Source organism: Pseudorca crassidens, chromosome X (genome assembly GCF_039906515.1).
Source record: "Pseudorca crassidens isolate mPseCra1 chromosome X, mPseCra1.hap1, whole genome shotgun sequence".
Classification (NCBI taxonomy): domain Eukaryota; kingdom Metazoa; phylum Chordata; class Mammalia; order Artiodactyla; family Delphinidae; genus Pseudorca; species Pseudorca crassidens.
The window spans coordinates 36,747,853-36,981,561 of record NC_090317.1 but is presented as its reverse complement, the minus strand read 5'-3'; the positions used below and the strand labels follow the sequence as shown (position 1 = coordinate 36,981,561).

The window sequence follows — 233,709 nt, the reverse complement described above, 5'->3', positions numbered from 1 at the left end:
TATTATAGATGATCCGGGAGAGACCCAATTCTGGTAGGCACATAAACGGCTCCCCAAAGCTGTCTATATCCCTGGAAACTGAAGAAGTTAGGTTAGATGGCAAAGGAGAATTAAGATTGCAGGTGGAATTAAGTTTGGTAATTAGCTGACCTTGCAAGGAGTATTGTGGATCATCCAGGTGTGACAATGTAACCACAAAGGTACTTAGAAGAGGAGGAGGGAGGCAGAAGAGAGAGAACCAGAGTGATGTAGCATGAGAAGGACTTGGTCCGATGTTGCTGGCCTCGAAGATGGAGGACAGGGGCCACGAGCCCAAGAATACAGGCAACCTCGAGAAGCTGGATTGGCGAGGAAGCAGATTACCCCTAGAGCCTTCAGAAGGAATGCAGCTCTGTCTGGCCCTTGATTTTAGCCCAGCGAAACCCATGTTGGATGTCTGAGTTCCAGAACTGCAAGATAATAAATCTGTATTATTTTAAATCACCAAGTTGGTGGTAATTTGTTACAGCAGCAACAGGAAAACTAATACATTAAGGAATTGTCTAAATCAGTAGTTCTCAAGCTTGATTGTGTAACACAATCACTTGTAGAGCTTTAAAAGTCCTAATGCTCAGGTCACACCCCAGATCAATCAGAAACCCTGGGGGTGAGATTCAAGCATCAATATTTTTTAAAGCTCTGCAGACGATTTCAATGTAGAGCAAGACTGAGAACCACAGATGTAAATAAATTTTGTGTATTGCTATGTTTTAACTCTGAAAAATCTTACTTGGCTGAGAACCATCTCTTTTTACCTATTTCTACCAGTTTGTCTTTCAGCAGGACAAGGAAAAGTCAAAAGAGACTGAATCTCAAGGATCCCTGGGCCATGAGACCAGATGAGGAGAGCTTAAAACAATCTCCCAAGCGGCTGGAATGAAAGGTACACCATAGGCAGAACCTTGCCTCTAGCCTCTGTTTTAGCAGATCCGTTCTCCTCTGAACGCCTGGATGTGTATTTATTTACAAAATGCCATTTTTTTTCATTTTTAGTGAGGCACCTAAAAGTCACTGGAAGATGGAAACGTGTTGTCAAGCGAGTCTTAAATGGTGATCTATCAAGACCTTCATGTAAGAGAGTAAAGTCAATTGCACACCTGACCAAAGAGACCTGTTATTTCCCAGACAGCAGTGTGGGCCATGTCTGTGTTACTGGCCCCAGCGAGCTGGAGTTTGGAGTTCTCAGACTAGATAATGGAAAACTTAGAGTTGCTTTCTGAAAAATGAGGACTAAAGAATAGGATGTATATGAAATTAACTATGTCTTTAGCAGAAATGAATTATATATACCCTAAACCTGATTCCTCTTATAGACTCACGCAGAATTTCCTGTGGCAGATTGGCCATGACATATAGGTAATGTGGGTCCAGAGAGCCACATTGAGTCTTTCTGGTCACTAGAGAACACACTATTTCATTGCCAATCTTATGATGAAGACATTGTAACTTTCCAATTGACTGTTTCCTGATCTGGCGAGGAGCTGTTGGATTTCTACTCATTTACAGAGAGGGAAGGATGGAGAATTCAGAAAGCCTGCTTTTATACCGGAAGGTGGGACATGTAATATGGCTGCCATGATCCCATGTTCCTTGGATTAAGGTTTGGTCCAAGGCAAATCAAATGTTTTCTGTAGAGTTGACTCCAAAGGCCTGAACAGGAAAGAAGGGGGCCAAGACCAGTGGTGTGCTGGAGGTGACTTGCACCAGTTCATGAGCAGTGATTATGTACATTTCTGCATCCAAAATCATCATGATGGTAGGCCATGATGGGAAATTGGCAAATGCTACAAATAATTGGCAAATGCTACATGCTACAAAGAACTCTCCCACCCCAAATTCCCTCCTTCAGAGAGCTGGTTAAACACTTACCAAACACTTGGACTTAAATACAGTGAAACAGCTTGGGCCTGAGAGGTGTGGTTAAAGAATAAGTAATGTTTTGTTTGAAGAAGGTAAGACTTGGGTGAACAAAACTGCTGTCTATGGGAAGAGGACTCAGATACCTTCTTTATTTCTCTAAAGAGTAAATCAGAATCATTGTGCACGTGTGTGTGTGTGTGTGTGTGTGTGTGTGTAGATTCCATGAAAACTAGATTCAACTCAATATAAAAAAATAATTTATGAATGTACAGTACCATTCAAAGGGAGAAAAATTTGTCTCAGGAGATAGTAAGCTTCCCCATCACTGGAAATGAGAAAAGAGGCTTAAAATCCAGTGGCAGACGTATTATAGAGGAATTTCAAGTATTAAATAGTAAATTGGACAAGACTATGTGATCTCTAATGTCTCTTCCAACTCGAGTTATTTTTGATTTTATGGAAGAGTGATTGATAGATTTTGAAGAATTTAGAGAGGTCTTGCATTGCTAAGAGTTCAAAACCAGTATGAAGGGAAATAGTTTGTAAGAGCTCGAAGAATACTTCTCACCCCATTCATACCATCTCCTTCCTAATTGGCTGAATTCATTCTTCCTCAAGGCAGTAACTTATAGGAACGCAAACAGAGCATGAGGGTTTTCAAGGCCTCTTTTCTCTACTACAGATCGACATTGTTAAAGAGGGTCTTTTCTCTGACCAGCTGCCTAATTGTATCTTAGAAGAAAGCCTGAAAGATATATACATACATAGATATATATGTGTATATATTTTTTGCCAAGTTCCTCTGAAGGCTCAAATGCTACCCAAAAGGGTGTCCCCAAAGTGAATTAAAATAAGCATTCTACTCAAGCCAGGAAAAAACATCTTCACATTAAATCAAGCAGGCATTGGAAACAACTATACTACAGTGAGAAGTGTAGTTACATGTTTACATTGCTTGAAACTATGTTCTACAAAACCATGTCAAACATAGCAGCTATGAAAAAATAAACATGAAGAAAACAGAGAGGAATTTTAGCATACTGAATGTCTTTTTTTTTAGCAGCTCCTCATGATTCTCTTTAGCCTGCAGTCTATTTTCATTAAGCCAATCATGATCTTTAAGCCCTGAGGCACATGAGCCAGTACTGGTTTTCATGGTTTGCATATTTATCGACCTGCATGAGATGTTCAAGGTATTCCCGGGTAGGAAGGCAGTTGACTTTTCAAGTACTTTTTTTTACCCCAATCCACTTGGCTGTTGATAGAATGAAGTGAAAACTGTACGTGTGTGTGTGTGTGTGTGTGTGTGTGTAGCTGTTAATGTGATATATGTGTCTGTGACTGGTATATATGTATAAAGGGTTTGGTGATATATGGGCCCTGTTTGGTACAAGAAATAACTTAGGATTAAAACAGCTATAAGAGAGCACTTTTGGATTGGTAGAGTAAGAACTTCCACAGATCTGTTCCTCCTTACAGGTAACAAGAACATGAGAAAAATATTCAAAATCAACTTTTTCAGAACTCTGGAAATTAACCAAAATCTTTCAACAATCCGAGAACTGTTTATTCAAGAAAAGGCTGAATCTCAGTAAGAACCATGAGCTTTACGGTATTTAAACTTGCTCTGTTCCCAAACTTACTTTTGCCATTTTGTTGTTGTCAGTCTTATGCCTTTTTTTTTTTGGTCCTCATTTCTTTCATTACTGCCTTCTTTTGTGTTTTATTATTTCTTTGTAATGGAACATTTTGATTCCCTTCTCATTTTCTTTTGTTTATATTCAACAGATAAATTCTTTTTTTTTCAGTGTAACAGCCTCACATGACATATAGTTTATCTGCTCATTTATTTTTCCATTCAATAAACATATATTAAAATACTTCATCATACTGGGTGATAATCTAAGCATTACTTTTTAATTAATTTTTATTGGGGTATAATTGCTTTACAATGTTGTGTTAGTATCTACTGTACAGCAAAATGAATCAGCTATACATATACATATATCCCCTCTCTTTTGGATTTCCTTCCCATTTAGGTCACCACAGTGCATTAAATAGAGTTCCCTGTGCTATACAGTATGTTCTCATTAATTATCTATTTTATACATAGTATCAATAGTGTACATATGTCAATCCCAATCTCCCAATTCCTCCCACCTCCCTTGGTGTCCATACTTTTGTTCTCTATGTCTGTGTCTCTATTTCTGTTTTGCAAATAAGATCATCTATGCCATTTTTCTAGATTCCACATATATGCGTTAACATACAATATTTGTTTTTCTCTTTCTGACTTACTTCACTCTGTATGACACTCTCTAGGTCCATCTACATCTCTACAAATGACCCAATTTTGTTCCTTTTTATGGCTGAGTAACATTCCATTGCATATATGTACCACATCTTCTTTATCCATTCCTCTGTTGATGGACATTTAGGTTGCTTCCATGTCCTGGCTTTGTAAATAGTGCTGCAATGAACATTGGGGTGCATGTGTCCTTTTGAATTATGGTTTTCTCAGGGTATATGCCCAGTCGTGGGATTGCTGGGTCATATGGTAGTTCTATTTTTAATTTTTTAAGGAACCTCCATACTGTTCTCCATAGTGGCTGTATCAATTTACATTCCCACCAACGGTGCGTGAGGGTCCCCTTTCAATAGATATATTCTTTGTGATTACCATAGGGATTACATATAATGCCCTAAAGTTACAGTAATCTATTTTAAGTTGTTACCAACTTAACTTCAATCACATACAAAAACTGTACTCCATTACAGCTCTGCCCCTCTCTACTTTATATTATTGGTGTCAAAAATTACATCTTTATATATACCAATTAACATAGATTTATTATTTTAAATACATTTATCCTTTAAATCTTACAGAAAATAAAAAGTGGAGTTACAAACCAAAATTACAAAAATACTGGTTTTTATATTTGTCCATGTGTTTATCTTTATCAAAGATCTTTATATTTTCATATGATTTCAAATTATCATTTGGTATTCTTTCATTTCAATTTGAAGGACTCCATTTAGCATTTCTTGCAGGACATGTTTAGTGGCAATGAATTACCTCAGCTTTTCTTTATCTGGGAATGTCTTAATTTCTTCTTCATTTTTGAAGAAGAGTTTTGCTGGGTATAGAATGCTCAGGTGACAGTTTTTTCCTTTCAACACTTTAAATATGTCATGCTGCTGCCTTCTGCCTCCACAGTTTCTGCTCAAAAATCTACTGATAATCTTTTTGAGGGTCTCTTGTATGTAATGAGTCACTTTGTCTCTTGCTGCTTTCAAGATTTGATTATATGTGTTCTGGGTCTCTTTGGGTTTAGTCTACTTGGAGTTCATTGACTTTCTTGTATTTGTATATTCATGTCTTTGCTCAAATTTAGGAAGGTCTTGGCCATTATTTTTTTCAAATAATCTCATGCCCCTTTCTTTCTGTCTTCTCCTCCTTGGACTCCAAAAATGAATATAGTGGTCTCCTTGATCATGTCCTGTAAGACTTTTAGGCTCTAATCATTTTCCCTCATTCTTTTTTATTTTTGTCTTTCAGACTTGATAACTTTAAATATTCAGTCTTCAAGTCCACTGATTTTTTCTTCTTCCTGTTTGAGACTGGTGTTGAATTCCTCTAGTGAATTTTTCAACTCAGTTATTGTGTTTTTCAGTTCCAGATTTCTGTTTGGTTCCTTTTAACAATTTCTATCTCTTTGTTGTCATTCTAATTTTGTTAATATATTGTTTTGCTGACTTCCTTTGTTTCTTAGTATTTTCCTTTAACTCTTTGGGCATATTTAAGACAGTTGTTTTAAAGTCTTTATTTGGTGCATCCAATGCCTGTCCTTCTTTGGGGATGGTTTCTGACATTTTATTTTCTTCCTTTGATTGGGGCATGTTTTCTTGTTTCTTTACATGACTCGTGGTTTTTCTGTTGAAAATTGAGCATTTGAAAAAAAAAAACAGTCACTCCTCCCAGTCTTTGTGAATTGATTTTACACTAAGGAAGACCTTCACTAATTAGTAGGGCATGTTGTAAATCTTCAAATTAACCCAGGGTTAACACTTAAGGTCTTTGGTCTTTTCTGAGCATGCATATTGGCTGGCCCTGAGTGTGTGTTTTTAAAATTCACCATATATATGGCTGCTTTGAAATGTCTTAATTTTTCAAAGAGTCTCACCCCAACTTCTTCTCAGGGTCTTAGATGTTCTACTGTATTCTTCTACCCATATTCTCTTGCCTCAGGCATTGGGAGATCTGTAGGCCTCCTGCAGCTTTCATGTGCCCTGGCCACTGTGGGTTTCCATGGCTTTTCCTAGTCTGAGACCTGAGTCAGGTGAAACAGAGCTATCCCACAAGCATCCTTTAGATAAGTCAGAATGTTGCAAATAAAGTCTACTCTGTTCCTTCTAGTTTGAGGGAGGGAATTTGGAACTGGGCTATGACTTCCTTCAGACTGTGCCATCTGCACTGGGGATGGACTGGGGTGAAGGCAAATAAAAATTCCCTAAAATTTCCTACTGTTTTGAATGTGGTGGAGGGTACAGAAGCAAGGACACTGTGGGTGGAGTGATAGCACATAAAGAAGGACAAAGGTGAACACAAGAAGTCATATTCAGGAGTGACACCCATAAGATGACAGACTAGGTAGCTATGGTTCCACATTTTCCCACAGAAGCATTTGAAAAAACAACCAGAGGGTGGCTAAAGTAATGTTACAGAAACCCTGAAAATAGTCAAAGGTCTACAGCAACCAAGTAAACACATTGGCAGTCTTTCCATTTAGCTGGAGGATGGAAAAGAGAAAATGGAAGATTGTGTGGGAGGTTTTTAATGGGTCAGTCCAAGAATTCATACACATTTCATTGGCCAAAACTCAGTCATAGGGCCACACTTAAATGTAAGGGAGGCTGGGAAATATAGTCTAGCTTTAAAGAGTCTGTGAGTTTGTTACAATAATTTAATCATATGAAAATATTTATTAGAATAAAATGATTAAACTTTGTTAACACAAATTGGTTTTATATAAAAAAAAAATCTGTCCCTAGGCCAGATGAAGACCCTATAGGCTTTAAGTAGAATGTCAAAAAGATAGTACTCACCCCCATATGTAATTTAAACTAATAAAACATCCCTAAACTATAAAATAAGTAGAACAAAGTTCAACAAAGTTTTGGTTTTTCCTCTGTGATGACTACTTTGAGTCATTTTTAAAAAAATTCAATATTAATTTTTTTCCAGAAGCTTTTTATTCTAATTCTAATTTTAGGGGTCTCTGTGTTTGTGTGTATGTTTTGACTACTTATTGGGTAATTCAGCTCTGCTTTGACCTTTTAGAAAACCAAATTAATGTATAATTATTCTTTAGTTCACTTTGAGGAGTTTGGGGCAACTATGTTAAAACAGGGGGCCATACCCCACTCCCTGCCTACCCTCATGTCTTGTTTACAGATGCAAAGAAAAAGTTCAAAGAGATTTACTTCTGAGAGAAAGTAAGAGGGATTTCTTGTTCCAGATTAAAACTCACTGTGTAGACCTCCTCTAGAGGGTAATTAAAAGGAAGACCTGTTTTAGCAGGAAGAGCCACAAAAATAAGTAAGTAGATGGAACCTATTTTCGACTCATTCCATTAAGTGGTGATTGCTGTTCTGAAATCCAGACCTACGGCTCACACAAAATAAGAATGGGGTAGAAAGTCAAAATCAACCAAGAATTATAAGTAAAATTTAGCCATTAAAAAAAAAGCTGTAAATAGATGAGAATGAGATCAGAATCAATATTTCAAGTTCTGTTATAAAACTGATGACATTTCTTAGTTTCTGTTTCCCTCTGTCTTTGGTACTCTCTGATTTATTTCATTATGGTTAAAAAGTTCTTAACTATTTTATGTTTTTTTGTGTTTTTTTTTTTTTTTTTTTTTTTTTTTGCGGTACGCGGGCCTCTCACTGTTGTGGCCTCTCCCGTTGCGGAGCACAGGATCCGGACGCGCAGGCTCAGTGGCCATGGCTCACAGGCCCAGCCCCTCCGCGGCATGTGGGATCTTCCCGGACCGGGGCACGAACCCGTGTCCCCTGCATCGGCAGGCAGACTCTCAACCACTGTGCCACCAGGGAAGCCCATCTATTTTATGTTTTATCATTGTTAAATCATATTCATCATTCTCTTATGTAAACAAGACTGTTGATGTAGCGCTTCCCTGCAGTTCTTTAATATTTGGTTATAAGAATTAAAACTAAGCATCACTATGTTATCTGAACAGTCATTCCAGCTCAGTTTCAGAGAGAGTGAGCAGGTAATGTCTCCAACGTAGGACACAGCAGCCTCCCCAAAGTGATCACATTGTCTTAAGGTTATACAAGCCTAGACTACAGTGTTCACATAAGGAATAGAAAGTGAATATAAGGAGTGCATATCAGAGGTATCAACAACATCAACATGCGAAGCTAAATGAGGTCATAGGGATGAATTTTTTAAAATGAGACATGGGGGAGGGGAGGAGGCAGGTTTTTTAAGTTAAATGATCAACAGTAGGACCTAAGATTAGAGGACTTGAATACTGGTTGACTATAGCACAAGAAGGTGAAGGTAAGAGTAAAAAATGACTTATTCCAAGATTTCAAGCTTGGGCTACTGGGGAGACAGTAGAAAAAGAGCATAGATTGGAGGAAATGATAATAGGTTAAAATTGGAATAAGCTTGATTTTGAGGTGACTGAGGACCACTGACATGGGTGCTATAGTATTGGTGGTTGGAGAAATAAGACTATTATTCCAGGGAGATTCTTGCTAAAGCCAGAGTTGGGGGTCATGTGAGTGGGTGAACATGGAGAGAAGAAAAGCCTAGGGCTGAGGAGGGCCATGATAAGGTGATAGAAGGTTGGGAGAAGAGCTTCTTGAAGAAGACTATGTAGATTTTAAGAGTGGTCAGATTGAGGAAAAGAATATGGGTAGAGAAACACCATGGTGTAGGCAAAAGCCTAACAAAAGCACAAAGAGTATAGTCTTTCTCTCCAAAGTATCATTGCCCTCCAACTATTCTTTTGTGGGTGCCTGGGTCTGAAGCATGGCAAGGGAAATTGAGATTCTGCTGGAAGACACATTACCACAAGTATCTCAGAAGAAGAGAAGATCCAAATGGTACAAGAAAAATGAAATGATTATGCCCCATGAAGGAAATGCTAAAGGACAAGGCTTTTTGTTGGCTTTTTTCTAATTGTTTGCTAGTAGAATGCAGCAATTAGGATGTAATATGACATATACATATATATATATATATATATATGTCTTTGGTGAAGAGGAGCCAAGTTGGCCAGAACAGGGATCTAATTCCTAGATCTCTTTATTTTCCTCCCTGACTCACTTTATTTTTTTAATCCTCTTAAAAAATGTGTCAGCAGCTTTGCTGATGTCTAAAAGATTTACGGAAACTCAGGACTCAAATAGCACTAATTTTGGATCATGTACTTGCTCAATGTGAAGTGAAGAGTATGTTAATGTTTCTGTTCTGTATTTCTACTTTAATGGGTTTATTACTTGGCTAAAAAACTAGACTTGAGGCTGTAATATAGCATATTAGGTGTTGACTCCAAAACAAATTTGTTTTCACTGAGATTCAAAACAAGTTTGTTTATATGTTTGAAATTAAGATTCATTTCCCCTAGATAAAACACATTTTTGGTGTATTTTCCACCCACAAATAATTGTCATCAAAATAGAAAAATACACACTCAAGTTAAGCAAGCAATGCATCTTTATTAATTCAAAATATTTCTGGCATTGAGTCACATACGAAAATAACTCTCACTTCCAGCTGTTGAAGGCCTTCCTTCTAAAGAGAATCTCTGTCCACATCACTAGATAGCGGTTGAAGTAACCTTTTTTCAGTTGTAGTAGTGTTATTGTTTTTCCCTCAGCTATTTGGTTGATTTGTTGCTCTACAATTGTTTGCCCCTGCCATGTACAGTTGAACATAACAACCATTATAAAACCTGCTCGCAACATGGAACAACGTCTGAATTAATTTTCCTGGTGGAGGCCGAGAAACCAGGAACCAATGTCTGTTTTAGGGTGTTGTGGCCACCAATTCATTTACACCTTGCTGACAAAGCCCAATAGCAACAACTACCCAGCTACCCAACTTCTGTGAGCACCATGTGAAATGCATCACATGCCTTGTCCTGTTGAATCCCCCCAACAGTCCTCTGAGATAACTACTAATATAGCCCCATTTTGCAAAAGATGCTGATTTGAATGATTTGCGTCAAAGTCACACAGCAAGTAAGTGGCAGAGCTGAGACAGGAACACAAGTTGGTCAAACTGCAAGGTCCATGCTGCTCTATTACCTCTCAAAGTGAGCTGGGCTATAGACAGCCCAGACAGTTTTGAAAAGGAGAAAATATGGTGGAAGCTGTGGTGAAGACATCTTAAATATTTTCTCCAATTGTGATTGACATTAAAAGAGTCAAACTGGTTTGAAAGCTTTTATTTAACCCCCTTTGCTACTTAATTAACAAGTATCTAGAGGTAAATGTCAGGTGAGTCATTTCAGGTCTTAATCAGAATCGTGTCAAGCATCATCTTTTCAGTGAACTCTACCTTGCCCGCTCTATTAATAACTGCAACGCTCTCCCACCCTGAATACTCCCTATTCCTTGCTTTATTCTTCTCCTTAGCACTCACTGCCATCTAACATACTATAACATCAACCTGCTTATTTTGTTCATTGTCTCCCCAACCAGGATGCTAGCCCGCCAAGGGCAAGGATTGCTCACTACGGTATCCCCAAAGCCTAAAAGTGTGTCTCATACCTAGTAGGCTCCTAGTAAATATTTGTTGAGTGAAAAAAAATTTTTTTAATGCTCCTTGGCCTCTAGAAGGGCAGCTCTTTGAATAGCGTTGTGTACAGGTTACTGATGTTTTGATACTTCTAAATTTCTTTATAGATTTCCTGGGCTAAGTAATGGAGCTGGAGTAGTTCAGGTAAGCCTTCTTAGAAAGGCGGGTTTGGAAGCGTGTTTTTTAAAGAGAATAGTGGAGAATAAAAGAAAGACCTCCAAATTGAAGAAATACTATTCTCCAGATGAGAATGATTAGGAAATCATTAAAGGGGAAAGTCCTTGTTCAACAGTTATCACAAATTAGAATAGATGAAGAGCATAGTTAGCCGAGGGCCCTGAAAGCCAGATAAAGACATTTGGAGTTAATGCGTTAGGGAGAGATAACTGTAGGAACACAGTCCACAGATGTCAAGTTTTCTGCTATCTATGGGCTGTGTGATCTTTTCCAAATTGCTATGTTTCTATGTGCTTCAGTTTTCTCATCTGTAAAATGGGAAGAAAAATAGTGCAGTTCCTGCCTCAAAGGGCTGTTGTAAGAATTGAGATAACACAGACAAAGTGCTTGGCCCAACGCCTGCTATATAATAAACACTCAGTGAATGTTACCTATCATCATCATCGTCATCATCGTCATCATCATCATTTTATATTATGAGTCTTCTCGTATGGTTTTTTATTATGAGTATTTTACATTTACAAGTCAAAACTATTGTGGCTTTTAGGGGGCCACCAAACCAAGAGCTATGGTTGAAAACATTGAGAGGAGGGGGAACTGGTATGAAAGTTAGTCCATCCACAGGGCAGCAAGCATGAATCGCTTTTTATTTTTTAGGTGGAGTTGCCCATCTAAATGCTGACACCAGCAAATACAGGATGTGGTGGATTCTGGAGAGCTTCCTAGATTCTGGACAGCCTGGGACAGTGACCAGAATTGGGTAGGGGAGGACAGGCTATCTGACATTTTAAAGTTATGGCACCGAGGGTCAGCTCTGCACATACATTGCTGCTACCTTTCTATATAGACAAATGCCTGAGTGTAATTCCCCATACTTAACTGTTTTAGCAAATGATCAATCAAGCAAGACAGAGGGGAGGAAAATGGTTGAATTGGTATATGAAATCAAGGCCATCATTGTCATTTTGAGTCTTGGACACAAGATATGAAGTTTCTTCGTGACCACATATGGCAGTTGGAACCCAGGACAGAGTCTGTTCACTAGGGGAGTGCAGGTACCCAAGGCAGTTGGTATTTGAAAATCAGCTAGGTCACCATGGAGTACAGTGCACATGCAGTAGGAATGGAGGCCCCAGCCCCTGGACTGGGATTTGATCCTGGGGAGAAAGCTGAACAAAAACAAGAGTGGCTGGGAAGATCACTCTATGGAAGAGGAGAGTATATGGGAAATCTGTGATTATCCAATTTAGTGCCAGTTAGACCTTGAAGGTATGATTTGGACATGTGGAATTGTTTGTGGGGAGAAAGGAATTCAAGTCAAAGGGACTAAGGTAAGCAAAGGAATGGAGCTGAGAAAGCAAAGAGTGGCTGAAATGTAGGGGTAGTGGAGGTGGATAGTATGGGACAAGGCTGGAAAGGCATGAATGGTCTTAAACCCCAAGCTAAAGAGTTTTAGAATTAATTAAAAACAATGGGAAACTACTGAAACTTTAGAGTGGAGAAGAATGTGCTTAGAGATATGCCTTAGAAAGATTAATTTGTTGGTAATAAGGAGGATGAGTTTCAAGGATGTTAAACTGGAGACAGGGAAACTAGTTAAGAGACAATTGCTACTATCTAGACACTTGGGAATTTGGGACTAAACAGGGGTGTGGCAGTGGGGGTAGAGATGAAAGGACAAAGTGAAAGGATTTAAATGATCAAATGGCGTCTGATTGGCACTAGAATACAAGCTCCAAGACAGCAGGAGCTTTTTGTCTGTCTTGTTTACTGCTGAATCCTAGGCACCTAGAATAGTCTCTGGCACATAATAGGTGCTCAATAAATAGTTTGTGAATGATGTCTAAACTTTGTGCAGCTTCTACTATGGTCTGAATGCTTGTGTCCCCTCAAATTTCATATGTTGAAATCCTAATGCCCAATGTGATATTATTAGGAATTGGGACCTTTAGGAGGTACTTAGGTCATGAGGGTGAGACCCTCATGAATGAGATTAGGGCCCTTATAAAAATACCCCACAAGAGCTCCATATCCCCTTTCAACATGTGAAGGTACAATGAGAAGTCTGTGACCTAGAAGAGGGTCCTCATCCAACCATGCTGGCACCCAGGTCTTGGACTTTCAGCCTCTAGAACTATGAGAAACAAATTTCTGTTTTTTATAAGCTACTCAGTCTCTGATATTTTGTTATAGCTGCCTGAATGGACTAAGACAGCTTCTATACACTGACCTGTGGTATGTATTTGCACACCTGCCTCCTGACACCAGCTAATCTTTCACACTAGCTCCCAGCCCCGCCCCCACCTCAGTGCTCCCAATTCCTGCTCCTTCAATTATACCCATGTCCCACCATTACATATCTTGTGTTTAGTTTTTTTTTCCACTCTTCTCTTTCACATATTTTGGTTATATAGTCTAGATAACAAGAATGTTTCTTTAGGACCCAGAAGAGACATTGCGAAAGGGCAACCAAAGAAAGATAGTTGTGGTGTCGCCATGGATCGAGTTGAGGAGAGGACAAGAGCAGATTTGAAGGGTCTATGCTGTGAGAAGGAAATGGGCAAGATTTTCCTTATGTGATAACTTGGGCAACAGCTTACAATTTAGCATTAAACACTAATTTAGTAAAAATTCTCTCTAATAGGTGGAATCAATTTTAAAATGAAAGTTTAAAAAGAAGCCTATCTTTGCTTTTTTGGATACAATTTAAAATAAGTTAAATTATTTACATGGCTTTTAAAAAATACCACCACATTCAGCATCTTTATATAAGACTTCTTAGCTTGAGAAGGCTTAAGAGATGCTGGGCTTTGATTTTCCTAAGTGCCTTTTTCATTGAAAGTTTGATACAAAACAAAAACCTGCAGTCTGGCTACTGGGGACAATTTATTGCACAGCTGGAGAGAAATACAGCTCATCTAATTCACACAAGACCCCTTTCAGGTATATGTCTTATGCCAGTTTGGTTGAGAAATTTTCAAACTGTTCAAGTGCCACTTTTGCTCCTATTCCCCAAACTCAAATACTCTTTTTTGGGTTTTAGAAGCTGAGGGTCTGACAGAGTTATGAGAAAGGTCATTAGACTTGGGCCTACCCAACACCAAGGGATGATTTGCAGTTAGCCTGCTGAGTTTTTGAGTGTCTAATGCAAAGACAAGCAAAGCCAATAACTTTGGCCTCTTAAAATCCCCTTGGATGTATCGGTCTATCTGGGTTGATTGCCTACACTGATCAAATAGACTAGAGGACTGCCAGTTCCTTTTTTATGATCCCTCAATTGGAGGGGCCATTTCACAAAGTGAGATCTAGTTAGTAGGTTCCAATTAGTGGAGTCTCAAGGGAACATAGCAGCCGGCTATTTTGTTGTGATCTTCAGGAATAACAGGGTGATGGAGAAGCTTGGGCCTGTGTCTTACAATGGCAGAAAGGTTTTCTCAAACATCTCGGTGAAGCACAGTAACCAATCCCGCCAGGATCTGGTGATTATGCCACCTTTTAGATGAGAGTGGATGGTTTTACTGAAAGATAGTGGGGATGATCTCAGGATCATCACGGATCAAGCGAATGCTAATTTATTGTTATCACTTATTTCTTGGAAGGCAATAACCATAAAGGTTGTGACTAGCAAATTATTGCCAGGTGTCTGGATTTGCTTGGGACTGAGGGGTTTCCCAGGATATGGGACTTTCAGTCCTAAAACTGGGACAGTCCTGGGCAAACTGGGACACTCTAAAACTCATCACTAATCTTGAGCACTCACTGAGTGAATTAAAGTTTAATCTTCAACATTCACTAAGAGAGGCAATATATAGCATAGTATTTACAAACACACAGTACGCATTAGACATGCCTGAGCTCAGATCTGGTTCTACCACTCATTACTTGTATGACTTACTGTCAATGAATCTCTCTGATGTTTAAATTCCTCAAGTGTAGGAAAAAAATATATATAGTATTATAACTTAACCAAAGGGTAGTTGTGATGATTAAATGAACTAAAAATACTATGTCGATCTCAATGCTTGGCACATAATAAGTGCCCCGTATTTGTTAGAAATTATTTAAAGTTGCTATGATTAGGCTTGGAGGAGGGATGTTGTAGTTATGGAGGGCTGAGGTAGGGTCCAGACAAGGTCGTGGTGTGTAGGGACCTGTCAAAGGCACCAAACAGCATCCTTACCCCTTCAAGCACCACTGGATCTGCTGGACCATATGGCCCAAGTGGCAGGGCAGTGTGCACAGCATCCTGGACCTGTTGCAGAGCCTTCTCTTGTCCTGGGCCCCACTCAAAACTAGTAGCTTTTTGGGTCACCCAGTAATGGGCTGGTGTAACATATCCAAATGGGGAATATGGTGCCTCCGGAATCCAAAAAGTCCCACAACATAGTGTGACTCTTTCTTTGGTTGTAGGAGGATCTAGGGTCCAGATCAGCTTATCCTTCACCTTGGAAGGGATATTTGATATACCTCCCACCACTGGACCCCTAGAAATTTCATTGAAGTAGAAGGTCGTGAATTTTTGTCAGATAAATTTCCCACCCTCTGATACGCAAGTGTCTTACCAATAAGGCTAGTTGCTACTTTTTGCTTACAAGGTACAATCAGCATAATGTCATCAATGTAACGGACCAATGTGATATCTCGTGAAAATTGATCAAGATCCCTATGTACTAAATTATAAAATAGAACTGAAGAGTTGATATACCCCTGAGGTAGGACAATGAAGGTGTACTTCTGGCCTTGCCAGCAGAAAACAAACTGCTTCAGGTGGTTTTTATGGACAGGGATGGAGAAAACGGCATTTGTCAGTCAATAGCTGCATACCAGGCACCAGGAGATGTGTTGTTTTTCTCGAGCAAAGAAACCATATCTGGTACAGCAGGTGCAATTGGAGTCACCACCTGGTTAAGCCTACAATAATCCACCGCCATTCTCAAAGACCCATCTGTCATCTGCATAAGCCAACTAGGAGAGCTGAATGGGGAGGTGGTGGGCATCATCACCCCTGCATCTTTCAAGTCCTTGATGGTGACACTAATCTCTGCAGTTCCTCCAGGAATGTGATATTGATTTTGATTTACTATTTTTCTAAAACTGTCTATAGGCAGTTCTAGTGGCTTCTGCTTGGCCTTTCCCACCATAATAGCCCTCAAGGAACCGATGGGAGAGATTCTGCCAGCTGCTTAAAATGACTATTCCAATTATGCATTCTGAAGCTAGGGAAATAACCACAGGATGGGTTCAGAGACCCACTGGACTCACTGTGAGATGGACTGGAGCTAAAACTCTATTGACCACCTGACTTCCACTAGCCTGTACTCCGACTGGTGAACCACAGTAATGTTTTGGGTCTCCTGGAATTAGTGTCAGTTCAGAACCAGTATCCAGTAATCCCTGAAAAGTCTGATTATTTCCTTTCCTCAATGTATAATTGCCCTGGTAAAAGGCCGAAGGTTCCTTTTGGGAAGTCTGGGAGAAAGATTAATAGTATATATTTTCAGTAGTGCACTGGGGTTCTTCCTCAAGGGGTTCTGGGTTTTGTAACCTTAACCTTAACCCTATGTCCTAACTCAAGGCAGTCAAGAAGGAGGGTTACCTCTTACTCAAGGGAGGGTAATCTTTTTGTTTTATTTAGACCTTGAACTGATTGGATGAGGCTTACCCACAGTAGGGATAGTGATATGATTTACTCAGTCTCCTGATTCAAATATTAATCTGTTTCAGAAATACTCTCATAGACTCACCCAGAATAATGTTTGACTAAATGTCTGGGCACCTATGGCTCAGTCAAGTTCACACATAAAATTAACCATACAGCACTTTTAAACAAAAATCTTAAAAATCTGGTTTTCAAATGACACAGCTAAGAAAAAGGCATAAAACACTTTGGGAGAAAACATTCTTAACAGTCTTTTGTCATTTACAGACAGTTCTGGGCGTACTCTGATGCTTTTGCAAAAACGTTCCTATAAAAATGTTTCATCTTCAAGGAATTCATGGAAAAGACTCTGACAAGTACATGTTTCTGGTAACTGACTATACTGCTGAACTGAATGAATAAGCATTTTCAGAACTCTAATGGAAAACTGATGAATTCATAAAAGTGCTAAAAAAAGATCAAGATGAAAAAAATTAATTACATGGAACTGAGTGAACTGATGAGGACGATTATAATTTTTGTGACTTTCTGTTTGAATAAAAAAAAAAGAATCCCACAAGAACTCAGAAGCAAAAAAATATACAAATCAATTTTCACTGCAAAGTAAAGGACCTGTTACAGTGCAGGATTACTGGACTGAATGTCAATATTATGACATAGTATGGGTGTGTTTCGTGTTTGGTAACCACAATCATTGTTGCTTTTGTTGTGGTCATCCATTTACAATGCTTAGTGTCAGTTTATTTATCTCTTGTAAAAACAAAATACAGTGTGTGTGAAAAAATAAAATAAAATGAAATGCAAAAAAATCTTTATTCAGTATTATAAAGAACTCATAATTAAATACTAAGAAGCCATAAACAACTCAATTTTTACTTTATTAAATTTTATTCATTTATTTATTTTATACAGCAGGTATAGTCATCAATTTTATACACATCAGTGTATACATGTCAATCCCAAACGCCCAATTCATCACACCCCCACCCCCCACCCCACCGCTTTCCCCACTTGGTGTCCATATGTTTGTTCTCTACATCTGTGTCTCAATTTCTGCCCTGCAAACTGGTTCATCTGTACCATTTTTCTAGGTTCCACATATATGTGTTAATATACGATATTTGTTTTTCTCTTTCTGGCTTACTTCACTCTGTATAACAGTCTCTAGGTCCATCCACGTCTCTACAAATGACCCAATTTCGTTCTTTTTTATGGCTGAGTAATATTCCATTGTATATATGTACCACATCTTCTTTACCCATTCGTCTGTCGATGGGCATTTAGGTGGCTTTCATGACCTGGCTATTGTAAATAGTGCTGCAATGAACGTTGGGGTGCATGTGTCTTTTTGAATCATGGTTTTCTCTGGGTATATGCCCAGTAGTGGGATTGCTGGATCATATGCTAATTCTATTTGTAGTTTTTTAAGGAATTCCATACTGTTCTCCATAGTGGCTGTATCAATTTATATTCCCACCAACAGTGCAAGAGGGTTCCCTTTTCACCACACCCTCTCCAGCATTTGTTGTTTGTAGATTTTCTGATGATGCCCATTCTAACTGGTCTGAGGTGATACCTCATTGTAGTTTTGATTTGCATTTCTATAATAATTAGTGATGTTGAGCAGCTTTCTGTGTGCTTCTTGGCCATCTGTATGTCTTCTTTGGAGAAATGTCTATTTAGGTCTTCTGCCCATTTTTGGATTGGGTTGTTTGTTTTTTCAATATTGAGCTGCATGAGCTGTTTATATATTTTGGAGATTAATCCTTTGTCCATTGATTCATTTGCAAATATTTTCTCCCATTCTGTGGGTTGTCTTTTCATCTTGCTTATGCTTTCCTTTGCTGTGCAAAAGCTTTGAAGTTTCATTAGGTCCCATTTGTTTTTTTTTGTTTGTTTTTAATTCCATTACTCTAGGAGGTGGGTCAAAAAAGATCTTTCTGTGATTTATGTCAAAGAGTGTTCTTCCTATGTTTTCCTCTAAGAGTTTTATAGTGCCCAGTCTTACATTTAGGTCTCCAATCCATTTTGAGTTTATTTTTGTGTATGGTGTTAGGGAGTGTTCTAATTTTATTCTTTTACATGTAGCTGTCCAGTTTTCCCAGCACCACTTATGGAAGAGACTGTCTTTTCTCCCTTGTATATCCTTGCCTCCTTTGTCATAGATTAGTTGACCATAGGTGCATGGGTTTGTCTCTGGGTTTTCTATCTTGTTCCATTGATCTATGTTTCTGTTTTTGTGCCAGTACCATATTGTCTTGATGACTGTAGCTTTGTAGTATAGTCTGAAGTCAGGGAGTCTGATTCCTCCAGCTCCGTTTTTCTCCCTCAAGACTGCTTTGGCTATTTGGGGTCTTTTGTGTCTCCATACAAATTTTAAGAGTTTTTGTTCTAGTTCTGTAAAAAATGCCATTGGTAATTTGATAGGTATTGCATTGAATCTGTAGATTGCTTTGGGTAGTAGAGTCATTTTCACAATATTGATTCTTCCAATCCAAGAACATGGTATATCTCTCTGTCTGTTGGTATCATCTTTAATTTCTTTCATCAGTGTCTTATAGTTTTCTGCATACAGGTCTTTTGTCTCCCTAGGTAGGTTTATTCCTAGGTCTTTTATTCTTTTTGTTGCCATGGTAAATGGGAGTGTTTCCTTAATTTCTCTTTCAGATTTTTCAACATTAGTGTATAGGAGTGTCAGAGATTTCTGTGCATTAATTTTGTATCCTGCAACTTTACCAAATTCATTGATTAGCTCTAGTAGTTTTCTGGTGGCATCTTTAGGATTCTCATGTATAGTATCATGTCATCTGCAAACAGTGACAGTTTTACTTCTTCTTTTCCAATTTGGATTCCTTTTATTTATTTTTCTTCTCTGATTGCCATGACTAGGACTTCCAAAACTATGTTGAATAATAGTTGTGAGAGTGGACATCCTTGTCTTGTTCTTGATCTTGGAGGAAATGCTTTCAGTTTTTCACCATTGAGAATGATGTTTGCTGTGGGTTTGTCGTATATGGCCTTTATTATGTTGAGGTAGGTTCCCTCTATGCCCACTTTCTGGAGAGTTTTTTTTTTTTTATCATAAATGGGTGTTGAATTTTGTCAAAAACTTTTTCTGCATCTATTGAGATGATCATATGGTTTTTATTCTTCAATTTGTTAATATGGTGTATCACATTGATTGATTTACGTATATTGAAGAATCCTTGCATATCTGGGATAAATCCCACTTGATCATTGTGTATGATCCTTTTAACGTGTTGTTGGATTCTGTTTGCTAGTGTTTTGTTGAGGATTTTTGCATCTATATTCATCAGTGATACTGGTCTGTAATTTTCTTTTTTTGTAGTATCTTTGTCTGGTTTTGGTATCAGGGTGATGGTGGCCTCATAGAATGAGTTTGGGAGTGTTCCTTCCTCCACAATTTTTTGGAAGAGTTTGAGAAGGATGGGTGTTAGCTCCTCTCTAAATGTTTGATAGAATTCACCTGTGAAGCCATCTGGTCCTGGACTTTTGTTTGTTGGAAGATTTTTAATCACAGTTTCAATTTCATTACTTGTGATTGGTCTGTTCATATTTTCTATTTCTTTCCTGTTCAGTCTTGGGAGGTTATACCTTTCTAAGAATTTGTCCATTTCTTCCATGTTGTCCATTTATTGGCCTAGAGTTGCTTGTAGTAGTCTCTTAGGATGCTTTGTATTTCTGTGGTGTCGTAACTTCTCCTTTTTCATTTCTAATTTTACACTAAGAAGCCATAAACAACTCAGTTTTTAAAAAATGGGCAAATGGGCCTGCCTTCCTGCCCAGGCGCAGAGCTGGGCCGCAGGGAATGTCCCGGGACAAGTCCACGGAGACGCCCACCGTACCCCGCCCGGCTCCACTGCTCCCTTTAGGGCCTGAGGCTCGCCGTGTTCCGAAATGGCCGGGGAGTCCGACAAAGCCGTGAAGTACTAGTGGAAGACATCCAGAAGCACAACCACAGCAAGAGCACCTGGCTGATCCTGCATTACAAGGTGTACAATTTGACCAAATTTTTGGAGGAGCACCCTGGTGGGGTAGAAGTCTTAAGGGAACAAGCTGGAGGTGATGCTACTGAAAACTTTGAGGATGTCCGACACTCTACAGATGCTCGAGAATTGTCCAAAACGTTTATCATTGGGGAGCTGCATCCGGATGACAGGTCAAAGATAACCAAGCCTTTGGAAACTCTTATTACTACTATTGATTCTAATTCCAGCTGGTGGACCAGCTGGGTGATCCCAGCCATCTCAGCACTGGTTGTAGCCCTGATGTATCACTTCTACACATCGGAACACTAAACACGTTCTCAGAAGCCAATGGAAGAAAAGACTGCTTTGGTCCTGGGAGAAAGAAGCCACTGTTAACTGCTTCAGCTGACAGAACCCTTCACCTGAAAATGAATTGAATACACCTGTTTTCCTTTCCGCCTACATTAGACACAAAACAAACCAAAAAGAACTGTTCTTTCTACTCCTGAATTTTTAGAGTGTGCCTTTTTATTCATCAGCTTTGTTTTGATGTTCCATCGCTATGTCATTTGCTCACTGTGGGCACAATCTTTTAAAACATACCACCATGAATGGCTCTTTGATATGTAATTGCCTGTGATGTTTGGAATCTGATTATTTGGCGGTCATTTATTGTGCTGATCTTTCAGATCCAAGTTGTCTGTCTGATGTGAGCAGGGGCGTCCTTGGATCTCTTCTTGTGCTGCTTCATCTAATTGAATAATCAGGTATTGCATGTTTCCAGTGTCGTTTTTTTTTTCAAGGAAAGCCCAGAAATAATAGCTTAAAGATTTCTAATAATTGTTCTACTTGAACAATCATATAGACGATAAAAAGAGAAAGTGGTCTGCAAGACCTAGAAAAGATACTCCATCTTTTCTTTGATTAAAAACACCAGCAACATCAACAAAAGCCTGTGAACCATGAGAGAACATTACCACTGTCCCTTCTCTCAGCTTAAATATGTCATTCTGAAGAGATTCTCAGTTATACAGCTTCTCAGACTCCTCCTTCAAAGGTAAAAACCGTTTACGTGCTCCTATAAAGAAATGTTGATTCCTTAATTTGTAAAAACACACATTTGAAAGAGATTGTGGGACATTTGGAGTCTGATTTTTGAAGAAATTTAGCTCTGGTGATGGGCCATGAAGAACTCTGGTGTGGACTGATTCAGCCATCCCGTCTTTGTTTATTATTCTTTGCGCAGTGCTTTTTCTTTAAATGTCGAAACTTGAGAGATGAATTTATAGACTCGAAGTACTTTGTAGTTAGCAATGATTGTCTATTGGCCTGCTAGCCGACTGACGAGCCATGGAGTTCTTCAGAAATAACTAAACACATTGGAAAGGAATTTGTTTAAATTACAGAGCAGAGATTTTTATAATCAGTGACATGTATCACCCTCCGCCTTTTTTGTCACTGGAAGTTAGAGCGAATGTAGGAGGGCAGTGGGGCAGCTGTCTCACATGGGAGAATACCTTGCAGAGGGATCCTTTGTTTAGATTTTAATAAACATAAGCCTGGAACAACAACAAGAAAATGGGCAAATGACTTGAACAGACACTTCATCAAAGAATACATATGAATGGCTAATTGGCCAATAAGTACATGAAAAGGTATCTAAAATAATTAGTTACTAGGGAAATGCTAATTAAAATAACAGTGAGATACCAAATCCCAGCCACTAGAATGGATAAAATTAAAATTAAAAAAAAAATTTTGTCAGTCGACAAAAACACACGTAGGTGAGGTTTTAGAGCAACCAGAACTCTCTTACATTACAGGTGCATATTAAAGCAGCACAGCCACTTTTAAAAATAGTTTGGCGGTTTTTTATGAAGTTAAGCATACACCTAGTCGTGATTCAGCAATTCCATTTGGAGGTATTTACACAACAGAAATGAAAACATATGTCCACACAAAGACCTGCATACAAATGCTCATAGAAGCTTTATCTGTAATAGCTAAAAGTTGGAAGCAATCTAAGTGTCCATAAACTAGTGAATAGATAAACTGTGGCATAGCCATAAATGGAATACTACTTGGTAATAAAAAGGAATACATTTCTGATACTTCCAGTAACGTGTGAATTTCAAAAGCAGTAAACTGAACAAAAGAAACCAGACGCAAAAGAATACAGATTGTATGCTTCCATATATATCATATTTTAGATCAGCCAAAAGTAACCTATGATATATAAATAACGTTAGTAGTTGCTTTATTTTTTTTAATATTCTCCAATTATCTTTTTAAAAATTAATTAATTAATTTTGTGGCTGCGTTGAGTCTTCGTTGCTGTGCGCAGGCTTTCTCTAGTTGTGGTGAGCAGGGGCTGCTCTTCGTTGTGGTGCGCGGGCTCCTCATTGCGGTGGTCTCTCTTGTTGTGGAGCATGGGCTCGAGGCATGTGGGCTCAGTAGTTGGGGCACGTGAGCTCAGTAGTTGTGGCTTGTAGGCTCAGTAGTTGTGGCTCATGGGCTGAGGTGCTCCGTGGCATGTGGGCTCTTCCCGGACCAGGGATTGAACCCGTGTCCCCTGAATTGGCAGACGGATTCTTAACCACTGTGCCACCAGGGAAGTCCCAAGTGGTTGCTTTAGACTTGAGGGAAGTGGACTGCAAAGGAACATGAGGGAACTTTCTGGTGTGATGGAAATGTTCTATATCTTGTTTGGAGTGACTGTTAACATGAATATATACATCCGTCATCAAACCACACATTTAAATGGGTGCATTTTATTGCATGTACTTTATACCTCAATAAAGTTAATTTGTAAAATATATTATTGAGCACCAAACCTCAGTAGATACATACAGCAATAGACTAGATATCACTGAAGGGGGAATTACTGAATTGAATGAGAGATTTCATTCAATGAGATCTCTCAATGAGGAAATTACCTAGAATGCAGGATAGAGAGCTAAAGAGAGAGAAAATATGAAAGAGATATGAAGGATAGAATGAGAAGTTACAACATTTATCAAATAGGAGTTCCAGGAAGAGAAAATAGGGATAATGAAGAGGCATAATTTTATTTTATTATTTTTTAATTGAAGTGTAGTCGACTTACAATTGTGTTAATTTCAGGTGTACAGCAAAGTGATTCATATATATATATATATATATATATATATTTTTCCAGATTTTTTTCCATTATAGGTTATTACAAGATGTTGAATATAGTTCCCTGTGCTATACAATAGGTCCTTGTTATTTATCTATTTTATATACAGTAGTATCTGTTAATCCCAAACAAGGAGGCATGATTTTAATGGTTGAGAATTTTCCAGAATTGAAACTTGAAAGCATCGGAGTTGGCTCTGGCAACCCTTCAGGATCTTAGGGCCTTGCTTGTCTAGGTTGCCTTTCTCACTACCTGAATTGAATCTTCTTTTTACACTTCCTTCCTCAGACAAATTGATGAGTTTGAAGGGGAAATCTGAAAAGCATGGTCTCTGAGCTCCCAGGTCTTCTTTTTCTCTTAATCTCGTCATTCAGAGATCTGGTGGACGTCGGTGCTCCCGGCTCTCTCATGGGGTTAGTATTTTCATTTTACTTCTACCTGTGAAAGGGAGATCTTGGCTTTGTTAAGAGAATTTCAGCACAGAAATAGGGAAGACTAGTTAGTTTGGGCATAAGGACCTTCCTGGAACACTGAAAGAACATTCCCTAAGTGGCCACCTGTTCTACATAAGCACAAGATTGGCTGCTGGACTGGCGTGAATCCCTTCTTCCCTACCACACAGTAGCTTAAGGCTGTACTAGAGGGAGTGTGGCCAGTCACAAAGCCATGTCCAGTGAATTCTCTAAGATGTTTTATTTTGATTCTATCTGATCAGTACTATATGGCTGTAGCAATGGTAGTCTCCCCATGATCTAGGACTTGTAGTCAGCTCCAAGCTCTCCTTCTAGCATAAATCCATAGCCTGAAAGGCCAGGAAAAGGAGGTGCAATTTAAAGGAGCTGGTCTTGCTTCTGGTGAGCAGCTCTTGGCTGGCTAGAGGAGGAGGTTGAAAATTTGGCAGGCTAATTTTTTAAGGTTTTAAAATAACTGTGGATTTCAATTATCCAGGCTCTTTATGTAGACTTCTCCATGTCTTCATTGGCAGGCCAGGCAGTAGCTGCTGCTTTATTTATTTTAAAACCTATTACAGCTTTTTCTTGATCTAAAGGAGAAAGAATATTTTCACATATTCACATCATTAGAAGTGTAACTTTTTTCCCCCAGCAAAACATGAGATTGGCATGTCAGGAATGCAGATGTTTGTCTATATCTGCGGATTCCAGCCTTTCTCACAGTCCCCTTGCTAATTGTTTTGCCAGGCGGCTTTTGGCTTTTACAAAGCAAACCTGACCTGTGTGTCACTGCCCTTTTTAACAGAATTCAATCTCAAAGAATAAAATAAAGAAGGTACCCTTAAAGGATGTGTGGAAAGAAATAAGAAAAAAGCCTCAATCAATAGAAACTGAATAAGAGGTTGGAACCTTGGGGTAAAATTACATGTAACTAATTGGAATGCTTTTCTTTCCATGAGATAATAAAATTAGGCACCTTAATAACTATTCCTTGGGATTAAATGAATGGCCTGAGGATACTGAGGCGGGATGAGGGGGCTAGTCTATAGTGACTAGGGGACGCAAGTCTATTGCTCCAGCTACAGACAAAATGTGTGACTGTATTTTCTGAATAACCAAACAGTTTACTGGTAGTTTAACAAAACTGATGGACCAGTTTTAATCAGAGTGATACAATTATTTGAGTCTGTGTGGAGAGACTGCAAATATCTAGATGAAAAACAGGAATAACTTGAATCAATCATTCATATGTTTTATGCTTCCACAGTATCAAGCACATGGAATGGGCAAACAGTTGAATAATTTATTCAATTTTAGCTTTTTTACCTGGATGCTTCTGCAAATACTTTAAGTCGTTTAAGGGTAGTTACCATGCCTGATACTCCCTTTTCCTCCCACATAGCATCTACCACAGAACAGCCTGAAATAACTGCTTGATCAAATGGTTGATAGGATATCTGTGAGTCTATATGAAGAACTTAAGTTTATATCAGTCTGTGGAGCTATCTGTGGCAAAGATGTCTAAATGATTCCCAAAGCTTCCTGCTCCCATTCCATGCTGTAGAGTTGCTGTTGGATAGTGGCTATCCAGCCAAGAACTGCATTTCCAGCCTCTGTCACATCTAGAGGGACCATGTGACTGGGGACTGCATTTCCCAGCCCCATCTCACAGCTAGAGGAGGACATCTCACATTTAATTGAATTTTGGAGGAATTGCTTTGTGTCATTTTTAAGCCAAAGTAGTTAAAAAGCAGTGACTTTAGTCCATCTCCCTATCTACCAGCTGAATGGAGAGAACTCGCAGGGCCCTGGGGAGGGCAGAAGGATGAGATGGAAGGATCTGGGTCTTCAATGTCCACGCGAGCCCTCCACAATTAGGAACACTCACACTGGACTGGGAACTACTTTTACTGTGTTATGGCATTGAGAATTTGGAGTTTATGTATTAGAATAGCTAGCAATTTCTTAATTAATACACTGTGAATTTTAGTATCTAAGCTCTACAATGATCTCTTGGAGGTAACTTCTACTGAGACTGCATGGTATCAGCAGAAAGAGGTAACAGGACATTCTCTTTTTTTGCGGTACGCGGGCCTCTCACTGTCGTGGCCTCTCCCATTGCGGAGCACAGGCTCCGGACGCGCAGGCTCAGCAGCCATGGCTCACGGGCCCAGCCGCTCTGCGGCATGTTGCATCCTCCCGGACCAGGGCACGAACCCATGTCCCCTGCATCGGCAGGCGGACTCTCAACCACTGCGCCACCAGGGAAGCCCAGGACATTCTTGTAGGTCGCCATTGCCACAGCGCTGTCACAGGGGAACTGTGTGGGATGTCTTCTATTTGCCCTTTCTAAATCCCCTCTTCGCCCTTTTCTTCCTTGCTCTCTGACCTCTGAAATCTGAACTGTATGATTACATCAAGGATTTCTCTTGCCCTCTGGCATCTGGCTGAGTTTGGCTAATAGGAAACTCCCACAGGAGGTCAGAGGGAAGGAGGAGAGGGAGATCAGAGTATTGATTTCCTTGGCTCTCTCACTGTGAGGTTTCCTAGGGATGGTTGTGTCCCTCAACCAAGGTCACTGCTCCTCTCAAGGCAGCCTTCTCCACACCACCTTCTCCTCTGCCTTCCAGCAGCCATCCTTTACCTTGTGCCTTCAGGTTTAGGGCTGGTAATAGCTTCGCTGCTACTAGCTCTGAGTTACTGCACTATCCATGATGTGACCCCTATAACCCGTCCACTTTTATATAAATAGCCCCTTTTATGTGTCAATTATATCTCAGTGAAGCTGGGGGAAAAATAGCGCCTTATTCAACATTTCTCGAATTCTCCTGTTTTTGAGTGTGTCATCTGTTTATGTTGAGACCCCCAATGGTACAGGGAAGCAGAATTAGATGTTCACAAGACAATCTCCGTTAGTCAATATGAATGGGGCCCGTTGAATCCACCAGTCTCTTCCAATTCTGGGTATGTTCACTTTTAGGAGGGCTTCTCATTTTCCCCTACAGCAGTAGCCATAGTGGCTAAAGACAGTGAATTTTTACCCTATCAGTGGGATCTGGGTTTGTAGCCTAAAGTAGCTGGCTACAAGTTTGATATTTCTTCAAAGTGTTATGCATTTGAATTTTATTTTCTACTAAATCTCTGTGTTTGTTTGTTTTTTGCAGTACGCGGGCCTCTCACTGTCGTGGCCACTCCCGTTGCGGAGCACAGGCTCCGGACGCGCAGGCTCAGCGGCCATGGCTCACGGGCCCAGCTGCTCCACGGCACGTGGGATCTTCCTGGACCGGGACACGAACCCGTGTCCTCTGCATCGGCAGGTGCACTCTCAACCCCTAAATCTCTGTGTTTTAAACAAGTGGAGCATAGTGGTTATGAGTACTTGGCATCGGTGAGACCAGGCTTTGAGTTAACCTTCAAGTTGGGCTGTCTCCACTGATTATTAACTATTACCTTGGACAAGTTACTTAGTCTCTATAAGCCTCAGTTTCCTCATCACTAAAGTGAGGATAATAATATCATCCACCTCATGTGGTTATTTTGAGGACTAAATGCCTGACTCGTATTAAGTGCTCAGTAAATTTTAGCTCCATATAACCATATGTGTCTGAATAAAATTGGTGCTCCAAGAAGATGAGCCTTGCTTATCCTCTAACTTCATGTACCCTCTGTATATAATGGCACATATCCCAGTTTGAGAAGCACTCATACACTTACATAAAGTCTAAAGTAATGTTTAGGAAAAGCAAAGGGGATACAAGGGCCAATTTGCTGATATTTCATTTCTCAGAAGAAAGAAAATAAGGAAGGAAGGAGGGAGGAAGGAAGAGAGACAGAGACAGAGACAGAGAGAGACATATCATCTTGAAGAGTCTGTATAGCATAGCAATTAAGAACATAAACTGGGGTCAAAATCCTGACTCTGTTACTTACCAGCGGTGTCACCTTGGGCAAGTTGCTTAACCTCTATGAGCCCCAGTTTTTTCACCTGTAAAATGAAGGATAATAATGATATCTGTCTCATAGGATTATTATGAAGATTAAATGCATTAACAAATGTAAAATGCTTACAACAGTGCCTGGGACACAGTAAGAACCATAGAAGTGTTTATTATTTCTTAGGAAAATTCAGAACTTAGTTATACTTCCTTATAAAGAATGTTTATTTTGAATGGCATATGGAAGGAGGCACTATATGTCTTTCAAGTGCTTAGTGCCATTAAAGCTTTGAATCCAGCCCTGTCTTGCTTTGAATTGTTTCTTGTGTTTGGAATATACTCCCCAGTTAACCCCACCCGACTTCCTTCCTCTCTACCTGCCAAAATTATATTCCTCATAGCCCACCTCAAACTTTCCCAGGCAGTTAGCTGTCCTTTCTTCTCTGGGCTCTCACAGCACTCTGCTTATCACATGGTATACGTGGATGCTTCACCCATTAACCCAAGAGTCCTTCTCTACATCTTTGTAACTCTCAGTGTCTGGCACGTGGCAGGCTGTCAGTAAACATTGTTTGAATTGAAACATGCATTCAGCCTCAGTCTATGCAATGGTCTCATTAATCTTCATCACAGCCAAGCAAAATAGGCATTACTATCCCCAATTTATAGCTGAGAACTCCAGACCATAGCAGAAGGAATTTTTCTTGTCAAGACCATAGAATCAAACATTTTTCTCATGCTAAACATCAGAAGATCAATCTTTTCCCCAAATGAAGATAGCAGGAACAAGGTTAGAAAATAGGACACCCAATGAAGTTTCCAGGAGAAATCAGTCCAGGGTCCCGCCCAGTCAGGGGTCAGAGTTACTAAGCCGCGATCGAAAACTTAGGCTGAGACCCCAAAGTCAGTAAAAGGGTCAAAGCCAAGTGGAGACTGCCATAGACTCAGTCACCAGAACAGCCCTGAGAATGGTTATCAAATAGATAATGATGAGCAAATTATTCCTGACCAGTCAATCCAGAAGATAGATACAGGTCAATAAAGGGTTGAAGCTCCTCCTTGGGGAAACCAGGACACCAGACATGATATGAGGAGTCAAGACATGTATCAACCAAGACATTGACATTTGCCTGTTTTTTCTACCTACGTGTTATGGACCATGCCCAATTCTGACTCTAAGCCAATCCGACACAACTATTAACATAATTTCCACTAATAAACTAGACCACTTTTTGATTAAAAACACTGGTTTGTAATTGATATCAAAGTTGTTAATTATCAGCACTAATGCTTGAAAACTTCCTAGCCACTCAAGTTTGTTAGTTTCTTGGCAGGGAGAAAAAGAGGAAGAAGGAGAAGAAAGGACGGACTTGTGTTTTGGTCTAAGATGCAGGACCCTATGGTAAATTGTTGCTATTATCATTGAATACTTTTTTATTTAGGTCATTTAAATGTGGAAACAGTACTATTAGTTGAATCTCAGCTAGCAGGTAGAACACATCTAAATTGTTCCTGGTCAATTCAATCAAAACAGTTGACTATTTTTGTAGATATGGTCTTGGTATAAGGAGAGCCATATTTGAAATATGGTTCATAACATATACAAGCATGTCTCTAATTGTGCAAACAAATTTGCAATAGATGGAGTCTCTTTAGACTTAGGCCAAATCTACAGACACATGATTGAGCTGAGTGTATCTGAAAAGGCTCAGTGTTTCTAAATCGTCCCAGCTTATTCAGATGGCCCCATAAACCAACAGAGTAGAATTTCTAGTTCTCTGCCATTGAGGGGTCACGGTCCTGGGTTAATGAATTGGAGTCACCGATTTTCCATCATGTCTGATTCATGAGCTCTGTCTAGATTCTGTTTAAAGCCTTTCTTATTCACCAGGGAGACTGTCTTCTGCTCACACAGCAAAAGAGAGAAAACCTAATGAGAGCTAACTGGAAAATGAAGAGTTCATTCTTCTTCGGATTCATTTTGGCTCCAGAGTGAACACACATGCTCGAGGGTGTGTTTTTGTAAACTTCCCTTCCCCCTCCTCCTAAGTTACTTAGTTGGCTTACCCCATGGTTGTGACTAAGTTGGAACAGTCCTCCTGGGTGTGCCTTTCTCTTTCTGGAGAGAGTTCAGAAGAAGCAAGATCAGATCGTTTTGACCTGGAGCAGACTAAGTTTGGGGTTGGGATAACAAATCTTTTGTCTTTTAAGTGCCTTTCACCTTTGAGTGTCTGCTAAGATGTCACAAGACACAGCGAGAAATAGTTTTTATTCCCATGGGGACTATTGTTGGATTCTACAAAATTTGGCTATATGTGTCTAGGATCCAGTTGTTATTTGCAGGGCACAGTTGAGAAAAATGTCCCAATAGACTACCTCGAAGCATATATACAAGTTACTTCACCCGAATAAATCTATTTTGCATTATACATGTAGTTCGGAGTTGGTTTGCACACTTATTAGTCCCGGAGAGCCCTGGAGGACAAAGTGTAACGTGTGTACATTCAAAGCAGTTCAAGAAAAATTCAACGGTCCAATTCAGACCTCAAGAAGAGTTCTTTTAATGACTGCTAGTTACTCCTTTAACTGCTATAACTATGACCTGCATTTTCAAATCTCCCCATAGCCCTCACGGCCCTATGCCAGGGTCCTAGGCACTCTCAGTCTTTTCTTGCCTAAGCTGTTTGAATAAGAAAAAGTCAGGCTTCTTTATTCCCAAGCTCCCTTGAGTTTACTTTCCTCCTTCACTTTTCTTTCACCTACACTTTGTCCATTCCAGAATTGGCCATGTGGACAAATAGAGGAAGTAGTTGTGTGCTGTGATTTCAGAGGCACCACCAGAGAGCACCACGCAAGGATTTCCACTGCTCAAACTCAGTGTCTCTTCTAAGAGCCAGACCTACTTTCTGAAATCCTTTCTTCCCTTGTAGCAGCAGGACCTGAAGTCTCTGCTTATTTCCCTTTCTTCCATAGCTGCCCAGCTTGGACTTCTTCCCCCTAAACCTGGTTGCAGAGTTGATGGCAATCGCACTGGCCCCTCACCTCTGCTGATTCTTCTGGCCCCTCACCCTCCGCCATTTGAGGGTCTAGAGCTGTGGCTGGCAAACTATAGTCCCCTGTCCAAATCTGGGCATTCTGTAAATAAAGTTTTATTGGAACACGGCCACGCCCACTGGTTTACGTATTGGCTGTGACAACTTTTGCACTATAATGGCAGAGGTGAGTAGTTGTGACAAGAGACTACAGATGGCCTTTAAGGCTTGAGATATTTACTATCTGATAATTTATAGAAAAAGTTTGCTCGACAGGTTTGAAGGCTAATCACTACAAGAGAACAAGCACAAATAGCAAACGTGGAGCCAAGTTGTAAAATTTACAACTTCTTATGTAATAGTTTCTGGTCAACTGTTTCTGACTCCTCAAATGGAAAACCCAAGTCCAGATGGACTTCAGGTGGTTGCTTTCAATTCTGTGGGTGGACCTTACCCTCTGCTCCATGCCTTCTTTTTCTCTCGGATGTAGGGGTGGGCAAGTGAATTCAACTCTAAAAAGGTCCATCTTCCCAGCATATAGTCTCAAGATGCAATCCAGGCAAAAACTTCAGATGCCTCCTTTATATAAAATAGGCAGTTTGTACCTCTGGGACACCTAGACCACGTGACATTTAGGTCCACTAGGTTTCTTCCTGCACTCTGCACTCCCTACCACCAACTCCATCCAGAAATATATTTACATAGGCACTCTACTTACTTCTTATCTTGGATTAAAATATAAATGTGCTCTGGAAAAGGATGACACAGTTAGCCAATAAAACCTTGGTTGGATTATTTTTATTAGCTTCCTCTCAGATGGCAGGACTCTGAGTATCAAATGCTCTCTGCTTCGGAGACTCTATATTCTCCTCTTCCCAGAGCTGAGGCTACTTGCTTTCCTCCTGTAGGCTTCGGCTCCATCTGTTCTCAAGGACCAATCCCAGCCTTGGTCAGGAAGGATTAACAGCCTCCTAGTCTGATACTCTGGGAAAGGGCATTAGGTTAACCTTGTTTTAGGCGAGACTCGACTTTGTGTTCCAGCTGTAACTGCCCTGCAGCCTTATTTCCTGATTACTCATTTTGTCTTGTTTAACTATCTAGTACCTCTAGTTCTACTCTGTCTATGTGCTCTTGGGACAGGAATCCTGTCATAAACCCCTAACACAGTGGTTGGGGCCCAGCTATCTGCCAACATATATCCTGGATATTGGTTTTCTACCTGGATTTCCAAGTGTCACTCACCTCTGGATAACCAGTTTTTAATATTCTTTCCAGCTGTGGGGCACCCATGATCTCATTTTAGATCCCCCAGTGCCTACAACGGGACCATTAAACAAATGATTACTGAGTCTCTGCAGAAGATTCCTTCTCCTGTTCTTAGAGACTAACATTGACTCAATTAAGGGGTTTCCAGCTCCCTAATGGTTACCCCTGGGCCTTCCCACAATGAATTAGAGCCTTGGAGGTCCAAGGACACCAGCTTTGGCTGCGGAAAGAAGTATCATATAGTCTATGAAAGTTCATGGAAAATTTGACTCATCTGACATTTTTGAGGCTGACTAATGTGATTTTCATGGCTATTTTTTGTTCCCCCTATTTACGTTCTTAGTATCATTTTTGCTTGCTTTTCTCACGTCCTTTTTAATGTGTCTCTTTTTACTATTTGTGCACCTTGTCTCTGATGACTGAGAAATCTGATGAAGACTGCAGTGTGAGGGTTTCCCCTCTAGGATGGGTTACCCTGGTATGAGTTGTGAGGTTTTGACTTAAAGTTCCAAGGAGGTCAAACTACAGCCCTAATCTCTCCAGCATCTTAACCATGGCATCCAGGAGAGGCCATCAGAATGGGAGACAGGATTCTGGATGGAGAAGGAGAACCTTACTTTGTCCTCTCCTGAAGCAGCACGTAGCACAACTCCTGACAGAGTATCTACTCATGAAAACATTTGTTAAATGAATTACAGTATGAATTTTTAAAATGCTGACTTAACCCGTTCATTCCATTAACATTTTCTGTAGGTTGTCGGTAGTGTCTTCATTTGGCCTCAATACTCTTTGTCTGACCAAAGTAATTAACCTTCATCTCTCTGTTCCCCCAACACAGTGAGAAAACACAGCCTATGCAATTGGAGAGCATTTGAATTTCTCCCTAAAAGAGAAGTGTTGTAAGCAACACCAAACCTGAAAACTTTGAAGTGGGGTGACAGCTTATATTTATGGCATTCAGTAAAATTTCTTGCTTGAAAAGAACATCCTCTTCCATGAGAGACTTGGATGACATGCGGGTGAACTGAGATAGTGATAAACACTGGCTTGGCTTTCAACACAGCTTGGGTTCGTAAGGCACAGTACGCCTGGCCTTGTCAGATGGATGAACTCTACAGCAGCGGACAGTTCTCGATGCTTATCAGCTACACCTAGTGTGCTGTAACTGTGGTGCAGCCCAGAATTGGCAAAGAAAATGTCCTGCTGTTTGTTTGTTTGTCTGCTCAGACCTTGTCTCAGCCAGTTTTAAGATGTGGTGACTCTTATCTTCTTACAGTCTTTTTGGGATATTTGTCATCTTTTTATAGATGAGGAAACTCAGACTCAAAGAGGTAAAGGGCCCAATCCATCAATCACCCAGCTCGATTTGAGACTAAACTCAAACTTGGCTTTCCTGATTCCCCGGTTCAGGGTTCTTTTGATCTCCCCATGCTGCCGTCCTTGCTGTGGTGACACTGCTCATTCTCACTGGGCTAGCTTGGCTCTATGGCTGTCTCACCACTGAGGTTATATCTGACATTTTAACCACTGATTGAAAAGTAGAAAATAATAGTTCATAAACCCCAGTCACTTAACTAATTATTCAACCAAAATACTACACGTACAGGTAAAAACAGAAGTCGTCACTCTCCCTCAGAGTAGCCACCTCTCCACAAATTCTCCATGTAGGGTGAATTAATTTAGCTAATTGTTTTGGAATATTATTTATCAGCCATGGAAACAATCTGATATGTTTTGTTTCTTTAAGTTTGCCTCAGAACAATTCTGAGGACTTTGCTTTCATTAAAAGACATACTCAAGACACTTTATTGACTTCCCACTGACACATAGATAATTAACAAACATTTATTGTTTGCTTCGTACGAGATGATCTTATAGACACTGTGTGTGTATTGAAAGATAGTATTTCATGAGCAACATAACATATGTGGTTCCTGCCTTTGAGGATCTTAGAATCCATTTAGGGAGAAAGGGCTAATACTTATGAAATGGGCACAGAACAATACAAGAGGTACACAACCAAGTGCTAGTGTAGGTGTTATTGATTATGAAAAGGGAGAGATGTCCTTAGTCTGGGGGCAGACAAGGAAGACTTTTCAGAAGATATTGGATTTGATCTAGGCTTCAAAAACCTATTAAGATTTTGATCGGCAAAGGAAACAGAGGAAAGTATTTCCAGGTAGAGAAACAGCATAGGAAATATAGTAATGAGAAACATAGACGTTAGGATGACAATGAGATAATCAGTATAAATGGAGTAGAGAGTGTCTGTGGGAGGGTAAGCTCGGCCCAAACTCCTCTGCTTAGTGTTCAAACCCAACATTAACTGCCCTTGTGTAATCGTGCTACAATCCAATGACTTTTCTTCTTCCCAAAGAGCAGGCTAGAGGATCATTATCCTGATAAAATCTAACGTCTTAGTGGTGTCACCTTCCTCCACACCCAATTGAGACCAAAACCAATTGCATTTCAAAAATTTAGAGGTAACTCCATCAAAGCCCATTAAATCAGTGTGAGCATACAAAAAGCAGATGTAGAACCTTGCTCCTTAAATGAATGTTTTGTCCTAGGGTGAGCAATGTTGTTAGGGATCATAGGGAAGGTCATGGAAACGCTTTTGGAAATGTTGGATGCTAGAATGAATTGCCTTCAGTTTCAAAAGAGCTTATTTATCTTTCTCATTTACAGTCAAGATATGGTGAAAGGGAAAAGTTGCTCCTAAATAACAGCAGGAAAATACCTAATGTTTTAGAGAATGAGCTGGCTCTTGATGGAATTGATCTACCTCCTGGGCAAGCTGTGTGTGATGTAAGGTCTGAGACATTCTTTTCCCCAGTGCTCCCATTACTGCTTGAGATTCCTCGTTAAGCCAACAGTTTGGGAGTTTTCTTCAAACAACGCTCCTGTGCATATTCACAAATAAGCCCCAACTCAGTTCCCTGGTCTTTCATCTGAAGATGACCCATCTCACGTGTATTTGAATACATTTCCCATAATTACCCCCAAACAGCTGCATTTTGATGATCTGCCTGGGGAATAACTGTAAATTGTTAAAATACAGTCAGCTCATCTCACCAGTGAATAATGTGCTCTCTGGTTCCACCAAGTGAAAATGAGCATCTCAGATCCTTTTTGTCTGGAATGATTTCCAGGGAAAGAATGAGTGACTGAGACTGCTGACACTTTGGAGAAGAACTGTCTTTGACAGTTGCTCCAACTGGCTTGTTTTGGGATAGGCTTGTATACCATGTAAAGTGACTGATTCCACAATCATCCAACCATTGTTCCCTTGTCCTCCTGTTTACACACATCAGTGTTGTTGGTGTTTGGAAGCTCCTAGCAGGCAAGGAACATGCTCTTCAGAACTCTTCAGAGTTCCCAAGACAAGAGCAAAGGATCTTTTCTCATTGTCAAAATGGCCATAGAGTTGCTACAAGACAGATTTGGGGCAATGTGGTTGGCTGTGTCAGGCTCCCAATTCCAGATAGAACTGGAGTGGGTTAGCTAAATAGGAGATTAGGTTAAAAGGAGTAGTAAATGTCCAGATATTTTTATTGGTTTATTTGCCAAATTCTATCCATAACCAATTAGGAAAATGGTAACTTTTTTTTAATGTAACTAGAGGCAGATTTGGAGAGCAGTTGAGTTTCAAACAGAAGTAGTGCTTACATCCAATGGCAAAATGGTGTTTATGTATTTAGGGGTAGGAATTAAGGTTGCTTTTCCTCTAAAACAAGGATTCTCAGCCTCTCCCAGAGGAGGAATTTCTGTGGATAGAATCCCCAATTTCTCTTGTGGTGTGTGCCCTGTGGGAGTGTTGGAGACGTCCTGCTCTGGGTTCTCACCACATAGACATTTAGGGAACAAGTCACACATGGGACAGGTTCTTGGAAAGCCTATGTTTGAAACTCTGAGGAATGCATAGGCTGCATCAATGCAATCTCACTTCTTCAATGAGGAAGTTCCTTCCTGACTGGCAGTCTGGAGATGCAGTCTGGAGAGAATCCTTCCCTGGTGCTCTCCTGATTACAAATTGGTTATTTATTCAGTTGATGCATTCACCACAGCCATTCTTTTTCATTTCTGTAATTTACTGTTGGACATTGTGGTATAGTAATGGTCTCAATTTGTTCATATCTCCCTGTTCCATGCCCTTGTATAATCTCCTTCCACACGCACTCTGGGGTTGGTTGTGTGACTTGTTTTGGCCATTGGAACAAGTAGCAGAGGTAATGCAAGCAGAGACTTGAAAATCGCTCACACATTGGGACTTGCTCTCCTTCACTTCTTACAGGAATCTGTAAAAGGACAGCAGGTGAAGAAGCTTGTGCTAGCCTGCCAAATGAAGAGAAATATGGGGCCCAGTCACCCCTATTGCCCCTGTCAATAGGCTACCAAATGCCAGGCATGTGAGTGAAGCTATTTTAGATCACCTAGCTGTTAGCCGACTCACAACTTGACCACTATACCACAGCATGAAAGAACCCAGCAGAGGTCACCCCAGCTCGCTCAGATCAGAAGAATCATCAAGGGCAGGCACTAGGGTGAGGCAAGTGAAGTGCCTAGAGCACAAATTTTAAGGAGGCACTCACTCTTAGGATCATGCAAGTACAGAGTTGACAATTGCACAACCCTATGGAGTGGGTGCCTCCTTAAATGTTGTGCCCTAGGCATTTCACTTGCCTCCCTCTAATCCTAGCCCAGTGAACCACTCAGGCGACCCACAAAATTATGAGCCAAACAAGTGATTGTTGTTTTAAGTCATCAAGTTTTGAGGTGATCTGTTACACAGCAATAGATAACTGGTATACGTTGGCTATTTCCAACATTCTCCCCCTCCACTCTCTCTCAAATGGCAGAAGGAATTGAACTGCAAGTCCAACCAAGTTACTGAGATCCTAGAGAGAAAGTCTCCTGAAGCAATAGATGAGCAGAAAGTTTTCCATATGAGCTATGGATTCCAAGTCATCCCTTGTTCTCGGCATGACTTAGTCTAGAAGCTGATGGCAAACCATTCTTCACATAGTTGGTATTCACTGACTTATTGCTGGCAGGGTATAGCTGGTTCCTTTTTCTTCTTCTATACCTGGCTCAATCTAATGAGCCCATACTCACGCCCTTGCTCTCCTCCACAGCACTCATTAACCTCCTGAGCAAAATTGACCCCTCTGTCTGCTTAGATCCATGGTAATGACAAGGATTTTTGGCTTAGGTGAACATTTGGGTCTTGTGTGCCCACTCCGTGGTCATCTTCTAATGTGAAACTAAGAGCAGCTAGATTAACATAACCCACTACCTTTTTACCTTATGAAAGAAAACCTCTTATTAAAATAACAGCAACAATTATTATCTCTAAATATTGTCTTTTTGAGAAAAGATAATATAAAGTAATTTAAAAAAATAAATTCTGCTGTACACTTAGTTCTCTTTCTCACAATAAACTTCAAATAATCTACCCCAGATAGTACTTACCCTGATAGAGAATCTTTCTCACACACATCAGACGTCAGAAAGCTGACCCACAGTTACCTGTTTGCGTATTTCAAGCAGTTCAGGCAACTTTCATGCTCTGATAGCTTTGCTCTGCTTGCAGTACATCAAGTGCTTTGCTTTTATTTCTAATTGCGTTAGTGAAAGTACCTAATGAATAACCACATCATTACTAATTTCAGGTACTTCAATGTTTCTCAGTTTTTTTAATGGGAAGATTGTATTCTTTTCACATGGCTCTTTCCACCTTTTCCTTTTTAGGTGCTTTCTTCTATCTTATACTTTTTAGATCCTAACAAAAATACTAAAGAAAAGTCAGGATCCATGACTTGACCTTTATACATGTTGAGATGGTCTCTTTCCAATCAAGCCTTCTCCGGACCTAAAACAGTTGTCTTCCCCAGGCAGGACAGGGGCCTCCTCATACATGCTCCTCAAGCACTCCTGGCTCCTGGTGTATATTACATTGTCATACTACATTACTTACTTACGGTCGCTTACTTATATCATGTGCCAGAACATAAGTTTGTCATGAGTAGAATGGTATCTCGCTTTTCTCTGTATCCCCAGCACAATGGCTTACACATAGTAGATGCTCAGTAAATTTGGTAGAATTATTCTATGAATGAATGACTGAATAGGACTAAAAGCTGAAGCTGGGGGATCATTGTGGCCCTTTAAGGCATATAACAAAGAGGATGAGAGCAAAGCCTTTTGAATCAGACTGGTTTCATTCTCTAGCTCCAAATTATACTAGCTGCATGGCCTTAGGCAAGTTACTTAACCCCCTGGTGACTCAGTTTCTTTGTCACTTGACACAATGTCTGGCACATGGTGAACAGGCACTCAGAATGGTAACCTCTCCAATTTTATATTATTCCCCCCAAATAAAAAATTAAAGAATATTCTTTTAGCTTTTGAAGAATCATCTAGTAAGAGATTCATGCTTTGTAATTAAAGAATAATTCTCTCTCTAAAAAAATGGTAGCCTCTCTCAGTACTGGTGGTAGTAGAAGTAGTAACCACCAAACCCTTTGGGCTTTCAAAATGAGGTCGGCTTTCACTATGCAGGGCTCAGGACCCTGAGAGTGCATTGACGACAGGATAGCTCTGCAATAAGTCACACGAAACAAATGGAGCAATTCCCATAAAGGTTGAATTAAATGGTGCAAATATCCATGGTTAGGTAGTTATTGCACTTAGCAGAATTGGTGGGCCCATAAAATGAGACTGCCCTTTTGTTGTGTTTTTTATATCAACAGACCATAACATTTTACACTAACAGATGAGAATCACTTTGAAGTGATTGTGCTGTCCTTCCAAATAACAACCTTGGGGAAACGTGCTTACACCAAAGCAGCCACTAGAGCCCAAATATTTTGGACTTTTTGGGGGGAAATGCCTTTAGAATTGGCCTATGAGACACATAAGAAACAAGGTTTTTATATTTCAGTTGTAGTCACACATCCTGTGTGATGAACATACACGCCGGGCATCAGCACTGGCCTCTGGCCCTCATTCCACAGCATAGTTTCCCAAGAGCCCAGCTTCCACTGTGACAGAACTTCTAATCAGTGGGGAGAAAGGATTCTTTCTCTTGGATTTTCACAGAATGGTTCTAGGAATGGGAAAGTGTCATCTGTTGTTTCCTACTAGACCTTGGAGTAGTGGGATAAAGTATTTTAAAAGTCAAAAATGCCTTAAGTATTTTCATGTTAATTTTTGCTAACTAAAAAAGGTGATGTTTCCTTCATTATATTAATAAAAATGCTAATATTTTCTACTTCATAAATGTAATATATTCCATTGTAACAAAAAGTAAAGCATTGTATGAGGAAAAAATAGTTGTTTCCCCTCTTCCTTCTCCAGTTCTATCTTCCTAATGAAATACATGTTATCAGTTTGATGTATGTATTTCCACACTTTTCTATATGTACAGGCACATGTAAATGCATAGGCTTTCCCCCTTTTTTGGTTTGCAAAAATGAAAGCACACTATATACATTATTCTTTTTTTAATTAAATTAAATTAAATTTAATTTTTTTTTTTTTTTTTTTTTTTTTTGCGGTACGCGGGCCTCTCACTGTGCGGCCTCTCCCGTTGCGGAGCACAGGCTCCGGACGCGCAGGCTCAGCGGCCATGGCTCACGGGCCCAGCCGCTGCACGGCATGTGGGATCTTCCCGGACCGGGGCACGAACCCGTGTCCCCTGCATCGGCAGACGGACTCTCAACCACTGCACCACCAGGGAAGCCCTAATTTAATTTTTTAAATTAAATTTTTAAATTGAAGTATAGTTGATTTACAATGTTGTGCTAGTGTCAGGTGTATAGCAGTGATTCAGTTATATATATGTATAACAAAATATTGAGTATAGTTCCCTGCACTATACAGTAGGTCCTTGTTGTTTGTCTATTTTATATATAGTAGTGTGTTATATACATTATTCTATAACCTATTTTTACTTACCAATATGTCATAGAAATTCCTCCAAGTCAGTAGTATAGATCTAACTGATTTTAAAAATCTGAAGAATATTCTGTTAAATGGATGTACCTTAATTTAGTCTACCATCCCCTTATTGATAGATATTATGTTGTTTCCTTTTTTTTGGGCTATTCTATATATATCTATATCTATATCTATATATCTCTCTCTCTATATATATATATATAAAATGCTGCTTTACATTCCATATATACTTATGCTTTTAATCCTGCAGAATATATTCCCCACAGTAAGAATGCTGGATCAAAGTGTAACGTGCATTTAAGATTTTTATAACTACTGCCAGAACAGAAAAAAGTTGAAATAATTCACATTCTCACCAGCAATGTAAGGAGGCGCTCACGAATATTGAATACTAGCAATCTTATATGTTTTTTATTTTTACAATCTGAAGGGTAAAAAGTATTTCCTTGTTATATTAATGTGCATTTCCCTGACTGCTAGTAAGTTTGAGTATTTTGTATTGTTGTATATGGCTTTGCCGTTTGCATTCTGAGAAACTCTGCTGTGATTCTAAGTTAGCAAGTAGAGATTTTCTGCAATGATTCACCTGTTCATCATCTTTGCTGTTTTCTATTGCATGGGTTGTCTTTTTCATATCAGATTGTAAAAGCCTTTAAAAATATGAGGGATATCAACTCTTAATCTGTCCTACGTGTTGCAAATATTTTCTCCTGCTTTGTTTCTCTACTGAAAATTTTCCTTTTTTTTTTTGCTTGTGAATTCCTTTCAAAGGAGCTATTTAGACATCCCTTTATTGTCAAAAAACTTTCCCTGACATTTAACCTAAATTCTTTGTGTTGCAATTTACCTCTCTTCCTGGGTCATGGGCCCCGTTATTGCTGTCTATATCCCCAGAGACAACTGAGCTGTATCTACTGGAGCTTTCCTATGGACTGAGTGACTAGATTGAATTGACTGACCAGTCAATTTGACTTACATTTTTTCTTTCCATTAAATTGACTGGTTGTTTGACTGAATTGACCTCATTAGTCAGTGCCTCTTTTGGTATGGTACATCCATGTGTGTACACATGTGTGTTCATGCACACCCAGTGACAGAACCACTATCCAGTGGTTTCCAGTGCTGCTTTCAGTTGAACTGACCCAACGTGATCCATTTACCTGGCATTGCAATCTGCAGCAGGCCTGCAGTGGATCTATATCACTCCAGTTGCCCTGCTGGGTAGAGAGAAGAAAAGTTTGATTGATTCAACTGAGAATTCTCTTCTGATTCTGCCTCTGAGCATGTAGAGCAAAAGTGTGAAACAGGCCTGTTTGGTTGGTGATGTCTCATCTTTCTGGTTCCCTTCCTGGCACAGTGCTGATATTCTCTACACCTTTCTCTCTCCTCCTGTAGCCAAATATCTATCTGTCTTATTTTCCAGTGTGTAAGTTCTTTGCTCAGTGGTTGAAAGTAACCCATTTTCTGGGTGATTCTGGGTGTTGAAAGATGAAGCAGTGAGAACAAGGCAAGGTTATGGTTAAGAAGTTGGTGAATAGGGGAACTACCTTCCCAAAATTGATTGTGCAAGAGACTGGTTCTGTGGGATATAAAGAGGGCTTCTGGGCAGAAAATTTTTGTGGCCAAATGTTGCATAGAATCAAATGGCTGGGTTTAAGAACCTTCCTGGTCATGTTCCTACTGCGTGAACTTGGGCAAGTCACCTGGGCCTTGGTTTTGTCATTGGTAAAATGAGAATAAGCACAGCACAGAGGTCATAAGAATGTTTGGTGGATAGAATAAGCTACTGCATGTAAAATACTTAGCACAAGGCCTGGAACAGTACTCAATTAATGTGAACTCTTCTTATTCATAAATACTTTTTGAAAACTCTGAGTTATACAGATTACATCTCAGAGCCTCTAATATGTTTATGTGCCTAGTGTATCACCACAAGGGAGGTAGAAAAAGAAGAAAATACGTATTAGATCATGGAATTCCTCTTTCTGCCAACATGATTCTCAATGAACTTATGCTCTGTGGAGAAAACTTTGGGAAATACCAATGTAGAGAAGGAAGACAGGGTTTGGAGACAGAACACTTGGGTTCCAGTTTGACTTGACAATTACCTCTATTGCTTTTGTGACTTTGGACAAGTCACTTAATCTGCCTGGGCCACAGGTTTCCCACTTGTAAAATGAGAAGCATAAGACTATCTCTTCTACCGGTCTTACAAGGTACAGGGAGAGAGTTTTGTAAGCTGTACCCCACTATACTAACCCCAGGGACCAGGAACAGGAGCGACTGCTGTGAATCCAGGTGCAGAAAGAGGTGAAGAGAGGACTCTTTGTGTGACAAGTTCAAGGACATGACCAGTGACACCTCTGGATGGCTGTGATTAGGATTAAAGCATGCACACAACAGAGCTCCCTGGAGCTTGCAGTATGAGGCAGGATTTCTAGGTCCCTTCCAAGTCTCTGGGACATTTTCTTACTGCAGTTAATCTTCAAAGCAGGAGTACTTTCTCTAGATGGACAGGAGAGTTCTAAAGAAATCCAAACACCCCATGATCTTTGGTCAGGCCCCTGGCTTACATTATTCACTGCTTTCCTCAATGTGAATTGATAAAACCTCTGTAAATCAAATATATGCCTAGTTCATACTAAGATTTCAGTGGCTGGAAACAGTCTTTAGTGTTTTTTTTCCCAAGGCTCTTTTAAAGGCAACCTCAAAGAAAGGTAATACTTACCTGGAATAGCAGGCTGATGGGGAAGATCATCTGAGGCAGGAGAGCCTCTTCAGCACTCCTCAAACCAGATCACAAAGGTGACTGTCTCCTTTCTCTGCAAAGTGGACCAGACACAGGCTCAAATTAATTTTTCTTCTGTATTTCGTTTCCAGATACACACAACCCAGTGGAAAGACCATACAAGGAAAGCATGTGACTGACCCTTGTCTGTAACATTTTGGCCAGATGTTAAGCTTCCCTGCCTTGGAAGCACCCACCATTTCCTTCATCAGTAACTTTCAGCATGCTTCTTCCAACTGGTCTAGATGTCTGATGAGTATAGTTGAAAGAACCCTGAGCTGGGAGTTGAGACCTAGAGGTCCTGTCTGTGTTATGGACTCACTCTGTGACATGGGGGCAAACCATGACCCTTCCTTGAACATGTTTTCTCATCTGTTGCACAAAGCATTCAAACTGGATGATCTCAAAGTTCCCTTCCAGTTCAGTCTATAGTTTTACTTGTTTTTCTACACCCTCAGATCAGCGTCACCCTCATTCCATCTTTCTGTGTGGAGTGTATCCATTTAAGGCTAATTGCAGGATATTGGAGAGCTGTCCAAGAACATATGAAGCATTGTAATATTTTTTTGAAAATAATCAGATACAACAAAACATGCAGGTGGTTGCTCTTTCCCTTGGACTCCTGGCCCCTGGGATCTTGCCTCCTGGAAGGTGTTCACAGGCTCCAGCTGCAGAGCACAGCCTGTGGATTATTGCCCAGAAGAGCAATTTCTGTGAATGGGAGGGGAGTTGGTGGTGATGACAAGGCCACTCATTGGGCTCCTTTTCCAGTGGATAGGGGTGAGAATGTTGAGGGATAGGGTGCAGGATAGGAGTCAGGGAATCCCGACTTACCAACAGCAAGAATTGAGGTCACAGCCTTCATTTTTTGGCCCCTGTCTTGTCTGGGAACTGGCTTGGGTTGACATCATGAAGGAGACTGTCTCATGCTAACCCACACAAACTTCCATATATTTCCAAATATACTGATGCTTGGGGTCACATAGACACAGAGTAGCTTGGCAGTTTTTTCATTTCTCATCAGTGCTTGAATCCCCATGGACCTCCCCTAATCCCATTGCCTCTACTTTTCAGCCACACTCAAGTTGAGTTCTCTCATTGCGGAGGCCTTAGCATATGCTGCCCTCAACTTGACTCACTGTCTCCTGTGGGAAATCCCCTTCAAGACTCATCTCAAATGTTACAGTCTATGAAGTCTTCTGCTATTGCCCTAGACCAAGTTGGTCATTCCCTCCTCTATGTTTCTATAGAACCTTGGACACTCCTCTACAGTATTCCCACTAGGCTGCAAGCTCCGTGGACCTCTGATTTTGGTATTGATTTAATTCAAACTCCAGTAAGAGATAAATCCCCAAATCTTAATCTCAATGGCATAACAAAGTAGAAATTATTTCTCACTCCTTTAAAGTCCAGGTAGTGATGGCAGGGTGGCTGTTAATGTTGTGTATTCTGTCCTGTGAAGTCAGTCAGGATGCAGGCTGATGGAGGTGCTAGCATCTTTAACATGTGGCTTCTAACGTCCTCTTGAGAACCCATATCCAGCCCATTAATGGGAGAGGAGAGAGAAGATCATACACCTAAAGTGGTTTTTATGGGACAGGTCTGTTAAATGGCACGCAACACTTCTGTTCACTTTCTATTGGCTGGAACTCTGTCACAAAACCACATCTAACTGTAAAGAAGGTTGGGAAATATAGTCTAGTTATGTACATGGGAAGAGGAAGGAAAGGATTTTGGTAAACACATAGCTGTCTCTAGAGGCCATAATGCTTTATTCACTGCTGAATCCCTAGGACTGAGCACAGTGACTGGGAGAGGGTTACTATACTGGATCGTGACCTCATGATCTAGTATCTTAGTACCCCAATCAAGCATGGACACATAACAGAAGTTTATTAAATATTGGCTGGTCATTATTGGAATTGCAGTATCCAGGGGGTTCAAGGCGATCTTTTGGTATAACTCACCTCCTAAGGACAATTCATTCTCTAGGAGAGAGCTCCTGATCAGGATGGCTCTTCTGCCATTGGTCTTTAACCCAGCTGTCCCTAATCACCAGATTTATCTTCTCCTCAAACTTCTTGGAACCTAGATGTCAATTCCTGTCTAGCTAGAGACAGTTTCTGAAGCCCCAAGCCTCTTTCTATGTGATGGCCTGTCTTATTCCCTCTCTTGCCCCCTGCCTTTCCCACAAGCATGCACTCCATTTCTGCAATTTTAGTTTTTTCTTTGCCAGCTACAAGTGTGTTTAGCTACTTCCTGCCCCCATTATTTCCATAATTGGAGGGATAGAGGTGAACGGGATGGAAGAGATGCTGATATCCTAACCAACCCTAGTGTTATGAATACCTCATAATGCTTGTCTCTGCTCTAGCCTAGTCTAGTCCATCTCAATCCAGACTAGCTATTGTGGTTTAACCAATAGGCATATTTTGTTACCTGGAGATACATTTCTGGAGCCATAAAGAAGACATTGACTAATGGTGACTGGGAAATGTGTTTTTGTCTTGCAGAATGTCCTACCAGCTAAAGGTCTGCGCAGCCACGTGTTGCTGTTCCTTAGGGACCTCTTCTCTGTGAGAAAAATAGAATCCACAGTACGTAGGATGGGCAGGATACACCAGTACTTCTGAACAGGTCTGTAGAATCACTTGGACATGACACAGAGAAGTATTTGGCCAAGGAGGGCACAAGATTTGGGATTATAGCCTGCCTATGGTGAGCCTGGAGCAATTTTGTGATATAGCCACAGTAGTCTTTCGCCTCAATTTTCACCCACCCCTTACAGGGACCCAGAGCCCTGCACCCCTAGGCTCTCTCCCCTGCTACCCTTGGCCACACCTACTCAGGTTATTTCCATCCCTAGGAAAAGTACTGTCAATATGCTTCCCCCTTTCCCCATACTTTCCTTGTCATGACTTTGTGATTGGGAAAGAAAGGGATCTAAAGGTCTGACTCAATGACTAATAGGGGAAGTGGTTATTAGTGCCTGGAAGGCAGCTATTCCCTGAATGGAAGCTCTGGCCTGACCCAATTATTTTTCCAGAAAGGAGTCCCTTCACCTCCACAGAATTTGGATCACAGACAACTGGACATGGGACCCTGATTTATTTATTTTTCTTAATTCTCCTTTAGAGAAATATGTGAGAGTTTTTTCAACTGACAGAGGCCCTCAGATACAGAGGTAAAATTGAGGAGATAGCTCAAGGAAGCCCAAGAAACCAAATAAAGGAAATACCTCAGTCTTTGGGCTCATTGGAGGAAAAAGCCAAGAAATGACCCCCTTCTCTGATACCTTGAGGATGAAATGGCCACATACTGCTATGGATTGGTTGTGGATGGTAGTCACAGGGTTTGAGGGGACGGAGCTAAGTACAAAACTTGAGTCTACTGAGCAAGACAGAACAAGGTATAGTCATGGGAGCCATTCTTGGAGAAATAAGAACTGGAGAAGCTGGAACACGCGCCTTTCCCTGAAATTTCTATCTGAAAGTAAAAAATTAAAAAAACCAACAAAACAAAACCAGAATTGAGTTAGGGGAGCTTGTGGAGGAAGAGATAACATGAGATGCAGGAGGTAGGGGTCAAGGGTTTGGGGGGGGTGGAGAGAGAGAGAGGATCTGAAAAAGTTGGCCCCAGATACTTTTTTCCTTTAAAAGAGGAGGGAAATGTTTATCTGGATTAACCAATAAAACAAAGGGAAATCTAATAAACACTGTAAATTCTGCTCCCAAAGTGTTTGCGTCAAACATCTTCCTCCTCTGTGGTACAGTAATAAGGAGACTAGAGAGAAAAAAAAATCCTGGGGTTGTTTATTTAAAAAAGTGAAAAAGAAACCCAAACAACAGGGAAAAATGTTTAATTTAATCATCTTCGGAAAACAATTGCATGAAGTAGCTTTTCTTACTCTGCTGTGAAAACCCCTTCTGAGTCACCAGAGAGTCCCTGATTCCAGTGTGTCACTAAAGGAGAATGTCAGATGGATTTTACACACACATGAATCCTTTTAAGGGTAGCTTGATGGGCAGTATCACTTCTGGGACAGGAGGCTCTGACAGCCACCCTTAGAATGTTGATCTTGGAACTTAGACTAATAAGGATTGATCGTTACACTCTCTGCTACTTCCACTCACTCCATGGTTCTCAAGGCATTTCCAAGAGCTTTGGCTCTGATTCAACAATCGGTTTTGATGACTTCTGGGAAAGAGACTGTTGTTCAAGTACAAGGACAGGAGAGAGAGAATCTTAATCTTTGTTAAAATCCTACTTGTTATAGTCAAGTTCCCCTATTTATTTATACAATGATAGAAGCTCATATGCTGAGGAGTTTCTGGTCAGCACCTGAAGGGTGGGTAGCAGACTGAAAAGACATGAGAAATGGTGTGAATCAGTCCCGGGTTCAATTCTCAGATTTGCCCCATACTGACTGTGTGACTTTAGGCAAGTCACTTAACCTCTCTGAGTTTGTTTTTTCATTTGTACAATCAGGTTGATAATAATAATACACATTTAATGTGGACTTGGAAAGAATTAAATGAGAAACAGATGTAAGTGTTCAGTAGCTATTAGGTATAATAATTATAAAATAACTACATTCAAAAATCAATCTATGTAATCCATCATGTCATCAAAGTAAAAAAGAAAATCATATAATCATATCAATGCAGAAAAAGCATTTGACAAAATCCAACCCTAACTCATGGTAAAAGCTCTCAGCAAGTTAGGAATAAAAGAGAATTGCCTCAACCTGATAAGGAACATCTACAAAACAAAAAAACAACCCCCCCAAAACTCCAGCTAACATCATACTTAATAGTGAAAAACTGAATGTTTTCCCTCTAAGATTGGGGACAAAGCAAAGATTTCTACACTCATCACTCTTATTCACCATCACAATAGAAATTCTAGCTACTGCAATAAAACAAGGAAAAGAAATCAAAGGCATACATATTGGAAAGAAATAAAATTGTCTTAATTTACAGATGACAGAACTGTCTATGCAGAAAATCCCAAGTAATCTACAAAAAAACTCCTTAGAACTAATAAGTGAATTTGGCAAGATTGCAGGAAACAAACACCCACAAATCGATTGCTTTTCTATATACTAACCATCACACAGAAAATGAAATTAAAAACACAAACTATTTGCAATCATTCCAAAGAAAATGAATTACTAAGGCATAAATTTAACAAAACATGTACAGGATCTGTATGCTGAAATTACAAGACACTGATGAAAGAAAAAAAGAAGACCTAAATAAATGGAGAGGCACTCTGTGTTCATGGGTCAGAAGATAACAAAGTGAAAATGGCAGTTCTCAAATTCGTGTATAGTTTAATACAATTCTTATCAAAATCCCACCAAGATTTTTTGTAGACATAGACAAACTTATTTTAAAATTTATATGGAAAGGCAAAGGCCCTAGAATAGTTAAAACAATTTTGAAAAAGAGAATAAAGTGGAGGGAATTACTCTACCCAATATTAAGGCCTCTATATGGCTATAGTAATCAAAACAGTATAGTATGATACGTAGATAGGTGGAATATAGATCAATGGAACAGAATAGGCAACCCACACAATTATGCTCAATATACTGTTCACAAATATGCAAAAGCAATTCAATGGAAGAAGGATAGTCTTTTCAACAAATGGTGCCAGAGCAACTGGGCGTCCAGCTCAGCACCCAGAGAACCATTTGCATGGGCACACTTTCACTAGGATCCTAATTGTGGGAATGAAGGGGTGATTTCATGTCAGCCTGACACAAGCCTAGCCACCCTGTGAGATATAAGAGGAGGGCAAAGGGAAGACTTTTTCCCCTATGCATTTTAGAGGCTGCATGGCTAAGAATTGTAGGGCTACATGGAGCTCTTCATCTTATTGAGCTAATGTATTCATTGCAGGTACAGTCAACTCTCAGTTATCCTCAGGTAAAATTTCCAAATTACAGCAAATAATTAGACACATTAGTAGACAATGAAGCACTCCATGAGTACTGTCTTCTAGTTTCTGCTTCTTTTTAGTCCCTCATGAGGCCTGCAATCCAGCCAAAATGATTATTTACCTCTTTCAAACCAGAGAAGATATATGTTAGAAATTCAATAGGTCGAGAGAAAGAAAGTGGACTTTTAAAGGGATCTTTGCCCCAGTCAACCCAACCTCCCTCTCCTTGAAGCCTCAGATGCTATCAAACTTCTTGGTTGCTCAGAAGGAAAAGGAACATATCTAGGTGCACAACAAATACATCTCCAAAATCGATCTCAAGTCCCTCCCCTTCCTACTCTTCCTCTCCATCTCTGTTGTCTCCACCCTAACCCAAATCACCAATCTCTATCTTGCCTGGACCACTGCAGTAGACTCTGAACAGGTAAACTAATACTTTGCTCAGTGCCTTTTGTTGTTGTTGTTTGGCATTCCAATTGCAACTTTATTGTGATTGTCTAATATTTGCAGTTTTTCAAATTGAAAAGCCCAATAAATTATGGGGGTAATAAGAGGTTAAGACTGAGTATAGCTTTACAGAATATTCTGGACAGTTAAGATGCATTAGTTATATGTATAAAATAGTAGCCATTAAGATGTTTTGTTGTCTTAATAGCTAAAACTCCCTGTTCTATCTTCTGTATACAATTCATTGGCTTGGAAATATCTGTGGTCCTTGGATGGGGAAAGGTTAACCTATAATTTTTTCAAAAAGCTAGTGCTTCCTATTTCTTTTCTCTTTGTGACAGAGCATCTTTTAAGAATGTAAATGCAGAAAGGGGTCCAAGATGGTGGCATAGGAAGACGCTGAGCTCACCTCTTCCCATGGACACATTGAATCTACACCTACATGTAGAGCAATTCCTCCTGAAGAAGACATGAGTGCTGATTGAACAACTACTGCACATAGAAGGACCACATAGAAATGAGTAGGAAAAACAGAGAACCCGTATCCATGTGAACCCCATTCCTGACTCAGTGACCTGCAGTAAGAAGGAACATTGCTGAGGGACCTGAGTGCAGACTTGCCTGTCCTGGGACACAGCAAAAAAATTCCCAGCAGTTTAAAGGGTACCTATATTATATGAGAAAGAAATCCATTTAATAATGCTAGAGCTTCTGCCAAATGGACAGGGAACTGTTGGAGTCCTCACCAAGATTGGAGGCTCTCTGCCGCTCCCCCACCCTGGCCCCTGCTTGCTCCAGCTCCAGCCATCCCACCTAAGTGGCCTAAGGTGTAGTGCTCCCCAGACTTCCCCTGGCCCAAATCCACTTCAGCTCCAGCCAGCTTGCAAAAGCCACCAAGGCCAAGCAATCTACACAGCAAATACTTCCACAGAAGGCCACTCCTTCAAAACCAGGAGAGGTAGTTGTTACACCTAATTCATAGAAACAAAAACTGAAAGTCAAATAAAATGAGGAGACAGAGGAATATGTCCCAAATTAAAGAATGAAATAAAACCCCAGAAAAAGAACCCTAATGAAATGGATACTTATATCCATTTATATCCAAGTAATTTACCTGATAGTATACAAAGAAATGGTCATAAGGTTGCTCATTGAACTAAGGAGAAGAATAGAAAAACTCAGTGAGAACTTCAACAAAGACTTAGAAGACATAAGAAAGACCAATCAGAGCTGAAGAATATAATAATTGAAAAAAAATACACTAGAGGGAATCAACAGCAGATTAGATGATACAGAAGAATGGATCAGTGATCTGGAAGACAGAATAGTGGGAAATCAGCCAATTAGAATAGCAAAAAGAAGAAAGAAATTTTTTAAAATTCAAGAGAGTTTAAGCGACCTCTGGGACAACATCAAGTATATTAACATTTGCATTATAGGGGTCCCAGAAGGAGAAAAGAGAGAGAAAGGGGGCAGAAAACTTATTTGAAGAAATAATGGCTGAAAACTTCCCTAACCTGGGGAAGGAAACAGACATCCAGGTCCAGGAAGCAAACAGACTCTCAAGGAAGAGGAACCCAAAGAGATTCACACTAAGACATCTTATAATTAAAGTGGCAAAAGTTAAGGAGAATCTTAAAGGTAACAAGAGAAAAACAACTGATCACATACAAGGAAAACCCCATAAGGATATCAGCTGATTTTTTTTCAGCAGAAACTTTGCAGGCAAGAAGGGAGTGGCAAGATATCCACAAAGGGCTGAAGGGAAAAAAAATTGATAACCTATAATACTCTACCCATTAAGGTTATCATTCAGTATTGAAGGAGAGATAAAGAGCTTCCCAGGTAAGAAAAAACTAAAGGAATTTATCACCACTAAACTGGCCTTGCAAGAAATGTGAAAGGGTCTTTAAGTGGAAAAGAAAAGGCCACAACTAGAAATAAGAAAATATATGAAAGAAAAAAAGACAAATATATAGTAAAGTGGATCAGCCACTTAAAAGCTAGTATGAAGCTACTACTGAAGTAGTATGATCAACTATAACTACAATAAGTAGTTAAGGGATACACAAAATAAAAAGTTGTAAAATATGTTGTCAAAAAATTACAAGTTGAGGCGGGGGAGTAAAAATGTAGCAAATTTAGAATACCTTCGAACTTAAGTGATTACCAGCTTAAATAGATGGCTATATAGAGAGGTCAATATATATGAACCTTATGGTAACCACAAACCAAAAACCTCCAATGGATATACAAAAAATAAAGAGAAAAGAATCCAAACATAACACTAAAGGAATCCATCAAACCACAAGGGAAAAAAACCAAGAGAAGAAGACAGGAACATAGAAGAGCTACAAAAAACCCCAGAAAATGTTAACAAAATGGCAGGAAGTACATACCTATCAATAACTACTTTAAATGAAAATGGACTAAATGCTCCAATCAAAAGACATAGAGTGGGGAATGGATAAATAAACAAGACCAATCTATATGCTGCCTACAAGAGACTCTCCACAGATCTAGAGACACACATAGACTGAAAGTAAAGGGATGGAAAGAGATATTCCATGCAAGTGCAAAAGAAAAGAAAGCTGAGGTAGCAATACACATAACAGGCAAAATGGACTTTAAAATGAAGACTGTAACAAAAAACAAAGAAGGTCATTACATAATGATAAAGGGGTCAATCCAATAAGAGGATATAACATTTGTAAACATTTATGCACCCAACATAAGACCACCTAAATATGTAAAGCAAATATTAATAGACATAAAAGGGAGAAACAAAGAGGAATACAATAATAGTAGGGGACTTTAATACTCCACTTGCATCAATGGGTAGCTTATCTAGACAGAAAATCAATAAGGAAACACTGTCTTTGAATGACACAGGTGAATTCTACCAAACATTTAAAGAAGAGTTAATACCTGTCCTTCTCAAATTATTCCAAAAATTAAAAGAGGAAGGAACACGTCCAAATTTGTTTTATGAGACCAGCATTACTGTGATGTCAAAACCAGACACCACAAAAAAAGAGACAATTACAGGCAAATATCCCTGATTAACATAGATACAAAAATCCACAACAAAATATTAACAAACCAAATTCAACAATACATTAGAAGGATCATACACCATGATGAAGTGGGATTCACTCCAGGGAGGCAAGGATGGTTTAACATCTGTAAAGCAATCAATGTGATACACCATGTTAACAAAAGGATAAAAATCATTTGAATATCTCAATAGATGCAGAAAAGTCATTTGACAAAATTCAACATCCATTTCTGATAAAAACTCTGAACAAAGTGGGTATAGAGAGAACACACCTTAACATAATAAAGACCATATATGACAAACACACAGCTAACATCATAATCAGTGGTGAAAAGTTGAAAGTTTTTCTTCTAAGATCAGGAACAAGACAAGGATACCTAGCCTCACCACTTTTATTCAACATAGTATTGGAAGTCCTAGCCATAGCAACCAGACAAGAAAAAGAAATAAAAGGCATCCAAGTTGGAAAGGAAGAAGTAAAACTCTCACTATTTGCATATGACATGATACTATATATAAGAACTCCAAAGACTCTACCAAAAAACTATTAGAACTGATGAATGAATTCCATACAGTTTCAGGATACAAAATTAATATATGTAAAATAGTTGCATTTCTGTACACTAATAATGAACTATCAGAAAGAGAAATGAAGAAAATCCCATTTACAATTGCATCAAAAAGAATAAAATAATTTTAACAAAGGAGATTGAAAGACCTGTACTCTAAAAACTATAAGATGTGTACTATCTATTATGGCTTTTAAATATCATTTTCCTGATGAGTTATCCACTATTTAGCACACAGAGCTAAAAGTCAGCCAGTGTAATCCATCCTGGCAGACTTTATAATTCAATAATCCCATAATCAAACAAGGGTACTAGTAGCCATTGGCAGAAGCCTGATTGATTGGCAGGTCAGATTTCACTGACAGGTGTCTTCTAGAAGAAATTTCTCCAAGTCCTTGGCGATGACTCTGGGGAATCAGATTGGTTCTCCTCCTCATCTAAAAGAACACCATCTAATCCCAGGTGCAGATTAAGAAAGAAATGGCTCTGGGAAGAACTGTGTTGTAGGCCAAACCTGTTGTTGGGATTTCCTCTTTCAGCAGATTTCTTCTGTCTCATGGGGTGCAAACCGTTCCCTCACCCCATGTACCTGGTGTCTTTCTGCTGTCCCACTTAATTTCTTTCTCCAGGTGGCACCCTAAGTGGTGGACTTTCCCTTGGCATTCATTATGACTTCCTGGACCAGTTTTGTGACTGTGGGCAAGTCATGACCTTTTGCATTATCTTTAATTTTTTTTAACTTTATTTATTTATTCATTTTTGGCTGTGCTGGGTCTTTGTTGCTGTGCGTGGGCTTTCTCCAGTTGCGACGAGTGGGGACCACTCTTCGTTGAGGTGCATGGGCTTCTCATTGCAGTGGCTTCTCTTGTTGTGGAGCACAGGCTCTAGGTGCACAGACTTCAGTAGTTGTGGTGCGTGAGCTCAGCAGTTGTGGCATACGGGCTTAGTTGCTCCACGGCATGTGGATCCTCCCAGACCAGGGTTCGAACCTGTGTCCCCTGCCTTGGAAGGTGGCTTCTTAACCACCGCACCACCAGGGAAGTCCTGCATTATCTTTAAACTGCAATTGGCATAGGCGGAAAGTGCTATATAGTATGTGAAAGAGCCTAGCATAGTGCCTGGCATATACTAGGTATTAAATAAAATACCTCAGGGTTGTGTTCCCTGCTTCTGATGATAGCAGCCTGCTGTAGGACAAATAATCTGAATGCTGTAGGACACCTAATCTGAATACTATATTAATTTGGTATAGTTTAGTGTATTGTCCCACCCCAGGCATTTTCTCTTTGACAACCAATGACTTCTGGTAGTCTTTGTCTGTTGTTTTAACTCCATGGGATGAATCTTCAATGGTAGGCTCTGAAACAGTAGCCAGATAATTGGCAGTGGATATTTTCATGGTCAATACCTAGATCTTTGTGTTTGGAGAGCACCTATTATGTAATCTATTCAAGGTTTAATACTTTTTTTTTTTTTGGTGGTACGCGGGCCTCTCACTGTTGTGGTCTCTCCCATTGCGGAGCACAGGCTCTGGACGCGCAGGCCTAGCAGCCATGGCTCACGGGCCCAGCCGCTCCATGGCATGTGGGATCTTCCCAGACTGGGGCCCGCATCAGCAGGCGGACTCTCAACCAGTGCGCCACCAGGGAAGCCCTTAACACATATTTTTTACGTCTACTCTGGTAGACTATATATATTTCAATCATATTTGGTGTTCCTCCCTGCAGTGTCTCTATCTACCAAAGGATAATACTTTTCCACCCTTCTAAAATCAGGCTCTGACATAAAGACTTGCCTTGGCCAATGAAATATGAATAGAAGTGGTATGTGTCACTTCCAGGTGGAAGAACCAGTGCTTGCTTTGTCGCTTTCCCTTTTCTATATGATGTGCTACCTGGCAACATCCCACATGGTTCCTTCTCTGTTAGCCAGTATCCCAGAGTAAGGACAACTAAGATCTACTTAAAAATAGAGCTCTCCCCACTGCCCTCCCACCAACCTATTTTGGACATGTAGTATGAGCAAGAAATAAATGTTTACTATAAGTCACTAGAATTTTGAGATTGCTTCTTATTGCAGCATAACCTAGCTTACACTAGTTTATATAGCCTCCAAGGATGTCGGAAGAGTGACTATAAACAAGTCATGTGCCGTTTTTACATGACAACTGTTCCTTGAACTTGGACTGAAGGGCCACCTTACTTTTTGCTTCAATTCTAGTATAAATATTGAAAAAGTCCAGGTGTGAGAGGTGGCCCTCTAAAAGACAAAGCCTGTTCTGTGACTAAGCACTTTGCCCTCTCTCCCTGGATAATGAGGTAGAACCTCTGGGCAGCACCAGAGGTCCCAGCTCAATGGCTGTCACGACTTTATGGAAAGCATATTATAAATCTTCACTTTCTCTCATCATAAACCAGTGTGAGAGTGGACATCTGTGTTGCAAGTGGAATTTTCTGCTTTTAGTGACTTGACACTTTTGTTACACTTGACACTTGGCCCTTTTGTTACAAACCCAGTTTTAATTTTCTTAACATAGTCCAGGCACAGCACATAAACCTCTGCACCCTGGGGAGCCCTATATAGTCAGTTCCATTAGGGGCTAAGCTTTTGATTATTTTTACTTTGCTTGAATTGATTACAAGTGTTCCAACAAGTAGCCAGGTGATTTCCTTGTCTGAGAAGCTCAGGGGCAAGAGGGAAACCAAGGTATTGGAGCACACAGAGTAATTGGTGAACTTGAGGAAGGTATATTAGTGACCCGATGGGTGGAAAACAAGGCACTGTGAATGCTTTTTCTAGCTTTCAGGTTTGATATTTTTCGAGTCCTTTGTGTCCAGAAAATTGCAAGTGAGAATCAGGTATTCAATAAATATTCAGTGGGCACTTGTCTTCTTATATTACTTGGTCTCTCAATCTTCAGAGAGTTGACCTCTCTCCCCTTGAAATATCCTCTTCTTTCGGCTTCTATGACACTTCTGGTTCTCATGATTTCTCTCTAGTTCCTCCTTGATCTCTTTTGCTGGACCTCTACCTCTGCCTAGTTGTTAAGTTTTGGCATTCACCATGGCTCTGTCCTAGCACCTATTCTTATTTGACACATTATTCCTGAGCAATTTCACCCATTTCTTTTACTTCAGCTACTATCTCTATATCACCAACAAATTCTCCTTCTAGAACATCATATCTATATATTCAACTGCTACTGAGCATCTTCATTTGGATGTCCCATGGGTATCTGAAAATCAACATATCCAAAGGACCATATGATCTCCTACCCCTATGCTCCTCCTCCTATATGTTCTTTATATCAATGAAGGCACCATTATCTACCAAGCTGCACAAACAAGAAACACAAATGTTACTCAAGATCACTCTCTCTCTCTCTCATCATATCTAGCCAATAATTATATACTGATGACTTCCAAATCTTTCCATATCTATGTTCCTATTGGTTTATAACATCCAAAGGGAAGTTCCACAGGCATCTTAAAAGGCATCAACATTTTCCATGGGGCTTCCCTGGTGGTGCAGTGGTTGAGAGTCTGCCTGCCGATGCAGGGGACACGGGTTCATGCCCCGGTCTGGGAAGATCCCACATGCCACAGAGCGGCTAGGCCCATGAGCCATGGCTGCTGAGCCTGCGTGTCCGGAGCCTGTGATCTGCAATGGGAGAGGCCACAACAGTGAGAGGCCCGTGTACCGCATTAAAAGAAAAAAAAAAAAAAGAATTCTACATCTGGCAAAAAACAATGCTTCAAAAATGGAGAAATTAAGACATTCCCAGATAAGCAAAAGCTGAGGGAGTTTCTTACTGATAGCCCTGCCCTGCAAGAAATTCTAAAGGGGGCACTTCAGATTGACATGAAAGGACACTAGACAGTAACTTGAAACCCTATGAAGAAATAAACAGCAATAGCAAAGTAGCTACATAGGTACATATAAAAGCCAATGTTATTATATTTTTGGTTCATAACTCCTCTTATTTTCCTACAGAATTTGCAATGCAAGTGTATTAGAAAACTGTTGCAAATCTATGTTAATGGGTACACAATATATAAAGATGTGGTTTGAAAAATAAGAACATAAAGGGGGGTTGAGATATAAAGGAGCAGAATTTTTATGTACTATTGAAACGAAGTTGGCATTGATTCAAACTTGATTGTTATAAAGCTAAAATATCAATTGAAATGCTGACAATAACCACTAAGAAAAAAACTAAAAAATATACAGGAAAAAAATTGAGAAGGGAATAAAAAAGGTGCACTGGAAAAAAATCAATTAATCACAAAAGAAGGTATTAAAGGAGGAACTGAGGAAGAAAAAAGATATAAGACATAAAGAAAACAAATAACAGTATAGCAGAAGTAAGTCCATTCATATCAGTACTTATTTTTGTTTTGTTTTGTTTTGGGAGGGGGGAATAAGGAATAGCGACTTTATCCAGAAAGCCAGCAGACTGAGAAGATGGTGGACTAGTGTCCCAAAGAACCATCTTCCCAGAGTTAGAATTCAGGCTTCTTTCCTACTAAAAGGGAAGAGGGTGTGGTTGGTTGTTGCAGACTTCTTGGTGCCAGAATCCTTTATTCTTATAGCTGTCTGCGTAGGTCTATGTCCCGTCACAATGTTCCTATAAACCTCCAAGACAAATGTTATTCTCTGTTTCAGTAATTACATTGAATGTGAATGGAGTAAACTTTCTAATTAAAAGACAGGTTGGTAGAGTGGATTAAAAACATGATCCAACTATACACTATTTACCAGAGACACTTTATATCCCAAGAGAAAAATAGGTTGAAAATGAAAAGATGGAAAAAGATCTTTTATACAAATACTAACCAAAAGAGTGTTGTAGTGGCTATATTAATATCAGACAAAATAGATTTAAAGACAAAAAGAGGTAATTATAGGGCTTCCCTGGTGGCGCAGTGATTGGGAGTCCGCCTGCCGATGCAGGGGACACGGGTTCATGGCCCGGTCCGGGAGGATCCCACATGCTGCAGAGCAGCTGGGCCCGTGAGCCATGACCGCTGAGCCTGCGCGTCCGGAGCCTGTGCTCTGCAACGGGAGAGGCCACAGCAGTGAGAGGCCCGTGTACCAAAAAAAAAAAAAAAAAAAAAGAGGTAATTATATATTGAAAATAGTGTCAATCCTTCCAGAAGATATAAAAGTTATAAATATATATATACCTAACAACAAAATCTCAAAATATATGAATCAAAAGCTAATAAAATTGGAGAGAGAAATGGATAGTTCCACAATAATAACTGGAGACTTCAGTACCCTAGTTTAGAAATGGGATAGAACTAGATGGAAGATCAGTAAAGCCATAGGAGATTTGAAACACTATAATGTACACCAACTAGACCTAACAAACATATATAAACACTCCACTCAACAATAGCAGAATACACATTTTCTCAAGTGCACATGCAATATTCTTCAGGAGAGACCATACATTAGGCCACAAAACAAGTCTTAAGAAGTTCAAAAAGATTGAAATCATGCAAAGTACTTACTCTGACCATAGTGGAATGAAATTAGAAATCAAAAACAGAAGAAAAACTGGAAAAACTTACAAATATGTGGAAATTTAACAACACACTTTTAAACAGTCAATGAGTCAAAGAAGAGATTACAAGTGAAAGTAGAAAGTACTTAAGATGAATGAAAACAAAAATAAAACATACCAAAACTAACATGATGCAGTGAAAGCCATGTTGAGAGGGAAATTTACACCTGTAAATGCATATATTTAAAAAGTATAAAGAATAATAAAGATCCCAAATCAATAACCTAATTTTACATCTTAAAGAACTAGGAAAAGAGTGAACTAATCATAAAAGTAGTGAAGGAAGGAAATGTTAAAGATTAGAAGAAAAGTAAACAAAATAGAGGATAGGAAAACAATAAACAGCAAAACCAAAAGTTGGCTCTTTGAAACTATCAACAAAATTGTTAAAACTTTTGCTAGAATGACTAACAAAAAAAGAGAAAACTCTAAATTACTAATATCAGAAATGAAACTGGGAACATAATTACAGACCTTACAAAAATTTTAAAAAATGATTATAAGAGAATACTATGAACAAATGAACACTAGCAAATGAGATAGACTAGAGGAAATGGACAAATTCCTAGAAACACAAAACTACCAAAATGTATACAAGAAGGAGTAGAAAACCTGAACAGACATAACAGGTAGAGCAGCGGTCCCCAACCTTTTTGGCACCAGGGACGAGGGTTCAGGCGGTGATGCGAGCAATGGGGAGATGGTTCAGGTGGTAATGTGAGCGATGGGGAGCAGCAGATGAAGTTTTGCTCACTTGCCTGCTGCTCACCTGCTGTGCAGCCCAGTTCCTAACAGACTGCAAAAGAGTACCTGTCCGTGGCCCAGGGGTTGGGGACCCCTGAGGTAGAGGGATTGAATAAATAACTTAAAACTTCCTTAAAAAGAAAAGCCTAGGTGTAAAGCAATTATACTCCAATAAAGATGTAAAAAAAAAAAAAAGAAATGTCTAGAACCAGATGGCTTCACTGGTGAATTCTGTCAAACTTTTAAAGAAGAATTAACACCAATTGTTCTCAAAACCTTCCAAAAAATAGAATAGGGAACATTAATAACTCATTATATGAGGCCAGCATTAACTTGATATCAAATCCAGATAAAGATATCACAAGAAAAAAAATTATAGACCAATATCTTTTTTGAATATAGGTGCAAAAATATGCAACCAATTCTAGCATCCTATTAAGAGAACTATTCATTATGAATGAGTGGAATTTATCCCAGGAAGGTAAGATTGGTTCAACATATGAAAAAAATCAGTGTAATATACCATATTAATAGAATGAAGGGGGGAAACTGCAAATGATCATTTTAATTGATGCAGAAAAAGCATTTGACAAAATCCAAAAGCCATTCATTGTAAAAACACTGAAAACTTGGAATAGAAGGAAACTTCCTCAACCTGGTGAAGGGCATTTATGAAAATTGCACAGGTAACATCACACACAATAGGGAAAGAATGAAAGCTTTTCCCTAAAGATTAGTATGTAACTTTATCAGATTGGCCAGTGTTCTTTACATATCTATTTATTAACTCAAGTTTATTGTTTTATTCATTTCGTTCAGACCTTATGTGTCCCTAGTAAATTTGTCAACTTATCTATCTGTTCCTGAATGAAATGTGTTAAAATCTCTCACGGTGATTATGGATTAGATTATTTCTCATTTTAACTCTGTCAACTTTCACTTTATACATTGGGAGCTATATTTTTAACTCATAAAATTTTTTTAAGTGAATGTCTGTTTATTAATCATTGTAATGTGTCTCTTTGTCTTTATTAATGCTTTCCACTTTAAATTCCATTTTGCCTCTTCTGTCATTTTCCATCCCCCCATTTTCCTTTAAATTATCTGATTCATGATATTTTAGGTAAGTTTCTTATAGACAGCATATAGCTGAATTTTTAATATTTAATCTGAGTGTCTCTGTCTTCAAATAGGTGTTTCTAATCCATTTACATTTATTGTGACTATTGATATATTATTTAATTTTTGATATATTATTATTTTTTGTTTCTTTCCATGTCACATTTTCTAGGGGCATATATTTTTTTTCAGCTTAACTTTTTTTAATTTGAATTTTATTTTATTTATTTTTATACAGCAGGTTGTTATTAGTTATCTCTTTTATACATATTAGTGTATATATGTCAATCCCAATCTCCCAATTCATCCCACAAAAACACCCCCACTCTGCTTTCCCCCCTTGGTGTCCATACATTTGTTCTCTACATCTGTGTCTCTATTTCTGCCTTGCAAACCAGTTCATCTGTACCGTTTTTCTAGATTCCACATACATGCATTAATACATGAAATTTGTTTTTCTCTTTCTGATTTACATCACTCTGTATGACAGTCTCTAGGTCTATCCACGTCTCTACAAATGACCTATTTTCATTCCTTTTTATGGCTGAGTAATATTACATTGTATATATGCACCACATCTTCTTTATCCATTCCTCTGTTGATGGACATTTAGGTTGCTTCCATGACCTGGCTATTGTAAACTACTGCAATGAACATTGGGGTGCATGTGTCTTTTTGAATTATGGTTTTCTCTGGGTATACACCCAGTCGGGGGATTGCTGGTTCATATGGTAGTTCTAATTTTAGTTTTTTAAGGAACCTCCATAACATTCTCCATAGTAGCTGTATCAATTTACATTCCCAGCAACAGTGCAAGAGGGTCCCCTTTTCTCCACACCCTCACTAGCATTTGTTGTTTGGAGATTTTCTGATGATGCCCATTCTAACTGGTCTGAGGTGATACCTCATTGTAGTTTTGATTTGCATTTCTCTAATGATTAGTGATGTTGAGCATCCTTTCATGTGTTTGTTGGCAATCTGTACATCTTCTTTGGAGAAATGTCTGTTTAGGTCTTCTGCCCATTTTTGGATTGGGTTGTTTGTATTTTCAATATTGAGCTGCATGAACTGTTTATATATTTTGGAGATTAATCCTTTGTCCATTGATTCATTTGCAAATATTTTCTCCCATTCTGAAGGTTGTCTTTTTGTCTTGTTTGTAGTTTCCTTTGCTGTGGAAAGGCTTTTAAGTTTCATTAGGTCCCATTTGTTTATTTTTATTTCTATTACTCTAGGAGGTGGGTCAAAAAAGATCTTGCTGTGATTTATGTCAAAGAGTGTTCTTCCTATGTTTTCCTCTAAGAGTTTTATACTGTCCAGTCTTACATTTAAGTCTTTAATCCATTTTGAGTTTACTTTTGTGTATGGTGTTAGAGAGTGTTCTAATTTCATTCTTTTACATGTAGTTGTCCAGTTTCCACAGCACCACTTATTGAAGAGGTTGTGTTTTCTCCATTGTATATCCTTGCCTCCTTTGTCATAGATTAGTTGACCATAGGTGCGTGGGTTTATCTCTGGGCTTTCTATCCTGTTCCATTGATCTATATTTCTGTTTTTGTGCCAGTACCGTATTGTCTTGATTACTGTAGCTTTGTAGTGTATTCTGAAGTCAGGGAGATGGATTCGTCTGCTCTGTTTTTTCCCCTCAAGATTGCTTTGGCTATTCAGGGTCTTTTGTGTCTCCATACAAATTTTAAGATTTTTTTGTCCTAGTTCTGTGAAAAATGCCAGTGGTAGTTTGATAGGGATTGCATTGAATCTGTAGATTGCTTTGGGTAGTATAGTCATTTTCACAACATTGATTCTTCCAATCCAAGAATACGGCATATCTCTCCATCTGTTTGTGTCAGCTTTGATTTCTTTCATCAGTATTATAGTTTTCTGAGTACAGGTCTTTTACCTCCTTAGGTAGGTTTATTCCTAGGTATTTTATTCTTTCTGTTGCAATGGTGAATGGGATTGTTTCCTTAATTTCTCTATCTGAAATTTTGTTGTTAGTGTATACAAATGCAAGAGATTTCTGTGCATTAATCTTGTATCCTGCAACTTTACCAAATTCATTGATTAGCTCTAGTCATTTTCTGGTGGCATCTTTAGGGTTATCAATGTATAGTACCATGTCATCTGCAAACAGTGACAGTTTTACTCCTTCTTTTCCAATTTGGATTCCTTTTATTTCTTTTTCTTCTCTGATTGCCATGACTAGGATTCCAAAACTATGTTGAATAATAGTGGTGAGAGTGGACATCCTTGTCTTGTTCCTGATCTTAGAGGAAATTCTTTCAGTTTTATACCATTGAGAGTGATGTTTGCTGTGGGCTTGTCATATATGGCCTTTATTATGTTGAGGTAGGTTCCCTCTATGCCCAGTTTCTGGAGAGTTTTTATCATAAATGGGTGTTGAATTTTGTCAAAAGCTTTCCCTGCATCTATTGAGATGATAGTACGGATTTTATTCTTCAGTTTGTTAATATGGTGTACCACATTGATTGATTTGCGTATATTGAAGAATCCTTGCATCCCTCAGATAAATCTCACTTGATCATGGTGTATGATCCTTTTAATGTGTTGTTGGATTCTGTTTGCTAGTATTTTGTTGAGTAGTTTTGCATCTATATTCATCAGTGATATTGGTCTGCAATTTTCTTTTTTTTTTTGTAGTATCTTTGTCTGGTTTCGGTATCAGGGTGATGGTGGCCTTGTAGAATGACTATGGGAGTGTTCCTTCCCCCGTAATTTTTTGGAAGAGTTTGAGAAGAATGTGTGTGAGCTCTTCTCTAAATGTTTCATAGAATTCACCTGTGAAGCCATCTGATCCTGGACTTATGTTTGTTGGAAGATTTTTAATCATACTTTCAATTTCATTACTTGTGATTGGTCTGTTCATATTTTCTGTTTCTTCCTGGTTCAGTCTTGGAAGGCTATACCTTTCTAAGAATTTGTCCATTTCTTCCAGGTTGTTCATTTTATTGGCATAGAGTTGCTTCTAGTAGTCTCTTATGATGTTTTGTATTTCTTTGATGTCCATTGTAACTTCTCCTTTTTCATTTCTAATTTTATTGATTTGAGTCCTCTTCTTCTTTTTCTTGATGAGTCTGCCTAAAGGTTTATCAATTTTGTTTATCTTCTCAAAGAATCAGCTTTTAGTTTTATTGATCTTTGCTATTGTTTTCTTTGTTTCTATTTCATTTATTTCTGCTCTGATCTTGATGATTTCTTTCCTTCTACTGACTTTGGGTTTTGTTTGTTCTTCTTTCTCTAGTTCCTTTAGGTGTAAGGTTAGATTGTTTATTTGAGATGTTTCTTGTTTCTTGAGGTAGGCTTGTATAGCTATAAACTTCCCTCTTAGAACTGCTTTTGCTGCATCCCATAGGTTTTGGATTGTCGTGTTTTCATTGTAATTTATATCTAGGTATTTTTTGATTTCCTCTTTGATTTCTTCAGTGATCTCTTGGTTATTTACTAACATATTGTTTAACCTCCACATGTGTTTGTGTTTTTTACAGCTTTTTTCCCTGTATTTGATTTCTAATCTCATAGCATTATGGTCAGAAAAGATGCTTGATGTGACTTCAATTTTCTTACATTTACTGAGGCTTGATTTGTGACCCAAGATGTGATCTATCCTGGAGAATGTTCCATGTGCACTTGAGAAGAAAGTGTAATCTGCTGTTTTCAGATGGGATGTCCTATAAATATCAATTAAATCTATCCGGTCTATTGTGTCATTTAAAGCTTGTGTTTCCTTATTAATTTTTTGTCAGGATGATCTGTCCATTGGTGTAAGTGAGGTGTTAAAGTCCCCCACTATTATTGTGTTACTGTGGATTTCCTCTTTTCTAGCTGTTAGCATTTGCCTTATGTATTGAGGTGCTCCTATGTTGGGTGTATATATATATTTATAACTGTTATATTTTCTTCTTGGATTGATCCCTTAATCATTATGTAGTGTCTTTCTTTGTCTCTTGTAACATTCTTTATTTTAAAGTCGATTTTATCTGGTATGAGTCTTGCTACTCCAGCTTTCTTTTGATTTCCATTTGCGTGGAATATCTTTTTCCATCTCTTCACTTTCAGTCTGTATGTATCCCTAGGTCTGAAGTGGGTTTCTTGTAGACAGCATATATATGGGTCTTGTTTTTGTATCCATTCAGTGGGCCTGTGTCTTTCGGTTGGGGCATTTAATCCATTCACATTTAAGGTAATTATCAATATGTATGTTTCTATTACCATTTTCTTAATTGTTTTGGGTTTGTTTTAGTAGGTCATTTTCTTCTCTTTTGTTTCACACTTAGAGAAGTTCCTTTAGCATTTGTTGTAGGGGTGGTTTTGTGGTGCTGAATTCACTTAGCTTTCATTTGTCTATAAAGCTTTTGATTTCTCCACCAAATCTGAATGAGATCCTTGCCAGGTAGAGTAATCTTGGTTGTAGGTTCTTCCCTTTCATCAGTTTAAATATATCATGCCTCTCCCTTCTGGCTTGCAGAGTTTCTGCTGAGAAATCAGCTGTTAACCTTATGGCAGTTCCCTTGTATGTTATTTGGCATTTTTCCCTTGTTGCTCTTAATTTTTCCTTGTATTTAATTTTTGTCAATTTGATTACTATGTGTCTCGGTGTGTTTCTCCTTGGGTTTATCCTGTATGGGACTCTCTGCGCTTCCTGGACTTGGGTGGCTATCTCCTTTCCCATGTTAGGGAAGTTTTCGACTATAATCTCTTCAAATATTTTCTTGGGTCCTTTCTATCTCTCTTCTCATTCTGGGACCCCTATGATGTGAATGTTGGTGCGTTTAATGTTGTCTAAGAGGTCTATTAGGCTGTCTTCATTTCTTTTCATTCTTTTTTCTTTATTCTGTTCCACAGCAGTGAATTCCACCATTCTGTCTTCCAGGTCACTTATCTGTTCTGCCTCAGTTATTCTGTTATTGATTCCTCCTAGTGTAGTTTTCATTTCAGTTATTGTATTGTTCATCTCTGTTTGTTTGTTCTTTAATTCTTCTAGGTCTTTGTTAAACATTTCTTGCATCTTCTCGAACTTTGCCTCTATTCTTTTTCCAAGGTCCTGGATCATCTTCACTATCATTATTCTGAATTCTTCTTCTGGAAGGTTGCCTATCTACACTTCATTTAGTTGTTTTTCTGGGGTTTTATCTTGTTCCTTCATCTGGTACATAGACCTCTGCCTTTTCATTTTGTCTGTCTTTCTGTGAATGTGCTCTTCGTTCCATAGGCTGCAGGATTGTATTTCTTCTTGTTTCCACTGTCTGCCTTCTCTCAGGGTGACTTTTTTCCACATATGACTTAGGGCAGAGACCACATAATTGCTGTCTTCAGGCCATCAATTAGTTTTTTTCAAAGAAGACAGACTTTCCGTTTCTCTACTTTCCCCCCTTCCCCAGGTATATCAGCTTTAACTCTCTGCCTTACATGGAACTTGCAGCCCTGACTCTTAGTCTCTTTTAAGCATTAAAATTCCAGATCCTATGAACTATATCTGGTTCACTTATCCCTTTGAGCCTCAAGTCTTCAAATCCTACTGACCATTTTGGGTATTTTCTTTGTTTCTTGCACCTGGATACTTCTTTTCTTCCTTTCAAGATCAAGTCTACATTTACACTTTAAAGTCTGACACTTCTACATATCTGGAATGTGTGAGTTTGTGGTGTGTGTTTTGTGTGTGTGTGTGTGTGTGTGTGTGTGTCTGTGTGTATTGGTGGGGACTTGAGTTACTTCCTACATTAGCCTAGGCTTTGATCTTGACTGAAAACAAGCCTGTGCTTTTAACCACTAGGCTCTACTGCCTCCCAGTGTTGTTTTCCCTCTTAGGCTTCCATTATTACCCTTGATGCTTCTGTGCATTGTATAAATAAGGAGACAGAATTTGTGACATGCACTTTCTCTGTACAATATAAATAGACATATCTGTCACACTTGAAGTTATCAAATATGGAAAACAAGTTAGCAAGTTAATTTTCCTTTGTTTACTTTCTACACGAACCAATTATTTTCTTAATTAGCTACAGTTTGGCTTTGATTGAGGACCTTAATAAATGAAAATATTATTTGCCTATTTTCGTTGTATACCACATTTCACTGGACCAGGGAGCCAAATTCAGATAGTTCCTTCTTATGAAAGCAAGGTTTAAAGTTTAATGAAGAAACTAAAAATTGGTTCTTGGAACTGAAGTGTAAGCAGGATCCTATATAGATATGCTGACTGTTTTTTCCCATTCCAGACATTCTGCTTTGACTAATATATTTAGAAGATTGAAGATCAACACCTGTTCCTCCAGTAGTTCTCTCTTGTACAGTGACCTTTGCCTCACCCTGTATAAATACACAGGGTGATTAAGCTGTCAGATAGCATAGGGGACTTTTTCACGGGTGAGGACAATGAATCACTCCTGGAATTTCTCACTGTTTATCCCTCAGATGTCTGCCATTCACCTTGCCACTTATTTATTTGCCCACTTTTAAAAATTAAGCCAGAGTCTCCAAAAGAGTCACCAATGTTGTGGCATTTGAGAATTCTCTATGAAGTTATAGGGCTTGGACTAGATGATCTATTACTAAGAGCCCTCCCAATTCTGGCATTTTATGGGCTCAAATTTCATTGCCAACTACCACGATTGAGGACAGATCACATAACATTAAGTTTGTGCTTAAGAAAGTGTCAATGCTCATGTTTATTGCTACAACAGGACTTCACACAAAGCCATTTGTAGTATAGAACTTTCCAATGTCCCAGGGCTTTTTTAATCGGTGGGGAAAAAAAAGGAAGGAAACTAACATTTATTGAGTTATCACATAGCATGTATCATCTGAGTTAAAACTTACTGCCTATGAAAGAGGTTCTATTTCACCCATTTTAAAAGAAGTTGAGTTTGAGAGAATTTAACCAATTTGCTCAATGTTGCATATCTAGTAGTTAGTGGAGGTGAGATTTGAATCCAAGTCTTGGTTTCAAAGTCTTTCCACACTCATGCTTCCTGTCTATCTATCCTTCAATTTATTCATTTATCATATATTTATTGAGCACCTACTATGTGCCAGATAGGCACTGTGAATACAGTGGAGAATAAGACAAGGTCCTTGCACTCCATCAGGGTTCATTTACAGCATGAAATTATCCTGAATATGGTAGACCACAGACAATGAGCATCCCCACGGCTGCAGAAAGATTCAAAACAGATGACTTGATTGCAAAGACCCTGGAGGGCCATGGTGAGATCTGGTTAACACTGGTCAGGAGAGGGACCAATTTTGATCTGATCATCCTCTTATTAGAACCCCCAAAAGATTCCATCACTTTTGACCAAAATAGATGTCAAGTGGTATGAGGGGAACTTAATCCTTCTTAGGTCCATAAGCCTCTGAAAAGAACAGCTTTATTAAGGTATAATATATATACCATAAGATTCACCCATTTTAAGTATATGATCCAATGGTTTTTAGTACATTTATAGAATTGCACAACCATCACCACACTCTAATTTTAGAACACTTTCATCACCTCAAAAAAGAAACCACATAAACATTAGCAGTCATTCTCCACTCCTGCTGTCCCTCCCTCTCTGCTCCAGCTTCAGGAAACCGCTAATCTACTTTCTGTCTCTATGGATTTTCTTATTTTGGACATTTCACATAAATGGAATCATGTAATATATGATGCTTTGTGACTGGCTTCTTTTTACTTAGCATAATGTTTTCAAGGTTTATCCATCTTTTAGCTGTATCAGTACTTCATTCTGTTTTATGGCCAAATAAAATAGTATACTACATTTTATCTATCCATTCATCAGTTCACTGACATTTGGTTGTTTCCACCTATTAAGAATGATGTTGCTGTGAACCTTTGTGTACAAGTTTTTGTTTAGGCATCCATTTTCACTTCTTCTGAATATATATTGAGTGGAATTGCTGAGTTCTATGGTAATTTTTAATGCTTAAAATATTAAGGAACTAACAAATGGTTTTTCAGCAGAGGCTGCACCATTTTACATTCCCATCAACAGTGTATGAAGGTTCCTGTTTCTCCACATCCTCTCCAATGTTTTAAAAGCCTCTTTAAAGTACACCATGTAGCACTTTAATAATAATATTGTTAATATTAATAATAATGACAACATTAATAGCCAACACTTACTGTGTGTCAGGTACTTTTCTAAGCACTTTACATAAATTAACTCATTGAATCTTCATAGAAACCCTATGATGTAGGTACTATTATTTCAGATGAGGAAATTGAGGCACAGAGAAGATAAATAAATTGCCCTAGTTCACACAACTAAAAAGTTTCAGGGCCAAGATTTGAATATAGGAAGTCTGACTCCAAAATTTGTGCATTTGACAAATAGGTAACATTGTTTCTCTAATGAATATAGCTTGCATTCTAAGTGTTTTACACCCATCTTCTCATCTCACCTCACAAAATGCTATTTTATCACCACCATCTTATATGTGAAGTGACTATGTCAAAGAGAGGTTAAGTAACTTACTCAAGGTCACATGGCTTGTATTTGTGAAACCAAGATGAAAACCCAAGGTCAGGCATGCTGAGCCCTTCTGCTCTTTGGAACAAGGCTGGAGTTCATGCAGCTTCAGTGGTAAAAGTGGAAGGGAAAACAATACCTATAAGCAGTTCCCATGCTTAGGGGTAAAAGCTACAAGAAACAGAATCACCTCAACCCTACTAAATTCTCATTGACCCCTGTTTGCAAATATTTTCAAGTAAAAAGTGAATGCAAAATTAGCTGAGAGGTTCAGGTGAGACTCCGTGACATGGGGACCTTTTTGGGTAAAGAAGTAGAACATTGTCCAAATAAGAATGCATTTCCACTGGACTGTCAACCAGCAGTTGTCACTGGTGCCAAAGCAGAAGCACTGGCTATCCTTTAGAATGGTTTTCAATTACACTTTTCTTTAAAAAAATTAACAGTTTTACATTTAGTATTTTATCTTTCCAGGTAAGAAATCAGTGGCAGGCTCCTTGGATAAGGTACTTGCTTTGATGAATGAAAGGTGAGGGATGTCTTGGTGAGGAAAAATTTAGAAAATATTGGGAAACACCTATAACTCCATCTGTGGGCTAGAATTTAAAAGCCTAAGGTTGGGGCTTCCCTGGTGACGCAGTGGTTGAGAGTCCGCCTGCCGATGCAGGGGACACGGGTTCGTGTCCCGGTCCGGGAAGATCCCACATGCTGCGGAGCAGCTGGGCCCGTGAGCCATGGCCAGTGAGCCTGCGCGTCCAGAGCCTGTGCTCCGCAACGGGAGAGGCCACAACAGTGAGAGGCTGGCGGAAAAAAAAAAAAAGCCTAAGGTTGATTGTTTGCTTTATCAAACTGACAAAGGCTGTGTGGTGGTGAGGATTATAGGCTACTGTCCTTCTGAGTTCTATTCTGGACTCTGCCACTTGCCTCACATGTAACTTTAATCGAGTTACTTAACTTCTCTCTACCTTGGTTTCCCCATCTGTAAAATGGGCATCATAGCACCTATCACATAGAATCATGGGGAGGATTAAATAGGTTAATATATATAAAATGCTTAGAACAGTTTCTGGCATACAGTAAGATCTATTAAGTGTTAACTGCTTGTATAATAGTAGTAATAATAATATTATTATTGTATGTTGTCAAGAAGAGGTAATATTATAAATCTTAAAATGTAAATACCCTGAAATCTCACTTTTAGAGAATTATCCTAAATAAATAATTACATATTCAATTACAACTATGTTCACCGCAACCACGTTTACATAGTGGAAAACCAGAAGCCATCTATTAATAATGTAAACCTTCATGCCTTGACAAGGAATGATCTTTACAACATAAGGCTAAGTGAAAAAAATCAGGCCATAAAATAGTACATTATAATTTTTTATTTCGGGAAATATGTGTATACACATGCTTGGAGAAAGGTCTGGAATATCGATGTATTAAACAGTAGCTATCCCTGGTTGTTGGTCATTTTTAGGCCCTCCTGGCTATTTATATTCTACTCATCTTTTCTCAATGAGCAAGTATTTGTGTAATTTTAAACAGTCATCTTAAAAAGTTGAAGCCTGCAACGTCTGATCTGCCTCACCCGGCAGCGGGTTTGGACAGTTAATAGATGCAGCCCGGGTTGCATATGAGGTACTTTACATTCTCCACAGCCATCCGGGGACAGAATCTCAATTAGAACATCAAGGTCTGGCTTCTGCGGCCCCTTGCTGTGTCAGTTCCACCTAGGAGCTGCTGTGGATTTACATAAATTAAACGCCCGCTGGATAGCTGCCATCATCTTGAAAAATGGAATGTGATCAGCATGGGGGAGGGAAGGAAAGGGAAAATTCGCCTTTGTTTCATGACACCCTCTTCTTGTTAATGCTCATTCAAGACTGCTTTGACCGCAGCTCAGTTGTGGTTTGGTAATTTCCATGGCTTTTTTTTTACGATGGGAAAAACAATTTGAGCAGCATTTTCTTCCGTGAGAGGCACTCCTTAGGGAAGAGATCTTGTACAGCCGGATCACATGCCATGGGATGTGCGTGGGCTTAGAATCATAGAATTTTCAAAAGAGAGGTGCCCTACGTACTGTCAGTCTGGTGCTGTCCACAACCATTATAAGGCCATGCTGACCTTTCAAGAGACAAAAACTCGTGTTCTTTTTGTATTTTGTATCATGAAAGCAATCCTTCTTTTTTTATATTTTCTCTTTGTAATTTTTTTTCTCTTTTTTTTTGGCCACGCCGCAAGTCACGTGGGATCTTTAGTTCCCTGACCAGGGATCGAACCCGCGCCCCCTGCAGTGGAATCGTGGAGTCTTAACCACAGGACTGCCAGGGAAGTCTCCTCTTTGTAATTTTAAAAAAATTTGTAAATAATTTTTAAACTTGAACTGCATATTTGTAATGATAAAAGTGCTTTTTAAGAGATTCTGATTTTGATATTCTACCTGGGCTTGGGGGAAGGAGGGTTTGTCCACAGTGTCCTCACACATAGCAAGAATCATTGCTCTAAGCCAAGCCTCCCTCCCCATAGCCATCTCTCGCTTTCATTCAGTTCATTGAGTCACTATCATGTTCCACGGAATGTGCCAGCTCATGTCATGTGCCTTCCCAGGAAAAGAGAAGCTCCATAGATTTCATGAGTAAGTCTGTGGTTCAGTGTGAATTAGATTCATTCATCCATCCTTCTATCCATTTGTTGAACAAATGTTTATTGAGTATCTATTACATCCTAGGCAATGGTCTAGGTTCTGCAGGTAATGATAGTGAACTGGAACTTACATTCTAGTGGGGAAAGAGGCAATAACTAAATAATATAAAGTCAGGCAATAGTAAGTGCTATGAAGAAAAGAAAGTAGGGTATGGGAGTACTCCTTTAGATGGGATGGTCAGGGAAGGCTTCTCTGAGGAGGTGACGTTTGAGCAGATAGCTGAATGGAAGAGACTGGAGCAGGATCAGAGGCATTCCTAGGGTTGAAGTCTGTTTTAAACAGTTATTTAGCGTCTATTTCCAGAATTTGTTCAGACTCGGGGCAGAAAGTTTCCCCTGACTACAAAATAAGAGATGACCAGGTTCAGGCAAGCAGTGGGAAGCATTCAACAGCCCATATCAGAGTCCTAGCATTAGTCAGGCCACAGTTCACAGAGGAGGACTGTGATGCCCATCAGTATGGCCTGTATCAGGAACAATAATCAGCAGTTGGAACTCTCAGTTCCTTAGGCTCTCAGGCTCTCTGCTTCTGTGATGGGTAAGTAAGTCATGGGTCCCTGCTAACCTCCTCTACTCTTCTTCTATACCCTCACCCCACCCACCCTATAGGGTAACTGAAAGGTCTGGAGGAGCTGCTAGTCCCACAGAGCAGTCTTAGAACCATTGGGATTGACATGTACACACTGCTATATTTAAAACAGATAACCAACATGGACCTACTGTATAGCACAGGGAACTCTGCTCAATGCTCTGTAATAACCTAAATGGGAAAAGAATTTGAAAAAGAATAGATACATGTATATGTATAACGGAATCACTTTGCTGTACACCTGAAACTAATACAACATTGTTAATCAACTAGACTCCAATATAAAATAAAAATTAAAAAAAATAAAAATTTCAGAACACCAAAAAATATATATATAATTTAAAAAAAAAAAACATAGGAGTAGATGCTCTGAAACCCTGCCCCAGGAAGGAACAGGCCCGGTTGTCAGGGTATCCAGGCAGAATTTAACTGAAAGCTTGGGAGGAACAAACCAGAAGGCCATTTCTGTTCTTGGGAGCAGGGTCACAAGCAATTGTGGGGAGAGAGGGAGAGAAGGCAGGTAAACCCAGACAGGCTTCAGGGAAGACAGTACCAGCAGTAGCTGTGTTTGTAACCTCCCGTCTTTCCTTTTGGTGCCCCCTCTCTGTTTCCAGCACCCCTGGTTTAGCTTCCATCCAGATGCTGAGGTTGTTCTCAATTAACTGCCCACTAATCTCCCCAGAAAGGGTAACTTGGAACATCTCTAAGCACTGGGTTATAAACGAATTATCGCAGAGCCCAGGGTTCTGAGGCAGTGCTTTGGGGGTCACTGTGGGAAATGAGTGAGGTTGGCCGAGCATGTGGGCTTTGGGGTCCCCAGCCCCTAAACAGATATTTGTATCTGCTATACATACCGGCTGCTATGAAAAGGTCCAAATTCTTTTTTGAAAACCCACAAAAACAAAACTAAAACTGTCACCTTAAGGTGTTACTTCTTCTGGGAGGCAAGTAGAGTCTAATAGCTAAGAGTTAGGGTCCAGGATAAGGCAACCTGCATTCGATCCCAGTTTCATCATGGCAGTGATCTTGGGCAAATTACTGAAAACTCTCTGAATTTGGGATTTCAGTCATTCTCAAGTTACTGGAAATACTTAGTTTCATCATAAGGTTGTCATGAGAATCAGACACAGTGATAGTGTATGGAGGGCTTTGTACAGTGCCACATAATAAGGACATGGTAACGGTTAGCAATTCTTAGCTACATTTATTAAGGTGTTCTAGAGCCTTGCTACTCAAAGTGTGGTCCATGGACCAGCAATACCAGCGTCTCCTGGGATCGTGTTAGAAATACAGAATCTCAGGCCCCACTGCAGACTTATAGCACCAGAATCTGCAGCTTAACAATACCTGCTGGTGATTCACATGCACATTACAGTTTGAGAAGCACTGGTCCAGAAGACATTCAAGACCAAAAGAATTGATGTTTAATGGTGGTATTCTGGGAGCTATTTGGGAGCCATCAGAGGTCCTTCCTGGTACCCTTCAAATCATACCATGCAGACTGCTACTTTCCCGAACAACAAAGTTGATTTTTCAAGTAAAGTGCCTGACTGCCTCTGGAAAACTCACTCATCTTTCAAGGCACAGCTCAAGCGTTCCCTTCTCAGCACAGCATTTCCTGACACACCTGTCCCACCACGCACACCCTCATGGAGCCAAACACTCCTCCCTTTGTCCTCTTCTTGACTCTGAACTGCCTTCTATATCATATTGCCCAAACACATACAGCAGTTATGGAATGTATGCCCAGCAAGCAACTCAGATGTGCAAAAATGTTCTCTAGAATTGAACCAAACTACCCCCGGGAACTTCCCATCCTGCTGGGTGGTGGGAGAGGAAGTGCAGACACACAATTCATTGTGCCAATTGAAAGAAATCTGCCTCTTTGGATAAATGCTGAGTCTTGCATGTTTTAACTTCATTTCCCCTCCCCTTACATGGAAGGAGTCTAGGAGCTGTGGGGTTGGGGACAATAGACCCTTGGATCTGTGCTCATTCTTCTGGGTGCTCACTATTTTCTGCTAGGGAGTGGCTGGTCCGGAATAATCCTTCCGCTCCTGTGCTAGTGGATGCTGAAGTGCAGTGGGTCCCTTCTGGTCTTTTAGGGACTTCATTGGTTGCACCTGTTGTTGAAAGCTATAGCCCTAGCTGTTTGTTTCTGGTTGCAAAGCCCCCCTGATTTTGTATCCTCTTCATTCCAAACACAGGCCTCTGGTGGCCCACTGGTCCTCTCTACCCCTTCAATTTTGGATTTTCTGCATGCCTGTGGCAGGTTGTGAAGAAACAGAAGTGTTACATCAGGCCCATGAACTTTGAGACCTCCCTCCCCTATCACCCAGATGCCAGACTGTTCCAGCACCGAGGTGAATGCAGGTCTTCTCCAAGGGGGCTTTAGAGCGTCCTAGTCTGTTCCAGTTAAGAAACAGCCCTCACTGCTTTGGTGGTGTCTACCAGGCTCCTCTGGTATCTGTCCACTTGCTCCTCTCCTTGGTGGGAACTTTCTTTATATCCTAGACTGAGTTCTCTTTACTCTTGGCCTATAGTAAAACCCCAAACTTTGCTTTGAATATATAAAGGGAGCTTCTGGTGTTTGAAAATTCTTTTCTTCCTTGATAAAACCTCATTTTTAATGACTTTTTTATATTTATTATTTGTATCTGACTTTTTTATATTTATTATTTGTATCAATTTTATATTGGAGTATAATTTACAATATTATGTTAGTTTCAGGTGTACAGCAAAATGAATCAATTATACATATACGTATATCAATGCTTTTTTAGATTCTTTTCCCATATAGGTTATTACAGAGTATTGAGTAGAGTTCCCTGTGCTATATAATAGGCCCTTGCTGATTATCTATTTTATATATAGTAGTGTATATATGTTAATCCCAAATTCCTAATTTATCCCTCCCGCCCACATTTCCCCTTTGGTAAACCTAAGCTTGTTTTCCAAGTCTGTTTCTGTTTTGTAAATAAGTTCATTTGTATCATTTTTTAGATTCCACATATAATTAATATCATATGATATTTGCCTTTGACTGACTTCATTTAGTATGATCATCTCTAGGTCCATCCATGTTGCTGCAAATGGCATTATTTCATTCTTTTTTATGGCTGAGTAATATTCCATTGTATATAGGTACCACATCTTCTTTATCCACTCCTTTGTCGATGGACATTTAGGTTGTAAAACCTCATTTTTAAGACTATTTTCTAACAAGGGTTCTGATGGTGCTTATGGATCCCTTCTCAGAAAAATATTTTAAATAGATTAAATAAAGTACATAGGGTTACCAAGGAAGCCAATTATACTGAAATATAGTTATAAATATTAGAAAACCATGATAGAATGATATTTGTGCTTCTTTATCAATGCATTTAATGATAAGATCTAATTGCAGGTCTAGTAACCACCACAATTTTGAAGTAATGATGAGGGTAAATAATATTTTGAGATAGCTACAGCATTATTAATTTGATATGAAAATGTGATTTTTATTGACGACAAAGTCATAGATGTGGCTAAAATTACTGTGGTTTTTTGCCTACAGTCATGATGAAAGTAAGTGCTGATTTTTGATGAGAGATGTGTGAAAGTTAAAATGCACTTTGTCTTTTGTGTACTTTTCGTAACTTTGGCTCGCATGTTTAAAAAAAAAAACACACGACTCATCTATAGACTAAAAAAAAACCCCAAATCTAATCTTACAGCCAAAGCTAAGCAATGACTTACAGTACTATTCTATCTGGTACCCACTCTTCCCTGAAGAGTGGAAACCTATAGACTCGGTGAACCCCAGGGCATCAAGACTTACAGGAGATGAAAGATCCATTTGTGTAATAGTTTAAAAATGATTATAGCCATTACGTTATTTATTGGCACTGATTTGTTTTCCTATCTGTCTCCTTCATTAGACAGGACACTAGTCCTTGAGAGTGGGGATTGTGTTTTAGTCATCTTTGTCTCTTAGGAGCTAGCCGGACACATGGCAGGAGATCAATAACTGTCTAACATATGAATGAGCAAATCAACTAGCTTTGCCAGAAAATTGGCAGGACCTAGCAGCCTGCTGAGCCATTCATTATTCACCATTCAGCTCCTCTTTGCACTCCAACCATTGCAAGCTCACCCTCAAAGTCTTGCTCACTCATCTCAACTCCAACGCACTCCAACCCTCAGCTTTTAGTCCCTCTTCCCTTCAACACACATACACAAGCACACACACACGTCACAGGAGGATGAGTCACTTAACCAACAGCAAATGCCACTGAACACTGCTACCACCTATTCATTCAATACATGACTATGATGCTCTTACTATGTGCCAGGCTCAGAACACAGAGCTAAGGGTACGGAGCCAGACATGGTCCACACTCCTCCATCTTGAAGTTTTTAGTCAAGGGCAGTGACCTTTGAATTGTGTTCTATAACTTCCTGGGTTCATGGAGAGTCCTTAGAGGCTGATATAGGGAGACTAAACTGTCAGAGGTCTGGGTCCCCTTCCCTACTTCATCCAGAGTAGCTACACTTTTTGCCTATTTTACATATTGAGTTTAATTTTTAGAAAGAGTTTCATAGCTAAGAAATATGTGAAAACCACTGCCCTAGTGGAAGTCCCTGGCCATAGCAGTGATTTGAGGCTCAACTTTTCTAAAACCACCTTTTTGAAATGATAAAGGAAGAGCTTGTGTGTTCAGGATTTAGCGCAAAGTTCCTCTCATCCTAAAAGTCTTCAGGGAAAGAGATTCTAGAAGACAAAGTCCCTGTCCCCTTGGATATCTGGTCATCAGAACCTTTCTGCCTTTGATAAGGGCAGGGGAAGGGGCTACAGGGAGAGATAAGGACAGGGGAAGGGGCTACAGGGAGAACAGCCGTGTGGCCTCTGTCCCTAGCTGCGGGCCCCAGCCACAGGACCTACAGGAAGGAGATGTGGATTTTGCAGAGAATGGAATTTCCTGAGTGGTCATGTCACAGACACCAAGCTGATGCCTTCTCCCTGGCACCCCTCTTCCCTTCTCTGCCTTTATAAGTGAGATGGCAGAGAGAATCAGGAATGCAAACTCACCAAGGCCAAAATGTGGTTAATTCCACTGATGGCTGGAAGTCAAGACCAAAAGTTTTAATACAGAATGGTGCCCGTTTTAGACTGCTTTGTTTAGATGGGGAGTGCAAATTAGAAAAAAATAAAAGGGGTCTGTGGAGACTGTGTTTGGAAGCATATGAAGCACACAGTGGGAAAACGTTTCCCCCAAGAGCTGCCTTCTCCAAGGTTGCATTACTTCGTTTGCTCTTAAGGGCAAATGTGGGAACAAAGAATTTGAATTTGATTGGCTGAGCAACTGCCTCCTTCCACGGCCATCTCACCCTAAGCCTTGGAAAAGGTCAGACTGTGATAGTGGCCCAGTCTGAGTGGTGAGGGATAAGATAGGTGCGGGTGTAATAGGAGTGAGGCACAATGGTTGACACGTAGTAAGAAAAGAAGCAATGGCTTGCTCATTCATTCATTCATTTCCTGAGAATCAATTATGCGTCAGGTACTGTGTGAGGTGTTGGAAATACAAAGACACGGGCACAGTCTGCCATCTTGGAGCATGGAGAAGTTATCATAGCTTTGTAAATTTTAGTTTACTCATTTATAAAGTCAGGTTAATCTGAGTAGCTCCCTCATGGGGCTGTTAACAAGGACATAGTGGGTTAAAGTCCAAGTATGCTCAACTGAAATATTTTGTAGATTTTATATTAAGAACAGATTTTTCTCTACTCACCTGCTTAAGAGTTTATAAATATTCCAGAAAAAAGATGAATATGAGGAAATGCGGCAGGAGAGGTCCAGAAATTGTTACTATGGCTATGGAATCTCTCCATAAGGATTTGTCTCTAGGCTTCAACCTGTGAATTTGGTCAGATTGTGGCCAGGGAGCTACTGCCCCAGTTTGTTAGGGGGCCTGATTTTCACAACTCCAGCTGCCTTCGGAACTGATGAAATTCCAGCAGAGTTAGTAGTTTGTTTCCTAATTGATCTTGATCCTCAGGGGCATCGTGTCTATACGATAACTCAGGTCCTGGCTTCACCCAGAAGCTGCAATATTAGTTGTATTTTTCCCAAGAATAAGGACCCTCTGATCCTAAGGTTCCTGGGTCCTCCTTTAGTCAGAGTTTGCCCAATAAGCGTCTCTGTTTTACGGCCCTTACCTGCCCTGTTGAACTCAGGCATGGCCATGCAACTTGGTTTGACCAATGAAATTTGAGTAAAAATGGCACCTGTCACATTCAGGCAGAGGCTTTAAGAGCCAGTGTGAGGTTTGCCACATTCCCTTATCCCTCTTCCATGTCAACTGCAATGTTCCAGATACAGGCTGATCTATTAGCCCAGGTCCTGGAGTGAAGATAACATGGACCAGAGGGTCAACCAAGCCATGATGGACACATAGCATGAGTGAGAAATAAACCTTTGTGGTTCACAGGTGAGATTTTGGAGTTATTTGCTACTGCAACATAAGCTCACCTATTCTGACTGATATAAGAAGTGCTGAGTAAGTATTAATTCTTATTATTAAGCAGAAGCTCCTTCTTTCTCATTTAACATGAAATCACAATACATCATGATAGTGAAAAATTTAGTAATTCAACTGGTTGCTTTATCTCCACCAATAGTTTTCTGTTTATTAATGAAGCCCCCTTTTCAAATAAAGCTCTATACAGGACTTCAATATATAAAACAGATAAAGGCAGTAGTTTATTAATATAAATTTGATAACCCAAATACGTATTTACTTATTATAAAGGAAAAGTAACAGATATGACTGTTTTGATAAACACAAACATTTGAAACAGGAAATTATGATGCAGTTGTATCAATTCATTGGTACAAATGAATTTGTTTTGGCTGTACAGTAGTAAGAATATTCTGACCCATAATGATAAATTTCTGCAGATGGTTGTTTGTATTCCCTCATTCAACAGCATGCTATGGACTTATGTTCTTTGATTAAACTGGATGGGAAATGAAGTCTATTTTGAGCTCTGCACAAAAATGAATCAATGAGCAGCTCAAGTTAATGCACTGCTTGGTCTTCAATGTGTCATGTGTCAAAATTTGGCATATATAACATTTTTGAATGTGTGTTGTTTTTAGTTACAGGTTTTTTACTTACAAATTTTAAGCTGTTTGCAATTATCTTTAAACGATATTCAGATTGATGTTAGAATTCCTGGGCCATTTCTTCAGAATCCTTGGAAGGAAACAAAAATATTTACCTACATCAGTATTTTCCAAGCATCACTCATTTATATGCCACCTTCACTATCTTTGCTATTTCCATAAACCACCTGTCCTATTATTCCCTTAATATCTTTCATCAAACTGACCCACTTTTAAAAAAATGACCTCATCGTAAGCAATAATATTTCTGAAATAATGAGTCTAATATAATATTTGTATTTTTCAAACATATATAAGAATAAATATACAAATTTGAAAAAAAAAGTGTCTGTTTACCAGCTTTCACTTTGCATTTGCTATTGGCAATAAATACCACACTTACAGAAATACTGACCACAATCTAAAGCAATCTATTTGGCTGTGGGTTTTTTCATATGATTTTGTGATCATTTTTTAAAACAATACTGAATTACTCTGATTTACATCTGGATTTAGTACCACGTAGAAACAGCCTAATATGTTATATTTCATTCAAACTTTTCCTGAAAAAGAACCAGATTGTAGAACCAGTTTTCACCGGAGTGTAAAAAGAACCAGGGGAACAGATTTTGTGTGTGGAATGGGGCATGAGAATTGTTAGGGTAACTGAGGGATGCCTACTAGGCTTTAGGCTACACATCTAAAAGGAATTCACAAAGTATGTGGTAGCAGTAAAGGACTTAATCTAAGAAAGTAAGGATGTCTTAAGAATTTAAACTGTAGTTTTTTTCAGACCAGCCACAATGCAAGGATGTCATCTGTAGATAAAAGAGTTGCATTGGTTCCTTGAGTTTTTAAGGACAGTGGTATCAGATACTTCTGAATTAGAGGATGTAATGAATAGAGGCCAAAAAGTAGACAGCATCTCTATTATAAATTGACTTCAATGATAATATCCACTGATGCTTCAAGACTTTTTTTGCCTGCTTCAAACCCTGACAATTGACAGGCTCCAGGAGTAGCTCTATAAATGGGGCAAGTGTAAACACATTGAGAAAGAGAAAATCTTTGGGAAATGTTCTGAGAGAAAATAAAAACAAACAAAATGGTCCACATTAATGTCCAAACTGGCAAGTTTCTCACTGACTTACAGCCTGAGTCCTCCTCAGAAGAAACTCATAAACATCAGATGCTCTTTTGTTCAGCTCTATAACAGGGCAACAGCAGGAAACACCTGGAGAACAACTTGGAAATCCAGGGGTTGGCTAGCTTTTTGATTCCCTTCTGCCTTTGCACTGCGAGACAGCCTGGGTTTGACGCTACCATCTGGAAGTCTCCTGCCACATGTGATACTTGATGGAATGACATTGCGACCTTTTAGTGTTTTGGTCACTGGGTCTTCCAGGAGGGGACCTTGTTCTTCTACGTGTGCCATTCTTATATAGAGTGGAGTTCTATGAACATTGGTCTAGGAGCTGAGCAAAGTAGCAGCATTAAATGTCTCTCATATAGCACCAGGAGACTGAACCAAAATGTTCATTGCGGCATTGTTTGAAATAGTGTAAAATTGGAATCAGCCTAAGAAATCATTGATTAGTGACTGGATAAATAAAGTGTGGTATATTCTTATAATGGAAGAGTATATAGTAGTACAAATGAATGAACTTGAAGTACATGTGTCAACTATGGACCCCACTTGAAAAAAATTCATAGTGTCATGTCATTGATACAAAGGTTATCAACATGCAAAGCAATACTATATATTGTTTAGGAATATGTTCATATATATACATTCATATGTAGTAAAAGTACAAAGAAAGAACATAGTCTTTATCTTCAAGATAAAGGTTACTTCTGGGAACAAAGGGAGGAAAATGAGATCAGGGAAGAGTATACAAAGGGCTTTGACTATGTTTATAATATTTTATTTATTAAGCTAGGTGAGTTCATTACATTTTTCTCGACACATTTTTAATGTCTTATACCTTCATAAATAAAAAGCATTTTTCAAATATGCTCATTGCAACAGCTCATCTGACAGAGATCCACCAGCTTCTAAGGATCACTCATGTGAGCGGAACTGTTCTATGTACTTAGAACTGGAAAATTGTACCGACAAACATGTGCTGATCCCCAAAACGGACGGGCTATTTGGTGTTGCTTCCTCAAAAGTGGGCTTTGGATTGTAAACTTTCTGGGACGGGGAAGCCATTAACAACATATAACTGGATTAGACAGTCACCTGGCAGGGCCCTGAGGGGGATAAGACCTGAGACATGTTGGTTGGCTTGGAGAGGACAGAGACAATTCTAGAGCAGTGGCCAATCACTTTTTAAAAAAAAAAAATGAGGGTCATTTCAGGAAAAATTAAAATGCTTATGAGCCGTCTCTGTTTCCCCTTATTTGAAATGAAAAGAGCTTTATTGAGTTCTGACTTGGATTATTCACTTTGTAGAGTAAAACAGTGCCAATGAGGCCATTGGTTCTGTCACTAGAACATTAATATCCAGCCATATTGAGGAATAGCTACCCAGAGATGCCTTTCTAATATTTCACCTTGAAATGAGGTTGTGTGTTACAAGGTTGGATAACTGTGTGAGGCCTGTGTTTCTGTGGGTAACTCATCACAAGTCTAGAGTTCAGGGGATGACAAACTGCAGCTCATGAGCCAGATCAGGTCATGGTCCACTTTTGAAAAGAGTTTTATTGGAGCACAGCTATGCTCATTAATTTCTGTACTGTCTATGTCTGTTTTTGCACTACAATGGCAGAGTTGAGTAGCTGCAACAGAGACCAACTGGCCCACGCAGCCTAAAATATTTATTATCTGGCTCTTTACAGAAAGTTCATCAACTAGACTAGACATGAGAAACTGACCGAGCAGGATGCAGCTGAGTGGAGCAGCGGAGGCACTGGGTTGCGGGCAGCAGAAGGGAGAGGCAGAAGAAGGGTAGCTCAGGACCAGCTGCGTCTATTTCCCCAAATCACTGCCAACCAGCTCTATCTGCAACTGCACTGAGGTCGTTCTGATTTTCCTCTGTGACTCATCCAGTGCGGCCACCAGGGACTACCTTTTCTCCTGGTGCCTCCAGACCTGGGCAAACGAAAACCCAGTAATTATCAAACTCTGATGTCCTCCCACCTCTCAAATCTGCTCCTCTACTTGTCTTCCCCATCTCAGTGCTGGCAACTTGATCCTGCCAATTTCTTAAGCCAGAAATATTACAGTTATTCTTGACCTCTAACTTTCTTTACATCATCCACATACAATCCATCAGCAAATGCAGTCAGCTCTACTTTTGCAAGGGTATCGGAATTTTGACCACTTCTCATCTTTCTACCACTACTTCAGTGGCCCAATTCACCATACTCCCCTGCCTGGATCACTACAGTCTCTCCCTAACGATCTTCCCACTTCCACCCTTGCTTCCTTAGAGTCTATCCTCCTAGTAGCAGCTAGAATTTTATTATTTTTTTTTATTGAGGTATAGTAGATTTATGATGTTGTGTTAATTTCTGCTGTACAGCAAAGTGATTCAGTTATACATACATATATATTATTTTTCATATTATTTTTCATTATAGGTTATTACAGGATATTGAATATAGTTCCCTGTGCTATACAGTAGGACCTTGTTGATTATCTATTTTATATATAGTAGTTTGTATCTACTAATCCCAAACTCCTAATTTACCCCCCACACCTTTCCCTTTGGTAACCATAAGTTTGTTTTCTCTGTCTGTGAGTCTGTTTCTGTTTTTAAAATAAGTTCATTTGTAACATATTTTAGATTCCACATATAAGTGATATCATGTGATATTTGTCTATGTCTGACTTATTTCACTTAGTATGATAATCTCTAGGTCCATCCATGTTGCTGCAAATGACATTATTTCCTTCTTTTTTATGGCTGAGTAATATTCCATTGTATGTATACACATCTTCTTTATTCATTCATCTGTTGATGGACATTTAGGTTGATTCCATGTCTTGAATACTGTAAATAGTCCTGCTATGAACATTGGGGTACATGTATCTTTTCAAATTAGAGCTTCCTCTGGATATCTGCCCAGGAGTGGGATTGCAGGATCATATGGTAACTCTATTTTTAGTTTTTTAAGGAACTTCCATGTTGTTCTCCATAGTGGCTGCACCAATTTACATTCCCACCAACAGTGATGGAGGGTTTCCTTTTCTCCAAATCCTCTCCAGCATTTATTGTTTGTGGGCTTCTTTTTTTTTAAGATTTATTTTATTATTTATTTAATTTATTTGTGGCTGCGTTGGGTCTTGGTTACAGCACGCGGGATCATCATTGAGGCATGCGGGATCTTTCGCTGCAGCACGCAGGATTCTCTCTAGTTGTGGTGTGCGGGTTTTCTCTCTCTAGTCGTGGCACACAGGCTCCGGAGTGCATGGGCTCTGTGGTTTGTGGCATGCAGGCTCTCTAGTTGAGCCGTGTGAGCTCAGTAGTTGCGGCGCGTGGGCTTAGTTGCCCCGCGGCATGTGGGATCTTAGTTCCCTGACCAGGGATCGAACCCGTGTCTCCTGCATTGGATGGCAGATTCTTTACCACTGGACCACCAGGGAAGTCCCGTGGACTTCTTAATGATAGCTATTCTGACTGGTGTGAGGTGATACCTCTTATAGTTTTCACAGAATTATTTTTAAGACATAAATACGATTATGATATTCATTTACTGAAAACCTTCCAGTGGCTTCCCACCTCGCTCATAAAATTCAATCCTTAGTTTATAGGAAAGTCCACCATTTGGCCCCCTGTTACCTCTTCAACCACCCTCTCCTCCATTTCATCATTTCAACCGCTCTAGCCTCCTTGCTATTCTTCAACCACGCCAGGCCTTAGCTCATGATCTTCCCTCTGCCTGGAACAGTCGTCCCACAGATATTCCCATGACTCTTTGCCTCACTTCCTTCAAGTCTCTGCTCAAATATTCCCATCTCTATGAGGCCTTCCTTGATCTAAAATGGTGAATCCCCCACTACCAACTCTGGTATTTCCCATCCTTCCAAACTCTGCTTTTCATTTCTTCATTCATTGTCATTTGGCACAGTATTTATTTAATAAGTTATCTTGTTTGTGGTCTGTCACCCTCTATTAGGTTTTAAACTCCATGAAGGTAGAGATGTTTGTTTTGTTCATGGTTACATTCAGTCGGCCTAAGAAAGTTCCCGGCATATAGTAGGCAAATTTTTTGTTGTTGAATGAGTTACTGGCAACTAGTTTCTAGTAGGGGTCCATGGGCCTTGAAAATCTCTGAGAACCTTTGCTAACATTAATTACTATGTTTTTCCAAGATAGTTTCTTATCCTCCACACCTCTAAAAGTGAGCATCCAAGAAGAAAGACCCAGGACTTCAGATCTCTGAGCCTAAGGCATGATGAAATTTTGGTATTAGATACCTCTGGTCAAATGTGACACTTTGCTTTGCTTCTGGAAAGATTAATTAGCTTTGGAGGGACCCTATCATCCTCATTCTCTACTCTCCTTCTCTCCAAGCAGGGAGGTTAGGACTTAGTTTTCTTTCTTGGTACCCCTCTGCGTTGTTCAGAGTATGCAGGGTAGTTGCTTTCTTTTTCTTTTCTTAAATAAATTTATTTACTTTATTTATTTATTTTTGTCTGCATTAGGTCTTCGCTGCTGCACGCGGGCCCTCTCCAGTTGTGGCGAGTGTGGGCCACTCTTCGTTGCAGTGCGTGGGCTTCTCGTTGTGGTGGCCTCTTGTTGTGGAGCATGGGCTCTAGGCACATGGGCTCAGTAGTTGTGGCATGCGGGCTCAGTAGTTGTGGCTCACGGGCTCAGCAGTTGTTGTACACGGGCTCAGCCGCTCAGCAGCATGTGGGATCTTCCCAGACCTTATCCCAGATCTTCTCAGACCAGGGCTCAAACCCGTGTCCCTTGCACTGGAAGGTGGACTCCCAACCACTGCACCACCAGGGAAGTCCCAGTTGCTTTCTTTTTGATTCTATGTGAGCATGCCCCATCAAGTCAGCTGCCTGAGAACAGGAACAGCATATGGGCAGCTGTGGTGGCAAAGCAGTGACAGCAGCACCTCAGGCAGCTCATTAGGTCCAACACACCCTTTCCCCTGCAACCCCATCTTTCAGCCCCAGGTCCTCCTCTCTTCAAAGGAGCAGGCTTTCTTTTGTTCAGCCCAAGCCACTGTTCCTGGGGGATAAAAGAATCTGTGGCAGCTTGAAGTCGAGGCCAGCATCAAGCAATGGAACAGGCTTAAAATAGCTCTATGAGGCCATAAACTCTTAATGATCCAATCTTTCAGCAGCCCTGGGATGCTGGAGCAAATCCAGCTCTAAAACCCCACTCGCTGGTTGCCAACCCCACCAACAGTGGTCTCTTTGTTCCTCTTATCAGCCTGCAAAATTACGCTGTGGCAATTGGGCCATTTCACTGTTTCCTTCCTTTAAAGGGCTCCTCAGAGAATGAGTAGGTCAGATGGGCATGAAGTGTCTTCTCACGCTTTTCCACCTCAGACCTGGCCTTGCCTTTCAGGAATGATTGATTTCCCACGATAGAGGCTCTGCTCAGGAGATGATCTAGAGGCACTGGTCTCTCTCTAGCTGAAGTTTTCTAGTCCCATGCTCATCACCACCACTTGCCTAGGAGATTCTCTGGAGACACTAATATCTTTGAACACTGAGACCCAGAGAAAACATCAAGATACCATGCTGACCATTCTGCTTCCAGACCAAGGCAAGCAGGATGGGTAAGAATTTCTGCTATTTAGTAAAATTTTAAAAAAAACAAACCTGTTTTGGCAAAAGTGATTGTACAGCCTGCTCTACCCCTGTGTTGATAATCAAAATGGTGTTTCCCTCCAAGAACAAGAATTTCAAGCCCATTAGATACAGCTGGCAGCGATGCTGTCCACTCTTCTCTAAACAAGTCAAGTATGAGGTCAGTTCCAAGCATGCGAATGTCTTTTTTTCCAATGAAATTTAACATGTATCACCACTCCCCAGTTTTACTGAGCTGTAATTGACATATACTATTGTATAAGTTTAGGTTGTACAGCATAATGATTTGATATTTGTATATATTACAAAATGATTACCACAGTAAGTTTAGTTAACATTCATGACCTTACATAGTCATAATTTTTCTTGTGTGAGAACATTTAAAATCTACTCACTCAGAAATTTTCAAATATATAATAGATTATTGTTAACTATAGTCACCATGCTGTACATTACATCCCCAGAACTTATTTGTCTTATAACTAGAAGTTTGTACCTTTTGACCACCTTCACTCATTTCCCCTACCCTCCACCTGCCACCTCTGGCAACCATCAATCTGTTCTCTGCTTCCATGAGTTAAGCTTCTTTAAATTCTACATAGAAGTTAGATCATATAGTATTTGTCTTTCTCTGTCTGACTTACTTCACTTAGCATAATTCCCTCAGGGTTCATTCATGTTGTCATAAATGGCAAAATTTCCCCTTTTTATGACTGAATAATATTACATTATATATAATACATATATATGTTAGAGAGAGAGAGGTAACATTTTCTTTATCCATTCATCTATTGATGGACACATAGGTTGTTTTCATGTCTTGCCTATTATAAATAATGCTGCAATGAATATGGGGATGCAGATATCAATTTGAGATAGTGATTTTATTTCCTTCTGATATATACCCAGAAGTAGAATTGCTGGATCATATGGTAGTTCTATTTCTAAATTTTTGAGGAAACGCCATACTGTTTTTCCATAATGGCGGTACCAATTTACTTTCCCACCAACAGCGTACAAGGCTTCTTTTTCTCTACATCTTTGCCAACACTTATCTCTTGTCTTTTTGATAATAGTCATTCTAACAGGTGTGAGATGGTATCTCATTGTGGTTTTGATTTGCATTTCCCTGATGATTAGTGATGTTGAGCACCTTTTCATGTACCTGTTGGCCATTTGAATATCTTCTTTGGAAAAATGTCTATTCAAGTTCTTTGCCCATTTTTAATTGGATTTTTGGGGGGTTTTTTTCCTTATTTTTTTTTTTTTTTTTTTTTTTGCTATTGAGCTGTATGTGGTCATTATATATTTTGGACATTAACCCCTTAACAAATATGTGATTTGCAAATATTTTTTTCCCATTCTGTGGGTTGCCTTTTCATTTGGTTGATCATTTCTTTCACTGTGCAGAAGCTTTTTAGTTTGATGTAGTTCCACTTGTTTATTTTTGCTTTTGTTGCTTTTGTTTTAGTCAGTATATTCAAAAAATCATTGCCAAGACCAATATCAGAGAGCTTTCTTCCACGTTTTCTTCTAGGAGTTTTATTGTTTCAGGTCTTACATTTAAGTCTTCAATACATTTCAAGTTAATTTTTGTGAGTAGTGTAAGATAAGGGGCTACTTTCATTCTTTTGCATGTGAATATCCAATTTTCCTAACACCACTTATTAAGAAGAGATTTATTAAGAAGAGATTGTCTTTTCTCCATTGAGTATTCTTGACTCCCTTGTCAAATATTAGTTGACAGTATATGCATGGATTTACTTCTGGGTTCTTGATTCTGTTCCATTGGTCTATGTGTAAAATCTTAATTAAAAGCCTGAGTTCTGAACACTGTTGGATGACAATCATATAACAAAGCGAACTTGAAAGCAGATCCTCCCTCAGTTGAACCTTGAGACGACTGCAATTCCTACTAGCATCTTGACTGCAGCCTCAGGAGAAACCCTGAATCAGAACCACCCAGATAAGCTTCTCTCTCGGATTCCTAATCCCCAGAACTTGTAAGGTAACAAACTTGTTGTTTACAGCCAAAAAGTTTTGGGGTAATTTGTTGTCTAGCAAAGGACTAATTCAGGAGTTGAACAGGTAAGGACTTACAGGTAACAATAAGGAGAAATTCTCTAGACGTGAGGTTGTAGATACAACCTCTTGTCCAGTAGGGAAGGTGCAAATTTGGCTGATAGTAGAATGTGGGTATCATCTGCCTTCTGGCTCCACTTGACTTTAGGTTGGTGTTATAAATGTCTATAGTACCATTAGGAAGTAATATGGTCAAGAGGAGATAGCTTGTCCAGGCTCTGGAAGTTTGGAATTGGTGTGTTGGGTTTTATGAAGGCAGCACATTGTTCCTAAGTTTTTCTCAGTCTTCTAAACTATTGCTTCTGGATAGTCCTCAAGACTTTGCAGATGACTTCATCAGATAATGCTGACATCTCATCATGTCAATAAATATATGGTCATTTTATTCCCTTTGGTTTCAATTAAATTGGGTGATTGATTTAACAAGAATTATGAACCATAAATAAAGCGTTTCTATGAAGTCTCTTGGTATAGCCATATACATCTACATCCAATATCAAAATTCCTGATTTTTTAAGGCCATTTTTAGGTAACTCAAAGGTCTTTTGGGTCACAGAGCAGATGGAAACCAAGTCATAGTACATGCAAATGACTGCAAAAGGACACCGGCTGCACCCATAATTATATTGCAGAGCCCCCAACCTGAGCATTGTTCTTCAGATTTTCAATCTGTATTGGAGGGGTAATGAGGAGTTGTTTAACAGATACAGAGTTTCAGTTTAGGATAATGAAGTAATTCTGGAGATGGCTACTGGTGATGGTTGCTTAGCAATGTGAATGTGCTTAATGCCACTGAACTGTACATTTTAAAATGTCTAAAATGGTAAATTTTATGTTATATATATTTTACCACAATAAAAAACAAATTTAAAAATGCTCTCTGTCTACAGAAATGTTTCCCAGCCTGCCACATTTACACTGGCCTCATCCCAATTTCCCACTGCCCAGGATTAAGCAGCCTTCCTCCAAATCCCCCACCCCTGGCCCAAATCAGCTAAATCGCCATGACACCAACCCACTGGAAATAATTTCTTTGTTGGGATAAGTTTCCCAGAGATTGGAATGTCCCTGGTGATGCCACCGTGAATCAGACAGAGCTCTGCAGTTGCTCTGCAGGTCAAATAAGTCCTGAATGTCCCCGGACAAATCTCCCCTCCTCCCTACATCCATTTTGTTCCCCACAAAAATATTTATTATTACCATTTATTTGGCATTTTAAAATTTACATCATACCTTCTCACGTAAACTCTTACTTTTTTTTTTTTGCGGTACGCGGGCCTCTCACTGTTGTGGCCTCTCCCGTTGCAGAGCACAGGCTCCGGACGCGCAGGCTCAGTGGCCATGGCTCACGGGCCCAGCCGCTCTGTGGCATGTGGGATCTTCCTGGACCGGGGCACAAACCCATGTCTCCTGCATCGGCAGGCGGACTCTCAACCACTGCGCCACCAGGGAAGCCCCGTAAACTCTTACTTTTGATAAAACCATCTTGACTTGCCCAAATTCTCATAGCTACTAAGTGGTAGAACCAGGACTTCCTGAACCCAGACCTCCCTCATGAGACTCCTCCCTCCTTGACTGTCTCACAGGTATGTGGCAACATGTTTGAAACTGAGCTCATCAGCTCCTCCTCCAATCTGCTTCTCCTCCTGTGCTTCCCATCTTAGTGAATAGTACCACCATTCTGTCCAAGGCAGAAACCTTGGAGTCATCATTGATATCTTCCTCTGCCTCTTTAAATATATATATATTAAATAATCTTTAAATATATATTCACTTTCTCCACCCCACTGCCATCTCCCTAGTCCAATTCACCATCTTCTCTCATCTGGACTCCTGCAATAGCATCCTAAATGAGCTCCTTGCCTTCAGTTTTGCCTCTTCACAATTCATTTTCCAAAGGGTATCCAGAGCAATCTTTCTCAAGTCAAGTCTGATCATGATTCATCTGGGCGTTTTGTTCATTTTTGTTATTGTTGGCAGTGGAGCCTTTTTTAAAAAGAAATATTTAAATAAACCCAGATAGATTGATAGATAATAAATAGATAGATAGATAGATAGATAGATGATATATAGATAGACGATAGATGATAGATGATAGATAGATAGATAGATAGATAGATAGATAGATAGATAGATAGATAGATAGATAAAAGCAGAAGTATCTTGTTGAAGTGAAGGTCAGAGGTCTGAATCCCTGAATATTTTATGTCTCCTACCTTCCCTGAGGCACCGAGGATTCTGCAGAGCAAGAGTTAACAACCACTAAACCACTAATTCTACAGGATAAAGAAGTTCATCAGATGAGGCTCTTGTTTACCTGTCTAGTTTCATTCCTCATTTCCGCTACTCTTCTCTTCTGTATTAATTAGGATAGGCTAGGTTATGCCACATAACAAACAAACCCCAAATCTTAGTGGTATATAAAATAACAAAAGTTATCTCTCACTCATCCTACTTGTCTGATGCAGGTCATCAGGGACTCTGCTCCACCTCATCTTTATTCTGGGAGAAATGCTCACGGAGCCTCCACCACTTGGAGCATTGCCTGTCACCATGGTAAAGGGAAGATAGCCTGGTGGCTCTTACTCTGGCAATTAAATGCTCAACCTGGAAATGACAGGCATCACTTCTGCTCACAATTCATTGGTCATCCCTGGACACAAGGAGGGGCTAGGAAGTGCTATCTTACCATGTACTCATGAGAATAGGGTAGGAGACAACTGTATTATTTGGCAAAAAGCACCAATGTCTACCACACCTTCATACCCTTACTCTAAGGCAGAGTGGGATACCTAAAAGTTTTTAGAATGTATACATGCTGTTCTTTTTGACCTCCTCCCCCCAGTCCTTCTGGGAAGATTCTACTTGATCTTGTAGTTTCAGTTCAAGCAATATGCCTCTGGGGAGCCTTCTTTCTGTCTTATCTGCTTCTGTTTCTCCCTTCCCAGTCCAGGGCAAGTGCCCTTTGGTTGTGCTCTCCAAAGCTCCTTGTTTCCTTCCAGCATAAATCTTATCACATTCTCTGAATGTGACTGTTTATATAATGTGTTTTTTTACCCACAAAATTGTATATTGCCTGATGTCAAGAACTGTATCCGTAGTGCCTAGAGTGCTTCCTGGCACACTGTAGGTTCTCAATAAAGGTGGAATGAATGAATGTTTAGAGCTTTATCTCCTTGGTCCTAAGCCTTTGCCCATTTGGCACACCAAGCTGCCTGGATCAGAGGAGGAGTTGAAGCTGAAAACTGCTTTCCACTGTGAGTTGAGCGGATCTGGAACTGGCCTAGAAAGTAAGGGTATGGCATTTAAAACTTGAGCTTCATTTATGAGCTAATCCTGGGACACACACTTCCTTGGGTGTGTTAACTGGGGTTAATGAGGAAAACTTGGCTATTCAGACAATTTTATGTTCACTAAGTGAAGAGTGTCACGGAATTTAGACTTCTTCCACAACAGACTCTGTTAAGGAGTTTCTAACAGCCAGAAGATATATGATTTGGGAGGTAGAGTTGAAGCTGATGTTCTGAACTCTTGTTGTTTTGGGTTTTAGAGTTTTCATTGCAAATTAGACATGAGACATCCTGACTGTACTTGCTCTTACCTAGGGATATGCATGTGCAGCTCAGGTCATTTGTCTGAAAATCTTTACTAGAACTCGACTGGCCTCTTTAGTAACAAAGAGCTCACCTCCAAGGGCAGTACTTAGATAAAATAAAATCTTTGAAGACATGCTAAAACTCATTAGTAATTAGAGAAATACAAGTTTATCTAAGCAGCTCTCAGACTGGCAAACATTAAAAAGCTGATAATGTGTTGATGAAGATATGGGGTTATAAGAGCCCTTACGTTCTGCGTAATGTAGGTTGGTTCAGCTCTTCTGGCAAAACACCTCTCACTCAATGAATATTTACTGAGCGCCATCCATGCGTCAAGTGCTTAGGATATAAGCAGTGAAAAAAACAGACAAAAATCTGTTAAGATCTTATGATAATCACTATTTATTATAAGCTAATAAAATAATGCATAAATTATTTAATTTATTAGATAGTTATAAGTGCTAAGCTGAGAAGTTAAAACAGGAAAGAGGGATATGAAATGCTACATGGGGATTGAAACTGAAGAAAAGGTGGCCAAGAGAGGCCTCACTGGCTTGGGGGGGTCATATAGCTAACTTAGTCATATTAAATATACACATTTACTATGACCCAACAATTGTGCTCCTGAGTATATATATCTAGGAAAATCCCCCCACAAGCCCATAGGGGGATATATATGAAGATGTTTGTGGAAGTGTTATTTGTGGTGGTGGAAGGTTAGCAGAATCATAGTGGGAGCCCTTGACTGAGAGAGTGGATAGGTAAAATATGGTGGATGCATGCCATGAAATATCAGGCAACAGTTTAAGTAACAGGATAATATATGCATGGCAACATAGATCGATCTAGAGCATGATGCTGAATGAAAAATGTAAGAAACAGAATGACGTATATAACATAGGATCGCTTAGGTAGATTAAGAATCCATGCACACAATACAATACAGAGTTTGAAAGAATAGATTCAAACAAAAAAGCGACATGTTAAACATGTTAGAATGGCTATGGGGATGAGGAGAAAAAGGGGAATGGAAATGGGGTATGGGGTTTAAAAATAAGATAAAATGAACACAACTCAATACATTGATTTGGTGTTTAGAGAACCCATATTTCTACAGCCTGAGAGTCAGGTGTCTAATTCACTTGCCTCACGTGGGCTTTCATTTCCTCAGCTATATGGGAACAGTATTTCCAGTCTAAGCTACCTTCTGGGGCTGTCGCAAGACTAGTTTGCTGATGTAGGAAGGGACTTAGACAAGTTTAAAGTGAACACACTTATCTCACACAAACAATCATTATTGTTGCACGGAATGAGCATTTGCTGTTTGCCTTCCTATCATGCATTTCTACTTTGTTCCTTCCCACCAATCCTGATCCCTATTTGGGGAGTACATGTAGTTTTGAGGCAGCTGACTATTCCCAGGTGGAACACATGGCTTAGGATAAGCCAGTCACTCATTCCATCCCCTGGCCACAGTGATTGATTTGGGGTGGGCATTTGACCCAAGCTATTGAAATCCCATTGAATCTCAAGACTTTGGCTGGGAACACTGGGCGTCTTCCTCGTTTGGCATGAATGGGGTAGTATGGGGCTCTGGAAGTAGCAGCTTGGGCATGAAACTTCTTAAAATACTGCAAAGCACAAAGAAAAATGGATGTGTCCTGAGGTTGGGTTGGTACATATCTCTACACCAGATGGAAACGTTCCCCAGAAAGTGCCCTGAAATGGATTGTTCAAGGTTTTCAGCAGTTCCACACTGCAAATGATGTCAGCTGCTCCTACTTGGAATGAGGAAAAAAGATATCCGCTTTCATACATTTGTTTCCTGATCTGTAGTTGACAAGAGAAAGAATCCTGGAAATAAAATTGTTGCAGGTGCCTGATGATTCCAATCCTTTTGCCACATGTGATGAAATAGAGACCTTGGTTTGTAAAGAATGCCGCTCCAGAGGGTCGTGGGCTTCCGAATTGAATGCCGCGAGGGAGCACGAGTAGCCTCAGTCTGGAGTGTCCTCTGCTCAGCACAGCTTCTTAAGATTCTCAAGGCTGAGTCTATGGAGCAACTGTTTTTGAAATGATACAGCAGCCAAAATGCTAACGAAGAGTGTTACATTCATCATTCAAACTGCTGCTTCCCTTCAGTGGCCTTGCCTTCTAGACAGAGGACTTTGACACCCTTAAGCATTCTTCGTACAGTTGGTTTCCCAGGTTTGGGGTAACCAGGCAGGAAAAGGGAAAAATAAGCCTCCAGAATGGCAGCTCTTTCTTGTCACACATAACATCAGACTTGTCCAGGACACCGAACATGCTTACTGGGCATGATGGAGAATACAGAAGTTTGAGGCATGGGTTATGCCCTCATTCAACAGTGTGCTTAGTTAGCAAGACAGGAAATACAGAGTCACTCATCATGCTTCTTCCAAAAACATAGATTTTTTTTTTGCCTAATTTACTCCTACTTATCCTCAGCTCAAATATCACTTCCTCAGAGATGCTTTCTCTGGTCAAATCCCTGTAATAAAAACTCTCATAGCTCCATGGAAATCTCCTTTGTAGCACTGATCACACATTTTACATTTACTTGTTTTTACAGTTGCTATTTTTTTTAAGATTAAAGGCAGTCTCTCTCACTAGACTCTAAGTTTCATAAGGGCAGAGATGGTCTAAGTCTTTGTTGTTTAACAAGCACATATACAACTTTTACTATGTGTCAGGCAATTTTCTCAATAGTTTACAAATATTAATTTATTTAATTCTCATAGTAAGTCCATCAGGCATTATTATTGTTATACATACGGAGGAAACTGAGACCCAGAGAGGCAGGGTAGCTTGCCCAAGCTCACAAAACTAAGAAATAACAGAGCTAGGCTTCAAACCCAGGGAGGCTGGTTCCAGAGTCAATGCTCTTAACCAGCGGTCCCCAACCTTTTTGGCACCAGGGACCGGTTTCATGGAAGACAATTTTTCCACGGATGGGGTGTGGGGGTGTACTTCAGGCGGTAACGCGAGCGATGGGGAGCGACGGGGAGCGGCAGATGAAGCTTCGCTCGCTCACCCACCGCTCACCTCCTGCTGTGCGGCCCGGTTCCTAACAGGCTGCAGACGGGTACCGGTCCTTGGCCTGGCAGTTGGAGACCCCTGCTCTTAACCATTATGCTCTAGCCATTTTGCTCATCATTGTATCTCCAGTACCTAGTGCAATGCCTGACTCATATATGCTCAATAAACATTTGTTGGATGGATCAATGGCTCTTGTCCTTTGTAACCCTAAGTCAGGCAACCCCCAAAATTAGCCTAATAATCACACATTGATCTATAACTCATACATGTCAAACTTACATTTCAGTATGACAAGATGATACAGCCCCCTTTGTGATTTTTTGGCATTAGTTTGGGTTTTTTTTTCTTCTTTAAATTTTATTAATTTGAATTTCTTTCTATTTAACCAATTAACATGGAGTATCTGAAAATTAATTAACTAAAACAGAAAATATTACATAAAGAAGTTTCAACTACTGGTATGGTCAAGTAAGCTCCTGTTAGACTTGGCCCTCTTGCAAATTACAGACTAGGGTTTGGCAAACTATGGCCCATAGGTCAAATACAGTCTACCACTTGTCTTTGTAGATGTAGTTTTATTGGAACACAGCCACATCCATCGGTTTATATATATTCTATTTCGGCTTTCATGCTGTAATGGCAGAACTGATTAGTTGTGATAGACTATATGGCCCACAAAGCTTAAAATATTTATTATCTGACCCTTTATAGAAAAAGTTTGCCATCACCTGCTCTGGAAAAAATACAACAAATAATGATAGGAAGGCACTGAAGAGTAAGCAAAATGTTTTGACACTTGGAAAGAGGGAAGGTAGGGAGCATATTTCCCATTTTTTTACTCCTTTTAACCTGAGGGTGGACTAAAGGTGGAATTGTGAGTAAGTCAACACTCTAATAGAAGGCCAGCAGCCTTTCTGGTATGAAGAATTGAAGGACAGAATTCTGGGCAACCATAACCATTGGAAAGTGAGGGAGAAATTCCAGAAAGGACAGAGCCAGAGATGAGGAGCATCAAATTATGTCCAAGTCTCTGATTTACTCCTGAAGCATGCATGTGTAGGACAGATGCAAAACAGCCCAGCTAAATAGCCTGAGTTGGCAGTTTGAGTTAATTTACTGCCAACACAAAAGTATCCATACTCTTCAGGGAAATATATCAGAATCTCAGAGCCTCCATAATTTAGCATTCAGAATCTTGAGGTTATAATACAAAACTGCTTGACATACATATGAAGAAACAGGAAAATGTGATCCAATCTCAAAAAAAAAAAAAAAAAAAAAAGACAACAGTGGAAACCAGCCAAGAGATAACCACAATATTGGAACTAGTGGACAAGGATTATAAAACAACTATTATAACTATGCTTAATGAAGTGAAGAAAAATATGCTTGCAATCAATGAAATGTTACAAAATGTCAGCAGAAAATTGATATTATCATTTTTTTTAAAGAACAGAAAGGAAATTCTAGAATTGAGAAATACAATATATGAAATAAAAACTCACTGGAGGGGCTTAACAGCAGAATGGAGATGACGGGGAAAGAATCTGTAAACTTGAAGATAGAATAATAAGAATTATTTAATCTGAAGAGAAGAGAGAAATAAGATTGACGAAACTCTACAGAGTTTTAGAGAACTATAGAGCAATACCTGAAAGGTCTAACACAAATGTAATTGCAGTCCTAGGAAGAGAGAAGAGAATGGAGTGTCCTACATTCTTAGTATCCATTTTCACACATGATCCTCAGATATTTGTCTGTACTAATTAGAAGAAACTCAAGTAGTTCTTTTGGAGTGTAGTATATCTCCACATGGGTCACACATTGTACCTCTGTTTACAGACCCAGAACCCCTTGAGGAAGAACCCCAGTATACTACCGAAAATGTATACTGCTAATTTTTTCTCCCAACCTTGTGCAAAGGGACCTATGACTTTTCACCAGGGTAACTATACATTGAGGAAAGGAAACAATCAGACTTTTCAGAGAATACTAGATACTAGTTCTGAACTGACACTAATTCCAGGAGACCCAAAACATCATTGTGGTTCACCAGGCAGAGTAGAGGCTTATAGAAGTCTGGTGATCAATGCAGTTTTAGCTCCAGTCCATCTCACAGTGAGTCCAGTGGGTCCCTGAATCCATCCTGTGGTTAGTTCTCTCATTCCAGAATGCATAATTGGAATAGTCATTTTAAGCAGCTGGCAGAATCTCTCCCATCGGTTCCTTGAGGGCTATTATGGTGGGAAAGGCCAAGCAGAAGCCACTAGAACTGCCTATAGACAGTTTTAGAAAAATAGTAAATCAAAATCAATATCACATTCCTGGAGGAACTGCAGAGATTAGTGTCACCATCAAGGACTTGAAAGATGCAGGGGTGATGATTCCCACCACCTCCCCATTCAGCTCTCCTAGTTGGCTTATGCAGATGACAGATGGATCTTTGAGAATGGCGGTGGATTATTGTAGGCTTAACCAGGTGGTGACTCCAATTGCATCTGCTGTACCAGATATGGTTTCTTTGCTCGAGAAAACCAACACATCTCCTGGTGCCTGGTATGCAGCTATTGACTGACAAATGCCGTTTTCTCCACCCTTGTCCATAAGAACCACCTGAAGCAGTTTGTTTTCTGCTGGCAAGGCCAGAAGTACACCCTCATTGTCCTACCTCAGGGGTATATCAACTCTTCAGTTCTATTTTATCAGTTAGTACATAGGGATCTTGATCAATTTTCACACGATATCACATTGGTCCGTTACACTGATGACATTATGCTGGTTGTACCTAACGAGCAATAAGTGGCAACTACTTTAGCCTTATTGGTAAGACATTTGCATGTCAGAGGGCGGGAAATAAATGGATTAAAATTCAGTGCCTTCTACCTCAGTGAAATCCCTAAGGGTCCAGTGATACGGAGCATTTTGAGATATTCCTTCCAAGGTAAAGGATAAGTTGTGGCATCTGGCCCCTCCTACAATCAAGAAAGAGATATGATGCCGAGTCCTCTGCAGATTTTCAAAGAAACATATTTCTCATTTGTAGATTACTCTGTCCCACTTGCCGAGTGCCCCCAAAAGCTGGTAGTTTTGAATGAGGGGCCCAGAACAAGAGAAGGCTCTGCAACAGGTCCAGAGTGCTAGGCACACTGCTCTACCACTTGGACCATATGGTCCGGCAAATTCAGTGGTACTTGAAGGGGCAGTGGTAAGTAGGGATGCTGTTTGGAGCCTTTGACAGGTCCCTATATGTGAATGGCAGTGCAGGTCCTTAGGATTTTGAAGCAAAGCCTTTCCATCCTGCGGATAACTGCTCCTCTTTTGAGAAACAGCTCGTGGCCTGCTAGTGGGCCTTAGTAGAGACTGAATGATTAACCATGAGCTGCCAAGTCCCCATGTGACCTGAGATGCCAATAATGAGTTGGGTGTTGTCTGACCCACCAAGCCATACAGCTGGGCATGCACAGCAGCACTTTACACGGAAGTGGTACATGCACGATCAGGTCCAAGCAGGCCCTGAGCACAAGCAAATTTACACAGAGAAGTAGCCCAAATGCCAATGGTCCTACTGCTGCTACTCTGCCTTTTCTTCCCAGCCTGCATCTATGATCTCATGGGGAAAAGAAGACTTGGGCTTGATTTACAGACGGTTCTGTATGATGTGCAAGCACCACCCAAAAGTGGACAGCTGTGGCACTACAGTCCCTCTCTGGGACATTCCTGAAGGACAGTGGTGAAGGGGAATCCACCCAGTCAAGCAGTGCGTCTGGTTGTTCACTTTGCCTGGAAAGAGAAATGGCCAGACAAGCGATTATACACCAATTAATGGGCTGTGGTCAATGGTTTAGCTGGATAGTCAGGGACTTGGAAGGAACGTGATCAGAAAATTAATAAGAAAGAAATCTGGGGAAGAGGTATATAGATAGATCACTCTGAATGGGCAAAAAACATGAAGATGTTTGTGTCCCATGTGAATGCTCACCAGTGACCTCAACAGTGAAGGATTTTAATAATCAGGTAAATAGAATGACCTGTTCTGTGGACACCAGTCAGCCTCTTTCCCCAGCTACTTTTGCCATGGCCATTTGGGCTCATGAACGAAGTGGCCATAGTAGCAGGGATGGAGGTTATGCCCAGGGTCCACAACATGGACTTCTACACACCAAGGTCAAGCTGGTTATGACCACAGCTGAGTGCCCCATCTGCTAGCAGTAGAGATCAACCCTGAGCCCCCAGTATGGTACCATTCTCTGGGGTGATCAGCCAGCTACCTGGCAGCAAGTTGGTGACATTGGACCACTTCCATCATGGAAAGGGGAGCATTTTGCTTTTACTGGAATAGACACTTACTCTGGATACAGATTTGCTTCCCCTGCATGCAATGCATCCACCAACACTACCATCCGTGGACTTATGAAATGCCTTATGCACCATGATGGTACGCCACACAGCACTGCTTCTGATCCAGGAACTCACTTCACAGCAAAAGAAGTACAGCAATGGGCCCATGCTCGTGAAATTCACTGGTCTTAGCATGTCCCTCCTCCCCCATCCTGAAGCAGCTGGCTTGATAGAACAGTGGAATGGCCTTTTGTCGACGCAGATACAGTGCCAGCTAGGTGGCAATATCTTGAAGGGCTGTGACAAGGTTCTCCAGAAGGCTGTATATGCTCTGAATCAGCATCCAATATTTGGTGCAATTTTTCTGATAGCTAGGATTCCCAGGTTCAGGAATCAGGGGGTAGAAATGGGAGTGGCACCATTTACTATTACCCCTAGTGATCCACCAGCAAAATTTTTGCTTCCTGTTCCCCAAATTTTATGCTCTGCTAGCCCAGAGGACTTAGTTCCAGAGGGAAACGCTTCCACCAGGAGACACAACAATGAATCCATTGAACAGAAAGTGAAGACTGCTGCCCTACCACTTTGGGTTCCTCATGTCTCTGGGTCAACAGGCAAAGAAGAGAGTTATGGTGTTGGCTGAGGTGACGGATCCTGACTACCAGGGCGAAATTGGACTACTACTCCACAATGGAGGTAAGGAAGCGTATGTCTGGAGCATAGGAGATCCCTTAGGATGTCTCTTAGTATAACCATGCCTTGTGATTAAGGTCAATGGAAAACTACAACTCAGTCCAGGCAGGACTACAGTACTAACGGTCTGAACACTTCAGGAATGAAGGTTTGGGTCACCTCATGATGTAAAGAACCACGACCAACTGAGGTGCTTGCTGAAGGCAAAGGTACAGAATGGGTAGTGGGAGAAGGTAGTTATAAGTATAAGCTAGGACCCCGTGGCTAATTACAGAAACGAGGACTGTAACTGTCATGAGTATTTCCTCCTTATATCAAGGAGAAGAGCTAACATCACTCAAGGACTTTACCTCCTCTTCTGGGGAAGGAATTAGTGTATCTTCAGTTGTGTGCAGGATGGTTGTTTCATGTTAGGCAGAATTATGACTTTGTTATCGTCTTTATTTGGAGATGAAGTATGGTTAAAGGAGATGCATACGGATACCAAGTTGACAAAAGGTCGACTTGTGATTAAAGGTTAATTTTATGCATTAGCTTGGCTGGCCATCGGTGCTCAGATTAAACGTTATTTCTGGGTGTGTCTGTGAGGGTGTTTCCACATGTGGTTAGTGTTTGAATCAGTGGACTCAGTAAACTGGCCTTCCCAATGTAAATGGGCATCATCCGATGTGGAGAAGGTCTGAATGAAACAAAAGGTGAAGGAAGGAGGAATTTGCCCCTTTTTTCTTGCCTCACTGTTTGAGCTGGGTCATTTCATCTCACTTTCTCTGGCCCTTGGACTGAGTTATACATAATCAGCTCCCTGGTTCTCAGGCTTTCAAGCTCAGACTGAATTATACCACCAGATTTCCTGGGTCTCCAGTTTGCAGATAGAGATTCATCTATCTAGCTTCAAAAATTTGAGCAAAAAGGGCGTATATTTTCCTGAATATATATCCTGAATATATATTTTTATTTTTCTGAATATATATTTTTCCTGGATATATTCTGGAAAAAACACATACGCCCTTTTTGGCCCTTTTTGTCCAACCAAGCAAGCGGGCAATGCAAACCTGCACTACAAAGAAGTCTCACTTCTCACTGGTCCAAAGGGCCATCCGAAAAAAGTGTAAAAACCAGAGAGGCAGGCCAGGCCATGGAGAACAGGGAGCCTTGAAACTAGTGTTCTAGTATGATGAATGTTAGAAATGGGCTCTTCTTCGTAAAGTGAAAGGTATTCAATATATGTGGATTAGCTATAATAAATTGAAGACACTCCCTATCTTTGTACGAACAGAGTATAAGAATCCGCCAAGGCTTTTACCCCATTAAAACCTCCGTAGGCTGACATGAATGACTTAATCTCAGATGCGTCCTGTGCTCAGCCATTAGGTGAGGAGGATTTCTGACTGCATGGTGTCAACTAGAGGATATGTGCTGTGTCTTTCATAAGGATGTGCTCAGAGCACTTAAAAGGACAGAGACCTGGGGCTTCATCAAGTTTATGGAACAGGTTTCATGATGTGTTGTGCCTACTGTGCTAATAAATAAGGTCTGTATGAAGCAGAATTTTATCTAAGCCCTTGTTTTATTAAAATCTGGCTGGAGAGCGTAGAGGAATAGCTCGACTTCTCTGCCTCAAACTTCTTTGCCAGCTATCATTATTTACCAAATAATAGTTGTGCATTACCAAGCGACATAGGTCAGTTTGCATCAGCTAGGTAGTATTCTAACCATTTTGTGTTCATTAACTCATTTATTTCTCAAAGCAATGTTAGGAGACGGGAGCAAATAATATGATAAAACAGTAAGATGAGATGCAGAGAGATGAAATGACTTACCCAAGGTCATACAGCAAGGCCAGGGACCCAGGCTGTCTGATTTCAGTGCTGGTGTTTGAACCACTTCATTCCACTTCACTACCTGTTGTTTTTTATCATCATCTTGTAAGAATATACCAAGTCAGATAAATGATATCAATAGGAATCAACTTTCTGTGGAGCTGAAGACACCTTAAATTCATAGGCTCTGGGTATTAGAGGTATAAGGGGCTCAGATATGGGGAGCTTAATATGGCAACTGTACTGACCTCAATACTCCTGATGACATTTGTGGTTACTTTTTTTCAAATAACACCTTTATTGAGACATAATTCACATACCATAAAATTCACCTTTTAAAGTGTACAATTAAGAAATTTCTAGTATATTCTGAGTTGTGTGTCTCTTTTCTGTTAGCTCTGTTTGGGGAATTTGGTTCTTTTGTATTTGTGACAATAGTCAGACTTTGATTCACAGCCTATTGTTTGGCCATCTTCGCTCCCAAAAGTCAAACCCTGGGTGTTCCACCAGCTTCCTCAAGCATTGATCTTTGTGGAAGTCATCCAAATGAGCATTTAGGGTGACTCCCTGAAACACACGCATTTAAATTGTTTTTCTTTTGTCAGCTATTAACTAGCCCTACCCAGACCTCCTATGGAAAATACACCTGTGAGGTAGATGGGAGAAGCTCCACCCTACCTTACTGGCCCAAAAATATCTTTGGTATGAAACTTTTAAAGAGATTAAACTTCCTGTTTCAATCATTTCTTCTGGTTCAGACAGTGGTTCTTAATCTGAGGCCACAATCCTTAAGTGAACCAGGGAGTTATCATGAGGGACCTGAAAATCTACCTGTGGATGAGGCATTGTCTTTATTTTGGATAAATATGTCTTACACGTATATTTACTACTTATTTATAAAACGTACGTGGATGCTGTTGTAATTAATAAAGCACAGAACCTTCTAAACATGTAGCTGAATTCCTAGTAGCTTTTCATTGTATAGTTTCTCAATCAGCAGATATGAAAGTACAACCACTATCATGAGACAATCAGAGAGTTTTGAGCCACAAAAGAAGTCATGTAAACTCAGAGTTGAGGAATCACTGAGTTAAATAATGAACCTACTTCATAGGATACAAAGTTTTCACTTAGTAGGACATCAACTTATCAGCAGTCATTAGTACGGTAGTCTGAATTCATTGGATTGCTTCAGGGTAGGCAACGGAACAACTCCACCATAAAATCAGAGTGGGGATCAGAAAACACCCCAGGCAGGTCTAGTGGGCTAAAAAGGTCAGCCTTCGGGGTACCATGTGTGCTTGGGGAAATTGATTCTTTTTGTATTTATGACAGCAGTCAAACTTTGATAGATTATTGTTTGGCTGGTACCACTCTAAAAAGCCAAACCCCAAATGTTCTCCAGCTTCTTCCAGTGTTGGAAGACGCTAAAGGGGAAACAAAAGGATGCTGAGCACCAAGGGTGGAAGCTAAAAGGGAGGAGGGAGCTGCCAAATACGTGACCAAGACCAAATCTGCCCACTTAGTTTGTTGGGAGTGCCAGGAGATAGTAGTGTCTACCCCAAAACCTTAGCAGACTACTCGAGACTTCTTTTGAACTTCTCCTTTCCCTTTTCTTTCCCAGAATCTCCTTCCCCTATACTTGCTTACAAACCTTTCCCATCCCATCCAACGCAGAGTCCCACTTTCTCTCCAAAGCTGTTTAATGAGCTTGAATTGTCTCGTGTTTTTCTGGAGGGGTTCCTTCTTCAACATTGCCAGAATGTCTCAATATTCTTGGAGCTTGTCCTCAGTTTCCAGAACTTCAGGGCATCCCATAGGGCACAGCTCTGACTTCAAATGCACACTGACCTTTTCCTCTCAACCAAACATCCTTCTCCTTCCCCGTTGCATTGCGTTAGAGCCTCCTCAAGCCTGCTGTCCTGCTCCAGGCATGACCCTGCCTGCGGCTTGGGGTTAATATCTGGTCCTTTCCAATCCCACCCCATGTGATTGTGTCTTTGTTTCAGATCCAGGAGAGTAATCATACTCAGACTGGGTCTCCACTAGCCAAAGCAAAAGAGACATTTGAGGAAACAGTTGGCCAGTTCCTGCAGAAGGGGGTTTTGGGTTGCCTGACAACCAACTGATTGCCTCAGTTCTCCTTTCTGCCTGACATGACCTCAGGGCCATAGATGGCTACTTTCCTTGGTGCTAACAAGGCAAGTGTACAATGACTTCAGTTGCTTGAGAAGAGGCTGTATCCCAAGAGGTACTCCTGAGAACTTATTTTCTTAGAATTGCAGAGTAAAAGGTTCCTGAGAACTGGGTTGAAAACTTTGTGTCTGCCTCTCTCCAACCTCTGTCTGACTGCCATCTAGTGGCATATGAGGGCGGGGGGTGAGGGGGTAGGAGTGGGAGTGGTCCACAGGGTGCGGTCAATAAGTGGGTGTTTTGTCTCTGGAGAATTTGAAAACAATAATAGAATCGACTAAAAATTAGACTTATTATCACCATGCTCCAGCAATTCTAAACAATGTCAGTGATAAAATACTTCTCACTTTGGTATGTCACTTCCCCCACTCCAGCACTTAAGCAGTCCCCTTCTCCCCGCTGGAGAGCCATACTTAATGCTGACTTTGCAGCTAATCTTTCAGATTCACATCTGTTCCCTTCATCAAAATTTCCCTGTCTTGATGAAGGGAATAGATGTGAATCTGAAGGATTACCTGAAAAGTCAGCATTACATGTAAAACTAACACAACATTGTAAATCAACTATACTTCAATAAAAATAAATAAATAAAAATTAAAAAAACATTTCCGTCTCTTGCGTTCCATCCCTTTAGGGCTCTGCTATCTACTTTCCTTGGTGGAATTTCTTTACAGGGGAGGACTTCCAGTGGCTACCCCGCTCTCCCTACCAGGAGCGCCTACATTAAAACAGGAGTCACCAGAAGAATCAGTGCTTTAGTTCGATGCTTATTCAAATTCTTTTAAAGCAGTGAAACCTTGTTTGCAAACAAAATACTGTGTGGAACTCCAACTCCTAAGTCTTCTTTAAGCCTGTCCTTTAATGTCATTTCCTCAGGGAAATTTTCTTTGCTCCTCCATGATAGGGACAAGCCCCCATGATCGACATTCTCGTAGCACCTTGGACTGATTCTTTCATCCCACCCATCACACCTGGAATTACGTGTTCTCAGGTAGACCTTAATCTCAGTGCGTGCAAATGCCAGGTTTCTCTTGTTCACTGTTGAAACCCCGGAACCAAGCATAGCACCTGGCCCTCTGCAGGTGTTCCATAAAGAGCTGATGAAAGAAGGAAGCCTACCTATTACTATAGCCTATAAGTAAATGAACACTGCAAATGGCCAAGTCGCATGTCACACTGTGGCTTTTATTGACATCATGGTCAACAACAACCTCCGGATCATTTTTCAGAACCGAAAAAGTGGTCAACCACGTTTTCCTACCTTGTAGTCATGTGATGACATTTTAAAACTAAACGCAGCAGCCCCAGCTCTCAGTTTCTAGTGGGTAAATTTATTCCTCCCCTCCTTGGCACTAAAATCAGGTTCTTGCTCTTACTAAGTCCTGGCTGAAGTCCTGTGGGGACATGCCCTCTCCTTTTCTATACCAGGACCTCCTTTTAGCAATCCCAGGTTGGCATTTCCTTTAAAACCAGGCTCCGATTCCACTTTCTTCCTGAAACAACCCAAGCCTAGACTGTTTTCCCCTTTCTCTGAACTACTAGAGTTCAAGAACAAATGGTTCATCTAACTTTAAAAACCCTGGAATTTACTGTGCCCTTGTTACATGCCGGTCACCATCATGAGCACTTTACATGATCTCATTCAAATGTCACCACAACCCTATGAGGTGAGGATTATTCTTCTCCCCATTGTACAGATAAGGAAACTGAGAGTAAGAGGTGTAGGAAGCAAGGAGAAAGGGAAAGAAATGTGAACCGTTTGCATGTATTAGCTCCCTGTCTCCTCCTGGTTTCCTGATGGGAGTGGACTCCCTGCAAGGTTTGACCCCAAAATTCTTATTTTATTTTTCATTTTGCTGAGCCTTTAAACAGAGGTGAACATCTTGATCACAGGACTGAAGATGGCTAAAGCCCTTCTGCAGTGTTTCCTCGGGCAGCTATTCGGACAGGAACAGTAGGAACGCCTTGCTTACTTGGGGCCGCCTACTTCCTCCAGCCCCCCCCCCAAAAAAAATCAACCCTCCTACACACACACACCTCCCTCCTACTGTCTCCATTGTCAGAAGGTTTTCGCTCACCCCAGCCCTCTGCCTGTCATCTTGTAATTGGGGAATTCATTTCAGGGTAATAAAGAGTAGTAAAGTCTTTAGAAGTGAAAAGGTATCGGAGGGTTAAGAATTCTCCTTCACTTCACTGAACCTGCTTCCTTCTGAAGGCCCAGACAGCTGCCCTGAAGGAACTCAGGTTCTGATTGTTGAGTGAGGTAGCTAATGGTGGAGTCCAAGGTTCTCTGAGGAGCAGGCAAGCCTGGGTCTGGGACGGCGGGATGTGAAGAGGGGATGACAGCACGGGGGACCCAGAGAGCACGTGTGATGAAATGGAGAGACGAGGCTGGCAAGTACAAGCTTTGCCTTCTTTGAGATTTTTGCCTGGAGCCTGCTCTTCACCCCCTTCTCACCCGCCCCACCCAGAAAAGTGAAAGGAAACTCCCTGCTTGCTCATCTCTCCACCCCTCTGCCCGTGTCCCCAGGACCGAGCTTAAGCAGGTACTAATTAGTGCTCTATATAATTTGGCTACGTTCAAAGTTCAAGAGGCTTGTGTGGACTGGCCTGGAGATCTCAGCATCAAATAGAATGTTTCTATAAGAAAATGCATGCTGGATTCCAAATTTTGGGCCAATATTTCATTCCTAGATTGGGGACTGCTTATACTTGGAGGCAACTCAGAACTCCTCTTGTCTACATTAACTTGAAGCCAGGCCTTGGGTCTTTTGTACTGTCCATTTTGTGAAGGCTCTAGACACACCATGTGGGAGTCTAATTATTCATTCATACACATATAGACATGTAAGTTTTGTAATATGTACTGTAGCTATTCTAAACCTTGCACTACGATATAGATAGTATATATAGAAATATAGACGCTATACTTATCCACAATATTGAAGTCTAAGCAAGAATCCTTCACAGCTGTGAGGCTGATACCACAAATGCAGGGACATCTTGCTTTAAGCACTAAAAAAAAGAAAACTCTATGTGTAAATCCAATATTTATCAGTGATTTTAAAAGATACCTTATGCCATAATGGAAAAGAATATATATACACATACATATATATATATATATATATACTTGAATCACTTTGCTGTACAGCAGAAATTAACACAACATTGTAAATCCACTATACTTCAATAAAAAAATATAGAGAGATAAAATAAATAAAAGACACCTTACAGAAAATCATTTTTCAAGGCAAACAAACACTTTTTCATTTGTATTTGTTAACCCAGATTTTATTCGTTTTCCTTAGGTACAGAGAAAATGTCCTGAAGGCTGGCCTCACCCTTGGATATTTAAGTAATCCCTGGACTGCTTTCTTTCCCAGCTGGAGAAAGAATCTCATCACATTGACTATTCACTTGGCAAATACTTACTGAATGTCTGGAAGTGCTGGGCACTGAGTCCCTGCCCTCTCAGAGCTTTCCAGACTTATCAGGGAGACTGTGGCTGGGCAAATGCTTTAAATTTTAACACATGAAGGCATGTAAAAGGTGAATGCACTCCATGTCCTTCTCTCTAAAATAGGTCAATAATGGGACCTATCACATTGGGCTGTGGTGAGGATTAACTGGGAAAACATACATGTCAATCGATGACTACAGTGGCTGGCACAGGGTAAGTGTTTTGGTTGTTATTTCCTAGGAGAAGAACGAACTGTGCCTGAAAGAGGTGGACAGTCTGAGATGAGCAACGTGAGTTTTAAAAAATGAGTATGTGTTCGTGAAGGAGAGACATCAGAGGATGAATGTTCCAGGCAAATGGAGCTGTGTGCCAAGGCACAGAAGTACTAAGGACAGAGTAGGTACCTGGAGAATGGATATGGCATGTTGGAGGATAGAGTACATAGGGAGAAATGGAAAATGGTGGCAAACTCCGGGGAGGAGCAGGCAAGGCTCCAGAGAGGAGGTGACATTTGGACTGGGTCTTGAAGGATAAGTAGGAGTTTGCCAGGCAAAGAAGAGGGAAGAACATACTAGTGGTGGCAAAACATACACAAAGGCACAAACTTGTAAATGTGTATGAAATATTTGGGAGACGTCATGCTGTAGCTGGGGCTCTGCATTCAGGGACTTCTCTCTTCCGCTTGGAGGTTTCAGAGGTATCTGAACTTGTTTGGCAGACTGGTGGGGTTGGGCTCCCTGAAGTCAATTTGCACAAGGGATTCATTGGGGAATAAAAGCAGTACATGTGCACCGAAGGAAAGAGGGATGAGGGGAACAGACTCACATCTGTCTTACAGGCTTATACGTGCAGACCTCAGAGATATTGCAGGTTCAGTTCCAGACCACTGCAATAAAGCAAATATGGCAATAAAGCATATTACACAAATTTTTTGCTTCCCTAGTTCATATGAAAGTTATGTTTACACTATACTGTACTCTATTAAGTGTGCAACACCATTATGTCTAAAAAAACAACATGCATACCTTAATTTAAAAAGACTTTATTGCTAAAAACTGCTAACGACCCTCTGAGCCTTTGGTGAGCTGTAATCTTTTTACCATAGTAACATCAAAGATCACTGATCACAGATCACCATCATAAATAGAATAATAATGAAAAAGCTTGAAATATCACGAGAATTACCAAAATGTGACACAGAGACAAGGCATGAGCAAACGCTGTTGGAAAAGTGGCACTGAGAGACATGCTTGAGGCAGGGTGGCCACAAACCTTTAATTTATAAAATACACAATAGCCGCAAAGCACAATAAAATGAGGGTGCCTGTGTTCAGCAGAACCTCTCCACATTGGCAACTGAGCCCTGAGAAGAGCTGAAAGTGGAACCTAAAGGGCTTGTTAAAGGCTTGTTTCCTTGAGAAACTCCAGGAGACTCTGAAGCACAAGAAGACTGTGCTTTGGTCCATGTATTATGTACTCATCAACTACGTGTTAACTGTTTAATGTAAGGTGGCAAAGTTTAACATCGCAGGGGGAGAGAGGAGGGCCTTCTCTCCACTTGTGCACGGGATACGGTGCCACTGTGGAACACTGAGGACTCCAGAGCAGCACCAATGTGGTGGCGCTTCTAGGCCAGCAGAAGGAGCACCCTCGGGCAATGTCACAGCTGGCGGCTGTGGTGACCGTCACGAGACATGTTCTGATGGAGGCAGCGGACGGCCATTTTTTCCAGCAGTACCTCTCACAGAGGATGACCAAAGCAAGAATGAACTAAAAGGGTGGGTAATGTGGTCGCAGGCAGGACTTGTCCTTGTGCCCTTATGAGATGATCCTGAGGGCTTTCTGGGAATTCCTTGCAGGGGTGGGTAAAGACTATACAGGGAGGAAAAGACCCTGCGACAGGAAGATAAGAGCAAAAAGCAAGAAACATGGGCTACATTGAGGAGACCAAACTGATAGGACTTGCTGAAATTTGGATGTGGGCGATCAGGAAAAGGGAAGCCTGCCAGATGGAGCCAAGGCGTCTGGTTTACATGGGGTTCCCCCAACGGAGGCGGAGCAATATTGGGATTTACAGCCCATCATTCCAGAAGAAAGTATGTCAGGCATAAAGAGAGACCAAGCCAACAGAGATGACGGGAATGAGGTGTAGCTAATTCACAGTAAGGGGATGGCAACCAAAGGCTAAAAAGCTGTCCAGGCTGTGGGTCGGGAATTGAGTTTCCAGGGCTCCTCATGGGGGCGTGGCTCCTCATGGGGGCGTGGTTTCTCATGTAACCCACACAGCAGGCTCACCCTCCTTTCCCATCACCTTCCACCTGTTCCTCTCTATAGGACCCCTCCCTGCAGTATTCACACATGGCCAAATATCTCCCGTATTTAAGACAAAAACTTTCCTTTGACCTCATATCCTTCTCCAGCTACTTCCATCACCTTTTCTCTCCACTCCGTAATTGAGCATCTCTAAATTGTGACCTTGAGCTGCTGTCTCCAATTCCTCATCTCCCCACTCACTTCTGGCCTCTGCTCCTCTCACTTCTCCAATATTTCACCACCAATGACTTCTGTGTTGCTAACACCAAGGCGTCCTTTTCCGTCCTTACATTGTTTGACACTGCAGCTCTCATATCTTGGCTTCTGTGATAGCAGAGATTTAGCTGGTGTTAGGGGCCTGAGGGACTTTAGTTTGGATCAACATATGCGACAACACTTTAACCCTGCTCCCTATGCAAATGTGCCACTGAGCAGCGACCCAAAGTGAGGCCCTCTTGAAGCCCAAGTCAATGGCCTTCTGTCCCCAAGCTCTTAAAGTCTTAACCTAAATACAAGCCATAAATCAATGGCTGTTTTCAGTGCCAGTTTTGAACATCCACGGTCATGCATGAATGCTCACTACGCACAAGACAGTGGTCTAATCACCTCACACGACGTGACCAAATTAAATCTCACTGCAAGATTGAAGGCAAAGGGCGACAGTGCTACTGTTATCCCCATTTTATAGATGGGAAGACTGACACAGCTGCTAAGTGCAGAGCTGGGATTAAAAACCAAGGTCGGCTGACCGCAAAGTTCTCACTCCTAACCACAAGGTGGTAGCGTGAGAGGGGCGTCAAGCTGAGTGTGCAAAAGCCGGGCCTGCCCCTCACCTGTTACCCAGTCCAAGGTCAGTACTGCCCAGACTCAATCACTCACACAACACTCCTGGACAGGATTTTTCCAAATTAAGTTTTTTATTAATTTAAAAATCCAGAAATACGGTGACTACATAAATAAGTACCATATTTAGGTACATGTCCTGTGAGAAGAGTGAAAGGGTAATACTGCTATGTTACTCTTGTTTACACGAGTTAACTAGAAAATGGCTATAACTGCTAAATGGTGCTTATGGGCTTTGTTGTTCCGAGTGTTTATGGTATAAATAAATACACAAGAAGAACCACATCCATTCCTCTCTACTAACCGCAGGCGGCTGGGCCTCTTCTCTCTCGGTCCTACTCTGTACGCAACACTGAACACTGGAGGGATTCTACGTTGGCCTCACACAGCGCCCCAGCTCCTGCTTCACACAGCTTGGCAAAGGTGTGTCCCAGGGCCCGGGGGAAGGAGTCTATCTAGGGAAGCTCCCTGGGTGTTCCCTTAAGGTTGAGCTTTCAGAGAACACCTGGGTGGGAAGGCTTTGCGGTGAGTCATCCGCAAGGGGAAATCACTGCTTTGCTTTAGGATCCGGTGACTCGTTTCCGTTTCCACACTACGGGGAAATTGCCACCTCTGGGAGGAAGGCAGCAGCTACTCAATCACGCCCCCAACCCCCTCCTCCACCAATAAGGCTCTGTGGCCTTTCAGCCCTGGATGTCCTCCTTCCTTCCCTCCCCCCCCAACTCCCGCCCCAGGAGAATGTGTCTAAGAGGCTCGTCCCCTGAAGGCCTGACCACCAGGCCCCTACATCTCTTTTATGAGAATAGACTCCTTTATGCCAGCTTGCCATAAAGACTGGACCTTTTACATTTTTCCCTATTGGTGTCAAATAAGGAAAAAAAATTTTCCTCTTACCTATGGTCACAAAGTAGGAAACATGGGACTTCTCGGTCCTTAATATTTAAGTACTCACTAGAGTTCATCCATGCCCCTTCAGAGGAGATAAATCTAGAAGGCAGGCTTGAGATCCCTGCTGTGGAAAAGGTATAGTTTTCCCACAAAGATGATTTCTAAAGCCAGGCCTCAGAATGGATCATCTGGGCTCTGGTATTAGGCTGCAAAGAGACATTTTCGGAGCAGCCTTCTCTGGGATCCACGATTCAGATCCATGGTTGGTGCATGAGGGGAGAATGGTAGGAAGGTTTAGATCATTATCAGAATCCCCATTTCCCCAAATAAGCAATAATTCTCCTAACTGAAGCTCCTGAGGACAGAACCCCTTTGCCAAGTAAAAACCAACTCCCATAAATGGAGAAGAAGGGAAACCACCCTCTTAAGAAGCTTCCAGAATTTTATCATCTAACCGAAATCTGTGGACTAGAGAACTATGACTTCAAGAGACTAAGCGAGGATCGAGCTGTTAATTGGTGAGTTTTGTTGACTTGAAAACATACGGCTGGCCTTGCTGACTTCTATCAACTCCTCTCTTCAATAACTATTTTGTCTTATATGGATTCAGTTTCTGAAAAGTTTACCCAATTCTAACTTCTTTATGGAGGCCCCATAGGTTCAGGGAGAAAAGAGAAGTGTGTCATTATGGAAAAGTTCTTTCCCACCTCAAAGTGAAGGCAGCCAGGAAATGGTGTTCCTGCTCTTTCCCAGGGTTGATGCCATCAACAACCATACCACAGACCCAAGGGCACAGGCTTTTGTTCACAATTCCTTATTCATCCTCCAGGGTACCAACCGCCTCCAAGCTACTTCAGAGCCAGGCAAGGGAAAGAAGGGGAGAGTCTACACTGGCCTTGCCTCCGAATGAAGGCTGTAGTTCACTGTGCGTGCGTGTGTGTGTACATGTGTGTGTGAAGATGGGGAGTTAATTTTTTTAAAACACAAGACATTCTAAAATTTGAAGAGCAGAATTTCATACAAATATTTTCTCTGTACTAAAAAACTCCTACTAAGCAATTCCCTTCTCTTTCTTTCACTGGAATAACTTTCTAGATAGAAACCCGGGGGTCTTGTTTACTCTTTAACCCGTAAAGAAACGTGAAATGCGATTCTCCCAGAAACTAGAGCAGGGTTGTGGCGGCGTTCTAGCCCTCTTCCTACCACAGAGAATTCAAGACTCTTCTAGTCTCTTTGGAGGAGATGTTTAAGGGCTGACACACCACTCCAATAAAGGAGCAAGTTATGCTGTGCATGGCGTGAATAACTGACTGCATTTGAGTTTGGGGTTTTAGGGCACTGTTGATTTAAGCAAAGTAAGCCTGCAGTCCAGCCGCAGCTTGAGTTTTCTTGCTTTACTCTATCCAATACTGTCTGTCTCATCTAACAGTGGCCCTTTTCAGACCTTTCCAGGTACAAAACTTTGACCAAATCTTCAAGCTCCGTTCGGCACACACGACTTGAACACATCTGGCTGATCTGGGCTTCTCCTTCAGTGAAGATCTTCCACTGGCCTAAAAGGCAAACACAGAGTGGCCCAGAGACGTGAGAGGAGGGCAGAGCCAACGAGGTGTAGAACCGATATACCCCACCCTTCCCCACGCACTCACGGACCTGCCAGGGGAGCTGGAAGATGAGCATCACGTGATTTCAGCAAAATAGCCCCTGAAACACTTTTCTGGGGACAGGTACGGAAAATGGGCCACGGAGTCTTCATTTCAACACACAGCATTTGTAAGAATCCCAAGAAGAATACAGAACTGCCTCCTCAGGAGTAAAACCTAAGTATTGGGTTGGCCAAAAAGTTTGTTCGGGTTTTCGTAAGATGTCACAGAAAAACCCGAACAAACTTTTTCCGCCAACCCAGTATTGTTCTTGGGATTTTTACAGTTGACTTAGCATTTGCGAATTGCTCCGCTATCAGGTCGTTAGCTATTAGGTGGCTCACTCGGCAGCTGGTCAAATAAGGCACTTTGGAGACCAGTACTTGGTACATTACTGGGGCTTTGCTTACTCTTTGAGGCCTGAATATTAGTTTGGGTTGCTTGATTATTTACTGCTCTTTTCCCTATTCCTGCCGCCCTTTGTTAAAAACCGCTCCCCTCTGCTTTGTCTTATGCCCACACGCTGGCCTCACACCACCTTCAGCGGCCCTTCCAGCCTCCTATGGCTCCGCAGAGAGTTCCAGCCTCACATCCGCCACGTGATCCCTCTCTGCTCCGGTTGAACACGGCCGCATCCCTTCCGTTCCTTGTCATCCCTGCTCCTGTCCCCCTCCACTCCCTGTTGTCTCTTCCCCCGCCCCCGGAACTGTCCATACTTCCAGCGTGTCCTCACCAACTTCTCTATTCCCCCTCCTGCCATGCTAACTGAGCAAGCGGTTTTGACTGCACACCCGTGCTCAGCACTGGAAACCACCTGATGTCTCTGGACCATCCCTTTCTAACTTTCCTGGTCCCTCAGTGGTAAGATCATCCTTCCCCAGCTATCATCTTGCTCTGTCGAATAGCGTTCCTAACAAAATGTCTACCCTGGATGCCCTCTTCAGCCTTTTCAATCCTGTGCTCATGGTGCTGCAACCTGGAGAATTCTGCGAGTCCAAGGTCGGCGAGCGCCTCTTAATCCAGAACCGTTGTTGAACCTCTTTTCTTTCTCTCGCCACAGAAGACCATGCCCCACTTCCTTACGGCCTCCATTTCTCTGCTCTTTTCTCCCTTGGATTCTTCACTTTTCCCTATTCTCTTGGATTCGATGGGAAAGGAGAGATGGGTCGGGCAAGGAAGCAGCTTCTACCAAAGCCCTACGGTGTGCCAGGATCTGACAGGCACACTATATACAGGAGTCAGGCTTGCTCTGCTCTGTCCCCAGGTGACCCTGCGGGATCATCTCATTACCTACGTCCTTCAGAGGCACACATCATCTACCTCCATTATGCACCCTAAATGCTAACTGTGACAGGAAGACTTCGTTTAAATCATCTTTCAAGTGCCCCAGTGCCTAGCACAGTGCCTGGCCCACAGTATGAACAAATATATGTTCTTTGAAATTAATTGGTAATTTCAAGTCACATTATTGATCCTATAGACTCTGCCTTTTTATTCCTTACAAGAACTTCCAGCTCCTCCATTTGAATTCTCCTACTGTCCAGTTGTCTACCTGTCTCCTGCAGAATGAACAATTGACCTCATCGACGCTATGTCCAGCTGCCTATTGGATAATGCTGCTCATATGGACTTCAAGCATCTTAATCTAAACGTGTTCCAAGTAAAACTCATTTTTGTCACCAATGCCTGCTCATTCTCCAGAGTTTCCCACTGGTGAATGGCGTTACTATTCACCCAGTCCATAAAGTTGTTAATATTGGAGTCATTCTAAACTCATTTCTCTCTTTGATCCTGATCGTGACGGTTTAACCTCAGCCCCTCACAGGGACCCCTCCTCCCCTGTCTAACCGACTTAATACAGTCTAACAGCTTCCTGTTAGACTATCACCAGCTCTCTCACTAAAAGCCCACCTGCCACTGCATCCAGCAAGTACCACTTTCTAAAAAACAGATCTGAATGCATCGTTCGCTTGCTAAAACCCCCCACTGGGGTTCTCCGGTCTGGAGACCAAGTTCAACTTCTCAGCATGGCATACTGGGCTCTTTAGAATATGGCTTCTCAAAGTAGGTGCTTAATAAATGCACCTGACAGCCGAGAGACATCTTTCCAAAGCCCCATTTTGACGCCACTACACTGTGTGTAAGTTTGCAGCAAGCACCCATGCTCCTTCCGGGCCCTCTAACTACTTCCTACCTCCAACTCTTCTCAGATTTCTGTGCACCCTACGTGGCCTTTGTAATTCTTCCTCACCCACACCCACCCACCCACCTCCACATTTCTTGTTTGCTCCTGTCAAGTCTTCTCTTAGGCTGTACCTTCTCCCTAGACTGATTTCCTGACCTGTTGCCCAGTCACACCCTTCTCTTTCAAAACCCACCTCCTCCCTGAAGCCTTCCCCGACTAAGCCCACCTGGCTCTCAGGCTCTCATCTCATTGTTCTTTGCAGATTCCCCTGAGCACTTAGGTATTCAACTCTTCAGAAGTATACTAATTCATAATGAAGGCATTTTCATGTTCTGTCTCACCCATTAGAATTCCCTGTGGATAGAAATTCTGTGCCTTTTATTCCTTCAGAAGTGCTTACCCCCCACCCCACCCCCCACGCAGTGCCTAGCAGGATCTAGTCCCAGGCTCCATCTAGCGTAGAAAGTGGGAGAGCCGCAAGTATGCTTGAGTGTCTGAGTGCTTTTAAAGAAACACGACCAACCGGGGCAGTTCCAAACAGTCAAACAGAGCTTTGATACAACACAAGAATCGATATGCAGTCATCTTCTCTCTTTCTCTCTCATCCCCACCGCTGAGGACATAGCCTTCCAGATGTGAAGTCTCCACAGATAGACCAGACCTCCCACCCTCTTGAGACTCTGGGTTTAGTCACCCACAGGAGAGAGAGAGAATATCCTCTAATGCTGACATGGACCACTGCTCCTGTTCAGTGAGAGCACGGTGGGTACTTTATTTGGGGCTATGTGACATTGAAAACTGGATGTGTTTTCCAGGGAGGAGTAAAGAGAGTCACGACTTACTCAGGGTTGTCCTGGTCACCAGCTTGAAGTGATGGAGCTCCTCAAACATCCTCTTGGAGATCTTCTCAATATGGAAGTGCTGGAGGATGCCTGGGGCCAAGCACAAAGTGGGGCAGGTGGTCAGGCGCTCTCTATCTGGAACCACCAACCCCTTTTTCTGCTTGGGCTGAGCATATCATCTCACTACTGGGGCTTAGGAGTCTCGAGCGGGGCTGTGTAATGTGCTTGACCAGGAACTTGGACGGCTCGAGGGTTATAATTGACTCCATTTGCTTCCTTGGCTCACTGACCTCCCCCCTGGTTCTCTAGAGGACAGAGATAAGGGAGACAGAGCTGCTGACCGTGGGACCCGCTCCTGGGGAAAGCCACAGAGAATCAAGCATGGATGCTGGATGGAGTTTCTGCAGCCAAAAGCAGTATTAGACATTCTGCCCTTGCCCCTGGTCTGGGTAGACTATGTCCCTGCCAAGCCACCGGGCTACCCTCCTGGCTCGGCAGCGAGAACCAGCAGTGGGTCTTGCAGACAGGTTGTGTAAATGGAGAAGCCATCCTTATTCCTGAACTCACCAGATAGCATATTTTCCTTTGGGAAACAGTCACAGCTCCTTTCACTTTCCCTTATAAAAATGGGCAGAGTGAAGATAATGGGGCTCCCACAGTCTCAACCTTGCCTGAATAGATTTTATCAGAATAACACGTGAACAACTGAAAACTGCCACTTAAATAATCCTCAAGAGGTCTACAAGGAGCGACGGACATGGAGCCTGGGTTTTCCTCTATCCACTATGCACAGATCTTGATTACCCAGTGCTGTGAACAAGAGCTTACTTAGAGGCGACACTAGCAAGTTGAAAAGCGTCCATGCATTTCTGTGAGGCGAGAGATGTGGGGCGATGGATGCTTAGTGAGGTCACCGCTAAGGAAGCCAACAGAACAGTGCTTAGTCCTGGTGACCAGTTACAGAGGAGCTAGGGAGTTAGGGATGGCAAATCAACATTCCTGGGTCTAGAGCAGAAACAAACAGGGATGAGCCTCATATGTGTGTTCTAGCATATTTTTAAAGGGGTAGAGAGGAACTTGTTCTTTTGAGAAAGAAAGAAGGGAGAGAAGAAAGGCCCACAAAATACTAGAGCAGTTGTTTCTCCAAGGATGGGTCCAAGTGCCACCTGTATCAGCATCACCTTGCTATTTGTTAGAAACACAAATGTTTAGACCCTACCGGAGGCTGACTGAATTCACACTTCTTGGATGGGGCCAGGTAACTGTTGTTTTTTTTTTTAATAAATTTATTTATTTATTTATCTTGGTTGCGTTGGGTCTTCATTGCTGTGCGCGGGCTTTCTCTAGTTGCGGTGAGCGGGGGCTACTCTTTGTTGCAGTGCGCGGGCTTCTCACTGTGGTGGCTTCTCTTGCAGCGGACCACGGGCTCCAGGTGCGCGGGCTTCAGTAGTTGTGGCACAGCAGGCTCTAGAGCGCAGGTTCAGTAGTTGTGGCGCATGGGCTTAGTTGCTCCATGGCATGTGGGATCCTCCCGGACCAGGGATCAAACCCATGTCCCCTGCATTGGCAGGCAGATTCGTAACCACTGTGCCACCAGGGAAGTCCCGGTAACTGTGTTTTAAACCAGCTCCTTGTGTGATGCTGAAACTTACACAAGTTTGAGCACTCTCGAGCCTTATGCGGGAGCCAATTGAAAAAGGATGTGCGTTATTTCCCAATTCCTAGAAAACTTGACCAGACTAGATCAGCCCTAGTCTCGTAGCTATGGGATGGTGTGAACAGCTGCAGGGATGATGGTTTAAATTTGTCTTACTGCAGAGTCCCCAGCATGGTTCGAGAGACTCAGCTGTGCACTGAATGATTGCATTTTCATGTTTGTTGAGCTTCCTCTGGGAAACAATGGTAGACTACAGTTTGGGAGTTTAAAACCCTGGGTGTACATCAGAATCACCTGCAGAGCTTTCCCAACAAACCCTTAAGCCCAAGCCCCACCTGGCCAATTAGTCAGACCCTCTGCAGGTAGGCTCAGGGATTTGGTATTTAAAAACCTTCCCAGACGATTCTGGTGTGCAGCCAGGGTTAAGAAGCACTCCTCCAGCCTTGGTTGTGTGAGAAAGACAACAAAACCCAACAGTCAATACTTACTTTTTAGCCCAGGTCCTGGTTAAAGCTAAAGGCCACAACAGCAACGGTGGGAGTCATATGTTAGTTTCTAAGCAATCGGGAAATCTTCTGACCCAGAGGAACAGGTTGAAGCAAAACGAAGGTGAGTCTTCCATTCCTTCCCTGTGTCCCCCTTACAAAAATATTGACAAGAAATTAATGTCGTCTGGCTCACCCTTTCGAATGGTCCAAACGTGGACCTCTACCTGAGGCGGTCTCTCTGTCTCCAGCGCTATTTTTCTGGTGGTCTCCCCATCCTCCATGAACACAGACTCATACACGGGCATGGTTTCTTCTCCACAAAAGTAGCCTTTGCTGTCAAAGCTTTGGCCAGGAAGTTCTTCTGGAATCAGGAAGCAAGTAGAGATTTGTCATGGTTTTCCAAAACTAGGAGCGGACCTCTGTATTTATGCATCTCTTTGTTCATAGCACCACACGAGCATCAAAAGTGGACAATCTACAAGAACATTCCTACAGAGATAGAAATCCCACCCCTATTTCACTGGCTCAGCTGAGGCTGCCCCTGTAACAGCCACGAAATCACAAAGAAGCACATGACTTTTAAGTCCGCATGATGACAGAACACTGGCCCCAAAGCTACACTGGATCCACCACCACCGCATGAGAAGTGGATCTTCACAAAGAGGAAGAATGTGACGAGGTACAAATCTGCTGGGCGCTTAAGGGAACACAGCATTTTCGATGCTGGGTCAGGATCATGGTTGGGCTAGCTCAGTGTTGCCAACAGAGACCCAAGGAATGGGCTGACAGAACGCCTCGGTTAGCTTCCCTGACGTCAATTAGGCATACTTAGAAAACATTTATGACGCTCATTTATGTGCACATACTTGCCCAAAGGATCTATCCAAATTGGCTTGACATTTCTGAACGCTCTTTGATTTGTTTGTAAGCGGAATGCTAATACCGGATCAACACCAGTGCCAAAACCTAGACGTCAGATTAGTCATGTGTATGCTATGCCAAATGAACGGGTGGAAGACACAAAAAAATTGGTCAATCCCTCAACTATGGATCATTTAAAGTATAAACTAACTTGTTGGATTTCAGCTTCCAGGCATAAAGGTACCAGCCCCCTCTTACTCCCCATTCTGCTCCGCCCTCCCCTTTCCTCAGCCCGCTACTGAAAGAAGTTTCCCTTGCTTGGTTATCCGTGACTTAACTTGCTTTGCTGGCCTTGTCATCAGCACCCTCTTCAGCTGTGCACTTAAAGTGTAACACTCAAATCGGGAACAACAAAGACAAGCTGAGGACACCCTGAAAAATTCTGAATATGCGCAGAAGCCGTCTGTAAGCACATCTGATGAAAGCGGTGGGTGTTGAGTGCTTTGGGCCCGTGACTCTAATTAGGGGGACTCATTGTTAGCCAATCAGAGGCACTTGGACTAGAGGTTGTAATCAAATGGCTACTGCATGTCTCTTGCTGACCTGATTAGCTCTCCCATCCCCACCACCATTTTGGCACTGGAAGGACAAAATCCTGGTCCTCTCTGGACGATTCCAGGTTGGATTACTCAATTCGTAGATTATCCTAGAGTCAAGCTTTCTTTCTCCTTGTGTCTTTCTTTTTAGTTATTTAAGTACTCGGTGGGCTGGTCTTTGTTGGCGATGCATTAGGTGATGAAGGGACTTGCACGAGCACTTTTCAGTAGGTGGAGGGGGGAGGAGGTCATGGAGCATAAAGGAACCTCTATGTATTTAATTACCACCTTTAGAATGAGAGCCGGGTTCCTGTGTTAAATCTTGCCCACCAGCTTAATACTAGCTATAGCTACCATAGCCATATGAAATCCATGATGGCACTGGAAGTACCTATCATACACTACAAGTTCTCCCAGTGTCCTGAAGAGTTATCCTGCCCCACCACCCCTCCCCTCCAAGAACTTAATTTACTCACCAGAAGGGATCTATAAACAACAAGATCCATTAGTGACTCACCCCTGGCTGGCGCATGAAAATATTAAGAGTAAATAAACAGAGCGTGTCTTTCGAACTACCTACTCGGCAACCTCTTCATTCCACATCGTCCACTTCAAGGTGCTTCCTGATCACTGCACGTGAACCTACTTTCCTTTCCTTCTGGGGAAGTATGCCATACCTGAAGTAATTTCTGGGCATTCCCACTTCCCACGAGAATGCTCCTGTCCTGAGCCCTCCAGAACTAAGAAATTGAGAAACCACTCCATATGGAAGTGGGGATGACTGATGCAGGAGATGTAATATCCCAGCCCAGGAAACAAACTTGAAGTCTTACCAGGGGCTTTTTATGCTGTAACCCAAAAGGAGTGTGTCATTACGGGAATTCCAGGTATATTGGGGTGGTATGGTGGGGTGGAGAGGTGAGTTGGGGAACCTTCAGGGAGTAGAAGTCCTACACAGCCCTGCAGATGGCCACTGACACATGAAGCAAGGCCAGCCTCCACCAGAGCAAAGACGAGAGAGAGAGAGAGAGAGAGAGAGAGAGAGAGAGAGAGAGAGAGAGAGAGGAAGGGAGGGAGGGAGGGAGGGAGGGAGGGAGAGAGAGAGAGAGGTGAAACTCACATCCTTTATTGTGGCCTTAGTTTGTTACTGGGGGGCCTGCAATCATTTGTTCTAATGAAACTTTTGGCTGGATCATCAGTGAATTTTATTTGTCTCTTTTCCCTTCTCAACGTGAATAACTGAATTTACCGTTCTTTTTTCTGTCGATCTTCTTCTCCTCTCACTCCTTTCTTCCTTTTCCTCTGTGTCCTGTGTCATTTTCTAAGAGGCTGAGAATGTCATGATCTTCCCTTTCTCACCCCTTCACATCACTCAGAACTCTACTCAAACATCGTTCTTCAGAGAAGCCAACCCTGACCAGCCTTTTGAAAGCACTTCACCCTGCCTGTGCCATTCACTATCGCCTGATCCTGTCTGTTTTCTCTTCTCAGTACTCATCACCACTGAAAATTACCTTATCGGTTTGTGTTCATTGCCTTTCCTCTCCCACTAGAACGTAAAGAGCATTACTGGCAAGTAGCCTGAGTCTGTCTGCTTTATCTCCCTATTCTCAACACCTACAACCATGTCTTGCACACAGAAGGCACATAACATGTGTTTCCAGGTTGCATGCTGCGCGAACAAGTGCACGCCCCTTGAGGATCTGAAGTTGCTGAGTACCCGGGCCTCCGTGGATAGCGACTCTTGTAAGGCAACGTGACTATTGGGAGACTTTCAATTTGCAGACATCCATGTGTGGCTTGCTGAGGGCAGGTGACAGAATGGGACAGACACTCTCTCCTTCCATGTTGCCCAGTAAGTCCTCTATATCTACACGTCTGAGCAGCACGGGAAAGCGGGAAAAGCCACTCTTCCAGAGAAACACATTGTCAATGATTGTTGAAAATTTAGAAAATACACATAAACAAAAAAGAAGAAAATAAGAACTACCCATCATTCAGTCACCCAAAGATGGCCACTGTTACCTTTTGCCATATGCCCTTCCAGTCTTTTTTTTTTGGCTAAGCATATTATCAACGTTTTCTCTATTAAAGAGAAGAAAACTGAGGTGTATAAAGTGAAGTGACTTGCCCAGAGTCACAGAAATAGATAATAAAACCAAGGTTTGGAACCCAGGTCACTTCCAGCCCATTGTTTTTTCCAGGCCAGCAGAAAATGTTGACTGATTTAAAAAAAAAAAGGCAAATCAGTTACTTAAGTGTTGGTTTTGACACACGAGCTTGAGAAAAATACAGTCTGTAGTATTGGGGTGACAGAGTACTGGATTGATGATCCAGCATTCTAGCCCTGGTTCTGCCACTGGTTTTCTGTGTGACCTAGATCATAATATACATATTGTTTTCTAGCTTGAAGATTTTGTACTTAACAGATATATTGCAAGTATGTTTCTGTGCCATTAAATCTTGTTCTATAGTGATTTTTAATGGCTATATAATATGCCACAGTACAGATATACCATAATTTATTTAACCATTTCCATACTGGTAGACTTTCAGTTTGTTTCCAATCATTCACTATTGTAAACAGCACTGCAGCAAAAATCCTTGTTTGTATGTCTCTGTACGTCTCTGATCACTTTCTTTGGATTTCCAGGAGTAGAACTGCTTAGCCAAAGAGTATGAACATAAAGGTTTTAATAAACGCCACCACCTGAAAGGCGATGCCTGTCCTGTGGACTGTGCCCACACCTTTTTGATTCCTTCACTCTTATCTGAATCACGTACAGCAATACAATCCTAACCACACAAAGAAATGGGATGTGGTCTGAAGGTGTGAGATTCAAACTGGAATATTATATAGTGGGAGGGTTTATCTTACCTGGGTAGTTTAGGTAACTATTAGTTTGTGTATGAAATTATCTTGTTGTATTACTTTTATGATGATAGGCATTAGACCCTTGACAGGAGAGAAAATTGTGCTGGTAGAACTACTTCCAAGTGACACTGAAAGGCCTGGGGATCCAGTGAGGTGGGAGACTTGGAAGTTACAATAGGTCATCATGGCTGGGTGGCTGCCATGTTCATACCCTCAGAATGTGCTCTCTCCGTGCCCCTAGTGAGTACATTTCCTCAACAATTTTAATGCCTCAATTCTCCACTCCATATCAGATAGCTCCTGTCCGTCCTACCCACACTCTGCCCCTACTCTGGAAGACGAAGCTTGTTACATTAAGAAAGATTTTGTTTGTGCCATAAATCAGTGCTTCTCAAACTTTAATGTGCATTGCACTCACCTGGGGGACCTTGTTAAAATGCAGATTCTGATGCGGCAGGTCTGGGGTGGGACCTGAGAGTCTGGTTTTCTCACTAGCTCCCAGGTGCTGCCGGTCCATAAACCACACTTTGATTAGCAAAACCATGAACTACCCTGGGCCTACAGCAGTGGTTCCCAAACTTGTCTGCAAATTAATATTATGTGGCGATCTTCTAAAATAGGCCACAACTCAAATCAATTAAATCATAATCTCTGGGGATGAGACACAGGTTATTTTTTTTTAGTTTTAAGAGTTTATTTGAGCAAAAATTGGTTCAAATTGGGCAGCATCTAGTCTAACAGATAGAAAGGAGCTCCAAGGAGCTGTACAAAATGAAAGACTTTTACAGGCAGAAGGGAACAGGAACAAGGAAGTTATATTTGGAAAAAAAGTGGATTGGTTATTGCCAGGGCGCTTTCCTTTAAGGGATGGCATGGGTCTATCAGGCAGGCGACCTCACTAGTGCTGATCAGGTGACTCCTGATTGATTGGTGTAGGATTTCATTTCTGGGAGAGTGAAAATTAATTGTCTCGATTTGGTGACATGGGGCTTAGCAAAATTGACTCCATGTTGGGCCTGTTGTCTTGTTTTTAGCAGAAGAGACCACCTGGTCCTCGTTTCCATCCTCTGTCCATCCTGGCATCCTTCCACATGCCCTCTGGTCCTTGGTGGTCCAGCCACACTGACGGCCTACTCATCCCCGAGCCTGTCTAGTCCTCAGTTGTTGGTCCAAGAGACACAGGTATTTTTAGAAGCTCTCTGGGGGATTCCAATGTGCAGAGAAGTTTGGGAACCATTGGCCTACACGAAGATGCTCAAAATACATATATACTGAATACACTGACGAAGTTCATGTCTGTCTGCTACTCATGAGGAATTGCCTAAATTGAATAAATGATTTAGCTCTCTGCCTACACTTAAAAACATTTGTTTTTTTTTTTAAAATATTTATTTATTTGGCTGTCCCGGGTCTTAGATGTGGCATGCGGGATCTAGTTCCCTGACTAGGGATCGAACCCAGGGCCCCTGCCTTGGGAGCGTGGAGTCTTAACCACTGGACCACCAGGGCAGTCCCTAAAAACATTTGGTTTTTCATCTGTGTTTACAACAGTGCTTTGCAGATAGATATAAGAAATGATAAACTCATGTGCCTGGAAGTGATTAATTCATTCAGTCCTTGAATGTTAGAGCTGGAAAGACCCTAAGAAATCTACTCTAACCCTCTCATTTTGCAGAGAAGGAAACTGAGGCTCGGAGAGGTGAAGTGACTTGTTCTAGGTCACACAGGAAACCAGTGGCAGAGCCAGGGCTAGAATGCTTAATTATCAAGCCAGTACTCTGTCACCCCAATACTACGGACTGTATTTTTCTCAAGCTCGTGTGTCAAAACCAACATTTAAGTAACTGATTTGTCTTTTTTTTTTTTAAATCAGTCAACATTTTCTGCTGGCCTGGAAAAAACAATGGGCTGGAAGTGACCTGGGTTCCAAACCTTGGTTTTATTATCTATTTCTGTGACTCTGGGCAAGTCACTTCACTTTATACACCTCCGTTTTCTTGTCTTTAATAGAGAAATGATAATATCATTATAGCATTTTAGAATTGGAAGGAAGCTTACATATCAACTATTCCAAACTTTTCATTGTATAGATGAGGATGATGCAGCCTAGAGAAAATCTGGCACATTTCCAAGGTCACCCAGCAAGTTAGTTATTAGGACCAGAACCCACTCTCCTTCCACTATGCCTCACCTGTCTCTAGTCCTGTCTGAAAGAGAAAACGAAGGTGATTGTGCTTTGATGAGTTAAACGGTGATATAAACAAAGGGTGCTATTGTCCTTCCTAATAATCACGATAACCTAATTTCTCTACTATTTAGAAAAGCAAGGCTTAAGTTCGGCCCTTAGGGCTACGTGGGACCAAAGGTGTGGTAGACACAAGCAAATCCCCAGCCTGTTTCTGAGAAGTCACTTTCTTCCAAGCAACCATCTTATCAGCCCTTCAAGAGAGGAGGGAACGTAGATTGTTGTCAGTTATTAGAACTATTACCATTACAATTATATGGCAGGTTGTGGTTATGTTTCTGATACTCAAAGAACATTGAGAATGACTATGTGGGGATCTCAGTCAACCAACGGCAGGGCTTCCAACCAACGCACCTTTTGCCTTTTTACCTGGACACACCTTGCAGCACTTTCCATCTATTTTTTGAGGATACTTGCAGGGGTATCGACTGGGGCAGTGGATTTTCTTGCACTCTTGCTTGGTGACATTACAGGTGCACAGCACACACTCCACAATGCCAAATGCCCGGAGGTTTGGGTGCCAGGACTCGCCGTGGGAATAGGTCTTTCCATTGGAAACACACACTGGAAGAGAACACAGGACTGGAAATTAAAGGCTAGGGAGCTGAAATGGGCCCCGGTGCTCAGAGCCCAAGCCCTGAACCCCTTAAGACATCAAGCATCCTTTGTTCTTGTTGTGCCCGTGGAGGTGTGTTTACAGAGCAGCCTCTGTAACCGAAAAACAGCTTGTGCCTTGCTCTCCTGTCAGCAACTATTCAGGATCTTCAGCAGAGGCCTCTGGACGCCCACAAGGGCCTGACACATAGTAGGCCATCAAATAGTATGTTTTAAATGGAGGAATGAATGGATGCATGAAAGCAGAGTTCTAGCTGTCCAGGGTGTCTGATAAGGAACCTCTGCTAGAATGTAGTGTTCAGACCTGTAGTTCCACAGAGGATTGGGATGGCCCAAGTGGATGTGCTTCTAGGCATGAAAATCTCCCAGGAAGGTTTGCTGTCCAGGGAGACTAGTTGCAAAAACTACTGGTCTTCTCAAAGGGCCAAGTTTTTCCAGATTCCGAAGCAAATCCATTCAGAATGTCAAATGCTATGAGAATGTGATCTGCTAACACAGACGGGTACGGAGCTCAGTGGTGCTGGCTTACTCTCTGGAGTGGGAAGGAAGGTGCTGAGGCAAGACTGAGAAGGAAAGGACCCACCCCTCCCGGGTAAGTGGTGAAAGGTAGCCTTTTACGCCTCTAATCTTCTGGCGACGTCCTGTATCCTCATAGTAGCTGCAGAGGTTTGGCTACAGCGAATCACTGACTGCTCTAGAGATACCCTCTGGTGGGCTCACATTTGCTGAGTGGAAGAGAAGTCACCGGCTCCATGTTTTCTGGGGGAGGGGTGCGGTTTGCAAGAGCAAGCGTCTGGGCTGCAGGCTGAGGGGCCTATGAAGGGAAGGAGTCCCAGGAACATCCTTCAGTGCAAACCAACCAAGACCTATCCGGCTTTGACTGTAAGGCACGGAGCTAAGCTCCAGTATAAGACCTGCACAGAGCCGCAAATGGGGAGGTCTGAGAATGAGTTCTCTCTTTTTTGAAAGTGCTGAGACATTCTGGAGATTTCCAGCCAGGACGGGGACTGGGTGTGTTTCTCATTATTCCCATCACCTCATCATGCCCAGGGAGACCTGTCGGTATCCCAATCAACAACATCTCTAGGGTGGGTTGTATCACTTAAGGCGGGGCGAGGGTGGGAGGAGTAGCTCCACTTGGGGCGTTTCTTAGGAACTGACTGATTTGGCTGCAAGACAATGGCCTCAGAAGGATGAATCATTGGGCTATTTCTCTCATCAAATCCACTGGGTCACATTAGGAAATATGGACGATGTCGGCTGCCTTTTCCTGTCCTCTGCAAGAGCTGCTAGAGTACTAGCCCCTCTAACAGGTCAATCCACGTAAAGATTTCCAAGAACCTAAGCCAGAGAAGCTCCTAATCGTACAGTGAGATAGAATAGGGGCTTGAAATCTAAACTGTTGATGGAATCACAGGACAAGATGGACCAGATGTGTTGTTCTCTCTCCCGCCAAGCCCTCTTCTCTCTCCTCCCCAGACAGTGACACACCCTTCTAGACAACGAGATCGTGTGGGGGCAGACTCTGCTTCAAGAAAGTTTAGGCTGGACTCAAGAATGGTGGGGTCCTGCTGCTTCTCCTCTTGAACTCTAGCAAGGGACAAAGGAGATGTATCACAGAAGAACACATTGTTAGCAGGAGGGCTAAGGAGCGGGGCAGGCAGGACCCCCAGGGTTATATAGCCAGGTCCCCTGTCCCCTAGACATTTGGACTAAGGGAATAATCCACACTGGGTAAGAGCCTACACTCTGAAGTGCAATAGGGTGAGATCAGCTCTCTAGGGGGAAACACAGCCTTCTCCCCACCAACAAATTCTCAAGATGATTTCGATCATCCAGCTGGGGCGCTGGGAGTCGGAGATCGGGACAAGTGACTCTCCAGTGAACTATAATAGAGAAAGGTCAGGAGAGAACAGCTGCATTCAAATCAATGGGGTCAATGAATAAATGAAAACCAGCTGCGGCTTTTGTAGGACATGGAGAAATCAAGGGATGAGCCTCTGCCCTGAAAATGAAGAGGCCTGTGGAAATTATGGGATTTAGGATTTTCAAAGACCATTTCCCCACACGTTTTTTAAGGCTTTAAAATACTTTCAGAGCAAATGGAATCTATTGAAGGCAATTTAGGATTGAAAACCAAACTGCATCTTTACCTAACTCCTCCTCCTCATTTCATAAATTCATATCAGAATGCCTTGGAATTTCAAAATAATAAATTTCAAATCAAACCCAGATCAATAGTAAATATTTCCAATTCTTCTAATACCTCACCATTTTTTATTAAGAGTTTTATTTTGAATGTTCTTTTTTTAAGCCTGTTAGTTTCAAAAGCAATTTAATTTTTTTATCTGTAATCTGAAATTTACATCTAACTAGTAACAGATGTGATCAACTGGCTTTGGCCTGACCAGCTTTGTTGAGATTTATAGTAGGAGTTCTTTGTAACGGATTGTTTTTCACCCATGTTATTCAATCATTTGGTTTAATAATTTATTACTTTTAACCCATTCAGAGAACTGCCTTTGATTTGTTTTTCCTTTAAAGGAAACAAAACATGTTTGTGGTTTCATAAAAAGGAACCAGCTGAGCTTTTGCTCTGAAGAGCTGGTTGACAGGATGCCTAAAGGAGTAAGAAGCAGTCAATTGTTTGATCGAATTTCTCCTCCCCCCACCACCCCCGACCCCCGCTACTGGCCGGGAGGCGGGGGGGGGTGGGGGGGGGTGGGGGGGGTGCACGCGGTGGCTGGAGAACTCTGTGCAGGAAGGAACGGGCCGTGGACGTGCTTGGCCGAGTGGGTGCTCAGCCAGGAGGTTTCTGGATTTCTCACTGGATTACTCACTTCTAAGCATAATCTCCTCCTATGAATTAGAATCTCGGAGTGGGAAGCCTGGAATAAGCGCCTTTAACAAGAGCGCCAGGAGAAGCTGGGGCAATGAGGGGTGAGAATTGCTATCTCTACGGTTCAGATGAGAGCTTAAGAGGCGTTTAAAGCCGACTACCTCTGAATATTGGGTGTCCTGCTGGAAAACAAACCGCCTTTCGTTCTGTTAAAGCCCCAGCAAACTTTCCCAAATGACCTTCAACCCCCAGAGGCAACGGAGAAAATGCTGGAGGGTGCATCAGGTTCACTGCTTTCTCACCTTCGGTCCTTAATAAGGACAGATACTCCTGAAATATAAACTATGGTCTTTGGACTGTATTTAGGAAAGTCCTAACAGTCCTCTGGAGTCACTTGTCCACACTCGCTTGGTAGACCGGATGCTGAGCGATCCACATGGGAATGTCTGATATGTATGGGAGAAAGGGTCCTTTCCCAGCTCTCCAAAGACCAGGGCTGCTGAAGCCCCGACAGGGTGCAGTACCAAAGAAGCACGTCCCTTACCCTGGCCATGCTTGTGTTTGTTATTGATGACGATCTGCACGATGGTTCCTGACGCTTGCTGCGAATCCATGAGCGCTCCCCGGTGACTTCTGGCTCCGGGAAAGCGGGGCAGACCTCCAGCCTGTCGGCTTGGTGGGGGATCATAGTGCGAGCGGTGGTAAGAATGTCTCTGTGAAATGACAAAGGACAAATTCAGCCCCCCCGAATCTACCAATGAGAAGACTGAGATGGACTTAGCTACCTTAGAAGCTGTTTGATCGTTTTTAGTGACGAGCTCTGATCTTAACTGCATGTCCACCAAAACCAACAGAGAAACTGGGATGTGGCGGAAGAACAGCGCTGGCAGCATGCTGAGATTTCTCTCTCTTCTGGCAGGAGACTGGACTAGATTCACAGACAAGCTCCTGAGGGAGAAAAATAGCCCAAAAGGGTAAAGTATCTTTCCTGCTCCCAAGAATCTCACCTTCAGGTTTAAGAATTTACACAGTCACCTGCAAGGCAAGGCAGAGTGTGATAGAGGCCACAGAAGAAGGATAAAATGCTGTGCAAATTAGGACGAGACAGAGAGCTTCTAGTTGGGGAGGGTTTGTGACCTGGGCCATGAAGCATGAGTAGACTTTTTACAGGCAGACTCGGTGAGGAATATTCCAGGCAGAGATTTCCAAGTTGAGAAGGTGTAGCAGAGAACATAGAGTCCATAAAAGGGAACAGCCGAAGGATAACATTCCAAAAGTGGGTTAGAGCCAGATCATGGAGGACTTGCAATGACAGGCTAAGAGGCGAGGACTTTATTTGGTAGGCAACAGAGGTGAGGGTGTAGAAGCCTTTCAGGGATTTATTTTTTTGAAGTATGTAAAAAAATCAGAACTGTGTTTCAAAAGCATTGAGCCCTGACAATGTGTACGGTGAACCGGATAGGAGGAAGAGGTGGGAGGCGAGTCTGGTCTGGATAACAGATACTGAGACTCCAAACGCAGGCAACGGCATGAGGGCACAGAGCAGGGCACAGATACCCCAGACGTTTTATAGACAGAAGAATGGACTGTGCAGGATGGCACTAGAATGTCAGCTCCACAGAGGTGAGGACTTTTGTTGTGTTCACTGCTGTAACTCCAGTGCCTAGAACAGTGCCCAGCATCTAGAAGGTGCTCATCAAAGCCTTGTTGAATGGACGAAGGAAAGCTGCGGTGCCTCATGAAAGTTTAGAGTCTTGTAGTACAGACAACCCCATCATTGCTCTTTCAGCAAGGGTTCAAGACACACGATGAGCCCACTATTCTGCTACCCACCCCTCACCCACAAGATGAAGTAGAATGGGGTTAGAGGAGGATTGAACGGATGAAGAATAGAACCTCAAGGCTTAAAGCCCAATAACAACACTGTGTGTTAGGGGTAAGGGAAGGGGGTGGGTCCCACGAAAGAAACTTTTGCAGGCAATTACAAAGGAATATCCTTATATTCAGTGATAGAAATAGCAAGGAACATTGAGAAGGTAGTTATGGGATCCCCTGACCCCACCATCCCCTAAAACATTTATCTGAGTTATGTTCCATAGACACACATGTCGCAAACTTAGCTTTGGGAATTATTATTACTCTCCTGGTTAGGGGGCGGGGAGGCATGGGTGAGAGAAGGCGAGAGCGAACAGGAGCTGAAGTAAGAGAAAGAGAACATTATCCTATAGCTAAGGAGAGCCCATGCTGGTGCATTGCTATAAAAACTCACACAAATAAGAGTTTGCACCAATTTATTATCGTGCGCACAGACAGGATTCTCAGTGCAAATATTTTTCATTCCCACAATGGCTCATATGTCTCTTTCTGCCCCAGTCACTCACATTCCACAAAGGCCATTACAGATAGTTCTGTCCTTTCTGGAGTTTGGCAAAGTTTTGCCAAAGGAACACAAGAGGGGACAGTTTGGCTGGTGGGTGTCCTACTGATGCTGGAAGGAGGGGGTTCGACGGGGCTAGAATTTGAAAGGGAAGGTAGCTGACCCAGGATAAGCTGCGAGTACAAGGAGTTCTCTGATTCATGAGGGTGAACACGAATTGAAAAGCTGTTCTTCGGTACCGGGGACTCTGATCCTGGACATATGATAAGGGGAGAAAAATGATTCAAGACACACAAAAAAGGAACACGGGGCTTTTGATCAGAGGCCAACCCAGCCCTCCCCAAACCTCATCTAAGTCTTTTATTTTACAGACAGGGAAACTGAGGCCAAGAAGAAAAGGGGTTTTATTTGGGGTGAGAGTGATAGTTGAGCTTTTGGAGACGGCAGGAGAGTGGGAGAGCGGGAAAGGAGAGAGGAAGAGGACGACGTGGGAGAGATCACATCTGCTTAAGCTCAGGGATCCCCAAACATTTGCTTAAAAGCTGCTCCAAAGAAAAATTCTCTCCCATATAGAAGTCTGCTACAGTGTCCACAATCACACACGCCACTGGTCGCCATCTCGGCTGCACACAGAATCACCTGGGGAGCCGTAAAAACACTAACCCCACCCCAGGGATTGCGATGGAATTGGTCTGGGGTAAGGCCTGGGCATCAGGATTTTTATATACTCCTCAGGGGACCCTAATTTGAAGCCAAGGTTGAGAATAACTGACATAAAGGATCTTCTGTTTCAGCCCCAGGGTTGGGGTGGTGGTGTGTGATTTTGATTTAGGAGTAATGGCTCTTTCAGAGTCGCTCCCCTGAACGGCCAGGGGCCGTTCTGACCTTGGAACGTACAGCGAAGGAGAAAAAGGCATTAACGCCTTGGAGTTGTAAGTGAAATTGGAGCTTATCTTTAAAACCAGCTGTGAATAGGCTGTTTGAGAGAGCAGGTCAAAACCAGTTAGGTAGAAGCGATCACATGTCTAGGCTTTGTTTTCTTCTGCTCAATATTCTGGTATTATTTGATTTACTGACTTGAAGGACTGACAAATATCTCGGGCTTCTGAGATGGCTGTTACACAGTTCTTTCCTGGTGTTGGAAAATCTCGCCATTGAAGAAGTTACCCAGGAGTTTCTTCTTTACTTGTTCTAAGGTCTAAGATATAAGGGTTTTATCGGCAGAAACAGGAAAACATGAAAGTTTAGAAATGGCCTCAGAAGTGCCTTCCTCGTTTGATCCTACGCTACAGTTCTGCAAGATGTTACCATTGGGGGAAACTGGGTAAAGGGTGCATGCCATCTCTCTGTGTTCTCTCTTACAATTGCAAGTGAATCTACATTTACTCACAAAATTAAAAGTTTAATTTAAAAAATGTCTTCAGAATTCATTCGAATCCACACAGCCATGAGCACATTACGCCTTAGTCATGAGTAACCTAGGACTATCCCTGTCTGGGAGATACTCAGGCCAGTTTCCTATCCAGAGCATTGTTCTGAAAATGTGAATGAGACATGGATTTTTATGTGTTTCATATTGTTTCTATGCCAAATTCTTTCACTTTTCTAATGGTAAATCTCTGAGTAATCTATTGGGGGCAAAATCGGAGTTTGGCTATTGTCCAGAACAAAATTATGCTTGCTTTCATGTTTTGGCTTTCCATCCTGTGCCTCTTTCTTTCTCCTCACATTCCTCCCCCCCACCCCACCCCACCCCCGCACACTTCCCCCGATGGTACAGGGACCAGTTCATATGAAGGTATGATCTGGAAATCAAACAGAAACCATTTCAGGTTTTTACAAAGTAGTCATCATTAAACCACTGGTTCTCCTTTTTGTGCACTTCGTAAAACTTGGTTAAAATGATGGTTTTGAGCCCACTTGGCAAAATAAACCAATCAGCTGTGTTTCTGTTGACCCGAGGTTGTGATGGTTCCCTAGGAATAGGAACAGTCTACTGAAAGGGACACTCTACTGAATCAGAAATGTCTTTGTTTTTTTCTCCCATGTGGAAAGTTGGGCCTGCAAATGCTTTTCGGAAGGGATTCTCCTACCTTCTAATAAGTTGGAAGAATTTCTCTCTGATTTGGGACAAAGTCCTATGCATTAACATTAAGGAAAAGCACCCCCCCCCCCCCGCCTTTGCAACACACACACATACATTTCACTCTACCTTCCACGCCCGTTCATTCAACACATATTTATTGGGTGCCAACTATGTGCCAGGTACATACTTTTCTGTTACTACAGATGCTATTTATTATTTAAATCATATCCCGCAATATCTATCCCTTGTAGAACAAAGGAAAATATTTATTTATAATAAAGTGGAACCATCTGGACATTTTGGCCTACCAGGCGCAAATGTTCATTTCTAAAGATAAGTCTTGAACTGCTTTGAAAATCTATAACTCTTTCAAGGCCCTGCCTTCTATATCTGACCTCTTTTGCTACGGGAAGTATCAGATTAAGTCCAGCCCTATGACCAGCAGTTCAGGAAGAACAACGAGGCTGAAAGACAATGATGGAGGTGGGGACAGCATGAGACAAAGTCAAGAAGAAAGACTAATTAATGGCATTACCAGCAAGACCACTGAGGGGCCATAGTGCTTAGTGTTGGGGGCTGAGGCACCCAGCTTAAGGTGACTGAGACCTAACTTTGGCTTAGAATGGCATCTGGTTGACAGCTACTAATTTAGCCACTCTCGACTTCCTACCATGATTAAAAAAAAAAAATTGGGGCTGAGGAAATTCACAACACAGAACAGGGAGACTGACATCATCTCCCATCAGGATCTGGAAGGAATCTCACTTAGTATAAAGCAGATACACTGCTGGATGGAGAAAGTCTTTCCTCGGGGTCTATGTTAACCCACAAACTGGGAAGCCCACGCTCTCTTGCAGGAGTGCTGCTTTTTTGAGATATCCAGAGTATCATTCTCCACTCCATTCACAAATCCTTCTCCATTCATTTGGAAACAAGAATGTCTAGAAAAGAATATGACTAGACAATAAAACAAATACAAATCCTTTCATCTCCTTGCTGAGGGTGTTGGCAAGCTGGGGGCATGCAGGTCAGAAGTGGCATATGTGATGGCCTTAGCCACACTGTGATGTTGGTATTGATCATTTTATTAGGTCCCGGATCAACACCTTCTTCCATACCCTCATGATTCTTGGACCTGACCTATAATTCCATAGACTCTTGCCCTAATATCCAATGTTTGTTGAGAACTAATTTCCAGGGTTTTAAAAATCATTTAAATTTGATTTATTACAAAACTAATTCATGCTCATTGAAAAATATCAAATAATACATAAGATACAAAATTAAAAATCAAACGTTACCTTTCCTCCTGCCCACTTGCACCCCTCTGAGAGTATCACAATTAATATATTGGTATGTGACCTTCTAGATCTTTTCATATGCATTTACTCACATGCACACACAATTTTTACATAAGGAAATGATAGTATAAATTGTATCCTGCACCTCGTTTTGTTTACATACTATATCTTGGCGATCCCTCCACTTTACTACATTTTGACGTACCACATTCTTTTTAACAAATGTATGGTGTCCTATAGATTGGGTGTGCTTAACCAAACCCCTATAGATAGCATTTAGGTTGTCTCCATTTGTCTTGCTTTTATGAAAATAATTCTACGTTGAATGCTCTGTATGCTTCTTTTGTATGAGGGTATGATGAATACCCATTTATTTGCAACGAATGCCTTGGTACATTTGGTACTTCTTCTACACTCTTTTTATTGGATGAAAGATTCTTTAAATTCTATAGTGTTTTACCATTTTCAAAAGTTTCACACTCATGATTTCATACAATCCCATATGGACTCATATAAAGTCCCTCAATGTGATAGATCCTTTGAACCGGAACATCTTCTTTTTCTGATTTTTAGAGGTTTGAAGTGTTGCTCTACTTAGACATATATTTCTTGGAGGGATTCTCTTTTGTTAATTACTTCAAAATAAAAAGGAATAAGAGACGCTACTACGATACATAAAGAGATGCCCGCTCATAAGGCTTATTCTGAGATTAGCACCAAGAAGAGAAATGAGAAGATGTTGCAGGTTGAGAAAGGGAATCTGGCTGCTACCTTTCCTTTCTTCCAGCTGTATGACTGAGCGCCTAAGGCTTAGAGGAGGTTTCTGTGGACATGTCCAAGGTACCTGTGCCCAAAGGATGGGCTGACCTACCTTACGATCCCACAGAAGGTCCTCACTGTTGAGGCTGGGGGTGGTGACTTGCCTTCCTTACAGAAGACAAAGATTTGGCAAGTCATCCCGAAAGGGTACCAACTTCTAATCTAGATGAAGGGTGCCTAAGGGCTGGGCTATGATTTCTTCATGTTCATGTCCTGGCCCCAGTTACCAATTATACAATGCACTTAAATGGTTCCAGGTTGGTGATGATGGCATTCACACTTCTGAGGAAAGGGAAGAAAAATGGTGTTAGAGGTGGGCCCTTTTATGGCATTGCTGGGACAGTACCCATGGAGGGAGGGAAGTCTGGCCTGATGCTGTGAAGTATTGAATTATTTGAGCTATTCACACTTACTGCTTCTCTGTTGGCAGGTTGCCTGAAGATATCACCATCAGAATGTTCCCACGACAATTCTCCATCCCCTGTTTATTAAAAAGAAATAAAGAATTATAATACATAGAAGGGGAAAATATTAACCTGTGACCCAGTTAACATTTTGGGTTCTATGATCCCAAGGTTCTTTACATATTTTAGCTGTTGTGGCTGTCCTTCAAACAGCAATGTTGAAAGATTTCTCCCTGGGTGTGCCTCATTTTTCAAGACAACTCCGAAGAAAGTTGCCACTTTCTAAAACAGACCATCCAGCAACTTTACACAGAATTTGGAAAATAAAAGGGAAAATAATCACTTTCCACTGTAATATAGCCATCATTGTCACATTTGCTTATTTTATTCTGAAGATAGTTAAGTCTTTTACAGGTCATATTCAACTTGTGTTTAAACTACCCTTCAAAAGTGAGAGTTTTGAGGATTTAGTCTGTCATGGTTTGTTAAATTCACCATTATGCCTCTGAGAAGTTATGACTTGATCTGAAAGTTAAGGTAAAACTTGCTGTGGCTAAAGTGTTTACATAACCCATATCTTCTATTTTTGTCTGAGACACCTTTCTCTGGGTCTCCACAGCCCACTTTGTGAACAGCGAATCCCTATCGTTGCTGTCTTCCAGACTAACTGCTTTTGGGGGAAGATTTTACTTTCAGCCTTGAGAAAAGCAAACTCACAACAGATATGGATATTCCTCAGCTGATTAAAGATAAAAACTAAGAGGATAATCTCCAAAAATACTGCCTTGTATCATCTATGACCAAACAAGCAGATGAGAAGAGCTCGGTCTTAGAGATATTTGCACCACTCTAAATGAGTACTATTTGTGTGTGTGTGTGTGTGTACCTGGTTGAGGATAACCCAATATCTGTTCAACCATATATTTCATGGGATAACACGGAATACAAAAATGTATAAACATTAAGAATTTTCTATTCTAATTCATCTCCCAAGCTTTCAAAACCTAACTCTAACTAGTAATGTGTTACTGGTTCAAGTACTGTTACTGGTTTAGGGCTGGAAAAAGACCTCAAGATTAATTTGATACCAATATTATCATCGGGTAGCGACATAAAACATAGCATGGCTTTAACCTCCATGATTCAAAGATCATCTTATGGAAAAAAATTATGAATTTTGAAGATTTAACTATGATTGCTACATTCATCTTCCTAAAACACCACTTTGATTATATAATCGTATCATTTCCTGATCAAACAAAACCCTCAGTGGGTCCCCATCTAAGACTATCTATTATCAGCCCCCACCTCATCTTTACTGAGCACCTACCTCCGACCCAACTCTCTTAGCTACTCTACAATGGGAACCCTTTGACCTCTTTACTCTTCATTGAAACTGTGGCCCCCATTCTTGGTTCCATGTTTTTGCTCATGTTATTTTTCTTCTGAAATTACTTTCCCAGCTCCCACACTCTGTAGCTCCTGTATGACTATAAAAACCATGAAGGTTTTCCTCCTCTACAAAGTCTTCCTCAAGTTCTCTCACATATTTCTGATTGCCTCAAGGATTTAGCATTCTGTAGCCTTAGAGATGTACAGGACTTCAGGCATAATTTTGTCCAACTGTTCCATGTAACAGGTGGAGAAACCAAGGCTCAGAGAGAGCAAGGAGCCATTTACTCACATAGCGAGTTGATGAGAGCTTACAACCCAAATCTCAGATTTCCTGGTTCCCAAATAAGTATGTCTATTCTATAAGAGCAGGGTTTATTATTTGTGTTATTAATGGCTGTATCACCATGATCTATAACGGTGCCTGACACATAATAGTCACTCAATAAATACTCATCAAATGATAGATTTGGGAGGCCTTCTCTTATCACCTATCTAAAATTTCAAATCCCCTCTGATACTTCTTATCCCCCCTCTTTGCTTTTTGATCTTAGGACTCAACAGTATCTTATAGTTTATATATTTTATTTGTTGTCTTCTTTCTCCCACTAGAATTCTCCTATGAGAATGAGGATTTTTGTCTATCATGTTCACTGATGTAACCCGCAGCACCTAGAACAGTGCTGGACACATAGTTAGTACTTATTCAAAATTTCTTGAATGAATGAATACTTAAACAGTTTACAATATTTTCTTCTGTTAAATGTTTCTTGAGCCTGCCTTGTCTCCCGAAAGAGACTGTAAATCCCTTGAAACCAAGGACCATGTCTTAGACCTCCCTCTGTGTCACCTACATCACTGGTTCTCAAAGTGTGGTCTCCGGACCAGCAACATCAGCATAAATTGGGAACTTGTTAGACATACAAAATTTTGGACCCCACCCCATACCTAGTAAGTCAGAAACTCTGGGGTGGGGGGTCAGTGATCTGGGTACACATCAGGTACTCAGTATATGTACTGAGTTGAACTTCAGTAAAAAATACAGAATTAAGTACTTAGCCAATAGCATACTTGCCTCTTCCTGGTTATTCCATGTCTGAGTAAAGATGGTAGACAAAGATTACACTCAGACTATCTGGAAACCCTGACTAACTTTGTAAGAGTGAAGATGCTTTCACCTTTGTTTATGTCAAAAAACAATGCCCAAGTCATAATGGCCATCATTAAAAAGTCCACAAATACTAAATGTTGGAGAGGGTGTGGAGAAAAGGGAACCCTCTTACGCTGTTGATGGGGATGTAAATTGGTGTAGCCACTATGAAGAACAGTATGGAGGTTCCTCAAAAAGCTAAAAATAGAGTTGCCATATGATCCAGCAATCCCACTCGTGGGTATATACCCAGACAAAACTATGATTCGAAAAGACACATGCACCCCAATGTTCACAGCAGGACTATTTACAATAGCCAAGACATGGAAACAAACTAAATGTCCATCAACAGATGAATGGATAAAAATGATGTGGTACATATATACAATGGAATATTACTCAGCCATAAAAAAGAAGGAAATTTGCAGCAACATGGATGGACCTAGAGATTATCATACTAAGTGAAGTAAGTCAGAAAGAGAAGTCTAGACAAATACCATATGATATCACTTATATGTGGAACCTAAATACAACACGAAACAGAAACAGACTCACAGACACAGAGAACAGAGTTGTGGTTGCCAAGAGGGAGGTGAGGTGGGGGAGGGAAAGATTGGGAGTTTGGGATTAGCAGATGCAAAACAGTATACACAGGATGGATAAACAACAAGATCCTACTGTATAGCACAGGGAACCATATTCAATATTCTGTGATAAACCATAATGGAAAGGAGTATGAAAAAGAATATATATATATATATATATATATATATAAAACTGAACTGCTTTGCTGCACAGCAGAAATTAACACAACATTGTAAATCAACTATACTTCAATAAAATTTTTTTAAAAGAAAATAATAATGCCCCAAAGTCAGTTAACATACATTGAACACTTCTTGGGTGGAAAACCTGATACTAAGGCAGAAAGAGAAGAGAAATCAGGGCTGGACCCTTGCCCTCAAGACATTTACAACCTGTTTGGAGGGACAGGAAATCAATATAGAAAAGAGCCTAAAAAACACACGCACAGAGTAGCAACTGGAAACACAAATGGAATATACGTGCTTAGGAGATATTGAATGTGTGGAGTGAGCAGTCAGATGTAATCGTGGAAAGCATCCCCAAAGAACTGTTAAGTCATGTTTTTAGAAGTAGATACTGCAGGGTATAAACAGTCGTATGGGCAGAAGGTATTGCCAACTGGAGGGAAAGGCATTTGCAAAGGACCAGAGCTTTGGAAATAGCAAGTCACACAGTGGACACAGCAAGCAAGGTGTGGCTTGAGTGGAAACTTCAGAAGTGAAACAAGAGAAAGGGGGCTGGTGGAGAGATAGAAAGGAAAGGAAGGAGGGTGGGAGGGAGCAAGGGAGGGGGACGGGTTGTTGAGATAACAGGGTGGTAAATAATTCCTGTGTGGACTTCGAAAAGAGGCTGAAGAATTCATATTTGATCCCGTTACCAATTTTTAGGTAGAGGTGCATATGGTATAAATGATATTTGTGGAAGCTTATCCCGGCAAGGGAGTGCTGACTGGTTGGGGAGTAATTGGAATCTGGGAGGCCAACCAGGAAGCTATTGTAGTAACATGTGATAGGTCATGAGAATCTAGATGGAGAAGAAGGGGTGAATCACACTACTGCGGATAACAAGAAAATGATAAGATCCTGATGGAATATTTGATAAAGGAGGAGGAAGGCAAAGGAGAAAGTATAAAATGACTCTAGGGTTGCAATCTGGAGAGCTGGGGAATGGCGCTGCCCTCGACAGTGACTGAGTGGGTATGGACTTGGATTTACTTGTTCCGTTTTAGCTGGCAGTGATGGGTCTAAGCTATGTCCTGAGCCAAATGAAAATATGGGACCAGAGAGAAGATTTGAAACCAGAAAAGATTTGCCAGCAAAATGGCAAAACAAAATGTAAACGCTATAGTGTGTGGTTTCAAGCCTAATCAAAGTAGCCGAAAGAGAACAAATAACAAAAGGAAAATGAGACAATAGCTCTCCTCATGAAATGCCCTTTTTAAATGTAGATTTAATGATTGGTATTGACATGAAATGTTTATTCAGCATGACCTTCTAAGAAGCTCAATTTATTGCATTTAGACCCTAGAGTCTTAAAAGGGCTTTTAAAGAGTATCTTTAAATACTTAATAGTCCAGACAGAATCTTAAAGCAATATAGAAGCATACAGTCCCTGTTAAATAAGCAGAGAGGCAAGATAGCAAAGCAACGAGGCAAGTCAGTTACCACACAGACTATTAAATACCCTGTAATACAAGTTCAGATGAATGTGTCATAACCACCTAAGCATTTGCAGACAGTTATGTGTACCTAAATTTGAACTATTTCACTTCATCAAAAACTACTGGAGCCATTACTTCCGTGTGCGTGCGTGTGTGTGTGTGTGTGTGTGTGTGTGTGTATTCTCTCAGTATTTTCATTGCCTTTGAGCTTCCAAAGTCTTCAAAATGGCATTCTCTAAGCTTGCATGTTCTATAAGTAGCCACTAAAGGTTTCAACATTTTAGTTGTTTTATACATGAACCATAGTTAAACTTGAATTATCTTCTCAGATGTTCACATTAGTGGTTCTTTAGGCTGGGGCAGGGTCTATCTGGAGAGCTGAAAATAGGTTGGTCCATTTACAATCTTATACCTTATACCTTAGATATTATAACGTAGATATACATACATAAAATACATAAAAGAAAAAAGTAGGCACCAAAGCCCTAAAAAAAACCTGTTTCTGTGCTTTTTTTCCCGATTCACTGGACAAATTATCTTGAGTGAGAGGAAGCCTCTTTTTTCAGCCAAGTCATTAAAAAAAAAAGAAAAAAGAAAAACAATGATTCTAATGGAGACAGATGGATTCTAGCTAATTCCGAGAAGCAACAAGATGTAATTTTAACCAATTTTTAAAACCAAAATGAAAAACAACTCTAGTGTACTGTATGTCAAACAATATTCATTTAACCTTAAAAGCCACATGTGTTGTTTATTCAAACCTCAATTATACTCTGAGTGGTACCCTATGGAGATAGAATGGCTTGGCTTTCTGGTAATGGGAGAAATGGAGAACAAGTATTTGAAAAATGGTCAAGAGCTAGGCTAAAATTCAGACTGTTTATAACTCCCATTGCTCCCATTAATCTCTGGTTGGCCGGAGCAGGTCACAGAAGTAAACCCTGTTCTCTCAAGAAGACTAAGTGTACAATGAGATTATGAGATACCATGAAGATCAACCTCAGACAGCAAAACTACGCCAGCGTGTGGCCACTTCTGAACCACATACAACATCATAAATAGGGTGCCCATAGGTCCTGATTTACCTGGGACAGCCCAGTTTTATGCCCGTTTCTCTGACAGGCATAATTATTAAGATTGCCTCTCTCACTTTCAAAAGTGTCTCGGTTTGGACAATAAATTATATGGTTACTCTAATCATAAGGCAGGTAGAAATTTTAAATGAGTCCCCGAGACAGGGGGAAGTGATCTCTGTGACAAGGGAAACTGATCTCTGTATTTTCAGAGGAACAAGTTGAAATCAGCAGAATCAAGGCAAATGGTTAAGGGTTTTTGAAGAAAAGTGGGAGAGGGCAGAGAGGAAGAAACTGATGGTGAAGTCTCCACCTACTACTTGCCAGGTTCCCTGGTGGGCCACTTTACAGCCAGTACTCAATACCCAAGCTGGAGACGAAAGAGGGGATGGAAGCAGATGGCTCTGGGGAGGCTTCCATCAAATATCTACTTCTACAAATTCTGTGGAGAGGGATCAAGCATGCTGAAATTTGAGGGAAGCTTTAAAGAACACTGGTATAAGGATTCGGCATTGGTAGACATGTGAGCTCCCAATAATGATATATAGTATTGAAGATGCCCTCCAGCGTCTCATCAAGTGGACAGTCAATTTTTTTAGAAAATACCTTGTTGTCAAATAAAGCACTTTATTGCCTGGGCTGCCAATACAAGCTCTTAGCATTTTAAACAAAATATCTGCTTGAGAAATACTAAGACACAGACAAGGGAGGTGGGGGGACTCCTGCCCACAGTGGCAAGGCAAATCCAAAGAAGAGTACTGAAGTATCTAGAAAAATCAGAAATGTGTGTTTTTTTTTAAAAGTGCATTGTGAGAGTGCATATGTTTGCAGGAAGGCATCATGGGAGAGGAAATAAAGCAACCTACCCAGTGCCCACGACCCACATTCTGCTCTTTCAATGGAGATGTGGTTAAACAGATCCAAGTTCATGGTTAGAAATGGGGTCTTTGCGTCCCAGAGTGGTCCCAATGAATCTGCTGGAAGTGTTAGCATATCTGGCCCCTGGGAGCACAGTCATCACAAAGTCTGCTCCTCCCGGTAGCCTCAGAGTTAAGAGTGCCGGAGGTTGCTTCACATCCCCAAGCTGAGAGGCATCATAGTAATAACGGCGAAGAAAACAGCCTGGAGCCAGACGGCGTGGGTCCAAATCCTGGCTCTGCCCCTTCTCACCTGTGTGGCTCTGGGCAAGTGAATGAACCTGTCTGTGCCTCAGTTGATAAAATGGAGACAATAATACATATCCCATAGGGTTGTGAAGAGAAAATGAATTAGTATATGCAAAGAGCTTAGAAGAGCGCCTGGTACACTGTTATGTCAGTGTTAGCTATTATTCCCCCTCCCTCTTCTTCCCATCCTTTCCCTCCACTTCTTCCTTCTTCTCAAGAGTAGCTTACAAAGGGGAAAACCCAACTTAAGGCACCCTCACAAGGGTACTATGCATTTAACAAAGGAAAGCGTCTGTATTAAACAAACAAGTGAAGCCTAGCAGAAAGAGAAAATTTATGCCCACACCTAGAAAAGGAATAATATCATTCCTAAAGTCAGGGTCCTGGAGATACCCAAATAATTAAAACGGCTGCAGAGATTCCTTCAGCTCATTCCTTCTAAACTAATGATTAGACTTCTCATCATTATGCTAGTCCTCTCCTCCTTTTCATCTTTATTTAGAAAAGGAGTTTGCGTTTTAATTAAACCCCTTTTTCTCTCTTGGCTTAAAGTGATGCTTAAGAGGACAGATATCTGCTTCTTTGGGAGGCAGTGCAATTTACATACTCATAAAGTGGAGTGGTAAAACTCCAAGTACCCAAATAAAGTACAGTCCTGTGCTACCACATTCATAGATGGAAAAGAGCAAGCGGGATGGAAAGGGGAAACTCAGTGATCCACCAATGCTTACTGTCTTATCAACCTGGAAATGAAAAGCTGTCAGTTTAAGGTCCTTCTTCTTTCCACTTTGGCTTCCTGGCCCCATCCAAAGAGGACTGGACTACTTGGTGGGAGAAGGAGACGTGGGTCTGGTTTTAATAGCCAAAGCTAAGGGAAAAGTGGATGTAGCTATTCCAGCAATTTGCTTAAACCAACTGGATAGTTATATCAATTTTCCACTTTGCCTGCGCCATGGAGACCTGGACTTTGTAAGTTCTTACGGTTATAATGTAGATAATATTCAAATATGATTCCTCTGCCTATCACTCTTCTTTCTCTTTTTCCTCTGTTTATACTGTCAGTCAAGAAATCAGATTAATTTCCATAAATGTTGAAGTCTAATTTCATGAAAACTATTCTAATAAGAGTAATGGACATACCCAGCGGTGTGTTTCTGGGCAGTCATGGTATCCCTTGAAGTAGTTAGAAGGACAAGGCTGAAAGAAGAGTGGCTTTAACCACCCGTGAAGAAATAATTGCTCTGAAATGCTTCACTGGGAATTTCTTATTTTTATTGTAGAGCCAGACTCATACACACATGAAAAACCCTCCAACCCAGCAACAGGATGGGGCATTATTGACCTTGACAGGATATCCCAGATGGCCAGTTAAGAATCATCACTCTTAATTTGTTAAACCAGTATGAAAGTCAATGCTGTCCCATCCACTGTCTGAGGGGTTTTCTGTCCAAGAAGAAACATTCTAGACATAAAAGACATGCCAGGAAGGAACATGATGACCTCAGAGGGGTGGGAGTCCTGTGATAGTCAGCAAGCATGTGGAGGTGAATTCTGAGTGCAAGGGATGGAAAGAGAACCAAAACCACCTGAAAGTTTCCACAGAAGGAGAAAGCTTCCAGTTGCGGTTTAGAAGAAGAGGAGAGGTAGACAAGGATAGAAAATCCCTAAGATGGTCCCTAAGATGAACATGAATGACTCACTTTTGAAAAGGAATTACTAGTCGTAGTCAGACTCTTCTATAGCTATGAAAAGATTGGAGTGTTTCAATACATTTTGAAGTTTAGGTGACACATACAAAGTAGTGTTTCTCATTAGCAATGTCTCCTTCCTATCATTATGACCAGGAGATGGTAGTGTTTCTGTAGAAAATGTGGGCAAAACCAAAAAGAGCTCTAGACTGATATGTGAGGATCTATATTTGGAGTGTTATTTTCTCTAGTTTCCTGTGATTTTGAAAACTTTGAAAAATTTGGTAGATTTCTGTGATGTTAAAAAAATCAAATATCTCACATACCACTTCCCTCGAGATCTCTGGGTTCCAGCCAAGATGGCGTCTGAGGTGTAATTTTGCTGCTTTTTGGAAAGAGAAATCAAGAGTCTTACATAAAATGGCAGTTGTCTTGAACACTGACAAATTGCCTTTAAACAGTTGCTTCCAGTTTCAGTCACCTTGAAGGAGTTAGCAAAAATATCTCAATTTCATAAAAAGAGATGCAATTTTCATGCTGGGCTCACTGGAGATGTTTTGGAGAAATGGGCTTGGGGTGAGTAAATTGTGAGGTCAGTTATTTCTCCTGCCTCCCTCCCTAGCCAGGACTGCACTTGGAGTGCTTGTCAAAAGCTTTTCATAACTGTGGCTCTCTTTCCTTTTAACAAATCCATCACAAGCTATATATTTAATACTATGCTAGGGGAAACAGAGGAAGAAGATGGTCCTTTCCTTATAGAGCTTCCCAGTTGAGGAGCCAAGATCCGTAAAACAGTGAACAGTACAAGAAATATTTTTAAATGCTGTATTCTACAATCAGACCAAGCCCTGAAAGTGGTCAAACAAGGAGACCAATGAGGACGAGAGTGATCAGGTAAGGCTATTTAGAGGAGATGCAATGTCAGCTGGGGTCTTGAAAGATGGGTAGGATCCTAATTGGTAGAAGAGAGGTGGGAAACTATTCCAAGCTTGTGGGGAGTAAGAGTCAAGAGAGGCACACAACAGGAGGTAGGATCAAGATGGCAGCATAAGAAGATCCTGAACTCACCTCCCATGGGCATACCAAAATTACAGCTACTTACAGAGCAACCATCTCTGAGAGTGACCTGAAGACTAGCAGAAAAGATTTCCCATAACTAAAGATATAAAGAAGGAACCACAACGAGACAGGTAAGGGGGTGGAGATTCTGTCTAGTTGGGACCCACGCTCCTGGCAAGGTGACCCATAAGTGGGAGGGATATAAACACAAATGTCCTACCCAAGGAGTGAGGGCTCCACATTGGACTCCCCAGCCCAGGGTTCCCACACCAGGAAGACAAGCACTCAAAACATCTGGTTTTGAAAACCAGTGGGGCTTACATTTAGGAGAGCTGGAGGGCTGAAGGAAACTGAGACTCTGCTCTTAAAGGGTGTGTGCAAAAATTCATTCACTCTAAGTACCAGCACAGAGGCAGCAATTTGAAAGGCACCTGGGTCAGACCAACTTGCTGATCTTGGAGAGCCTCCCAGAGAAGCAGAAGGCAACTGGGACTCCCCTGGAGACATAGATGCTGGTGGTAGCCCTTACTGTAAGCTCATTCTACTGTGCTGATACTGGCACTGGCAGATACCATTTTGGAATCCTCCCTTTAGCCTCTTAGCGCTGGGGACCGCCCAACCCACCAGTGCACCCATAGCGGTTGTGAGCTACCAGGTTGCACAACCAGCCATGCCTGAGGCCTGCCCTACCCACCAGTGTACCTGCAGCATTAGACACCACCAGATTGCACAGCCAGCCTGGCCAGGGTCCAACCATGCCTACCAGCGCACCAGTAGCAGTTAGCTTTGCCACAACTCCATGTAGCCCATACAGGGGACACCCCTGGATCATCTGGCTCTGGAGACCAGAGAGAACCATGCTGTTGGGTCCCATAAGACATCTTTTACATAAGGTCATTTCTCCAAGATCAGGAGACATAAAGTCCCTACCTAATACATAGAAATAAACACAGATAATTAGGCAAAATGAGGAGACAAAGGAATATGTTTCAAACAAAAGAACAAGACAAAAACTCAGAAAAAGAGTTAAATAAAATAGAGATAAACAATCTACCTGATAAAGAGTTCAAGGTAATAATCATAAAGATGTGCACTGAACTTGGGAAAAGAATGGAAGAACGCAGTGAGAACTTCAACAAAGAGTTTTAAAATATTAAAAAAAAAAAACTATCAGAGCTCAAAACTACTGTGACAAAGCAAGAGAGAGGCATGGACATATATACACTACCAAACGTAAGGTAGACAGCTAGTGGGAAGCAGCCACATAGCACAGGGAGATCAGCTTGGTGCTTTGTGACCACCTGGAGGGGTGGGATAAGGAGGGTGGGAGGGAGGGAGACACAAGAGGGAAGAGATATCGGAACATATGTATATGTATAACTGATTCACTTTGTTATAAAGCAGAAACTAACACACCATTGTAAAGCAATTATACCCCAATAAAGATGTTAAAAAAATACAATAACTGAAATGAAAAATACACTAGAGGAAATCAAGGGTAAATTAGATGATACAGAAGGATCAGTGACCTGGAAGAAAGAGCAGTAGTAATCAACCTAGCAGAACAGAAAAAGAAAAAACAATTTTTATAAATGAGGATAGTTTAAGAGACCTTTGTTACAGCTTTAAGTGTACTAAAATTCACATTAGAGGGGTCCCAGAAGGAGAAGAGAGTGAGAAAGGGGCAGAAAACTTATTTGAAGACATAATGGCTGAAAACTTCCCTAATCTGGGGAAGGAAACAGATATCCCAGTCCAGGAATCACAGAGAATCTCAAAAATGATGAATCCAATGAGAGCTACACCAAGACATATCATAATTAAAATGGAAAAAGTTAAAGAGAAAATTTTAAAGGTAGCAAAAGAAAAACAACTAGTCACAAGGGAAAGTTACCAGCTGAATTTTTAGCAAAATTTGCAACCCAGAAGTGGGTGGCAAGATATATTTAAAGTGCTGAAAGGAAAAACTTTACCACCAAGAATACTCTTCCTGGCAAGGTTATCATTCAGAATTGAGAGATAAAGCATTTCCCAGACAAGCAAAAACTAAGAGTTCATCATCACTAAACTGGATTTACAAGAAATGTTAAAGAGTCTTCTTTAAGTGGAAAAGAAAAGGCCACAACTAGAAATAAGAAAATACATAAAAGAAAAAAAATCTCACTGGTAAAACCAAATATATAGTAAAGATAGTGGATCAGCCACTTAGAAAGCTAGTATGAAGGTTAAAAGACAAAAGTTATAAAATCAACTATAACTAAAATAAGTAGTTAATGGATACACAAAGTAAAAAGATGTAAAATATGACATCAAGAACATAAAACATGGTGGGGGGACAGTAAAAATGTATTGCTTTTAGAATGCATTGAAACTTAAGTGACTATCAGCTTAAAACAATCTGCTGTATATCTAGATCAATATATAAACCTCATAGTAATGACAAACCAAAAACCTACAATAGATACACAAAAAATAAAGAAAAAGGAACCCAAACACCACACTAAAGAAAATCATCAAAGCACAAGGGAAGAGATTAAAAGAAGGAACAGAGAGAACTACAAAAACAACCAAAAAACAATTAACAAAATGGCAATTAAGTACGTACCTATCGATAATTCCTTTAAATGTAAATGGTTTAAATGCTCCAATCAAAATACATAAGGTGTGTGAATGGATGAGAAAATAGAACTCATCTGTATGCTTCCAATAAGAGACTCACTTCAAACCTAAAAACACATAGGCTGAAAGTGAAAGAATGGAAAAAAGATATTCCATCCAAATGGAAACAAAAAGAAAGCTGGGGTAGCAATACTCATATAAGATAAAATAGCCTTTAAAACCAAGACTGTAAGAAAAGACAGAAAAGGCATTACGTATTGATAAAGGGGTCAATCCAACAAGAGGATATAACACCCACCAATATTTATGCTCCCAACATAGGAGCACCTGAACATGTAAAACAAATATTAACAGACAAAAAAGGGAGAAATTGACAGTAATACAATAATAGTAGAGGACTTTAACACCCAACTTACGTCAATGGATAGATCAACCAGACAGAAAATCAATAATGAAACACTAGTGTTAAATAAGACTTTAGTTCAGATGCACCTAATAGATATATATAGAACATTTTATCCCACACCAGCAGAATACACGCTATTTTCAAATGCACATGGAACAGTCTCCAAGAGTGATCACATGCTAGGACACAAAACAAGTCTCAATAAATTTAAGAGGACTGAAATCATACCAAGTATCTTTTCTGACTAAGAGGTATGAAACTAGAAATCAATTAGACAAAGAAAAGTGGAAAAAAACACGAACATGTCAAGGCTAGACTACATGCTACTAAACAAAGAAAATCAAAGAGGAAATTTAAAAATACCTTGAGACAAATGAAACTGACAACACAACTTTCCAAAGTCTATGGGACACTTCAAAAGAAGTTCTAAGAGGGAACTTTATAGTGATACAGGCCTACCTCAAGAAACAAGAAAAATGTCAAATAAACAATCTAACCTTACACCTAAAGGAACTAGAAAACGAGGAACAAAGCCCAAAATTAGTAGAAGGAACGAATAAAGATCAGAGTGGGAATAAATGAAATAGAGACTTAAAAAAATAATAGAAAAGACCAATGAAACTAAGAGCTGGTTCCTTGAAAAGATAAACAAAATTAATAAATCTTCAGCCAGACTCATCAAGGAAAAAAAAGAGAGGGCCCAAATAAATAAAATAAGAAAGAAAGAGGCAATGTTACAATTGACACCACAGAAATACAAAAGATTGTAAGAGATTACTACGAACAATTATATGCCAGCAAATTGGACAACCTAGAAAAAATGGATAAAGTCCTAGAGACACAAATCTCCCAAGACTGAATCCGGAAGAAACAGAAAATCTGAACAGACCCATCACTAGCAGTGGAACTGAATCAGTAATCAAAAAACTCCCAACAAACAAAAGTCCAGGACCAGACAGTTTCACAGATGAATTCTACCAAACATGTAAAGAAGACTTAATACCTATCTTCCTCAAACTATTCCAAAAAACTGAAGAGGAAGGAACACTCCCAAATTCATTCTATGAGGCTAGCATTAACCTGACACCAAAACCAGACAAAGACACCACAAAAAAAGAAAATTACAGGTCAATATCTCTGAAGAGCATAGATACAAAAATCCTCAACAAAATACAAAATGCCCACTCTTGCCACTTTTATTCAACATAGTAATGGAAGTCCTAACCACAGCAATAAGACAAGAAAGGGAGACTAAAAACATCCAAATTGGAAGGGAAGAAGTAAAACTGTCACTATTTCCAGATGACATGATACTATAAATAGAAAACCTTAAAGACTCCACCCAGAAACTCTTAGAACTATGGCATTTTTCACAGAACTAGAAAAAATAATCCTAAAACTTGTATGGAACCACAAAAGACCCAGTATAACCAAAGCAATCTTGAGAAAGAAGAACAAAGCTGGAGGCACCACACTCCCAGACTTGAGACTATACTACAAAGCTATAAGTAATCAAAATAGTATGGTACTGGCACAAAAACAGACACATAGATCAATGGAAAAAATAAAGAGTGCAGAAATAAACCCACACTTATATGGGCAATTAGTTTATGACAAAGGAGCCAAGAATATACAGTAGGGAAAGACAGTCTCTTCAATAAATGATGTTGGGAAAACTGGACAGCTACATGCATGAGAATGAAACTGGATCACTTCCTTACACCATATACAAAAGTAAACTCAAAATATATTAAAGACTTAAATTAAGACCTGATACCATAAAACTCTTAGAAGAAAACATAGGCAGTATGCTCTTTGACATCAGTCTTAGCAATATTTTTTGGATCAGGCAAGGGCAACAAAAGCAAAAATAAACAAATGGGACTACACCAAACTAAAAAGCTTTTGCATAGAGAAGGGAACCATCAACAAAAAGGCAAAAAAAAAAAAAGAAAAAGAAAAGGCAGCCTACTGAATGGGAGAAGATATTTGCAAATGATATATCTGATATGGGTTTAATATCCAAAATATATAAAGAACTCACATATCTCAATATCAAAATAATAATCTGATTAAGAAATGAGCAAGGGACCTGAACAGGCATTTTTCCAAGGAAGACATACAGAAGGCCAACAGATACAGGAAAAGATGCTCAACATCACTAATCATCAGGGAAATGCAAATCAAACCACAACAAGATATTACCTGACACCTGTCAGGATAACTATTATGAAGAAGACAAGAAACAGTATGTGTCGGTGAGGATGTGGAGAAAAGGAAACCCTTGTGCACTGTTGGTGGGAACGTAAACTGGTGCAGCCAGTTTTCACTATGGAAAACATATGGAGGTTCCTCAAAAAATTAAAAATAGAACTACCATACAATCCTGCAATTCCACTTGTGGGTATTTATCAGAAGAAAATGAAAACACTAATTAGAAAAGATATATGCCCCCTTACGTTCATTGCAGCATTATTTACAATAGCCAAGATATGGAAACAACTCAAATGTCCATCGACAGGTGAAGAGATAATGAAAACATGATACACACACACACACACACACACACACACACACACACACACAGGAATATTATTCAGCCATAAAAAAGAATGAAACCTCGCCATTTGTGACAACATGGATGGACCTTGAGGGCATTTTTCCAAGTGAAACAAGCCAGAGAGAGAAAGACAAATGCCATATGATCTATTCTATGTGGAATCTAAAACACAAAACAAACAAACAAAACAAAACAGAAGCTGACCCATAGATACAGAGAACAAACTAGTGGTCACCAGAGTGGAGGCGGGGTGGGGTATGGGTGAAATGGACGAAAGGAATGAAGGGGTACAAACTTCCAGTTATAAAATAAATAAGTCACGGAGATATAATATACAACATAGGGAATATAATCAATAATATTGTAATAACTTTGGTGATAGATGGTTACTAAACTTATTGTGGTGATCAATTCATAAGGTACATAAAAGTTGAATTGCTATGTTGTACACTTGAAACATATAATATTTCATGTGAATAAAAAAGAGAGGCACATAACAGGGCTAAAGGTGGGGAGGAACATGGCATATTATAAAAAGAGAAGTGTCAGCCTAGTGGAGAAGGTGTGTGTGTTGGCGTCAGAGAAATGAGGATGGGTAGTGGGTTAAGGAAGGGTCCGACCGTTTGACAGAGGGCCTTTAAAAACAAGCTGCAGAACTGAGATTGGATAATATGGTAAGAAATGGTAGACACTGGCCAACATGATCAAGCAGTTCCTTAAGAAGTGAAGTCTGAACTTGAGTATATGCAGCGGGTGCAGTGTAGGAAGGACAGTATAGATACTCCTGCAACATAGAGTGGCTGGTTTCATGGTGGGATCAGAAGTCAAGGATCCTGGGAGGATAGGACTGCCACCAGTTATCCCCCCAACTTTTGAGTCAATCCTCCTACACCCTGCGATGCAGAGAGCAAAGAGGAATATGGTGTGAGCTGAGGCCGGAGAGATGGTCGTCTTTAGAGTCCTTCCTCACCTCTCTGAGTAGATCGACCCCTGTCCATTACTGGCTTTTGTAACACCTTTCCTTTGCAGCATGTGGCACAGTTGCGATTTTATATTTACTTGTCTCGACATTTGATAAATGTCTGTCTTTCCCACTAAACTCCGCAAGGACTGGTTCCAGTCCCGGTCTGTTTTGTCTACCATTGTATCTCCGGTACCAGCACAGCGCCAGGTACTCAGTGGTTGCTCAACAAATGTTTGCTGAATGAAAGAAGGTAGACATTTATACTTGGGCCTCTTTGAGCCTAGAAAGAGAGAGTGTTCCCCTATGGTTGGGAATGGGTAGGTTGAGGCCTTGATGGGGAAAGGTGGGCAGTGTGGTTACTCTCTTGGGATTATCTGCCTATACCAGTGTGCCACGCATGCCCTCTCTTTCCCTTTAACCCCCTGCAGGAGGAGGGGCTCTTGTCACACTCCTCTGGATGGTTCCCACCAAACAGCATAAGAACCTGGGACTCCAGAGCCAGGCCAACAATGTTAAAATTCTAGCGCTGCCACTTATTACCATGTATCCTTGGGCAAATCACTTAACTTCTCTGCCTCAGTTTCCTCACCTGTAAAATGAGGAAAATAATAGTCCCTACTTTGTTGTGAGGAGCAAATGAGCTGTTACACACATAAATGCTTAGACCACTGCTTGGCACAGAGTGACTGCCACATATGTACACTGTCTACCAAATGCAGGCTTGGCTCTCAATACAGCCGATAGCTTACCGAGATATGTCTCCCTTGCCGAGAGTCCAAGAACACAGCCTTCCCTTTGCTTTGGCAAGATAGGAAGAAGACAAGCAGAAATGATCAACAGTGGAGGGAAGCTGGTTGTGGGTTTGGGTGTGAGGCCTGCCTGCCCAGAATGTGGCCGTGGTACAGTCTCTGAAGAGATTTTCTTCTGATAAAGTTTCCCTTAAGGTTCCAGCGGCTGTTTGCACTATGCTTCCAGTCCAGATGAGGTTTGCTGAAATGCCAGCAATGACACACACCCTGCCAACACTCTCCTGACTGTCCTAGCCTCAAAGACATGTCTAAACAACTGAGGCTAGGGTTTAGATTCAACCCATGGCTAAGATTGCTGCCTGACCCAGGAAGAAAGGCACATATTAGTGTTTGGTGACAGTGCAGAGAGCCCGCTTCAATGGGGCCCTTTATATGAAGGTTTGCAAGTTCAGCACTCAAAAAGGTTATTTCTTCTGTGGTATTTTGCCTGCAATTAGGGCAGCCAGCATAGGGGAGAAGTGTGTCTGGGTTGTCTGCTGTATGAGTAATATGCTTATACAAGGTATACCTTTGTTAAAAATGTCATTTCAACAGAAAAAAAATAACTAGGTGCTTCAGAAATAAGGACTTCAAAGGAGATTCAATCACATTATATACAACTGAAACATATAAAGAAATTAAAGACAGAAAAAAGCATCAATTTTATGAAAGTGTAGGATTTAGTCTTTAGAGGGAAAGATGAAAGAGAATGGTTTATTTAGGCTGGAGAAGAGAAGGCAAAGACAGAACTTAATGAATTGTCAAGTATGTTGAAGGGGCAATACATGATCAATAACAACTAGCTTTTACCCGTTGCTTCTGAAGACATAACAAAAATAAAAGAAATTTAAATTGTGACAAGAGAACCGTTGAGAAGATGGTTAGTCCCAGGATGTGTTGCCATGAGAAGGACTAGAAATATAGTTCTTTATATGGAGATTAAGTAACTAAAAAGGCAAGACTATCAGAGATAGAGAAGGTACAATTCTACTTAACCCCAGGGTAATAAATAGAGTCATTATTATATAAAATATAATAATGATCACTTGTTAAGCAGTAACTCTGTATTGGACTTTCTCCTAGTTTCTATGTCATCTCAGTTAATTTTTATCACCTTTCCATAGGTTGTAGATATTATAATTATCATCTTCACACCTGAGAGAACCGAGGTCCTGAATGGTTCAGTGTCTTGCCCAAGGTCACATCACTAGTAGACAGTAGCTCTGCCAGGTCAAATCTATGTCCTTCTGGCTTCAGAGCCTATCTCCTTCGCATTATATTGCCGATTGGATGCAATAATGTCTTTTTGCAGTTTCCTTTCTTTTATTAATTGCTCTTCAGTTTAGATTTCACCTTATTTTTCCCCAAGCAAAATCACCTTAGCCCAACAAATGAATTGTAGCAATTATCTGGTTATAGTAGTAACTACGTGTACACCTCTGCTAAGAATGAACTCTCCTGGGTGTGGAGAAAAGGGAACCCTCGTGTACTGTGGATGGGAACGTAAATTGGTGCAGCCACTATGGAGAGCAGTATGGAGGTTCCTTAAAAATCTAAAATTAGAGCTACCATAGGATTTAGCAATCCCACTCCTCGGTATATATCTGGAAAAGACAAAAACTCTAATTCGAAAAGACATGTGCACTCCAGTAGCCAAGACATGGAAACAACCCAAGTGCCCATCAACAGAGGATTGGTTTAAAAATATGTGGTACATATATATATATATATATATATATATATATATATACACACACACACACACACACACACACATATATACAATTCCATTACGTATATGTAATGGAATATTACCCAGCCATAAAAAAGAATGAAATATTGCCATTTGCAGCAACATGGATGGACCTAGAGATTATCATAATAAGTGAAGTAAGTCAGACAGAGAAAGACAAATATTATATGATATCACTTACCTGCAGAACCTAAAAAAATAATACAAATGAATCTATATACAAAACAGAAACAGACTCACAGACATAGAAAACAAACTTACGGTTACCAGAGGGGAAAGGGGGTGGGGAGGGATAAATTAGGAGTATGAGATTAACAGATACAAACTAACAACATAAAATAGATAAGCAACAAGGATTTACTATATAGTACAGGAAACTATATTCAATATCTTTAGTAATAGCCTATAAGGGAAAATAATCTGAAAATTATATATATATATATATATATATATATATAAAATATATAACTGAATCACTTTGCTGTACACCCGAAACTAACACAATATTGTAAATCAACTATACTTCAATTTTAAAAAATGGACTCTCTTCCTTTTGGAACAGACTCAAATTAAGTTGGGGCAAAGATTGAGAAAGGAGGCGAGGAACAAAATACCCAGCTTTACTGGCAGAAATGACACAGCTGTACTGAGGGACAGTACACACACTGTGAGAAACAGGAATGGAAAGATCCAGGGCCTTAGTGAAGCATAAATCAAATTAGGCTGCAACTAAAGCCACAGTGACTTGTGAGGGCTGGTACAAACAGCATAGTAAAAAGGATGAGCATGTATGGGTACTACGAATAAGGTAATTTCTTTCTAAAAGGAATATTAATTAGAGTGTGCTAAAGTGAGGTAGGGAAGAAAAAACAATGTGGAGGATCGGGAATGACAACAGGTAATTTCCTACTGACCATGAACCAATGTATAGCCAGTACCATCTACCACAGTCAATCAGTAATTCAGAGGAAGAAAAAACACAAATAATATCCTATTTGAGTAGAATCTAATTCAAACCATGACTAACTTTCTGGCAATATTTCCAAGCTAGTGTGCATTCATTCAAATAACACCTACTCTGTGCCCGGTGCAGTGGGGGGAAAAAAGATGAGCCCAAAATAGTTTCTGCCTTACGGAGCTCACACATCAGTAGCGATGATAAGACGTGGGCACACATAATAAAAGACAAAATGTGCCCGGGTGATTAACTCTACTGAAGAAGCACAGGTGAGGCCCTGAAGAGTCAGAGAGATGAGGGAGTTTACTCCTAAATGATAGGATTAAAAAAAAAAAGCTTCCTGGAGGAGGTGGCATTCGAACTGGCCTCTGAAGGAGAAGCAGGATTTAGGGGTGGAGAAACTGGAATGAAGGTGGGAATGCAGAGAAGAGACAAAGGCCTTCCCGCTAGTATTTATTCAAATGTAACCTGAGGACTATCTGTGTTAGGATCCGAGGAGGCTGCATTTGAGCTAGGTCTTCAAGAACTGGCAGGATTTCTACAGGCAGAGATGGAGGAAAAGGATTTTCCAGAGAAAGGCAACATTCCCTCCTCTCAGGGTTACTGTACATGTTAGATATAACCTAGGAAGCCGTTTTGTCTCCTTTTCCTCCCAGCCTTATCATGAAATGTCTGCTGTTCATTCACCCCAAACTGGCTTGCCATACGGTTGGAATTAGATGTTCTGACCAATCAGAGATTGACATTGGTTACTCTTCTATTGGCTTACTCAGGTTTCCGATTTTTAATAGGCTCAGTTTAAGTGTACTAAATTCAGATGTAAAGCCATCATTTCAGGCCACTCCCAGTCATCTATGTGGTCTTAGGAATGGTTTCTCAAAGTGAAAGTCTATTGACCACCTGCACCAGAATGGACAATGGGCCCTGTTTAAATGCACATCCCAGGACCCCTTCCCAAGGCCACCAAAACAATCTCTGCAGTTGTGCTCCAGGGATCTGAATTTCAACAAGTTCTCCAGGTGATTCTGAAGCACACTAAAGTCTGAGAGATATTGAGGGGCAGAGGAGAGAGTAAAGGCACAAAGGTAAGAGAACACAAGAACAATGTGGGTAGAAGCTGAGGTGCAAGAATGGAAGAATGTGGGCCTATAAAGGTAACTTGAGGCTAGAGCATGAAAGGCCTTTACTGTCAGAGTCGGGGGTTGACAAGTATGCTGCTGGCAACAGGGAACCATTCATTTTAGTGGCAGAGTGGAGTAGTTAAGAGCCTGGAGTCTGGAGCCAGACTTCCAGGGTTCAAATCTTAGCTCTTTGCCTCACCGGCTATATGACCTTGAACATATCTGGTCCTAGAGGATCCTAGAGGATCCTAACCTCTTTCTGCTTCAGTTTCATCATCTATAAAAAATGTGGATAACAATCATACTCCCCACACAGGGTTGTCATGGGATTAAATGAGTTCATATCTGTCAAGTGCACAGAATTGTGACCGGCATAGAGTAAGCACGATATGTGTCAGCATAAAGCCTTCTGAGTAGGAGTGTAGCACGCTTAAGGCTATCTCTTTGAAAGATTAAGCCGGCAGCAATGTATAGGAGTCAATTACCTATTTGCTACCAGCAAATCCTATAACCTTTTCCCTCTAACTCAGTGGCTCTCAACCTTGGCTGCACGTTGGAATCACCTCCCTCACCACCACCCCCATCCCCAGTCTGGACATAAATTTACCAAAATAATTCCAATATTCACCCATAGCCAAGAACCAATGCTCTAATACACAGTCTTCTCTCAGTATCTGCGAGGAGTTGGTTCCAGGACCTTCATGGATACCAAAATTTGAGGATGTTCTGTCTCTCATATAAAGTTGCATAGTATTTTCATATAGCTTACATGCATCCTCCCACATACTTAAATCATCTCTAGATTACTTATAAAACCTAACAGAATGTTAACGCTATATGCATAGTTGGGAATACAATGTAAACACCATGTAAATAGTTACCATCACACGGCAAATTCAAGTTCTGCTTTTTGGAACTCTCTGGATTTATTTTTTTCTCCGATATGTTGGAACCATGGTTGGTTGAATCTGCAGACGTGGCACTTGCAGATACGGAGGGCCTACTGGATTTCAAATTTGTCCAATTTTCATTACTAGTTCTCACTATATGCGAGACAGTGTCCTAGGTCCTTTTCCTGCATTATCTCATTTAAACCTCACAACCATTTGGAGGTAGGTGGTAACATTACTGTCACTGTAAAGATTGTTAGAAAGGTGAGTACATCCTGTCTCATGATCACCCAGCTAGAAAGTAGCAGGGCTGGGATTAGAATCAAGGCAGCCTGGTTCCAGAGGGCCCCAGTCTGAACCACTACCCTACACTGTGTCCCCAGACCAGAATCCCACTCTCTCATACCAGAGAGACTGCTAAACCCATCCTCCTGGTCTCTCCACTTGTCTTATTTCCTCCCTCCAATCTAGTCTGGACACAAAAACAAGTGAGATCTTTTAACACATCAACTAGATCATGTCATGCCCTGTGCACAACCTTCCCGTGGGTTCCCAATGCACTTAAAAATGGAAATCCAAATTCCTTCCCATGGCCTTGAAGGTCCTGCATGGTCTGACTCCTTCCTGTTCACCTCTCCAGTCGCATCGCATGCCAGTTATGACCACAATCACTATATTCCTACCACACTGGTCCCTAGGCTCCTTGAATGCTATAAGCTCTTCCCTGCCTGGTCCTTTGAACTTTCTTTTCTTTCTGCCTGGAATGCTCTCCTCCCAGGACCTTTGCATGGATGACTCCTTTTCATCTTTCAAGTCTGAGCTTAAATGTCATCTCAGAGAGGCCTTTCCGACAATTCAACCTAAACGCCTTCACCTCTTATTTTCTATCTTGGTCCTTTGTTTATTTCCTTCACAGTACTCACACTGTTTATATTTAGGTATTTGTTTGCTTGCTTGTTTATTATTTGTCTTCTCAGGTAAAATGTGAGTTCCATAAGAGCAAAGAACATATCCTGGCTGCTGTGTATGCCACATACGGTTGTACAGGTTGTGTCCTGCACAAGGGTGCGTCAGCTAAGGAGGTACATTCACAAGGATTTTCTGGTGAAATGGCAGTCAAGTATCTTAAGTAAGGGGATCCTTTCTGTAATTCACATAAAGATGCCATATAGTCTAGCAGTGCCCTGTATGTCTACTATATTTACCATTACGCATCCAGTTTCTAGCACAGTGCCAAGCATATAGTAGACATTCAATAAGCACATCGGATGGAAGGAAAGAAGACAAAATTAGGAGGGAAAGGGGGAAAAGGGGGGGATATAGAGGACTGCTAATAGATTTGGTAATTTGAGAAGAGGCAATAAAAGAGAAACTAAAGGTGATTATGTTTGATCTTGGAAACCTAAAGAAAAAAAAATTGGTACTGTCATCAAAGAAATGAAACCCAAAGAAGAAAAAACTGGCTTGAGAAGATGATGATTCCATTTTGGATATAATTTGAGAAGACGATGCTTTCCATTTTGCTATTATTAAGTTTGTCACCACTTTACTGTGGGATTTAAAAAATACACCTACATCTGCCCTGCCTAATCTTCAAAATGGTCACATCAGTGCTTTGGGAGGCCCATTCTTCCTTCTAAGGCTGTGTATGGAGATGCCCTGTGTTTTACAATACAATAATGTAGGGGCCAAGCTAGAAGGGATTAAGGAAGGAGAGACAAAGATACTTTCACATTAGATGACTCTCACCCCTCTCCCCCGGCTGCACTCCAGCCCAGTGCAGTTTCTTTCAGGGAGTGACCCTTAAAAGCAGTGCTTTTATTTTTTCCTTTTGTGATTGAAAGCATCCTTAGAATCTAAGGCTACCATAGAAAGTTCCCTTTCCCTAGGACACTGGACAGGTATTTTCCTCTTCTAAATCTTGCTACTCAGGATGGCGGGACCTGGGGTCTTGGGAAACAGGATACCTACCTCTGCACACCTGGCAGCAGGAATCAGGAACAGAGACTGGGAATGCACAGGTTAACTTGGGGCAAGTCTTGAGACCACAGTACACATTGCCCTCCTGCCAAAGAGGAACAGAATTAAGGTCAGAAGGAGCTACAGTACATGTAAAGGCTTTAGCTCAGTACCTGGGATGAGTAGGGGCTCAAACGCTCTTCCCCCATGCTCTTCCATAGTCAGTTATATGCACTTCCTAACTTTTATGATGCGTTATATTTTTTCTATTTACTATTTCTCCATGCCAGAGACTAAGTCACAGGAGATGGCAATTCTCATCAGGCATGCTGGTCTAAGATGAAACAAAGTAGTCAGCGTGAGGGCTGCCATGAGACTCCAAACCACCAATACAGTCTTGCCCCTCTCTTCTGTCCATTCTGGTCCCATCGTGCTTCAGCTGGATGTTGGGGCTTTGGGGAAATGCAGATTTGCACAATACCTGCCTTCCGTAACACGCACTAGAGTTCTCCCTTCCAAAACAAGTAGACAAGCTCTTTGGGGTGATACAAAACTATAAAAGATCATCTGAATGGACAGCTCAGTCCAGCACAAGGCGAGGGAGAGGATCAAATGCACTTGCTGGTTATGTTTGTCCTTGCATAATATTCATTCCCTAAAATTCTATGTTCCAAACATCATTCCTTGAGCCTTGATCTTAGTTCTTAGAAGCATACTGTTCTGGAGCTAGGAGCGTTCCTGAAAGGTCATTAGGGGAGCATGGCTACGACCAAATTCTCCCAAACTACTGAGATGCTATATTTTTACTAAAAATCCCTAAGCAAAGAGATTCTTTAGCTTCCCTTGTCAATCCAGTGTTTCATACCCTTTATAGGCGGAAAAGTTGTTTCTACATCTAACTTCATCCCCTCATACTTCAGCTTAAACACCCAATTTTACTCCATTTTTCTGGTTCTATTTATTACATTCTCTGGGCCGCACAATTAGATGATGATGTAATCAGTATACCTCACTCATGAAGTATACAATTCTTTTGACAAATAATGTCACAGGAATCATCATGATCAAGCATTTGTCGAGAGACTTTTCTCATTGCAGGGCACCAGGAACTGACTGGTTAGTGGAATATTTCAGAGATGGGAACCAAGAGACACCCCATTTTCTTGTGAATTGGACTGAGTGGCCCCAGATGGTGCCAGTGGCTTTTCCACCCATGGCATTTCCAAGGCTTATCAAATAACTGAGTTCTTCAGATGAAGGCTCTGGTGGTGTAATTATCGTGAAAAGAAGTACAGATCAAGATTATCAACTCATTTTTGTCCTTTTAAGCAGTGCTAAAGTTTTAAGACCGGGATATGACTGGATCTGACCTCTTCAACAGAGTTGATCAGGGTTGATTAAGGTCAGGAAGGCTCATGATTTAGATGCGATTCATCTTCCAATCAAGCACCCTACAGTGTAGGCTTAAACTAAAAGTACAAGTATGGAAGCGCTCTTATTTGGGTAGGGGATAGCAGAGACGTTAAGATACAGGGTCTTACCGAACAGCTGCACTGTGTGCATTGGTTGGGTTGCCGGTTCTGAAAGAGCCCTTCAGCCATGAACAGCTCACCGTGTTGGTAAGTGGTCCCGTTGTACTCACACGACTTGCTGGTCACCTTATTGTTCGCTGGGGGTAAGGAGTCTTCTGGGACAGGGTGGAGAAAAACCACACCGAGTATTGGCATTATTGCAAAGAATTTCACAAATCCCAACAGCAGATGGGGCTGTACCACACGGAGAGAGTTAAAAATAGTCCCTAATTCAGTGGTTGATGACTTCGATAATATTAAAGCAGCCAGACAGGAATAACAAGTGACATGTGACTATCCATCCATTCCTTCAAATTTGGGGCATTTATTGAGCACCTACTACGTACCAGGCACTATGACAGGCACTAAAGAGATATCAGTGAAGAAGGACAAGGCCCCCGCCTTGATGGAGTTAACAGTGTTAGATGAATAAGGTATTAACTTGCCTGGAAGGAGGGAGTCTTTTCTGATAAGGAACCACCTATTATAACTACCCTGGTAACTTTAACCCTTCCCATGTTTTATAACACTTGGTATATGCTTGTATGCTTGTTCTAGCCTCTGGAGTCTTTGCTTCTTTTTAGTCTCTCCACCAAGATTGCCCCCTCCTTGCCACTCTTTTCCACCTATTGAAGTCCTGTCTGATTCTGAAGGCTCAGCAAAAGTCCACTTTCCTCCATGAAGTAGTCCCTAACAGCTCCAGCCCACGATCTGCACCTCTCAAAGCATCTGATGTCTGAGGCACACCATTTGGCACTTGAATATTACTGTAACTCATATTTGCGAATTATAGTCACCTAGCCAACAATTTACAAAGAGCTTTCACATACGTTATTACAATGGAGCCCCATAAGAACACTGTGAAGCAAGTAAGGCAGATTCTTATCTTCATTTTTCATTTGAGGGTGACAAGTCTCTGATGTTGAATGACTTATCTGAAGTCACAAAGGTAGTGAGTGATGAAAAAGGGAATTGATATCTGGTCCTCTGTCTCTAAATTCCATTTTTTCCTACCAACCCATATATACATTTGTATATATTGCTTTTTGAAGACTTGGGACTCCGCCTTACACGTGTCTTTCTCCATGGAGTCTGGCACAGGGTTGCCACGTAGCAAAAAGGTCAATGCACTTGGTGAGCTGACTCTAAGTGAATGGTTTCGAGAAGTCTTTTCATTGGGCTTCCTTAAAGTACATGCTGTGCACACACATACACACACATATACACACACCAAATATCAATGAACAAGTGCCCAGGTTAAACTAACCATCAGTGTACAAATTAACAATAGATAATTGTTATTATCTACAAGCAGAGCTTCGAAAGTACATGCTGTGGGATAGTGGAAGAACAGAAATTAGCGGAGTTGTGGGTTTCATTGGAGGGAGGCTTAAAAAGTTAGACCATCCTGGTAACTCTTCTACATTGTTGGTGGGAATGTAAATTGGTGCAGCCACTAGGGAAAACAGTACGGAGGTTCCTTAAAAAATTAAAAATAGAGTTACCATATGATTCTGCAATCCCACTCCTGGGCAGATATCCAGAGAAAACTCTAATTTGAAAAGATACATGCACCCCAATGTTCATAGCAGCACTAGTTACAATAGCCAAGACATGGAAACAACCCAAGTGCCCATCAACAGACAACTGGTTCAAGAAGATGTAGTATAGGGACTTCCCTGGTGGCGCAGTGGTTAAGAATCTGCCTGATGGGTTTGAGCCCTAGCCCGGGAAGATCCCACATGCCACAGAGCTACTAAGCCCACGAGCCACAACTACGGAGCCCGCGTGCCACAACTACTGAAGCCCATGCACCTAGTGCCCGTGCTCCGCAACAAGAGAAGCCACTGCAATGAGAAGCCTGCTCACCACAACGAAGAGTAGCTCCCGCTCGCCGCAACTTAGAGAAAACTGGTGTGCAACAACAAAGACCCAACGCAGCCAAAAATTAATTAATTAATAATTAATTAATTTAAAAAAGATGTGGTATATATTTACAATGCAATATTACTCAGCCATAAAAAGAATGAAATATTGCCATTTGCAGCAAGATGGATGGACCTAGAGATTATCATACTAAGTGAAGTAAGTCAGGCAGAGAAAGACAAATATTATATGGTATTACTTATATGTGGAATCTAAAAAAAATTACTGTACAAATGAATCTATATACAAAACAGGAACAGACTAACAGACATAGAAAACAAATTTATGGTTACCAAAGGGGAAAGGTGGGGGGGAGGGATAAATTAGGAATATGGGATTAACAGATACAAACTACTATACATAAAGTAGATAAACAACAGGAATTATGGTATAACACAAGGAACTATGTTCAATATCTTGTAATAACCTATAATGGAAAATAACCTGAAATATAAATAAATATATATATATATATATATATATATATATACACACACACACATATATAACTGAATCAATTTGCTGTATACCTGAAAATGACACAATATTGTAAATCAACTATACTTCAATAAAATTTTTTTTAAAAAAGAGACCATTCTTTCTTTCCCATCACTCAAAACTATGATGAAAATGAGTCCATTTTATGGTGGGTAAATTATACCTCAATACAACTGTTTGAATAAAAACAATGAAATTGTTCTCAGGATCTCATTGGAGTGCATTAATGTACTCAACAAGAGATGGAGAGAAAGCAAAAAAGAAGACAAAACAGAATCAAAGAAAAGGAAACCAATTATGGTTATGCTTAATGCTAATTTTACACAAGAAATTTATCTTAACTTCTTCCTATTATTATTGCATTCTTCTAAGATCCCTAATGGGGTGAGGGGAGAATGATGAAAATGAGGCTACTGATACCTCAAAAGGTTTGGTCCATGTCACACAGCTATTAATAGAAGAGCCAACTAAGAAATATAGTTTTCCTGCCTTGAAGTTTCCTGTTCTTTTCACACAGTGGGTGTCAAAACTGGAGGGCAGAAAGGAAATGAACTCAGTCCCTGGAAGAGATGTCTGCATTCTCATGTTTGTTGTATCCTATGTTTATCGCAGCATTATTCACAGTAGCCAAGATATGGAGACAACTTAAGTGTCCATCCCATACCCTTAAAAGGACAATCCTGCCATTTGCAACAACATGGTTGAACCTGAAGGACATTATGCTAAGTGAAGTAAGCCAGTTACAGAAAGAAAAAAAAAACTGCATAATCTCACTTAAATGTGAAATCTAAAAAATTTGAATACATAGAAGCAGAGATTAGAATGGTGGTTACCAGGGGCAGGGAGGTGCGAGAAATGGGGAGATATTGGTCAAAGGGTACAAGGTTGCAGTTATGTAGGATGAGTAAGTCTAGAGATCTAAAGTATAGCATGATGGCTATAGTTAATAATACTGCATTGTATACTGGAAATTTGCTAAGACAGTAGATTTCAGGTGCTCTCATCACAAAAATAGATGGTAATCAGGCGAGGAGGAGATGATGTTAATTAGCTTAACTGCAGTAATCATTTCAATCTGTGTATGTATATCAAATCAGCATGTTGTATACCTTAAATATATACAATTTTTACTAAAGAAAAGAAAGTTTTTAAAAACTGAGGGGGGCAGCATCACTGAGTCATAATCCCAGCTCGGGTACCCACCTCCCATAACCTTGAACAAGTCACTTTACCTCTTTGGGCCTTTACTTTTCTATCTAAGAATAGGATATGGAACTCAAATCTCCCCTTGCATCTTTGGAGGGCTAACAGCATGCAAGGAACTCCAGAGGCAAGAAAAGCCACCTCAGACTCTACACGCTCCCTTCCCAGATTTTCCAAGGTGGCTGGGCTTCTAACCAACAATCCTTGGAACACATTCTGTGTTCCTGGCCGAAATCTGGCAGAAAATCAGTCTGAAGCAAGGTTGGCTTCAGGAGCCCTCAGGGGAATGCTACAACAGAAGTGACCAGGTTGCATGGCTTCTAGCCTCTGCCATTTCCCATTTCCCATCAAATCCCACACAGCACTCCGAGGAGGAGTGGGGGAAGGACGCTGTCGGGTAAGCAGACCAGCACTCAGCCATCTGACTACAATTGTGTTGCCAAAAGGAACTGTTCCTTCTCCCCATGAGCGATGATCTTATATGTAAGCAGAACTATAATTTCTGGGGTGCTCAGAAAACACTCCCTTATCCTAAATGTCTCTTACCACCTTTTCTCTCATGGATGCCTAAAATGCCATCATTAGAAGTTCATTCTTTTGGATTAGTGGTTGCCTTTCGGCAATCAGATTTTATAATCCCCAGGCTTCTCTGAGAGGACACACATTGTCAGTAACATCTCAGTGTGAATAACCTTGTGACAGGCTTTTTTCCCCCCTTCAGAGCAACTGGCAAGTTTTACCAAAAAGTCTGTGGTCCTTTCCCACTTCCTTTGATACACCAATCTCTCCCTCCTAGTACTACCCCTCCTCCCACCCTCTGAAACCCAACATCCTCATGCTGGTGGCTCTCTTCTCCACTCTCCCTACCCTCAAATTTCTACTTCCTTAGTGGGCCAGTTCTGGGCTAGTCAGAAAGGCCACTTGTAAGTCAGCTCCCAGTGGTTATGAGATAAATGCAAACCTGTCCAGAGCTCCCAAATATGGTTGCTAATCTCCTTGACTCCGAGCCCTCCCTTCTTTTGCCATTGCTATTGTTACTCAGGTTCCTATTTTATTCTTGACAGCTGAGCCTGATGCCAGTGTTTCCAGTCTGGTTCTCTCTCATTCTAGTGGTGTAGTCCCAGCACAGCCACAGTCCATTCTGGAGGTGGTGGTGGAGAGGGTAATATGGAGATGAAGGTAGAGGGCTTGGAAGAAGAGGTTATGTTCCCTTTAATTTCCTTGAGACAGACACACACACACACACACACACACACACACACACACACGAATACTATTCAGCCATAAAAAAGAGAATGAAATCTTGCCATTTGTGACAACATGGATGGACCTTGAGGGCATTATGCTAAGTGAAATAAGTCAGACTGAGAAAGACAAATACTATATGATCTCATTTATACACGGAATCTTAAAAAAAAAAAAGCTTGTAGATATAGAGAACAGACTGGTGGTTGCCAGACGCAGGGGGTGGGGGGGTGTTGGGAATGGAATGTACATCATGGTGAGTATACTTAATAATATTGCACTGCATATTTTAAAGTTGCTAAGAGAATAAATCTTAAAAGTCCTCATCACAAGAAAAAAATTTGTAACTACATATGGGGACAGATGTTAACTAGACTTATTGAGTTGATCATTTTGCAATATAAACAGATATTGAACCATTATGTTGTACACCTGAAACGAATATAATATGTCAATTATACCTCAATTTAAAAAAACGACACCAAGATAACCATTTTTCTTATCAGATTTGCAAAAATCCTAAAGTTTGATTAATAAACTCTCTCAGCAAGGCTGTGGAGAATTGATACAAACACTATGGAGGCAATTTAGCAATATCATTCAATTTTAAAATATATGTATTTTCTGAATGTACATGTATATAACAAAAATTAAAAGGAGGTCCAAGGAAGAGCGTGAGGGATACATTTGTCTTTTAAATAAATGTTTCCAAAGCTTATCATTTCATCTAAAGTGAAAGTAAAAGTTACTCTTTTGACATGGATTCTGTCATAAATATGGCTTTAATATTCTCTCTGCTCATTATATGTAGATATATTTTATTTCTCCAAACCAGTTATAAACTATTTGAGGTTGTAGTTTATGGGCTCTGTTCTTTTGTCCACACCATGGTACCCAGCACAAAGCTAGGTGGAAAGAAGATATTTAACATAAGCCTTAAGAAGAACTAAGGTTTTGAAAACTAATCTACTTTTCATGCTTATACCTGAATTCTATGCGAGAAAATAAAGTTGTTGATGTGGCAAATTAAAAAAATATATATGTGTATTTTTGACCCAGCAATCCTACTTTTAAGAATTCACGCTACAGATATACTTGTGTGTGTGTGAAAAATCTAAAAGTTATTCACTGCACCATTGTTCGTGATGGCAAAAGATTGGAAACAACTTCTGTGTCCATCAATAGACATCTGGTTAAATATGTGGTGGTTCATTAATACAATGAAATAGTGTGTAGTCATATAAAAGAATGCGTAAGCTCTCTATGCACTAATACAGAAAAACAGATTATTAAATGAAAAAAATCACAAAGTGCAAAATGATTTGGATAATATACTGCCTTTTATGTAAAGAGGATATAATTTTTTTAAGAGTACGTATTCATATTTGCTTATATTTTCATAAAGAAAATCTGGAAGGATACATAGGAAAATACTAAAAGTTATAAGGGGAGACTATGTTTTGACGAGAAAGGTAAGAATTGAATGGATGTGGGACAGGGGTGAATTAGACATCTTACTGCATACTTTTACATATACCTTTATGAGCGTAAACATGTATAATCATATATACACATACACACATATGCATTCATATTCTTGAATGATACAAATGTATTTCCCACTGAAAAATTAAATTTGAAGAGTGTATGTTTAAAAAAACTCTAACTCAAGGCGAGGGGCTAAACTTGATGACCATTTTGGGTCCCTTCCAACCGTGGAAAATCAATCCTACAGATCTGGTCATAGAAGCCAGCTCTATTCCTACTAGTGGGACAGACCTTAGCTAGGACTCTTGTGTTCCCAGTGTGACTACAATGAGACGGTTTTCTCTTACAGACACTATTTAGCCCCTTTGGGGAGAGTGGGGGGCTATTACACTGCTCTCTGAAACAAACTGTTTTCAATAAAGTCTGTAAATTTGAGCTGACATCTGGGCCTTGGCCCAGCTAGGAAGAAAGCAGGCAAAGAAGGGTGCTAATGGGAAACCTCCTGTGCTCCTCCAAGGAGGGAAGAACAGCTGGGCACTGCATCCTGGTCAAGCTAGGTCACAGCATACAGCAAGGATGTGACGCATCTTGCAGAATTAATGCATCCCAAACAGTGGGTATGTATAGTTTCCCTCCAAGAACCTTGCTCACCCTCTGAGGTCATGTGCGTGCAGGTGACTGGGATGCTCACTGAAATCAAAGGTATTGCTTCAAATGGGTCCATGAGCTAAAGCAATGATGCCTACCATTTAGATTGCTTCCTGTCAGCGCTCCAAACACTATCACTTCTTTTTGCCCTGGGTTGCTCAAAATGATGACTTATCTAGACCTGCTGTCCTTAGGCGGAGACCTATGATTTTCATATCTTCCCCAAACTCTCCTCCTCCATAAAAACTTAACTCCTCTGTGTCCCATCACATTGAGGCCTTGATAGGGGAGCTTAGCACTCATCTTATTGACTAATTCATAGCACGGTGAGAATGGAAGACAATGTTTGAAAATAGGTTTGTTTTCTAGATAATTAAATTGTAACTTAGGCCTTTGATGCTTTATCTATAATGAGGTTGTAGAGCACAGGGCAAGGAGTGTGAAACATTCCAGAACTTAAGGCTCAATGTAGGGGCGTTTACTAAAAATACAGCCTCTGAGAGCTGTCCTAGTGGGAGGAAAGGCCTTATTTCAGGGTGTCCGAATTGTGTTCAAATTCCACCTCCACTAGTAATTAGATCCCACTTATTAGCTGAGCAGGTCATTTAACATTCTTGAGCCTCGGTTCACACATCGATAAAATGGGGCTGATAATAGTACCTACCTCACAGGTTGTTGTGAGGATCAAATGAGGTGAGACCCATGACGCGCTCAGCATAGTACCAGACGCATATTAGTGCCCAATGAATGCTGTTACCGTTACATTACTATTAGCTGTAAAGGATAGAGTGTATGGAAGGCAGAAAGCAGGTTGGGGCTGCCTATTCCTTACAGTGCCTGTTATAGGCTGAATGTTTGTGTCCCCTTCACCAAATTCATATGTTGAAAACCTAATCCCCAATGTGATGGTACTTTGACGTGGGGGTCTTTGGGAGTCGGGGCCCTCATGAATGGGATTAATGCCCTTATAAGAAGAGACAACGGGGAGATGACCTCTGCTCTCAGCCATATGAGGACACAGGATGAAGATGACTATCCACAAGCCAGGAAGTGGTCTCTCACCAGACACCAGATCTGCTGGCACCTTGATCTTGGACTTTCTAGCCCCTAGGACTGTGAGAAATAAATGTTTGTTGTTTAAGCCATTAGTCTATGCTATTTTTGTTACAGCAGCCCAAACTGACTAAGACAACCGTCTTTCACTATCCTGTAGAACTTCTCAAGTATTGCCGGATTCTGAGTGGTGACTAGAGAGTCACTTCTGAGCCCATCACGTTCACTAAGAATCCTTATATAGCTCAACTTCCAGCTGACTCCATTTGCCCTATCCCCCCATCTCAGTGGGGAGCCCACCAGGAGTGATTTCTTTAGCCAAGCAGCTGAGTTCTGGCCAGAGCCATCTATTAAACCTATAGTCTCTGCTTTGGATTTCCTGAGGGTCCCAGAGAGGTGAATTTAGGAGTCAGAAGGGTCACGAGTGTATTTGTGATTGAGTGGTCTTGAAGGGCAAAGAAACCACCTTTCCCACTGCATTTTGGCCATCATTTCCAGCCTCCTCTCCTGCTGCACGCTTTCTAGAGCTGCTAAACAAAAGTCACTGTTGATTGGTTTGAGTTTCATCTTTGTTTTGGTTCAGTATCTGAGCTGTTCTTTGGAAAGTAGTTCATATTTTTCAGTTTAGAATGCTTCTCCCTTTCTCCCCGTCATCTATTTTCCTTCTGTCCACCCTTCACGGCCCAGCTGCAGTGTCACCTCTTCAGGGAAGACTTGTATAACTACTTCTGCACTCAAAGGTCGCTTTGGCGGAAGGGAAGATGATTGGTAGAGCAGACTGCTCATGCCATGCTAGAGCTTCCAAAGGTGGCAAGTTCACTCTGTCCCTAAACTCTCTTCTTCTTTGCTCTGCCAGAGTGCCTGACATGGCCCCAACTTCAAGCATTAGTTAGAGTAGGGCCCTGCCTTTCCCAGAGGTTTAATAAGTTCATAGTAATGAATACTGAAGGTTGGAGCAGTTCCCCAATAAACAGCAACATCTTGGTAGCGGTGAGGAGAACAAAAATCACAGTGAGACACCACTTTGCACCCACTAGGACAGTTATAGTAAAAAAGAAGATAATAATAAGTGTTGGCAAGGATGTGGAGAAAATGGAACCTTTATACACTGCTGGTAGGAATGTAAAAATGTCAAATGGTACAGCTGCTGTGCAAGAAAGCTTGGCAGTTCCTCCGAAGTTAAACCTAGAGTTACCATATGAACCAGTAATCCCACTTCTAGTATATACTCAAGAGAACTGAAAGCAGAGACTCAAACAGATCCTTGTACACGAATCTTCAGAGTAGCATTATTCACAATAGTCAAAAGGCAGAAAGCACCCAGTGTCCATGAGTGGAAGAACTGATAAACAAAACGTGGTGTATCATACAATGCAATATAATTCAGTTAGAATGGATGAACCTTGAACACATTATGCTTAGTGAAAGAAGCCAGACACAAAAGGTCACATACTGTATGATTCCATATTCATGAAATATCCACAACAGGCAAATCCCATAGAGACAGAAAGTAGCTCAGTGCACGCCGGGAGCTGAGAGGAGGGGAAAATGGAGTTGACTCCTAGCAGGTATGATGAAAATATTCTGGGGCAGGCCTGGACAGAACGAAGGTGCTGCGTACCCTGGTGACAGGGAGGCAGGTGACGAATAGAAAAGTAAATGACAAAGGGAGAACCACAGAGGGGTGGAGGGGGTCAATCCCAATTCATGATCTTGTCCATGGGGTATCCACCCTGGGAGATGGGGTAGGTCTGCCAGACAGCTGAGCTAAAGGAGGGGCGATGGGGGGAGGACCCTCCCGTTTTGAATCTTCAAGGAGACTCTTCAGCACGACTAGTGGCCTCCCTACTCCGACCCCCGGCCCAACCCCTGGTGGGGTCCCGGGCCAGGAAATTTCTGCAGCAGATTCAACAGATCACTCTGCAGCTCAACAGACAGACACAACACTCTGTCCCAACGAAGAAGGTGCCGAGTGAGAGGAAACAGTCATCTGCCAGTCCAGCTGGACAGAAGAGAGGGGAAGAGGGCACTGAAAGCTCACACCCCCGGTGTGATCCCAGTTCGTCCCCTCCTCATCTAGAACCCCTCTGCAGGCTGTTTTTTTTTTGCGGTACACGGGCCTCTCACTGTTGTGGCCTCTCCCCTTGAGGAGCACAGGCTCCGGACACGCAGGCTCAGCGGCCATGGCTCACGGGCCCAGCCGCTCCGCGGCATGTGGGATCTTCCCAGACCGGGGCACGAACCCGTGTCCCCTGCATCGGCAGGCGGACTCTCAACCACTGCGCCACCAGGGAAGCCCTGCAGGTTGTTTTTCATCCCACTTCCTTTCACGTTTCAACTGCTGTCAGTCAGTAGCTGACCCTGCCTGAAAATGCCACCTTGTCAGGCAGATGAGGAGAAGGATGGCTTGAGGAAAGGCTTTGTGCAAGAGGTGAGCATCCCTCCGTGAGGCAAGGGGTGACAGCAGGCCTGGCACTCGATCTGGGGGAGAAAGGGAGCACATGTATTCTTGGCTGGGTTGGGCCATTGACTTGCTGTGTGATGGGACCGCTGTCCCTTTGCATCTCTGGGCCTCGGTTCCTAAAGAACTTTCTGCATTCGTGAGTACGTGTGTGTACGTTGGGGGTAATCGTTTCACTTGCTTCTACTTTACAGGGACGTGGAAGGAACAAACCAGATTCTATTTTTTGAAAAGGCCTGGGGAGAAAAGAAGCTACATGCAACGTGGACAATTGATTCTGATTATCTCCAGCTTACCAAGTGCAGTCCGTCTGAAGGCAAAAAGAGATGTATAACTGAGTCTGCTCCAGCGGTCCGGCGTCCAGAGCCTAAAAGTCCCATGAGGGTTCTGCCAACTCAGAAAAGACCCCTCAGCCTTTCAGGTAGGAGTTCTAGCCTGGCTGTGTCAGTCACCTGCCTGTGGGCAAGCACCCGGAGCTGAAGCTCCGGGTACGAAGCAGCATCACAGCACGGCCCAGCCAGGGTGATGAAGCACATCTCAGAGACGCATCCCCTCGGCTAAAGAACACTCTACTTTAGACCAGCCGGTCCCCATCCCCACTGTGTCCCTTGCCAGCTCTGCCCTGACTCATGCTAGACCCAACCACGCCCACAGACTACCCTCTGCTTACTCACATCCTACCCAGCCCTCACTAGCCGTCAAACACACTCTGATTCCTTGCAGCAACTCTAATGGTCTGCCTGTCTGTAACCTACAGCCTAGCACCTGCTAACAGGTAGACTGCTTGCCGAGTGATCACCAAGTACAGAGCAGGTGGGGCTTCTGTCTTGACCTGTCTATCTCCTCCTGGCTCTAGCACCGTAACAAAGGGACAAACACCCAAATAGTGACATGTACTCGAATACTGAGGGTCTATTATTAATTTTGTTAAGCGATAAGTGTGCACCGCCAAGAGTGAGGTCCTTCTTCATTTAAGTCCTAGAGAGCTGGAGAGAAATAAATAGGATTCTCGAAAGTGATTCCGAAGTGCATTTTGAGTGTATGAGGGTACGTGCATTCTACTGGGAGGAGGGTCCGCGGGTCCCATTAGATTCTCAAAGCATTCCATGATCCAGAATAGGTGCCCCCACTACTTGAATACAAGCGAGGAGCCTGTGGGTTCCACCTCAGCATCACCGGATACCTGCAGGCAACTCAGTCCAGTTTCTAGGGCTGTAGGGCTAGGCACGCTTATTTTCAGCTTTCTGTGGGCTCAGAGCTGTTACTGGGGAAAGCTTCCCATAATCCAATCTTCATAGGGAACCTCTACGTTCTTTCCTGTCAAAATGTCTTCTTCCACTTTACTGAACAGCTTTATCATCAGCTCCACTATTCAGCTCATGGACCATTCCAATCTCATTACATAAGCCTTCTAGGGTTTCCCATGTATATCTCCAGGAGGAAACTGGAAATGGCCTTCTCTTTTGAGAGATGGAAATGAGGCCTAGAGTTTCCAAGGGGACACCGTTATTTAGTGCCAAAGCCAGGATTCAAACTTAGGTTTCCTAATTTTACACAGAGCCACAAAACCTGAGGGCAAGAGAAGCCTGCTAAAATCAAGTCCAACAATTGAGGAAGAAGATAAAACACAAATCCCTTTGTTTTCAGGGGCTAATTCCCAAATCTCGTATGTTCATCTGAACTTGGGTGTGTAGCCGAACAAAAAGAACCCCTTCTGCAGTGGATCTGATAGGTTTCTCTTATTCTTTTGCTGCTACATGATTTTTTTTAAATTTTTAATCATCCAACGGTGTAATAAATGGACTTGCAGTTGAGATGAAAATGTTAAATCAATTCTTCTGCATGACGCCTAATTGTTAATGACAGGTTTTGTGGTAGCATGTGTGTCACTCACTGCCTTCCTCTTCTCCCTAAATAAAGAATGAGTTCTACTATTACTTGGTTAGTTCTAATCCTTTGGGAAACAGGCTTTTTTTTTTTTTTTTGAAGGTCAATGACCCTTTGAAATGGACAAATTAGTCACTACCCTCAAGCAGCATTTACAGAAACAATGTGAGGCATCTGGCTGAGACAGTGGGGAGTGCGGTCAAGCATTCCTTTGTATTGCCTACACCAGCATTTCCCAAGTCCGCTCTGCAGAGCACTACTTGTCCACAAGACGCTCTGTGAAAACAAAATTCTGTGCTTCAGATAAAGCTGGGAAAAGATCCACAGTCTCTGTTCACAATATTCCTTTCGGCATGTTAAAAAGGATCTCAGAAATCCCACAGTAAAGAAAGCTGTTTAACTACAACCCAGCATTTTCTCCAACTGACTTTCCTGAGCCACCAGACCTCTTTTTTCTCATGTTTAACAGCTATGAACATCCCAGGAACACCCTTTGGGAAGCACTGTCCTATACCACATCCAATAACTAGATATTTTGAGAATCTGTATATTTGCTAGAAAGTACTGAATTCAGGACGCCTCTCCCACTTCCGGTCACTCAACCTTCAGCTGAGACCCAGCTGAATGTTTCTCCTACCCGGCTGCATAGCATCTCCTGCATCTTTTGTTTTCTTTCACGAGCGAGCACTGCAAACCAAGAGAAAACGCCCCTGTGAAATACTGTAGAGTGCTATTAACTTGAAACATACAGTCTGGCCCTAGGAGTTAGGATTGTTCCTGTATACGAGGAGAAGCCAGAAGCCAGTGAAGTGATCTGAGCAGTGCAGTTATTCGATGAGATTTACATTTCTGTAAGACTGTTCCGGGATGACTGGAGGAGAGGCCGTGAGCTTGGAGGCAGGTCCTGTCAGGAGGCTAGTGAAAGAGCCTATTGCCATCATATTACAGACTAAAGGAAGAAAAGAGGCATTCAGTACTTGAGGATTAATTGAGAAAACTTATCCCCAAACACGCTTTTTGTTGTGTTTGGAAAAGTGTTAGCAGCAGGCTTCAGAAAGTGGTCCCTGGAGGCCACTGGCAGAGGCTGCAGGGAAGGCGGTGGCAGATGAAGCCTCGGGGCTGCTGGAACATCTGCCATGTCACCGAACTACTAGAGGAAAACAGAAAAGAGCATGTTTCTCCTCCTAGGAAATCTTTTAAGAGCCAAAGCCAAAGTCCCTGCTGGGCAAAGAGGAACTTAGGTAAGCGTACACAATACAGACAACAGAAAGGACATGTTAGGGAATCTAGATTCAAAAGGACTCCACTGCTGACTGCCATAAGGTGGTGACTGTCCCTCAGGAAACAGAGGCATGAATGGTAAAGAAATGTCAAGGATTCATGCAAATTTCCAGTTTGAAATTGGGATTCTTCTTTTGGCAGCCAGGTGCTCATACGATAGCCCCTCTCCTCACTGTAAAGTTATTAGTGGGAAAGGTGATCGTAGGGGTCAGGGATTAAAAAGTAAGTAAGGTTTGTTACCATCTTTGGATTTACCAAGGCTAGAGAAGCAGTATGAGGCTGAATCACTGCTTTGGATCAATAATTCTCAAAAAAGGGACCTCAATTCTCAAGCAGACCACGGTCTCTGGTGGGAGTAATTTCAAGCTCCACCCATCGGCCCACCCTAGATTGGGAATCACTGAACAGAGTGAGAAATGTCACTGATGGGAGTGAGGCATATGTGGACAATTTAGAGGCAGAAAAGAACTGACAGCCACAGTTCCAATAGCTGCAGTAATAGCACCAATAACATTAGCAGCTGATCGTTAATGACTCGTGCTTAACACTGTATGTTCACGTTCGTTAGCTCTCTTCTCCCTACGGCCACCCTATGAGGTAGGGGTTGTTATTATCTCCCTTTACAGATGAGGAAACTGTTAGGAAGTGGTCAACCCAGAAGTGGAGCCAAGGTCTTGGGCCCAAGACATGGAGCTGCATGGCATTGCTCTCAAAATCTAGGGTGCATTGTCTGAAACTACAGCTGGGATAAAATGGCCCCCCACACAAAATCTTTTTTGTCACTCTAATTGCTTTTCCTAAGTTCTCCTCACTGTTGCCTCTGAAAAGGAAACCGCTCTCTCTCGATCGCACATTCAGGCACACAGAAGGTCTAAAACAAATAGAAGGCGGCTGATCAAAAGGGAGTACGCGGTCACCTCACCTCATGTTAGCCTCAAACGGGTGGTCCCTTTTTGAGAATTATTGATCCAAAGCAATGATTCAGCCTCATACTGCTTCTCTAGCCTTGGTAAATCCAAAGATGGTAACAAACCTTACTTACTTTTTAATCCCTGACCCCCCTACGATCACCTTCCCCACTAATAACTTTACAGTGAGGAGAGGGGCTATCGTATGAGCACCTGGCTGCCAAAAGAAGAATCCCAATTTCAAACTGGAAATTTGCATGAATCCTTGACATTTCTTTACCATTCATGCCTCCGTTTCCTGAGGGACAGTCACCACCTTATGGCAGTCAGCAGTGGAGTCCTTTTGAATCTAGATTCCCTAACATGTCCTTTCTGTTGTCTGTATTGTGTGCGCTTACCTAAGTTCCTCTTTGCCCAGCAGGGATTTGGCTTTGGTGGGTGGGTGGGTGGCACTGTAACCTTGGGTTGCGTCTTCTTGAGAATGGTAGAGAAAGGGGATGTTTAAAAACTGCAGGTGGCCTTATTAGTTACTGGGCCAATGAAATCATCTTGGAACAGAACAATTCCCTCTACAGAACCTGAAAATGGCATTGGATGGCCAGTTCCTCTTCTCACAGACCACCAACCCTCTACTGAGATGTGGTATGGGGACCAGCAGCGTTAATGTCACCTGAGAGCTAGTTAGAAATGCAGAATCTCAGGACCCCCCCCCCCCCCCCCGCCCAGACCTCCTTAATCAGCATCTGTAAATTCCCAGGGATCATGTGGACATTAAAGTTTGAGAGGCACCGCTTTAGGGCTTCCGGTCCTAGAGTTCATTTTCTTCAGAACCTTCAATAAACGCCCTAGAAATGAGGTGCCTTCTCAAAGGTTAATGAGTATCAAGAAGGCTTTTCACTCCCACTTCTGAATGTTTGCGGACGGTGCTTGTTCCAAGCTGCCTCAATCTATGGCCCATGGGGGTACAAATGCAAGCGATCTTAGAACTGTGCTCCCTGCCAACCATAACCTTTGTCCCCAAATCCCATGTCTACAAGAAATGGCAAAATACATATAATTAAAGACAGGATCCTAAGGCAGTGAAGGGATCTATGCAAAATCACAAATACTTTGGGACTACAGCAGTGGTTCTCGACTGAGGGGAATTTTCCCCCAGGGGACGTCTGGTAATGTCGGGAGACATTTTTCACTGTCATGAGTTTGGGAGGTGCTACTGCATGGAGCAGAGCCCCCCTCCCCACAGCAACCGCCGCATTGTGTTTAGCCACTAAGATGTGGGGATTGTTAGGGCAATTAGCTTATCCTAATTCTTTTGTCTTTACTCCCTCCTCTAAAATCAGGAGCCATAAGTTTCATGTTAGCCCATAATCTTGCATTAATATCACCTACTATCACTACGTACAATTCACTTTCCACCTCCCTCTTCCATCTTGACAACTGCTCTCCATAACACGAAGGGCAGGAACTGCCCAGAATCAATATGCCGAGAACATCCTCTCAGATTCAAATCCCCATTAAAAGCAAACCGAAGTAAAATCAAACCCAGAGGCCTGAGAGGCCCAACTGTTCTCAGACCCACTGCCCGAGGGCAATCAATCCTTGGATCCAAAGGCCTGAAGAACCTGTCCTGACTTTATGCTCATGGCTGGTCTCCACAGCCTCTTAAGGAATGATTACTGTCCCAGTGCTTTAGTTCCTAAGCTATCTCCCCATGTGTCAGTGCCAACGACCAGCAGGATGGAGGGAAGCCAGGCAGGGTTGGGCAAAAGAGACCTTAGGCCAGATCACCTAAGGGCTAGGCAAGGAAGGACATGAAGAAGAAACCTGGGAAGGAGTTCCTGGAGTGTGTAGTAGACATTAGGGCTAGTTATCAATATTCCAGCTCTCCTCCTGCCAGGCACACGGCAGCACTGTACTTCCCTGTGCCCTAGAAGTCAAAGCGTGGCCACGTGGCTTGCTCCAGCCAATGATCCATGAGCAGAAGTAATCTGTGTCACTTTTGAGCAGAAGTCCTTAAGATCCAGGGCACAACTTGCTCTGTTCCCTTCCCACGCCACTGGAATTCATCTCCAGATGGCAAGGCTCTGTCAGCCAGGGTCTTCGGATGAGAATGACACGTGCTAAGCTGAGACAGACATGCAGTGTGAGTAGGAATAAACCTTTGTCGGTTCAAGCCACTGAGATCTATAGGTTGTGACTGCATCATAATTCAGCCTGTTCTGATTGTTATAGGATATCCAACATTTGATCAAGAATGGACTTTCATATTCAAACTGGGAAAGATGAAAAATACTCTGATTTTTATATCTCTTCCCCCAAAGAATTGAGGACAAAACAGTAGTCACTTCCCCAAAGTGATACTCGTAGGCCCTCAAGCAGCTGAAACCAGCTCTCCCCTACTAACTGGACTTAGAGTAGGTCTCTCCCCTACTAACTGGGCTTAGCCCATTGTGTCTAGAACAGGGATCATGGGCCAAATCTGACCTGCAATTTGTCTTGTAAATAAAGTTTTAGTGGACCATACCCATTCATTTATATATTGTTTGTGGCTGCTTTCGCGCTACAGTGGAAGAGTTGCTGTAACAGAGACTGTATGGTCTGCAAAGCCTGAAATATTTATTATCTGGCTCTTTGCAGAAAAAAAAATTCCCGACCCCTGGTCTAGAAGAAGTCAAATGAAAACGGATCCATGGAGTGTCTGGAAAAGAAATCCAACATGCATTGCCACTCGGAGTGAAGAGTACATACTCTTGGTAGCTACGTAGCCATGAGCATACACAGATCAATGGTTGGTACTGGCAGGATTTTAATGAGTGCTTCAGGCCTTTTTGGAGATAGAGAAGCAAAGGAAGCCCTGATACAAATGACTTCCAATAAGCACATCTTTATAGTTCTGTTGTTTAGTACCCCCTCTCCCCTAGCATTGGAGTGGGGACAGGATCGGAACAAAGGATATACACAGTATATGTCAGGATTAGTGAACCTGACAGTCCTCAGGATGACTCAGTGGAAAGTTGCTTAAGTGCTGGCTCGAAATGATTCACTGCCTAGAGATTCCATGGCAAGTAAGATGCTTAGGCTACACTGGGCGGTACGGTTTGTCCACCTCCCTGAACTCAGCACAGGGCAAGCGGGCCGGCCCTAAGTGAGGGAGCAGGCTCTTGGAGGGGTTGATGAGGGTCTCAGCCCACTGGACGCAGCGTCTGCTGTGGCCACTGGCTGCCCTCTGGGGGTGGGGGTGTATATGGTGTGGTTGGAATGCTAGGAATTCTGGGCTGGCTTAGCAGGCACTCCAACTGGCTTGGTGTTCTACATGCTCCAAAGACTTTCTCCAGTGTCCTTGGCATCCAATGACTATACTTGGGCTTAAGATTTTTAGGGCTGGGCGGGTCCCTGGAAGCCTTCTGTCTCAGCACTGGATCACTCCTTCTTTAGGTGGTACCAGCAAACGGGCTGGCCATTCCACTGCAGATGGGACGCAGGCCACTTGCTCCCTTCCTTGGCCTGGCTCTGGGCAGGGCTGCCTGGAGGAGCCAGCTGCTTAGCTAAAACTCGGCTTTAGGTGGCTGTGAACAGGTTTTGCTTCAGTTCAGCTATTGCTGAGTTACTGTTGGTGGCTCTGGGTTGGGGGTAAAGGCCTGGGCTGGGAAACAGGGAGAGAAGAAGGGAGATGAGCAGATACTTTGCTTGGACCTATGAGTTAAATTGTCTCCCTTTTCAGCAGTTGATTCTGAAGTTAGTTTGGAGGGGTGTTTTCTCGCCATTTCTAAGGTGACCAGTAAGATATGGGGCCCAAGTCCTACTCGTGGTACCTTTAGTTCTTAGGTGATTGTGTTTGGCCAGAGGAAAAGTGGAGAAGGGACGGAGTCATGCCCAATGTTCCTGGTTACCATGAAGTCTACAGAATTCAGAATGCAGATGGGGCCTGGAGTGCAAGAGCTACATCATTTTCATGAGCCTTCTAGGCAGCTTTGCAAGGTTCTCTGGTCTATACCCAAACACCTGCATAAGCCATGGCCACATCCGCAGAGCAGAGGCCCCGTCTCCCTCGGCTTAGAGAATTAATTCATTCCCCAAACATTTGTCCAGAGCCTACACTGTGTCTTGGCACATGAGGAGATAAAGATACTTGGTTTCCAGATTATTTTCAGTTATCAGGGGATTCATCTCAGTTACAAGCAGTGAAGAGAGTGGAAAGGAAGTGGTTATTTGTTCTTTTGAAACTTCTCTGCAAGGGAGATGGCGCAGAAGCACAGTCCAGAAAGCAAGGAGACCTGGGTTCCAGTCTCCCCTAATTATAATGAGCACTGTGGCTTCAGGTAAGTTATAGAGTCTTTCTCAGTCTCCCTGTTTGTCCAATGTGAGGGGAGGGGGCTGGACGAAAAAACCCTTCAAGATAGAATTTTCTGTGGTCATAGAATACAATTTCTGCCCTCAAGAGGTTTAGCTGCAAGACACTGAACAGACAAATGGAAGGTACATACTTAAGTTTAATGCAGCAGAAAAGTATGCAATAAACGGTCTAGAGTCATGCCATCTACTACAGAAGCCACTGGTCACATGTGTCTACTTAACATTTAAACTTACTGACATTAAATAAAATTTAAAATGCAGTTCCTCAGTCATACCAGTCACATTTCAAGTGTCCAACAACCAAATGTGCCAGTGGCTGCCATATTGGACAGTGCAGACGTAGAATATTTCCATCATCGCAAAAAGTCTTACTGAACAGCACTGGTATAGACAACATGCCCCAAGGATGTCCAGAGAACACAGAACTTCCCCTCCATGACTCCTAGGCCTCGGCTCATTGCGTCTGTTTAGCTATGAGAAACGCTGACCATCGCAGACAGTGGGACTCTGCTCTGGCCACCATGATTGCCCCACTCAGGGTGCTCCACTGACTGCTCCTTTGATCTTTCCCCAGGGCCTCTGGGAAAGCCAGAGCCTCCCGGCCCTCTCATGAAAACTTCCCTATTAAACAGAACTATGAATAATCTAGATAATCCAGCAATTCGTGCATCTTTTAGAGCTCCCTGGGCTATGTGCCCAAGAGGTATGGTATGCAGAGTCTGACAGAGCCAGTGCGATCGATCAGTGAAAGTCAGTATTGTACTTATTAGTTGGGAGAAGCGAGCAAGGCCAGCACTGAGGAGAAAGTCCTTACATGCTCCCTCCACAGCACTACTAATAACATGAAAAAAAATTATCCAATTTAATCCCAAAGACTGATTTCAAATCAAAACAAAGCAAATAAAGCAAAGCAAAACAAAAGGAACAGCGAGAGAGGCACAAGGGCTCCCCAGGGTTCCTCTAGCTTGTGCGATGGGTGTGGGTGTGAGTGAGTGAGTGTGGTGGAGTGTGCACATGAGGGTCACGGCGGTGTGAGGGGGGATGGTGGGGAGGGTAGGCAGGCTTGGAGGCTTCGGGGGTGAGGGCTAGGCGAATGTGCTCTGACTCAGAGGAGGACTCTCCCTCCGCTGGCTTCTCTCAGCGGGGTGAGGAGAATTTCACTTGTGTCAAACAACCTCATGCCCAATTCCTCTGAAGGGGGGCGGGGAGGACAGTGTCTAACACAGAGAGTGTTAATGGCTGCTATTTTAACAATCTAAACTCACTGCCCCAGGGCGCCAGGAGAAACTAAACAGTCTTAACTGCAAAGGGTGCAATTTGAAAAAATCAAATAAATAGCTGAAGGCGCACTCACACTGAACTTGTGCCCAACTCGGTGTCAATCAACAAGTTTCCACTGAATGCTGGACAAGCCACCCCCTCTTCCAAAAAGAACACAGAAAACATTGCAAGTTCAGTTTGGGGGCAGCTGGACGATCTTATGTATCCTGTCCTTCCCAGTTTTTTTTCCCCCCTTTTGCTCATTCCTTCTTCAGCTGAGACTTTTGTTCCCTCATCCAGCCCCTCCCAAGTTAATTTCTTTCTAATGCGTCTCCCTGGCTCTGGCCCTCAGTGCTATGCTGCTTCTAGTTTGTGTTCCTACACATGAGGACAGACCTGCCGGCCCGGGCCTCCAGGCAGGGCTGCCCCGTCTGCACAGCAACAGCCTCCCACCTGCCATGTGCCCCGAGTGGAGACCGAGAAAACGAATCCAAATGGACACCAAATTATGGCTCCATTTGCCAAAATTTACATTTTGATAAGGCACGTGCTGAAAAGTTCTATTGCTCTAGGCTTAGGATGTGGTCTAGGCACCTGTTTGAAACTAGCCAAACACGGCCACTAAGTCTTAGCATAAAAGCCTCATCTCCATCTTGGCCAGTGTGTTCCTACTTCCCCAGACTGAACCCTGGCCCTGTATTCTAAGATGATGATGAGAGCTTGCATTTATGGAGGCCTTACTATGGGCTGGGCCCCATGCTAAGCGCCTTACATGTACTAATTCATCTAATCCTCACAACAGTCCCTTGAGGCGGGAACTACTTACCTACCCGCTGGCGCGCACACACACAATCTCACCCACTCAGACACACACCTCACACACGCGCACACTGGCACTGAGCGCGTGTCCACTCAAGGAAGCCTCTCTGCCGTCTCCTCAGTGCTCGGGTCTTCAAAGTCCCCTCCCCAAAGTCTCTCCACTGACATCTAGAATTCTATCGGTTGTGATTTCTTTTAGTTAAGCGTTCACCGTATCTGTTGATAAAGAGCGAAGCCCCGCCCCCCGGAAGGGGTAACCCAGCCTCCTTCCCACCAGGTGACAGTGACAATGGGAGAGCTGAGTGGTTGGGAGAGAGGGGAGCATGTGGAGGACTGAGAGAGAGGAAAGGCGGTGCAAAAAGATGTCTGGGAGTACTAAACACAAATGTCTCCTCCTCCCAATGTCTGCAGTGGGCTGGGTGTATGTCAAACTCTCGGACATATGAGGTCCTTTGAGACTAGGCCTCCATCAACCTGACCTTTCCAGCCTCTTCCTTCCTGCACAGTCCATATTTACTCCAGTCATGCCCCCTCCACATGCCTTTGTGCATGCCCTCCCCTTCCCCCTTCTCCAACTGGCAAAGTCCCATTCATCTCTCAGAACCCAGCCTGGATGTCAAATGTGGACTCCTCTCTTAGGAGCCTGGCTCCCGGCTCTTGTACAGGGTCTCTCTCTCCTGTCTCTGCCTGATGGGCCTTCATCCATACCTCTACTGGGGTACTCATCACATTATGTTGTAATGATTTCGTTATGCCTGTCTCCTCCACTAGATTGTGAGCTCCTTGAGGCAGGGACTCTGAAACCTCAGCACCATACGTGGGACCTGGTCCCAAGCTTGTACTCAGTGAAATGAATGAATGAATGAGTGAATGAATGAATGAGTAGACGTGCACCATCAACTCTGGTTGGGAGGAGACTCCCTTTCCTGGGCTCCTCTGGGTGAGGCTGCTATCCAGTGTTTCTCAACAGGGTCACCACTGGAATTTCGTTGTTCCTAGTCACTTCTTCACTGCACTGTGTTCCTACTCACTGTGAAACATTTAGCATCCCTGGTTCCTCCCACAAAATGCCAAGGACATTCCCCAATCACTGTGATGACCAAAACGGTTCCTCAACATTTCCAAAGCCACGAGGGTGGTAGGGTGATCCTCCCTGGTTGGGAAGCAGCACTACAGCAATGGTTTCTAGCCCTGATCCCGGTGGTCTGAGAGGCCCCCTGCAGTACGGTCATGCTGTGCTCCTGCACAAGGTGCTGGATGACAGGCTCCAGCCAGAATGTGAATTAGTAAGAAAGTGGGGAGTGAAGCAGCCCTGGTCTGCTAACAGGAATTATGGCAGCCTAATCAGCACACAACAGTACAAAGAATCCTGCTCAATGTTTTTACGACTGGGGGCAGTGGGAGGGGTCAGACCTAGCCAAAAAACTGAAAAACCCGTAAAACTTTCAAGGCAGCCCAGAGATTGTTACCTTGTCTCTGAGTCCATTCTCAGCATTGCCCCCATGTTTCTGGCAAGGCTCACTCTACTTTGAAAACATCAGCATTACTGGGCATCACCCTCACTCAGGGCACCTCTGAAAATCTAATTACAAAGAAATAGAAAAGAAAGGCAGAGGTGATGCCATTTATTTTATCCTTCTGCCTGACACTCATTAAACCTGTCACCTGTTTCCTTTAGACACCCCACAGCTTTCTTTTTTTTGCTTATTCTTTTTTTAGTTTTATTTTATAACCATTTAAAAAATGAAGTATAGTTAATTTACAATGTTGTGCTAGTTTCAGGTGTACAGCAAAGTGATTCAGTTTATATATATATATTCTTTTTCAGATTCTTTTCCCTGAGGCTGGAGACATATGGTCAGTGCCTGGGCACGCGGCTGCTGTCATTGGGCTCTACGGGAACAAGTACCGAGTTTCAGGCTTTGCCCGCATTCTCTCTTAGAGTTGCAATCTGGGGACTCAGGATTTAAGTTCTTTCTCTCCCCTGCTGTACACTGCCTTGCATATATATACCTCTTTATACTTTTCAAAGCAATTTCACACATCCACTTGGTTTTCACTGTCAATGCAAACCTTCAGAGAAGGTAGGAATTATCACTCGCATTTTGCAAGTTGAGAAAACAGGCACAAAGACGCTAGCCGGCTCTGTGAAAGTCCCACACTGAATTAGGGGGAGAGCAGGGTTAGACCCCACCTCTTCACTGGCTGTGTGCCTTCCTGCCTCCCCCACCTTGATAGCACAGTACAGCCTCACCTGGGGGGAGGGAAAGCCGTACCCATACAACTGGAGCTCTCTCTCCATCCCAAATGTGGTCCTGATTCTGGAAGCTAAATGGGCCCTCTAGTCAGTGATATAGACCTGAAGCCAGATGGCCTCATCCAGATGCCAACACACTGGTGCACCGTGCAGCTTGGAAGTCAAAGCCCCAAATGCCTTCTCCCTAGTTCCAAGGGCATACCCAAAGGACAGAGAGCACACCCTTCTCCAGACTTTGGTATTGCTCTGCTCTGTGCAAAAACAAGCAGACAAAACCCAGACCAAACCAAACCACACAACAAGAAGACCAAAATAATACAGACAAGTAAACAAAAATAGTAGTCCCCAAACGGCCATATGCACATACACAATCTTCTGCTCGATTGTAACATTTAAAGGTCTTCTGGTCACCTTTTGCCTCCAATCATAACCACCAAAACAAATGAAAATGTAGTGCCATTTAAAAATATGTTATGCTGGGAAATACAACTGACACACCTAAAACATAAATGTACAGTTGAATCGAGGATTATAAAGCCAACACCCTCGTAACTACCGCACAGGTCAAGAAGGCTCCATCCCTCCCCACTGGAGGTAACCACCATTCTGACTTTTGGGACAATCACTGCCTTGCTTTTCATTATAGTTTTATTACATTTATGCACCTCCCTCAACAATACAGTTTAGTTCTGCCTGTTTGGAACCTCACGTTAATTGAATCTCATTACATGCATTTGTGCATGTCGGTGCATCTGGCTCTTACTCAGCGTTAAGCCTGAGGTATAATCTACTGACTTTCAAAAGACTTCTGCTCCCCTTATTTAAGCCTGGAAATCGATTTCTTCCTTGTACCTAACTTTTTATGCTGAAGCTCATTTTTGCCCACTCTCCCCATTTGGAGATGGAAGGAGAAAGCTGATTAGCATCCTCTAAGACCCATTTATCTTTCCGACGTTTGTTGAAGTCCCTTTAGTCTTTCTTTCACCAGGTTCAGTAATCACACTTTTCCTTCAACATTGCCTCATAGGTTTGATACTCTAATCCTTTAATAACCTTTCTAATAAAACCATACTGAATAGCTCCAGACATGATTGCCCTCAGAAAGCAATCTCAGAGGAGGCCCTTTCGGAGATGTACTTCTCCAGGTAAAGGGAAACAGGGATACAGTTCTACCCCTATGGGTTTCTCCAAAAGATAACAAAAGCTGCCAGTAATCAGCTCCTAATACATGATGCTCTCTGAAGTTCCCTGGGAAACATTAATAATGAATACGTCTGTCTTTCAAAACGCAGCATTTCACACAGTCATTACTGGCAGTTACTGCTTGTCAGACCTGTCACTGTCAAAGACAATGCGGTCTCTGCAGTCTTCCTCATCCTCTGAAAACTATGCTCAGAAAACCAACATTTGCTAGATTCTTCTAAGACCCCTTGGTTATCTCCTGACTTTGCTTTCTCATCTCTACCACCAGCCTCTTCTCAAATTTCTTTTCCATTCTTGTCCCCATTTAAAAAAGAGAACATGCTACAACATGGATGAACCTGGAAGACATTCTGCCGAGTGAAATGAACCAGGCACAAAAGGAAATACACTGTATGATTCCATTTATATGAGGTTCCTAGAGGAGTCAAATTCACAGAGACACAAAGTAGAATGGTGGTAGCCAGGAGCTGGGGGAGGGGGAAATGGGGAGTGGTTTATAAGAACGGAGTTTCAGTTTGGGAAGATGAAAAAATTCCCGAGATGGATGGTGGTGATGGCTGTCCAACAAGGTATGTGTATTTAATGCCACAGAACTGTACGGTTGAAAGTGATTAAAATGGGAAATTTTGTTATATACACTTTGTTACCATAAAATTTTTAAAAAATAAAAAAGAGATTTTTTAAAAAGACGGAAGGAAGAGAGGGAGGGAAGAGGGAGGAAGGGAAATAGAGAAAGAAAGCGAGGGAAAAAGCAAGCCACATTTCCCTGCCCGTCTTGTTCCCTAACCCTAACCCCCATTTCTCTCCTATTAAAATAGTAAAGGAATACCGCCTATAAAAGGTAGGGTGGTGAGCGTGGACTCTGGTTTGGCCTTAGATCCCTGAAGGCAGGATCTTGTGAATGTGAAGAATTCAAAGCTGCATGAATTTGCTAAAGGAAAGAAAATCGAGCTTCCAGGGACACTCACCTTATCTCTCTGTTTTAAAAGTAACCTCTACTCCCAAGTTTGAGTCTTTCTTTTTCTCCCCAATTAAAAAAAAATCCAACCAACCTTCTTCCTCCCCCTCCTGCAGACAACTTTGATTTATCCCTTTCTTTAAAGATACAGTACATATACATCATAGACTCTCTCCAATTGAGGGAGTATAGCCCTAAAAAAAACAGAAAAAAAACCCCTGTTTCAGCAGTCACATATCTATTGCTGGACCACTTCCCACTCTCTGGGTCTTAACGTGTATGTGGCGAAGACAAAAGACAACACACCACGATATCTCTAAAATAGACTACTTTATGGCCAAAAAAATGGAGTTCTGTGAGGAGGTAGGTTTTGGAACAGATTTTAATAACTGTCACCCCCAATATACCAGTTTCTAAAATCACTTTTAGGGAATAGCTGACGGTGTAAAAAATCGAGATACAAAAATCAGAGGAAAATCAGCCTAATAAAGACTGCTATTTATCTTAGAGGCTGCAAATAATCTGGTAAATCTTTTGGGCTATAGTTATTTTGCATCCAAAACCCTGAAGTGAAACCCTTTGGCTCTAGACAACAGATAGCAAGGATATTTGGTTACTTCTGAAACGTATTGGTTTTAAGTTAAGAACCCCAAAGTGAAAAACTTGAGAGAGTTAGCAACTCATCCTAGAAACCACTGTGTCTTCTGCCACGAATGCAGAACTTATTATCCTTGACGTTACAGAGAGGCTCCTCCTTCACCCCTACCCACCCCCCGCCCCTGCCCCTGCATAACTCTTCCAGGTACCCAGGTTAGTGGCCTCAGGATCTTCCCCCACTCACCCCCTACTCACTACCATCAGATTCTGCTTTCTAGATCCTGTGTGCTAGTTAAATTAAAAATGATTAATAAGAGTTATCACCTCCAAAGATAGATGAATTCATCAAGAATCAAAGTCTGAATTCAAAAGATGAAGCTGTAAGATTTTAATAGCATTTCAGGTATCAGGCAACTTGGCAGGGAAGTAGGATGGGGTGGGAGAAGGGGAGCCTGACACAATGCTGGCTGGACAGGTCACGGGAAACTAAGGTAATCATCTCCTGCTCTGCTTACTCAGAAAGCAGGCCCTAGTTTCTGGATCAGCCCTGCAACCAGGAAGAAAGCTCACTAAAGGACATTTTGCTAATCCTTCCCTTAAAATACCCTAGATGTGACTCTTATTTCAAACTAAGTTGAAAACAGACTAAGCTGAAAACACTGATTTTATTTCAAACTATGTTGATTGCTTTTCCCTTTGAGAGTTTCATTTGTTTATCAACAGAAATTCCTGGGCTAATTCCGAGAAATGCCATTCATTTCTCGCCAACAACAAGTCACAGACAATGGGTGGGGTAGAGGGGTGAGCTCCCCACGGAGGGTCCTTCTTTCTGGACCTGACAGCCAGGGCCTCTGAATGTGGACGATGGCAGAAGAGAAAGGCTCTGGGTGGGAGCTCTGGGAAAGCAGGGAGACCAGCCAGAGGGAACAGTGAGTACATGTTACTGCAGGGTTGGTCCTGGAGGAGTGTCACATAGGCAAAGTATGTTTCTGGGGGTGCCTGTGCTCCCCATTATCAGAGAAACAATGTTGTCAAGCTGCCCCCGGCTCTCTGCAGATGCACAGGGCCTCGCCCGGGATCTTGCCCAGGACTGCTCTATGCAGACAATGCTCTCACCTCAAGATCTCCCCTGGGCCCTGTTACCATAGTGCCGTCCCCCATCCAAGTGCAACAGAATTACTTGAGGTGCTTGTTTAAAATGCAGAATACCCACTACAGCCCAACGGAATCAGAATTTTTAGTGTAGGGCCCGGCAGTCTGCATTTTATTAAATCCCTTTAAGCACACTAAAGTTTAAGCAACATTCATTTAGGGTCTTGTTCTACAACGGTTGCTACTCTAATGAACTTCTCCAGACTAAGATACTGTATTTACCAATAGCTTATTGCTGTAATATAAACAACTTTTAGAAATTGAATGGCATAACCCAAGACTTCCTAAAACATATACTAAAGAACACTAATCCTGCTAATAAGTACTCTACAAAAACCAGGTCCCATGGCTGAATAAGCTTGGAAAATACTTCATCCCATACACTCACTTATAGATTCATAGCGCACATTAACATACTAAAGGCTCTGCGAAGTCCTGCATTAAAAGAAACCTGTCTAACTTTCTCTAATCCAGAAATCCTCAAGTTTATTTGACCATATATAAATGTTTTCTCTAGTTAACCCTATTAATTGTCCCATAAAATTGTGTTCCTTGCAGCAAACTTTGGGAAACAATGTCTTAACCAAGAAGAATGATTGTAATGGTGGAGGTTTCTTAAATATAGCAAGCACGGGGGAGATTTATTTGGGACAAATGGGGCTTTTCAGTATCCCTCAATGATGTACCACCTTCTTCAGCTTTACATGGGGCCAGCTTTGATTAACGTCCATTGAAAGAGTTCTGCTCTACCATGACAGAAAGCCATAGTTTTCCTAAATGTCTTGTTCTTGTATGGCATAAGGGCTTCTAGAATGCTAACAGGAAATCACATTCTTTTTAAAAAAGGAACTAAATCCCCAGGGTTTACCAGAGACAAAAATCACCTCACCTGGCAGAAGGCAAGTGGGATGCCACTTTCCTGGAGAAGTTTTAACCCTTTATACTCTGCAGCGTTCAAAGACCAAGTGTATGAGGAAAACAATGGAAATAAACCATGGAAGACAGCGAAAGAGGTCTAAGAGGTAAGACGGCAGTCAGTATAGACATGGAGGATCTACTCATCAACAGTGAACATCTCTGTGGCCACCTCTCAATAATCAGTATAAGAATGCTAACAGTGATAATAATAATAATAAAGTAAAACCTCTGCTATCCAGAGACCAACATTCCAGAATCCTCAGGCTTCTGGATAGCTCTAGACCCAGAAAGAGTTTTTATTAATATACCAATCTTTTGGGAATTCCCTGGCAGTCCAGTGGTTAGGACTCTGCGCTCTCACTGCCAAGGGCCTGGGTTCAATCCCTGGTCGGGGAACTAAGATCACTCAAACCATGTGGCACAGCCAACAAAAATAAATAAATAAATACTAATCTTTTGCAGGCAAAGAAATGACCCTTGATCAATCATCTTGTATGCTATGGCTTTTGTAGTTCCCTTACAAAAAAGGGAAGAGAATATGCTAATTAGCTGTTACTATGTAAAAGGAATTGATCTTTTTCAATCAAACCCAGGAGGCAAGTGAATACAGAATTCAGAAAAGAGCAAAAGGAACGAGCAGAGCACAGTGGCGATTAGACATGGATGATGGCAACAGCAGCAGTTAGCAGCAACCATGAGGATGGCAGCAGATACTCAAAGAGATGAATCAAAAGAAGATGGGAGAGATTCCTCAGTAAGTTAAACATAGAATTTCCATATGACTCAGAAGTTCCACTCCTAGGTATATACCCAAAATAATCGAAAACATATGCCCCACGAAAACTTGTACATGAATGTTCATAGCACTATGCACAATAGCCAGAAGGTGGAAACAACTCAAATGCCCATCAACTGATGGATAAACAAAATGTGGTATATCCATACAATGAAATAGTATTCAATCATAAAAAGGAATAAATTACTAATACGTGCTACAACGTGGATAAATCTTAAAAACATTATGTTAAGTGAAAGAAGCCAGATGCAAAAGACCACATATTTTATGGTTTCATTTATGTGAAATGTCCAGAATAGTAAAATCCACAGAAACAGAAAGCAAAGTAGTGGTTGCCGGGGGGCTGGAGCAGGACAGGTAATGGGGAATGACTGTTTAACCGGCACAGCGTTTCGTTTTGGGGTGGTAAAAAAATTTCAGGAACTAGGCTAGTGGTGATGATTGCAGCAATATTGTGAATGTTCTTAATGCCACTGAATTGTACACTTTAAAATCGTAAGTTTTATGTTACGTGTACTTTACCACAACTAAAAATAGATAAATCTCCCCCTTGAACTTTTGCCCTTAAAAAAACAAACAACTGGAGGGAGCAAAAAAGGCCTGTCTACCTGATTCCTAAAACACTGGAAGTCACAGACATGGAGACAGACATAGTCCTAAAACTAGACTCCCTTTTTATATAAATGTACCGGAACACAATGTGCAGACAGGCCAGCGATTACAGACCAAAAAACAGATTCAGAGTGGCTGAGTGACTTGCAGCCCTCACTCTAAACTGTCCAAGGCCAAATGCCATATAGCTACCTCCTATCTTACGTAGTCTGTTTCTGCTATAGTATAGATTTGTGTAATCCAAACTTGTTCATATGTGAGTGGTAGATAAGAGAAAGATGTTGGTATAAAACAGAAATTGCATTGGTTCATACATAATTTTCCTTAGCAAATTCATATTTTGTACCATCAAGTGACAGCAACTGAATGCCAAGTACACTAGCACAACTGAAATCAGCGAACCATGAAGGAACACAGTACTCTATCCTATTCCTGTTCACCTCACATTCTCCCTCTTGGCTCAGTTTGGCCATATGCTCCGTCTTCTAAATGCTTATCACATGATTCTTTCTGATCCTGTGCATTTTTCTCTTGTCTCTATCACTCAGCGGCCTCAACCTTTCCTTAAACTCCCTTCCTTCAAGCTAAAGTCACCATTTTAAAGGATGAAGTCTCTACTGACTGTAACATTCTTTATTAGAAATCTAAGGTGACTTTTTAAACCACACTAGTATTTTACTAGTACAGTTGTTTTATTAGTACTCTAGTTACAAAGTTGCATAAGTTTAGAGTTGTTTGCTCCAATCCTGTTTTTTCCTTAAGCTTGTTATTTTTCAGTGTACAGTTTTGCAGAATGGGAGGATTTTCAGAAAAGCACATATCGCATTATAGCAGAAATGCCTGTATTCACTAGCTAGCTCACTACCCAACTCCTGTTGAGAGAGAAATGGCTTAGGGCTTCCAGCATCTCCTTATGGGAGCACACAGACTATAGTGCATCTGTGGAAAGGTTATTTCCTTACCCTGCCTGAAATGTGAAAGACTGGGGTGAGGAGTGCCTCTCTTGGCAAAACCACACTGTCACTCTCTCTATTAAAACCGTATCATAGAACTAAACCTCTTCATACCTAGCTGAAAAGGAAACACTGGATTAGGTCTCTGGTAAGAGATCAAATCAGATATTTTGGCAAATTTATAACAGCTCTTTAATGACCTGGGAATGTTGGAATACCTCTAAGGGAACCCAAGTTTATTCATTCTGAATAGCAAATTCTTAATGGAATGGCCATTTCAGAAAACTGTTAGTGGGGCTTCCCTGGTGGCACAGTGGATAAGAATCTGCCTGCTGATGCAGGGGACACAGGTTCAATCCCTGGTCCGGGAAGATCCCACGTGCCGCGGAGCAACTAAGCCCGTGCGCCACAACTACTGAGCCTGTGCTCTAAAGCCCACGTGCCACAACTACTGAGCCCGCGAGCCACAACTACTGAAGCCCACGGCCTACAGCCCATGCTCTGCAACAAGAGAAGCCACCACAATGAAAAGCCCGCGTACTGCAATGAAGAGTAGCCCCCTGCTCACCGCAGCTAGAGAAAGCCCGCATGCAGCAACGAAGACCCAACGCAGGCAAAAATAAATAAAATAAGAATAAAAATAAATTTAAAAAAAGAAAGAAAACTGTTAGATAATATCGTGATTTAGGCTCCTGGTCACTATAAAAGTCGTCTTTTGGTGATAAAAATTATACATAAAGAACAGAAGGAAGCAAGTCATATTCTTTCTCTCCCCCTTGCCCCTTTACCATTCAAATCCCCCAAAAGAGAAGATATGGAATTCCATTCCTACAAATCTTTCATCAGGGACAACAGAGAGTCCTGCTTAGAGACTGGGATGAATTTAATGACCTTTCTCACTCCTGTGCAGTCTTGACTTTTTCATTCTGAATGTTCTACCGTCCGCATAGCACCAGCCTCTGGACCCAGTAGAGCCCTGTGGTATGTGACCAAGACTTGATCTCTGCCATGGAGGCCTGGGGAAGTGCTGGAGAAAAAGTTTTCACTTGCTCTTCACGGGAATCGGTATCGATTTCTCTCTGGTAATTCTGGAAAAGCAGTCTGCATACTCTGATTTCCACGGGTCAGCAGGAGCTACAGGAGACAACCTCAAATGCAGGCGAGAACCTTGGAAATTTCAGGGGGTAAGAAGTTTAGAAAGCTAGAGCCCTGGGACACAGAGAAACAGATAGGGGGTGAAGTCTCCTCTGTTCCCTCCAATGGAAGATGGGCTCTAAGCATGGCAGGTAGACCCTTCCCACAAAGTCCATCACTACCCAGTAAACACTCCCTGAAGTTGCTACTGCTGTAGGATAGTATGTAAAACCTTGCATATATGCCTTCCTTGTTTGTTTTCCCTTTTTGATATAGAACTTGTTCATCAGCTTGGCTTTAAACATTCTATTTTTCAGCGAAGACGGTTTCATCACAGTGCCTTCCATTGGCTTAAGACAGAACAGTAGAGCCCCTTCCTTTGACCAAACATTCCTGTGGCCCTGAAGGCATGAGTTTCCTCATGTCTAATAATCATTGGGGTGGAAGGAATACAGAGGACTCATCACATCCATTGCCCTGTCTCAAAGCAAAACTGTGCCAACTCTCTCAAATGGGTGGGTAGCTTTTTATTTCCAGAAATATGCGGTAAAGAGACTAAAATCCTCCTTAGTCATTTATTCTAGGATTTAACAACCACTGTGTCCCAAAGTTCTTTCTTTTATCAAACTCCATTCTTCTCTGCTATGGTTTAAACCTGTTTATTCTTGTTTTATCTTCAACAGAAAAAAAAATAGCTGGTTTGCATTCCAGTTCTATATGGCATAGAGAGCGCATGAGAAAACGCCCTGCTATTTTCTGAACAAAGAAGAGTGAGAGACGAAATATAAAAGTAAACATAAATAAATAAATAAAACTGCAAAATCATCCTCAGAAACAAAAGTAAACTCTCTATGAAATAAAACACAGGCAAAAGTACAGCAATAAATGGGGGCCAAAGTGATATGGTCCACTGGCAGCTGGGACCAGATATAGACAGTTATATCCAGACAGCTGAGTAAGAACTATGGCCTATAAATGGCTTCCTATGTAAAGCTGGGGACTAGAGTCACACTGCTCACATGTAAACAGGGGCTGACATAGCTCTGCCCACCCAAGGTGGTTCCCTCACATGGACAGACTGCCCAAGATGGGCAGCTGCAGCTGAGGTCCCAATCCAAGGTCATTATCAGGGACTAGCCCTGCATAAGAAAACAGAGGTAGAAATAGACCATCTAGATATGAGGAAGCCCAAGGTGGGACACCAACTTATGACCTGGTTTAGTGCTAAGTGAACTACAAGGCCTGAAACAATGCTACCACAAGAAAGGAAGGACTTATGCAAGACAAAAACCCCACAGATGATGAGTTTTTAAACAAAAATTTTAGAAAACAAGCGGAAATCTGGAACTAAGAAAAGCTATGAAGAAACCCAATGAAAGTGAGAATTCACAGCTGAAAAAAATGGATATTTGAACAATCAGAAATGGACTTTAAATAAATATTTAAATACCTTAAAGAAACAAATAAGAGAATAAGACCCCAAGAAACAATAACAGGGGTTTATAAAATGGCAATTTGTAGATTTTTATATATCAATAATTCAAAATACAGTTATTGGGGAAAATACAGTTATTAAAAATAAAACAACAAATAAAACCCAACAGATAGTCTATATAGTAAGCATGAAAAAGCTGGAGAAAGAATTCATGAATTGGAGGACAGAGTTGAAGTAATATATCATTATAGGGAGTATTCCAATATATCATTATGGGGAAAAATAAAGGAGACATTAAGAGACTCAGAGTGTAAATTAAATGAGCTGCAATGACATATACCAAAGACAAGATTAAGAATGAACAAAAAGAGAGAAGGAGAGGTAATTTTCACAAAAATAATGACTTAAAATTGAAGAGAAATTTGAGTCCTTTGGCTGAAAAAAAATCATGTGCTGAGCAGGCTAAATAAAAACAAATCATACATCAAAACACCTCATTGTGTGCATCAAAGAAAACAGAATATCTTAAAAGCTAGAAGAAGAAGAAGACGGATTACCTATGAAAGAACTATAATCAAAGAGCAGACTTCTTATCCACAAACAAAGGAAGTCAAGAAACCATTTATTAATATCTTCAAAGTGCTGAGGGAAAATAAACGTGCACCTATAATTTTATACCCAGCCAAATTATCATTCAAAAATGAGGGCAAGGGACTTCCCTGGCAGTCCAGTGGTTAAGACTCTGCACTCCCAACAGGGGCCCAGGTTCAATCCCTGATCGGGGAACTAGATCCCACATGCATGGCACAACTAAGAGTTCACATGCCACAACTAAGAAGTCTGCATGCCACAACTAAAAAAAAAGATCCTGCCTGCTGCAACTAAAGATCCCGTGTGCCGCAACTAAGACCCAGCACAGCCTAAATAAATATTTTTAAAATATGAGGGCAAAATAAAAACATTTTTGCATATAAGGATTAGGGAACTTCAGTATCACTACCCACAGAAAGAACTGTTAAAGGTTACAGTTAACACGAAAAAAAATGAAACTCACAAGGAAGTGACCTGCAAGAACAAGAAGGCAAAGGAAATGAACAGCTGGTTTCTATACTCCATAAAATGGGCTTTTAAAGTCTTAAAGATAATGGTGTTTATTTCTTTCCATTTTATCTTTTCTGGGACTTATGACCTCAATTCTTTTAATACTTTCTTTTTCTCTCAAAAGAACTGCTAGCTTATACTTTCCGTTTTTCTCAGTAATTGCTTCCTGTTATGCAGCTGGGGTAGATGACAGCCATCTTCCACTCTGTGCACTTCCACCCTATGCTCTGTGTCTGGGCCCTGCCCCAACCTCCTTCCTAGGAAAGAACAATTTCTGCACAGCCATTTAGATCAATTCCTATGACATTAGACCACTTTTAGAGACTTCTGGGATAAGCAGCTTTTATAAGGCTATTTGACAGGCAACCTGCCAGATGAAAAAAAAGAAAGAATCCTCCCATACTACACCCTTGTAATCCAGTTTAAATAGAAGAAGCAAATAAACACAGACAAGAATGGTACACTTCATTTAGGGATTTATTTTATTTCAAAGAACAACTTTTAGGTTGATGATATGCCAAGTCAGTCTCTCATATCTTGAAGCATATACTATGGTCACCAATACTCAGAATGATAAACCTGTGACATGGCATGATCTTTTGCCATCTGGGAAAGAATCCCAAAGAATCAGAGTGTATTTACCAATGTAAGAAAGTATAAGTTATAAAGGTGGTGACAAAAAGGGCTTGGGGGTTTCTTCTCTATTCAACAAAATCTCCATTCCTGTAACATTTCAGTTAACCGAGTTGTCACTGAACCTCATTCCTAGCCTCATTCCTACCATTTTTGCCCTGACACTTTTGGTTTCTCTAGTGGTTCTTCATGTTTTTAGGGTCATGAATACCCCTTTAGGAATACCAATAAAGCTATGGATCTCCTCTAAAGGAATTTACACACATACATTGTTACACCAAAAACTGCAAACAATTTTAAAAGGTTTGCTAACCCCCCCCAAAGTCCACCCATGGACCCCAACTCTGTCCTCAAGGGAAACAGAATCAACTCACAGGACTACAAAGCTTCTACTACCTAGATGGCAGGATGATCACTTACCTAGGACTGCTGTCAGGCCCATGGGCATTCTCTGAATCATTCTGTGCTTGCATGCCTCTGGTGTGGGAGCCAAGCCCCAGACGTGAACAAAGTGTCACTGAGACAGCCCCTGCCTCAAACACCCTAGACACAAACCATGAAGGTAGACGTTCTAATAGCCTTGGGGAAAAGTCTCTGCCTGCCTTCCCCTTAGCCTTGCTCTGAACAATGTATACATACTAACTGTACAGTCTGGAGCAGGCAGGCAGCTTTATACTGTCATAAACCCCACTGGTTCAGCTCCTTTGATTTTTTGAATAGCCCCTCATCATTTAGAAGCTATGGTCAAATGCAATTCCAGCACTAATTGTGTAGGACACGTGCCTCCATGCTACAACTCCCCTGGTGTCTGCTGCCCATGGCAGGAAGAGGCTGGTTATGGAAGAAAAATCTCTGGGCCACAATTCCCTTCCCCCAGTTGACATCCACCTTCAAATGATTAAAAGCCTAATGAAAATCTGTTACTGGGTACCCAATAACTTATTAGAGCCTTGAAGAGCCCACTTGGGCTATAAACAGTATTTGGAGGCCGGTGCACGCGCTGCCTGAAAGTGTCCTATTGTTATTCCTGTCTGGAAGTTTCCCCTTCTGAAGAATTAGCGGAAAGGGGTGGGTTGGTGGAAGAGGGAGAGCCAGGAAAGAAAGAGGCGAACTGGTTTACCTGGGCAGCGCGGGCAGCAAAGATGAGGAATATGCACGGGAGAGAGGCAATGAAGGCTTGGACATCTGACTCGGCTGCAAAGCACATTGCCGTTCTGAAAGAGAGAGGCAACAACAACAACAAAATAAACGTTTTTCAAGGTCACTGGGATCATGCCAGTTTGGGAAACAGTCATGCAGGGACTCACCCAGACGGTGAATAACATGTTCCCGAGAAACTGAATGAAATCAGCATTTTCTTTCCTTTTCTCATCACTAGCACCTCCGCTGGGTTGGTTGATAGCTTACTGGCATATTTTTCTAAGGATCACTACTGCCCCAGTTTTCAAAGTCTCCCACAATTACTGGGAGGCTTCTTCTGACTTGGCCCTGTGACGTTTCTACCACTCCCCAGTTCTTCACGTCTTCTCCAAGAGCCTAGTGTGATTTCATAATCACCTGTCCAATGTCATGGAAGGAAGGGATTAATGAGCAATGGGTCCCCTGAGCTGCTACCCACCCCTGGGCAAGGAGACAGCCCTAGCACATGGACCCTGGATTCCACATAACTCTTCCTTGGTCCTGAAGACTGAGTGCTCCCTCTTCTCACTTCCTTTTCAAGTCAGAATTTTACTGAGAACAAGCTAGAGTTTGGAATTGAACTGATTAGCTAGTATGACTGGGGGAGGGGGCGACTGGGTCCCTGCCTGATTTACAGTGACAAGATCCCTAACTCTGACAGCTTTCAGCCATTGCTAGAACAAAGGAAGACTTTGGAAATCAATTTTGCATTAACATTTTCCATCTATAATTCATCTGAAGTATGGGCTACTTGTATCCATCAGGGTTTTGTGGGGGAAGGGGGTAATGAAGAGGATGTAGAGAGAAGATGTCTAGCACTTGAGCCATTGGCATTGGGATCACAGTAACATTTTCACTGCCCTGCAGATAGCAAAGCCTCATCCCCCAAGGGTTAGCTGTCCATTTCTAATGCGTTGGGTCAAGAATCTGACACCATCATGCCATACCAGGCAGTTAATCAGTCTCCAGATGCTCTATTTAATAACTGCCCGAGCTAGTTAAAGATGCAGGCTTCTTTTACCCCAATTTGAATCACCTTACCACAAATCTTTTTCTTTTCTCATGTATTTTCTAGAATAAATTTTTGGAGCATTGCGTTTGGAAACACCACGGAGCCTCCTTACGTGTCACACTCCTCAGAGCCGGGTGGTGTCATCTTGAAGCGAGATCACCAAAGCATATCAGAAATCACTGCACCTGGCTGAGGTCTCAACTGATTCCTCCTTAATGCCTTATACTGACTTCTGCTCTAGAGTTAATAGGTTAATAAGAATAATAACCACAATGATAGTGATGTTATGCAGTTAGCATTTCTCGAATATTGACTGTGACCAAGCACTGTTTTAGGTGACTGAGATGGATTAGTGAATTTAATCCTTACCATAACCCTATGAAATAGGTAATACCATTACACCCTTTTAAAGGAGAAGAAGTTGAAGGAATCTCAGAGAGGTTAGGTAACTTGCTGAACATAACACAGCTCAGAAGTGGCAGAGACAGGCTTGGAAACTTGGTCTGTCTTGATTCTAGAGCCCTGTGGCCTGTTAAGACCACCTAATGTTGCCTGAAGGTTAGGTTTCCACATGCTCAAAATTCTGAAAGCCCAAGTTTTTATTCAAATGGCAAAAGAATCAGGCTTGCAAGTGAGTGTTCCTGTTCTACCTGGGCGCTAGCGAGGAGTTGCAGTTCATCCATGAGGTCTCAAGTGAGAGGCTAGTCTTGAAAATTCTTTCTATATGTTCAGAATTCTCAATCCTCAAGGCCTAGTACAAGGCCTCCTTTCCCAACTGACTTAATGTATTGGTTCTCTACCACGGGCCACTTTGCTCCCCAAGTAACTTTGGCTATGTCTGGAGACATTTCTGGTTGTCACAGCTGGGGTTGGTGCTACTGGCTTCTAGTGGATAGAGGCCAGGGGTGCCGCTAAATATCCTACAATGCACAGGACAGCTCCCTACAACAAGAAATTATCTGTCCCCAAGAGTCAACAGGGCTGAGGCTGAGAAACCCTGGCCTAGTATATGATGGTAGAGGCTTGTTTGGAAAGGTACACCATAGCTGTGGTCCTGGGTCAGGGCCATGGAAAGACGGGACTACCTGCTTTGGCTATTGCAAAGATGGCATTTAAGCTGTCCAAATGCCTCTTTGAGTGACTGGACTGGAGCCAAGGCCAAGCCAAGAGAACTCTAATCCTCACAAGGTACAGGCCAGGGTTTCACAACCTCAATCCTAATTACAGTCGTTGGCTGAAATAACGTAAAATACACTCTCCGTATGAACCAGTGTATAATCTGTCCTAATCTCTTCTCTAAAGGCCAGGCTTGAAAGTGGTATTCAAAAATGATACTGTCTCACAATCCAGGCATTATATTGAGCTTTCTCCTCCACTGCACTTTTTCCATGTCCTATATCATTTGGCTAAGAGACCATTAAGTATCCATCTATAGCAAATACTCATCGAGAGCCCATGAAAATCAAGCCAAAAGGCAACAGAAGCAAAAGACAGGAGATGTGTATTTTTCCTTACAATCTGCTTCCTAACTTCTTTTACGTTTTTATCACTCATGCTCCCTGGCCATCTAGGCACTTGAAGGCATCTCTGCATGTCGAGGAGCAAAGTAGGAAGTCAAACGCCATCGGAGATTGTACCTCAGAGCAGATGCAGTTCACGCAGTAAACCAACCCATAAGGTTCCAGGTAAGGATGCCATCTCTCACCCACTCTGTACTTCTTGTCTTGAAACACACAATATGTCTCTGAATCTGTGAGGGAGGAGATAGAATATGCTGGTTAGAAAACACGGACCAATCACAAAATCCAAAGGCAATCACAGGTTCCATCCATTTTAGTGTACGTCAAGAGAAGAGGCATAGGGAATATTTCTAGAACCCCTATGATGGCTCAGTATTTTACATGCTTTCCTTATTTGATTCTACAATGACCCAGTAAGGTAGGCACTATTAGTCTCATTTTATAGGTGAAGGAAATCAAGAGTCATATAACTAGTTAGTAACTGACATGAGACTCAAACTCAGGTTTGCCTGACAGTGAAGCCAAAATCGTGACTACTGCTATTATAATGGCAAGATAAGGGAGCATGCCGTGTGTCTTTTTGGAAAAGGCTGTGCTACCTTGCTTTAGAAATGGAAGCTCATGTCTGAAATGCTGATCTATCAGAACATTCTCAGAGCTGCCTGCTGGTGGTGTAGAGTGATGAATTAAACACATTGTGTTAGGTCCCTATAAAAGGCTTTGCTCACACATGCTAACATCATTCCATCATTAAACAAATATTTGGGCATTTGATCTTTGTTAGGCACTATGCTAAGTGCTGGGGATAAAATGCTGAGCAGAAACACACACAGTCCTTGTTCTCATTCAACGTATAGACTTCTTGCTTAAACAATTCTCAATTAACTGAAAGTAATGTCTCCTTCCCCTTTGCTGGAATATAATTTTTGATAGCCACAGCTTATCTTGTACCATAGTTACTTGAGCACATACTGTGTTACTCGTCTTATTTTACATCTCTCATTTCTCCATTAAGGTAAAAGGTCCTCGAATGTAGAAAACATTTATTCTTCACTCTCCATCTATCACATGGCCCAGCACACTGTGGCCAATAACTGTAGGCAACTGACAAATGACTAGTAAATGAATTTCCAAATCATGTGGTTTGTCTTCCAATCCCATCCTCTTCTGTCTCCTGCTTCCCATCCTCCTTCCCAACATACAAGGTCAAAATAAACTGAGACACCTCTTGTTGCAAACACATTAATTTCCCCACACACTCCCCAGTAGATACTGCCTTGATGATCAAAATGGAAAGAAAAAGAAAAGACAGATAAGCAAGAAACAGGAAGAAGATATCTCCCACAAATAAATTATTAATATAAATACAGTGTTAGCATCTGGAATATTTTCCATTCATTCAAATCGATAAGTAAAGGACCAACCAATCCAATAGAAAAATGATCTAAGCACATGAAGAGCAATTTAGAGAAGAAATGAGAGCAGGCAATAAACAGGAAAATATGTTCAACCTCATTAGTAATCAGAGATTCAAATGAAAACTACACTGAGATAAATGTCACTTATTGCTTCAAAGACCCTCTGTGGTCCTTTCCAGCTTCCCACAAGATAAATTCATTTATACTTTTCAAATCTTTATTTCCAAGTTCTTCAGGACGATGAACTGGGAGTCAGAAAATCTGGGTCTGAATCCTAACTAGCTCTAGTTGTGTGGCATCGAGCAAGTCATTTAACTCTGTCAGTCTCAATTTTCAGCATCTATGAGACACGGATTACATGTTTCTCAAGCAAATGTTGAAGAATTAGATAAAGCTCTTTGTAAATTATAAAGTGCTACAAAACGTAGAGTGTTATTTTATAATAATTGATTATTTTCTAATTAGAAAGGTAATGGCTGCTCAGTGTAGAAAATTGGAAAACACAGAAAAAGGAAAAATAAAAATGTAAAAGTATATAGAAAAAAAAGAAACATTCCATTCACACAATTCCAGCACAAGAAGAAACCACTTTTAATATGTTGGTAATTCATACATTGCCTGTGGATTGAAGGAAAAAATCAAAAGAGAAATTAGGAAGTATTTAACAATTTAATAATAATTATAATAATTTAAAGTATCTAGTAATTTAAAAGAAAATAAAAACACAGCATATCAAAATTAGTGGGATTCAACTAAAGAAGTACTTAGAGAGAAATTTATATCACTAAGTACCTATATTAGAAAAGGGGAACAATCTCAAATCAATGCCTTAAGAAACTAGAAAAATGCAGAACAAAATAAACCAAAAGTAAATAGAAGGAATGAATAATAAAAAACAGAAGTCAATGAAATTGAAAACAAAATCAATAGAAAAAAATGAATGAAACCAGAACCTGGTTCTCTAAGACAATCAATAAAATTGATAAACTTCTAGCAAGACTAACAAAGATAAAAAGAGAGAAGATGCAAATTACTAATACAGGGACAAAAGAGAGGTCTTTATTATAGATGCTACAGATATTAAAAGGATAAAAGGGAGATATTATGAATAATTTTACACCAGTTAACATCTTAGATGAAATGGATGAATTATTTGAAAGACACAATTACCAAAGCTTACTCAAGGAAAGATAGATAATCTGAATAGTCCTACATCTTCTAAAGAAAGACAAAGAAGCAGCATATCCGAAACAATTTTGAAAAAGAAAGATGTTGGAAGACACACACTATGTTATTTCAAGGCAATATAAAACTAAAGTGTTCAAGATAGTGTGGTGTTGGAAAAAGGTTAGACAAATATGCCAATGGAATAGGATGGAGAGTCAAAACACAGACAAGGACCCACACTTATGGGTCTACTGATCTTCAACAGAGGCTTACCAAAAAACTGAGTAGAAAGTACACAAAGTTCCCATATATCCCCTCTTCACGTCACCCCCACTTTTTCCTGGCATTAAGGTCTTGCATTAGTGTGGTACATTTGTTACAATTAATGAACCGATACTGATATATTAATATTAAATAAAGTACATAGTTTACATGAGAACTCACTCTTTGCATAGTTCTATGTGTTATGACAAATGTATAATGACATATATCCACCATTATAGTATCATACAGAATAGTTTCACTGCCCTAAATATCCCCTACTCTGCCTATTCAGCTTTCCCCCACTCCACTCCCACAACGCCCGAAAACCACTGACTTTTTACTGTCTCTATAGTTTTGTCTTTTCCAAGATGTCATATAGTTGGAATCATAGGGTATGCAGTCTTTTTAGACTGGCTTCTTTCACTTAGCAGTATGCATTTAAGATTCCTCTAAGTCTTTTCATGGCTTGACAGCTCATTTATCATTGAATAATATTCCGTTGTATGGATGTACAGCTTGTTTCTCAATTCACCTGTTGAAGGACGTCTTGGTTGCTTCCAATTTTTGGAAATTGTGAATAAAGCTGCTAAAAACACTTGTGTGCAGGTTTCTGTGTGGCATAAGTTTTCAACTCATTTGCATAATACCTGGGAGTGTGGTTGCTGGATTTTAGAGTAAGGCTACATCTAGCTTTTTAAGAAACTACCAAACTGTCTTCCAAAGTGACTGTACCATCTTGCACTCCCTCGAGCAATGAATGAGAGTTCCTGCTGTCTCCACATTCTAATAGGTGTGCAGTGGTATCTCATTTGTTGTTTGAATTTGCAATTCCCTGATGACATTTGCAATTGAGCATCTTTTCATATACTTGTTTGCCAGGTATGTATCTTCTTTGGTGAGGTATCTGTTTAGCTCTTTTGCCCATTTATTAATTGCATTGTTCATTTTCTTATTGTTGAGTTTTAAGAGTTACTTGTATATCTTCAGTACAAGTCCTCTATCAGAGATGCATTTTGCAAATATTTTCCCTCAGTCTGTGGCTTGTCTTTTCACTCTCTTAACAGTGTCTTTGGCACAGCAGAATTTTTCACTTGTAATAAAGTCCAGTTTATCAACTTTTTCTTTCATGGAGCATACTTTTGTTGTATCTGAAAACTCATTAACAAACCCAAGGTCACTTAGATTTTCTCCTATGTTACTTTCTGGAAGTTTTATAGCTTTGCATTTTAGGTCTTTGATCCACTTTGTAAGTTATTTTTTATGGTCATTTTTTGCATGCAGATGTCTAGTTGTTCCAGTACCATTTGTTGAAAAGAGTATCCTTTTTCCAATGAATTGTCCTTGATCCTTTTGTTGAAGATCAGTTGACTATATTTGTGTGGGTCTATTTCTGGGCTATGCTCCACTGATCCATTTGTCTATTCTTTCAATGACATCACACTGTCTAAATTACTATAGCTTCATAGCAAGGCTTGAAGTTGGGTAGTTTCAGTTCTCTAACTTTGTTGATGTTCTTCAATATTGTGTTGGCAATTTTGGGTCTTTTGCCTTTCCATATAAACTTCAGAGTTACTTTGTTGATTTCCACAAAGTAAATTGCTAGGATTTTGAATGGTATTGTATTGAATCTGTAGATCAAGTCATGAATTACTGGTATCTTAACAATACTGAGTATTTCTATCCATGAACATGGAATCTCTTTCCAGTTATTTGATTTCTTTCCTGAGAGTTTTGTAGTTTTCCTCATATAGATCTTATACACATTCTGCTAAATTTATATCTAAGTATTTCATTTTTGGGTGCTAATGTAAATGGTATTGTTTTTAATTACAAATTCCAATTGTTCATTGATAGTATATAGGAAAACAATTGACTTTCATATATTAACCTCATATCCTTAAACCTTCCTATAATTGCTTGTTAATTTTAGGAGGGTGTTTTGGTTGATTCTTTGGGATTTTTAAAATAATCATGTCATCTGCTAGCAAAGGTAGTTTTATTTCCTCCTTCCAAATATGTATACACTTTATTTCCATTTCCCACCTTATTGCATTAGTTAGGACTTCCAGTACAACAATGAATAGGAATGGTGAGAGAGGACACCACTGCCTTGTTCTTGATCTTAGGGGCAAAACATACAGCTTCTCTCCATTAAGTGTGGTATTAGCTGTAGATTTTTTTATAGATGGTCTTTATGAAGTTGAAGAAGTCCCCCTCTATTTCTCGTTTGCTGTATAGTGTTGGCTTTTGTCAAATGGCTTTTCTGCATCTATTGATATCATCCTGTAGTTTTTCTTTTTTAGCCTATTGATGTGATGGATTATATTAATTGATTTTTCAATGATGAAACAGCCTTGCATACCTGGAATAAATCCCACTTGACTGGATTTGTCCTACATTGTTTGATTCAATTTGCTAAAATTTTGTTGAGGATTTGGGCATGGGAGATATTACTCTGCAGTTTTCCTTTCTTATCATGTCTTTGTCTGCTTTTGGTATTAGGGTAATACTGGTCTCATAGAATGAGTCAGAGAATGTTCTCTCTGCTTCTATCTTCTGAAACCGATAGTAGAGTAGTACTGGTATTATTTCTTCCTTAAATGTTTGGTAAAATTCACCAGTACATCATGGCGTGGTGCTTTCTGTTTTGGAAGATTGTTAATTTCTTTAACAGATATAAGCCTATTCAGATTGTCTATTTCTTCTTGTGTGAGTTTTGGTTGGTTGTATCTTCCCAGGTACTGGTAAGTTTCTTCCTAAGATATCACTATGATGGCATGGAGTTGTTCATAATATTTTTTATTATGCTTTTGGTAGTAGTGATGGCCTTTCTTTCATTTCTGATATTAGTAATTTGTGCCTTCTCTCTCTTTTTCTTAGTTAACCTGACTAGAGGTTTATCTATTTTATTGATCTTTTCAAAGAACCAGTTTTTGGTTTCACTGATTTTTCTCTAATGTTTTCCTGGTTCACTTTCATTGATTTCTGCTTTAATTTTTTAAAATTTATTTTCTTCTGCTTCCTTTGGGTTTGATTTGCTCTTCTTTTTCTAGTTTTCTAAGGTGGAAGCTTAGATTGTTGATATTAGGTCCTGTTTTTTTCCCTAATATATTAATTCTATGCTATAAATTTCCCTCTAGGCACTGCTTTCACTATATCCCATGAATTTTTATGAATTATATTTTTATTTTCATATAATACAAAATATTTTGAAACTTCACTTGAGACTTCTTTGACCTATGTGCTATTTGGAAGTATATTGTTTAATCTCTAAATATTTTGAGATTTTACAGGTATCTTCCTGTTATTGATTTTTTAGTTTAATTCCAGTGTGTTCTGAGAGCATACTTCGTATAACTTATATTCTTCTAAATTTGTTAAGGTGTGTTTCATGACCCATGAATGTGGTCTATTTCGGTGAATGTTTCATGTGAGCTTGAGAAGAATGTGTATTCTACTGTTGTTGGATGAAAAACTCTGTAGATGACAATTAGATCCAGTTGATTGATGGCGTGGTTCAGTTTAACTATACCATTACTGATTTTCTGCCTGCTGGATCCTGTTAATTACTAATAGAGGGGTGTAAAAGTCTCTAATTATAATAGTGGATTTGTCTGTATCTTCTTGCAGTTCTGTCAGTTTTTGCATCACATATTTTAATGCTCTGTTAGGTATACACATAATTTTCCTTGCTCTGAAGTCTACTTTGTCTGAAAGTAATATAGTTACTCCCACTTTCTTTTGATTAGTATGTGTTAGCATGCTATATCTTTTTCCATCCCTTTACTTTTAATCTATATATATCTTTATATTTAAAGTGTGTTTCTTGTAGACAACATATAGTTGGGTCTTGTATTTTCATAATCCACTTTTTGATAGTCTGTTTTTTAATTTGTGTATATAGACCATTCACATTTAAAGTGATTATTGATACAGTTGGATTAAAACTGACCATATTTGTGATTATTTTCTATTCATTTCCCTTGATTTTTTTTTCTTTGTGTGTGTGCATATTCCACTCTTTTTCTGCTTTCTCTGGCTTTATTTGAGCATTTTCTATTATTCTATTTTCTCTCCTCTCTTAGCATATCAATAATACTTATTTTTTAAATTTAGTAGTAGTCCTAGAGTTTACAGTACACATTTACACTAATCTAAATCCACTTTCAAATAACACGATACTGCTTCACAGTTATTGCAGGTACTTAATAGTAGAGTATTCCCAATTCCTCTCTCCCATCCTTTATAAAATCGTTGTCATTCATTTCACTTTTCCATCAACTATAATCACTCAGTACACTGTTGCTATTATTATTTTGAACAAAACTTTATTCTGTTAGATCAATAAAGAATGAGAAAAATAAAAGATTTTTTCTGACCTTCATTTATTCCTTCTCTGATACTCTTCCCTTCTTTATATAGATCTGAGTTTCTAACGTATATTATTTTCCTTTTTCCTGAAGAATTTCTTTTAATATTTCTTGCAAGACAAGTTGATTGGTGAAAATTTCCTTCTATTTCTGTTTGTCTGAGAAAATCCGTATTTCTCATTGACTTTTGAAGGACAGTGTTGCTGGATACAGAATTCTAGGTTGGTGGATTTTTTCTTTCAACAATTTATTTTTTTTAATAAATTTATTTATTTATTTTTGGCTGCATTGGGTCTATAGTTTTCTACAGTTTTAGAAGTTTTAGCCACAACAATCAGGGAAGAAAAAGAAATAAAAGGAATCCAAATTGGAAAAGAAGAAGTAAAGCTGTCACTGTTTGCAAATGACATGATACTATACGTAGAGAATCCTAAAGATGCTACCAGAAAACTACTAGAGCTAATCAATGAATTTGGTAAAGTAGCAGGATACGAAATCAATGTACAGAAATCTCTTGCATTCCTATACACTAATGATGAAAAATCTGAAAGAGAAATTAAGGAAACACTCCCATTTACCACTGCAACAAAAAGAATAAAATACCTAGGAATAAACCTACCTAAGGAGACAAAAGACCTGTATGCAGAAAACTTTAAGACACTGATGAAAGAAATTAAAGATGATACAAACAGATGGAGAGATATACCATGTTCTTGGATTGGAAGAATCAACATTGTGAAAATGACTATACTACCCAAAGCAACCTACAGATTCAACGCAATCCCTATCCAACTACCAATGGCATTTTTCACAGAACTAGAACAAAAAAATTTCACAATTTGTATGGAAACACAAAAGACCCCGAATAGCCAAAGCAATCTTGAGAAAGAAAAATGGAGCTGGAGGAATCAGCCTCCCAGACTTCAGTCTATACTACAAAGCTACAGTCATCAAGACAGTATGGTACTGGCACAAAAACAGAAATATAGATCAATGGAACAGGATAGAAAGCCCAGAGATAAACCCACGCACATATGGTCCCCTTATTTTTGATAAAGGAGGCGAGAATATACAATGGAGAAAAGACAGCCTCTTCAATAAGTGGTGCTGGGAAAACTGGACAACTACATGTAAAAGAATGAAATTAGAACACTCCCTAACACCATACACAAAAATAAACTCAAAATGGATTAAAGATGTAAATGTAAGGCCAGACACTATCAAACTCTTAGAGGAAAACATAGGCAGAACACTCTATGACATAAATTCTCTGGCATCTTTCAAGATGCTCTCTTTGTCTTTGATTTTCTGTAGTTTAAATATGATATGCTTAGGTGTAGGTTTTCTCATATTTATCTTGCTTTGTGTTCTCTGAGCTCCCTGGATCTGTGCTTTGCTGTTTGTCATTGCTTTTGGAAAATTCTCAGCCGTTATTACTTCAAATATTTCTTTTGTTCCTTTCTCCTCTCCTTCTGGTATTCCTGTTACATACACGTTACACCTTTTGTAATTTTCCCACAGTTCTTGAATATTCTGTTGAATTTTTAAAATTATTTTTTTCAGCTTGGGAAGTTTCTCTTGGCATATCTTTAGCTCACTGATTCTTTCTTCAATCATGCCCAGTGTACTGATGAGCTCATCAAAAGAATTCTTCATTTCTGTTACAGTGTTTTTGATTTCTCACATTTCTTTTTGATTGTTTCTTAGAGTTTTCATCTCTCTCTTTACATTGCCCATGTACTCTTACATTTTGCCTACTTCTTTCATTAGAGTTCTTAGTACCTTAATCTTATTTATTTTAAATTCCAAGTCTGATAATTTCAAAATGTCTGCCATATCTGAGCCTGGTTCTGACGCTTGATTTTTCTCTTCAGATTGATTTTTTTTGTCTTTTAGCACGCCTCGTAACTTTTTGTTGAAAGTCAGACACGATGTACTGGGGAAAAGTAACTGAGGTAAGTAGAGCATTAGTGTGAGATTCTATGTTAATCTAGCTAGGAGTTAAGCTAATTTTACTGTTTTTATGTAGCCATGGTGTCAGAGGCTAAAATTTGCCTAATGTCTTTGTTTATCCCCTCCCCCACTGTTTTTGGGTTTCCCTAGTTCTCCTTCTTAAATAGTGTCTAAGGCTTGCAGTCCTTTCAATCTCCTGTTATTATACAGGACTCCAATTGATGTGGTAGTAAATTGTGGGGGAAGGAGAAGTGTTCTATAATCGTATAATTAGCTCTCAGTCTTTTAGTGATCCATGTCCCTGAGCTGTGACCTTCAAAAGTGCTAATTAACTTTGCTCCTCCCCATCAATGTAGGTGAGACAGGACGGTTAGTGGAGTTGGGTATATATTCCTTCTTCTAGGTTGGTTAGGCTCTGATAAAACCTAAATCAGGGACTTCGCTGGTGGTGCAGTGATTAAGAATCCGCCTGCCAATGCAGGGGACACGGGTTCGAGCCCTGGGCTGGGAAGATCCCACATGCCAGGGAGCAACTAAGCCTGTGCACCACAGCTACTGAGCCTGTGCTCTAGAGCCCACAAGACACAACTACTGAGTCCACATGGCACAACTACGGAGTCCACGTGCCACAACTACTGAAGCCCATGTGCCTAGAGCCCGTGCTCTGCAACAAGAGAAGCCACTGCAAGGAGAAGCCCATGCACCGGAACGAAGAGTAGCCCCCACTTGCCGCAACTAGAGAAAGCCCCCGTGCAGCAACAAAGACCCAATGCAGTCAAAAAAAAATAAAAATAAATAAATAAATTTATTAAAGAAAAACAAATCAGTTAGGCTCTGGTAAAATCGCTTCCCTTGAGGCCAGGCCTTAGCTATGGAGAACAAAGAGCTCTGGGCTTATTTCAAAATGGTTACCTTTTCCCTCCTCTCCCTGAAACAGTTAGGAATTTTTCACCAAACCTGAGAACCTGGTGGGGATTCTGGAGGTAAAACTCATCAAGAAAGAGTTTTTCTTTACCAAGCTAGAACATGCTCCTTTGCCAGCAATTAGTCAATTACCTGCTAAGTGCTCCTACCAGGATCCAGCAGTGGTAACTGTATTAGCCTGTCTTTCCAGTTTTCAGAGTAAAAAACACAAGGCAGTTTGCCCTGTGACCTCAATTTTCTGATTCATTTAAGAGGAGTTGTTGATTTTCACTTCCTTAAGCTTTTTGCTTATGGGAGTGACAACTTCGAAGCTCTTTACGTGTCAGACCAAAAACTGGAAGTTCTTTCTAGTCTCTAGTCTCTTTTCTGTGCATAAAGGTGTATAAAGTCTTTTATTATAAAATTAACAGCATATACAATATACTGGGTTGGCCAAAAAGTTCGTTCCGTTTTCCCATTAAAGTTTTCCCGTTATGGGAAAACCCGAACGAACTATTTGGCCAACCCAGTACATTTTGTAAACTACATTCTAAAATTAACACATTGTGGACGTTTTTGTGCAATTAAATATTTCCCCCATACCACATGCCTAGTAACATGATTCTCCACTAACACAGCTGAACCATAATTTCTTAACCCATCCCCTATTTGGGGGTATCAAATTGTTTCCTTCTCTTTCTTTTTAAAAAAATTCCATGAAAAATATCCTCGTATATAAGGACTTCCCTGGCAGTCCAGTGGTTCAGGCTCTGCACTTCCACTGCATGGGGCCCGGGTTCGATCCCTGGCCAGGGAACTAAGATCCCACATGCCATGTGGTGTGGCCAAAATATAAATAAATTAAAAATATATATGTTCTTGGATATAAACCAGTGTATGCAATACTGGTTATTTTCTTAATATAAATCCTTAGAAGTAGATTTATTGGGTCAAAGGTTTTCAATGCTTTTAAACTCCTGATCTACATTGTCAAGCTGCCCTCCAGAGAAGCTACACTAATTTACTTTCCAATTGCAGTGTGTGAAAATGTCCAACACAGGATATTTTAATTGCTTAAAACTTTTCAAATTTGGTGAGGGAAGTGGAAACAATATTTCTTTTTTTCTTTATCAGGAAGGTTGAATACATACTCATTTCTAGTAAGTATTTTTATTTCCCCTTTTATGATATTACCATTATTATTATAAATATTGTCATATTAAGCTATATTCCTGGACTAAATGCAAGTGCTCAAAACCATTTATTAATTAAAGAACTCAGAAAAATCAAAATTACTTTGCAGACATAACTTGTATATTTTTCAGCCAAATCTTAGGAATACAATTTTCTTGGTACACACACAAATTAGACTTCTGCTCCATGGTGTTCTAGAATGGAGCAGGAAAGATTTTTAACAATCCCTGCATCTTTAACTGAGGAGAGACAATCAAGAATTTCCCAAAACAAACATCGAAATGAGGCACCTTTTGCAAACTTCCACATGTTGGTGAGAGGAGAATGACTGTTTCTCTACAATAAATTTATAATGTAAATGACAAACACCTAAGTTATTTGTATTTCATATATACAACTTATCTAGACATTTCAGAAAGAATCTGAATATATGCTTAGAAGCAAATCCATGAAGGAGCCTACTTAAGTGGCATTATTACGCTAGTATAAATTGCCTTACTTGTATGGTTCTTCAGCCACTTATCTTGGATGGAGGTAAGCTAGGAATTACTTTGTCGATTTAAATCCGCATCGCAAAGTAAGATGGAAGCTTGTGTATTATGTATTTGATTCTGGATTATTCTGTCAGAAATAATTAGCTCACTCAGAAGTTGACATCAGATCTACCTACTAAAAATATGAAGTTGGATGAGCTTCCGTTATCAGCAATGTGATCTACATGGCTGTGTGATTTATTCCTTTCTTGATGAAAAAGAAATGGGATAATAAAAGATAAGGACCCCTGAAAGATTCAGCAAGCACTAAAATAAGACATGCTGTCAAAATATGGGTTTCAAGCGCATTTACATATTTTTAATACTCACATCCAAATTGTTAAAGATTCTAGCTTGCAGGAAAGTCTGTTTCCAAAGGAACAGTATACAGCGAAGCCACAAGGAGGGTATTCTTTATATATACCTTTTAAGCAAGTTGCTATCATTTCTCTGAAATATCTTTAAGACAGGTTATTTCATGGACACTATGAAATGGATCCTTTCAGTATACCTGTGCTCACCACTATTCATGAAAACCACAGATAGGGCTTCCCTGGTGGCACAGTGGTTGAGAGTCCGCCTGCCGATGCAGGGGACACGGGTTCGTGCCTCGGTCCGGGAAGATCCCACATGCCGTGGAGCGGCTGGGCCCGTGAGCCATGGCCGCTGAGCCTGCGCGTCCGGAGCCTGTGCTCCGCAACGGAGCGTACCGCAAAAAAAAAACACCCACAGATAATTCAAATAACTTGCTTCAGCCAATAGATTCTGTTTGTCCCAAATTCAGCCTCTAAATAGTATTGGTAGACAATGTGTGAAACTGAGTGATCTAAATTTTCCTGCTCCAAATTTGGCTCAAAGGCTAAGGAAGTAGATAAATGTAAAAAGGAGCCAAGGAACCAGGTCCTGAAAAACATAGAGCCAGATGAGAATGATGATAATAGTAATAATGAAAACAACAACAAAATTTGTTGAACACTTCCTATGAGCCAGGCTCTGTTCTAAGGGTTTTACATCCATAAATTCACTAAATTCTCACCACAACCCTACAAGGTAGATCACATTATTAGCTCCATTTTACAGATGCGGAATCTGAGGCACAGGGAGGTTTGGTAACATGCCTAAGTTGACATGACTAGTCAATGTATGGAGCTGGAATTCAAACCTAAGTAGTCTGGCCTCAGAGCCAAGGACTGGAACCACTATAGCATTTTGCCTGTCCTGCTACATTGTTGTAAGGTGCATGTCACCCACTTGTAGAACTTGAAAAATAATGGGCATTCTTGCCTAACTTTTTCTCAAGATACCCTTCCACCCTACCTCTGAGACGCAGCTTTGCTCACCTTTTAAAGAATAAGGTGCTGTCTGTAGTGAAGTCAAGTCACGCTCAAATAGATTATATGAGATGGTACAGCTGGCAGACTGCATTTTGCATTTTGTTTGGTATCCGTCTCAATGATAAATCATAAAGTATGAAATAGTGCCCATGCTCTCAAAGGCTATGAAATCTAGTTGGGAAGCCAAAAGTACCCCAGCTAAAGGTTCTTTTTCATTCTCTTTATACCTATCAGCACTTTCCTCATAATACTCACATGGCATTTATCTCATATTATGATACTAGTGTCTTACAAACTATGCATCTTGAGGATGAAAATATCTTACTCAAACACTAACTTCAGAGAGAAACCCGACCATAAATGCAAATATAATGGTCTTCATCAAGTACCTTGGTCCTATTACCTCAGAAACATGGGATTTTGCCAATTATGCCCCAGACAGAAATCCACTTATTCCTGGAAGGAGCAAATTCAGGAACCGAAGGCAGAGACAAGGAGCTAAACAGTAACATCACTGGTGCTATTAAACAATGCTTCTGTAATTACTGACACTGTTTTTTTCCTATTACATAGCAAAAGTAAACACTATAATCTTTAAGACATTTTTTTACCGTGGCTGTCCAAGATTGAGCGGTTAGCACAATTATAGCTGATCTCTCCGTGAGTACACCGAACAATGATCAATTTTCAGAAACTACAATAAAGTCCATTTCAGCACATGCTTCTAAGTCTGAACTTTTAAAAACTTTTTGCCGTCACCCAGGAGTGAATTTCATGAGTTACACAGCATCATTGACCACACCTAAAGTTCCAGTGTATCATCTTGGACAAGAAGCACAAGTGAGCTGATTTGACTGAAACAATGATGCCTCGCCAACTTTTAGGAGATATAGGCAAGAAAAGTAAGCTTATCACTTGCCAGTACCTGAGAGATACCAGCTGGAGAATTCATGACTTACCACTAACTCATGGTATCTGTTGAGTAGAACTTGATCCCAAAGGAATTCCAACTAACATTTGAGATGGACCTTCAACCTGCATCATCATAGCTATTTTTCAAATGGTTCAGCTGGCCCTAATTAAAAGTGGCAATCCCTGCTACTTTAGGGGGGCCCTGTTAACAGAAACAATGACGACAAAAAGTAAACAACAGAGATGTGCCACTATGCCATCAATGTTTTGCCCAACCATTACTGTCTAGCACCCAGGACTAGGTCAAAAGGTCAATAACTTCATCACCAGTCTAAAGGCAAGAAAATATTCCCACGAGCTGTTTTCGATAAGAGCTATTACCGTAGACACATCATCATGTAAGTATAACAATAATATTTATTTTATTATAACACATACAGTCAGTAGAAAGGGAGAGATGGATCTTTGCTGTTCATTATATGAGAGGACAAATCAAGTAAACAAATTCCTTAAGAATTTATTTTTTTAAAAAATGACTACTATAATAGTGAAGGAAACATTAAAAGCCCAAGTACTTTCCTTCTGCCATTCATCAAACTTGAAGCAGAATGGAGGAAGGGCAGGATGTAGCAGTTGCTACAGAAAAAAAGGGTCCTATCTCTCTAGAAATTGGGTTTCTAGAATTGAAGTCTCAGTCAGATTTCCTCAGGGCTTTAAGACTTCATTTCCAGGCTGTGGAAGCCAATGAAAAAGGAAAGCCAGGAAAAAGCCAAGTTCTTCACTTTGAGTATACAGCTTATTCCTCTTTATCTGGGGGTTAATTACCTTATTCCTATTTGTTGGATCATTCGTCCAAAATCAATTCAACTTAATATATATATTGAGTGGCCTATGCACACCACGGCCTTCCCACTACCTGCCTTTTCTACTAGCTTTTCTATTAGCAGGTGGGCAGACTCAACGAGAAGAAAAGGGTCCATATTTCAAAGAGGTTTAACAGTTGAACAAGGCGACATTATTGGCTAAGTTGAGAAATGGAGATTTTCCATGAAATTTCAATTCATTGTGCCCTTCTATCTCCCATTAACATGGATAACTGGGACTTGATGGTATTCTCATTAGTCTTTACTATGAGGCCATAGGAGATCCTTTTACAGAAAGGCTGTTCAGCTGGTGAAACCTGATCTGAATAATTTTTCTGGCCAAAATCCTCTCTTACTTGTCATCTGGCATAGGACTTTGGGCAAAAATCAAAGCTCTTCTTCGAAGAAAACAAATTGTTTTTTCTATCAGCACCTCAGCTGCACAAGTCTCTGCTAAAAGGGGTTTACTTTCCGCTTGGTCAAGAATTCAAGTTGTGCTCTTGAACTTTTCACAACAGGATCAACTTTGCATGTTCTGCAACTGGCATCTAAAATATTCAGCTTTCGCTTTAGACAACATGAGTTATATCTCCACTACAGGTGCATTTGAGAGAATCAGTCGTTAATTGGCATAGTAAACCAAATTCACTACAAGACAGTGCTTCATTTTTATAAAACAATATGTATGTACAGCTGAGTGTAGAAAAAAACACTAGAAGCCTATATGCCAATTAACCATGATTAACGTAAATGTTGAGATTACCAATGACTTTTGTTTTCCTAATACTTTTATGTACTTCTGAATGTTAAAAAATGAGTATATGGGCCTTCCCTGGTGGCGCAATGGTTAAGAATCCGCCTGCCAATGCAGGGAACACGGGTTTGAGCCCTGGTCCGGGAAGATCGCACATGCCATGAAGCAGCTAAGTCCGTGCACCACAACTACTGAGCCTGCGCTCGAGAGCCCACGAGCCAAAGCTACTGAAGGCCAGGCACCACAGCTACTGAAGCCCACGCGCCTAGAGCCCACGCTCTGCAACAAGAGAAGCCACTGCAATGAGAAGCCCACGCCCCGCAAGGAAGAGTAGCCCCTGCTCACCACAACCAGAGAAAGCCCACGTGCAGCAACAAAGACCCAACAGCCAAAAATAAATAAAGAGTTGCCTCAGGTGTATTTTGTTTTAAAAATGAGCATCTGTTTTTTGTTTTGTTTTGTTCTGGTTTGGGTTTTTTTGCGGTACGCGGGCCTCTCACTGTTGTGGCCTCTCTCCTGTTGCGGAGCACAGGCTCCGGACGCGCAGGCTCAGCGGCCATGGCTCACGGGCCCAGCCGCTCCGCGGCATGTGGGATCTTCCCGGACCGGGGCACGAACCCGTGTCCCCTGCATCGGCAGGCGGACTCTCAACCACTGCGCCACCAGGGAAGCCCTGAGCATCTGTTTTTAAATAGAAAAAATAACGTTAATATAAACTTTGCTTAGGGCATCTGATAATTGACAATCCAATCTAGTAGACATATTAAACAACTATTTGTATAACATTTATATGTTCTAGCCTTCAATTAACTTATATCATCCAAAGTTAAAATATCTGGGCCACTTTTTCTTAGCACTTACAGAAAGACTTTTACTGAGTTAAAATTTAATACTTGCCCTCTTCCTTTACAGAGGGTTAATAAAGAAATGCCGAACACAATTCTTCTCTCTTCTATGAAATTAAGGTTACAGTTGGTGTCTTTGTACCACCCAGAATGTGCTTCTTGCAAACATCCCATCATTAATACTGTTTGAGTAAGTGGGAGGTGGGAAATAAATCTCTATAGATGAAACTATAATTTTCTCTTGCCCACCAATGGAAACTTTCTCTTTTTATCTTTTCAGGAATCATAAGCCAATTTAGAATGTGAAAAATGTACCAAAGCAGGTGTTAAGAACATCTACCCTTTCTACTTTCCTCAGATTGCCTCCATTTTTTTTCATCTTTTAGAAAGTCATCTTGCAACTATGGTTTCATGTATAACCTGTATCTAATTGTTTTTAGAAGTAGGCAGGCTATAAAACCTTAAATGAATAAAATACTCTTTGCAACAATCTTGTGTCAATGATAAAAGTCCGGGTACGCTCCAAGTATCTAAAACCAGAGCCTTGGTTTCCCTTGTCCCACCTCCCCAACCCCTATTCTGGCATCCTTTAGTTTGCTGTCCAGAAAGCAAGAATTCCTCTCAGTTAGAGAGTAGAGAATCTTTAGTTCAGAGAGAGCATGAATGACTCAACCAATACCACACAGCAAGCAACAGAACTGACCAGAAACCAGGTCCGCTGACCTAAAGCACAGTCCACTCGCCATTAGACTATGAGGACATTCCAATCCTACTGAGAAGTCAGGGAAATCTAAGAAACGTGGACATAAAGGCACATATTTTTAACCTTCCTCACAAATTTCCTTTGGCTTAGCTTATTTAGGTTCCAGAATAACTTTAGTTCTAGTCTCTGCCTTTTAACTCCCAAATAGTATACTGCCTCTCTTAGGAATTCTGGTTACAAAGTTCTTTACTCACTTACTCGGATCATCTCATGTGTTAAGTGGCTGCCATGTGCAAAGGACTGGGCTTCTCTTCAAGAGAATGCACTGGCTTCCTCAGAGAACTGGTGTAGTGAACAGAACACTGAATTTGGAGACCTGGGTTTTCACTCTGGCACTGCCTTGGACTTACTGTCTGGCCTTGTACAAAGTCACCTGACCTCACTGGGTTTCAAGTTTCTCATCTGAAGATTAAGGGGAGAATATCATTTGGCTTGCAAGAGAGTTACTTGAATCGCTACCACTTATTAAAGACTGTGTGCCAGCCACTGTCACAAAGCACTCCATGTGAACAGTCTCATCAGTTCTTCAAATGACCATGTTGATGGTCACTACGCTATTATTTCCCCAACTGTACTGATAAGACCGCTAAAGCTGGAAAGATTAAGCAACGTTCCCAAGGTAAGTAAGAAAGTCATGGAGCTGGGGTTTGTATCTACGTGGACTCCAGAGCTTCCATACACAACCCCACTGGTTCCCCCCCAGTATAAAAAATAATTATGAACATACTTTGAAAAGCATTAAGCTATCTAATTTTAAGGTATTCTTCATTTATTCTACTTCCATCTATTTAAACCCCTAAGATGTCAACGGGTCTACTCTTCTGCTAGCTTCTTTCTCTTGTCAAAAAATCACCTCGAATCACGTCCAAGTGAGAATCTAGAGGTGGAAAACTCAAGCCTTTCTGGTTGGCTTTCACAATAAAGAGGCTGGGTAGGTTCCATAAGGCCATAATTCCCATGTCTCAAATTTTCTAAGTATCCTCTTCCTTCCCTTCACTCTTCTGGGGACTCGCCCTTCCTGGGAAGTTCAGAGGCCCATTTTCAAGCAAATACAAACGTTGGAAGCTTTTCTCCTGAGGAGAAAAATGAATGAGAATCTAGTCCCTTGGAAGACCCAGCTAACTCACCTTATAAAGCAGGAATGGACGCCATGAAATACACGAACAATTTCTCTCCCCAGCACAGGCTGGTCCATTTGAAATACATAATTGAATATTCTTAACAACTCAATTCTTCCACCTCACTTTGATCAATAGTTCATTACCTAAGTCAGAATTGCCAAAAGAGGCAAACCCTTCAGCCTGTTTGTCCTATATTTGCATGAATATTAAGCACTGAATGTTATGCTTCTTTGAACATCAAAAGAGCTTCCTGGCCTCTTTTGACTACAACTTTAACAACAGAGCATAATGGAGTTACACAAAGACCTTATCCCGGCTAAAGACCTCAAACCTTGCTGCTTCTGGACAGTAACAAACTTTTATATAAGCCATAAATGGCTCATTAATCCACTGTGATGCACTTTCAGTACTTCCTGGGTTCCTGAACCTATCTTCCCTCCTGTGAGAGCAAGGGAATTCTGGCTAATTAGCCACTAGTAAGTGGTAGCACCCACTTCTACTTTTCCTTGTGCAAACAGCTTTCTGCAATTGAAGCATTTTCTGCAGACCTCCTCAGACTCTACACCAATTGAGTGAGCATCTTTGACCATAACAGCGTCCCCTCTCATTCCACCCTGATGCCTAAAACAGGAGAGCGAACAGGCTACAGAGCATCTGCCTTGACCTAGAAACTTACACTCGAACCAGCCTGTGAAAAATCAAAAACCTTGGCTTCCTTGGGTAAAATGGTATCAGGGAACAAAGAGAGACGGGAAGCTTTATTAACTTTACACTTACATGTTTCCTGAAGTTTTTCTAGTTTTTTTTTTTAATTAAAAAAAAAACCCTCTTTTTACTCCTTCCACCCCCATACCTATACCCTTCTCTAGAACTCGACGGTAGAAATATGGGAAACAAGATGTCCTTTTACTTTAAAGGACTTTTACCTGTTGTAAAAGTAGTATTTGCCAATTGTGGAAACTTTGTAATAAAGAGAAGTACAAAAATGAACAAAAGTAACAGTCGTGCACCTACCACCCAGAGATAAAAAGTTAGTTCCCGGGGCTTCCCTGGTGGCGCAGTGGTTGAGAATCTGCCTGCTAATGCAGGGGACACGGGTTCGAGCCCTGGTCTGGGAAGATCCCCCATGCCGTGGAGCAACTAGGCCCATGAGCCACAACTACTGAGCCTGGGCGTCTGGAGCCTGTGCTCCGCAACGACGGAGGCTGCAACAGTGAGAGGCCCGCGCACCGCGATGAAGAGTGGCCCCCGCTTGCCACAACTAGAGAAAGCCCTCGCACAGAAACGAAGACCCAACACAGCCAAAAATAAAAAAATTAATTAATTAAAAGAAGGCTCAACGTTTTTTTAAAAAAAAAGTTAGTTCCCTATTGCACACCATGCATGAATATAAATTTCAGATAGAACAGAGAATTATGGGTAAAACCCCAAATTATGGAAGCAGTAGAAGAAAATACAAGAATATGGAGTAGGAGGGAATTCCCTCATGGTCCAGTGGTTAGGACTCCTCGCTTCCACCGCAGGGGGCACGGGTTCAATCCCTGGTCAGGGAACTAAGATCCCGCATGCCGCACAGGGCAGCCATAAAGGAAATGAATGACAGATCTGACTACAAGAAAATTTAAAACTTCTGTATGGGAAAATACAACTTATACAAAGTTTAAATCAAATGGTAGACTGGGAAAATAATATGTGAAATACAAAAGTTAATAAAAACATTTGATGTTACGTTAATAAATAAGCTTTTGCAAATCAGTAAGACACGCACCCAAATGAAAGCCAATTCAGTGAAGAAATACAATTGACTTAAAAATAATTGAAAAGATACTCCAGTAATAGGAAAGTATCACAACAAAACTGAGATATTATTTCCCCTATTAAACTGGCCCTAAAATACAAAGATTAATAATACTTTCAGTGAAGGAATTAGAAATGGACATGCATACAAAGATGGTGGAAGCATAAATTGATACATTTTTTGAAGGAAATTTGACAGTTCTTACCAAGATTAAAACTGAACATACACTTTGACCTAACAGTTACTCACAAATACTTGCCTAAGTGCCTTAAGACATCCATTAATGCCTTACTTATAGTAACAGCAAAAACTGGATACAACCTAAATATCTACAAATAGGGACTGGTTAAGCAAACCACGGCACACTCATATAATTGGGAACTATGTAGACATTAGAAAGAATATGGTACTGTTAAACTGCAATGTTCTAACATGGAAAGATGTCCTGGACACACTGCTGAATAAAAGCAGGTTACAGAAAAATATATATATAATATCCAATTTTTGTAAAAGAAAAAACCCTACAGACATGTATATATGTTTTTATAACACACAGAGAAAAGAGTTTGGAAGAACACACAGCAAACTATTAGTAACGGTCATCCCTGGGGAGTGGGATGGGTGTTGAGAGATACAGGTTCTTTATGAAGTTCAGATACTTTCATATCATTTTGTACAATGAATATTATTAATTTTATAATTTAAGAAATTTTAAAATAAGTTAATATAAGCATTTTCAATAAGCAGTGTTTGAATGGTAGCATAATAGTACATTACATGGATAATTTAAGTAACCATTCCCCACTGCTTCTAACTTCTCTTAGAGCTGTAATATAAATCTCTGCACATGTAGTGTGTGTGTGTGCGTCTGTGTGTCTGTGTGTGTGTGTGTGTATCGAGGCAACATACCTAGGGCATATGCTTTGAGAGTTTCCTTTTAGTGGAGGTAAATTTGCACATGTCTTCGAGACAGTTAGCTTGGGTGTGGCCACAAAGAATGATGCTGAGTGGCTCATTCAGGGAATGACCATGACCTTAGCCTCATTATCTGACTATAAGCCTGAAACACTAGACCAGAACTGGTCCCCTAGGCCATCTGTTACATAATCATTTTGACACCAACTGAATATCAAAGGGGCTTGGGACAGATTCATAAGCAGTAGGAAATGTCAGAGAGTGATAGTTTTGGGGGTCTGTCAATCGTTTTTCAATCATATTTTTCTTTGGTTTGTCAGTCAAGCTCTAAGTTGCATGGACAATATTCCTCAATTCTTCACGAATGTGGAAGGCTTCCCAGAAGAGATGGTCTTCTAACAAACAGTTGCAAGCTTCCCCATGCTGCCAGTAAGTCCATAAGGGAAGTTTCTTCCTAAGAGAGGAAGGATTTTTAAGCCCAGCTGCTTGCGAGTTTAGCTGAGAATGGATGGACAACTTTTCTATCATATCCACTTAAATCAAGGAGGACTTCTGGAAGAGGAGGGTTCTGAGGTCGATTACACATTCAAGTAGAAGGAGAAGGAGGTCCGTTGAGGACTGCGAGAGAAGAGGCTGATCCAAGCTTCCTTAATGATACCGTGTCCTGCTAAACTTCCTGCTGTGCCTCGATCATACTAGATATCACCACGGATTACTCATGTTTAAAAGCCTAATCAAAAGCACTATCGCTCCCAGGAAGGAGACTCACTTTACTATGAAAATCGTAGTGGGGCAGAAACACAGGTAACAATGGAACAGGTTTGGCATTGTTCTCCCTGTCAGCAAGCCTCATGCCTGATATATTTAACTTATGCTGATAAAGGAGATAAATGTTTAAGTGATGGGCTTCAGATGCTGTTTCAGCTCCTACCAAGCATATTTGCACAGTTCCTTCTCATGAATAAGCTCAGTGGAGCAGAGAATGCCCCTCTTGGACCAGTTCCACTTTGTGCTTCTTTTGATGCAGCCAAAAAGGGGAACTAGAGCGATGGCTTTTCCTTCAAATTTAGGGCCAGGGTCCACCTCAGAGGTGGCTGCAAGTGGCCCAAAGAAGGTGAGGCTCACACTGGGCAAAGGCAAGCAGAAAGTTCCTAACAAGAGCAGCGGTGTCAACGGTTACTCATAAATCTCCCAAATGTGGCTGTGAAGAGGGTTAATTACTCCCCTTTCCTGCCACTCTGCTTTCTCCAATGTGTCAGCCCATCACACGGATCGCTGACTTTCTAGAAATATTCCCTGGCTTTGCGGGGACGTTCCTTTCAATAAATGGCATCCAATTTGCTCACGGTCCCTGGAATCTCAATTTCCTCAAAGGATTTTTCATCTCAACCCAGTTCATGTGAAGGTTTTTTCCTTCTTCGTTTTTCAGCAGAAGGGAAGAGGCAGAGCCTGCTTTACATTTTTCTTTTTTTTTTCTTTTTCTTTTCGGTGTTATTCTTTTTCATAAACTGAAAACCTTTGCTGAAGAGTCTGAAATTTGGGAAAAAATCCAGCTCATCTGTCAGATAGTTCAAGAATTACGTAAAATGGAATGAGATTTGTACAGTTTAGAACAGGAAAAGGAAAATAGGCTAATGTGTCATGTGTCCTATGAGATGAAAACTATATGATAATCAGAAAAACAGCCCCAAATTTAGTTAGCCCGAGTCAAAGCTCTCATTCTTCTACCAACTCACGCATAAACCAGTAACATTCACTTTCTTCTCTTAGAATAATGGCATGTTCACATTTGGGCTAAATCACAATCTCTTCAGATTATAATCACATTTTCAAAGAAATTACAAGAAAGTATCTTGTTTTTTAAACTCAAGACACTTACGTTTTACTTGCTCTGCTTTGCTTCCTTCTAGGAAAAGAAAGAACAGCAACAAGGAGAAGATGTATCTCATGCCTCCCATCTTCCACTTTTTTCTCATTCTGGCCACTGCAAAAGGCAACTTGAAACTTTCAGGGCCCTGGGTACTCAAGCTGTTGGGAAGAAAGCAGAAAAGAAGACTTAGAACAGATCCTCTGGAACTGATGGAGATCTCTGATGCTTAGGCTCCTAACTTGCTGGGGGAAAAGTGCTGGAGAATTTACATAAGTGCAAGCATTGTTTTTCTGCTAAGAAAAGAGAACTTGCCTCTCCTGTCTTGCAAAGACTGCGGGGAGAAATTCAAGCAGATGAACATACATTCCTATCCAACGCTGAGGCTAAATCCTTGCAGGCAAGTCATAGGAAAGTAAAAATAAATTTTGAAATCCTCATTTCTAAGGGAATTAAAGTTGATTTCTCAAGAGATTTTCTTTGGGAGAAAAGGGAAACTGGGGTTTGCAAAATGGCCATTTTGGCAAACAAAAATAATAGGCAGTGACCCAAACAATTTCTGAAATGAAAGTTAACTGATCTTAGCTTCAAGACTACCGTTATTATTAATCCTTCAGGGATGAGGCACGACTGATCAATGTTTCTCCTGTGTCTCCTATGAGATCTATAAGGAAAAACTCTTCCAATGGGTGATTTGAAAATATTTAAATAATTCGAGAAACACCACATTTCAATCTGGGGTTAACATTGGATGGGAACTGAGCTCAACGATCTTTTCAGAGGGTCCAACCTAAATATTGAGTATAGAGAGCTGGATGGAATGCAAGATGATCATTCTGGAGAGCTGAATTGTCTTTGGGCCGTGATGTGGATGCCACAGCTCTTACTTTAAACGCTATGAAGTTGGCCAGGTAATTTAAAATCCATTGTTTCAAATTACAAGTATGTAAGTAACCAAAGAAAAACTGTCCATAGAGAATGTTATGCTATCAGCCAGGCTTTGCAGAACTGGTCTGCCTCTCTACGTCCTCCCTGCTCCTTAAACAAGGATAAATTCTCCTGGGACATGTTCCTAGCCTTCCAAAGACCTGGGTTCTCATGTCTTGGTCCCCTCTGTGAGCTTTTGGTCCAGCTTCAATCACTGGAATGTCTACCTCTGTCCTCTGAGAGTTACCAGGTTCCATTGAAGCAACTCATTTCCACGAACGCTTTAACACAGCTACTCATCCCAGTGAGGTTTCTTCCTGAGCCTACTTTAATAAGCTTATCCCCCAAGCCTCCAAATGAGAAAGATTTTTTTTTAACCGCTGAAATCCAATTTATCACAATCACGTATGGGTCTCGGGGGGGATTTCTGAAACCACGGTTTTCGGGTCTCCCCATGCAAGAACCAACCGGGTTGTTTTTCTTATACAATGGTTGGGTGATTCGGTGAACAGTAGCATTGCCTCATAATTCAAGCTGGCAAGAAAACGGCTCTTAGAATTTTTTTGCTTTTCTTGGGTCTCAACTAATGGTATGAGCAAAGAGAAAAGTTGGTGACTAGAGAGCAATTAATCTCTTTTGGCGTTCCTGTCATCTGTGTGGCCTCCCCGGCTGGGATGTAGAACATCAGAAAACGAATCTCTTTATAAATAATCACTTTTGATTTACAAGATCCTGAAGTCCTGCCTTTGTATTCTGTGCAGAGCTATAAACCTGGAAGAGTTCCCTCCCCAGGTCTCCGTTCAATTTCTCTTTATCGCTTTAACTTTTTCTTTTGGGGGAGGGGGGCCGTTCAAGACATTTGTTAGGGCTGCAGCAATAAACACCAGCAAGCATTGCTGAGCAAGCATGCCGACTCTTACACTTGCAAAGAGCCAAAATGTCCTTAATTTTTCAAATTACACTTTGACCCAGTTAACTGGAGTTATTTCGGTATTAACTCTCTGTCTGCTTCACACAGGCCGTTGTGCCGTTGAACTTGCACTGGCTCTTTTACAGGTTACTTAGAAATGTAGCCATTGACATATTTTGGGGGCATCCAGGCCCCAACAAGAAAACAACAAAGAAAACAAAATTCTGGGACTAACACTGCAGAGTGGGAGAAGGTGAGTGCGCTTTACAAGAGAACAAGAAACAGGTCAGAACCTAAAGGAATGTATCCATTAAGGTGCCTCACAAAGTTCATTTGCGTCAAGCAAAGGGACCAAGGCTGGGACTGCAAGGCAATCTGGACCATCAAGTGTCAGGGGTCTGTCGGTTCACAGAAGAGGTCTCCTGGGTAGAACAGAATCAGAGACGTTCCCAAAGGAAGGCTAAGGGATGAGCACATGGGCCAGCTCTTCAGGACCCACAGTGTTTCTTTAATCCTGCCTAGAGGCTTCAATGCCCTTGCAATCTCACATTCACTATCATCTGTGGGGCAGCCTCCAGGGTAGCAATCCTCTTTCCAACAAACAATAAGAAGACACTGGATTCTCAGGCCCGTGTCCATCAGCTAAAATCCTCTCCCCGGTCTACCACCCAACAAGAAAAGCTCGGTTCACTGGTGGTAGGTTGTCACTGAAAAATGGCAGCTTCAGGCCAGGGTGTCTCTGGTCTGAGTCGAGATGCCTTCATCGCTGCTATGACTGAAGAACAATGCCCCGTCATTTGGCTTGTAAAACACCTTTGCTATCTATCATTTCATTTTATTCCCCACAACAACCCCACCTTCAAAATGGGCATCCTGGAGCCCAGAGAACTCAATTGCCCATTCTCAGAAAGTTAGTGGCAGGGCCGGCAGGCACCAGAAGCCAGGCTTTCCAGGCCCTACGTTCTGGCAACACTGCGTTGCTCCCCGAGCCTAGCGTCTCCAACCCAGACGCCAGTGGTCCGGGCCGGAAAATGAGGCAGATGTCCAGAGGGAGCATAGAGGAGCCTCTCGACCAGTCCGCCCTGTTTGGTTAACTTGAGCACGTATGAACTACCTACGGGTCCAGGGCACCTCAGCAAGCCAGCAAAAGGCTCGGGACACATGCGATCACTAAGGGGACCGTAGAAACCCGTTAGGTAGCTACCCAAGTGGCCTCCCCGCAGCTCCAGAGCCTGGAACTACGCAGGCCGAGCGAGAGTGGCGAGTGGTGAGTTCGAATCCGGGGGGCCTCCGACCTGCCTTGGTCTGGCGCCCGGGGCTCCACCTCCAGCCGGGCCGCGGGCAGCTGTGGCGGAGAGCGGGTTAGGGTGGCAGGTCGGGGAAGTTCTGGGCGCCCTGGGGGAAGACGGCCCACCTGTGCAAAGGCTGGAAAGGAAGGGAGGGGAAACGGGCGCCGGACACCGCTCACTTACCTGGCCACCGGCCTCCTCCGTCTTCCACGCGTGCAAGCGCTCCGAGCTCCCCGGGGCGCTCCTCCGAGGACGAGGACTCGCAGGTTGTGGCGAGAGCTGGAGTGCGCGCGAGGGGGGAGGGGGGACTCAAAAGTGGGTGGGAGGAAAAACATCACCGCCCTCACACCACGAGGGAGCAGCGGCTCGCTCGGCTCCCGGGGGCAGAGACAAGGCGCGGGCGCGGCGGCCCGGGGCCACCTGCCCGCCCGCCGCCCGCTCCCCACTTGGCCCGAGAGGCCGGCCGCTCGGCGCGGGCGGGAATTCCGCGAGCAAGCAGCCGCTGCAAGCCCGCACCCTTTCTCCGCCCCGGCACCGCCGCTCTCTCCCCGCTCCCCCGACCCGAAAGTTAAGAAATCGGGAGAAAGTGTGAGGCTCAGCCGGCGACTTTCCCATCACGCAGCGCCCACACGGCACCCCCCTCCTCTGGCTAAGCGAGCGTTGGGGTCTTAAAGGGACCGCACATCTCCTCCCGCCCTTCCACCCGCTCTGCGCTGGATGCACCTAGGAGCTCCCCGCCGCTCGCGCGCGGCCTGAAGACCCCGGCTACCCTCTGACTTTCCCGCTGGAAGCCCGCGACCCCCTCTCCTCCCGCACGACGGCCTCTCTGCGGGCACCTGGCCTGGTCCTGAGCCGGTGCGCGGGACGCAGGATGAGTTGGCCTCGAAAATTATGCCCTAGCAGGCTGCTTATCATTTCCGGGCATCTCCCAAACCCACGTCGCGGCTAATGAAGTGACCAAGCGTTGGTGCCCTTAAAGGCAGGATGGAGGTGTGTGTGTGTGTGGAGGGACAGGAGACGACTTAGAAACCTGCTTTCGCCCACAGAGGGCTCCTAAGCCCCACGGAAAGGGCCTCCGCTAACAGTTAGGTGTCTTGAAGAAAACTTAAGAGTGGCTCACCACAGCCATCACTGTTCTAAGAGTCCTTAGGATTTTGAGTTGGGTCAAGAACCCATCCTTGAAATCACAATAGCGCTGCTGATGCCTTGGTGAACCTGGGACAGACTAGTCCAAATTTGTGTTTATTCGATGAAGTATAGTTACAAAGAATTACCAGAATCCTCTAAGGGCCTGAAAGCGTTGCCTCGAGAGACAGTACCCATTTATATTTAAGCCCCTAAATTTAGAGAGAGCTGCAGGGCTTTTTTCGACGTGGAACTGCATAATATGGATAGTCCTAACATCTACATGCCACGTTATGGCTTACAGAGCACTTTCATATACATCTTCATTACTTTTTAAACTCTCACAACAAACTGAATGATCTCTGTGTGGCCTCAAGTGTTAGAGTTCGTGGGGACCCTCTGGACCATTCAGCTCAACCTTTTCCTGTCACAGAAGAAAAAATTGATGGAGGAGGTGGCCGGAGAGGTGATGTATCCAAGGTCACACAGCTAGTAAATGATAGATTTGAGATTCCAGTTCAGATTTCCTGACTTTCAATCCACTACTCTCTGGCTGTTATCTCCAGTCTATAGATGAGGAAACTGATGCTCAGGGAAACTGTAGCTTGCCAAAAAAACTCATATATCAGGAAGAGAGAACAAAGGAAATTTAAAACAAGAATAATTGTCCCTGGAAGTTACTTCCTTTTTCTTCCTTCACAAGTGTTAATATCACCCAACTAGCCCCTGAATTGCTGGAGATGATTATTTCACTGTTAACAAAGAAAGGGGGGCCCTTTCTGAAACGTTGCCTTCAGGGCCCAAAATGTCTAGCTCTATCCTGCTGCTTGGGTAGCCATACATTTACATTGCCACATGCATTCAATCTGTGCTGTCCTATATTAGTTTGAACTTGCTGATTTGTTGCCTTATAACTGTTCTCAAGCCATTTAAGGCACTGATGTTTTGTCTCACTGCACTGAGTTCTTCAAGGCCAAGGACTGGTTGTTCAATTTCCTTTGTATCTACATCCCCCAACCCCCATCATCACTTCCAACATGCTGAGAGAGTATTCAGGAAAATGGGTTTCAGGGAACAGCCCGGGACAAACATGGATCTTAGCATTTAAAATCAGTAGACTCACTGAGATTTAAGAGCTCGTCTATTTGGCTACAACCACTGGCTCCCCTTGCTTGATGTAGTACTCTGATTACTGCATAACAAACCATCCCAAAACCTTAAAAGCTTAAAATGATTTATTATGATCGAATGGTTCTTTTCAACTGGGCAGTTTTTGCTCAGGATCTCTTGTACACTTGGCAACTGTATAAGGGGGGTGCTGGAATTCTCTAAAAGGTTCTTCATTCGTGTAAATGCTGGTGGTCCTTGTATTAGTTCCAGTCTTGATTTCTGAGTTGGGAACTCCAACATGGGTCCTAACCTAAACTTCCTACCAGATCTTATTCAAGCTAAACTGATGATTATCTCTATGCCTTATTTTTCTCTACTTATTAAATGGAGATTAGAGCATAGATCATCTCATATTCATTCTTTAAAAATGTTTTATTTTGAGATAATCATAGATTTATGTGCAACTGTAAGAAATAATTCAGAGGGATCTCAAATACCCTTCACTCCCAGTAGTAACATCATGCATAACTATAGTACAATATTACAAACAGGAAATTGACATCAATACAATCCATCCACCTTACTCCAATTGCACCAGTTTTATATGCACCCATCTGCCTGTGTGTATAGCTCTGTGAAATTTTTTCACATGTGTAGGTTGATGTGATCATCACCATAGTCAAGATGCTAAACAGTGCCAACACCACAAGGGGCTCTGTTACTCATCTTCTCTCCTCTTCTTCCTACTCCCTGGCAACCACCAAACTGTTCTCCGTCTCTATAATTTTGTCATTTAAGAATGTTACATGGGGGCTTCCCTGGTGGCGCAGTGGTTGAGAGTCCGCCTGCCGATGCAGGGGACGCGGGTTCGTGCCCCAGTCTGGGAAGATCCCACATGCCGCTGAGCAGCTGGGCCCGTGAGCCATGGCCGCTGAGTCTGCGCATCCGGAGCCTGTGCTCCGCAACGGGAGAGGCCACAACAGTGAGAGGCCCGCGTACAGAAAAAAAAAATAATAATAATATTACATGGAATCATACATAGGTAACCTTTTGAAATTGGCTTTTTTCACTCAGCATGAGTCTCTGGAGATCCATTCAAGATGTTCCAGTATCAAGAGTTTGTTCCTTTTACTGCTGAGTAGTATTCCATGGCATGACTGTATCACAGCTTATTTAACCATTCATCTATTGCAGGACATCTGGATTGATTCCAGATTTCGGCAGTTACAAATAAAGGGGCTATGAACATTTGTCTACTGATTTTGCATGAACCTAAGTTTTCATTTCTCTGGAATAAATGCCCTAGAGGGGCATTCCTGGATTATATGGTAAGTGCATGTTTAGTTTTGTAAGGACCGCCATATGCTTTTCAGAGTGGCTGTACTATTTATATTCCCACCAGGAATGAATGAGACATCCAGTTTCTCTACATACTTGTCTGCATTTCTTGTTGTCATTATTTTTTATTTTAGCCATTCTGATAGGGGTATAGCGATATATCATTGTGGTTTTAAACTGTATTTCCCTAATGCTTAATGATAGCTACCATCTTTTCGTGTGTTTATTTAACATCTGTATATCCTTTTCAGTGAAATGTCTCTTCATGTATTTTGACATCTTCTAATTGGATAGTTTTCTTACAGTTGAATTTTAGGAGTTTTTTTTATATATTTTAGGTACTAATCCTTTGTTGCATACATGGTTTGCAAATACTTTCCCCCAGATTGCAATTTGTCTTTTCATCCTCTTCCCATAGGCTTTTATAGAACAAAGTTTTCAATTTTGATGAGGTCCAATCTGTCAGTTTTTCCTCCTATGGATTCTGTTTTGACATTAAGTCTAAGGATGCTTGGCCTAGCCCTAGATCCAAATTTTTTTCCTGTATTTTATAGTGCTATAGTTTTAAGTTTTACATTTAAACCTATGATCCATTTGGAGTTAATTTTTATATAAGGTGTGAGATTTAGATCGAGGTTCGCTTTTTTGCCTCTGGATGTCCAATTGCTCCAGCATCATTTTTTAAAAAACTATCCTTCCCTCATTGAACTGTTTTTACACCTCGGTCAAACAACAGTTGGGTATTGTATGGGTCTGTTTCTGGTTTCTCTCTTTTGTTTCATCGATCTCTGTGTCTATCCCTCCAACAACAGCACCCAGTTTTTATCATTATAGACATTAGTAGGATTAATATCAAGTAGAGTGGTTCCCCCCACTTTATTCTTCCTTTTCATGATCGTTTTAGCTATTCTGGGTCCCGTACCTTTCTGTATAAATATTAGAATCAGCTCTTCTATGTCTACAATACACCCTTCTCAGATATGGATAGGAATTGCATTAAACCTATAGATCGATTTAGGAAGAATTGACAGCTCTAATCTGTTGAGTCTTCCAATCCATGAACACAATATGTTTCTCCATTTCTGTAGGTCTTTTCTGATTTCATATAGCAATGCTTTCTAGTTTTCAGCGTATAGATTCTGTATGTGTTTTGTTAGATTCATACCTACGTATTTCATTTTCTTTGGAGCAATTGCAAATGTTATTGTGTTTTTAATTTTGGTTTCCAGGGTTCACTGCTAGTATATATTAATGCAATTGATTGTTGTGTGTTGATCTTGTACGCAGCGTGTTGCAGAACACAGTCATTTTATTTTTTTCCAGCTTTATTGTGATTTAATTGACATAGAATATTGTGAGTTTAAGATGTACAACATGATGATTTGATATATGTATATATTGTGAAATGATTACCACAATAATGTTAGTTAACACGTCTATCACCTCACATAATTACATTTTTTTTGTCTGTGGAGAGAATATTTAAGATCTACTCTCTCAGAAACTTTTAAATATATAATACAATTATATTATATATTTAACTATATGCTAACTATAGTCACCATGCTGTGCGTTAGATCCCCAGGACCTATTTTTCTTATAACTGGACGTTTGTACCCTTTGACCAGCATCTCCTCATTTCCCTCATCCCCCAGTTCCTGGCAACCACCATTGTACTCTCTGTTTCAAAGTTTGGCTTTTTTTTTTTTAAAGATACCACATATAAGTGAGATCATACAGTATTTGTCTTTCTCTATCTGACTTATTTCACTTAGCATAATGCCCTCAAGGTCCATCCATGTTGTCAAAAGTGGCAGAAATGAATGTGAAAATGGAGGCATTACAGAATGATTAATGCTGAACAATGTTTTGAGAATACATATTTTAGCCTTTTTAAATGCTTCTTATCCCGTTTGAACCTGGAAAACTCTGGTTATTTGATTAACTTTCAAATAAAATAGCAGGACACATAAAGATTAATGAGGAGTATATTATGGTGTATGTTTATTTCTTTATACAGAAAATCAGACCAACCTAAAGTTTGTATTAATCAAATATTTGATTCAATATTTAGAAGTTGACCTTTTAGGACCCTTAAGGTGTATTTAATATGAGCCCCTTTATCACGTGTATGTATTCATGTTTGTTAACTGAGTTTTTGTCTTTGTTGTATTTTCTTCCTGTTGATCATTTCTAAAAAGTGCTATAACACAGAATTGGTTGTCATTAGTGCGGTTCATCTAATATTTCCGTCTTTCTTCCTTTCAGGTTCATGGTAGAACTTTACCCCCCCTTCCTGCTATGGGATTGAGCATGACCAACTGATTTGCTTTGGCCATTGAAATCTTAGGAAAAGCGATGCGTTACTTCAGGATGGAAACCAGGAGCTAGTGCATAACAACCTGCCCCGTTCCCTGCCCACTACCACAGGAATCATGAATGCATATATTGAAATGAAGCCTGAGTTTCTGAGTGACTAAGATGAGCAAAGCCCCCATCAGAATTATTTTGGGAGTCTGAAGTGAGTGATAAATGGAACTTTGTGTATTAAACTTGTGAGATTTGGAGGTGCTTCTTTTTGCAGCATAATCTGACCAATCCTGACTGCTGATACCACCAGTAAAAACAATTCTGTTTCCTCATACTTTATGAAAACCAGAAAAGTAACCAGAGCAGCTTATAGAATCTTGGAAATAGAATTAATAGAAGCCATTATTTTTTGGTTCAGTATGTTCCTTCTTAGTTAAGCTGTCTGTCACTTTCCATTTATGCCTTTCAGTTACTGTACCAAACAAAAATAACCCAAGATATTTTTTATTTGTGCTTTGTGTTATATCTGAATAGTATTTTAAGGAAATGATTTTCCTTTGAACTGATTTTAAGATATTTGTGGGAGCATTTTATGTGATTCTCTTCCCAAAGGAGCACATCTCCAGATTTATCATAAAGGCCAATGAAAAAGCAAAATTTGGTTTATGGAAAATTTCGGGAACATACTTATTTTAAAAATTGAGGTAAACTCATCATACTGTGCAGGATTATAGTAAATATCTAAAAGATGAAAGGAAGTGTATTCCTTGATTCAAAATTGTAGCGTGCTCGCAATAACCGTGAATGAGTCAAATGGGCGGAGCATAAAACACATTCACTTCTGACTGAGGATTTTTCACGTAGTTTTTTTTTTGTTTGTTTGTTTGTTTTTTGCGGTACGCACGGGCCCAGCCACTGCGCGGCATGTGGGATCTTCCTGGACCGGGGCACGAACCCGCGTCCCCTGCATCGGCAGGTGGACTCTCAACCACTGCTCCACCAGGGAAGCCCTTTCACGTAGCTTAACTACATTTTCAAGCAGTCTCACAAAGGTATGTAAACTTTGTTAACTAGGGACATTGTAAAAACAAACTGGAGATCTAGTATGTCCAAGTGCTATACTGTGCATAGAAAATGCAATATGGCGGAATAGAAACTGCTTCCCTAGAAGCTCTATTGCTATAGAGCATTTAATCACTTTAAATCGCATCTGCTTAGATAGCTTACTATAGGACCTCAAGGTACCCACAGCTCTTTCGAACTGCCATGAACTTCCCACAGTATTTGCCTTTATTCCAAAGCTAGGTAGCAGAGCATCCACTATTATTCTTCAGCAGAACCAACAGAAGTGCCTATCTCATTGTCTTAACCATGGTTTTAGAATCAAGCATTCCTGAGTTTGAGTCCCAACAAGTCATATAACTTTTCCGAGTCTGTTTCCTTCTATATAAAAGGAGGGTGATGATAATGCTGCCATGGAGGTTCAGTGGCCTAATATATGGGGAGGGTCTGGCTCAGTGCCTGACATATAGTAGATGCCTGTTAGTTCTTTCCATCCTCACTTTTCCTTCCTGCCCCCATTCCTTAGGCCAAATGTGAGAGCTTTTCCACACTCGGTAAAGTCCTTTATTAGCTACTCAAACTTCAGTTTCCCTGTCTTTAGAAGAGAGTGGAGAGAAAAGCAGGAAGAGAAAACCAATAATTAGCCCAATTTTCCACCCTTTTCTTCTAGGCAGGGAGTAAGTTGGGGCGTTGGGGAGTAGAGTGCCAACCCGCCTTTAAGTAGAACAGTCGAGAGACTGATGCCAAAATGGAAGTCACTCTGTTTTCACACACATGTGCATCAGCACCGGGTAAGGTCCTGGTGCCGGGAGAACATCATAAAATATTAGATGCAGATTTGGGCCTAACATCCTCTTCTCCATCTTCATGGCACATGGACTAGAAAACAAGACACAAGCCAGAGGAGAATCGTGAGAAGCCACCTGGATATTCTCACATTCAAATTCCCTGATCTTTCAGTTCTCAAGGAAAGAAAGTTTGTTTCTCATTAGGAAATGATGCTGACAACTCAGCATCAGCGTTATAACCCAGGGAATAAGAGCAGGAAACAGAGGATCTAGAGAGCAAAGATGGCAAACTGCTGACCCAAAGGCAGACAAGAGCCTGCACACATGTTTTGCTTGGACTGAACAGGGATTTTTTTTCAAAATTTGAATTGGTTCCAAACAATCTTTAATGTTTATTATTAGGAGATTTCACACAAAAACCTTGATTTCCAGTTCCTCTTGAAAAATTAGAATTGCTGGCAACACTGGGCTGACATCGCTGCCTAGTAACATAGGCTGGAACAGAGGAGTGGCTGCTGCTTTTATATAGCATATGTGCCCATCAATTGCTACAGTCCCCACCACGCCTTACTGTATC

General features: G+C 41.2%; 1 protein-coding gene, 2 long non-coding RNA genes and 2 pseudogenes across 6 annotated transcripts; 3 read left to right on the top strand and 2 right to left on the bottom strand.

Annotated features, from left to right (window-relative positions):
- Window positions 1-20,492: 20,492 nt before the first annotated feature.
- LOC137217537 (cytochrome b5 pseudogene) lies at window positions 20,493-21,168 on the top strand (annotated as a pseudogene).
- Window positions 21,169-22,952: 1,784 nt separating this feature from the next.
- Window positions 22,953-30,274, bottom strand: LOC137216503 (uncharacterized). The gene is made up of 3 exons (XR_010939795.1): window positions 30,178-30,274; window positions 28,106-28,160; window positions 22,953-23,278 (listed from the first exon to the last, which is right to left on the bottom strand). It is a non-coding gene; the product is annotated as an uncharacterized lncRNA (long non-coding RNA).
- A 64,740-nt stretch (window positions 30,275-95,014) lies between these two features.
- Window positions 95,015-100,383, top strand: LOC137216602 (uncharacterized; annotated as a pseudogene).
- A 10,398-nt stretch (window positions 100,384-110,781) lies between these two features.
- Window positions 110,782-225,790, bottom strand: CHRDL1 (chordin like 1). 4 transcript variants are annotated; one of them, XM_067723158.1, is made up of 12 exons: window positions 225,583-225,790; window positions 222,286-222,434; window positions 199,417-199,529; window positions 196,709-196,802; window positions 160,780-160,925; window positions 159,251-159,344; window positions 135,457-135,524; window positions 129,005-129,173; window positions 125,376-125,570; window positions 118,623-118,790; window positions 116,285-116,374; window positions 110,782-113,167 (listed from the first exon to the last, which is right to left on the bottom strand). In XM_067723158.1, the coding sequence occupies exons 1-12, from the start codon at window positions 225,732-225,734 to the stop codon at window positions 113,037-113,039; spliced, it is 1,569 nt and encodes a 522-aa protein (XP_067579259.1). In that variant the 5' UTR covers window positions 225,735-225,790; the 3' UTR covers window positions 110,782-113,036. The 4 variants fall into 4 exon arrangements, with proteins under 4 accessions (XP_067579259.1, XP_067579257.1, XP_067579260.1 ...); XM_067723156.1 differs by having other exon boundaries at window positions 125,361-125,570; window positions 225,583-225,785; XM_067723159.1 differs by having other exon boundaries at window positions 160,780-160,922; window positions 225,583-225,783.
- A 55-nt stretch (window positions 225,791-225,845) lies between these two features.
- LOC137216995 (uncharacterized) lies at window positions 225,846-231,939 on the top strand. The gene is made up of 3 exons (XR_010939968.1): window positions 225,846-226,990; window positions 228,829-228,962; window positions 231,241-231,939. It is a non-coding gene; the product is annotated as an uncharacterized lncRNA (long non-coding RNA).
- Window positions 231,940-233,709: the final 1,770 nt, after the last annotated feature.

What these genes read in the sequence shown, in the direction of transcription:
- CHRDL1 (XM_067723156.1), bottom strand. Translation starts at nt 225,734, where the DNA reads ATGTTTTTCCTCCCACCCACTTTTGAGTCCCCCCTCCCCCCTCGCGCG. An exon ending in CTGCTGCCAGGTGTGCAGAG is followed by an intron (nt 135,525 to 159,250) that starts GTAGGTATCCTG and finishes TTTAATAAACAG; the next exon opens with GGGATGGAGAATTGTCGTGG. An exon ending in CGTTTGGACCATTCGAAAGG is followed by an intron (nt 116,375 to 118,622) that starts GTGAGCCAGACG and finishes GCTTGGCCCCAG; the next exon opens with GCATCCTCCAGCACTTCCAT.